Below are 281,430 nucleotides of genomic sequence, written 5' to 3'. Positions count from 1 at the left end.
TTAACAAAGGTCTGTGTTAATCATTAAGTAAAGAGAATGATCTAACAAATCTGGAAAAACCTGTTTTTCTTTCAACTGGCTTTTTTTGGTTGTTATTTGATTACTAAAAAGAATGTACTCTGTGCTGTACCGTTCTTGGTTTTCTGTTATAAATTTTTAGATACATTATATTTTTATGTGATCCATAATAACTAAGCGAAAAAGACCAGACAGGGTGGCGCACGCCTGTAATCCCAGCACTTTGGGAGGCTGAAGTGGGTGGATCACTTTATTCCAGGAGTTCGAGACCAGTCTGAGCAACATGGCAAAACCCTGTCTCTACAAAAAATAGAAAAATTAGCCAGGTGTGGTTGCATGCACCTGTGGTCCCAGCTACTCAGGAGGCTGAGCTGGGAGGATCACTTGAGCCCGAGAGGTCAAGGCTGCAGTGAGCCGTGATTGTGCCACTGCACTCCAGCTTGAGTGACAGAGCAAGAGCCTGTCTCAAAAAAAAAAAAAAAAAGAAAGAAAAGAAAAAAAAATTAAGTGAAGATACCTATATTAAGTGTAAATTGTAAGTCAATGTTTGACTAGTTATATGAAGTGAAACATAAAAATATCAATACATGAGGGTAATAATTTCTGTTCACCTACCTCAGAGGATTGTCGTAAGGATCATATGAGAAAATGTACATGAAAGAGATTCAAAAATTACAAACCCTCTATATAAGCCTGAGGAATCATTCCTCTAATTAGAGTTTATTGGACTAATTATGTGTTAGTTTCACATGAAATGAAACAGTCGTGAAACAGTATGATTAATCAGGGATGTAGCATGATGAAATTCATTTATACAGCTTCTTAGCCATTTCCATGACTTTCAAAACCCCTTATATACATTATCTCTTTGCCTTCTACTCTCTATATGGTTACTCCTTATGTTTAAATCAATATATGGGTAATGGCACTGAGATAATTGGAGAAATCATTGTTGTGTACCATTGTGGAAAGTGTGTTTTTAAGTCCTGCCGTTCAAGGGGCTCTCAGATTTACTTGGACAGTCAAGTCAGTTCTGTTTTCTAACATGAAAATAAGAATACATGAAACGGATAAATGTAGAGATGTTAATTTGTATTCTCAAAAGATCTCTTGATACATAGTAGTGATGTCAATTTACATAAATCATTTTCTTTTTCTTTTTTTTTTCTTTGAGACGAAGTCTCGCTCTGTCGCCCAGGCTGGAGTGCAGTAGCACTATCTCCTCTCACTGCAAGCTCCGCCTCCCGGGTTTATGCCATTCTTCTGCCTCAGCCTCCCGAGTAGCTGGGACTACAGGCGCCTGCCACCACAGCCAGCTAATTTTTTGTACTTTTTAGCTAGAGACGGGGTTTCACCGTGTTCGCCAGGATGGTCTCAATCTCCAGACCTCTGGATCTGCCCGCCTCGGCCTCCCAAAGTGCTGGGATTACAGGCGTGAGCCACCTCACTCAGCCTGAAACTATAATTTTCAAAGCACTTTACCTGCTTTGTTTTGTAACATCTCTCTAAAGTGGGCAGTTTATTATAATTCTGCAGTTAATGAAATGGCCACTGAAAGGTTAGGTGACTTGCCCAGGGTCATACAGATAGGTAGAAGCAAAGCCATAAAAAGAACTCTGACTTCTGGTCGGGTACTCTTGCACTATGCCATTGTGTTCCTTATTCATTATATTCCTAGCATCTCTGTAATTTACAGCTGAGAAACCCCAGACATAGAGGTTATGTGACTCACCTAAATCATATGGTGAATCACCAGTCAAGCTGTTCTTATAGGCAACAAAGCTGTTTCTAGCTAATTTTTGGCATCATTGAGCTACATTGGCTGCCTCACTGTCTGATGTATATACATGTAAATCTAAGCTCCTTTTTGGATGGCAAGACCTGGCTGGCCATATGACAGCAAACCACAAAACCAAATCTACTCAACCTGAATTGAAGGTTGAGTTGAAATTAAAGTAATTCTTAAAAAAAGAAGAAAGTTTAACTACATTTCTGATCTCAGGAATTTGGAAATGGGAAAGATAACTTTTCACTACACTGCCAAGTAAAACCTTGGATGTCAGGAAGCATGTCTCCCTAGTCACTATGTTATCGTGTCTCCCTAGTCACTATGTTATCGTGACTAGCACACTATCTGGTCCATTAGGAGGTACTGAGTTAATTTTTGCTCAGTACATAAATGTATGAATGATGGAATGAATGAACAAATGAATAAATAAATGGAGTGGGAAAACCTCCCCATCCAAAAACTGTGCATTGACAAGTACAATACAATTTGGATCAATACTGATGCTTTTACAAATTTTTTTTTTTTTTTCTTTGAGATGGAGTTTTGCTCTTGTTGCCCAGGCTGGAGTGCAATGGCGTGTTCTTGGCTCACCACAACCTCTGTCTCCTGGGTTCAAGTGATACTCCTGCCTCAGCCTTCCTGGCTAATTTTTGTATTTTTAGTAGAGACCGTGTTTCTCCATGTTGGTCAGACTGGTCTCGAACTCCTGACCTCAGGTTATCCACCTGCCTGAGCCTCCCAAAGTGCTAGGATTATAGGCGTGAGCCACCATGCCTGACCTCTTTTCTTTTCTTTTGAGACAGAGTCTTGCTCTGTTGCCCAGGCTGGAGTGCAGTGGTACAATTCCAGCTCACTGCAACCTCTGTCTCCCAGGCTCAAGGGAAACTCCCACTTCAGCCTCCCAAGTAGCTGGGACTACAAGTGTGCCACCACGCCTGTCTAATTTTTGTATTTCTTTCTTTCTTTTTTTTTTTTTTTGAGACAGAGTCTCGCTCTGTCCCCAGGCTAGAATGCAGTGGCCGCTCTCAGCTCACTGCAACCTCCGCCGCCCGGGTTCAAGCGATTCTCCTGCCTCAGCCTCCCGAGTAGCTGGGACTATAGGCGAGCGCCACCACACCCAGCTAATTTTTGTATTTTTAGTAGAGACGGGGTTTCACCATGCTGGCCAGGATGGTCTCGATCGCTTGACCTCGTGATCCACCCGCCTCGGTCTCCCAAAGTGCTGGGATTACAAGTGTGAGCCACCGCGCCTGGCCCTTTTTTTTTCTTTTTTGAGATGGAGTTTAACTGTCACCCAGGCTGGAGTGCAGCGGGCGATCTTGACTCACTGCAATCTCCGCCTCCCAGGTTCAAGCGATTCCCCCTCTTAGCCTCCTGAGTAGCTGGGATTACAGGTGCCCGACACCACGCCAGGCTAGTTTTTCTGTTTGTTTGTTTGTTTGTTTGTTGTTGTTGTTGTTTTTTGAGACGAAGTTTCGCTCTTGTTGCCCAGGCTGGAACGCAATGACGCAATCTCGGCTCACTGCAATCGCCCGTCTCCCGCCTCCGGGGTTCAAGTAATTCTCCTGCCTCAGCCTCCTAAGCAGCTGGGATTATAGGCACCCGCCTCCATGCCCGGCTAATTTTTGTATATTTAATAGAGACGGGGTTTCACCATGTTGGCCAGGTGAAGTAATCTCCAGCGATCCGCCTACCTCGGCCTCCCAAAGTGCTGGGATTACAGGCGCGAGCCACTGTGCCTTGCCTCATTCTTTTTTTGCACAAACATTAAACATCTACTTTTTGCCAGCAAACTCTGAGCTGGATGAGTACGTTCTATCATAGAGTGCTGAAGGGAAATAGGAGCTGTATTTAATTCAGATGGTTTAGGGGAGGGTCTAGGGAAGGTTTTCTGGAGGCGGGGGAACATTTAAGTAGTCAAGGAGGGGAGAGTTCTGTCTGAGAGAAAGGAACAAGTGCAGAGTTCAGAATCATGAAAGTCTGGCGAGTCTAAAGAACTAAAACTGGAGGTTTTGAATGAGAGGTCCAAAGTATTTATTGAGAATGCTTAAGGGCTCTTTATGTACACTAGGTCTCCTTACGTACATATGTAGGATAAATTTGGGCCTCTCCCCTCCCCACCAGATAAGAGAAATTCAAGCTCATATGCTGGATTTTGAATTTCTGAGCAGGATACCATAGAAGTAAGTTATTTTCTAAGGCAGGTTTTGTGAGTTATGTTGGGAGATAAGGAAAAGAATACGCATTTACCAGGCAACCATCCTCTGTTCTAAGCCTCTGCAGGGGCTGGATAAATTATACAGGTCTCACATAGGTTCCTTTTTATTTGAAATATATATTTATTTTTCATTTTATTTTATTTATTTACTTATTTGAGACGGAGTTTTGCTCTTGTCGCCCAGGCTGGAGCGCAGTGGGTGATCTCAGCTCGCTGCAACCTCTGCCTCCCAGGTTCAAGCGATTCTCCTGCCTCAGCCTCCCAAGTAGCTGGGATTACAGGTGCGTGCTACCACGCCCAGCTAATTTTTGTATTTTTAGTAAAGACAGGGTTTCTCCATGTTGGTCAGGCTGGTCTCGAATTCCTGACCTCTGGTGATCCACCTGCCTTGGCCTCCCAAAGTGCTGGAATTACAAGCATGAGCCACCACGCCCAGCCTGAAATACATATGTAAATTCAGCTACCTTGATTAATGTGTTTAATAGAACCCATTTCACTTCACTGTTACCATCACCACCATCTCTCAGTCTTATTAAATCAAACTAACACTGTGTGTTAAGTGTTTGATGTGTACCCAAAAATTCTAGGAGGTAGGATATAAGAAAATAAGACTCAAACTCAGCCCTCCTGGGGTTTATAGCCTTGTTGGCAGAAAGAGACATATACCATTCACAAGGTATTTCCTGATTCCAAATACAATACAGGGGCCATTGATAACTGTTATGTTGTTTAACTCACAAAAAAAATCAAAATAACAAAAGAGTGTAAGTACATTGTAATACAGCGCTAGATTGTGTGTAATAGACTATCATTACAACAGGAACACAGAAGGACAAAGGAGGTGTGGCCCAATAATTGGAGTAGGTTTCATGAAAGGAGTGTCACAAAAGCTAAAAGATCTGAGGTTGACCAGGTGCAGTGGCTCACGTCTATAATCCCAGCACTTTGGGAGGCCGAGACAGGTGGATCACCGGAGGTCTGGAGTTCAAGACCAGCCTGACCAACATGGTGAAATCCCATCTCTACTAGAAATACAAAAATTAGCTGGGCATGTTGGTGTGCGCCTGTAGTCCCAGCTACTCGGGAGGCTGAGACAGGAGAATCGCTTGAGCCCAGGAGGTGGAGGTTGCAGTGGGCAACCAGTGCACTCCGGTCTGGGTGACAGAGTCAGACTCTGTCTCACAAAAAAAAAAAAAAAAAAAAAAAAAAAAAGATCTGAGGTTGTTCCAGATCCTAAAGCTGTATGATCATATATGATACATTTGTCATTTTGTTTTGTTTTGTTTTCTGTGCAAGGTTAATGATGGAGGACAAAAGGACCCACTTGGTCTGTTATGTTATAAACTTATATGGTGTGCTGGCATATGTCTTGCATATTTTAATATGTTTCCATGTACATTTTATTGAATAATAACTCTTCAAACAGATTACAGCTTAAAGTGAATCTAGCCTCCCTTGCTTCCAAACAAACAAACAAAAATTAGAAGCCAAAATTTACTCAAAGCACTGCTCAAGCAGTCTGTCTTCATTTGGAAATCATCAATTAACTCAAATGACAAATCAATCTGGAATAGGAGCAACTCCACAGATGATTCATGGTGACTGAAGGCGCCTGGTAACCTTTCTGTCTCCATTTCTTCATCTGTCTGTAGGGAAAAATGGTCTTGCAGAGGTGTTACAAAAAACAATTAAAGTTGGTAATGTGCTTTGAGAGCCATGGATGAACCATGCTTTCAAAGTGCATAATTACATACTGCAGCGCGTCTCTCATACTTGCATCCTCTACTCAACTCTTTAATAGGTATTTGAAATGACACAACTCAGGTAGGTTTTCCTTGTTCTCAAGTTACTACTACATTATTTAGCCAATGATACCAGCTGTCTTTAAAATCGAATGCAACCCACAGTAGTAGTAAGGACCATTAATCATTTGGGCTTTAGGATACTTAAAGTCTTTCTTCTTGGGGAGTATAGTTTTCCAGATCATTCTCTACCTTCATTTTCAATTTTTCCACTTCAGTTGGCTCACTCATCTCCTCTCTGACAACAATCCGTGAAGATTGTAAAAGATCAGCTCAATGGCTTCACTGAAACCTAACAGGAGGCCCCTCTTTGCTTTGTTGAATACTTGGTAATTTCTTGTTTGCTGTTCTTATTCCTCTTCTTTCCCTCCACCCGCTCCATATTTTAATTGGCCTGTTGGAAGCACACAGCAGGTGAAATTCTTTAGATGTCTCCACAGCAGGAGAAGGAAAAAGATGTTGAAATCAGAATGTTGAATAGTTAAGTTGGGAAGGAGAAGGGCTGGGACTGGCCAAGCAGAAAACAAGAAGGGAGAAACCAGCAAGATGTAGTGACAACATCCCAGTCATTCTGGGTAGGTAGAAAAACAAAGCCAGTTGAGAACACATGAAAAAAGAGCTATTGACCCCTAACCTGGGCAACCTTCCCACACACTCCTTTTGCCATTCTGCCATATGAGAGAAGGAAAGGAGAGAGTGTAGTATCCCTCTCCATTACAGGAAAACAGTGTCAAGCTTATATCTTCTAATGAACTCGGATGAACTTGGATCCCACTTAGTGGCAACTTTATGTTCAAAGGAAAGCACATTTTCTCGGATAGCCCCAAAGAATCTAAATATTTGGTTCCAAGATGGAATATGAAATGGAATATGAGACTATGAGTATAAATTAAGCATTTTTCTTTTTATCTTTCTTTTGGGGGGGAGGGGGAGGCAGGAGGGATAATGTCTTCCTCTGTCACCCAGGCTGGAGTACAGTGGCACGATCACAGCTCACAGCAGCCTCAACCTCCTGGGCTCAAGCCATCCTCCCACCTCACCCTCCCGAGTAGCTAGGACCACAGGCTGTGCCACCACACCCAGCTAATTAAAAAAATTTTTTTTGTAGAGATGGGGTCTCCCTATGTTGTCCAGACTGGTCTTGAACTTCTGGACTTAATTGGATCTTTCTGCCTCAGCCTCTCAAAGTACAGGGATTACAGGCATGAGCCACTATGCCCAGCCCCATTTTCATATGTTAGGTTTGAATTCTGTCCTTTATCAATGTGTGACAATTTTGATATATGAATTTCGGCAAAAACTTTTCTTTCCTCCAGCCCAAAGTTCTGCCTGAACGATATAGGGTGTGGGGAGGCTGTTTTCCTTCATAGAAACTACTACTTGAAGAAGTGCCCATTGCTAAAGGGATTCAGCCACCATTCCTAAAGTAGAAATTTACTAGAGTAAAATACCCAGAAAGTAAGTCAATTTTACTCTGCTAGAAGGAAATATTTTCCTTTAAACGGAGTAAGAAAACACAAGAGGGTTTTTACCCTTCTTGAAATACTGTAGCACTGCATATGTTTCTCACTCTGAGTGCAGAAAACTTTTGAAAAGTGCCTATTTATATAGCATTTTTTGAAATGGCAAAATTTAAGAAGTGGAGGGCAGAGTAAGTGGTTGCCATGGATTGGGGAAGGGAGGGTGGCGGAAGATGGGTGTGGTTATAAAAGGGCAACAGGAAGAATCTGTGATGCTGGAATTGTTCAGTATCCTGACTGTGGTGGTGGGTACATGAATCTACACAGGTGATAAAATGGTATAAAGCTGGGTGGAGTGTTGCCCACCTGAAGTCCCAGCTACTTGGGAGGGTGAGGTGGGAGGATTGATTGAGTCAAGGAGTTCAAGGCTAATGAGTCAGACGAAAGATTGGGTGGAAGGAATTGAAGAAAGTATTATTATTATTATTATTATTACTATTTGAGACAGAGTCTCACTCTGTCACCCAGGCTGGAGTGCAGTGGCATGATCTCAGCTCATTGCAACATCTACCTCCTGGGTTGAAGCAATTCTTATGCCTCAGTCTCCCAAGGAGCTGAGATTACAGGCGTGTGCCACCATACCCGGCTAATTTTTGTGTATTTTTAAATTTTGAGACAGAATTTCACTCTTGTTGTCCAGGCTGGAGTGCTATGGCTTGGCTTAGTGCAACCTCTGCCTCCTGAGTTCAAGCAATTCTTCTACCTCAGCTTCCCAAGTAGCTGGGATTACAAGTGTGCGCCACCATGCCTGGCTAATGTTGTATTTTTAGTAGAGACAGGGTTTCACTATGTTAGTCAGGCTGGTCTTGAACTCCTGATCTCAAGTGATGCACCCGCTTCGGCCTCCCAAAGTGCTGAGATTATAGGCATGAGCCACCTCGCCCAGCTAATTGTTGTATTTTTGGTAGAGATGGGATTTCTCCATGTTGGTCAGGCTGGTCTCGAACTCCTGGCCTCAAGTGCTCTACCCACCTTGGACTCCCAAAGTGCTAGGATGACAGGCGTGGGCCACCATACCTTGCCTGTATTGTCTTTTTTTTTTTTTTTTTTTTGAGACGGAGTCTCATCACCCAGGCTGTAGTGCAGTGGCACAATATTGGCTCCCTGCAACCTCCGCCTCTCAGGTTCAAGTGATTCTCCTGCCTCAGCCTCCAGAGTAGCTGGGATTACAGGCGCCTGCCACCATGCCTTGCTAATTTTTACATATTTAGTAGAGATGGGGTTTCACCATTTTGGCCAGGCTGGTCTTGAACTCCTGACCTCATGATCCGCCCGCCTTGGCCTCCCAAAGTGCTGGGATTACAGGCCTGAGCCACTGCGCCTGGCCTGTTTTGTCTTAATCAGATGAAATTTTCTCTTTCCTCTCTGGGGCTAAGTGTGCTGTATTGTAGTTTCCTACTGCCTGTCCATCTCTTCAGATGGACTATAAACTTCTAGAAGGCAAGAACTGTGGCTTATTTTTCTGAATCCCAAGTACCTGCCATATGCTAGGAACTCAATAAATGTTTGCTTCTTTAATAAATGAATGGTAAAGGCCAGGTGCAGTGGCTCACGCCAGTAATCCCAGCACTTTGGGAGGCCGAGGCGGGCGGATCATGAGGTCAGGAGACCGAGACCATCCTGGCTAACACGGTGAAACCCCATCTCTACTAAAAATGCAAAAAATCAGCCGGGCGTGGTGGCGGGCGCCTATAGTCCCAGCTACTCAGGAGGTTGAGGCAGGAGAATGGCATAAACCTGGGAGACGGAGCTTGCAGTGAGCCGAGATTGTGTCACTGCACTCCAGCCTGGGTGACAGAGTAAGACCCTGTGTCAAAAAAAAAAAAAAGAAGAAGAAGAAGAAATGAACGGTAAAGCAAACCCCCAAAATGAAAGCAAACATTAACCTACCGACTGAGCAGGCAGCTACATTCTGAAAGTGCTTCTTAGTAATCTCTACATAGGCTGGGCGCAGTGACTCACGCCTGTAATCCCAATACTTTTGGAGGCCGAGGTGGGCAGATCACCTGGGGTCAGGAGTTTGAGACTCCTGTAATCATGCCTGTAATCCTAGCACTTTGGGAGTCCAAGGTGGGTGGATCATGAGATCAGGAGTTTGAGACCAGCCTGACCAACATGGAAAAATCCTGTCACTACTAAAAATACAAAATTAGCCGGGCGTGGTGGCACATGCCTGTAATCCCAGCTACTCGGGAGGCTGAGGCAGGAGAATCGCTTGAACCCAGGAGGCAGAGGTTGCAGTGAGCCAAGATCGCACCATTGCACTCCAGCCTGGGCAACGAGAGCAAAACTCAGTCTCAAAAAAAAAAAAAAAAAAAGTAATCTACATAATCGCATTGAAGAAAACCAGATAATGACCTGATAACGATCATTTCTTTGAGGAAGTTTGGGAGTAAACTGTTCACAAATGAAAGGAACAATACAGGAGAAACACAACTCCTATATGATATTCTAAGATGTGGTATAGCCAAAGCTCATCGTTAAATTGCTACTGGTTCCAACACATTTCTCTTCCAAACTGAGACCCAGTTTACTCTTTCATCCCACTACTCTGATGTGCACCTTCAATTTTTTCTTTAACCACACAATACCACTTGCCATTCCTGAGATAAACTATAAACTTTTCCTCCTCTGCGTCTTTGCTTCACTTTGCCCAGAAAGCTTCTTCCTCCATTACCTTCCCGGAGAATTCCTACTAATCTTTCCATTGCCAGCTTGTCTTACTTGCTTATTGCTGCATAACAAAATCCCCCAAAACTGAGTGGCTTAAAACAACGTGCTTTATTATTTCCTAAGATTTTTGTGGGTTGGCTGGACAGTTCTGCTGGTCTTGCCTGGGTTCACTCATGTGGCTGCAGTCAGCTGGTGGGTCATCTGGGGGCTTGGCTCAGCTGGGACACTGTCATAGCTGGTCTTCTCTCTTTGCACGGCTTCTTTCCAGCAGCATAGCCTGCACTTCTTTATATGGCAACTGGGTTCCAAGGGCAAAAGCAGAAGCTGCTAGTTCTCATAAGGCCTGCCTGGGCTCAGAGATCCCAAGATGTTGCATTTGATTAGTCAAAGCAAGTTACATGATCAGCCGAGATTCAAGGGGAGGGGAAAGAGACTCTACCACTTGATGGAAGGATCAGTAGAGTCACATTGCAAAGGGGCATAGATACAGAGAAGAATAATTCATTGGGAGCCATGTGCACAATCATACAGCTGAAATGTCACCTCTTAATTCATCATTTGTGATATGTATATATATGTGTGTGTGTGTATGTATATATGTGTATATACACATACTTATCACATTTTCTCATTAGTTGTTCCTATGTTTCCTCTGATGATATTCTGGCATGCTCCTGACACATAACTACCTGAAGGAGTCAAGAGTTTAAAAAAAATAGGTGCAGCCCAGACGTGATGGTTCGTGTCTGTAATCCTAACACTTTGGGAGGCCAAAGCAGGAGGATGGCTTGTATCCAGGAGTTCAAGAGCAGCTTGGGCAACATAGCAAGACCCCCATCTCTACAAAAAAATTTTTGTTTAAGGTACACAGTCTGAAAGAACAGCTTTGGGCAATCTTATATGCAAAAAGCTGTACTGAGGAGATGAAGCTGGAAATACAGTTTGGGGTCATATCATCAAAAACCTTGAATGCCATGCCAAGGGATTTAGATTTAATTTTGCCAGCACTTAAAACTGAAGTCAAGAACATAATCTCGCTAGGTGCAGTGGCTCACACCTGTGATCCCAGCACTTTGCTAGGCCGAGGCGAACAGATCGCCCCATCTCTACAAAAAGAAATAAAAAATATTACCCCGGCATGGTGGCATGCACCTGTACCCCCAGCCACTTGGGAGGCTGAGGTGGGAGGATTCCTTGAGCCCAGGAGGCAAAGGTTGTAGTGAGTGTAAAGATCGTGCCACTGCACTCCAGCCTGGGCGACAGAAAGAGACTCCATATCCAAAAAAAAAAAAAAACCCATAATCTCTTCCCAAACTACTACTTCCTCTTCCTCCTCCTCCTGTTCCTCTTCCTCTTCTTCTTTTTTCCTGTTTAGGTGAATGTCAGAAACATGGACTCACAGCCCCACCCCCTTCATTCATCCAAATGACTTCCAAGTTCTTATCACAATTCCTAACTATCTCTTGACTCATTCTCCCATCTACACTGCCACAGCCTTATTTCAGGGCCTTGTCATTTCTTCTCTGACCTATTACCACAGCCTCTTTTTTTTTTTTTTTTTAGACAGAGTTTTGCTCTTGTTGCCCAGGCTGGAGAGCAAGGCTGGAGTACAATGGCACAATCTCGGCTCACTGCAACCTCTGCCTCCTGGGTTCAAATGATTCTCCTGCCTCAGCCTCCCGAGTGGCTGGGATTACAGGCATGTGCCAACACGCCCAGCTAATTTTGTATTTTTAGTAGAGACAGGGTTTCTCCACGTTGGTCTGGCTGGTCTCAAACTCCCAATCTCAGCTGATCTGCCTGCCTCAGCCTCCCAAAGTGCTGGGATTACAGGTGTGAGCCACTGTACCCGGCCCATAGCCTCTTAATTGGTTTTCCTGATATCAGTCGTGCTCACTTGTCCATGCTCCATACTTCTACCAAAAGCATCTGCTGCTAGTTCCCTCATTATAAGCTTTTGTGGATTCCCATCACTCTCAAGATAAAGTTCAAAGTCTTTAGCACTCATTGCAAGAGCCCTCCACAATTTGGCCCCTGCCTAATCTCCCTCCACTGTTCTTTGCCCCTTCTCCTTTAGATTTCAGCAGTACTATAAACTTCTTGTAGTTCCTCAGTTCATGCCTTCTTTACGTCTTGGTGCATTTGCCCATGCTAGACTCTCTCTCGAATACTGAATACTCTCTCATCCCTTTTCTACCTGGGTAAACTCCCAGTTTTCTTTCAGTCTCAATCTCAGACCAGGCACATTGGCTCATACCTGCAATGCCAGTACTTTGGGAGGCTGAGGCAGGAGGATTGCTTGAGCCAGGAGTTCAAGACCAGCCTAGGCAATATAACGAGACCCCCCATCTCTACAAAAAATACATTATAGAAAAATTAGGCCGGGTGCGGTGGCTCACGCCTGTAATCCCAGCACTTTGGGAGGCCGAGGTGGGCGGATCACGAGGTCAGGAGATCAAGACCATCCTGGCGAACACGGTGAAACCCCATTTCTACTGAAAATACAAAAAAATTAGCCGGGCATGGTGGCGGGCGCCTGTAGTCCCAGCTACTTGGGAGGCTGAGGCAGGAGAATGGCGTTAACCTGGGAGGCGGCGGAGTTTGCAGTGAGCGGAGATCACGCCACTGCACTCCAGTCTGGGCAACAGAGCGAGACTCCATCTCAAAAAAAAAAAAAAAAAAAAAAAGAAAAAGAAAAATTAGCCAGGTGTGGTGGCACACGCCTGTGGTCCCAGCTACTGGGCAGGCTGAGACAGGAGGATCACTTGAGCCCAGGAGGTTAAGACTGCAGTGAGCTGTGCTCGTGCCACTGCACTCCAGCCTGGGTGACAGAGCCAGACCTGTCTCAAGAAAAAAAAAAAAGAGAGAAAATATACAATAGTGGAATGAAGAAGGCACTAGATAACAGCAAGACTTCCCTCACCTTCTCCTCAATAAGGTAAAAAATGAAAAGAAACTTATATTGTACTACGACTAGAGAGGGACACAAAGAAAGTTTGAAAAACATATAAGCTTGACCAGGATTAATATATTAATAATATGTGAAATACAATACAATAATACACTGACAGGAAGCTTGGTGATATGGTTTGGCTCTGTATCCTCACCCAAATCTTACCTTGAATTGTCATAATCCCATGTGTCAAGGGTGGGAACAGGTGGATATAATCGAATCATGGGGTGCAGTTCCCCCGTGCTGGTCTGATAATAGTGAGTTATCACATCTGATGGGTTTGTTTTTTTGTTTTGTTTTGTTTTGTTTTTGAGATGGAGTCTCGCTCTGTTGCCAGACTGGAGTGCAGTGGTGTGATCTCAGCTCACTGAGACCTCCGCCTCCCGGGTTCAAGTGATTCTCCTGCCTCAGCCTCCTGAGTAGCTGGGACTACAGGCATGTGCCACCATGCCCAGCTAATTTTTGTATTTTTAGTAGAGATGGCATTTCACCGTGTTGGCCAGGATGGTCTTGATCTCTTGACCTCGTGATCTGCCTGCCTCGGCTTCCCAAAGTGCTGGGATTACAGGTGTGAGGCACCGCCCCCGGCCAATTTGATGGTTTTAAAAGCATCTGGCATTTCCGCTTCTGGCACTTCTGTCTCCTGCTGCCATGAGAAAAAGAACATGTTTGCTTCCCCTCTGCCATGATTGCAAGTTTCCTGAGGCCTCCCCAGGCATGCAGAACTGTGAGTCAATTAAACCTCTTTCCTTTATAAACTACCCAGTCTTGGGTATTTCTTCATAGCAGGGTGAAAATGAACTAATACAGTAAATTGGTATGGGGAATGAGTGGGGGCATTGTTATAAGATACTTGAGAATGTGGAAGTGACTTTGAAACTGTGTAATGGGCAGAGGTTGGAACAGCTTGGAGGACTCAGAAAAAGACAGGAAGATGTGGGAAAGTTTGGAACTTCCTAGAGACCTGTTGAAGGGCTTTGACCAAAATGATGATAGTGATATGGACAATGAAGTCCAGGCTGAGGTGGTCTCAGATGGAGATGAGAAAATTGTTGGGAACTGGAGTAAAGGTCACTCTTGCTATGCTTTAACAAAGAGGCTGGTGGTCTTTTGACCCTGCCCTAGAGAACTTTGAACTTGAGAGAGATGATATAGGGTATGTGGTGGAAGAACTTTCTTTTTTTTTTTTTGAGACGGAGTTTCACTCTTGTTGCTCAGGCTGGAGTGCAATGGCATGATCTCGGCTCACTGCAACCTCTGCCTCCTGGGTTCAAGCGATTTTCCTGTCTCAGCCTCCTGAGTAGTTGGGATTACAGGTGCCTGCCACCACATTCAGCTAATTTTTGTTTGTTTGTTTGTTTTTTGAGATGGAGTTTTGCTCTTGTTGCCCAGGCTGGAGTGCAATGGCGTTCACTGCAACCTCCTCCTCCCGGGTTCAAATGATTCTCCTGCTTCAGGCCCCCGAGTAGCTGGGATTACAGGTATGTGCCACCATGCCCAGCTAATTTTGTATTTTTAGTAGAGACAGGGTTGCTCCATGTTGGTCTGGCTGGTCTCAAACTCCTGAAATCAGGTGATCTGCCCGCCTCGGCCTCTCAAAGTGCTGGGATTACAGGTGTGAGCCACTGTCCCCGGCCTTCTGGTGGAAGAACTTTCTAATCAGCAAAGCATTCAAGAGGTGACAGAGCATAAAAGTTAGGAAAATTTGCAGCCTGATGATACAGTAGAAAAGAAAAACCCATTTTCTGGGGAGAAATTCAAGCTGGCTGCAGAAATTTGCATAAGTAACGGGGAGCCAAATGTGAATCACCAGGGCACGTTAGAGACCTTCAAGACAACCCCTCCCATCACAGGCCTGGAGGCCTAGGAGAGAAAAATGATTTCCTGGGGCAGGTCCAGGCCCCCACTGCTGTAAGCAGCCTTGAGACTTGGTGCCCTGTGTCCCAGCCACTCCAGCCATGGCTAAAATGGGTACAGCTCCGGCCATTGCTTCAGAGGGTACAGATCCCAAGCGTTGGCAACTTCCATGTGGTGTTGAGCTTGTGGGTGCACAGAAGCAAAAAATTGAGGTTGGGGGACCTCTGTTTACATTTCAGAGAATGTATGGAAATGCCTGGATGTTTATGCAGAATTTTGCTGCAGGAGTGGACTTCATGCAGAACGTCTGCTAGGGCAGTGTGGAAGGGAAATATGGAGTGGGAGCCTCCACACAGAGTTCCCACTGGGTCACTGCCTAGTGGAGCTGTGAGAAGAGGGCCACCATCCTCCAGACCCCAGAATGGTAGAGAAGAGGGCCACCATCCTCCAGACCCCAGAATGGTAGATCCACCGACAGTTTGCACCATATGCCTAAAAAGCTGCGGACTCTCAATGCCAGCCTATGAAAGCACCTGGGAGCAGGGCTGTACCCTGCAAAGCCATGGGGGTGGAGCTGCCCAAGGCCATGGGAGCCTACCTCTTGCATTGGTGTGACCTGGATGTGAGACATGGAGTCAAAGGAGATCACTATGGAACTGTAAGATTTAATGACTGCCTTATTAGATTTCGGACTTGCATGGGGCTTGTAGCCACATCTTGGTCAATTTCTCTCATTTGGAATGAGTGTACTTTTATTTTTTATTTTATTTATTTATTTATTTTTGAGAGAGAGTTTTGCTCTACCCAGGCTGGAATACAATGGCACAATCTTGGCTCACCGCAACCTCCACCTCCTGGGTTCAAGCGATTCTCCTGCCTCGGCCTCCTGAATAGCTGGGATTACAGGCATGTGCCACCATGCCTGGCTAATTTTATATTTTTAGTAGAGACAGTGTTTCTCCATGTTGGTCAGGCTGGTCTCAAATTCCCAACCTCAGGTGATCCGCTCACCTCGGCCTCCCAAAGTGCTGAGATTACAGGTGTGAGCCACCGTGCCCCACCTGGAATGGGTGTATTTATCCAACGCCTGTACTCCCACCATATCAGGGAAGCAACTAACTTGCTATTTCACAGGCTCCTAGGCAGAAGGGACTTGCATTGTCTCAGATGAAACTTTGAACTTGGACTTTTGGGTTAGTGCTGGAATGAGTTAAGACTGGGGGACTCAGGATGGGTGTAGTGGCTCACACCTGTAATCCCTGCACTTTGGGAAGCCGAGGCGGGCGGATCACCTAAGGTCAGAAGTTCAAGACTAGCCTGACCAACATGGTTAAACGCTGTCTTTACTAAAAAATACAAAAAATTAGCTTGGTATGGTGGCACATGCCTGTCGTCCCAGCTACTTGGGAGGCTGAGACAGGAAAATCGCTTGAACCCAGGAGGCAGAGGTTGCAGTGAACAGAGATCATGACACTGGACTCCAGCCTGGGTGACAGAGTGAGACCCTATCTCAAAAAAAAAAAAAAAAAAAAAGAATTTGGGGGACTGTTGGAAGGGTGTGATTGTGTTTTGAAATGTGAGGACATGAGAGTTGGGAGGGGCCAGAGGCGGAAAGATATGGTTTGGCTCTGTGTTCCTGCCCAAATCTTACACTGAATTGTAATAATCCCCACGTGTCAAGGCCAGGACCAGGTGGAGATAATTGAATCATGGGGCAGTTCCCCCATGCTGTCCTCGTGATAATGAGTGAGTTCTCACGAGATCTGATGGTTTTCTAAGGGGCTTCCCACTTTGCTCGGCTCTCATTCTCTCTTCTGCCACCCTGTGAAGAGGTGCTTCCTGCCATGATTATAAGTTTCTTGAGGCCTCCCCAGCCCAACAGAACTGTGAGTCAATAAAACATTTGTTCTTTATAAATTACCCAGTCTCAGGTATTTCCTTATAGCAATGTGAGAATAGACTAATATACTTGGTTATAGTGGAACTCACATAAATTTTGCATTCTAATGGACCTGAGTTTTAATTCTGGCCCTGACCTCCTTGTACAAGTCATTTAAATTATCTAAACTTCAATTTTTTCACCTGTATCATGGAGATAATAATATCTACCTTACAGGGATGCTGGGAAGTTTAAAGATAAGGTACTGGGCCGGGCACAGTGGCTCACACCTGTAATCCTGGCACTTTGGGAGGCCAAGGTGGGTGGATCACTTGAGGCCAGGAGTTCAAGACCATCTTGGCCAACATGGTGCAACCTCGTTTCTACTAAAAATACAAAAATTAGCTGGGTGTGGTGGCGCATGCCTGTAGTCCCACAGCTACTCGGGAGGCTGAGGCAGGCGAATCACTTTAACCCAGGAGGTTGAGGCTACAGTGAGCTGTGATCATGCCACTGCACTCCAGCCTGGATGACAGAGCAAGACTCTGTCAAAAAAAAAAAAAAAGATAAGGTACTGTACCTAGCCCAGTGCTTGACACAGAGTAAGTGTTCCAAAAATGGTAACTTTTGCCCTTTATATCTCAAAACTCCTCATCCCTTTACTATGTTTTTTCCCCTCCCTCCCTCATCCAATGACAATCCCAGTACCTGGGATTCCTTCCTTCTTTCCTTCCTTTTTTTTTTTTTTTTTCTTTGAGACAGGGTCTCCCTCTTTCACTCAGGCTGGAGTGCAGTGGCATGATCAGGGCTCACTGCAGCCTCAACTTCCCAGACTCAAGAGATCCTTCCACATCAGCCTCCCAAGTAGCTGGGACTACAGGCACACACCATCATGCCTGGCTAATTTTTGTATTTTTTGTAGAGATGGGGTCTCACTATGTTGTGATCTGTCTGCCTCAGCCTCCCAAAGTGCTGGGATTACAGACATGCACCATCTGCACCATCTTTCTTTCTCTTTCTCTTTATTTTTCTTTTTTTTCCTCTCTCTCTCTCAATTTCTCTCTCTCTCTCTCTCTCAACCTCTCTCTCTCTCTCTCTCTCTCTCAACCTCTCTCTCTCTCTCTCTCTCTCCCTCCTTTCTCACTTTCTTGATGGGATCTCACTATGTTACCCAGGCTGGTATTCAGTGGCTATTCACAGGCACAATCATAGCACACTACAGTCTTGAATCCTGGGCTCAAGTGATCCTTTTGCTTCAGTCTCCTGAGTAGCTGGGACTACAAGCATGTGCCATTGTGCCTGGCATAGAAGCACTTTCATACACATTGTCACAGGATCAGTTGGGGATAGAGAAAGAAAATATACCATGCAAGGCTACAGGGTACTCTGGAGAAAGTGCTGGGCTTGAAATCAAACAGACCTGGGATGGAATTGGCTCCATTATTTCCCAAGATATATGACCAAAAGCAAATTCCCTTTACCTTAGAAAAACTTTTTTTTGGCCAGGCACGGTGGCTCACACCTGTAATCCCAGCACTTTGGGAGTCTGAGGCTGGTGGATCACATGAGGTCAGGAGTTTGAGACCAGCCTGGGCCAACATGGTGAAACCCCCTCTCTACCAAAAAATACAAAAATTAGCTGGGTGTGGTGACAGGCATCTGTAGTCCCAGCTACTTGGGAGGCTGAGGTGGGAGAATAGCTTGAACCCAGGAGGTGGAGGTTGCAGTGAGCAGACATCGCACCACTGCCCTTCAGCCTGGGCAACAGAGTGAGACCTTGTCTCAAAAAAAAAAAAAAATTAATATAGGTCTTACTATGTTTCCCAGACTAGTTTCTTTTTTGAGGTGGAGTTTTGCTCTGTTACCCAGGCTGAAGTGCAGTGGCGCTATCTGCAATCTCCGCTTCCTGAGGCTAGCCCGGCCAGCCCAGACTAGTTTCAAATTCCTGGGCTCAAGCAATTCTCCTGCCTCAGCCTCCTGAGTACCTGGGATTACAGACACATGCCACTGTGCCCCACTTTCCTTAACCTCTTTTTGAGCCTCAGTTTCCATATCTGTAAAATAAGGATAATAATATCTAGTTACTAAATGAGGGATTTTGTGCACTTATACATAGGCCTAAAAACCAGTAAATCAGGCCAGGAGATGTGGCTCATGCCTGTAGTCCTAGCACTTTGGGAGGTGGAGGCGGGCGGATCACGAGGCCTGGAGTTCGAGACCAGCCTGGCTAATATGGTGAAGCCCCATCTCTACTAAAAATACAAAAATTAGCCTGGTGTGGTGGCACTTACCTGTAGTCCCAGCTACTTGGGAGGCTGAGGCAGAAGAATCACTTGAACCCGGGAGGCGGAGGTTGCAGTGAGCCAAGATCACGCCACTGCACTCCAGCCTGGGTGACAGAGCAAGACTCCATCTCAAAAAAAAAAAGAAAGAAAACAAACAAACAACAACAAAAACAGTAAACGAGTATTTTGGCAGTGGCTCCTGCCTATAATCCAAGCACTTTGGGAGGCCAAGGTGGGAGGATCACTTGAGCCCAGGAGTTGGAGACCAGCCTGGAACCTCATCTCTATAAATACATAAATAAATAAATAAATAAATAAATAAATAAATAAATAAAAGCTGGGAATGGTGGCACATGCCTGTAGTCCCAAGTACTTGGGACGCTGAGGTGGGAGGATCACTTGAGCCTGGGAGGTCGAGGCTGCAGTGAGCCATAATTGTGCCACTGCACTCCAGCCTAGTTGACAGAGTGAGATCCTGTGTCAAAAAACAAAACAAAAATGTAAATCAGTATTTCAATTTGTGAGCTCTGAAAAATCAAAGCTTGTGCTTATAAATGACAACTAAATTTAGGAGTCATAGGTGCCACCAAAAACTCAAATAATCTTGTGTGATTCCAATGACTTTGAGAAGAAATTTTTGTATACAGCATATGTAATGGTTTGAATTCCTTGGTTCAAGCAATCATCCTACCTCAGCCTCCCAAGTTTCTAGGACTACAGGTGTGGATCACTATACCTGGCTAACTAAAAGAACATTTTTGTAGAGATGGGGGTATTCCTATGTTTCCCAGGATGGTCTTGAACTTGTGGCTTCAATCATCCTCCTGCCTCAACCTTTCAAGTAGCTGGGATTATAGCTGCATGCCAGTATGCCCAACTCCAAAATCTACTTTCTTTTTTCTTTTTTTTTTTTTTTTGAGGCGGAGTTTCGCTCTGTCGCCCAGGCTGGAGTGCAGTGGCCGGATCTCAGCTCACTGCAAGCTCCGCCTCCCGGGTTCACGCCATTCTCCTGCCTCAGCCTCCCGAGTAGCTGGGACTACAGGCGCCCGCCACCTCGCCCGGCTAGATTTTTGTATTTTTTAGTAGAGACGGGGTTTCACCGGGTTAGCCAGGATGGTCTTGATCTCCTGACCTCGTGATCCACCCGTCTCGGCCTCCCAAAGTGCTGGGATTACAGGCTTGAGCCACCGCGCCCGGCCTCTTTTTTCTTTCTTTCTTTTTTTTTTTTTTTTTGAGACGGAGTCTCACCCTGTCATCCAGGCTGGAGTGCTGTGGCGCCATCTTGGCTCACTGCAAGCTCCGCCTCCCGGGTTCACACCAGTCTCTTCTCAGCCTCCCGAGTAGCTGGGACTACAGGTGCCCGCCACCACGCCCAGCTAATTTTTTTGTATTCTTTTTTTTAGTGGAGGTAGGGTTTCACCGTGTTAGCCTGGAGGGTCTCAATCTCCTGATCTCATGATCCACCCGCCTCGGCCTCCCAAAGTGCTGGGATTACAGGCGTGAGCCACCACGCCTGGCCCAAAATCTACTTTCTTATTCCTAAGGTGGCTTCAGTGGTACCTGGATACTGTAAACAGGGTTCCCAATTGGTGCACTGACAGAAATTAGACCCTGGATTTGCAGAAGTGAGTTGTGAACCCTGAATTATGTCAATTCCCTCCAAAGTACAGCCTCTCTGCAACCTGTTTGGGTGGATAGCAGGTCTCTTAGTGTGTCTATCCATGGGCTCTCCATCAAAAGGTTAACAATTCCGCAGGGCATGATGGCTCACGCCTGTAATACCAGCACTTTGGGAGGCTGAGGGGTTCGGATCACAAGGTCAGGAGTTCGAGACCAGCTTGGCCAACAGGGCAAAACCCCGTCTCTACTAAAAATACAAAAGTGTGGCGGGCGCCTGTAATCTCAGCTACTCGGGAGGCTGAGGCAGGAGAATCGCTTGAACTCGGGAGGCAGAGGCTGCAGTGAGCTGAGATCGTGCCATTGCACTCCAGCCTGGGCGACTAGAGCAAGATTCTGTCTCAAAATAAATAAATAAATAAATAAATAAATAAATAAAAGTAACAATTCACAAGTTTACACACAAACAAAAAAAGCTAATTTAAAATATTACATTCAGTTTTTATTAAACTAGTTGTCTCCTATTGGAAGAATTACAAACATTGCACTTCTAGGTAGAGAAACACACCCACAGGTACACAAGGACGTTTACTATAGAACTGTTGTTAGCTGTGAAAAATAAACAATTTCTCTGTCCATCAATAGGGGAATGACTAAATAAAATGGTGTTCATTCACATAATGGAACACTATACAGTAGTTAATAATCATGAAGTATTATATGTATCAACAGGGATAAATCTCTAAAACATAATGTTGAATGAAAAGCACATGTCACAAAAGGGTATGTGTAGTATGACACGATTTATGTCAAACACTATGATACAATACTATGTTCTATACTTTAGGCTTATAAGCAAGTTGGTATTTATTTATTTATGTATTTATTTATTTAGATGGAGTTCCACTCTTGTTGCCCAGGCTGGAGTACAGTGCCTCAATCTCGGCTCACTGCCACCTCTGCCTCTTGGGTTCAAGTGATTCTCCTGTCTCAGCCTCCCAAGTAGCTGGGATTACAGGTACCCGTCACAATGCTCAGCTACACAAATTAGTATTTAAAATACCAATTCTATGCCTACTTAAGTAGAAGTATTTAAAATATTTATCGGGAAGGATGTGTACCAAACTAAAAAATGATTATCTATGGAAAGAAGCAGGTTGGGATGGTGGCCAAGGGGACTGTGATGGTTAATTTTTTTTTTTTTTTTTTTTTTTTTTTTTTTTTTTTTTGAGACGGAGTCTTGCTCTGTTGCCCGGGCTGGAGTGCAGTGGCCGGATCTCAGCTCACTGCAAGCTCCGCCTCCCGGGTTTACGCCATTCTCCTGCCTCAGCCTCCCGAGTAGCGGGGACTACAGGCGCCCGCCACCTCGCCCGGCTAGTTTTTTGTGTTTTTAGTAGAGACGGGGTTTCACTGTGTTAGCCAGGATGGTCTCGATCTCCTGACCTCGTGATCCGCCCGTCTCGGCCTCCCAAAGTGCTGGGATTACAGGCTTGAGCCACCGCGCCCGGCCAATTTTTTTTTTTTTTTTTTGAGATGGAGTCTCACTCTATTGCCCAGGCTGGAGTGCAATGGCGTGACCTCGGCTCACTGCAACCTCCACCTCCCAGGTTCAAGCGATTCTCCTGCCTTAGCCTCCCGAGTAGCTGGGACTACAGATGTACGCCACCATGCCCAGCTATTTTTTTTTTTTTTTTTTTTGAGACGGAATCTCGCTTTGTCGCCCAGGCTGGAGTGCAGTGGCACCATCTCGGCTCACTGCAAGCTCTGCCTCCTAGGTTCACACCATTCTCCTGCCTCAGCCTCCAAGTAGCTGGGGCTAAAGGCGCGCACCACCACGCCCGGCTAATTTTTTGTATTTTTAGTAGAGACGGGGTTTCACCGTGTTGGCCAGGATGGTCTCCATCTCCTGACCTCGTGATCCGCCCGCCTCAGCCTCCCAAAGTGCTGGGATTACAGGCGTGAGCCACCGCGCCCGGCCCCCAGCTATTTTTTTATTTTTATTTTTAGTAGACATGGGGTTTCACCATGTTGGCCAGGTTGCTCTCGAACTCCTGACCCCAGGTGATCTGTCCGCGTTGACCTCCCAAAGTGCTGGGATTACAGGAGTGAGTCACCACACTTGGCCAGTGATGGTTAACTTTATGTGTGAACTTGATTGGGTCAAACGGTGCCTAGGTATTTGGCCAAACATTATTCTCAGTGTGTCTGTGAGGGCGTTTTTGGAGGAGATTAACATTTGAATTGGTGGACTGAGTAAAGCAGATGGCCCTTCCCAATGTTGGTGGGCCTCACATAATCAGTTGAAGGCCTGAATAGAACAAAAAGGCTGACCCTCCCAAGAGTAATGGGGTAACTCCTACTATTTGACCGCTTGAGCTGAGACATTGGTCTTTTTCTGCCTTTGGACTCAAACGGAAATATTAGCTCTTGTTGGGTCTTGTGCTGGCTCTCAGAGTGGAACCACACCATTGACTCACTTGGTCTCCAGCTTGCCAACTGCAGATCTTTGGACTTTTCAGCCTCCACGATCATGTGAGCCAATTCCTTAAAACACACACACACACACACACACACACAATGGTTCTGTTTCTCTGGGGAATCATGACTAATACAAAGACTTTAGCTTCATCTTTTTAATATTCTGAACTTTTTTTTTTTTTTTTGAGACAGAGTCTCTTTCTGTCACCCAGGCTAGAGTGAAGTGGCGCGATCTCGGCTCACTCTGAACTCCGCCTCCTGGGTTTACGCCATTCTCCTGCCTCAGCCTCCTGAGTAGCTGGGACTACAGGCACCTGCCACCACGCCCGGCTAATTTTTTTCTATTTTTAGTAGAGAAAGGGTTTCACCATGTTGGCCAGGCTGGTCTCGATCTCCTGACCTTGTGATCTGCCCGCCTCGGCTTCCCAAAGTGCTGGGATTACAGGTGTGAGCCACCGCACCCAGCCAATGTTCTGATTTTTTTAAAACATTTTTTTGGGACAGGGTCTTGCTCTGTTGCCCAGGCTGGAGTGCAGTGGCATGATCAGGGTCCACTGCAGCCTCAACCTCCTAGACTCAAGCGATCCTCTTACCTTAGTCCCCCTGAGTACATGTGCCACCACACCTGGCTAATTTTTTTGAATTTTGGTAGAGACGAGGTCTCACTATGTTGCCCATGCTGGTCTTGAACTCCTGAGCTAAAGCAATTCTCCCACGTCAGCCTCCCAAAGTGCTGAGATTTCAGGTGTGAGCCACTGTGCCTGGCCTATTCTGACTTTTTTTTTTTTTTTGAGACGAAGTCTTGCTCTTGTTCCCCAGGCTGGAGTGCACTGGCGCTATCTAGGCTCACTGCAACCTTCGCCTCCTGGGTTCAAGCGATTCTCCTGCCGCAGCCCCCTGAGTAGCTGGGATTACAGATGCCTGCCACCATACCTGGCTAATTTTTGTATTTTTAGTAGAGATGGGGTTTCACCGTGTTAGCCAGGATGGTCTCGATCTCCTGACCTTGTGATCCGCCTGCCTCAGCCTCCCAAAGTGCTGGGATTACAGGTGTGAGCCACCATGCCTGGCCAATTCTGACTTTTTAAAAGGAGAGTGGATTCATGTATTATATTTATCATTAACTCTATCTTCAGAGAACCAAAGTATGTCAAGCCTGTATTGTTATTCCCAGGTAAGATATAATGAAACTGAAAGGTTAAATGATTGTCCCAGTCTTTCCCCTTAGCTCTACACATTCACAGGGAAGTTGCAAAGACAAATGCGGCATTATAATATAAAAGTATTTGGAACTCCTTGTTAAGACATAGAAATGTAAGGTATTGTCATTTCATGGTTTTTCCTTCTCACCTTCTTTTCTTAGATCTTCCACACCAAAGGGGTGAGCTATCACACACATTGAGGAAGAGAGTGGAGGCAACAAATGTCTCATAAACATGGGAATTAACTCCATGTTACTTTCAAGGTTTGAGGATGTGCCAAAAGTTGTCTGACCCTCAGAGTGTGGAGTGAATATGACTTTGGAAATCATTGAGAATCAATGCTTTAGAAACATAATTTATGGGCACAGTAGCTAGACAGCAGCATTTGCAGTGGAAAATTCCTCTAACTCCCAGGTTAAAGGATGGGGATAATTATTCTGGAGAGGAAAAATGTACTTTGAAATATGTAAGAGGAAGGCAGAACAAATTTAAAAGGGGGGAAAACTTTATGTGAATATGTGAATATTTATAAAATCCTGAAGTCTCCTGACTATATTTTTGAGGAAAAGCATATTGACATGAAATCTATTTGGGAGACTTTCCATTTTACTTAAACAGAGAAAAAGGAATAAAGGTGGTTCTGTTATCAACAGTGTTCTAAAACCCTCTTTCCACCAAATTAAGAAAAAGCTACTGCATCTTAGATCTTAGAAGGTCTTGTGTAACTACTTGAATCTGTAAACAGGAAAGTGGAACAGTCTCCGTAGCCTTCCCCCTCACTCCAAGTCAATTGTCTGACATTTATTTATTTATTTATTTATTTATTTTTGAGATGGAGTCTCACTCTGTCGCCTGCCACTATGCCCAGCTAATTTTTTGTATTTTTAGTAGAGACGAGGTTTCACCATGTTGGCCAGGCCGCTCTCGAATCCCTGACCTCATCATTCGGCTGCCTTGGCCTCGCAAAGTGCTGGGATTATAGGCGTGAGCTACTGTGCCTAGCCTGTTTGACCTTTAAATTAATAATGTTGTATTAGTTGTTACACAAAATGCCCTATTATACAAGTAGAATTATCCATCTTATCAAATTTGGTAGTTTATCAGGATACTTCTGAAAGCTGTTTTCAGAATTTTTCCTTTTCCCTGATTAAGTACGGCTTTCTTTAAGCAATGTACTTTATTTATTTATTGAGATGGAGTTTCCCTAGGTTGCCCATGCTGGAGTGCAGTGGTGTGATCTCAGCTCACCGCAGCCTCTGCCTCGCGGGTTCAAGCAATTCTCCTGCCTCAGCCTTCTGAGTAGCTGGGATTACAGGTGCATGCCCCTATGCCAGGCTAAATTTTGTATTTTTGGTAGAGATGGGGTTTCACCATGTCGGGCAGGATGGTCTCGAACTCCTGACCTTGGGTGATCCACCTGCCTTGGCCTCTCAAAGTGCTGGGATTACAGGCATGAGCCACTGTGCCCGGCCTAAGCAATGTACTTTAAATGTATAAACAACAGTATTCTAAACAACGGGAATTCTAAAATGATTATGTGGACCTCTGGTTTGAGTTTGGCCATAGTCTTTATATGGTGTTTACATGAAAGTATGCTAATAATATTTTATTGTGAGGTTTTCATTACTTTTATCTGAAGAATCTAATTTTTCTCAGACTCTATCATTGAGCTTTTATTAAATATCCTAGTGCATTTCAACTAAAATGAAAAAGGTTTTCTGAACTTCATATAATCTTTATTTTGCATTATTTGTATAAATGCTTAAAATTACAATCAGAATTTTCATTACATTTGAGATCCAAGACAAATATTCTGGCTTCATATTACACGTTTTCATTTCTTTTTTTTTTTTTTTTCTTTTTTGAGGCAGAGTCTCGCTCCGTCACCCAGGCTGGAGTGCAATGGTGTGATCTTGGGCTCACTGCAACCTCTGCCTCCTGGGTTCAAGTCATTCTCCTGCCTCAGCCTCCTGAGTAGCTGGGATTATAGGCGCCTGCCACCATGCCCGGCTAATTTTTGTATTTTTACTAGAGACAGGGTTTCACCATGTTGGTCAGGCTGGTCTCGAACTCCTGATCTCATGATCCACCCACCTTGGACTCCCAAAGTGCTAGGATTACAGGTGTGAGCCACTGCACCCGGCCCTAGAAAGATAAATTTTTAAAAACTTATGGTTTTGATTTATTTTTCGCAGGCAAGGGCACTATGTCTCATCCATTTCCCTGTCTTCAAAATCAAGTGTTTGTAACTTTCTAAACATTTGCAACTATCCTCTTGAGCATCAAAACCACAGTTTGGTTGAAGTAACGATGTCATGACAGCAACTTATCTTACATATTTTTGATTGCCTTTTAATTTTCATATACTGCTATTTGTAGACTGAAGAATAGAACCTGATTTTCCATCAAACAGCATACCATTTTTTATACTATATATAAAAAATCTGATTGATCATTGTACTTCAAAGGTCTTTGAGCTCTATTTCACAACAGTTGTTATGAATGAATGTCTTTTCAAACTCTGTTTTGTTATTTCTTCTTGGGAAATTAGACTGAATTCATCGAGTGGGTGTTTTATTGGTCTTAACTTGCTGAATGGTAGGCTGTAAACCTCAAGAATGTTTCAACAACTCATAAAGGAATAAAGACCCCAGTTTAAAAGTTTCTGATGATTGGGATCTTAAATAGACTACTAACCTCACTAAGTTTCTTCTGGTAGTCCTTTTGAAAACTTGTAATATTTAAAATTTTATCACTTTCTCTATCTAAAGGTTGTAGAAAAGTGTTATTTATTTATTTATTTATTTAATAGGGACAAACAACTTGGGATAGCCCCTATTTTTTCTTTTTTTTCCTTTTTCTTGTGCTACTAGTTGATATACTTCTTTAAGAATATCTAATTGGCTATAATGTTTTGCCCTGGAAAGTGACTTTAAATTGATTCTCAAAGTGTTCTATAAGCCATATTTAAATCTGAAAGGCTAAAACCTCAGTAAAGACTCCAAGGCTGATGTCATTTTCTAATTTGGCACCTAGACATTTGGATGTCCCACCCTCTGTGAAACAAGTCATCGACTTTCATTGTTGGTAGCCTGAGAAAATGCATGTCAAGTTTTATAGCTTTGTAAATAAATCAAAAAGCATCTTTGGAAAAAAAAGACTGTATGAAAGGCATTCCAAACTAATGGATATATCAAATATTTATTGATCACCAAGTTTTATTTATTGAGCATCTACTATGCTAGACAGATGTTTCTACTCTTGAATAAGTACACTAAGTTTCACCAGGAAGCAGAAAACTGTGATCTTGTATCCACTCTCTGTAAAATGTGTTCTCTAGCGGTGCAGAGAAACAGCCTAGGACTTGGGGATGAGAGGATTAGGGTGCTGCTCCTAACTGTTACTGGACAATGTGTTATACTGGGGAAGTTAATCTCTTGACTCTTCAGTTTCTTCTCTGAAAAGTGAGGTAGTTGGTGTGGATGCCCCTCTGTGTATCTTCCACACATTCTTCCGAATGAAGGGAAGGGACAAATGTGGAATGCAATATTCAAGAGAGACTTTATGCCAGGCGTGTTAGCTCACGCCTGTAATTCCGGCACTTTGGGAGGCCGAGGTGGGTGGATCACTTGAGATCAGGAGTTCGAGACTAGCCTGGCCAACATGGTAAAACCCCGTCTCTACTAAAAATACAAAAATTAGCCAGGCGTGGTGGCAGGCGCCTGTAATCCCAGCTACTTGGGAGGCTGAGGCGGGAGAATTGCTTGAACTTGGGAGGTGGAGGTTGCAGTGAGCCGAGATCCCACCACTGCACTCCAACCTGGGCGACAGAGTAAGACTCTGTCTCAAAAAAAAAAAAAAAAAAAAAAGAGAGAGAGACTTTGTGGGGAATATGAGGCTTGACAAAGTCCAATGAAGGATTCAGAAGCTTGGGAACCAAGCAGTGTGTCTGGGCATAGTGAAATTGGTTCCTGCTGCTAGGTATGTGATTACTTTTAGTTTATGGCATACAATAAATAACTACAAAGCTAGGATAATGTACATATTTACCTACTTCCTTGGGAAGACAAGTTTGAAAGATGCTTCAGGTGATTAGAGGATGAGACAAGATGGCATATTAAAATATATTATTATCATTATTAGGTATTAATCACTAGGTTTTTGTTTTTGTTTTTGAGATAGGATCTGGCTCTGTCATCCAGGCTGGAGTGCAGTGGCACAATCTTGGCTCACTGCAACCTCCACCTCCTGGGCTCAAGCCATCCTCCCATGTCATCCTCCCAAGTCAGTAGCTGGGACTACAGACACACGCCACCATATCCAGTTAATTTTTGTATTTTTAGTAGAGAGGGGGTTTTGCCATGTTGCCCAGGCTTGTCTCGAACTCCTGAGCTCAAGCGATCCACTTGCCTCGGCCTCCCGAAGTGCTGGGATTACAGGCCTGAGCCACGGCACCTGCCCTTATCACTAGGTTGGTTTGTTTGTTTTTTTGAAAATGTATCAACTCAGGTTAAAAGTAAAATAGAATAACTCATCATTATAATAACACATACACAAAAATCCATAAATCTGGACATGATCTTTGAATTAGATTCCTGGCAAATATGTTTTAACTACTGGCTCTCCTGGGGGAAAAATAGACTGGTCTCTAGTGTTTGCTGATTTCCATGGTGTAAATATTCCCATCATGGCTGATTTCAAGCTCTCAACCTGAAATCACTGAACCAGAGTTGGGAAGACGTGTACAATCAATTCTAGGGAAGACATGTGTACAATCAATTCTAGTGAGATGGTGCTAGCAGACTGTAGCACACCACCACTGTATATAAGGTATGCATAAGGAATATATTTATATTACCTTTCTTTCTGAACCATTTGAGGATACGTTGCAGGCATAATGTCCCTTTTACCCCTAAATAATTCAGCATGAGCATGTACTTTTTTTTTTTTTTTGAGATGGAGTCTCGTTCTGTTGCCCACGCTGGAGTGCAGTGGCATGATCTCGGCTCACTGCAAGCTCCGCCTCCTGGGTTCATGCCATTCTCCTGCCTCAGCCTCCTGAGTAGCTGGGACTACAGGTGCCTGCCACCATGCCTGGCTAATTTTTGTATTTTTAGTAGAGACGGGGTTTCACCGTGTTAGCCAGGATGGTCTCGATCTCCTGACCTTGTGATCTGCCTGCGTCAGCCTCCCAAAGTGCTGGGATTACAGGTGTGAGCCACCGCACCCAGCCCAGCATGTACTTCTTAACAATAAAGACATCCTCCTACATAACCACAATTGTCAAAATCAGGAAATTAACACTAATTCAGTATTATTAGGCCAGGCATGGTGGCTCATGCCTGTAATCCCAGCACTTTGTGAGGTCAAGGGAGATGGATTACTTGAGGTCAAGAGCTTGAGACCAGCTTGGCCAACAAAGTGAAACCCCGTCTCTACTAAAAATACAAAAATTAGTCAGGTGTGGTGGCACGCACCTGTAATTCCAGCTACCTGGGAGGCTGAGGTACAAGAATGGCTTGAACCCAGGAGATGGCGGTTGCAGTGAGCCGAGATAGTGTCACTACACTCCAGCCTGGGTGACACAGCAAGACTCCATCTCCAGAAAAAAAAAGTTTGGTCCAGAATCTAATCCAGTACTGTCTATATATTTGAGATAAATATATTTTCTCAGAAGTTTCTATCCTTAGCACTCTTCTACTTTGAAAACCTCCACTCATCCTCTCTTCACACCTCTTAATCTTTCCACAAGCAGTTCTAGCATTAATTTCTAGTGTCTAACATTAGAAGTGCTATCAGCATATAACAGTAAACTTGCTACCAATGATAGACATCAAATGCTGACAGTGGTGATAGTGTTGAATTCTGTTTCTTTTTTCCATTTTTTTTTCCTTTTTGCTTTTGCTCATTTTCCTTCTTTAATGACCACCATGGCTAAGGCCAATAGTGTTTGAATTTTACTTAATGTTGGTAGTTACAATAACAAATACTTCACTTAAACTCAAATAGTCTTTACTGTTATTAATATGAGTGTCCTCCTTAATTACTAATATGACCTTGGCTTTATAAGCTTGTATTTGTACCAATAAAAGAGAGTCTTGTTGGAGGTTCTGGGCAATATTAATTTTAACCAAATCGCTTTCAGCAATATAGGGAAAGAGCCAAAAAATATTTGTTGCTGGGGGTAGGGTTTATTTTTTCTCTTAACAACAATGCTTCTGTTTCTATAAGTCTGAGTTGATAGGTCTGCTTGTGCCTTGATAAATGTTTTGTTGTTGTTTATTAAAAGTTTGCACTGAGGCCAGGTGTGGTGGCTCACGCCTATAATCCCAGCACTTTGGGAGGCTGGGGCAGGCGGATCACGAGGTCAGGAGTTTGAGACCAGCCTGACCAACATGGTAAAACCCCATCTCTAGTAAAAATACAAAAATTAGCTGGGCATGGTGGTGCATGCCTGTAATCCCAGCTACTCAGGAGGCTGAGGCAGGAGAATCATTTGAACCCAGGAGGTGGGGTTTGCAGTGAGCCGAGATCGTGCCACTGCAATCCAGCCTGGGTGACAGAGCAAGATTCTGTCTCAAAAAAAAAAAAAAAAAAAGAAAAAGAAAAACAAAAAAAAAGTGTGCACTGAAAAAGTAATGCAAATGTCATTTGTCTACACAAACAAACCCTATGACGTTGTTTACTTAATACAGATAACTAGCACCAATGGCAGTGTTAAGTCGCCATATAATTAGTTCCTGATAGGAACCAATTATTTCGGCTAGTATTTGTCAGATGATTTAGGCAGAAGGTAGTTTTTCCTTGAAATTTCCAGATATTCATAAGTTTCAACTTTGCTTCCATGGAGACGCCACCATTCAGTGAAGGCTGTGCCTCTATATGTAAAAATACACAAAAAAGGAAAACTGAATGGATTATTAAATAAAGACAAAATGAAGTTGTTCACTGTAGTTACCATCTTGTTTCAGGCTAAAAAGCATATATACCTCATCTAAACCCTGGCTACATTTTCACTGCCACTGCTTAGTTTGGCACCATCACTTCTTAGACTGTGTATCTCTTTCCAGTGCATCACGCAGATCGACATCTTTCTAAAATGTCAATCAGAATATGTAGCTTCCATGACTCTCTATTGCCTACTGGATGCCAAAATCCTTCCTCAGCACTGCACACAAGGGCACTCTATGATTGGGCTCTTGCCTATGTCTCCAGCACAAACTTCTCCAGTTCTTTGTTTTAGTATTTCAAATTATTTATTTATTTTTTAAGAGGCAGCATCTTGCTCTGTTGTCCAGGCTGGAGTACAGTGGTGTGATCACACCTCACTGCAACCTTGAACATCTGGGCTCAAGTGATCTTCCTGCCTCAGCCTCAGTTATTATAATTTTTTTTTTTTTTTAAATTCCAGACAGGGTCTCACTTCCATTGGCCAGGCTGGAGTGCAGTGTCATGATCACGGCTTATTGTAGCCTCGATTTCCTGGGCTCAGGTCATTCTCCCACCTCAGCCTCTTGAGTTAGCTGGGACTACTGGTGTGTGCCACCCCACCTGGCTAACTTTTTGTATTTTTAGTAGAGATGGGGTTTCGCCATGTTACCCAGGCTTCAGTTCTTTTAGTAGAAATCCCTAACTTCCATTTCCTAGGTGTTAGCTAAATTAACTACTTGCAGTTCCAGGAGGAGACAGGCTCTCTGTTTTGATTTTCCATTCCTTTGTTCATACTCTTCCCTGGGCAAAGCTCTTTATCTTTTGTTTGCCTAATGAATAGTATGTCACTTTAATGCTTTTTAAAATTTTATTTTAAAAATAATTTTAGTACAGATGGGAGGTCTCACCATGTTGCCCAGGCTGCTCTTAAACTCCTGGGCTCAGACGATCCTCCTGCCTCTGCCCCTCAAAGTGCTGGGATTACAGGCGTGAACCACTGTGCCTAGTTCATCATTTTAACTCTTACCATCTTTTTCTGACTCCTGACTCCAGAATCCTTTTCTGACTCTTGCCCACATTCTCCTTTGTGTGCACATTCTACTTTTGTCAACCTTCTATAATAGCACCTACAACACTTGATTGAATTTCTTTGATCCCGACTATCTTTTCTTAATAGGTTGCAAGCTCTTTAAGGTCAAGAGTTGTGAATTACAGTCATCCCTCTGTATCCATGGGTTCCCCATTCTTGGATTCAAGACCATCCTGGCCAACATGGTGAAAACCCCGTCTCTACTAAAAATACAAAAATTAGCTGGGCATGGTGGCGCGTGCCTGTAGTCCCAGCTACTCGGGGGGGGCTGAGGCAGAAGAATTGCTTGAACCCAGGAGGTGGAGGTTGCAGTGAGCCGAGATCACGTCACTGCACTCCAGCCTGGGTGACAGAGCGAGACTCTGTCTTAAAAACAAAAACGAAAACAAAATCAAAAAGAAAATAATACAAATAATAAAACCAATACAGTAGAACTGTATTGTGTGTGCGTATATATATATGTAGTATTTACATTGTATTAGGTATAAGTAATCTAGAGATGATTTAAAGTATGCGGGAGAATGTGTGTAGGTTATATGCAAATACTGTGCCATTTTACATTAGGAATTTGAACATTTTGATATTCTGGGGGGATCCTGGAACCAACCTCCCTTGGATATGGAGGGACGACTATATTCATTTTTCTATGAACAGCCCATAGAATACTGTGTGGCTGGCTGGCAGAAGGCACTCAGTAAATACTGTTGAATGAAGAACAATTTTAATCAGAATTATCTGGATAGCCACTGTTCAATGTAGTAGCCACTAGCCACATGTAGCCATTTACATTTAAATTTTAATGAGTTAAAATTAAAAGAAATAAAAAATTCAGTTCCTCAGTTGCACTAGCCACATTTCAAGTGCTCAGTAGCTACATGGGACTACCATGCTAGACAACACACGTTATAGAAATTGTATCCTTGCAAAAAGTTCTAAAAGTGCTTATTTAAATAATTATTTCTTCTCCTATTTCAATATAATAGACATGTATTACCAGCCTGGGCAACAAAGAAAGATCCCTATCTCTACAAAAAATTTAAAAACAAAATTAGCTGGGCACGGTGGTGTGTGCCTGTAATTCCAGCTACTTGGGAGGCTGAACTGGGAGGATCACTTGAGCCCAGGAGTTCCAGGTTGCAGTGAGCCACAATCGCACCACTACACTCCAGCCTGGGCGACAAAGCAAGACCCTGTTTCATAAAAAAGAGTTACTGATTTTCTATATGTCAACATTTGTGCTAGGCACAGTGGTTATAGCAAATGTGAACAAAACATTATTACTACTATAATTATTATGTGCAAGGCAGTCAAAATCTGGTAGGGAGAAGACTTCCAAACTGAAAGAGATAATTTCCCAAGGGGACAGGAGGGGAGGGTTTATGGAGACATTTTCATTTAAACCGGGCACTCAAGGATGAAGAGGATTTGAATGGAGGAAATATGCAGAAGTGGGAAAGTTCATGGAAAACAGCAAGAATTTTATTTTTTGAGATAGGGTCTCGCTCTGTCACCTAGGCTGGAGTGCAGTGGCACAATCACAGCTTATTGCAGCCTTGACTTCCTGGGCTCAAACGATCTTCCCACCTCAGTCTCCCCAGTAGCTGGGACCACAGGTGCGCATCACCATGCCCAGATAATTTTTTTTTTTTTTTTTTGAGACAGAATCTTGCTGTTACCCAGGCTGGAGTGCAGTGGCGTGGTCTCGGCTCACTGCAATCTCTGCCTCCCAGGTTCAAGCAATTCTCCTGTCTCAGCCTCCTGAGTAGCTGGGACTATAGTCTCATGCAACCACGCCCGGCTAATTTTTTTGTTTTGCTTTTTTGAGACGGAGTCTTGTTCTGTCGCCCGGGCTGGAGTGCAGTGGTGCAATCTCTCCTCACTGCAACCTCCGCCTCCTGGGTTCAAGCAATTCTCTGCCTCAGCCTCCCGAGTAGCTGGGATTACAGGCACCTGCCATGACACCCGGCTAATTTTTGTATTTTTAGTAGAGATGGGGTTTCACCATGAGGCCAGGCTGGTCTTGAATTCCTGACCTTGTGATTCACCCACCTTGGCCTCCCAAAGTCCTGGGATTACAGGCCTGAGCCACTGCGCTCAGCCTAATTTTTGCATTTTTAGTAGGGATGGGGTTTCACCACATTGGTCAGGCGCCCAGCTAATTTTTGTGACGCAGTTTCACCATGTTGGGCAGGCTGGTCTTGAACTCCTGTCCTCAAGTGATCTGTCTGCCTGGGCCTCCCAAAGTGCTGGGATTATGGATGTGAGCCACTGTACATAGCCTAATTTTTATTTTTATTTTATTTTTTTTTGAGATGGAGTCTCACTCTGTTGCCCAGGCTGGAGTGCAGTGGCATGATCTCAGCTCAATGTAACCTTTGCCTCCTGGGTTCAAGCAATTCCCCTGTCTCAGCCTCCCAAATAGCTGGGACTACAGGCACCCGCCACCATGCCCAGCTAATTTTTGTAGTTTTAATAGAGATGGGGTTTCACCATGAGGCCAGGCTGGTCTTCAACTCCTGACTTCGTGATCCACCTGCCTTAGCCTCCCAAAGTGCTGGGATTACAGGGGTGAGCAACCGTGCCTGACCTAATTTTTGAATTTTTGGTAGAGATGGGGTTTCACCATGTTGGCCAGGCTAGTCTTGAACTCCTGGGCACAAGTAATCCTCCTGCTGGGATTACAGGTGTGAGTCACAGTGTCCAGCCTGCAAGTAATTTAGTTTGCTTTGAATGCATGGCATAACGAACAGGGAGTAGCTGTTTGTTCATTCACTCCTTCAATCATTCAACAAATATTTTTTGAGCACCTATCCTATTTCAGGCTCTATACTAAGGGCTGAGGATGCAACAATGAACGTTACCTCAGTAGAGTTCACAGTTATGAGATTTGGATAGACTGTGGAATGCACTGAAAACTACCCTAAAGAGTTTGTACTTGGTTCTTCAGATCCTCACTACGCAAACTGTAGACTTTAGACCAGCAATGTGGGAGTGTACCAGAAGTTTGTTAGAAATGCAAAATCTCAGGCCGGGCGCGGTGGCTCAAGCCTGTAATCCCAGCACTTTGGGAGGTCGAGACGGGCGGATCACGAGGTCAGGAGATCGAGACCAGCCTGGCTAACACGGTGAAACCCCGTCTCTACTAAAAAATACAAAAAAACTAGCCGGGCGAGGTGGCGGGCGCCTGTAGTCCCAGCTACTCGGGAGGCTGAGGCAGGAGAATGGCGTAAACCCGGGAGGCGGAGCTTGCAGTGAGCTGAGATCCGGCCACTGCACCCCAGCCTGGGCCACAGAGCCAGACTCAGACTCCCTCTCAAAAAAAAAAAAAAAAAAAAAAAAAAAAAAAAAAAAAGAAATGCAAAATCTCAGCCAGGCAAGGATGGTGGCTTGCGCCTGTAATCCCAGCACTTTGGGAGGGCAAGACAGGCGGATTGCTTGAGCCCAGGAGTTCGAGACTAGCCTGGGCAACATGGCAGAAATCCTGTCTGTTAAAAAAACGCAAAAAAATTTTAGCTGAGTATGGTGGCAGGCACCTGTAGTCCCAACTACTTGGGAGGCTGAGATGGGAGAATGGCTTGAGCCCAGGAGGCAGATGTTGCAGTGAGCCAAGATTGTGCCATTGTACTCCAGCCTGGGCAACATAGTGAGACCCTGTCTCTACAAAAAAAAAAAAAAGAAAAGAAAAAAGAAAAAAAATGCAAAGTATTAGGTTTTGCCCTAGCCACAGACTTACAGAATCAGAATTTGCATTTCAGCAAGATCCTTAGGTGATTCTTATGCACATTAGTGTTAGAGGAGCATTGTTGTAGGCCAGCTAAGACAGTAAGAGAGTATGTACATTGGTCAATAAGTTAAAAAAAAAAAAAAGTATGTAAATGAACGAGCTAGAGTAAGCAAGAAAGTAAGAGAGCTAGTAAGCATGCATAAAAATAAGGAAGTAATCTAATCAGGATTGGTTTGGATGTGAAGGAAACTGGACATGGGACTATTATTGTAGTTAGATGAGAAGCGGAAGGGGCTGGATGTGAGAGAGAGAATCTTTTGTAAAAAGATAGAGCTTTGACTGGCTAACATGGTGAAACCCCATCTCTACTAAAAATACAAAAAAATAAAAAAAATAAAAAAAAAGAAGAAAATTAGCCAGGTGTAGTGGCGGGCACCTGTAGTCCCAGGAGAATGGCGTGAACCCGAGAAGCAGAGGTTGTACTGAGCCGAGATCAGGCCACTGCACTCCAGCCTGGGTGACGAAGCGAGACTCCGTCTCAAAAAAAAAAAAAAAAAGAGACCTTTGGTTCCATTAACTCATACTGAGAACATTGCATATCATTCAAAGCAAAAAAAAAAAAAAAAAAAAAAAAAAGAAAAAAAAATCAGCAAATCTAGCAACAGGGTATTTAAGATGTCTTAAAAGGTGCCAGTTATTTGTTTTAGACAAGGCCTATTGGTACGTCTATTTCCTGTTAATGCCACAGGTCCAAGGTCTATTTCTAAGTATTGCAGCATCAGGCCTTTAATCATATTAAGTTCACACAGGGGCAATGATAAGGATATTGGAAATTAAGTCTATTATATCCAAGTTTACAAAAGCTGGTTCGTAAACCAGAAATTCAATTTATTAATTTGCAATGGAGTAATTATCTTTCCACTAACCAGAGAATTTTTTCATTTATTACCTGTGTCTTTTTTTTTTTTTTTTTTTGAGTTAGGGTCTCTCTCTTCCAGGCCGGAGTGCAGTACTGCGATCTTGGCTCACTGCAGCCTTGACCTCAAGTGATCCTCCACCTCCAGAGCTCAAGCTATCCTCCTGCCTCAGCTTCCAGAACAGCTGGGACTATAGGAGCATGCTACCATGCCTGGCTAGTCTCAAACTCCTGGACTCAAATGATCCTCTCACTTCAGCCTCCCAAAGCGTTGGAATTACAGGCATGAGCCACCGTGCCCAGCCCCAAAGTTAATTATTATTATTATTTTTTTGAGATGGAGTCTCGCTCTGTCACCCAGGCTGGAGTGCAGTGGCCGGATCTCAGCTCACTGCAAGCTCCGCCTCCCGGGTTTACGCCATTCTCCTGCCTCAGCCTCCCAAGTAGCTGGGATTACAGGCGCCCTCCACCTAGCCCGGCTAGTTTTTTTGTATTTTTTTAGTAGAGACGGGGTTTCACCGTGTTAGCCAGGATGGTCTCGATCTCCTGACCTCGTGATCCGCCCGTCTCGGCCTCCCAAAGTGCTGGGATTACAGGCTTGAGCCACCGCGCCCGGCCGAGTTAATTATTTTTATTACAACTTTTTATTTTGAAACAGTTTAGGACTATTTTATTTTGAAATAGTTTAGTTTGCTACAAGAAGTAGCAAAAATAGTAGAGAGAATTCCCAGGTACCCTTCACAAAGCTTTGCCCCAATAGCACCTTGTCAAATACAGGAAATTGACAATCGATACAACACTATCAACTCAAGTGCAGACCTTACTTGGATTTCACCTGGTTTTTTCATGTACTTATGTGTGTGTATTTGTAGTTCTCTAAAATTTTATCACCTGTAGATGTGAGTAACCATCACCAAAATCAGGATGCACGATTGTTCCATCACCACAAAAAACTCTCATGTTACCCCTTAATACTCATAGTCTTTTCCCAACTCTAATCCTTGTCAACCACTGATCCTCCATAACTATAATTTTTCATTTTGATAATATCTTATAATGGAATCCTTGTAACTCTGAGATTTTTTTTTCCCACTAAGCATAATGCCCTTCAGATCCATGTAAGTTTTTTTCTTTGAGACAGAGTCTCGCCCTGTCACCCAGGCCGGAATGCGATCTCAGCTCACCGCAACCTCCGCCTCCAGGTTTCAAATGATTCTCCTGCCTCAGCCTCCCCAGTAGCTGGGATTACAGGCGCATACCACCACACCCGGCTAATTTTTGTATCTTTAGTAGAGACGGGATTTCACCATGTTGGTCAGGCTGGTCTTGAACTCCTGACTTTGTGATCCGCCCACCTTGGCCTCCCAAAGTGCTGGGATTACAGGCGTGAGCCACCGTGCCAGGCCCCATGTAAGTTTTTTGTATGTATCAATAGTTTCTTTTTCTTTTTTTTTTGAGATAGAGTTTCGCTCTTGTCGTCCAGGCTGGAGTGAAGTGGCATAATCTCGGCTCACTGCAACCTCCGCTTCCTGGGTTTAAGCAATTCTCCCATCTCAGCCTCCTGAGTAACTGGGACTACAGGTGCCTGCCACCATGCCTGGCTAATTTTTGTATTTTTAGCAGAGATGGGGTTTCACTATGTTGGCCAAGGTGGTCTTAAACTCCTGACCTAGGGAGATCCACCGCCTTGGCCTCCCAAAGTGCTAGGATTACAGGCGTGAGCCACTGTGCCTGGCCAATAGTTTCTTTTTATTGCTGAATAGTATTCCATTCCATGATGGAACCAGTTTGTTTAACCATTCACCAGGTGATAGATATTTTGGTTGTTTTCTGTTTTTGGCTATCACAAATAAAAGCTGCTATAAGTACTTGTGTGCAGGTTTTTGTGTAAACATAAATTTTCATTTCTTTGGGATAAATGCTCAGGACTGAGATTGCTGGCTCAGATGGTAAGTATGTATTTAACTTTGTAGGAAAGTGCCAAACTGTTTTCTGGAGCAACCAGTATAAATTCTTAAAACTTCCATAAGTAATATATGCTCACTGTAAAAAAAATAAATAAATAAAATAAAATAAGGTAGAAATGTATAAAATGAAAAGTAAAATGACAAGTCATGGAACTGTACTGTCTCTTTTCTGAGTAGTAGCTGTTAGGTTTCCTGTATATTCAAGAATGTTTTGGCTGGGCCTGGTGGCTCATGACTGTAATCCCAGAACTTTGGGAGACTAAGGCAGGAGGATTGCTTGACATCAGGAGTTCGTAACCAGCCAGGGCAACATAGTGAGATGCCGTCTCTATCAAAAAAAGTTTTATGCATATGCAAGCAAATACATGTGTATATAAATATATATATTCCAAAATGAGATCACAGTATACAGGTAATTGCAACTTGATTTTTTCCTCATATCTTAGACATGTTTGCAATTCTTTTTTTTTTGAGATGGAGTTTCACTCTGTTGCCCAGGCTGGAGTGCAGTGGCGCGACCTTGGCTCACTGCAAGCTCCGCCTCCCGGGTTCACTCACACCATTCTCCTGCCTCAGCCTCCCGAGTAGCTGGGACTACAGGCGCCCGCTACCATGCCTGGCTAATTTTTTTGTACTTTCAGTAGAGACAGGGTTTCACTGTGTTAGACAGGATGGTCTTGATCTCCTGATCTCATGATCCACCTGCCTTGGCCTCCGAAAGTGCTGGGATTACAGGCGTGAGCCACAGCGCCCGGCCCATATTTGCAATATTAATAGATAAGTATATACTTGTTTTAATGGTGGGCATAGGACTATTGTATGCCCACCATTATCCAATGTATCTGTTGTATGGATGTATCATCATTTCTTTACTCAGTCCCCCCGATGATGACCATTTCTATTGTTGTCAGTTTCTATTACAAAGCTATAATGAAAATCTTTCTATATATATTTCTGTATAATTTGTATGAGCATATCTATATGGCAGACTCCTAGAAATGGAATTGCTAGATCAATTTTACATTTAACTGCTCCGAAATACTTTCAACTTTTTCTCCAGTTTTTAAAATGTTTGTAGAGATGGGGTTTTGCTATGTTGCCCAGGCTGGTCTCGAACTCCTGGGCTCGAGTGATTCTCCTGCCTCGGCCTCCCAGTGTTAGAATTGCAGATGTGAACCACTGCACCCGACCTTTTTAAAATTTTTATTTATTTATTTATTTATTTATTTTTTAAATTTACTCTCCCCTAAATGATATATGAGAGTTCTCAGTTCTTTACCAACGCTAAGTATTATCAACATTTTAAATCTCTGGCAATCTGGTAGGAGAGTTTGTGTTTAATTTGCATTTATTTTATTTTTTTTTTGAGATGGAGTCTCGCTCTGTTGCCAGGTTGGAGTGCAGTGACACGATTTTGGCTCACTGCAACCTCCGCCTCCTGGGTTCAAGAGATTCTCGTGTCTCAGCCTCCCGAGTAGCTGGGACTACAGGTGAGCTACCACGCCCAGCTAATTTTTGTATTTTTAGTAGAGACAAGGTTTCACCATGTTGGCCAGGATGGTCTCGATCTCTTGACTTTGTGATCTGCCCGCATAGGCCTCCCAAAGTGCTGGGATTACAGGTGTGAGTCACTGCGCCTGGCCTTAATTTGCATTTCTTAGTGGCAAATGAAGTTGAGCACTATTTTATATATGTATTAGCCATCTGTATTTCTTATTTTTTTTCTTTTTGTTGAGATGGATTCTCGCTGTCACCCAGGCTGGAGTGCAGTGGCACCATCTTGGCTCACTGCAACCTTTGCCTCCTGGGTTCAAGTGATTCTCCTGCCTCAGCCTCCTGAGTAGGTGGGACTACAGGTGCCTGCCACTGTGCCCATCTCATTTTTTGTATTTTTAGTAGAGACGGGGTTTCCTCGTGTTAGCCAGGATGGTCTCGATCTTCTGACCTTGTGATCTGCTTGCCTTGGCCAACCAAAGTCCTGGGATTACAGGTGTAAGCCACTACGCCTGGCCTAGCCATCTGTATTTCTTCTCCCACAAGTAGACTATATCCTTTGTCCATTTTTCTCCTGGAGTTTTAAATTTTACCTTATTGATTTTGACAGTTTTCCATATCTTGAAGAAATTAGCTTTTTTCATCCATACAGCAAATATTTTCTCACAGTTTCTAGCTTATCTTTTGACTTTGTTTCTGGTGTCTTGGTATACGTAATTTTTAAATTTCTGTGGACTTGCAGGCCGGGCGCGGTGGCTCAAGCCTGTAATCCCAGCACTTTGGGAGGCCGAGACGGGCGGATCACAAGGTCAGGAGATCGAGACCATCCTGGCTAACCTGGTGAAACCTCGTCTCTACTAAAAAAAAATACAAAAAACTAGCCGGGCGAGGTGGCGGGCGCCTGTAGTCCCAGCTACTCAGGAGGCTGAGGCAGGAGAATAGCATAAACCCGGGAGGCGGAGGTTGCAGTGAGCTGAGATCTGGCCACTGCACTCCAGTCTGGGCGACAGAGCGAGACTCCGTCTCAAAAAAAAAAAAAAAAAAATTTCTGTGGACTTAAATTTATTTATCTACTTTTTGGTTTCTGGGTTTTATGGTTAGAATGGTGTTTGAAAATATAAAAAATGGGCTGGGCGCAGTGGCTCACGCCTGTAATCCCAGCCCTTTGGGAGGCCGAGGCAGGCAGATCACCTGAGGTCGGGAGTTGAAGACCAGCCTGACCAACATGGAGAAACTCCATCTCTACTAAATATACAAAAATTAGCTGGGCGTGGTGGCGCGTGCCTGTGATCCCAGCTACTCAGGAGGCTGAGGCAGGAGAATCGCTTGAACCCCGGAGGCGGAGGTTGCAGTGAGCTGAGATGGAGCCACTGCACTCCAGCCTGGGTGACAGAGCAAGACTTTGTCTCAGAAAAAGAAAAAAAAAAGAAAGAAAATATAAAAAACATACATATGCTGTACAGAGGAGGAGACTATCTGGAAAACCTAATTTATAATCAGAAGTTTGTTCCATTTGCATGGAGTTAAAGCAAAGAGAACTGTGGGATGTTTTAGTCCAACTATGGTAAACCTGGAGGATTATCTTTGTTATACTGTGGCATATGAATTTCTTGTGACCAGAACATTTCTGCATCAAATAGTGTCTTGCCTTTTATACAGTATCAGATGTTTGTAAGTTTTAACTATTCAACTCTCCTTTTTTCTTATTAGGCACCCAAAGCTTCTGCCTTTACAATATTATCTCATAAAGGACATGTTACAAACAAGATTAACATTATTTTCCATCAGTTATTTCATTTTTTATTATTTCATATTTCATTTGACGGCATTTTCTCCCTTTGTCCTCACATTCAAAGGGTGAATTGCTTAGGTGTTACAGTACCCCATGAAATAAACTCCACTTCTTATGATAGGACTGGAGCACCTAGCATTCTGTACATATTGAAGTCTTGACAAGTATGTTTTTGAAAGAGCTCTAACAAAAAAAAGGTTACTGTAAAATATTCTTAAATATTAGTAAAAATGTGCTATGACATTTATTTCTGATGTTATACCAGTTTGTTATTAATCTTCAGTGGTATTTTTCACAAAATAAGAGCTAATTTGCTAAACAGAAGAACTTTTCAGTTTTGTTCTAAGCATAAAATTGTTTAAAATCTCAGTTGCTACATAATTAACTGAGAACACAAATTTATAAAACAGATAAAAAACTATTTGTACAATGTACTATAAATGTGATGTTTGGAGCAGAAAATCAGTAGTTTTCAGCTAATACTAAGACAGGAAATCATTTAATATCAATTGAGATTAAATTGGCACAATTGAACTAAATTAAAGTAAAAATGACTTGGTACACGGCCCAATTTTTCTATTACTTCAAGTGGAATTTTGATTAACTTATATAACTGTAAATTTTCCACTACTCTCTATTTAATGTTCTAGCTGCATCATTCTGTAACTTGAATCTATTAAAAACTGTATAGCATTCTACCAAAGATGGTCTATAAAAGAAATGGAAATTTATTTTGAATAGTATTCCACTCTCCAAAGCTTTAGAGGTAAGTACAAATGTCTCAGATCTTACTTCTTGTTATTGATATTTAGACGTTTCTGTTTAACTTTTATTGTCCAGTTGATTAAATATACTATAACTCTTTTTGTAAAGTTGCAGTAAAAACAGTAAGCACAGAGGATGGAAGAGAAACTAACAAGAGATATGGAAGGAATATAATTTAAGGACTGCAAATAATCGTTTTATTGCATTAGGAATGTTTTAGAAGTGATATTGGCGTGAAGGCTTCATGATTTACACAGGGCTCACCCTATTTCTCAGTTGGAAAATTTGTTTTGTTATTAATACGTTTTATTCCTTTCCTTCTAATTGAAATGTAGTTTAATATTTAAGAAATATTTTAACCAAAATTTCACAAAAGGAACAGAAACGAAGACTTCTTAAGCAAACAATATTTTATGAATCTACGAACTTCTATAACAGCAATGGAGACACTGTAATAGGTCACTTCTTCCTGTCCAAGGAAAACGCGGCGCTTTGGATGGGATAGGCCCTCCCCGAGTTTTTCTCCCCCGAGTAAAGAGCTCTTGGCGGTCAAAGGTCCAGTACACTGGATTCGAAACAAATAAAAAAATAAGGGTGACAAAGATTTTAGTTAACAGGGGTCGGAGGAGCAGAAAGGGTCTTTTCGCACTTCAAACATCTTGGGGGAGGGTTGGGAAGGCAGGATGCGAAGTAACCTAAATTCTCAACAATTTCGCGCTCCTGCCCCCGCCCAGGAAGGCAGTGGATGCGCGGGGGAGGCGGGGTCCCCCCACACTCCTTTGCCCAAATTTCGATTTCCCTCCACTTCGCTCGGTCGTATCTCTTCCCCTGCCCCGAGAGTGGCGAACAAATTGGTCGAGCGCCCGGCCTAGCCTAGTAGTCCAGTTCCTTAGGACTCCTAGACCCTGGAGACACAGACCACGTTTTCTCGGAGACGGGACCAGTGGGCTGTAAAGCAAAACAATTTTTCTTTCTTTTCCAGGGCCAGGTCTTCCTGGTAGAGAATCAGCTCGCTCTCTCTCCACACCCGAAGCGAAAAACAAAACAAAACCAACCACTATTCCGCCCCCGATCTGGCCCAAGCAGCCCCATTAAACCACTTAGGATCAGGTGCCAGAGTTAAGCGAGTTGGGTTCTTCTGGTGGGAAGGGGTAGGGACAAGGGGGCATTGAAGGTCCGGGAACTAGGGCCACAGGCCCCTCGCTGGGGTGTGTCAGAAGAGGGGACTTCGAAGGGTGATGCCCGACTAGGCTGCCACCTTAGCGCCGCGCGAGGAGCGCAGGGGCCCGGGGAACGAGTCCCCGAGCGAGTCCAGCCAGCCTCTGGATTCCCACGGCCCGGGGCTCCGCCGGACATTGTTACCGCCCTCCCCTCGACACCCTACTAAAGACAGAAAAACCGCGGTTCGATCGGGTCCTTGGCGGAAGGGCGGCCAAAAGAATGAGTAAGTCAGGCGCGGGCACGGCACCTTGTTTACCCCACTCGGCGGCGCGCCCCTGCGGGCGCCTGGTTTGCGGGCGGCGTCGGAGACGCTGAACCCGGGAGTCAGTCGGCCACGATTGGTCGGTGACTGGGAGGAGGACGCTGGGTGGGAGGGCTGGGAGCCAGGCGTTGCAGTGGCAACTCTCTGCCGCTAGATGCCGCTCCCTCCCAACAGGAGCCGGGCGCGGGTTCGTGGCCGACAGATGGCGCCTGCGCGTTCCATTCGCCTCCAAGTCGCCGAAGAGCGAACACCCCAAACAATCCCGAAGCGCCACCAAAAAAAAAAAAAAAAAAAAAAAAAAAAAAAAAAAAAAAAAAAGAAAAAAAAAAACCCCGCCGGATCCGACCGCCACTTTCAAAACCCCCCACCGCTCTAGAACCGCGGGAGCTTCCGTCCCTGAGTAGAATTCGAGGGTGTAAAGAAGAGGAAGGGGAAAAATATCTTGTACCAGCCCAGGGGTGAAGAAGCCCCCGGCCTGAGAAAGAAGGAGGAGTGGGGGAGGCGAACAGTCTCGTTGCTGCCTCTGTGTACGCTGAGGGGGGAGGTAAGTTATAAAATGGCGGAGGCGAAGCTTCTAGAAGTTTGGAGGGGCACCCGGAGGGCGCGGGGCCCACCGTGAGGTGTGTATGGTTGAAACAGGGCGAGAGAGAGGAGTTGGGAGGGAAAGAGGTTGGGCACTCTGTTGCCATTGAATTTCCCCTCTGCTTCCTTCGCCCCCATGGGGGGCAGCCATGGAGTGGGGGACAGAGTCCACGCGGGAGGATCTTCCTCGCCCCCGCGGCGCCCCCGGCCCTCCTTTCTCCCTTCTCCCCCCAAGTCGCTACCCCAACACTTAGGAGAGGAACTTCCAGCCCCCCTTCCTCCCTACCTCCTACTCCTAGAGTGGCTTTCTACCGCAGGGCTCTTCTTTTCGACTACCCTCGCTGAAGATTTTCTCTTCCTTCCCTCGCCCAACTCTCCCTCGGGGCCTCTACGGAGACCCCCCCCTCCCATGGGTGGCCCAAAATGGAGAACGCGGAGCAGCGCAAGATGGAGGCTCCGCTTCTCTGTGTAGCAGTAGATTTAGGTTCCTTTTCTCCGGCAGGCTCATAAGCCTAGGAGAGCCCGAACTGGAGGTGGGGTGGGGTGCGAGCCGTAGTCGGGGGAGGAAAGCCGGGAGGCTGTGGTTGGGGTTGGGGAGAGCGCGGTGTCGCGGTGAGGGGAAGGCAGAGAGCAAAATGGTGGTGCTGGGAACCTAGGGGGGAGGGGAGAAAGGAGGCTCAGTTGTGTATCTTTGGGCCTCGGACCGAGGGAGGCGAGGGAAAATCTACTCTGATCACACCCCTCCCTCGTGCCCCCTCCCTTCTCCCTTCCCCTCCTTCCTTCCCTCCCTCCCCCCTCCCTCCCTCTCTTCCTCCCTTCCTAGAGAGGGAACAACATTCATGTGACGGGCCCCTCTGCTTCTCCCCCGCCCCATCATCTCCAGCGCGTGGTGGGGGAACTGCTGGGGAAGGCGATTGGCATCGATCTCTCCATCCCTTCCGAGGCCCGACTTCGGTCAGTTTTCTTCGGGCAACAATTTTCTAAATCGGCTGGGGTCTGGCGGTGTTGGCCCCCGCGCGCAGACCTTGCCCCGAAGGGGGCCCTGCCTGCCTGGCATGGGCGGAGGGGGGAAGGGCGGGAGTGGAAGGCTGTTTGTTGGGGGGTTTTGGCGCCACTTTTGTTTTAGTTTTAGTGCTGCTTTTCATTCCCACCCCCACCCGCACTGTCTTTCTCAAGGCACGAACTGAGCTGATCCTTGCCCCAGGTAGGCAGCCTGTGCGTTTTCACTCCACACTTTTATTCTTGCTCGGTGTCGACTTTCTTTTTTCTTCTCCCCTGGATCCGGAGATCTGCGGACGGCGATTTGGGGACGAAAAGGGTCGGATGGGCCGTGGGAGAGAGAAGGTGTGGGAAACAGCATCAAGTAGTTCCGCAAAACTTTGAGCCCCGTTCCCATTTTCTTTTGGCCTAGAATTGTGAACGTATTGTTGATTTCGGCCTTTTTTCCCCCCGTCGCGAGAATGTCTTGTTTTGCCTTTAGTTTTTTATAAACCGCTGTACTTTCGACATTTAGTTTCCGCTCCCCCTTGGTGCATATGTCATTTTATTTTTAATCCTTAACTGTAATGGGTTATCGTGTGATTTTCGTGCTTCAGTGCTCGGCTTTAATTTTTAATATTGCATTAGTAGTTTCATCCGGTTTGTGAGACTTTCTCTTCCGTGGCCTAGAATGTTTTTTATGTTGTTGCTTACCACCCCTCTTCTCTCTCCCTCCTTCTTTCTCTTGGATGTAGTTTTTAAATTGAGGGCCATGGTGTTGGATTAAATGTTAATTTACAGTTTACATGATATATCTATTGGAAACTTTTGATCTGTAAGGTTGGATTTAAGTAAACGAGACGCTTGTGTTGGTTTGCAATGGTTCCTTAAAATGCGCGGGCCACCCCCTTCTCCCACCGTAAAGCCCCATCTTCCCTTCACACTGGAGTGTAAATTCCATACCCCTTTTCTCCCACGGACCGCCGTATTTCACAGCAGCCACACCCTGTATTTGTCTCTGTGGATTGGACTCATTATCAGCTTAATTTAGTGACTCTTAAACCACCATGATGGGACTTGCTTAAGCACGAAGCTTCTTTTCCTGTTTAGTCCTAGTGGTTAGTGTCGAAAGAGGAATAATCGAGGTTTCTTGATGAAACCTAGTGCGGTCCAACCTCTGCCTTTTTTCTGTTGTCTTTTTTCCTACTCCGGGCTGTTGGCGGTGTCAGCACCGCTGCTGGGGGCGGGGGTGGAGGGGAGAAAGAGTCGGGTTACCGAAGTGCGTCATTCCTGGCTCTAGCAGGGCCTGCTCGGGAGCTGCTGGTGTTTGTTACTGTCCTCGCAGCACTTTTCTGCCAACCTTCTCTCTCTGCGTATTGGTTAGGAGCAAAAGCAGGAGGCGGTCTCCTAATTCTGTCTGTAGCCTAGCGCGTTACGTTTAAGGGTATATGTGAACTTATTTTGTTAAAAAAAAGGCCCTGGGAAGTGGATGCATTTGTTTAATGACATATAATTCAGGTAGTTTAGGCTTGCTCTCATATACTTTACGATGAACAGTGGGGTTAATTTTCAACATTTTCAACCACTTACGTTAAAATGCCTGGTTTTCTTTCTACATTGATATCAATCTATAATTAGGGATCAGAAGGACCAGTTTAAGGTATGTAAGTGTTCAGCAGTTTTTCAAGTGGTTGAATTGCAGTTTTATGGCACATTATGTTAAATAGTCGATTTTTTTCGTTTTGAACTGAGGTGCCACGTTAAGTAAGTTAATTGCAAATGTTTAAGTCCGTTTTCATCACATTTCCCTATTTGTTTTTTTAGGTATAATTTTAAATATGCCCTTTGGGTTTTATGGACTTCGTTAAAATTCTTAAAGATGGTTATATCTTTGTGTTTAACTGAGTTCTTAAATTTATCACCTACCAAGGAATTGTGTAAGGCGGCTGTATAGTTACATTGTTGGATTTTGACTTCTTAACTTGCTAGTTTTTGATACTTTTGCTATCTCTGGGTAGAAGTGTACTTAGAGAACATAGTATCTTCCTCTTAATTATTTTTGAAGATAATAATGAGAGGAGGGAGTGGGTAGGAGGTAGGTGTGAAACAGAAGTGGCCTTGAGTTGATTGTTGTAGCTGGATGAATACAGAAGCGCTCATTGTTACTATCATTCTCTCTACTTTTGTGTATGCTGTTAAAAATTTCCATAGTTTAAGATAAATTTTGTTTTGCAGAAGAATTTCCAGATTGTCTTACAGTCTTGGGGGTAATGACTTAAGTTTATATTTACATGTCAAAATTACTTGCATGGGAAGTTTAGCCTTGTGTAAGTGATTACACAATACTTGGCAAAACTTTCAAAAAAAAAAAAACGTTTAAACAGGAACTAGTATAAAACAGGCAACATAAATAAAGTTCAACATATTGGTTGAACTTTAAATGTTTATAATTTAGCCTGAATGTGCTCTACTTTTAGTTTCCTTTTTAATTATTTGAAAACAGGAAAATTCCATTTGCAAATTTTGTAAATTCTGTTTGGTGTCTATTTCATCAAGTTGGAGTTACAGTGAGTCAGTATGAAAGGGATTTACTATTAATAGGAGGGGCTTTGGCAGTTGCAGTAAGTGACAGTGGAAGGGATTGAGGTACCATAGGGAACATTCCTGGTAGAAAGATCTAGGTAGCTGAATTCAGTTTCAGGATTTGGTGTTTAATGACTAGGTAGAGAAGCGGGTTGGAAAATAAATGTACTTATTAGCTATTCCTTCCCACTGTGAAGTAACTATAGTATTCTAAGGTGTATCAGAGACTGGCAGAGAGGGTGGAGTGGGTTCTTTTTTTTTTTTTTTTTTAAACTGATATGAAAATGAGTGTTTACATTTAAAATGGTTTAAATCACCCCACGCCCCAAGGATCTGGTGCTATAACTAGTTAGAAGTTGATATGTAAAATATTTCAGTATTCTCTGTTGACATTCTGACCATTACCCGTAAACAGTAAAAATGTGTTGCAATGAAAATCCTTGGTCTCCCTTAATTAGTGTATTCGTGAACTGCTCCTAAATTCTTTTAAGGTAAGTGCCTTTTTTTTTTTTTTTTTTTTTTCCGGCAGTTTTGTACGTTCAGTGTCAGGTTTATTTCCCCCCCCCAGGAGATACATTTTAAAAATATATATCACAGTTCTGAAAGGAATCCAAAATAATGGATATATAATTTATAGCAAAATTTCACCCCAATCTGGGAACAGACATTTTATGACTGTTATCATTAATCTGTTTGTGTATTTCATATTCAGAATTTTATCTTTAGAAGGATGTTAAAGGAAAATAGGTGACATATTTCAAATTTTTATTCATATATAAATATTCTTAGTAGATGGTAAGGATTGTGGCATCAGATTTATTTTATTGTGGTGAGGCAATAGCTAAATTAATACACCAACACATGATGACTTTGGTAACTTTCAAGTATATTTAGTTAGGATTTTTTAAAGCCCAAACGCTCAAATAAGATTTTCTTGAAATCAAATTCTACTTTTCTTTTTCAACTTTATTGACTTCTGCGGTCACCTGAGGACTTATGAATGAAAATGAATGGGATGGGCTTGGGAGACAGGCTAAGGCTCAGATCTATTCCTTTGGGAATTTAGGGTTAGATGTGAAAATATGCAGTTTAGTAATGCTTAATATTGTACATGTTTAACTGATACCACCCATATGTGGGAAGGTAGTAAACAGAGAATAGCATAATCTTTCTGCTTTGGGTTCTTTATAATAGATGGCAGACTTCAGGTTTTGATGCTGCAAGTTGACTTTTGAACTTAAACCAAAATCGACTGGGCACAGTGGCTCACACCTGTAATACCAACACTTTGGGAGGCTGAGAGGCCGAAGTGGGAGGATCGCTTGAGCCCAAGGAGTTCAAGACCAGCCTGGGCAACATAGGGAGACCCCATCTTTACAGACAATTTAAAAATTAGATGTGGTGGTACACACCTGTGGTCCCAGCTATTTGGGAAGCTGAGGCAGGAGGATTGCCTGAGCCTGGTAGATAGAGGCTGCGGTAAGCCACGATTGCGCCACTGCACCCAGCCTGGGCAACAGAGCAAGACCCTGTCTCAAAAAAAATTAAAAAACTAAAACTTACAGTTTACTATATAATGGAGTACCATTTTGGGAGTTGGGGAGAATAGCAAGGGAGAGGGATAGTCTCAGGTGTGGGCATCAGTATATACTGATGTTGGAGTGTATGCAATCAGTATATACTGATTGTTGGAGAGTAACGAAGGAACTTTAAAGACAGGCTATTTTAAAAGTGTTTGGCTGGGTGCCTTGGCTCACGCCTGTAATCCTAGCACTTTGGGAGGCTGAGGCGGGCGGATCACGAGATCAGGAGTTCAAGACCAGCCTGGCCAACATGGTGAAACCCCCATCTCTACTAAAAATACAAAAATTAGCTGGGCGTGGTGGTGCGTGTCTGTAGTCCTAGCTACTTGGAAGGCTGAAGCAGAGGTTGCAGTGAGCTGAGATCGCGCCACTGCACTCTATCCTGGGTGACAGAGCGAGACTCAGTCTACAAAAAAAAAAGTTCTTTATATTCTTCTGCATTGGCTATATGTTCAGGACTTTAGTTCGTGGTTCAATACTGTCCCTGTGTAATAATTCTTTATGTTTCTGTGTATCATAAATGATGGTTATCGTGTGTTCTGATCGGCAAAGATATGTGAGAAAGGAAAATTATCAGTTTGATTTTTCAGTCTCTTGAGTTGCCTGCTTTACGTTTAGTTTACCCAAATTTTATATTTCTTCATTGTAAGTGGTGTTGCTTGGTGAAGTCTAATTTTTGTGTATATGCCTTTTAAAAATCTACACATCTTCAGCAGCTGTGGTAATCTGCTATCTGAATTGTGTTTTTAATGTATGCTTGCTATAGATCTTTGATACTCACCAGTAGACACCAAGGAGTCTTTACATATGGTTATTGTAGTAAGTCAAGAAGAGATTTATTTATTTTTTGAGACGAGTTTTGTTCTTGTTGCCCAGCCTGGAGTGCAGTGGCGTGATGTTGGGCTCCCTGCAACCTTTGCCTCTCGTGTTCAAGTGATTCTCCTGCCTCAGCCTCCCAGTAGCTGGGATTACAGGCGCCCGCTACCACGCCCAGCTAATTTTTTGTGTTTTTAGTAGAGACATGGTTTCACCATGTTGGCCAGGGTGGTCTCAAACTCCTGACCTCAGGTGATCCACCCACCACAGCCTCCCAAAGTGCTGGAATTACAGGCAGAGCCTCTGTGCCTGGCCAAGAAGAGATTATTGAAATTGTTTTACATTCCTCCTACTGAAGAAAGAGAGGATGAATAATGTCAATGGTGTATTCTTTTCTTTTTTTGAGATGGAGTTTCGCTCTTGTTGCCCAGGCTGGAGTGCAAGGGCGCGATCTCAGCTCACTGCAACCTCTGCCTCCTGGGTTCAAGCGATTCTCCTGCCTCAGCCTCCCGAGTAGCTGGGATTATAGGCATGCGCCACCACACCCATCTAATTTTGTATTTTTAGTAGAGGTGGGGTTTCTCCGTGTTGGTCAGGCTGGTCTCGAACTCCTGACCTCAGGTGATCTGCCTGCCTCAGCCTCCCAAGGTGCTGGAATTACAGACGTGAGCCACTGTGCCCAGCTGGTCTATTTTTTATTACAGTCATGCATTGCTTAACGGCGGGCATACCTTCTGAGAAATGCATCTTTAGGTGATTTTGGTTTGTGAGCATCATACAGTGTACTTACACACACCTAGATGGAATAGCCTACTACACACCTATGCCATATGGTAGGGCCTGTTGCTCCTAGGCTACAATCCTGTACAGCATGTTGCTGTACTGAATATCGTAGGCGGTTATAACACAGTGGTTAAGTGTTTGTGTTTGAAAACAAAAGAGATACAATAAAAATACGATAGAAAAGAAAAATTAATACACCTCTATAGGGCAGCTCCCTTATAATCTTATGGGACTACTGTCTTCTTTTTTTTTTTTTTTTTTGAGACAGAGTCTCCCTCTGTCGCTCAGGCTAGGGTGGAGTAGCGAGATCTTGGCTCACTGCAACCTCTGCCTACTGAGTTCAAGCGATTCTCCTGCCTCAGCCTCCCCAAGTGCTGGGATTACAGGTGCGTGCCACCACACCCAGCTAATTTTTGTATTTTTAATAGAGACGGGTTTTCACCATGTTGGTCAGGCTGGTCTCAAACTCCTGACCTCGTGATCTGCCTGCCTTGGCCTCCCCAAGTGCTGGGATTACAGGCATGAGCCACCGTGCCCGGGTGGGACCACTGTCTTATATGCAGTCTGTTGTGGGCTAAAATGTCATTATATGGCACATGACTGTATTTTAATTGGGAAATACATTACTAGGCTTGATGAGACAAACTAGGGAGATTTCAGTAAGCTCTGCCTAATTTAAGGGACAATTCAAAGATAAAATTCCTTTATAAGAAATAAGTTGTCTGGGCATGGTGACTCACCCTCTGAATCCCAGCATTTTGGGAGGCCAAGGTGGGAAGATCTGTTGAGCCCAGGAGTTTGAGACTAGCCTGGGCAACATAGGGAGACCCCAACTCTACAAAAAAATTTAAAAATTAGCTGGGTGTGGTTGTGCGGCCTGTGGCCCCAGTTACTGGGGAGGCTGAGGTGGGAGGATCACTTGAACCCCAGGAGGTTGAGGCTGCAGTGAGCCATGATCATGCCTTTGCACTTCATCCTGGGCAACAGAGTAAGTCCTTATCTCAAAAAGTTTAAATTCTGTTGTACATTATTCAAGGAGGGGGAAAGCAAGTCCTATTTACATTTTTGCAAGAATAACTTTTGAAACCTGAAGCATTCTAAGAAACTTAGTTTAACTGCTATTTAAGTTCCTACTGTATACCAGTAACCTTGTTTTAATCTTCTGTTTAATCTTCTCAACCACTTTGCAAGATAGGCAGTCCTCATCATTTTACACATGGGGAAGTTGACACTCTTAGAGAGTAAATGCCTTGTCCCAAGTCACATGATGATAATTGACGGCTTTGGATTCACACTCTGATTAGCCTGGCATCAAAACCTTTGTGCTTTTTTGTTAAAACTCAGTCGTTTTCCCTTGCCTGGTTTAGGTCTTGGGCTATCTGTCATCAGAGAGCATGCATTCTTATTTTAATTTTACAAAATCAAGACTCTCTTTCATGTATAGTGCAAGGTAAATACAGATTTTTACCCAGAGTCAGATGAATTGCTGCCTGAGGTCTATATTGTCTTCTAATAGTAATAGAAGTAGTTGAAATAAATCTAAGCGTTGGTTTTGTTTGCTTATGCTTATTAAAGTTTTTGGGATAATGAATTATATTCTTGAATTTTTTTGGGGGAAATCATATGAGACGTGAAATGATTTCATAGATATTTTTTCTTTTATGTCATTTATGCTCTATTTAAAATGGAGATTGTCTCTGAGAAATGTTCCCCAGTCCTTCAGCTTGTTTTATTGAGTGGTTAGATTTGAAGTAAAACGTTCAGGCTAATCTTTAATAATTCAGCACTCTGGTTCTTTAGGGGGATTTTTTGTTATCTAATTGTACCTTAAAAATACTTTTTTATTCTATTAATGTCTCCTGTTTGCTTATACTTCCTATTTTAGTTCATCTTTCACTACTAAGTTTTCTTGTTACTGTTATCAGGTGATAAATAGTTAATATCAGGGCCCCAAGTTACTAGGTTCATTAGTGATCGGTATCTTAGTCTCAGTTTTCTTTTTCCTTTCTGTTTTTTTTTCCCCCCAGACAGAGTTTTGCTCTTGTTGCTCAGGCTGTGGTGCAGTTGCACGATGGACTCACTGCAACCTCCACCTCCCAGGTTCAGGCGATTCCCTCACCTCAGCCTCCCAAGTAGCTGGGACTACAGGCGTGTGCCACCACGCCCGGCTAATTTTTTGTGTTTTTGGTAGAGATGGGATTTCCCCATGTTGGCCAGACTGGTCTGGAACTCCCTATCTCAGGTGATCCACCCATCTCCACCTCCTAAAGTGCTGGGATTACAGCCGTGAGCCACCACGCCCGCCCGGTCTTCCTGTTTGTTTTTTGTGTTTTTTTTTTAATTGTAACTGAAGTTTTTTTTATCTGAAGGAATTCTGGATGTTGGACTTCTGACCTAAGATAAATTTGTGGAGACAAGGAAAACCAAATGTATCTATTTGTGCTTTTCATTGCCATGAGTCAAATTTATATATTTATATTGATCATTCCTTTAAGCTTTAACATGTAGGAAATACTTTTTTCTCAGGTGATGAACAGCAAGCAGTCTTAGACTCTTTGTTCATTGAGGAGTCTTTTCATCCATATTTCCCCCTTTGTATTCCGAGAAAATCAAGAACTGGTGTTCCATGACAGAATTACTCCCCAAGGCATCCATCATATATTATAAATTAGTTTCTCCCCTGCACATCTAGAAAGATATTAGTTAGGTATTATTCTTGGGAGACTTCAGGAAATAGTCACTCAAGTCATTTTCTGAGTTCTGTAGTCAAGTCATTTTCTGAGTTCTGTAGTTAACATGAGGAACACTGGTTGAGACAGGCTGCTAGAATATTAAGGGACTTGGTTTGGCACTAAATAAAGTTTTACTTTTCACTGTCACTTTCCTGTTAGTAACTCTAATATGGCCTCTATTACAATTCGTGATACAATGTGAATGCTGTTGATACTGCTATTGCTGTGGGATAAATTGGTTAGTGTTGATTTCAAGCAGTTAGTGCTGCTTAGTTTTTTGGAAGAATTTAATGTGGGACATTAAATGCATCATTTTATTTATAAGAAGGAATATTGTGGGAGCACTGTTCATTATACAGTTCAAAATCTTCTATAAGAAGTCACTGACAGTGACCAACATTAACAAGAACTAATACTAACTGAACTCTTACCATATGCCAGATACTCTTAAAAAATGCTTTGTGTGTATTAGCTTACTTTATCTTCATAACTCTATGAGGTAGGGTGACCATATGATTTATTGTTCAAGCCAGGATACTTTTGAGCCTGAAAGGGATTGCTTCTTGGCCTTTTGGCTAAGATCAAGTGAAGAGTGAGTGAAAGGGGGCACTCACCAAATGGCATGCTGAGATAATAGCAGAAACTAGGACTGTTTGAGAGAAAGGATGTATGATGACCCTAATTAATACCTTCTTTTTCAGAAGAAACTGAAGCATAGAGAGACCAAATAACTTGCCCACTTAGTAAGCATTAAGAAGGGATTTAAAACCTCTGTAGAGGCTGGGCACGGTGGCTCATGCCTGTAATCCCAGCACTTTGGGAGGCCGAGGCAGGTGGAGCACCTGAGTCAGGAGTTCAAGACCAGCCTAGCCAACATGGTGAAACCCCATCTCTACCAAAAACATAAAAATTAACCAGGTGTGGTGGCGTGTGCTTGTAATCCCAGCTTCTTGGGAGGCTGAGGCAGGAGAACCCCCTGAACCTGGGGGTGGAGGTTACAGTGAGCTGAGATCGCGTCATTGCACTCCAGCCTGGGCGACAGAGCGAGACTTTGTCTCTAAAATAAAATAAAATAAGACCTGTAGGGATTTCCGTGGGAATGAAAGTGATTTAAATTATTTTAAATTGCCATATTCTGGGAGTTTGTTTACTTTTACCCTTTTGGGGGAGTTTTTATTGGTACATGGTCAATAGTAAAAAGACAAGATAGTGTTTTTTTTAAAATCCAGGAGAATTTCCAGTTGAATTTTTTTCAAGTGGCTGTTAGACTGAGGTGATTATATTGTCTTAATGTTGAAAAGCAACTTTCCTGAGGGCCACCTAAGTTAAAACAAAACTCTAAGATAACCAGTACGTATTATTCAGGTTCCCTTTACCATTTTCTTAGGAAGAAATGTGGATTGTGGAAATTTTTTCTGAGAAGACAGTAGAAAGATGATGAATCCTTTTGTGACTAGGGAGAAGTGTTACTATAAAAGAAAGAAAAAGATCCAGTTTAGAGACTTTTGAAGGTAAACTGATTCTGTAGCATAGTTTGAGAGTTAAGTCTTATAGAGGTTGATATGTCATTTCATAAAATAAATATTCCTCTTTTATTGCGATTTTTAAAGCTATTTTATGTTTCTGGCCTGTTTATGCTTGTGCTGTCACCTCAAAAAATATTACTGAAGGTGAATTCAAATGTAGAGAAGCGATTTTGGCACAATTGTGGAAACAACTATATTGTAAACTAAGATCTTTTTTTTTTTTCCCTTTGAGTGGGAGTGAATGGTAGTATCTGATCTTAAGGGCACTTCCAGTTTTGTTTTCATACTTGGCTATTTTAATAGTTCATTGAGTAATTTGTTTTTTTTTTCCCCCCTAGCTGGTTGACGTTTGGAGGTTTTGTTGGTGTCACTATCATTAAATAGGTCCGTTTAATTTTTAAGGTCTTTTATTTAGTTAATTGAAACCATTATGAGACAAGATATAGCTTGAAGGGGGACTGCATTTCTGACCATATGAAGGAATTTGTGGTCTGTGTAGTGACTATGGGAGACAAAAGGTTATTTTGGGGAGATTTGCTTTATTATGTAAGATTAATGGGCTGGGCTAGGTGGTTCATGCCTGTATTCCCAGCATTTTGGGAGGCTGAGGCTGGTGGATCGCTTGAGCTCAGGAGTTCGAGACCAGCTTGGGCAACATGGTGAAACGCCCCCTCTACCAAAAATACAAAAAAAAAAACAAAAACCCAATCAGCCTGGTGCGGTGGTGTTCACCTGTGGTCTCAGCTACTCAGGAGGCAGAGGTGGGAGGATCACTTGAGCCTGGGAGGCAGAGGTTGCAGTGAGCTGAGATCGTGACATTGTACTCCAGCCTGGGTGATAGAGTGAGACCCCCACTCAAAAAACAAAAAACAGTAGTAAAATAAAATTAAAGAAATGCAGTTGGATTTTAAATATACTATATTGGTGGTTTTTAAGCTGGGGTCCATGGGTGGGATAGAGATTTGTGAACCCTCTCAAATTATGTTCAAACTGTATACATGCATTTCGTAAGTTTCTCTAGGGCTCATTGTTAAAATCAGCTGGTATTTAAAGTACTTATGGGGGACTGGGTGCGGTGGCTCATCGTGCCTATAATCCCAGCACTTTGGGAGGCTGAGGCAGGCAGAGCATGAGGTCAGGAGATCGAGACCATCCTGGCCAACATGGTAAAACCCCGTCTCTACTAAAAAACAAAAAACGAGCCTAGCATGGTGACGCGCGCATGTTGTCCCAGCTACTCGGGTGGCTGAGGCAGGGGAATTGCTTGAACCCGGGAGGCTGAGATTGCAGTGAGCCGAGATTGCGCCACAGCACTCCAGCCTGGCAACAGAGCAAGACTCCGTCTCAAAAAAAGAAAAAAAAAGAAAAAAACTGGCCGGGAGTGGTGGCTCACGCCTGTAATCCCAGCACTTTGGGAGGCTGAGGTGGGCAGATCACCTGAGATCGGGAATTCAAGACTAGCCTGAGCAACACGGAGAAACCCCGTCTCTACTAAAAATACAAAATTAGCTTGGCATGGTGGCGCATGCCTGTAGTCCCAGCTATTTGGGAGGCTGAGGCAGGAGAATTGCTTGAACCTGGAAGGTGGAGGTTGCAGTGAGTTGAGATCGCGCCATTGCACTCTAGCCTGGGTGACAAGAGTGAAACTCCGTCTCAAAAAAAAAAAAAAAAAAAGTACCTATGAAAGATGGGATATACAATGGTAAACTAGATTACGTAGTCTCTGCCGTTAGGGAATATAGTCAGTTGGACTTTGTCACTACAGAAGTGTTAAAAAATACCTATTGAAATACTGTGTATTGGGTTTACATTAAAGAATATTGGGTCTACATTAAAGAATATTGGGCTAAAACCAGCCATCAATGCAGTTTTGACATTGTGTTCCTAATTTGAGATTAGTGACAAATACTGAAAAATTAGGGCTTCACTGAAAAACTTTAGGGGAAAAATAACAACTGAGAAAACATACAAAACAACTGAGGGCTTTAACGTAGCCTTGGAATGCTTCAGTCTTTGGCGGTTGGTTGTTAATAAACTAAGTTAAAAGAGCCCATGATCATCACCTTTTTTTTTTTTTTTTTTTTTTGAGACAGAGCCTTACTCTGTTGGCCAAGCTGGAATGTAGTGGTGCAATCTTGGCTCACTGAAACCTCTACCTCCCGAGTTCAAGTGATTCTCCTGCCTCAGCCTCCCAAGTAGCTGGGATTACAGGCACTCGTCACCACACCTGGCTAATTTTTGTATTTTTAGTAGAGAAAGGGTTTCACTGTGTTGGCCAGGCTTGTGTTGACCCCCTGAGCTCAAGTGATAACCCCCGTCTTGGCCTCCCAAAGTGCTGGGATTACGGGCGTGAGCTACTGTGCCCGGCCCCATGATCATCTTATATATGCAATTACTGTTACCCAAAGGTTGATACCCTCTTCTTTTTTTTTTTTTTTTTTTTTAACTAGGCAAAGAACTTTATTAACCTTTGTTTCAAACTTGATTCCCAGGCTTCTTCGGCTTAATTAGCTGCAAAGAATGAATTGTGTAGAAGCAAAAACTGAAAAGAGCTGCAGTGTCCAAGGGGCTTGGGCTTAAAAATATTAGAGATCTAGATTTTATCAGATCCATAAACAAAAATTTCTTAAAAAGCAGTCATTATATAAAATAGCAGCTCCCAGTAACTTCTTCAAGTTTCATCTTCAGAAGTTGACTCAATTCAGTTTGCCTCATTCTTGGAAGCCTCATCAAAATTCTCCGCAAGATCTGGAACTTCATCATCATCATCCTCTCCAGTAGCAAGTGGTGCTTTTCCATCCACAGATTGTTTGGGCAGAGCTTCGGTCAGTCTCCTTAAACTAGTCAGACTTATCTGCACCAAGCTGGTTTAAGATGCTGGGTAGCATTTCATGGCCTGTAATGGTGAAAGTGTTCACTGCCAGAGATGCCTGAACTTTAGGGTTGTTAAAGTAGATCACTGTTCCTTGGTTTGTAAACATATTCACCTCTTCAATACCAGAGATATTGTTTACCCCTAACTTCTTTAAGGAGAACCGAAGTTTTTTATCATCTGCTGTGGCTGTTCTATGAACCACCTTCTTTCTGCGAGCAGTTCCTTTCCCACCAATGCGCACTTGTTCCTGCAGTTTGGCGAGTTTTTTCCTGGTTCATGATTGTTTCTTTCATCTTGTCGGAGCGAATAAGGGGCCGCGCGGGGGACTAGGGTTGGTGCTCAGGGGATCTTGGGTGGACCAGCTGAGATCAGGCACACGCACACGGGGACGCAAGATGGCAGCTCTTTTTTTTTTTTTTTTGAGATGGAGTCTCGCTCTGTTGCCCAGACTGGAGTGCAGTGGCGTGATCTCGGCTCACTGCAACCTCTGCCTCCTGGGTTCAGGCGATTCTCTTGCCTCAGCCTCCTGAGTAGCTGGGATTACAGGTGCGTGCCACCACGCCTGGCTAATTTTTGTATTTTTTGTACAGACGGGGTTTCACCATGTTGGTCAGGCTGGTCTCGAACTCCTGACCTCGTGATCCACCTGCCTTGGCCTCCCAAAGTGCTGGGATTACAGGCATGAGCCACCGCACCTGGCCTAGTATTTGATTTTCATTTCATTCACTCGCCCACACACCCATCATATAAAATGATTGAGGTTTGGTATACTTGAAGTACTTCCATTTCAGGATTGGGAAATACGATAATCTTTTTCCTTAGATTTCCAACCTTTTTCTCCTTTCAAAAGCAAGGAGAATTTTTGCACTCACCAGTGTGTCTACTGCCTTGTACCTAACTTGCAAACTTTATGGTGGCTAAATATTATTACAAAGAACGTGTTTAATATCTTCTTACAAAACTAGAGGCATTTTTTTGTGGTCTACAGAAATAGTGTTAAAGATAGGAACATGAACCTTTGAGAATTTCCCTTCTACACTATTATAAAGAAGAAGATAAAATGTAGGAAATATTATTAGCAAAACCATAATATTTTTCCTTTGGGATATGTCCCTCCCTGTTTCCACCACTCATTCAGGCCAAAAGACATTCCTCAGACTTTACTCCTGGCAGGAGAATTGAGGAAGTGGTGGTAGTCATGGCTGGCAGGGAAACAGAAGCATGAAGGTATGTTTTTGAAAAGCAAACTTGTCAATTACAAATGGATTTTTCCAGTTGTGAGTATATGTACTTTTTTTTGAGCTGGAGTTTCGCTCTTGTTGCCCAGGCTGGGCTGCAGCCTCTGCCTCCTGGGTTCAAGCAATTCTCCTGCCTCAGCCTCCTGAGTAGCTGGGATTACAGGCATGTGCTACCATGTCCGGCTAATTTTGTACTTTTAGTAGAGACGGGGTTTCTCCATATTGGTCAGGCTGGTCTCAAACTCCCAACCTCAGGTGATCCACCCACCTTGGCCTCCCAAAGTGCTGAGATTACAGGCATGAGCCACTGCGCCCTGCCATGTATGTACTTTCTGAGTTTTGGTTAAATATCAGTGCATAAAGTGCTACTATTCATTGAGGAATATTCAGTAGTTATATTCATATTTGGGTATTCTAAATATACTTGAAAAATTTCAGAGGGATCATTTGGACAATATGGGATTTTATTAGAAAAGTTCCTATAGTAGGATATTCTGTTCCTAATCCTTTCAAGTTAGACTGAAGCAGTTTTCTAAGTTACTACAGAAAAATAGGTTTCTGCTGGGAGCAGTGACTCACACCTATAATCCCAGCACTTTGGGAGGCAGAGGCAGGACCTCAGGAGTTCCAGACCAGCCTGGGCAACATAGCAAGACCCTGTCTCTACCAAAAATTCAAAAATTAGCCAGGCATGGCAGTGTACACCTGTAGTCTCAGCAACTTGGGAGGCTGAGATGGGAGGATTACTTGAGCCCAGGAGGTTGAGGCCGCAGTGAGCCAAGGTCGTGCCACTGCACTACAGCCTGGGTGACAGTGACTCTTTCTCTTAAGAAAAAAGATGAAATTAAATTTAAAAAAAGAAAGATTTCTAACTTGAGGCAATTATGTGTGCATGTATGTATATATAGTGTTTGAATGTACAATATTGGCAAATATCCAGATTTATCACTTATAACAAGATTAAACTTTTCAGTCTAGGAACTGTTTTCATCTGATTTTGAATCCTTGTTTCATTGTACAGTGTATATTATACAGGTTCTCAAACGATAATTGAATTGAAACCTTCGATTTTTTTTAAAGAAATGTAACCCTGCATTATAATTGCATTATTGGTATTCATATTTAAAAGCTGATGTTGGAAGAAAAATAGTTTCCTATAGTTGGTTTTGCATTAATGATAACGTTTGTATCGACAGGATACCACTTACAGCCTTTTCTTACTATATAACAAGTTGTACTAGGTTCCCTAACATTTAATTTTTTGTTTCTTACAACAACCCTGTTGAGGTCATTTACTGAGGTTCCGAATTGTTAAGAGACTTGCCCAAGATCACTCAGCTAATAAGTGACCAAGCTTACTTTTTGAATCCAGTTCTGCCTAATTCTAGAACACTTCTTTACATGGTGATACACTGCCTCCCAGTGGGATGATTTATAGATTTCATAGTGATACTTTCCTTGGGGAAAGAGAATAAAAAGGATACAAGAACTCTAAATGGAAAAGACAGAGGAGGAAGTTAAACTTCTCATAGTGATCAGGAACCTTTTGGGGGATTAAGTAGGATTAAAGCTTATTTTCAACCGAGAGCTGATGGATGTTTAAAGTTGCATGTGATATGTTTCATGTTTTATAATAAACATCAAGTAGCAACTAGAAAACGCTTAGTCGCAGGGAGATGATAAAGTTTCTTACACTGTACTGATGATAAAGTTTCTTATACTGTACTGTTGTAATCTTGAGTAAAGTGGTATCTGAATTAATTTTAAGGAATTAACCTTTTTAGAAAATAAACTTTGAAACAAAATGTTAATCTAAAGCATTGTCTCCATAGTAAAGAACAATAATTCTAATAAGAATAATCTGTTCAGGTAAACTGGTCTAGGTTAGGCAGCATTATGATTCCAGTTTGTGTTTTGGTTTTCATATTCCAGCCTCCCTTTTCTGCTGCTTTTTGTTTTTTTCCTCCAGTATCTTTACAGTTTCTGTAGTTCTTCATAAAAAGTAGAAATGTTTTGATGGTGATTTCCTTATTTTACTTTTATGCTATTACTGCTAAGAGTAGACAGACAACCTTATTTGTGAGGCACTGAAATAGAAGTGATTTCAAAAATTAATCCATTTTATGACTCAGTAACATTTCCTTTAAAAATAATGAAAAAAATAGAAAAATTAATGCATTTAAATTTCCCTACAAGCCTGTGAGGTGTTGGTGCTATTATTATTTTCTGTTTGTGTGTGAGGAAATGGAGGCATAGTGAGCCTAAACTTTTTCTAAGCACACACATACTTAGGAAGTGTTGGAGCCTTATTGTGAACCCAGGCAATCTGGTTCCCAAGTTTTTTTTTTTTTTTTTTGAGATAGAGTCTCATTCTGTTGCCCAGACTGGAGTGTAAGTGGCACGATCACGGCTCACTACAGCCTTGACTTTCTGGGCCCAAGTGATACTATTACCTCAGCCTCCTGAGTAACTGGGACTACAAGTGCATTCCACCAAGCCCAGCTTATTTTCATGTTTTTTGCAGAGATGGGGTCTCACCATATTGCTTAGGCTGGTTTTGAACTCGTAGGCTCAAGCGACCCGGCTGCTTTGGCTTCCCAAGTGTTGGGATTACAGGCGTGAGCCACCGTGCCTGGCCACTAATGAGTTATTTTTTGTTTTTTATTTTTTTTTACTTTAAGTTCAGAGGTACATGTGCAGGTTTGTTAACGTAGTAGGTAAACCTGTGGTTTGCTGCACAGATCATCCCATCACCTAGGTATTAAGCCCAGCTTCCATTAGCTATTCTTCCTGATGCTCTGCCCCTCCCCCACAGCCCCAGTGTGTGTTGTTTCCCCGCATATGTCCATGTGTTCTCATCATTCAGCTCCCACTTACAAGTGAGAACATGTGGTGTTTGGTTTTCTGTTCCTGAGTTCTTAATGCTACACTGCCATACTGCTGATCAGTGGACAATAATGTGAGTGGTTTTTTCATCTTGGCAGTGTACTTTTAAGTCCTCTATTTAATTGTGGAGTATGTTTGTGCATCCTTATAGGAATTTTAGGGGATAGCAGAGGATTGGGCAAATCTCTAATCTTCAAGTTTTCCCAGCTGTAAGTAATCCCATTTGCCTTATAGGTTATTTATAGAGACTATAATAATACAGGTTGAGCATCCCAAATCCCAAATCCTCCAAAATCTGAAACCTTTTAAGCATCCACATGATGCTCCAAAGAAATATTCATTGGAACATTTTGGATATGGGATGCTCAACTGGTAAGTATAATACAAATAACATTTTGGATATGTGATGCTCAACTGCTAAGTGTAATACAAATAATCCCAAATCCAAACAATATTAATACTTGGATTTTGGAATATTTATATTTGAAACACTTTTGGTCCCAAGCATCTTGGATAAGGGATACTCAACCTTTACTTTTTCTGGGATTTTTCTGTGTGCCAGATAATAGGCTGAGGGTTTTGCTGGCATGATAGGCCCCCCAGATAGCTCAGTAATTCCATTTGTTGAGTACATTGCATGTGTCAGATACTTGAGGTAATATACTACCTTTAGTTATTACATGATAGGGGATATTATACCCGTTTTATGGATGAGAAAACAACCTAAAGAAATTCAGTAATTTGCTCAAGTAGGTTTTTACTTTGTGGCCTTTGTACTTGCTGATCCCTCTGCCTGACTGGGTTACTCATTTCTGCAGGATATTTTGCTCAAGTATTACCCTTTCAGTGGAACATTCCTTGGCCATTACGTATAAAATAATATCCCTTGCTTTTCCAGCCCTCCTTTTTCAGTTTATTTTGCTTAATATTACCATCAAACATACATTTACATGAGTTGTCTTTTTCCCCAATCTAGAATGTTAAGTGAGAGGAAGGATATTTGTCAGCTGCCTTTACATTGCTTTAACCCCAGCACCTAGAACAGTGCTTGGAGTGTAGTAAGTATGTAATATTTGTTGAGCTAATGCTTATGTGGCATCCAGAGATAGATACACTGGACTTATTTGCAAGCTGATCCTGAAGTAAACTAATTTCATATTTAACAACCAAAATGGGCATTCCTTAGAAGGGAAATGCTGTGGCAGGTGTTTGGGCCTATTTTGGTTGGGGATTGGGAGGCAATCGAGTCTCCTGTAGTTTTTAGAGGCCTGTTCTCATGAATTGCCTTGAGTTCCAGGAGGAGTATATGCCTTCAGCTCAGCTTCTATGTTCTGTAGAGCCTTTTATCTGTTAGTACAGGTCTCTTAAAGCTGCTGCTTCTTACTTAACTTGCAACCCCTCATTTTGCCTAAAGATTCTTTGAGTGACCATTTATAGTGTATTTGTGATGATCACAGCATGGAGCTTGATGTGAAGCAGAGGGTTAGCTTTGAGCAGGGGGATCCTAGCTTTGCCATTTATAATTTAGTAGGAGATAACATACATACGTATGTTTCTAGATACATAAATATGTGTGTATAGTTTTAAAATGTGTTGTACTGAAACTTTCAATAATTATGTTTTGGTTAATACTTAATATTTTGCTAGCACATAGTTTTTCTGACGTCTTGGAATGCATACCCTTTTCTTTGTTTCTGCTTCTCAAAACATTTCTTGCAATAATATATGTAGTTGGAACATAGTAGTAATAATATTTTACTATACTCTTGCATCCAAATGCAAGCTGATTTTGGAGAGAAAGAGACATTGGATTTTAGATACTTCAACCTTAAGTTGATATTATGTAACTGTGGTTCAGCAGAGATAAGAGCAGGAGATTTTTTTGGGATCATTATGCATAGTGTACATTGGCTTTTGGTGGGGGTGATTAGAAATAAAGAGCTGAAGGGTCAGAGGTGAAAACATCATGCTTCACTTGGCAGGAGGAAGAAGTAGGATCACTGATAAGAGTGGTCAAAGAGGTAGGAGAAAATTTAGGATAATATAGCATACAATCCATAAGCATCTCAAATTTGAAAAGAATCCAGATGGCATGTTCTCCCATCTGGGAGATGCTTTTAAATTGTATACAGTATAAAAACTGTTCTTCCAATTATGTCAAGTTAAAATTATCTTTAAAGCTGATATAATCAACAATTATCCTTATGTAGATTGTTTTCTTTGTCGCATCTCTTGGGAATTGCTTTCTTCTCCCACACTGGGTCCCAGGTTACAAATAATAGGTTTAAGCTGGGAAGTGGTCAGGGACAGGAAGGGAAGGCATATTTGGCTTTATTAAATTCCACAAAGTCAAATAAAATTGTATTGGAATTATTTTACATGCGACATTGGTGTTAGTGTGGCTGATCAAAGAATTGATTGTACTTAAATATGCAAATAGTATTAGGATAAAGCAATACTGCAATTTGATGTCCTTCAGAATAGCTCTGAAAAATATGATTGGAATTTCTGGAGTCTATTTTGAAAGGAAAAACTTTTTTCTTTTTTCCTTCTGTACTTCATGTGAAATAAGTGTGTAGGCAACTACTTTAGTTTCTTTAAGTTTTGTGTAAAAGCTAACTTGGGTAGGAATAATGCTGGAGATGAGTGTCTTATAAAAATCACTTCATTTTTCTGCTTCTTGAGATAATATTTTACAGAGAAATTATTATCAATATGAAAAACCACTCATAATTCTACTTTCCTCATTCCAGAAGGTTTTTAAATCTAATTTTGGTAAAATATATATAAAAATTGCCATTGTAACCATTTTAAGTATAAAGTTCAGTGGCATTGAGAACATTTACATTATTGTGCAACCATTGTCATCATTCATATCCAGAACTTTTTTTACCATCTCATAATAAAACTGTACCCATTAAACAATAGGGCCTTGTTCCTCCCTCCTTTCCCTCGCTGCCTCCCACCTCCCAACCCCTGGTAATCACTGTTCTACTTTCTTTGTATTTGACTATTCTAGGTATTTGGTATAAAGGGAATGATACAATATTTGTCCTTTGTGGCTATTTCATTTAGCTTGTGTTCTAGGTGATACATGTAACATTTATCAGAATTCATTCCTTTTTAAAAGTGAATAATATTCCATTGTATGTATATACCGTATTTTGCTTATCTGCTCATCAGTTGACAGATACTTGGGTTACTTATACCTTTTGGCTATTATAGCCATTATTCAAGCATGAATAATGGTGATAGGAACATTGGTGTACAAATATATCTGTTCAAGTCACTGCAGTCGATTCTTTTGTGTATATACCCAGAAGTGGAATTGCTCCACAAATTTTGACTAGTATATGGCAGGCACTGTGCTAAGCACTGGGGATGTAGTAGTGAAAAAGAGGGGCCTGGTTCTTGCCCTGGTTCTTGCCACCGTGCCCGGCCCGAATTTACTTTTGAATATGATGTGAGGCAGGGCTATACAGACTTTTGTCTTTTTTTTTTTTTTGCTGTATCATAAACCAAAACCAACTACTTTCCTTGTACATTTGTCTGTTTCTTTATCCTCATTTTTAGGTAGCAAAACTTCTACAAGTAGCTTTATCTTTTTCCCTAATTGTGTCTAGCAGTTGGAATCACGCTGTCAATCAGCATGAACATTTTTAAAGCTCTTGGTAACTGAAGTTATATTGTTTTCTAATAGGGTTGTACTGATTTTACAGTGCCACCAGTGCTGTGATACATGGTAACCACATTATCCTTGCTTGCGAGATGTTATTTTAAACACTCCGTGCAGTTCCTCGGATTTCTTTAATTTGCATTTCTTTGATTACTAGCTGAAATTAATATTTCCCCTTGTTTTTCAGCAAGGTATTGTGAATGTGACCGACAAACTTAAGTTTAACCTGAAAGGGTCTTATGAGTATACAGTAGTTTTTAGTAAATTACTAGCACTTTTTTCTTTTTTTTAGTATTAAGTAGATGTATCTAATTCTTTTAAATTGAGTTTGTGTATTTTGTAATCTCTGTTCACCTTATTTGTGGTTCTCCTAGTTCATTTCAATTTACTGCTTAGGAAACCTGAAGTAATCTATCCATCCTCTTGTTTAGCCTAGCAGTGCTAAGTTGCATTCAGTGGATAGCCAATTTGTGGATGAGCTGAGTTCAAGTGTTTTTGTAAATAGAGTATGAGAGAATCAGTGGGAAGAGCCCAGATTTTTTTTTTTTCTTACTGTAGTGTAATCTTTTTAGCGGTGAAGCCTATAGTGAAATGAGATTTTTATTAGTAGCTTAGCCTGCTTCTTGATAGTAATGGTTATTTAAAGTCATGAGCCGGATGGATAAAGTAAAATTGGCTGTTTGACATCATTCTTTTGAAAAATAATTACATAATTGTATTTATTGTTATGCCAGGTGGTAGTAGTCTACATAAACTACTTCCGGGTAGGAAGTCCATAGTATTCTCCTTTTGGGGATTTGTCAGTAAAACCAAGGCATTGCAGAACCTATGGAAAAAGATATCCTTTATGATATCTGAGAATGTTCTGGACTGGCTAACTTTAGAGTGGTTAAAGAGACACTAACAACTTAGCGGTGAAAAGTTTTCCAGGTGTAGAAAGAGGAGTTAGGGGCAAATGAAAACATTCTATACAGCAGTTAATTTTTTTCCCTCTAACCTGTGTCAGAAAAAGAATAATTTTCTTCTCTTTTTTTTGAGATGGAGTTTCGCTCTTGTTGCCCAGGCTGGAGTACAATGGCGCGATCTTGGCTCACTGCAACCTCTGCTTCCCAGAGTCAAGCAATTTGCCTGCCTTAGCCTTCCCGAGTAGCTGGGTTTACAGGCATGAGCCACCATGCCCGGCTAATTTTGTGTTTTTAGTAGGGACGGGGTTTCTCTATGTTGATCAGGCTGGTCCCGAACTCCTGACCGCAGGTGATCCGCCTGCCTCAGCCTCCCAAAGTGCTAGGATTACAGGCATGAGCCACTGTGCCTGGCCAAAAAAATAATTTTCAAACGTCCTTTATAGATTGACTTATTTAGGAAGATAGAATGTATTATTTATAGTTTTGCTGAAAATGATCATGCACGTTACATTACATTTAAATGTAGTGAATGGAGAGCCCTGTTCCCCTTTCAGCATAATCATCTTGTGTTATTTTCATGTTAACATTTACCAGTGCTTGGTATTTTCTTATTTTTCTTCCCCCTCAATAGACTTTAAGCTCCATGGGGGCAAAAACTTCTTTCTTCAATGTGGTAAAGGTGGTGTCTCTAATAGTGCCTGATATTTAGCAGGGTCTCAAGAAATATTTGTTGAATGATTTAATTTAGTGCTTTATCTGGATACTGATTAAAATATTTTATTTAATTTTAATTTTTTTTTTTTGAGACGAGGTCTCACTCTGTCACCCAGGCTGGAGTGATCTCAACTCACTGCAGCTTCTGCCTCCCCGGGCTCAAGTGATCCTCCCACCTCAGCTTCCGGAGTAGCTGGGCACACAGGCACGTGCCACCCCACCTGGTTAATTTTTTGTATTTTTGGTAAAGAGAAGGATTCACCATGTTGCTCAGGCTGGTCTCGAACTCCTGAGCTCAAGCAATCTATCTGCCCTCCTTGGCCTCCCAAAGTGTTGTGATTACAGGCATGAGCCACCGTGCCCAACTTCTGATTAAAATATTTATAAATAAATTTAGTCCTAGTTGTGAATATAACTACATTTCTGAACTTATCAGTCAGATTTTTAAAAATCAGTCTATGAAGCAGGAGAAAGTTTTGAGACCTGAGAGACTTGTCAGTATTACTATAGAATATAAGAAATTGGAGCTAAGATTAAAAAATAGTCTGAAGCTCATTAAATACCTTTTTTTTTTTTGCGCTGTATTTAACTATGTCTGAACTCATTATTAGCATGTTTTCTTCTGATGAGTTATCTTCACAAGTTAAGACAACCTTTTATTCCTTTTTTTTTTTTTTTTTTTGAAACAAGGTCTCACTTTTTCATCCAGGCTGGAGTGTAGTGGCGTGATCACAGCTCATTGTAGTCTTGGCCTCCTGTGCCCAAGGGATCCTCCTGCCTTAGCCTCCTGAGTAGCTGGGACTACAGATGTCTGCCACCACCCCTGGCTAATATTTTTTTATTTTCTGTAGAGATGGTGTCTCACTTTGTTCCCCTGGCTGGTCATTATGTGCTTTAATCAAATGTAATAGTAGCAATGATTCTACGATAGTTTTAGTTTACAAAGCACTTTCACTCTGTCTTCATCATAATAATGATCCTTTAGGGAGGGAGGTCTTGTGGTATTTTTTATTTTTAGACAGGGTTTTGCTGTTGCCCAAACTGGAATACAGTAGCAAGACTATAGCTTACTGCAACCTCAAACTCCTGGACTCCAGTAATCCACCCTCTTCAGCCTCCTTAGTAGCTAGGATTACAGGCATGCTCCACCACACCAGGCTACTTTTTTTAGTATTATTATTTTCAGTAGATATGAGGCCTTGCTATGTTTCCTAGGCTGGTCTCGAACTCCTGGGCTTAAGCCATCCTCCCTGCTCCACAGCCAGCCTCTTGTGGTATTCATGCTGCTTTACAAACAAGGAATTAGCGTTTCAGAGGAACTAAGAAACTTGGCCCAGGGTTATACAATTAGAATTAGTAATATGAACACTAGGACAGGGTTACACAATTAGAATGAGTAATATGAACACTAGGACATATATCCTGTGTTCTCTGGTTTTGGTTCTGTGTTTTTTAGAACCATAGAATTTTAGAGCAGGAAGAAACCTTGAAGAGTAGTACTCTAACTTCATATATATATGTGGTAAATATTTATTTACAAATATATATGATGTTAATAATATCTATAATAAATTAACATTATAAAGCTGATATGGCAGAGTCAGAATTCCAACCCAGGTCTCTTCCTTAGATCAGTCCTGTGATCTTTCTAACCTTCCATGTGTTTGATTCTGGAGATGTGTATGCTACCTGATGAAATGTCTGATAACAATGGTATTTGAGTTTCTTACTAGTTTTCTGTCACAAGTTTGTTCTTGTAATGGTGAATAGCTTCCAAAAACTTTGAATTTATTTTGAGGCAGCTTGGGATGGTGGAAAGAACTTATGCTTTAGAGACAAGTAGATTTAAGAGCACCTGTGACACCTTTCTTTATTGACTATGTGACCCTGTTGTTTCCTCATCTGTAAAATGGGCAGAGTATCATCTACCTTGAACTAAACGTAGTGTATTATGTTAAGTGTCTGACAAAGAATGTACTCGATAGTGTTACCATTGTTTTAGAATATGTTACAGAGATGAAATGTACTTCATTACAGTATAGAAAGGGACAACTACGATGAAAACAAATTTTGGAAAGAATTTGACCAGAGGTTTTATATCTGCATTCATATATTGAATTTTGATATGAATAACTGTTATGATTTTAAATGTTAGTGAACCTTTTTTTTTTTTTTTTTTTTTTTTTAAGAATATCTTTTTTGAAACAGGGCCTGTGCAGGTTTCTCTCAAACTTCTGGACTCAAGCAGTCCTCCCACCTCAGCCTTCTGAGTAGCTGGGACTGGAGGTGTGTGCCACCATGCCCAGCTACTTAAAAAAAATTAAAATTTTTTTTTTTTTTTTTTTTTAACAAGCGTGCACCACCATGCCCAGCTAATTTTTGTATTTTTGGTAGAGACTTTTAGTAGAGACGGGTTTCACCATGTTGGTCAGGCTGATCTCGAACTCCTGATCTCGTGATCTACCCACCTCGGCCTCCCAAAGTGCTGGGATTACAGGCGTGAGCTACCGTGGTGTCGCCAGGCTGGAGTGCAATGGAGTGATCTCGGTTCACTGCAACTACCGCCTTCCAGGTTCAGGCAATTCTCCTGCCTCAGCCTCCCGAGTAGCTGGGACTACAGGCATGCACCACCATGCCCGGCTAATTTTGTATTTTTAGTAGAGACGGGGTTTTGCCTTGTTGGCCAGGCTGGTCTCAAACTCCTGACCTCAGGTGATCTGCTTGCCTCGGCCTCCCAAAGTGCTGAGATTACAGGCATGAGCCACCGTGCCTGGCCTTTACATTTTTTTGTGGTGATGATATTTCCCTGTTTCCCAGGCTAGACATCTGTCATTTTAAATTCTTCATAACTTTGCAAGGAATAGGTGCAAATCTCTGCATTTTACAAATAGAAAAAATTGTAGAGATGCATCCTGTCTTTAATCAAGAGCCCTAAAATAAATCTACTTGGGTCTAATAATGAGAAAATAAGGGATAATTCAACATAAAATCTGTACATAGGAAGCATTGTTAATTATTACAATGAAGTGTTGGGGTTAGTCTTAATGTCTAATAAGAAGTAGATTATCACATCTGGTGGAATCTCATAAAACTATTAGAAGTTTGTATTATGAATATTACAGAAGTGCCTAGAAATGCATATGGAGATGAAAAGTTATGCACAATTGTATACATTTTGTGGTTATGGTTTTGAAAAATCTACAGAGTCATACAGGCATATACATGTGGACAAAGGCTGGGAAGGAAAATGAAAATAGGTGATTTATCAGGGTGTTAGAATGCTATGTGATTGTTCTGATTATTTTTAAAGATAATTTTATGTAATAAAGAGGGTGAAAACCAAGATGATATATTTCCCGTATAGTGTGCACTGAAGAGCATTGGCATTAAAACATTCAGGGGTTCCACCTAGATGATATGGCTTATAGTATATTGTATCTTATACTTTGGGGGAATTTTAATAGTCTCGACTACTGGCTTTTAATTTTTTATTAGTAAACTTTTAGCATACTATCATTCAACCCATTGCATTTTACCATGGAACTTCACTATTATTATTTTCTTCTTGTTCTTGAGAATTATGGCCACAGTAAGTAGACTTGTATATTATGTAAGTAAATCTTAATGGACTTTTTTTTTTTTTTAGAATCTTCAACTTCGTGTCATTAAAGAAGCATTTTTAAGCCCGAGATATATGTTCCATTGCAGTATTATGAGGGAAATCATCCATTATAATCTTCTATGCCCATTGCTTTTTGTGTAGCTTGTCTTGTCAATCAGCAAAGCAAATACTTTACTGCTCTCTGCCTTCCAAATTACTTCATATATTTTATGGTTGATATACTTTATGGTATGTGTGTTCTTTTCTGTTTCATTGCTTCCATAAAAAAGACTGGTTGAGGTGTTAGTTTGATTTCTTCTCTTTTTCCATTCATCTGTGAGTACTACTGCAAGACACAGTGCACCATTGATTCTTGCATTCCTCATTTACATTCTGATTTTAAAAGAAGCTTGTTAAAAAGAATTTGCCTGGGTAAATGGTACTATAGTCTTGGTGGTTTGAAAACTTACAGAATGCTTTTTCAGTTGTTTCATTTCAGTTAAGCATATTGTTAAACTGATGAGGTTCATTCTCTCTGTGTGTCTCTGTCTTGTTTCTGTGTGTCTTGCCTGTCTCTCCCACCACCTTCTCCCCGCAGCCCCCATCATTTTGTTTTAAACTAATCTTCAGGGAGTATGTCCGCAGTGAAACAACTGAGTTCCCTGTATTGTAATTCCTTGGAATGTTTGTCTTTCTTGAGTTGTAGTGTATTTTACAGAAGTAGTTAGTATCCGGCAGGCTTAATGAGTTTTGAAGCATGGTCTTCATATCTTCAAAGAGTTTTTGAATGTTTAGAATATACTACTTCAAAAGAAGGAATAATTTTATTAATAATTGTGTAAAAATAATGATCCCTGCCCATGGCAAAAATTTAGTACAAAAGGGGTGTAAAGCGAAAGATTTCATTTCTTCCATTCCAAGTTTTTAGAGGTAACCACTGCTGATAGTTTTTTGTATCCTAGAAATGTCCTAATCATAAATGAATTGAATTATATTTATATGTATTGCATTGTAACTTGCTCTTTTCACTTAATTATAGTACCTTATGTTTTACACAAATAGCAGCATATTTTAAAGTAGCATATACTTTGCATTTATAAATCTAATCATCCCCATGGCTTTTAGAAATGCAAAAATTTTATTAAAATATCGTATGTATGTATAAGTGACTTAGTGTTTTTTCTTCCAGAAAAAGTGGTATTGTATAATTCTTTCTTTTTTTTTTTTTTTCTTGCTCTGTTGCCCAGGCTGGAGTGCAGTGGCTCCATCTCGGCTCACTGCAACCTCCGCCTCCTGTGTTCAAGCAGTTCTCTGCCTCAGCCCCCTGAGTAGCTGGGATTACAGGTGCCCGCCACCATGCCTAGGTAATTTTTGTATTTGTAGTGGAGACAGGGTTTCACCATCTTGGCCAGGCTGGTCTTGAACTCCTGACCTTGTGATCTACCTGCCTCAGCCTCCCAAAATGCTGGGATTACAGGCGTGAGCCACCACACCTGGCAATTATTTCTTTATACTATCTTAGCCTAAACATTTTTTAGGCTAAGGTAGTAACATTTGTTACTTTGTTGTGTTGGGGATGCAATTTAAGGCATACTTTATGTTAAAAGTGTTACTGGTAGAGGGTCTTGACTGCAAGTTGTCCAGGTTCTTGGCATTTTGAACAAAGAATTGGACAAAACTCACATCAAAGCAAAGAAAGAATGAAGCAAGGAAAGCAGAGATTTATTGAAGATGAAAGTACACTCCACAGAGTAGGAGCGGCTGGAGCAGCAGCTCAAGACCCCTGGTTACAGGATCTTCTGGGGTCCAGATATCCTCTAGAGGGTTTCCGTTGGCCACGTGGTGTACACCCCATGCAAATGAAGTAGTGGCCTGTGATCAGTCTGATTGGTTGTGGAAAGCAAGCAATCAGGGGCTGAAGTGAAGTTACAAAGTTACACTCCTATGCAAACTTTGTAACTATACAAAGTTACAATCCTAAGAAAGGTACTTTCAGTTTTCCCTCTGCCACACAGAGGTACTTAGGTATGGAGAGTTACTTAGGTATGGAGAGTTGGGGTTTTCCCATTGATTTAGTTCTAGGAAGTCAGGGTGAATAGGTCTTATTCCACCTGCCTCCAGACCCCATTCTCTTGCCTCAAAAGAACAAATTTTACTATGTACGTATTTTGATGGTGTCTTTTCAGAGTTGTGTTTAAGATGCAGTTTTTGTTCTCAGTGTCCACAGTCTTAATACAGAAGGTAGCTAATGAAACAAAAATACTAAAATAGAGTCATTAATGTAATGATGGAAACTTATATAAAGTATAGGAACAGAAAGAGATAGTGATTATCTCAGAGATTTCAAGGAGTGTGTCTTACAGAGGAGGCGTAGTGATTGAGGTTCAGTAGTTTTATCATGATGTTCCAAACCACCTAACCTCCATCTCTCATAACTTTAACTGCTCTTTGTTCCTTGGGGACACCAGGCTGTTTGATGCCTAGATATTTCTTTGCTTGGGCTGTTTCTAATGCCTGGAATATTCCTGTACCCACTTACCAGTATAACAGTACATGCCCTTCCATATTTAGATTGAGGTTACTTGAAAACCATACCTGAGCTTTCCTTTCCCAGAAGAGCTACTTTCCGGTGCCCTGAGGCTTCCTAAGCATATTCATGCCAGTGTGCTTTCAGTGTACCCTATAGTAATCACTTGTGTGACACCTTCACTGTACTTTAAATTCATTGGGGGGAAAGAGTATGTTTTATTCATTTTCCCTGAACATTTTATTATGAAAAACTCCAATGTACATAATTGTATAGTGAATACTGATATACCTATCACCTAGATTTGACTTTTAGCAGTTTGCTCTACAATCAGCCCTTCATATCCATGGTTCCCCATCTGTGGATTCAGCCAGTATTTGAAAAAACCTGCTTTAATCTGTACTGAACATATACAGACTTTTTTCTTGTTATTTTCCCCTAAATAATATGGTATAACAACTTTTTTTTTTTGAGACGGAATCTGGCTCTGTCGCCCAGGCTGGAGTGCAATGGCATGATCTCGGCTCACTGCAACCTCCGTCTCCCGGGTTCAAATGATTCTCCTGCCTCAGCCTCCCGAGTAGCTGGGACTACAAGCATGTGCCACCATGCCTGGCTAATTTTTGTATTTTTAGTATAGATGGTGTTTCACCATGTTGACAAGGCTGGTCTTGAACTCCTGACCTCAGGTGATCTACCCGCCTCTGCCTCCCTAAGTGCTGGGATTACAAGCGTGAACCACGGCGCCTGGCCCAACAACTATTTTATTTTATTTTATTTTATTTTATTTTTTTGTGACAGAGTTTTGCTCTTGTTGCCCAGGCTGGAGTGCAGTGGTGCGATCTCGGCTCACCGCAACCTCCGCCTCCCGGGTTCAAGCGATTCTCCTGCCTCAGCCTTCTGTGTAGCTGGGATTACAGGGGCACGCCACCACGCCCAGCTAATTTTGCATTTTTAGTAGAGACGGGGTTTTTCCATGTTGGTCAGGCTGGTCTCGAACTCCCGACCTCAGGTGATCCACCCGCCTCAGCGGGATTATAGTGCTGCGATTACAGGCGTGAGCCACGATGCCCGCCCCCAACAACTATTTTTGTAGCATTTTCATTATATTTGCTATTACAACTAATCTAGAGATGAGGAGGATGTACATAGGTTACATGCAAATATTGGGCCATTTTATATAAGGGACTTGAGTAACTATGGATTTTGGTGTCCTCGGGGTGTGCTGGAACCAGTCCCCCATGGATACTGAGGGATGACTGTATTTGTTTTGTCAGGTACCATCCATCTAGCTTTTGTGCTCTCCATTTTTAAAAATGCACTCCAAAGTAAGTGCAGACATTCGTGTATGTCACCTCTGAAGAATTCAGCATTAAAATCCTTGATTTTATTTATTATTAACTCTTTATTTTAATCCTTTTTTACATTCGAAAATGTATTATTTTTATCATCAGGCCTACCACAGTGCTGGTACAGATGTGCTTAATTGAATTGAAATCTCTTTTAAAATTTTTAAATTTTACTTTATTTTTTAATTTCTGTAGCCTTTTTACTTTGTGCGCTTGAGTCTAAGTTTACTGCACTTGAAAGGATCAATTCATTGAGGGCTGTAGTAGGGAGAGTTTTTCATGGAACAAATATTAGGTTTTTCTTGGAGACAGGGTCTCCCTCTGTCTCCCAGGCTGGAGTGCAGTGGCTCAATCTCAGCTCACTGAAACGTCTGCCTCCCGGACTTAAGCGATTCTCCAACATCACCCTCCTGAGTAGCTGGGACCACAGGCGCACACCATCATGTCCAGCTAATTTTTGTATTTTTTTGTAGAGATGGAGTCTCACCATGTTGCCCAAACTGGTCTCAAATTCCTGAGCTCAAGAGATCTGCCCGCCTTGGCCTCTGAAAGTGCTGGGGTTACAGGCGTGAGCTACTGCGCCCGTCCTATGGTTTTAACCGGTCCTTAAAGAATGATTCTGCATCGAGTACAAGGGGGTGGTTATGGTTACAGGCTGGAGAAATAGAGATGGGAATGAGTACTTTCCATGGAATGATGAGACAAACATTGCGATTGAAGTTGTAGGTTCAGTTTTATTAATAGAAAAAGCAGGTCTTTGGTTTTTGCAGGGTCTTGTTGGGATTGATGATATTTAAATATAAGTGCCTGAAGATGATACCTTGTATTTTTCTTAAATGATAACATTTTTCTAGTTGGGTAAACTTTTGTTTTGAGTTATTTAGACTAAAAACTGGGTGGCTTAGTGTTTCTGTAGAAGATAGAAAATGAACAGAGGAGCCGGTCACAGTGGCTCACATCTGTAATCCCAGCCCTTTGGGAGACTGAGTCCAGGAGTTCAAGACTAGCCTGGGCAACATGGTGAGACCTTGACTGTACAAAAAACAATTTAAAAAAAAAATTGCATTTAAAGAAAATGATTCGGGGAAGATCCCAGGGGTGAGTTGAAATCTATATGGAATGAACTTCCTGGAGATTTTCAATCTTGCTTAGCTTAAATTTGGGCAATACCTTTCAGGAAAGGTACATTTTTTTTTTTTTTCTTGTAGAAAGAAGAGCAGTGTGGTGGCCACTGGTGGCTTAGTCTCTGGGAAGCTTCTTAAGGACATTCTGGGGAAATGCATCATTGAGCTGTGGATTCCTGGCATTTGACTGAATAATGTTCAGATGATTAAGTGGCCCAAGGCAGGAAGTGGGGAGCATGTTTGCTTCTCTTCCCTAGCTACTCATACCTTCTGTTTCTCTAAAACTGGGTAATCCTATGTATAACAGGTTGCTGATTCCATGACTTAGAATAGCTTTTCTTAAAGTGGAGTATGGATTCACCTATATTAGGGGATTTGTGAATAATACAAATACCTGAGACCTGTGTACAGATCTACTAAATGAGTCCTTGGGTGTCGGACCTGTGACCATGCAATTAAACAAGCATTTTATATGATTTTTATGCATATTGGAATTTAAGAGAACTGCTCTCATATAGGTGAAATTTTCCATAATTTATTTATTAAGCAACGACCTATAGGCATTATGGGGGAGCTACTACTCCTCTTTAGGAAGTATAATTACAGGCAGTAAGTGCTGTCTTAGTCCATTTGTGTTTTGCTATAACAGAACACCCGAGGCTGGGTAATTTATAAACAAAAGAGGTTTTAGCTCAGTGTTCTACAGTCTGGAAAATAAGCATTGTACCACATCTACTTGGCTTCTGGTGATGATTACTTGCTAGGTCAAAACATGGTAGATAAGGTCAAAAGGGAAGTGGACACATTCAAAGAGAGAACCCGAGGAATAGCTTGGCTTTAAAGCAACAGCCCCACTCTCTTGGGAATGAATCCATTTCCAGGAGAACTAATCCAGTCTCACCAGAGTGAGAACTCAGGACCTCACTCATTACCAAAAGAATGGCAACAAGTCATTCATGAGGGATCTGCCGCCATGACCCAAACACCTCTGAGTAGGCCTTACCTCCCAACACCGCCACATTGGAGATGAAATTTCAACATGAGTTTTGGCGGGGACAAACAAACCATGTCTAACCCATAGCAAATGCCTATTGCTTTATAATAAGATTGATGGTAAAGTGCAGCTGTTAGGGATTTTCTGCTGCTCAAGATTTTGCTAAAGATCGTTTGGCGTACACAATTGAAAGGAAACTATTATTTTTATTGCATGTATTGAATAAAGAGTAAGATATTTCAGGGGTTTCTATGTGATAGTTTTAGACAGTTCCTTAAGTACAAAGGAAGGAAATTAAGACCTCTTATGTTTTGAAATTGAGTGATTCACAATACTTTAAGAGTGTAGTCTTATTTTTGTTCTGAAGAGCTATTATGTGGATTATCTTAGTAAGACAACTATATATTTGTGAGACAAATATGTAGAAGATGAATTCAAGCCCAGATTTTTGCCTCTTAGCTGTGTGGCCTTGGGAAAAACTTTTAACTTAAAAAAAAAATTCAGGGCCAGGCGCGGTGGCTCAAGCCTGTAATCCCAGCACTTTGGGAGGCCGAGACGGGCGGATCACGAGGTCAGGAGATCGAGACCATCCTGGCTAACACGGTGAAACCCCGTCTCTACTGAAAAATACAAAAAAACTAGCCGGGCGAGGTGGCGGGCGCCTGTGGTCCCAGCTACTTGGGAGGCTGAGGCAGGAGAATGGCGTGAACCCGGGAGGCGGAGCTTGCAGTGAGCCGGGATCGCGCCACTGCACTCCAGCCTGGGCGACAGAGCGAGACTCCGTCTCAAAAAAAAAAAAAAAAAAATTCAGTGTTGATTAGTATTTAGGGGAAGTTGATTTGCTGTAGAAACCATTTTATGCTATTACTTGCATAAGTATTTTGGTAACACTTCTGGTATTACCATGGTAGTATGAAAGCATTTTTTCCCTCTCGTATAATATAGAAACAACAACGTAAACAAAAAAAACTGCAAACTCCTATTTTTAGCACACTTGGAGACATAAAATGTGCAGATTACAAAAAATGTGTAGATGGGCCGGTAGGTTGTGCATCAAAGAAGTGTGAAAAATAGTGAGCTAGCCCAGAGATGGTAGATCTCAGAAAGCTTGAGTGCAAAATACAGTAATATCCTTTGTATGTGACAATGGGACCAGGTAAAGAGATGAGCGGGCTACAAGATAAAGCCTTTATGGAAAAGGTTTAGTTACGACTAGGGAGATATGGTAGGGCTTTTGCACAAAGAATCCGTTTTAGCAGGAAATCATCTCTGTGGAAGCAGTGGAGAGAACTTTTGACTTAAGCCTGAAAGGCTATTTATCCTAACATATAAAGAGGTCTTTGGAGTCAGTAAGGAAAAGATCATTAGCAGTGGGTCACGCCTGTAATCCCAGCACTTTGGGAAGCCCAGGCGGGTGGATCACGAGGTCAGGAGACTGAGACCATCCTGGCTAACACGGTGAAACCCCGTCTCTACTAAAAATACAAAAAATTAGCTGGGTGTGGTGGCGGGCGCTTGTAGTCCCAGCTACTCAGGAGGCTGAGGCAGGAGAATGGCATGAACCCGGGAGGCGGAGCTTGCAGTGAGTCGAGATTGCGCCTCTGCACTCCAGCCTGGGTGACAGAGTGAGACTCCGTCTCAAAAAAAAAAAAAAAAAAAAAAAATTGTTAAAAAAAGGCAAACAGCATTTATGAAAAAGATGTGAATGGTACTTAAATAAGAAAAATAGAGAAGTGCTTATTAAAATGACAGATATCCCTTCTTAGACCTGTTTTGTGCCTGATTTCCTTAGCAGGAGTTCAGATAGTGATTAATACTGCATTATCCAAATCTGTTTGGTTGATGTTTTGAGTAACAAGGGATTTATTGAAAGTGTATGCTTGGTTCCTGAGATTGTGAAGTAGAATTTGTAGGGAGGTTAATCTATATCCTAAATACCACTATTCACTTAGCAGATTGCCAGAAATCTCTCAAGTCTTGACAGCACTGTTGGTGACTGTATAGAAACTGACAGATCGTACATACATTGCTGGTGGAAGTATAATTCGATATAACCCCCAAATATGGAGGGCGATTTTGACATCTGATAAAATTACAAATGCATATCGCCTTTGGCCAATGCCTTCAACAATCATGTTTCAGTCAGTATGAGGGACTACTTATATGTTAAATGGTTAAAACAATCACAGCAACATGGAATTAAATATTAAATGTTATTCAGGTAACTGAAACAGATAGCTTTGAGGTTCCAATGTAGATGTCGATGAAATACATCAGAAGAAATTTGAGTATGGGCAGGGGAACACTGATGGACATAAATAAAAAAAAATTAAGATATTTACATACAGTCTAATTTACACTTTTTAGCGGATAGTTCTGGGAGTTTTGGCCAATGTATACAGTTGTCCAACCGTCACTACAATTAAGATATAGATCAGTTCCAGTACCCCTATATCCACATCCCTCCAATATTCCTTGGTAGTCCTTCTTTCCTCCCCAAACATAGCCCCTGTCAACCACTGATTTCTTTCTCATTTATATGTGTTTTTTTTTTTTTTGCTCTTTCCAGACTGTCGTATACATGGAATCATACAGTAAGTAGCCAATTGAGTCAGGCTTCTTTCACTTAGCATAATGCATTTGAGATTCATCCAGGGTGTTGTGTTTAGCAGAAATTTGTTCCTTTTTATTACTGAGTAGTATTCTATTGTATGAGTATAACATAATTTGCTTATCCATTTACCACCAGTCGAAGGACATTTGGGTTGTTTCCGCTTTTGGTGACTACAAATAAAGCTGCCTAGAAGTTTTTATAGTTTTAGGTTTTTACATTTGAGTCTAGCATCCATTTTGAGTTAATTTTTGCATATGGTACAAGGTATGGAAAGAATTAACTTTTTTTGACATATGGATATCCAGTCATTCTAGCACCATTTGTTGAAAAGACTATCTTTCTTTATTGAATTACCTTGGCACCTTTGTCAAAAATCAAATGATCATATGTGTGTAGGTCTGTTTCAGGACTTTCTATTCTATTTTGTTGATCTGTCTTGATCACCATTTACACTATCTTACCGTAGCTTTATAAAAAGCCTTGACATCAAGTAGTGTGAGTCCTCCATCTTTGTTCTTTTTCAAAATGGTTTTGGTTATTCTAACTCCTTTGCCTTTTCACCTAAGAATCAGCTTGCTGATTTTGAAAAAAATCTTGGTAGAATTTTGATTAGACAGATGTCTAAAAATTGTGGTAGCATATATGTAACAAAATTTTCTGTTTTAACTTTTGAAGTGCACAGTTTAGTGGCATTAAGTATATTCACATTGTTTTGCAACTATCACCACCATCTATTTCTAGCAACTTAAAACATTTTCCCAAATGGAAACTCTGGACCCATAAACAATGACTCCCCAATTCCTCTACTACACCCAGCACCTGGCAACCACCATTCTACTTTGTCTCTTTGAATCTGACACCTTTAGTTACTTCATTCTGTATTTGTAGAATAATAGAATATTTATCCTTTTGTGACTGGCCTTTATTTCACTTAGCCCAATATCTTCAAGATTCATCCTAGGGTTTTTTTCTTTTTTTTTTGAGACAGTGTCTCGTTCTGTCACCCAGGCTGGAGTACAGTTGCATGATCTCGGCTCACTGCAGCCTCCGCCTCCTGGGTTCAAGCGATTCTCTTGCCTCGGCCCCCCAAGTAGCTGGGATTACAGGCCCCCAACACCATGCCTGGCTAAAGTTTGTATTTTTAGTAGAGACAGGGTTTCACCACGTTGGCCAGGCTGGTCTCTAACTCCTAATATCAGGTGATCCACCCACCTCGGCCTCCCAAAGTGCTGGGATCACAGGCGTGAGCCACTGCGCCTGGCCCCTTGTTTAATATGTCAGAGTTCATAATCTATTGTATGTATATACCACATTTTGTTTGTCCATTCATCTGTTGGTGGATCCTTGGGTTGCTTCCACCTTGACTCTTGTGAATAATGTTGCTATGAACATGGGTACATAAATATTTTTTTGAGTGCTTGTTTTGAATTCTTTGGGGTTTATGCCCAGAAGTGCAATTACTGGATCATATGGTAATACTGTGTTTAATTTTTTTTTTTTTTTTTGAGATTGGGTCTCACTCTGTCACCCAGGCTGGAGTGCGGTCGCACGATCTCTGTTTACTGCAACCTCCGCTTTCCGAGTTCAAGAGATTCTCCTGCCTCAGCCTCCTGAGTAGCTGGGATTATAGGTGGCTTGCCACCATGTCCAGCTAATTTTTTCTTTTTTTTTTTAAGTAGAGATGGGATTTTGCTATGTTGGCCAGGCTGGTCTCAAACTCCTGACCTCAAGTAATCTGCCCGCCTTAGCTTCTCAAAGTGCTGGGATTACAGGTGTGAGCCACTATGCCCTGCCCTGCCGTGTGTGTGTGTGTGTGTGTGTGTGTGTTTAAGGAACAGTTATACCGTTTTCCACAGTTACATCCCCACAGTTTCAGTTTCTCCACTTCCTCACCAACATTTTCTTTAATCTGTCTGTCTGTCTGTCTATTTACCTACCTACCTACCTACCTACCTGCCTACCTGCCTACCTACCAGCCTTCCTGATGGATGTGAAGTCAAATCTTAATGTGGTTTGATTTGTACTTTCCTAATAATTAGTGACCTGAGTCTCTTTCAAGTGCTTTGGATAGATTTTTAAATATACTCTTAAATATTCTTATAAAAGTTGTATATGTACATTGTAGAAACTACATATAACTAAAAATAAGAAAGCAAAACCAGGCCGGACATAGTGGCTCATGCTTGTAATCCAAGTGCTTTGGGAGGTCAAGGCGGGAGTATCACAAGACCAGCCTGGGCAACATAGCAAGACCCCATCTCTACAGAAAATGGAAAAAAAAAAAAATTAGGCATACATGGTGTAGTATGTATACCCGTAGTCCCAGCTATTCAGGCGGCTGAGGCAGGAGGATCACTTGAACCCAGGAGTTTGAGGTGACAGTGCACTCCAGCCTGGGTGACAGTGAGACTCTGTCTTAAAAAAAATAGAAAATAAAACCATCCTGTTTTTATCTTTCAGACATTTTTCTATACGCATTTATGTGCCATTAAAGAAACATCCCTTCAGAGTAGAGGCAGAGAGACATTATTCTATACATGTGCCTTTGTGTTTGTCTTGTCTTTTTCTTCCCTCCTTTTCTTCCTTTTTTATTTAGCTCCACCATTTCATGTCAATAACATTTTATTTTAATGCCCAGTCCACATTCACATTTCTCCAAGTATTCATAAACACCTATCATATCTGGTTTATCCAAACCATACATGCATTGAATGTGGTTTCTCTCTCCCTCCTCCTCCCCTCCTCCCTCCCCCTTCTCTCCCTGTCTCTCTCTCTCAGACAGGGTCTCCCTCTGTCACCCAGGCTGGAGTGCAGTGGCATAATCATAGCTCACTGCAGTCTCCCAACTTGTGGGTTCAAGTGATTCTCTGACTTCAGCTGCCCAAGTAGCTGGGACTACGGGTATGTGCCACCATGTATGCCTAATTTTTTTTGTTGTTGTTTGAGACAGTCTTGCCTCTTGTTGCTCAGGGTGGAGTGCAGTGGTGCTGTCTCGGCTCACTGCAACAACCTCTGCCTCCTGGGCTGAAGTGATCCTCCTGCCTCAGCCTCCTGAGTAGCTGGGACTAGAGATGTTTGTCACCATGCCCAGTTAATTTTTATATATTTTGTATAGCCGGAGTTTCTGCATGTTGCTCAGACTGGTCTTGAATTCTTGGGCTCAAGTGATCCACCCACTTTGGCCTCCCAAAGTGTTGGGATTACAGCCGTTAACCACCCTGCCCGGCCATATATATATATGTGTGTGTGTGTGTGTGTGTGTATAAAAATATAAATAACATTTTTTGTAGTGACAGGGTCTCACTGTGTTGCCCAGGCTGGTCTTGAACTCGTGGTCTCAAGTGATCCTTCCACGTGAATCTGGTCTGTTAAGCCTCAACTCTAATAACCTAGCACAGCTCACCCTCCTTTTATATAAACTATAGTCATGTGCTGAATAACGTTTCAGTCAACGATGGACAACGTACAGCATGATCGTCCTATAATATTATAATGGAGCTAAAAATTCCTTTCACCTAGTCATGTCATAGCCTTTATAACGTCTTAGTGCAGTGCATTTCTCATGTGTTTGTGGGGATGCTGGTGTAAATTAACCTGCCCTGCCAGTTATATAAAAGTGTAGCACATACAGTTATGTACAGTACATAATACTTGGTAATAACTGTGGTCCTGGTTTACGTATTTATTATACTATTTATCATTATTTTAGAATGTACTATTACTTATAATAAATTGTGGCCAGGCATGGTGGGTGACGCCTGTAATCCCAACACTTTGGGAGGCTGAGACGGGAGGATCAGTTGAGCCCGGGAGCTTGAGATCATCCTGGGCAACATAGTGAGATGCCGTCTTTGCGAGAATAATACACAAAAAATTTAGCCGGATATGGTGGTGCGTGCCTGTAGTCCCAGCTACTTGAGAGACTGAGGCAAGAGGATCTCTTGAGCCAGGGAGTTCAAGGTTGCAGTGAGCAATGATCATACCACTGCATTCCACCCTGGGTGAGAGAGCAAGACCCTGTTTCAAGGGAAGGGGAAAAAAAAAAGGTAACTGTAAAACAGTCTTAGGTCCTTCCGTTGGTATTCCAGAAAAAGGCACTGTTATGACAGATGACAGCTCCACATGCTACTGTCCCTGAAGACCTTCCAGTAGGACAAGATGTAGAAGTGTAAGACAGTTATATTGATGATCCTGACCCTATGTAGGCCTAGGTTAGTGTATATTTGTATCTTAGCGTTTAACAAAAAAGTTTAAAAAGCAAAACAAAAATTTTAAAAATAGAAAACTTACAGAATAAGAATATAAAGAAAGTATTTTTGTACAGCTGTGCAATATGTGTTTTAAGCTAAGTGTTAGGAGTCAGTGTAAAAGTTTATAAAGCCAAAAAGTTACAGTAAGTGAAGGTTAGTTTATTATTGAAGAAGAAAAAATTTTTTTTTTTTTTTTTTTGAGATGGAGTCTTGTTTTGTCATCCAGGCTGGAGTGCAGTGGCGCAATCTTGGCTCACTGCAACCTCTGCCTCCTGGGTTCAAGCCTCAGCCTCCAGAGTAACTGGGACTACAGGCGCGTGCCACCATGCGTGGCTAATTTTTTGTGTTTTTAGTAGAAACGGGGTTTCACTGTGTTCGCCAGGATGGTCTCGATCTCCTGACCTTGTGATCCACTCGCCTCGGCCTCCCAAAGTGCTGAGATTACAGGCGTGAGCCACTGCGCCCGGCCAAAATATTTTAAAAAATACATTCAGTGTTTCCTAAATGTACAGTGTTTATAAAGCGTACAGTAGCATGTAGTAATGTCCTAGACGTTCACATTCACTCACCACTCACTCACTGACTCACTCAGAGCAACTTTCAGTCCTGCAGCCTCCATTCATGGTAAGTACCTTATACAGGTATACCATTTGTTAATCTTTTATACAGTATTTTTACTGGATCTTTTTTAGGTTTATATATGTTTATATACACAAATACTTACCATTGTGTCAGTTGCCTATAGTATTTAGTACAGTAACATGCTGTATACGTTTGTAGCCCGGGAGCAGTAACCTATGCCATGTAGCCTAGGTGTGTAGTAAGCCTAGGCTATACCATCTAGGCTTGTGTAAGTACACTCTATGATATTTGCACAACGATGAATTGCCCAGTGATGCATTTCTCAGAACTTATTTCCGTTGTTAAGCAACACGTGACTGTATATTGAGGTATAATTTACATACAATAAACGTCACCTATGATATATACTCCCTTGCAACCACCCACCACAGTCAAGATAAAGAACATCATGGCTGGGTGGCTCACACCTGTAATCTCAGCACTTTGGGAAGCTGAGGCAGGAGTATCGCTTGAGGCTAGGAGTTTGAGTCAGGCCTAGGCAACAAAGCAAGACCCTGTCTCTACAAAACACACAAAAACACAAAAATATTAGCTGAGCATGGTGGGATGCAGTTACTGAGGAGGGAGGGTGGCTTGAGCCCAGGAATTTGAGGTTGCAGTGATGAACTGTGATTATACTACTGCACTGTAGTCTGGGTGACATAGGGAGACCCTGTCTCAAGACAACAACAACAACAAAACCCCGTCTCCATTACCCTCAAGTTTCTTCTTGCCTCCTTTCTGTCAAGGTAGATTAGTTTGCATTTTTTATAATTTAGAATTTCATATAAGTAAAATCATACAGTAGTAGGTACACCACAGTCTTCATATAATCCTAACTCTTTGGGAGGCCAAGACGGGAGCGTTGCTTGCACTGGGGAGTTATTGGTTAGAATATATCCTAGGTGATTTTGTATATTTGATGTTGTATCTTACCTGTAGATACGCTAGTGATGATAAAGTTAATTCCTTGCTTAGGGTGATGACTGTCCAATTTTCTTATTGTACTGCTAGGTTTTCACCTTGTGAGGAGAAAATTGCCTGTGTGGTTTTACTTGGGAACTAAAAGATGGCCAGTTCTGCGTCAACCATACACCTGAATTTTTTTTTTTTTTGAGACGAAGTTTTGCTCTTTTTGCACGGACTGGAGTGCAATGGCGCGATCTCGGCTTACCACAACCTCCGCCTCCCAGGTTCAAGCAATTCTCCTGCCTCAGCCTCCTGAGTAACTGGGATTACAGGTGCCCGCCACCACGCCTGGCAATTTTTCTTTTCTTTTTTGTTTTTCTTTGTATTTTTAGTAGAGACAGGATTTCTCCTTGTTGGCCAGGCTGGTCTCAAACTCCTGACCTCAGGTGATCCACCCTCCTTGGCCTCCCAAAGTGCTGAGATTATAGGCATGAGCCACTGTGCCCAGCCTGAAAAATAATTCTTAATGAAAAGGTAGGGTAAATACTTAATTTTTTCCTTTAGTTACCAATTTTCAAATTAAGGTGTTAATTTAGTAACTATAATGATAACATAGTTTTGTTCTTTTATCTTTTTTGGGGGTTTATTATAGATTTTTATTGGTTTAATATATTTTAATACACTATAGTCATGTGTATTTGTTTTTGACGTATTTTAGAGATGAGTTTATATTGATATTCCTGATTAAACACTTTTTGTTTTAACTTTTTTTATAGTAAAATACAGATAACATATACATTTGAACCATTTTTAAGTGTACAGTTCGGTAGCATTAAGTGCTTTCACATTTGTTGTGTAGCCATTACCACCATCCATCTCTGGAACTTTATCTTTTTAAAAAACTTTCTAGAGGTTCATATTTATTGGCATTTGACCTAGAGTCTTCCTCATGGGCAAGGTGCAGCCCTGGGCAGGACTATCAGCATCCTGCTCTCTCTTCAATTCTGTTAATCCACCAATCCTAATCCCTCCTAACCCTACCCATAGTCCAAAGAAGATAAAAAGTTCAGGGACGTGATGTACTGCTCTCAAACTCTATACCCATTTAGCACTAATTTCCCGTTTTCCCTAGCCCAAGATAACCCAGCCACCATTCTACTTTCTCTTTGAATTTGACTCCTAGGTACCTCACATATATATTCCTATTTAGTGGAATTGTAGACTGTTTATCCTTTTGTGACTGGCTTATTTCACTTAGCACTGTCTTCCAGGTTCATCCATGTTGTAGCTTCTGTTATAATTTCCTTCCTTTTTAAGGCTGAATAATTTTCCATTGTGTATATGTACCATATTTTGTTCATCCATTCATTCATTGATGGATACTTGAGTTGCTTCTACCTTTTGGCAATTGTGAGTAATGCTATTATGAACATGGGTGTACAAATGTCTGTTTTGAGTCCTTGTTTTGCTTTCGTGCATTCTATTAAAAATGTTAAGGTTCTTTGCTTTTTACATTTTTTTTCTCTTTTATCCTCCTTTTGACTTTATTCTTAAAGTTTTATCTTGGTATAATAATTTATGGAATGTTGCAGAATTAGCAAGGTCCCGTCTGTCCTTCACTCAGGTTCTCCCAATGGTAACATTAGTACGACATCAAGACCGGGAAATTGACATTGATATAGTCCACATACAGGTGTCCCTTGATATCTGTGGGGAATTGGTTCCAGAACCCTTGATGACATCAAAATCCATGGATGCTTAAGTTTATTAGACAAAACGGCACAGTGTTTTCACGTAACCTACACACATCTTCCTGTATACTTTAAATCATGTCTTGATTACTTATAACACCTAATATAATATAAACGCTATGTAAATAGTTATTGTATTGATTTTATTTGTATTTTTTTATTGTTGTTTTTTTTCATTGTGTTTTTTCCCTGAATATTTTCTTTCTGTGGTTGGTTGAATCTGAGCATGTGGAACCCATGGATATGGAGGGCTGACTGTATTTATTCAGATCTTGCTAGTTATACATGGACTCATTTAGATAACTATGTTTGCGTGTTTTATGTGTATAATTCTGTGCAGTTTTATCATGTGTAGATAGTTGTAACCACTACTACCACCGTCACCATCACCATCAAGACACAGAACTGTTCCATCATCACAAATATCCCTCACACTACTCATTTAGTTACGCTCACTCTCCCACCCCTTCTCTCCTTCCTCTATTTTGTTTCTAATCTGTGTCAACCACTAATCTGTTATTCATGATTTTGACATTTTCATGGAGTCATAAATGGAAATCATACTGTATATAACCGTTGATATGTTTTTTTGTTTGTTTCGTTTTGCATTTAGCATAATTTCCTTGGGATCTCTCTCTCTCCCCACCCCCCTCCCCCTACCCCCCCCTTCCCTCCCCCTCCGCCCTTTCCCCCTCTACCTTCCCCGCTTTCTTCCCTCTCCCTCCCTCTCCTTTTTTGTAGAGACAGGTCTCACTCTGTTGACCAGGCTGGTCTCAAACCCCTGGCCTCAAGCGATCCCCCCAACCTTGGCCTCCCAAAGTGCTGGGATTACAAGTGTGAGCCGTCACAATCTGCTTTAAATTTTCTTCTTTTTGTCTTTGAAATTCTTCCCACTAAGGATAAGCAAAGTGTGTTCTCACCTCACATTATATAAGTACTTTCTCTGTATGCCTGTGTTGTTAATTTGATGTATATGATAAGGTTTATTTTTCCAATTTGTCTTCAATTTCAGAAATTTAAAAAATTCTGTTTTTATGACAGTGACATAACCTAACAAAATTCAGTTTCACTTGAATGAGTATGACATTTTCCTTATTCAAAAGTTAAAATTATATGCAAAGGTATATATAGAAGTCTTCCACAGATTCCTGCCGCCTATATTTCTTTATCATCCCCTGCTCCTTACGGACAACTTGGAAAAAGTGTTTCTTGTTAATCCTCAGTATTTTTTTGTGCAAACAAATACATCCATTCATATACATGTTCTTATTTTGTGAAAGGCATCACACTTTACATTACATAACTTGATGTAAACTTAGATATTAAGTAGCAGACCTAACAGAAGACTTTGAGTTGTGTTAATGCTGTTATTTATGTTGTGAGAGTTGAATCTGCTACACTGACTTCCACATTATTTTGTGATCTATAAGTTATGATCAACATGAGATAGTAAGTTCAGTAGTAACTAAATTCAAATATATAACACTGGAAAAACTGCTTGTTGCTTTATGACTTTGGACAGAAAAACAGGTGAAATGTAGTTGAATATTTTGTAAATTATGGTTAGCCAAAGTAGGTGACACAGGACTAACCTGTGAAAGGGGACATAATGAAGTAAAACATTCAAGTAAAATGACATGATAATGGCGTATTTGGCAAACATCTTCAGAATAGTTTATATGTAGAAGTTGGAGGAGAAGAGTTTTTCCCTTTCCTAGTTGCAAGTTATTATTATTATTATTATTATTATTATTTTGAGATGGAGTTTCATTCTTGTTGCCCAGGCTAGATTGCAATGACACGATCTCGGCTCACTGCAACCTCTGCCTCCTGGGTTCAAGTGGTTCTCCTGCCTCAACCTCCTGAGTTGCTGGGATAACAGGCATGCGCTACCACACCTGGGTAGTTTTTGTATTTTTAGTAGAGACGGGGTTTCACTCTGTTGGTCAGGCTGGTCTGGAACTCCCGACCTCAGGTGATCTGCCTGCCTCAGCCTCCCAAAGTGCTGGGATTACAGGCGTAAGCCACTGCGCCCACCCCTATTACTAATTTTTTAGAAACAGGGTCTCGCTGTGTTGCACAGGCTAGTTTCAAACGCCTGGGCTCAAGTAATCTTCCTGCCTCAGTCTCCCAAAGTGCTAGATTAGAGGCATGAGCCACCGTGCCAACTCGCTAGTTGCAATTAATTTATTAATTAGGATAGCTAAGCACAGTCATTTATGGTGGGTGGGGGGAGACAGAGGGAGAGGGAGATTGTATTTCATGATGAAAAGATCATTTTGAGTATTTTTGCCAAAATAATAATCATAGAATAAGATGGAGATCCTTGCATATGAATAATCTTTTCAGTCATGGTGTTCTCAGTGTTGCTACGTTGTTTGGCAGATAATTCTTTGCCTGGAGGATCATTATACACATTTTTTTTTTTAGAAAGAGTTTTCTAATTGAGAAGTTTCTTTCCTGACTAATTACTTAATAAACCATTGTTACAACAAATTATATCATAACAGCAAAGTTGCAATAACTATGAATCTAAGATAGTTTCAAGTTCTCTGTAGTAGAGTGTACTTTCAAGTCTATCCAAAACAAAAAGGTTAGCTCTAGTATATATTTGTTTTTAATAATATATTGCTCTTAATATTAAATATATATTGAGTTATTATTTCACCTCCTTTCTTAGCATCTTGATAGTTCTTTTGGGGATATTGATTTTGCAAGATGCTTTAATGTATTTGTTGTTTAGAAATAAGGCAGTCTTTTGTCGTAGTCTTTTGTCATAGTTCTATGGAAGGTTTAAAAACTTCAGTCATCTTAGAGTTCAGATTGAGTTGGTCTGTTTGGATGGCATGCTAAAGTGTATGAAATAATACTCAGTTATAGGACAAAATGTGGGAGTCCCCTAATGATATCTGGTACCAGTAATCTAACCAGATAGGTAGGTAGGTAGGTGGGTGGGTGGGTGGGTAGGTTAGGTAGGTAGGTAGGTAGATAGATAGATAAATGTCTCTTCTTACTGGATCTTATTCATGCTGTGTGCTCCCTCTCGAGTTTAATGGAATCAAGTGTTGCGTTTTAGGCTAATTTCTAAATCTTAGTGTCATCACTTGAGGCCATTTAGTATACTAACTGTTGGATGCAGTTTGTTTGCGTTGCTGCTGGAAGATTGTTGCTGCTTTTTACCCTGGCTTTAAGTTGTGTGCTCTTGTGGGTAACTATGGGACTTGACTTGTATTTTGAACAAGCGAAAGAAATGTTGAACGTTTGGTCAATAGGTTTCAGTGACAGTTTTCATATTCTATGGTGAGCAACTTAAAAAATGTAGAGTTAGCTCTGGTTGTTCAACCAAGTGTTTCCATGTTTTTTGGAAAAACTAGATTATTTCTTTTGATATTTTGCTGTAAATTTAACATAAGCTTTGGTGCATTTTACCTTATTAAACAGGAGACAAAAAGTCTGTCAAAATATTCTGAGTGTAGCTATCAATGATTAGTGTCTTAATTTACAAAATGACATCTCAATAGATCAATAGTTACATGGTATGTGGTATGCTTGTTTAGTGGAAAGGTGTTCTCAAATGATCAATGATTTAAGTAAAATCCTGTGAGTTTATACCATATGAGAGAAGCTTGCTTGAGAGGTTTCAAATTTAATTTTTTGTTGTGGTAAATAACAACATTTACCATTTAACCATTTTTTTAAGTGTGTAATTGAGTAATGCTAAGTATATCCAACTGCTGTGAAAACAGATCTACAGAAATTTTCCATCTTGAAAGCCTGAAACTCTATACATATTAAACAACAACTCCCATTTTTCTCTTCACCTAATCCCTGGTAACCATTATTCTACTTTCTGTTTCTATGAATTTGACTACTTCAGATACCTCATAAGTTGAATCATATAGTATTTTTCTTTTTTGTGTCTGGCTTATTTCAGTTAGCATAATGCCCTTAGGGTCCATCCATGTGTTGTAGTGTAGTACAGATGTTCCTTCCTTTTAAAAGGTGCGTATTTCATTTTATGTATCTATTTTGTTTATCCATATCTGTTCTATTCCGTTGGTCTATTTGTCTTTATGCCAGTACCTCACGGTTTTGATTACTGTAGCTTTGTACAGTAAGTTCTTACTTAGTGCCATTCTTAGGTTCTTGGAAACTTGGGCTTTAAGCAAAACGATGTACAGCAGGTCCTTGAATAATATCAATTTGTTCAATATTGTTTCGTTACAATGTTTATGAGAAAAAAATTGGTTTCATTATACGTCATTTTGCTTAACATTGGAGTTTCCAAGAACCTGTTGGTGATATTGAGGACTTTCTCTAAAATGCTTTGAAATTAGGAAGTATGAGTCCTCCAACTTTGTTCTTTTCTTCCCAAAATTGTTTGGGCTCTTTGGGTCCCTTGAGATTCTATATGAATTTTCAGCTTAATTTTTTCATTTTTGCAAAAAGTGCTATTGGGATTTTGATAGGGATCGTGTTGAATCTGTAGATTTCTTTGGGTAGTATGGACTTCATAATAATATTAAGTCTTTGAATTCATGAACACAGGATGCCTTTCTATTTGTGTCACCTTCCATTTCAGCAATATTTTGTAGTTTTCAGTGTATAAGTCTTCTACCTCCTTGGTTAGGTTTAATCCTAAGTATTTTAAGCTTTTTGATGCTGTTGTAAATGGAATTGTTTCCTTAATTTCCTTTTTGGATTGTTAGTATATACGAGAATTTTGTGTGTTGATTTAATATCCTGTGACTTATTGAATTTGTGGTTATTAGTTCTAAGTTTTTATGTGTGTGTAAACTTTGGAATTTTCTACATAGAAGATTGTGTCATCTGGGAACAGAGATAATTTTACTTCTTTCTTTCTGACTTGGATGCCTTTTATTTATTATTTTTCCTGTCTAACTGCTTTGGCTAGGCCTTCCAAGTACTATGTTGAATAGACACGTGGTGGGAGTGGGCATCCTTGCCTTGTTCTGTATGTTAGAGCAAAAACTTTCAGTCTTTTACCCTTGACTATAATATTAGCTATGGGCTTTTGACTTTTATTATATAGAGATAGCATCTTAGTCCATTTTCTGTTCCTTACAACAGAATATCTGAAATTAGGTCTTTTATAAAGAAAAAGAATTTATTTCTTACAGTTAAGGAGGCTGAGAAGTCCAAGTTTGAGGGTCTACATCTGATGAGAGTCTTCTTGCTAGTGGAAACTCTGCACAGTTCCTAGGTGTTGCAAGGCATCACTTGGCAATGGGACTGAGTATGCTTGCTCAGGTCTCTTTCTCTTCTAAAGCCACCAGTCCCACTCTCATGACTATTAAATCATTAACCCAGTAGTCCATGAATGGATTAACCTATTCATGATGGCAGAGCCGTCTTTACCCAATCACCTATTAAAGGCCCCACCTCTCAATACTGCCACATTGGGGATTAAATTTCCACATGAGTTTTTGAGGGGACAAATACTCAAACCATAGCAGGTGATTTTTTTTCTAGTTTTAACTTGTTGAGTATTTTTTTATAGTGAAAGGGTATTGAATCTTCTTGTCAAATGCTTTTCCTGCGTCAACTGAGATGATCATGTGGTTTTTGTCCTTCATTCTGTTAATGTGTTGTGTTACATTGATTGATTTTTTGTATGTTGAAACAGTCTTGCATTTCAGCAGTGAATCTCACTTGGTCATGGTGTATAATATTTTAAATGTTTTATTTATTTTATTTTTTTTTTTTGGAGACGGAGTCTTGCTCTGTCGCCCGGGCTGGAGTGCAGTGGCCGGATCTCAGCTCACTGCAAGCTCCGCCTCCCGGGTTTACGCCATTCTCCTGCCTCAGCCTCCCGAGTAGCTGGGACTACAGGCGCCCGCCACTTCGCCCGGCTAGGTTTTTTTTTGTGTTTTTAGTAGAGACGGGGTTTCACCGTGTTAGCCAGGATGGTCTCGATCTCCTGACCTCGTGATCCGCCCATCTCGGCCTCCCAAAGTGCTGGGATTACAGGCTTGAGCCACCGCGCCCGGCCTATTTTAAATGTTTTAAATGATGAATTCTGGTTTGCTAGTATTTTGTTAGGAATTTTTGCATTAATATTCAGGGATATTGGTCTATAGTTTTCTTATAGTGTCTTTTTCTGGCTTGAATTTAATTTTTAAAATGTAATTTACATGCTTTACTCTTTGTCTAGGAACATTTAAGATTAGAGATAATTAAAATAATTTTAGAGTACCACATATGTGTCTCCCGTTGTTACCACCGCGTGGAATTACCAAGTGAAGAATCAAACTCTTAGATCTGAAATACAAATTGGAAAGTACCTATAGTGTGTTGACAAACTGAATTGTGAAAGCATATTTGATTTCTGAACTTGAATATGCATATAATTCAAACCTATGAATTGTGTACTGTGGTTGTTAGCTAAAAGGTTAGTGGGTAATATCAAGTGGCTGGTAATGCTAAATATTTTAATAAGGTCAGCTAATCAGAAGTGAAAGGAACAAAAAACTTGGACATGTGACATATATGTGTTGTTGTATAGTCATGCTAAAATGAAAAAAGAGGCATTGCATATTAATAGTTACCACAATTTTAAATATCAGGTTAAAATTTTTCATTATTCTCTATAAAGTGGTTTCTTTTTCACTTTGGTTTTACTGTTTTCAATCTACTGAATTGTTTTTTGGTTATGGTTCTATCTTCATTATCATGCAAATTAATAAAATTCGATAATTCATTGAGATACTTTTTACTACCTTGAGTAAATGTGGAAACTTTTGATGTAATCTATTGAGAGTATGTGAAATGAAAATTTAGATTTTCCCCAACATCAAGCAGGATTGTCCTGTGTTCATCTACTCTTCTATGAAATCTGCCCTTTTTTTGAAATTCGCCAGTGAGCCAGTGATGCCTAGTGTGAAATGGTTTAGATGGCAATAATATATTGTGCTTATATCATGCTGTATACTATTTAACCCGTCTTGTAAATTTGATTTTTGGATCTGGATATTCATTTATACCAGCTAATACAGTCTCATTGGAAATGTTGATAGCCACTACACCCAGTTGTAATTACTCATGTTTATTTGTTATGTCTTAACATTGCAAATTTACATCACAGGTTACATCACAAAGTTATGTTAATAAGATGAAGATGTATACACCTGCATGCACACATGCACACACACACATGCACACCAGTCCAGAAAGCTAACTGTAGAGTGTGGTATTCACATATAAGTGAGATGAAGAGTGGATAATGACAGTTTTAAAACAATTATTAGCTATTGACCTTGGCAGACTGAGAAATGATTTTAAGGTGATAGTATATGATAAAACAAATATCTGTTTTGATATTTGTCTTAGGATAGAGCCCGATAATGTCTGGTCAGCTGCAGCTTATTGAGGCTGACTGGGGAAATAGTAGTCTTCAAATTAGATAGCAGATACATATCCAATATGTCAACTATAATATGGTATCCAGTGTAGAGCAGCAGCCGATGCCAGTATGGTCAGACAGATGAGAGGACAATATTGTAGCATTCAGGTTAAGGCAACTCGAGACAAATGGAGACTTTTTAGGGTGGGTTTATGGGCAGGATTCCAGTACCAGAATGAAGGTAGATGTATTACAGCAGGAACATGTCAGACAGGATAGGATCTTTGGGTGATTCAGGTACAGGTTACAACTGAGTACTGAGTACAAGTTGGCTCTGCGGGAATAGGACATAAACCTTTTCTTGTCTCCCTCTAACCCCTGACTAAGGGGGTTGCTAAGTTCACAAAGTGTGCTAGGTTTTCTACAGACATCAAAACTGGTCATTGAGAACTGAGACAGCCAGTATGTAGGTTTGTCAAGGTGATCACAGTTGTGGTGATGGCTCGAGTCATGTTTTGAAAGTATTGGGGAAAGTGAGTAGACAAGAAAACTAGGAAGATTGCTGAGCACCTACTATAATAAACTTAAAAATAGGAAGGGAACAGGTGGATGTTTCCCGTTTTGTAAATTTTAGTTTTTGGCAGTGTGTAGTGATGCCATATCTGTAGACTGCCCCAGCTTGCTCCTTCCCCTCTTCCTGAAAATAAGTTATTTTTGCAGTGTTGTGGCCTTAGGCCTGTTCAATTTGTCTACTTAGTTAGTTTAGAAAGGCCTTTTACTTTGGCCTCCTTCCGTCCTTTATATGTATGTATGTATGTATGTATAAAATTTTTTTTTTTTTTTTTTTTTGAGACAGAGACTTGTTCTGTTGCCCAGGCTGGAGTGCAGTGGCACGATACTGGCTCACTGCAGCCTCTACCTCCTGGGTTTAAGCAATTCTCATGCCTCAGCCTCTGGAGTAGCTGGGATTACAGGCCTGTGCCACCGTGCCCAGCTAATTTTTGTATTTTTAGTAGAGATGGTATTTCTCCACGTTGGCCAGGCTGGTCTGGAACTCCTGGCCTCAAGTGATCTGCCTGTCTTGGCCTCCCAAAGTGCTGGGATTACAGGCCTGAGCTACTACACCCGGCCTGTCCTTTATATTATTTTTAAAGTTTGTAAGTATAGATTTCCTACTATTAGTTAGGAAATATAGACAGGGTCATTAATCTTCCTACATATGCAGATTTCTTCCAGGCGTGCCTTCTCTGGTTTACCTATTCCTGTACCAGAGCAGGGACTACCATTAGGAATTCTGTAGGACTCCATTCAGGTTTGTGTAAAAGAAAAGATATTTACGAATGATATATGTGATAGCTGTAATGTGAGTGTGTTATCAAGAAACTTTTAGGTTAAGATTTTACTACTGGACTGAGTACACATGATCATTGCTTAGTTTGACATACTTTTCACCATGTCATTTACTTAGAATAGTATAGAATAAATTAGGGAGATTAACAGAGGGAGGACAAATATTTTTTAGGTAAGAAGAATTTTTTTTTTTTTTTTGAGATGGCGTCTTGCTCTGTCGCCCAGTCTAGAGTGCAGTGGCATGATCTCGGCTCACTGCAACCTCTGCCTCCCAGGTTCAAGCGATTCTCCTGCCTCAGCCTTCCGAGTAGCTGGGATTCCAGGTGTGTGCCACCATGCCCGGCTGATTTTTCTATTTTAGTAGAGATGGGATTTCACCATGTTGGTCTTGAACTCCTGATCTCGTGATCCGCCTGCCTCGGCCTCCCAAAGTGCTGGAATTACAGGTGGGAGCCACCACACCCAGCCGAATTCTTTTTAAAGATTGTTACTCATCAAAGGGGCATTAGTTTTTTTCTTTTTGAAGGTAGGTATTTATATCCACATTTTGGGTTAGCTTTTCATTTTTTGCCCCATGTACCTCATTTGACATAGAAATGATAGTAACTTTCCTGTTTGGATCAAATGTACTACTGCAGGAAGTAGTCTACCTTTTAGCATTCACAACCTCAAACTAAACAACAGACTTCTGTATGCTGTATCCTAAGAAAGTACATAGGCCAATAAAAGGAACATACCTTTGGGTCTTGTTGTCAGGAGCCTGTAAGAAAGTTTATGTTCCCTGCTAATCTTGAGTAGGCAAATATAATAAAGGTAATTTTATGATAGAACTCACTTTTTGTACGTTTAATTTCATATGATTATGAACATGAAATATGAATAGATTTTAGCAGCATAGTTTTGTAATTCCTCAAGTAGTTTAGGTTTTTAAACAGTTTTTTCTTTTTTCCCTCCTGAGGGAGGGTCTCACTCTATTGCCCAGGCTGGAGTGCAGTGGTATGTTCTCAGCTCACTATAGCCTTGACCTCCCAGGCTCAAGCGATCCTCCCACCTCAGCCTCTCAAGTAGTTGGGACTATAGGCTTGCGCCACCCTGCCCAGCTGGTAGTTCAGGTTTTAATAGAGTACATTAAAAACTAAATTTCCCCTTCATAATTTCTTTTTTTGTACTAACAATAAGATTGTAAATAAAAAATTAAAAAATTACCCACCCTGATATGTTATTGTTTTCCTTTGCTTCTTTTTTGTTGTCATTATGTCCATTTACCCACATTGGTACACAGTCATAAATAGTTTCAGTGTATAAATATTACATTAATTACATTGATGATACTATCAGTGATACTTGGTTGGATGAATTTTTAGTATTTAGAAACTTTAAAAATCATATTTCACTAGGATAGGGAGTTGGCCAGGTCAATAATTTTTTCTGTTTCTAGCAGACCTTGACACAACATTTTTTTCTTTTAAAATTATATGTACCTGTCTGCGCGCAGTGGCTCACACTTGTAATCTCAACATTCTGGGAGGTTGAGGTGGGCAGATCGCTTGACCCTAGGAGTTCAAGACTAGCCTGAGCAACATAGTGAAACCCTGTTTCTACAAAATACACAAAAATTAGCTGGGCGTGATGGTGCTCGCCTATAGTCTGGATAGTTGGATATTTCAGTAATTTCTAATTTTAAGTGTTTGTATTATAGTGATGGTGGCATTTTAGAAGGGTGTATACATTTCCTGGTTGTGATCCTTATATGTAGAAGTACGGGACCCTTTTGGGAGGAGTGTAAAGGGTATGGCATGTGGTGTGTGAATTTGCCAGCTTTTAGCAGTTGAATATTTCTGCATTTTTATTTTAGTGAGAGAATTAAAATACCAGCTACTTAAGTGTTCCCTTCCCCTGTGCTCCCCAGTAACATATTATTAATATATGGATTCTGAGGAACCTTCTTAGTGATGGCTTTGTTGGTAGCTTTTTATTTTTTTGTCTTGAGACCACTTGGGATTGAATTAAATACCTTTTTTTAATAGAGACGGAGTCTCACTCTGTTAACCAGGCTGGATTGCAGTGGCATGATCTCGGCACACTGCAATCTCCGCTTCCTGAGTTCAAGCGATTCTCCCGCCTCAGCCTCCCGAGTAGCTGGGGCTACAGGTGCGCACCACTGTGCCCAGCTAATTTTTGTATTTTTGTTTTAGAGACGAGGTTTCATCATTTTGGCCAGACTGGTCTTGAACTCCTGACCTCGTGATCCGCCCGCCTCAGCCTCCCAAAGTGTTGGGATTACAGGCGTGAGCCACCGTGCCTGGCCCCTAAATTAAAGACCTTTAAAACAGTAATTCTTTTAGGGGAAAAAAAATGATACCAAAGCAAGATATCAGGATGTTTTGTGTGTGTTTTTATTTTGTGGGGGAGTACTTTTGATGAATGTAGGAAGTCATTCTTTTTTGGAGTTGGAAAGATGCAAGCATGATCATAATTTTTACTTGCTTGTATTAATATGCTATAGTAATAGGTATCTGACAGGTGTTTCTTATTGAATTTAACTTGTAATCTAAACTTTGAGTAACAGGCCATAAACATATACTAATTATAGATAACCTGAAAAGTTATGGTGATTAAGTTTCAGCTTTTATGTCTGTTTATATTAAAAGCAGTGTTACTTGAATTTAATATTTAGAATTAGAAATATACGATCATCTGTTACTTTTTAATCTAATAATTAGCAGCCTTTAATGGCAGCACACTATGCATGTGAACCTAAGAAAGTAGTTTTACTTTAATATGTATTGTTTAGCTTATCTACAAATGGAGTTGCTTGGTTTTCGGTAAGGAGAATCAGAAGCTAGTTGTTGCTGGATACGTTTTTTTTCCCAGAAGGAAAATAGTGATTGAGACTTAATGCAAATTTTATTTCTATGCTTCATCCTCCAAAGCTGTTAGAATGTTAACTCTTTTATAGTAGGTATAGAGAATTGGTACATATGATAAAAACCTCAAAAGTTTTTTCTAGACACTAGGAGAGAGCTCCACCTTGTGATCTTTGAGCATATTTTTTAAAAAGTTAATAACCTGCAATAGTGCAGAAATTGTGTGGTGAGTTTGATTTTTAAACTGATACTTTTCTTTGAGTGTTACATGTTTTTATAGTTTTGGGTTACCCAGCTGAAGTCAAATGGTATTAAGCACATTTGAAGATACTATGAATTTGTTAATGTAAGTCTATGGGGTAAACAAATTGGATGGATGGATGGATGGATGGATGGACGGACGGACAGACGGACGGACGGACAGAGTCTTACCCCATTGCCCAGGCTGGAGTGCAGTGGTGTGATCATGGTTCACTGCAGCTTCTACCTCCTGGGCTCAAGCAATCTTCCTGCCTCAGTCTCCCAAGTAGCTAGGTCTATAGGTGTGTGCCACCGTGCCCGACTGATTTTTAAATTTTTTGTTGAGATAGGGTCTCACTATGTTGCCCAGGCTGGTCTCGAACTCGTCGGTTTAAGACATTCTCCTGCCTCTTCCTCCCAAAGCGCTGGGATCGTAGGTGTGAGCCATCATGCATGGCCTTCAAATTATATTTATTTGCAGCTGTAGACATTTAAAATAAAGATGTAAGCATTCTCAGCTCTTCCTGTAGATTAAAGTTTACATTTAGAAACTACTAATCCCAACTCAATTACAAAGCAACTTTAATATTTGTAATTTTTCTTGAGCTATAATGAACTGTTTTTATGGCAAATAAGTCATTTAGAGAATGACTAGCAAACACTCAGCTCAGATACGTGGAATTTAGCGGGTTTTTTTTTGTTTTTTTGTTTTTTTGTTTTTTTTTTAAATAGACAGTCTCGCTGTGTCGCCCAGGCTGGAGTGCAGTGGTGCGATCTCAGCTCACTGCAAGCTCTGCCTCCTGGGTTCACACCATTCTCCTGCCTCAGCCTCCCAAGTAGCCGGGACTACAGGCGCCCGCCACCACACCCGGCTAATTTTTTTGTATTTTTAGTAGCGACGGGGTTTCACCGCATTAGCCAGGATAGTCTCGATCTCCTGACCTTGTGATCCGCCTGCCTCGGCCTCCCAAAGTGCTGGGATTACAGCCGTGAGCCACTGTGCCTGGCCAGCATTCTTATATTTAATAATATTAAGTAGCAAGTAGGTACCTTCTAGTAGAAATAATAATCACATTTCTTAACAGGTATTAAGGACAAGGATCATTGTTCTCCTGTTCACTATTGTATTCTCATTGCCCAGCACTACATTTGGCATATGGTGGATACTTTTACTTGGTTGGATGAATTTTTGCAGTTTAGAGACTTTAAAAAAATCACATTTCACTAGGATAGGGAATTGGCCATTTCAATAGTTTTTCTATCAGACCCTGACACAACATTTTTTTTTTTTCTTTTAAAAGTATATGTACCTGGCTGGGTGCGGTGACTCACGCCTGTAATCTCAGCAGTTTGGGAGGCTGAGGTGGGTGAATTGCTTGAGCCCAGGAGTTCAAGACTAACTTGAGCAACATGGTGAAACCCTGTCTCTACAAAATAAGAAAAAATTAGCCGTGCCATGGTAATGTGTGCCTATAGTCCCAGCTACTTGGGAGGCTGAGGTGGGAGGATCACTTGAGCCTGGGGAAGTCAAGGCTGTAGTGGGTTGTGATTACCTCACTGAGTTCCAGCCCGGGTGACAGAGTAAGACCTTGTCTGTCTGTCTGTCTGTCTCTATTTTTTATATAGATGTAATACACACACACGCGCGCATCTATCTTGCTTGAGAGATACATCTTATATCTTTGGTTTTGCTTTTGTGTTTGCCTTGGTTTCTAATTATGAAATACATGTTAGTATAGCCTATGCTTTGCAAAATAATTTGGCCTGGGAATACTTCTTTTACAGTAGAAATTAATTTTGTGCTATTTAGAAGAATCCAGTATATCACACAATATTCATTTTATTTAGTATTCTCTGCTTTTCAGAGCTTTATATTCATCACCTGTGATTCCTTAGGTGACTGTATTTATGAACTATCTTCAAAGTGTGCTTAGAAACTATATTGAAGGAAACTATATTGAAGGAAAGCAGCAACTTTGGTTTTTATGAAATGCTCAGAGAGACAGATGCAGCAAGGATCACATGACCACTTTTATTTTCATCTTGCCGTCTAGATGACCTGACCTGTTCGTTAGAATTTATTAGTTCTGTGCCTCTCCAGTTCCTTTTAAATAAACAAAATAATTTTCTTTTATAAATAAGTTAGCATTTTAGGAGGTGAATGTTTGTCCTACATATGATGACAAACTTCAAAAAAGAAAAAGTTAGCCGGATGTGGTGAGTACCTGTAGTCCTAGCTACTCAGAAAACTGAGGTAGAAGGATCTCTTGAGCCCTGAAATTTGAGGCTACAGTGAGCTATGATTTGTGCCACTGCACTCCAGCCTGGGTGACAGAGTAAGGCCCTGTCTCAACAAAAATAAGATTTTAAAATTTATGTATGCATGCATGTATGTATGTATGTATGTATGTATGTATGTTTGAGACAAGAGTCTTGCTCTGTCACCCAGGCTGGAGTGCAGTGGCATGATCTCAGCTTACTGCAGCCTTCGCTTTCCAGCCTCAGCCTCCTCAGTAGCTGGGACTACAGGTGTGCGCCACCACACGAGGCTGATTTTTGTATTTTTAGTAGAGATGGGGTTTCGCCATGTTGGCCAGGCTGGTCTCGAACTCCTGACCTCAAGTGACCTGCCCGCCTTGGCCTCCCAAAGTGCTGGGATTGCAGGCATGAGCCACTGTGCCTGGCCAAAAACAGGATTTTAAAATCTGAGTATCTTTCAGAAAAAAATAAAGTGGTGGTATATATTATTTGATTATTCAGGATTTAATTTGTGGATTATTCATTCTTGTTTCTCGTATTGCCTCTTTTGTTATTTTGCTGTTCACAAAATATAAAATTAATATTTTGCTGTTTTAGCTTAAGTAAGTAGGAAATGCAGTCTTTTGAACTTTGTATATTAAGTATTAGTAGCCATTGATGATGTTTTCTAGAGATACAATATTACTAAGAAAAATTGAGCTGTTTCTTGTGTGATGTCTAACCTACTGGGAGAAATCATTAGGAGTTTGTCAGTATGTTATATTTGAACATTTAATATTAATTGGATATGTTTAATCTTACCTGCTTTTTCTTTAGGTGGCCACCGAGTACTAAATTCACTTGGGAATAAAAGAAAATCATAAAATTATAAGAGAAAGGTATACATAAGACTAAGAGCTTTAGACTTTAGCTTCAGCCTGTTTTCAACTTTCTTGTTTGCTTTTAGGTCATTTTCTCATTTAGGAAATGCATCCTTGACTTTCAAAACATAGACATAATACCCTTTCTGTCTGCCATTTTTGCATGTACTTTGGTCAGAAATGGCATTCATCTGTTGTTCATATGACATTATTGGCGTTTAAATTGATCATAAGTTCCTTGAGGGGGAGGAATAGATCAGATCTAACATTGTTTCCCCTTTCTCTTCTCAACACAGTTTGTTATCATGAAGCGGTTATTTATTTAATAAGCCAGGCTTTGGACTATATGTTTCCAGGGCAGGAAAACCTGTTTTAAAATTATATCTTAGGTTTTTTTTTTATTAGCTCCTTTTAACTGTGTGTGTATGATATCAGCGAAAGGTTGTATTTTCAGGCATCTCATATTATGGTTTAAAGTTCTCATAGGGATTTCAGGACCAGTAAGAGTCATATCCTGTTTCTATTTAGGATGTATTAATGTATGTATACATAATGCCAGGTGGAGAATCACAAGGAAATTTAAAAACAGTTGTTTTATGAGCTTCTTTTTCCCCTGTGTGTTATTACTATGGGGCTGCGAGTGTTACAACAAATCTATAGCTACTAAGCAGTCAAGGTCAGGCACGGTGGCTCATGCCTGTAATCCCAGCACTTTTTAGAGGCCAAGGTGGGTGGATCACCTGAGGTCAGGAGTTTGAGACCAGACTGGCCAACATGGCAAAACCCCATCTCTACTAAAAATACAAAAATTAGCTGGGCATGGTGGCCTGCGCCAGCTTCTCGGGAGGCTGAAGTAGGAGAATCGCTTGAACCTGGGAGGCAGAGGTTGCAGTGAGCCAAGATTGCGCCACTGCACCCCAACCTGGGTGACAGAGCGAGACTACGTCTCAAAAAACAAGCAAACAAAAAAAACCAACAAAAACAATAAGCAGTCAAATGCAAGGGAACGAAATCCTTATTTACTAAAACACATTAGTAGGCACTGGGGAATTTAGCTTTTGAGTATGGATATCCTTTCCCAATATTTTTGGTTCGTTTATAGTAGATGTCATTTTCTCCTTTTTAAAGGAATTGTCTTAGAAGAAAGAAGCAAGCCATCATTTTACCCACGTAAATATATGAATATATTTCTGACATTGAGGTGTTCCAGAAGATGATAAAGAAATGATAGCAGCTCCAGAAATACCAACTGATTTTAATCTACTACAGTAAGTGAATTATATTCTGATAATTTTTAAATACTTGTTTATTCCACAGAATGGGGAATACATTAACTTCAGTTAAATTTCCTTCTGCTTGAGAAGATCTAATATATAAAATAGTTGTATGCTTTGCAAGAGTTTATATCAGCACTCATCAAGGCTCTGTAATAATAATTATTTTGTACTTTTTTGTTGTATTTTAAATTTATCTTTTAGTTTACATGCTGCACAGTTTATTATTTTTTGTTGTGTAGTTCTGAGTCCATACTTGGTTTTGCAATAGCAACTGTTTTGAGAGAGCATCATACATTTCTTAAAAATTAAGTTTTCTCATTAGTGAGGTATACTATGTGGTAATATTTAGGATGTAATGTCAGATTTCTGTTACAAAATGAAATGATGATTGCAGAAATAAGTTACGTGTATATTGGGCCAGAAAGTGGTTTCAACATAGGTATCCTCTTTACCCCCATCTAAAAAGCTAACTGTACTCCTTAGCTTTTATTCTAATTACTGCTTGGTTTTGAAAGATTTTGAACTACTCTATGTAACAGTGATTTTCATACTAAGGTACAGTTTCATGAGTTGCCTCAGTGAAAAGTGAACTTTTAAATTGCCCGTGAATTCTTTTATTTACCCGCCCCCCACCACTGTATTTTTTTATTAGGATCTTTATGAGACCTGACTTGAAAAGATAGTTTAGTTGCTAAAAATTTTGAAAACAACAGACCAATACCTTTGTACATAATGGCAGCAGTGTCTACTTTTGATTGTATGTAGATTTTCATATTTTTAATAATTTTGTTATCTTCAGTGGAGATTATGAATCTTCTGGGACCAAATACATTCAGGTTCTCACAAAACAGCATTTTTAGTGAGGATTTTATGTATTCTAAGTCTCATATCTTTGTAAAAGTTAATTATTACCTTTGTTAATATTAAATGTCTGCTGTATACAGGATGTTATATTAGATCCTGTGAGGAATTAAGTTAGTACTTCCTGCTGCCTTTATGAGTTCATATTTTAAAGATATAAAGAGAAGATTATGAAGTTTCTTATATACTTGATTAGAGACTATAAAAAAGGTTTATATTATGGACTAGACTATTGACTATTAGAATATCTCAGATAATTAGGACCTGAAATAGCATAATGAATAAAAGGGAATTGATGTTGTGGGGGTAGAATAGACCCAGTATTTGATTGGGTATGTAGGGTGGGAGGCACAGTAAAGAGGAATGGAAGATTCAGTCGTGTGATAGATGACTCAGGATGTTTCAGGTCACTGAATGGTTCATACAGTATGTTTAATGAACATAAATGTTATTTCACCTAGGTTAGTTTTGTTGTTCTTTTGATCTTAAAAACACAGGAAAGCATTGAAGAACGGCTTAGGAGAGTATTTCTTCTTTGGTTGGGAGTATTTTAGACTTTCATTCTGATTACTCAAGCTTTCTTCGGAAAGTTTTTCAGTAACTTACCAAACCTCTAGTGGTTCACTCTTAGCTGGGATAGCTTGGAGATGAGTATTAAGAGGATAATTGAGCCCTTGATTACTGTGGCCATTGGAACATTGTGAAGAGTAGTGATTTTCTTCAGACTTAAAGCAGTTACTTAGCTCTTTAAGAGAGCTGGTGTCCCACAAAAGGCTTGGGAAGAAATAAATATTACTTATACATCAAGATATTTTAAATTTGCTGACGAGTTGATGGGTGCAGCACACCAACACGGCACAAGTATACATATGTAACAAACCTGCATGTTGTGCACATGTACCCTAGAACTTAAAGTATAATTAAAAAATAAATAAATAAATAAATAAATTTTCATTTTTTTTGCAAGGCCATATAGACATGTGAGAAGATTATTGATGACAATAATCTTCTTAAGATGTAACAGGCATGAGCTTCAGGGTTAATATTATAGTAGTCATTCAGTTTTTGGTGCATTAACTCTAGGGAATGGTATTTATTACAGGCCCTTTCCTCTCAACATTGTGGGATATAGTTAGGATTGCCATCACCTTCCATACATTGTTTAAATTACTTTGTATGTAAGTGCTATGTAAATAGTAATTTTTTTCCTGGTAACGTCTTAATCATTATTTTAGATTTATGAAGTATTCCTACCTCATAGCCTCTGGGCAACTGGTTATTGTAGCAATAAAATGGAAATAGAAGAAATCTAGATTGAGAATACTAGTTTTATAAAGATAGCCTTTCACTTCAATTCCATTTATTTTAAGCAAAGCGGGTGCTAGGTTTACACATTTAGGATGGAAAAACCTTTATCTTTTATGGATGTGGCTCAATTCTAAAATCCAGTGTGACCCAAATACTAATATAAGTATGCCTTGCTTTAAGCATTTAAATGAGGGTATGTTACTACTATTTAGATAGACTCATGTTTACTCATTTGGAAAGCATCACATATATTTATTTAAATCAGTGTGCTTCCATATGTTTGTGAGAAAATCCAGATTATACAAACTAGCCTTACCCCCACCCAGAACAAGGGACAGTTGTTTAGGACTATAGATTCATATGTTGGAGATTGTAGAGACTTTAGAGATTTAATTCTTTCCTGCATGTATATTATTTATAGATGAGAAGATTGAGATTGTCACTTGTGTAAGATCCACAGTTACTTAGTACCAAAACTGTTCTCCTGACTATAGCTTATCACCTCTTTACTTCATAAAGGATATTGATCGCTTAGCATAATTCCCTAGTGTATTTCAAATGATTTAGTTTATAAAAAGGTTTTATAAGTACCCTTTCAGAAATACATGTTTTGTATATTGACTCACCTAGATTTATAAATACTTTTCGAGTGAGGTAGGAGAGGTCAGAGGATCCATAATCATAAAACTCACTAATAAAGTTCCTTCAATGCCTAGTATTAAAATACAGTTTTTCCGCAGCACTATGATCTTTGAAGTAGGAAATGGAACCAGCCATTACATGGAATACCACAGTTCCTAGGGTTAAATTTTAAGACCCACTGGATTAGTTTTCATACTTCGGTTAAAAATTAACAAAGATGTTTAGATATTTGTACTTTAGTTATTTTACTATATATAACTATAGTTATATAGTATGGTGTTTTTGGGAAACATCTTAATTACTTATAAGGCTAACATGAAGTTTTGTTAATAAGTTAACCAAGCCTTTCTTTTAGAAAATATGGGAAAAATTAGAAACTCTATATGAATTTCTAAGGAAGGTTTTTAATTCTTGCTTATCTTTCTGTCACAGGGAGTCAGAAACACATTTTTCTTCTGACACAGATTTTGAAGATATCGAAGGAAAAAACCAAAAGCAAGGCAAAGGCAAAGTATGTATCAAATATGTGACTTTATTTTGTATCCTAAGATCTCTCACACACACAAATTTAGGTTATGTCTCAGATAGTTTTATCTTTTAAAAATGACTTTTTAAGGGGGTGGGGGCTGTATGGTAAGCCTTCTGGATAAATGTGGTCCTTTTGTCTTCTAGACCAGATAGCCTTTGGGATCTATTTACACTGCTGTAAAGTTGCAAATAATAATAATAATAATAATAATGATGATGATGATGCATCATTGTTTCCAGTAGTTTATTTTATAAAGCACAGTATATTAAGCAGAATGCAATGTTCTGTTGGCTTTATTTTTGTTTTCCCACAAGTAATAAAATGTAAAGCAAAGTAATATATAAAATCTCTTATTCTAAAGCACTCTAAAAATGTAACATACCACCAGTTTAAGGCTAATGGGTTACAATTGATAATAGTTTTACTCTTTATAAGTAATATGAAAGATAAAAAATTACAAAGTTAAGTTCTGAGTCAATATAGTGTAAGTTTAGAGTGTCAGTGGGTTAGCGGTTAGCCTGAGCTGCAGATAACTTGGTGAATGGTTAAATTATTTTGTTGTTTTGGAAAGTACATTTGACTCTGCATGTGTGTAAATACATTATGCAAAAGATAACTTGTTTTTGTTGTTCAGCATTTGTTTTTCAAAATGAATTTTGGATTTATATTGTCTCATGACATACTTTGAAAAAGTCTTAACAATACAGAAGTTTACGATGACCAAAGTGAAATTTTTCCATAACCCTTTCACCTGGAGGTAATTTATTCTTTAAACATTTTGATGCACATACTTTTATTCATACACCTATGTATAAATATGATTATAACATTTTATTTAAGTGGAGTCATAATATGCAGTTTAACGTGCTTTTTAAAACTCAATGTTATGTTGTCAGCAACTTTCCCATAAGTGAATGTAAAACTCTGTAACTTATTTTTTTTTAATTTTTAAATTTATTTGTTTTTTTGGAGATGGGGTCTCTCTGTTGCCTAGACCAGAGTGCATTCACTGGCACAGTCATGGCACACTACAGCCTCAAACTCTTGGGCTAAAGGAGTTATCCTGCCTCAGCCTCTTGACTGGACTACAGGCACCACAGGCCTGTGCCACAATGCCTGGCTTCTCTGTAATTTCTATTATTTTTTATTTTTGTAGAGATGAGATTTCACTATGTTCCCCAGGCAGGTCCTGTACTACTGGGCTCAAGCAGTCCTCCTGCCGCAGCCTTCCAAAGTGCTGGGATTTACAGGTGTGAGCCACCGTGCCCAGCCATTCTCTTTTGATTTCTAATTGTGGCACAGCATCACATTTAATGTATGGAACATAATTCTGAATGCTTGGAATATTTTTTGAGTGCTCATAATTCATGTGTTTCATAATTTTCTGTGCTCTCTTATTTCCTTAAAAAGATTTGAGGGAGGGATATGAATAGAAATGTTAACGGCTATTCAAAGATAACCTTAATTCTGTTGGATAGCATACATTAATTTATTAGAAAATCATTTTTTTCCCCCATTAACCTACTTTTGCTTTTGATTTAATTTACAAGTTTGGATAAGATTCTTGGTGGCACCTGAGTAGAGGACTCTGAAGTTTTCGTGCCACAGTTTGGTTAAGGTTGTATAGCTACTACTGTGGGTGAGGTGTTGGGACAGATCAAGGATTTATTATAATAATAGCAACTGCATTTTGACACTATACTATGTATGTTCCATGTGTTGTGCTAACAGTTTCACATGTTAATCTAATATTTGAACAACTGCGTAGATGAGAAAACACCATTATTTTATAGGTAGGAAACTGAAGTCCAGAAAAGCCTAATGGTTAAAGGATTTGAGCTCAGGTCTGTGCCCTTAACCCTGTATAGTATACTACCTCCTAAAGTCTTTATGTAGAAATTTTTTTCTCTCCAAGATTGTACACAGGTTAGGATATTTGCTTTTTGTATATTGCTTCCTTTGTGTTATCACTCCTTGCACATTTTTTTTTTTCTAGCACAGCATACCCATTCTGCCATTTTAATTGTCCCAATCAGTTTTTCATACTGACAGGGACTATTGAGGCATTCGATAGATAAACTGCAAATATATAGCTCCATGTTAATTAATGTTTTATTTTTTACTAGTCTGCTCTGTTGTAGTTGATCTTTTCTTTCAACCTTATCTCTGAAAATCCTTTTACTAGGGACAAAAGCCTTTCATTGTACAATTAGGATTTAATGAATTAGGTTCACAGAGACTGAATCTCATTTACAGAATATAGCAGTCCCTCTTATTCTCAGGGATACATTCTAAAACCCTAAAACCCGCAGTGGATGCCTGAAACTGCGGATAGTACTAAACCTTGCATATACTACATTTTTTCGATATAGTAACCAAAATGGCTAGTAAGTGACTGATGAGCTGCGGGGATATGCTGGACAAAGGGATGATTCACGTCCTGGGTGGGATACGGCAGGATGATGAGTGATTCTATCATGCTACTCAGAATGGCGTGCAATTTAAAACTTTTGAACTGTTTATTTCTGGAATTTCCTACTGAGTATTTTTGGACTGCAGCAGACCAAGGGTAACTGAAATTGAATAAAGTAAAACCCAGAGGAGGACTACTGTATTGCAAATTAACAAGTAATATGTTTCAGGTGTTGGGAAGGGGTTTCAAGTAACTGTTAAGAGTTGAGTAGTTTTGCACTCTTGGAGGAAGAAGGGGACCCTCTAAGGAATAAAGTACATAAATACCACAGGCTTTCAGTGGAAAGAAATTTGTAGGCATGGCTATAGATCAGAGGTCCACAATCTATGGCTTGTTTTTCTACTGTCCAGGAGCTAAGAATAGTTTATATATATTTTATTTTTTATAGAGATGGGGTCTTGCTCTGTTGACCAGATTTCTCTTGAACTCCTGGCCTTAAACAATCTTCCCATCTCAGCCTCCCAAAGTATTGGGATTACAGGTGGGAGCCACCACTCCCGGTCCTGTTTTAATATTTATTTATTTATTTATTTATTTATTTATTTATTTATTTATTTATTTTTTGAGATGGAGTCTCGCTCTGTTGCCCAGGCTGGAGTGCAGTGGCGTGATCTCGGCTCACTGCAGCCTCCGCCTCCTGGGTTCCAGCAATTTTCCTGCCTCAGCCTCCGTTGTAGCTGGGACTACAGGCGTACGCCACCATGCCTGGCTAATTTTTTGTATTTTAGTAGAGACAGGGTTTCACCGTGTTGCCCAGGCTGGTCTCGAACTTCTGAGCTCAGGCAATCCGCCCACCTCGGCCTCCAAAAGTGCTAGGATTACAGGTGTTAGCCACCATGCTGGGCTGTTTTTATATTTTTAAATAGTTTCAAAAATAAAGAATATGCTACAGAGACTGTATGTGGCCCACAAAACCTAACATATTTGCTATCCAGTACTTTACAGAAAGTTGGCCAACGCTTGCTCTCTAGATCGTAGAGATGTGTTGGTCTAAAAGAGACCTTTAAGAAATCACCAAATCCAGGGGTCAGAATACCTTTCTGTAAAGTATTTTAATTCAACCCTGACATTTGAGAAATGAGGACTCCAAGTTAGGAATTGGCTTGTTTTCCTAAAGTATAAGAGCTGTGGTAGGTATTTTTATAGCTTAGGCATATAGGGAACCCTTTCCCTGATTTTTTTGATGCCCCCCCCCCCCCCCGCCCCAAATACTGACAACTTTTGTTATAATGGGCTTCATTTCCATAGTTTTCATTAATTGAATTTTCATGATGACTAAATGTTGGAGGGAGGCCTAAAACAAGAATGAGATTGATAAACCTACTCCCAATGTTCAGAATTCCTTGTTCAGAGCACTGCAATGATTTCTAAGACTAACAATGCAAATGAAATGTTGAACTGAGTATAAGGTACATACTTGATAACGAGTTTGGTTATTCTTGCTGCCCACTTCAGTCTGCATCCAAAAGCTGCATACGAGAGTAATAAAACTTGGAGACAACTACCTTGATTTACTATGCCCTTGAGATTTCTCTGATTATACTTGAGAGAGATTTTTGCAGTGTTTTTCAAACTGTTGATATTTTGAGGGCTTTTAAGTCTGTGATTTTATATTACTTTTCAAAATAGATTCAAATCTGTATTTTTTGTCTTTGTTTCTATTGGTCTTCCTACCAGATTAAGATTCATGTAACATTTACTGAACTCCTTTTGACATAATTTTTTCATTTTACAGTGATAATAATAGCTGACATTTTTTGACTTTATTAAATGCTGGTATGTTGCTAAGTACTTTGTGTTTTCATTATCACAGCAACCCTATGAGGTAGGCACAGTTTTATCCTCACTTTACAAATTAGAAAAACATCACTGAAACACAGTGTGGTTAAGTAATTTACCTAATGTCACTCAGCTAATTGTAGCAGAAATTTGCACCCACAGAGTCTGTCTGTCTGCAGAGGCTATGCTTCTAACTACTATGTCGTGTGAGACATGGTAGTATACTTGAAAAAATGGACACCACAAAGAGGCTGTCACAGTTATATCATTTTGTTATAAGTGGATGGAATTCTTTAGGGCAAGTTTAAGCATGTTATAATTATGTACCCTATCAGCTACTTCTACTGTAGCTGTGTTTTGAACTCTCAAGGATAGTGATGTAACTTAACCACCTCGTATTTTTTTTGCAGACTTGTAAAAAAGGCAAAAAGGGCCCAGCAGAAAAGGGCAAAGGTGGAAATGGAGGAGGAAAACCTCCTTCTGGTCCAAACCGAATGAATGGTCATCACCAACAGAATGGAGTGGAAAACATGATGTTGTTTGAAGTTGTTAAAATGGGCAAGAGTGCTATGCAGGTAAGATTTATGTTGTTCTTCCCAGTTCATTTGTACATTTTAAACTTTAATGAGTTTATATAGAGTGTAGCTCTGATTTTTCTTAACTGCATTTTAAACATACACTACTTATTAGAAAACAACAAAATCATCAGAAAACTCTTGGGATGTATTTCTTCATATATAAGACTTTTATGCTATGTCTTGATTCATTTTCCACTGCATTTTGTTTTTTCTTTTCTTATTTATTTTATTTTATTTTTTTGAGACAGAGTCTTGCTCTGTTGCCCAGGCTGGAGTATAGTGGCAAAATCTCGGCTCACCACAACCTCCACCTCCTGGGTTCAAGCGATTCTCCTGCCTCAGCCTCCCGAGTAGCTGGGGTTACAGGTACAAACCACCATGCCTGACTAGTGTGTGGGTTTTTTTTTTTTTTTTTTTTTTTTTTTGTGGGTATTTTCAGTAGAGACAGGATTTCACCATGTTGGCCAGGCTTGTCTCGAACTGCTGGCCTCAAGTAATCTGTCCTCCTTGGACTCCCAAAGTGCTGGGATTACAGGTGTAAGCCACCATGCCCAGCCCATTATTATTTTATTATTATTTTTTTGAGATGGAGTCTCACTCTGTTGCCCAGGCTGGAGTGCAGTGGCATGATCTCTGCTCACTGCAACCTCTACCTCCTGGGTTCAGGCGATTCTCCTGCCTCAGCCTCCCGAGTAGCTGGGATTACAGGTGCCTGCCACCACGGCTGGCTAATTTTTGTTTTTTAGTAGAGACGTGGTTTCACCATGCTGGTCATGCTGGTCTCAAACTCCCGACCTCAAGTAATCCACCTTGCTCGGCCTTCCAAAGTGCTGGGATTACAGACGTGAGCCACCGTGCCCAGCCCCAACCCGTTATTTTTTTTTAATGGCATAAGGTAAAATACAATTTGGTCAAAAATATGCTGATGTAAACCATGGCTATGAGGTCTCAGTTTTCCCTGAATTTATATAGATGCCATTAAAATACGAAGTCTTCTACCTATATGGAATTCCTGGTTGAGTGACCTAATATAATTACTATCCACTTTAGTGAATTTAATTAATCTGGTTACTGTTGTCTATTATAAATTTTATTATTTCTGCTTGTTTCTTAATAAAAAGTTGGAGGCATATTAATGTCAAATCATTTGAATTATGTTTTCTCTGCATACTTTTATGACAATAGAAGCATTTAGGCTTTATAATGTTGGCTAAGCCCATATGGTTTTAAAAAGTGGAATAAATGCTATACTCAGGGAATATATATGCTTAATAAAGTTTTAATTTAATTTATAAAAGCTACAGGAAATAGTTTTTTTGTTGTTGTTTAATTTCAACTTTTAGATACAGGGGTTACATATACAGGTTTATTACGTGAGTATATTGCACCTAGGAAATGAGCATAGTATCCAGTGGGTAGTTTTTCAGTCCGCACCCCCCACCCCCAGTAGTCCGCAGTGTCTATGTTTCCCACATTTGTGTCCACGTGTGCTCAATATTTAGCTTCCGCTTACAAGTGAGAACATGTGGTATTTGGTTTTCTGTTCCTGCGTTAATTCACTTAGGATTATTGCCTCCTGCTCTACCCATGTTGCTGTGAAAGACACAATTGCATTCTTTTTTTATGACTGTGAGGAATAGTATTTCTTCATAGAAATAACTTTAATCAGTGATGGGTACACATGAATGGTTTTCTGAGAACTATCCATTCAGGCTTTTTGTTAATAAAAATTGACACAAAAACCTTGTTTAGAAATACAGAATTAGCTTAATATGTGTGGTTTTGTAAATAAAATGTATCAAATGAGACTAATAAAGAACAGTTTTACATGTAAAATGTGAAAATACTTGTTAATTGTTTGAGCTTTCACCAATTTTACGGAGCAAAGAACTTAAAAGGTGCCAGATTTATTCATACCATTCTAATGCACCTTTTTAAATCCGTTTATTAATGTTTGCTTGTATACCATGATTAGAGTGTGGATTCTTTTTCTTGTTTAATGTTTTAAATTACTGTTTTGAATATGTTTGACTTTTAAAAAATAAATAATGTCTTATTATATTACTGTGCTATGGTTTATTTAGTCATTTCCCAATTTTAAAAATTACCTTTCTCTCTCTAGTTCTCCTTTTGGGTTATTTTTATCAAGAGGATAAATTATTTCAGTTACATTATATTGCATTTCATTACTTTCCTTCTTATTTTGATATTATACATTTTCTCTGTAATAGTTTGTTCTAAGTAGTTAAATGCACTAATCTTCTTTCTGCTGCTATCTTTCTAACATCAGTGTCTTAGTCCATTTGGGCTGCTATTGTAAAAAACCAACATAGGCCAGGTGTGGCAGCTCACATAATCCCAGCACTTTGGGAGGCTGAGGTGGGTGGATCGCCTGAGGTCAGGAGTTTGAGACCAGCCTGCCCAACATGGTGAAACCCTGTCTGTACTAAAAATACAAAAATTAGCTGGGCTTGGTGGCTAGCACCTGTAATCCCAGCTACTCAGGAGGCTTACGCAGGAGAATCACTTGAACCTGGGAGGCGGAGGTTGCAGTGAGCTGAGATCGCGCCATTGCACTCCAGCTTGGGCAACAAGAGTGAATCCCTGTCTAAACAAACAAACAAACAAAAACAAAAAACCAACATCAACTAGGAGGCTTATAAAAAACAATTTTATTTCTTACAGTTTTGAAGGCTGGGAAGTTCAATATTAGGTGCCTATAGATTCATTATCTGGTGAGGGCCTGTTTTCTGGTTCATAGATGATATCCTCCTACTGTGCCCTCACATAGTAGAAGGGGCAAAGCAGCTCTCAGGGGTCTCATGATCTAATTGCCGTCTATAGGCTCCACTTCTTAATACCATAACATTGGTGACTACAGTTCAACGTATAGTTTGAACACAAAACCCTTCAGACCACAGCTATGAGAAATCCTGACTCATAATCACTATTATTAGGCTATTCCATTTTTATCTAAAAATGAATATTTTCTTTATTTTTATGTTGCTTATGGCTTATCGTATTAAGATTGTACCTCTATCTGTGCCTTTTTTTTCCTTTTTTTTATTTTAAGATGGGGTTTCACTATGTTGCCCAGGCTGGACTTGAACTCCTGGGCTCAAGCAATCCTCCTGCCTCAGCCTCCCCAGTAAGTGGGACTACAGGCACATGCCATTGTGACCAGCTTGGTTTTCTGTTTCGAAATGTGTTTCCCTCTTAAGAGAGAATGTCTGCACTCTCTCTCCATTGATTTCCTGGAATCCTTTAGACAATTTTATTTTGTTATGTGTGTTCCCACTTGTGTTACCCTTTTTAAGACCAAATTTGATGGAGGAAGTCCTCTGTTTAGAAACTTCCAAGGGTTCTTACCTAAAATTTCTAGCCCAGATTTCCTTATGCTATATTTTCTGTCCTCCAGTCACAGTATATACTCAGCCCTTAGGCTTTTCTTTTTTGTTTTTTTTGTTGTTTGCAATAGTTTTCTTTTACTCCCCCCTTGCATATCAAATAGGACTGAGTGAATCAAGTGTCAGTCTTCTGAAAAGCATTCTCAGACACTACTACTTTTCCTTTCCAATGTGTTTTTTAACCCTTATCTTTTCATTATATAGCACTTATACTGTGCCTGACTTTGATTTTAGATTGCTAATTTTTTGATCAAGGATCATGTATTATTCATTATTTTTGCATTGCCAGGATATACTTATCTCAGTAGTAGTAGTTGTTGTTGTTATTATTGTCGTTGTTGTTGTTATTATCATTTGAGACAAGGTCTCACTTTGTCACCCAGACTGGAGTGCAGTGGCGCGTTCTTGGCTCACTGCAACCTCTGCCTCCCAGGTTCAAGTGATTCTCGTGCCTCAGCCTCCCAAGTAGCTGGGATTACAGCTGCATGCCATCACGCCCATCTAATTTTTTTTTTTTGTATTTTTTGGTAGAGATGGAGCTTCATCATGTTGGCCAGGCTGGCTTTCTTAGTAATTATAAGTGATAGTCAATAAATACAAGAATGGCTGTTGGTTTAAAACTAATTGTTATGTTTTAAGAATGGAGAAAGTATGCATGTGCCCCCTAATTTTATTATATAGCAGATGTTGAATTTTGTTACATAGATTCTCAGCGTACTATTTGATTAAAAATTTTAAGCATATTTCAATAGCTCACATCATTTTTATTACAGCAGACATTTTCCTAGTGAAAACTCTACTTGATCTTCATGAATTACTTTTTAATGTGATGTAGTGGTCTCTTTGTAAGAGTTCATTGAATATTTTGCATCTTTATTGATGAGAGTAGCCATTGTTCCAGTTATCTATTGATGATGCATAACAAACCACCCCAAACTTAGTGATGTGAAACAACAATCATTTTATTATGCCTAATGATTCTTTGGGTCTGGAATTCAGACAACTAAGTGGAGATGACTTGTCTCTGCTTTATGATGTCAAGGGCCTTAGCTGGGGCCATTTGAGTACCTGGCACTAACACAGTTAGGGACTATAATCATTTGGAAGCTTCTTTACTCATGTTTAGTGCCTGGTCTGTAGTTGATATGAAGTCTGGGCTTAGCCAGAACTGTTAGCATACTTACAAATGGCCTTTCTATGTGGCTAGGGCTTCTTACAGTATGGCGTCTGGGTTTGGAGAGAATGTCCTGAGAGTAGTGTCCAGTTTGCTAGTGCTCCAAGAGACCAGTGCAGTTGCTGCCTGGTGTTCTGTGGCCTAATTTTGGAAGCATCACTGCATTCTGTTCTAGAGAAGATGACGTAGACCCTCTTACTGGGGAGCAACGTCCAATAATTTGGGGCCATGTTTTAAAACTGTCATAATCTCTATGATATATTCTTTTGCTGTTTATTGCCTATATCATATTTGGGAAAAATACTGAGCACATTTCTTTTGTTAATTATGTTGATTAATATAAACAAGTAGAATACAAAAAAGTAGAAATTAAGTAAAGTTTTAGAATAATTCCAGTCAGTCTATCTGAACCAGGTATTTCTTAGATATTTTTCCTCGATTTATCTTTATTGTGTAATCATAGTATCTTTTATGTACATTAAATTCTACATATTTTAGTCATTGTTTGTACTGGATTTCCTATTTATTGGTGTATAACTTAGAAACATTTCCCTCTCCCAACCTTTTGTTTTTTATGCTAGCTCTTGTTTATCATCTTGATTTTATTTAATTTGCTGTATTTAAAAATTGTTTTTTGTTGTTGTTGTTGTTTGTTTGTTTTTTGGAGACAGAGTCTCGCTCTGTTGCCCAGGCTGGAGTGCAGTGGTGCGACCTTTGCTCACTGCAACCTTCGTCTCCCGAGTTTAAGTGATTCTTCTGCCTCAGCCCCCCCCGAGTAGCTGGGATTATAGGCATGCGCCACCACACCCAGCTAATTTTTGTATTTTTAGTAGAGACGGGGTTTCACTGTGTTGACCTCTCGAACTCTTGACCTCAAGTGATCCGCCGGCTTCAGCCTCCCAAAGTGCTGGGATTACAGGTGTGAGCTACCGCACCCGGCCTAAAAATTTAAAATCAGTTTTGTCGTTCCCTCTCTTGCCCCCAAAGGAATAAAGTATTCCTTTTATTTTTTAGTTCTAGCGTATTTTCTTTTTTAAGAAATAACCATATTGAGTTATATTTACCATACTATAAAATTAACCCTTTAGAGTGCAAATTCAGAGTTGTACAGCCTCCATTAGAATATAATTTTAGAATATTTTATTTATTTTTATTATTATTTTTTGAGATGAAGTCTCACTGTGTTGCCCAGGTTGGGGTACAGTGGTGTGATCTTGGCTCACTGCAACTTCCACCTCCTGGATTCAAGCAATACTCCTGCCTCAGGCTCCCGAGTAGTTGGGATTACAGGCATGCACCACCACGCCTGGCTAATTTTTGTATTTGTAGTAGATACAAGGTTTTATTTACCGTACCATGTCAGCCAGGCTGGTCTCGAACTCTTAACTTCAAGTTTTCCACTCACCTCGGCCTCCCAAAGTTCTCGGATTATAGACATGAGCTAGCACACCTGGCCTGTATTGTCTTAATTATTTGAAATTCTCTCCTTCCTTTAATGTCACCGAGAAATCACAAGTAATTATACTTGATGGAATTGAGTTCCATAGTTTCCACATTCTTTTCAATGCAAAATAAATAGAATATTGATATGTCATTTTGTGTTATCAGATAATTGTTTTACTGAATTTGATTCTATTTTATTATTGTTAAAATTGAACTTTAAATTTCAATGTGTAAGTATTTATATTAAAGTAATGTGATACTATATAATCTTAAATTTTATGACTTTATCAGACTTAATTGATTTTGAGAAAATTAGGAGAAGCTAATGATTTTATTTTTTTCCCTCTGCTGTAGTCGGTGGTGGATGATTGGATAGAATCATACAAGCATGACCGAGATATAGCACTTCTTGACCTTATCAACTTTTTTATTCAGTGTTCAGGCTGTAAAGGTAAGATATATTTATTTTGAAATCAGCAGCTCTCAAATAGTCACTTCATTGTTCTACCTAAAGAGATGTTGTTAGCACTTTACTTGGTAAATAACGCTAAGGCATTATTTGTATCATATCCATACAAAATTTGTGAGGGAAAAAGAGCAGAGGACAAAGTAAGAGAGAAAGTCTATTGACAAAGTTTTATTCATATGTGAAAGTTATCTGAAAACTTAGCAGTTTATAATTGTTATGTTACTTTTATTAGATATATTTCCCACTTTCAGCATCTGGTTTTAGGAACAAAGAAATGGATTAAGAAGGGAGGAGGAAGATAATGAAGAGATACAGGTTCAGATGACAGGGAATTATACAGTGTAGGGAGTTAAAAAGTGCCATGAATAACAGTAAGTAAGCAAGCAAGCAAGTAAGTAAGTTACATTAAGTAAGTTAAATAAGGTATTGATGAAATTGACATTTCTTCTAAAAGGTAAAGAAATTTTGTTGTGTGTAGTGGTCTTACTTTAAAAACATTTTGAACTGGGAATTATGAAAGTACAAAATACATACATTTCTTCCCTAAGACATAAGTATTTAGGACAAACATTTGGCAGGGGGACAAAATTATGTAAGTTAGGGAGTCATATATCCTCATGGATCAATAAATGAGTCAGTCAAGATTACGGGCAGGTTCTGATGTATCTGGTGTCTTCTAATACTTAGCTCATCCTTGAAATTTCAGATGATGCCCAGGCAAATACATTTTATGGAGATTTCTGGGTGTACCTTTTTTTTTTTTTTAATGAAAGTGGCATCAAAAACATTAGAGCATTAGAAATTGGGAGATAAGTTTACTTAAAAATAGATATAAAACATTAAGGTGGTAAAGAATGATTTATTTAAACAAATGCAGAAAATGAATTGTAAGAAGCAATTCAGTTCTGCAGTATTCCTTTAAAGATACCGTAATATCTTTGAAAAACAAGTAACATTGGCATTTTGAGTTTGATCAGAACATTCAGTGTAGTATGTGTATTAAATGTTACCTGTCTGTGAGGCCTGAAAGAGACAAATATATTAAATTCTTGAGCCTGTGATCTTTATAATGTCACTAAGGTGTTGAGAAATTTAAAAAATTGTCTTAATCATAGCGTATAGAGAGCTGCCTAGTTTACTTCATTTGCCTTAAAAAAGTAGCTTTATTTCAATATTAGAAAATTCAGTTGACTTCTGCTCAGAGGAGATGTTGTTGTGATGTTACTATGGTATCCTTAAGGTTCTGAACCAGGTTGACTGTTTAAAGATGAACTATACTAAAATTATTTTTGCCTATATCCAGTCATTTTTTTCTGGGGTAGGATGGATACAAGTATCTGCTTGTTGTGTCATAAAATCAAGGGCTATGTCCTTTCTCATTAAACTCTTTGCAAATGGAAGGTTGAGTGCATACAACTGAACAGGAGCCGGAAATAATGTAACGAGTTGAAATTTTAAATCTTAAGTCTCCCCTTTTATTTTATTTTATTATTATTATTATTTTTAGAGAGAGTCTTGTTCTTTCACCCAGGCTGGAGTGTAGTGTCGTGATAATGGCTCACTGCACCCTCTACCTCCTGGGCTCAGGTGATCCTCCCACCTCAACCTCCTGGGTAGCTGGGATAACAGGCTCACGACAACACGCCCAGCTAATTTTTTGTTTATGTTTTTATTTTTTGTGGACATGGGGTTTTGCCATGTTGCCCAGGCCTCAAATTATCCTCTTGCCTCATCCTCCGAAATAGCTGGGGCTACAGGCGTGCACCACCATGCCCAGTTAATTTTTATCTTTTGTAGAGACAGATCTGGCTATGTTGCCCAGGCTGATCTTCAATCTCCTAACCTCAGGCAGTCGTCCCACCTCAGCCTCCAAAGTGCTGGGATTACAGGCATGAGCCACCTTACTGGCATGAGCTATTTTTTTTTTAATTTAATTTTTTTTTTTTTTTTTGTAGAGACAGGTCTTTCTCTGTTGCCCAGGCTGGTTTCGATCTCCTAGCCTGAAGAAGTTGTCCTACCTTGGCCTCCCAAAGTGCCAGGATTACAGGTGTGAGCCACCACTCCCGCCTGAGTTTCTTAATTAGGCTTCTGAGTTGTAGTTGTTTTTAAAACAAGGCCACAGAGCATGTTTCCTTTGTCAAATTCATTCCTGTTTTGGCATCAGTTTGTTTACAAATCAGGAGCTTGCTAACTCAACATTTGGACCTTGTCACAAGTGAGTTTGTCAAGATTTCTAAAAACTTAAGGTATTGAAAACTTAAATTGTGAGGTAAATTTGAGCACTGCTGCAATGTTTATCTTGGAATCAGGCAATCTCCATGAAGGGGAATTTACTATATAATCAAAGATAAAGCCATTAATTACTTATACACACAAAATTAGTTTGATATAATTCTTTTATAAATGACTTAGAAACTTCTTTAAGTATACTTATTGTAATTTAACATTTCCTGCAGACCCAAGGTTGTTACAAGCATCAGTTATTTTTCTATAATACAGTGGTGGCTTCTGCAACTGTTGAAGCATGGAGGGATGTTTAGCCTTATGCTGCTCCTGACTGCTCGGTGGTGATTCTGTGGCCAGTGTTTTCTTCTTTTTTTCCTAGTCAGCTGTCACTTTTCTTTTTTTCTTTCTTTTTTCTTTTAAAACAGTGACAGGGTCTTGCTATATCACTTTTAGAATTACCGGATTTTAGCAGTCTTGGTAAAAAAAATGTCCCCCACATTTTTAAGGCAGCAGGCTCTGGCCTTATGTCCTAATGGTGGCTTCATACCTGCCTCAAAAGTTAAATGAATGGAATTTGTGATAGCTACTTTCTTTTCTGCTTTGAGGTCTTTTTCTGCTTGTTTTTGGGTTTCTGGATGTCTTATGGTTTATGAGAAGGGAGAGGAGCTTTAGAAATGAGGGATTGTTGAAAAGTATGCAGTATGTTTGCTTCGAGATATATTTATATGTAAATGTTAATTTCACAGAAATGTTCAGGCCTTTAGTTACTTTTCTTTCTCTAGCATTCCCAGGTATACAGCACCTGGGTATGAAGTATGGGAAGGTTTTGAAGAGATATACATGATTCTAGATTAAAAACAAAAGCCTTTCAAAAGGTTTTTGAGAGTGTGTGTTTCCCCTCCCCTCCCTTCCCCTCCTCTCCCCTCCCCTCCCCTCCTCTCCTCTCCTCTTCTCTCCTCTCCTCTTTTTTTTTGAGACAGAGTCTCACTGTGTTGCCCAGGTTGGAGTGCAGAGGTGTGATCTTAGCTCACTGCAAGCTCTGCCTCCCAGACTCAAGTGAGTCTCCTGCCTCAGCCCCCCAAGTAGCTGGGATTACAGGCATGCACCACCACACCCGGCTAATTTTTGTATTTTTAGTAGAGACGGGGTTTCACCATGTTGGCCAGGTTGGTCTTGAACTCTAGACCTCAAGTGACCCGCCCACCTCAGCCTCCCAAAGTGCTAGAATTACAGTCATGAGCCATCGCACCCAGCAGAGAGTGTTTCTTTAGCCAGATAAATGGTGCTTTCTCCTGAGTTCATCAACTTTTTAAAACAATCATTTGGTGTTTTTTTTTTTTAAGTTGTGGTAAGTAAGGATTCTTCTAGGGTACCACTAGAAATTAATCTTACCCAGTTAAGAGGGAGGCAGCATGATTTAGGTAAATAGTCTCAGACAAATTATTTAATTTCTTTTAGCTTTAGACTAAGCCTTAGTTTCCTCATCTGTGAAGCTGGGATTATGGTTTTACAGCTATGTATATACGCAGGCGCGCACACACACACACACGCATGCATATACAAAGTATTACTCTGGTCAGTTGAAAAAAATCTATGTTAATTATATCTAGTTCTTATTTATAAATCTCATCTTCCTGTACCAAGACATTCTTCTCTTAGATATTACTATATTTATGGTATTTCTACTGAGAAGACTGGTAAGCAAATAATTCAACAATAAAAACAGGATTTTGAAAATCTAGTATTTACGTTGATTACCCCTGCCCCCATCTCTCTATTTCTCAGTCTGATGCCCCATCAGTGGAAGTTTGTGTATATCTTCTTACTGCACACTAGAAATTTCCTTTCTGATGTTTGGTCTCCACCTGACTAATGTTTTACTACTTCTAATGTGCACCCTTTCTTTTTTCCTCTCCCATCCTCCTGTGTAAGATTCTAAAGGTCCTTATCAAATTGTTTCTCTTTGACATAGTTCTTGATTTTCTAGCGTATAACATGTGTGGTTTTTCTGGTGGGGGTGGAGTCAGAGCTATAGCATTTCTTTGGCATTTCCACACATCAGGGCATCGATTATGTACTACCTTTGACAGTTTACTTCTTTTTCTTTTTGGTATTCTTTAGTTTTAACTTTTAACTAGATTACAGGCATCTAGGTGGGCGGGAACTGCAATTTACTACTTAACCCTTTTAGAGGATGTTAGGATATAGTTACCTTACACGCAATAGTGCTTAATAAAGAAGCTTGACTAAAGTGAACTCTAGCTTTTACTCTTTTCTTTGTCTTCAGCTTCATCCCCAAGGTTTTAAGTGTTATACTAGATGCTATCTCACTCTTGATAACATATGGTTTATGTTAAAGAGACAAAGCCAATATAAATATTACAGCATGAGTAAAGTAAGTCAGGTAGAAATGGCCAAAGTTAATTGTGTTAGGAAAAAAGATCTGTCAGAAGTGTGGGGCTATTTTCCTGTGCATATTGAGAATAGATAGCATTTATTTATAGATTAGAGTATCATGGTGAAGATCATTAGATGATGGTGGAAGAAGTATGCCTTTTATTGTGTGACCATAGACTTCTTAGTGTTAGAGACTTACTTGGAAGTTTTCTTTATTTTTTTTTTATCACACCATATATTAACTTCTGACATTTGCAAATTTCAGGAGTTGTCACAGCAGAAATGTTTAGACATATGCAGAACTCTGAGATAATTCGAAAAATGACTGAAGAATTCGATGAGGTAACTTACTACCTTAAGTGTTTTGATAACTTACGAATGTTTATCTTGACTTATTTTTGAAAGTATTATTAAATTGTAAGCATTAGGCTGGGCACGGTGGCTCATGCCTGTAATCCCACACTTTCAGAGGCCGAGGCAGACAGATCCCCTGAGGTCAGGAGTTCGAGACCAGCCTGACCAATATGGTGAAATCCTTTCTGTACTAAAAATACAAAAAATTAGCCGGGTGTTGTGGCGTGCGCCTGTAGTCCCAGCTACTTGGGAGGCTGAGACAGGAGAATTGCTTGAACCTGGGAGGCGGAGGTTGCAGTGAGCCAAGATCACGTCACTGTACTCCAGCCTGGGCAACAGAGCGAGACTCCGTCAAAAAAAAGAAAAAAAAAATTGTGAGCATTAATGTTGTAAATAAGAGCTTTGGCATTAGATTTAATTAAATGATGCCTGTGCGACCTTTGGCAGGTTGTTGTCTTAGTATCAGTTTTTTTTTTTTCTATTTTTTTCTTTTTTCCTGATACAGAGTCTTGCTTTGTTGCCCAGGCTGGAGTGCAGTGGCGTGATCTCGACTCACTGTAACCTCCGCCTCCCGGGTTCAAACAATTTTCCTGCCACAGCCTTCCAAGTAGCTGGGATTACAGGCACCCGCCACCACTCCTGAATAATTTCTGTATTTTTAGTAGAGATGGGGGTTGAGTGGTGTGGGTTTACCATGTTGGCCACTCTGGTCGCGAACTCCTGACCTCAAGTGATCTGCCCACTTTGGCCTCCCAAAGTGCTGGGATTGCAGCAGGTAGGCGCCACTGTGTCTGGCCAGTATCAGTTTCATTATCTGTAAAATGGGCCTAATAGTACTTTACTCATAAGGCTGTTATGAAGATTGAATTGAGTAATGTTTGAAAATTGCTTAACATTTTACAGTTCCCAGAACATAGCAAGAACTTAATAAATGGTAGTTATTATTGCCAAAAATGAAAATTTCAAGGAAGAATATAAGAACATATCCTGGAATGTTGTAAAAGGAAGATTTCAGCAATATTTAGGGAACTTGATAGCTAGGGCAAAGGAGTATATATATATTTTTATTGTTTAAAAGCTCTTAAGAACAACAAAGATTACATATTAGTTTAGACTGAGTTGTCCCCCACTTACCTCCCTAGGGCTAGATTGAGTTGATTCTTTATTACAGTGAGCTCTTTGAAGTATCGTTACCAATAAATACATATATAGATTTACTATAAATTAAGCTTCTTCAAGGAAGGAATTTGGGCTTGTTTGGGTCACTGCTGTATTTCAGCGCCAGTAGCTTTACTCTTCCAAAATTTTTCACTGTGGGTTTTCAAGTAGAAAACCTTGTCTGATTTGAGTTTTATTTGGTCTTTTTTTTCTTGCTTACTCTGATGAAGGAGCTTTGAACTATTATTCTAAAAGATAGATGAGTTAAAATACTTTTATGATCCCTATGTGCTGTTAATCACTCCCCAAGTAGTTGAGAAGTAATTTTGAATAGTGGTATTTTTTACCCTTTTAATATTAAATGTTTTAGTGAGAACTTTCTCACTAAAAGGAAACAGCTATTTGAGATAATTGTCCTGAAATATGATTTGAAAATGTCAGCAAACCAAGTTGCTAACAATTAAGATGCTGTATTTCAATATAGTCTCTAAATTAGCTAATCAGAAAATACCAAGAAAACTTTTTTGTGGAATATCAGGACCTTGTTCTCAGATGAGACTCAACTGCACTTACATGTGACATGACTTAAGATTTTTAAAAATGTTCTGTTAACAAAAATTAATTTTTAAAATTTACTAAACTGTACTGATAAAATTACCTTACATCTCTAGGATGCTCTTGTCAGAGACCATTACTTTTAGATGTTCTATATGGTATTAGTCTCTGCTTTTATTTCTAAGTATTTTATTGTTTTTAATGATTTGTGGAGAATCTCAATTTACCCTGAGACTAGAGAATGCCCTCTTGTGCAAAGGAAAACGAGAGTACCAGTCTTCCAAGGCAATACTCGCTACATTTCCATTTCTTTAAAAAATTATGATTGTTTATATCTGTTGACTGTGTGATGTATTTGAATCTAATGTTTTGTTGATTTATACATCACATCATTTTATTAGATTGAGAATATGATTTCCATCATTTTGAATCTATTTAAAAATATAATTTTGGTTTGGTTTGGGTTTGCTTTTGCTTTATATCTGTGCTTATCACAAGGATGTTTTGCTTTGATGAGGGAGGCTTTTAAAATTTTTAACCTGAGTAATTAGTATATATTTTCATTGATTAAAGTGAATTCAGAATATCTATTCTGATCTTAAAGAGCCAGAGTATTCAGAGGTACCCCTACCTTTGTATATTGTTCTCTTGCCTACTTTGAGGATTTATTGGAGAAGAAAGGTGAGAGATACCTTTTCATGCTTTTGTCTAGGGTATTTCAAAAGCAAGTGGTATGTTGTCAGGCATTCTAAATGAAACTGCTGTTTTAAATTTTTGTTTTAGGATAGTGGAGATTATCCACTTACTATGGCCGGTCCTCAGTGGAAGAAGTTCAAATCCAGTTTTTGTGAATTCATTGGTGTGTTAGTACGGCAATGTCAATATAGTATCATATATGATGAGTATATGATGGATACAGTCATTTCACTTCTTACAGGATTGTCTGACTCACAAGTCAGAGCATTTCGACATACAAGCACCCTGGCAGGTCAGTATTTAGAAATTTCGTCTTAGATTTGAGATGAAAAAGATTCTCATTGAAAGAGAAAGGAAATAACAGAGATACAAATTAATTAATTTTATTTATAAAGTGACCACTAAGAGGACAGTTCCCTCATCCCTCCTGCGAATTACTGGAAATGGGATGGTAATTTCAGTTTCGATTTTGTGAAGGTATACTATGACTAGTATATGGTGATTTTCTTGTATACTATGCATACTGTGCCACAGCAGGGGAGAATTGGATGGTAGGTATGCATTGGATTATTGAAAAATACTATGCCACAAGAAGGGAAAATTGGATGATAGGTATGTATTGGGTTTTTGAAAGATATGTTACCAGGGAAGATATTGACAGCAGATTTAGAGATATCATCACAGTCATTTTGGATATGTGATCCTGATGACCATATAGTTTGTCTTTGGTGTGCATTGCCTCTCCAGGTAGGATGGACCCTACTGGATGATGCCTGTTCTTTCAGTCACACTGCAAAAAGTTGATTTCTCTTATGTTTCTGGGTAACTTTAGGCTGGGGCAAATTCTTTGTTCTTTAAAGTTTAATTAAATGAGGTATATTTTTATAACTCATAAAATCTATTAGTTTCTCTTTTGTGCTTAAGGTGAAATTGGTGATACACTGTTTTTGAATATGTTGTTTTTGAGTTTCAATAAATAAAATAGGCACTGTTATGATAGTATTCTGAATCTTCTGAATCTTAATGATATTTTGATTTTTAACTAAAATACTTTATATTCTCTGTGGTTTGTTTTTCATTTAGAAGATTTTCTCAAATGATTAAATCTATGATTAAAGATATACTTCTAAGTCCTTCATTATTAAAGAGAAAATGCAGTTTCCCATTTGTTTTTGTTTTTACGTTTGAAGTCAGAAAACATGAATGTGATCTTGCTTTATGCACTTAAGGTAGCAATGTCAAGAACTTGATGGCTAAAGTAAATTAAAACAAAGATTATGGTGCAAGATGGGTACTTGTAGATCAGAGTGACAAACTGGATTGCTGGGAGCATGAAATTAACTTAGAGCAGAAAATTGGAAAATCTTTCTTTAAGAGAGCCAATAGCCACAAATTTAAGATGTAATTTTATTGTTGTTGTATCGTGCAATGCACTAAGTCTGAGAAGTAGTCTGGAGTAAGCTAAAGAAAGTGATCAGATCTTTCAGTTAATAAATTTTAAATCCCAGGCAATAAGAATCTTGTATCAGGAGTAAGAGTTTAGTAACAGAAGGTAGAGATCTGGAGGAAGCTTTATGAAAAAGCACTTTAATTAAGTGACATTTTGCCCTTTATACTTTTGACTTTCCATGGAGATCTGTTCACAATTTCATCAGTCATGTTATAGAGTAAATTGAAAGGAAAGCAAATACTGATAAAATTCCTCAACATTTTCATAAAATATAATTTGATGTAAAGCCATCAAGTTCCTTTTACTGAGATAGCTAAATAACTTCTGTGTGAACTAAAATTTACTTTAGAAGGTGAATTATGATCTATGAAAATGATTATTTTAGGGAACATATTATAGAATTGGAATTTAAGGATAGTCTGGAGTCAGATTACCTTGGTTTGAATCCTGATTTGACTGCTTATATGAACTGAGGCAAATTTTAAAATTTCCCTGAGCTTCAATTTTGCCATGAATGAAATGGGTATAATACTTTTGAGAGGGCTATTGTGAGGATTAGGAGATAATTCCTGAAAAGTTGTTTTATTTTTTGTTATTTTATTGTTGTCATTTTTAGCAGCTGCATCTTTCTTTTGTTAGAAGCAGATTAGCTCATTTCTGCTTAATTTTTCTATTTGATGTTAAATTGTAAATTTTTGTATCTGTTAGATTAATTTCACCATACTTTTACTCTTTAAAAAATAGCTATGAAGTTGATGACAGCTTTGGTGAATGTGGCACTAAATCTTAGCATTAATATGGATAATACACAAAGACAATATGAAGCAGAACGGAATAAAATGATTGGAAAACGAGCCAATGAGAGGCTAGAACTCCTTCTACAAAAGCGGAAAGAGGTAAACTTTTATATTGAATATTTAGGCTATTGTGTGACCAACTTGGTCACCATTAATTAGGATATAACTTTGCTAGTGGCTCAGATAATTGTTTTTGAAATATTTAAATGTAAATAACATTTCGAACTATTTGCCCAACAAAATTCTGATGAATATCCATGCCAGCAATACTGTTTTCTTATTTTCAGTCTGTGTGGACTACTATTAAGAGTAATGGGCTTTAAGTAAGGGGACTGGGGTTAGTCTGACAAGTTGTTTTAAGCTTTAGTATTATTCATCTCTACGGTGAAAAACCTTTTGTCAGGATGAAAAGAGGTTTCACAATTAAAATCACTTTGAAAAATAACACAAGCTGTTTATTACTATCTAAATCAGTGTTTTTTATACAGTAAAAGGCATTTGTTTAACATTAATGACTGACCACCAAATTCAACTTTGAATGAGGAAAATAATTTTTTCAGCCTTATGCGAAATAACAGTAAATGAAATCTTTTGATGCTGCGGCTGTAATTTAAATTCTTTCTTCATTGGTGATAAACTATTTTGCTATCTCATAATGGAGATGTTTGTTTTCATTTCAAATAGGCAAAGTCTGATTTTTCAAAAATATTAGTAATGCAGTTGAGTTCAATAGTTACCGTGGTAATCTATGAATTATTGACCTGATTCTGAATTTTTTTGGGGGGGGAAATTAGTAGCTAATTTTAAATTGGTTATTTCCGAAATAGTTAATAACTTTAAAACATATCCAGACTCAAGAAAACTAAGAAAAATCCTGCTCGTATTTCCCCCATGTGTAAATTCCTCATCTTTTTCATATAATTTGAAATATTGATACTTTTCTCCTTAATTTATGTATATGCTATATAATAAGTGATATGTAGTAACAATAAACTACAGATTTCTTTACAGTGCCTTTTTTTTTTTTTGGAGGCAGAATCTCACTTTGTTGCCCAGGCTGCAGTGCAGTGGCACTATTTCGGCTCACTGCAACCTCCACCTCCCAGGTTCAAGCTCCTGCCTCAGCCTCCTCAGTAGCTAGGATTATAGGCTTGTGCCACCATGCCTGGCTAATTTTTGTATTTTTTAGTAGAGTCGGGGTTTCGCCACATTGGCCAGGCTGGTCTCGAACTCCTGACCTCAGGTGATCCGTCTGTCTTGGCCTCCCCAAGTGCTGAGATTACAGGCATGAGCCACTGCATCTGGCTTTCTTTACAGTTCTTTAGTGGAAATTTATGAGCATTAGGAAAAAAATTAACCTACTAGCTAAATATTAAAATCTCATTCAAGTGTTTCAGGTATTAAGGGACTTTACCTGATAATATAACTGTTAATTTTTCTATATGGTTACTGTTGTCTAGTAAAATTCAAAATTCACCAGAATACTGGGGAATTCTGCTTTTCTCGTGCTTATAACAACTTACAGGTGTTCATTTGGTTGTCTTCCTTTACAATTGAAAATAAATGATGTGTTTTTTACAGCTTCAGGAAAATCAAGATGAAATAGAAAATATGATGAATGCAATATTTAAAGGAGTGTTTGTACATAGATACCGGTAAGTTGTGACAGTTTTTTCTCAAGTAGCACTACATAATTTCTACTCAGCAAGTTTGCATTTTTAGTGGTGTAGGGCATCTAAATTAGTGGGAAGAATGTTACAGTAAAATCAATGTTAGACTCTAAACTGTGCCACTGAGTCACTCTGGGCAAGTTATTTAACTCCTGTGAGTTTGGTGTTTCCCATCTGAAAAGTGGATAATGCTGTGCTTGACTTGTAGCCCGTAGAAGTTACTGCTATTTGGAGTCAGGCTACATAATACTTAATTGCCTTTGGATGCGCTATGTTAGTAGAACCTGCACATGCTGACTCTTGACTCTCTTCCCTTCCATTGAGTATCAGTGGGAAAAATTGGATAGGTTAAAGTGAGATGTTTTCTTCTGCTGTTTTGAATGAACAGAGGAAAGAAATAGTAATCTTATTAAATTTCTGCTGTAACCTATTCTTAAATTTTGGTAGTATTTTTATTCAGCTTCTTTCATATATCCTCAACTTGGCAGTTACTGAATCTGGTTAATGTTTGCTTTGTAATGTCTCCATGTCCATTCTTACCTTTTCACTTCTATTGTCACTGTTACCTTAGTCTGTTTCTTCATTCTATGCCTAGAGATTATTGCAGTTTTGCCAAAATATCCTTTTATTGTGTTATTCCTCTGCCTTCCATGACTCACCAGTACTTACAAGATAAATTTAAAATCATTTATTCTAACATTCAAATCCCAGTTGAACTTGGCCTCAGTGTAATGTGTAAATAATTCTTACCTGGAAATTATGCTCTAGCCAGACAAGTGTGCCTGCTGTCTTCTGAACACACCATGCCCAGCAGGTGTGAACAAAGACTGGGATACGTTTGGTATAAAAGGTGGGGATGGGATTTTGTTTGTAGTTTTATATAATTTTAAGTATTTATGTGTTGATAATTATACTTTGCCATCTAGACTGTAAGCTTTTGGCATTCAGGCCCATGCTTCATTTATATATTTTTAATCTCTAGTAATACTTAAGATAGTATCATATTCATAGTAGATCTGAAGTACTTGGCATCTCTTGAATGAACCATAAGTTTTGTGGTATATTGGCACTAATTATGCATCGCTTTTCCTTCCTCCATTCAGTGATGCGATAGCTGAAATTCGAGCTATATGCATTGAAGAGATTGGCATTTGGATGAAGATGTATAGTGATGCCTTTCTTAATGACAGTTATTTAAAATATGTTGGTTGGACTATGCATGATAAGGTAAGATGTGCTCTTCAGACTGCTGCTTTCTACACATCGGCGTGGCTGCCTGCAGCTCTCATTCATGAGTTATCTGCCTGTATGTATACCTGGTGACACATTTCTGTAAGCCTCCCCTTTATTGTTTTCTATCTTCTCTGTAAAAACTTATTTTCTGTCACACAAAGTCTGCTAGATATTTTTGAATCCTGGCCACTAATTTAACCATTAATGGTGAATCAGTTTTTTGCTGAAATATTAGAATCAGGAAGGTGGTAGGAGTGAGACATTTCTTAGGGCACAAAGAAGAACCATTACTCTGTTGTTATCTGAGAGCTATATACTTAAAAAAAACATTCTTCATTTTTGATCTTCTCTTTTGACAAACCTGTATCTTAGCCAGATTATACCTTACAGCTTGGTTTCTGACCTTTTTAATATGTTTTCATTAAACTACCATTCTCTTAGGCTGCCTCTTCACTTGCCTTGAAGAAGTTAATTGTATATAATTCTTTCCAAACATTACTTTCCATAGTGGAAAATATACTGTGACACATGATTCTATTGTTTTTCACAATAGTTTTGTTCTGAACAAATTTTCAAAAATTATCCTTTGAACTTCAGAAACAGTAACCCCATAGGTATTTAGTTGTAAATGTATGTACTGATTACTATTTTTGCATTATCAAAGATGCTAGTTTCTGAAGGAATGCTATGGTATGAAACATTTAAAATTTTAAAGTAGAAAATATTGTGTACATCTTGAATATTGAAGTTGGGAGTACGTAGAGTTTTAATTCATTGTCTCCTTTTTTTTTTTTTTTTTTTAGCAAGGTGAAGTAAGACTCAAATGTCTTACTGCTCTACAAGGGCTTTATTATAACAAAGAGCTTAATTCCAAACTGGAACTTTTTACCAGTCGGTTCAAGGTTAGTATTACTTAAGAATTTAAAAATAACTTGTCATTTGCAAACACTTTCCTTTTGCTTTCTTTTTAAAAATATTTTAATTTTTTTGTCCTTAGGATAGAATTGTGTCTATGACCCTTGACAAAGAATATGATGTTGCAGTACAAGCAATAAAATTACTCACTCTTGTTTTACAGTAAGTATGTATTTGTTGCATATTTGCATTTATGTTCAGATATCTAAATAATACATTAGAGTATTTGGTTCAAACTCATCTAGGTCTAATTTTAGTAATGGAGTTTTACAGCTAGAAGTTGAATTTCTTCATGTATAGCTGAGAAAACACAGGAAGAAGGAACCGTAGAATATGGACATTCTGACCGAGCTAGGAATTCATGTGTTCCCATTCTCTTGGCCGATGTATTTCCTATTTTTCTGTTTCTGATGCTCTTGAAATAAGTTAAGCACATCAGTGTATTAAAAAACATGCTTATTATATTTTGTTACACTTTTAGAGTATGAGCATTTATAAGAATGTCTCTGTTATACTTCTTATAGCACTTTTAAACAATCTGAATTTAAGACCTATTCTATGTTAATATCTGATAGTGATATTATGTTATTCATGTTTTTCCTTTTTAAAAAATGGTAGTAAAATATAGATTATGTAAAATTCACCATTTTAACCATTTTAAAGTATGGTTTACTGGCATTACCTATATTTACATTGTTGTACAACTGCCACCACTATCCATCTTCAGAACTTTTTCATCACTTTATTCTGGAGCTCTGTGCCCACTAAACACTGATTCTCCATTGTCCCCTTCCCCCAGATCCTGGTAACCACTGTTTTATTTTCTGTCTCTATGAACTTGCCTATTCTAGATATTTCGTATAAGTGGAATCATACAATATTTGTTCTTTGCAGCTGGCTTATTTCACTTGGCATAATTTCTTCAAGTTTCATACATTATTATAGCATGTACTCCTGGTTATAGCTGAATATTTCACTGTATGTATATTCCACATTTTATTTATCCATTTTTGCATTGATGGAAATTTGGACTGTTCCCACCTTTGGTTATTGTCAGTAATGCTGCTATGAACATAGATGTGCAAGTATCTGAGTCTCTGCTTTCAGTTGTTTTATGTATACTCAGAAGTGGAATGCTGGATCATATGGTAATTCTGTTAAATTTTTTTTTGAGGAACCGCCATAATGCTTTCCACAAAGCTTGGACTATTTTACATTCCCACCAGCAATGTACAAGATTTCCAGTTTCTTTTCTTTCTTTTTTTTCTAAGATGGATGGAGTCTCGCTCTGTTGCCCAGGTTGGAGTGCAGTGGCATGATCTCAGCTCACCACAACCTCCACCTCCTGGGTTCAAGCGATTCCCCTGCCTCAGCTTCCCGAGTAGCTGGGATTACAGGTGCCTGCCACCACACCTGGCTAATTTTTGTTTTTTTAGTAGAGACGAAGTTTCACCATGTTGGCCAGGCTGGTCTCGAACTCCTGACCTCAGGTGATCCACCCGCCTCGGCCTCCCAAAGTGCTGGGATTACAGGCGTGATGCACCAGGCCAAGATTTCCAATTTCTGTATGTCCTCACCAACACTTGTTTTCTGCATTTCAGGATAAATATTTATCAGGTGATGTCTCTATACCAAGCACTTGGGTAGTATGTTGAGAGAGTTAAAAATCAGAGTCTTCTCATTTCAAAATAATACAATTTTTTATAAAAATATCTAGAAATAAGAAATCTACCAGGTATATGCAAAGAAACATTAATAAAATGCAACTAAGGGACATAAAAGAAACCTTGAATTTGGAAAGCTCACCTAGAAAAACTCAGTATTTAAAGGCTTTGTAGTCTTCCTATTCTGTATATTTACCACAATGTAAATAGTAAAGGCAAAGGAATTTTTTTTTTTTTGCCATAGCAAGCAAATTGTGACATTTCATATGGAAAATTTATCATGTAAGAGTTGCCAGAAGAGTATGATACAAACTAATGAGTGAGGACTAGCCCAATATAATTTTAAGTCATGTATTATAAAATCATAGTAATTTAAAAATTTTGGTCCTGGTGCATGAATAGACAAAAAAGATCAATGAAGCAGAATAAAAATAGAGATAAACACATATGCATCAATAAAATGACCATGTAAGGCTTTTATGAGCATGACACAAAAGCTAGATATAAAAAGATCAATGAATTAACTATATAAAAACCTAAAAATGTCTGTGTGGCATAAAATACCATAAACTCAGAAAACTCAGATTGGGCAAGATATTTTTGCATCAAAGGAGTTAATTTCTGCAAATCAATTAAATCTGTAATAATAGGAAAACAGTCAAATGTTATGGATCAGATCATTGATAGAAAAGTACGAATTTAAACATGAGAAGATGTTGGGCCACCCTTATAAACATATATATTAAAGTGAGACTTTTAAATCTGTTTGCTTAGCAAAGATAGAAAGTGTTTGGTAATTACACTATATTGTTGAGGCTATGCCATAACAGGCCCTTTTACATTGTTGATGGGAGTATAAATTGGTCTAAGCTCCTTGGAGAAAAACTTGACAGTATCTGTCAGAATTTCAAATGCTTATGTTCTCTAACAAAGCATTGTTTGTAATAGCAGAATTTTGAAAACAACCAAGGGTGCATATCAATAGAGGAAGAATTGGCCGGGCGCGGTGGCTCACGCCTATAATCCCAGCACTTTGGGAGGCCGAGGCGGGCGGATCACGAGGTCAGGAGATCAAGACCATCCTGGCTAACACCGTGAAACCCTGTCTCTACTAAAAAATACAAAACAAATTAGCTGGGCATGGTGGCGGGCACCTGTAGTCCCAGCTACTCGGGAGGCTGAGGCAGGAGAATGGCGTGAACCCGGGAGGCAGAGCGTGCAGTGAGCCAAGACTGAGGCGCTGCACTCCAACCTGGGCGACAGAGCGAGACTCCGTCTAAAAAAAAAAAAAAAAAAAAAAAAGAGGAAGAATTAAATTAGTATGTAAGATAATAGCAAATATAAGCACTTTATATGGATAATTTCATTTAATACCATAGCTCAGTGAGATGGTAGTGGTTATTCCCATTTCTGTGAATCGGACAACATTGCAGTAATTAAAAAGAAGGTAGTTCTACAGATATTGACAATTCAGGGAATTCACTTACCTTGGAATTTCTTGAGCAGTCTGTTAACTGTTGCATTCTTTCTTTAATTTTTAATTATATTTTAAAATCATAAATGTTATATACACATGTTGTATATAAAGTTTTTGAAAGAATTCTGAAATAAAGTAGTAGTATGCTACATATATTTCTATAGCTTCTTTCCCACCATCCTCCATAGTACACTAGAAGCATCTTATTTCTGATATTTTTTATCAAAGATAATAGACATAGCCATTCATGTTGATTTTCAGCCATCTATATACCTAATAATTTAAATTTCTTAGAAACGTTCCTTTTCAAAAAGTTAAAATGAGTGAACTTCTGTAGAATTACAATACTTTAACTTGTTTGATTCAGTGTTTTTTTGTTTTGTTTTTTAGAGACAGGGTCTTGCTCTGTCACCCAGGCTGGAGTGCAGTGGTGTGATCACGGCTCACACTCCAGCCTCCCCCTCCCAGGCTCAATCCATCTTCCCACCTCAGCCTCCTAAGTAGCTGGGACTATAGCTACTGTAGTCCCACCATGTCTGGCTAATTTATTTTTCTTTCCGTTTGTTTGTAGAGATGAGGTCTCATGTTGCCCAGGCTAGTCTCAGACACCTGGCTGGGCTCAAGTGATCCACCCACTTCAGCCTCCCAAAGTGCTGGGATTACAGGTGTGAGCCACTACACCCAGCCTGCTTCAGGGTTATTTTGTTAAAAACACACAAGTTATTTTTCCAAGAACAATCTGATATTATATAAAGAGCAATTGAAATCAATGTGCTTTTGAAACTTGAATTTTAACAATTTAGTATCTTTTTCTCTCAAAAAGAAGTAATACTTCTTAGACATCAGACTTCTGGAAGCTTTCAGCACAACGGAAAACCAAAAAGAGGATCTGTGTGCTTCAACTATCCAGTCTTCTTAGGCTTTTTTCCTCTGGCAGTGGTCCTATAATTTGAATTTATATATAATAGTAAAAACCTAGATTATATATTACAGTAGACTAGAAGCATATTGGGAGAGAAAGACCTGCCAGGGGCCAGGAATCTAAATGCAGTTGCAAGGGAAGAATTCACAGTGTTTACTCTGGGGTACTGTGGTTGATGGACCTTAATAATGATTATGATTATCGAAAATATTTTGTTAGGCTTATTTTGTTCTTTAAGGATAAGAAAAAGAAAATGAACATTACATTTTAGTAAGATTTTTTTTCCCCCAGTGATTGCAATTAAAGATCTTTCGCACTTAGATTTTAGTTATTTGGGAAAACCACTTGCATTGCCTTATATGGTGTTCAGTACATGGTGGATGAAGCATTCTTGATTGATGTGATATAAATGAGACATTAGTATATTTTGATGTAATGTTGTGACTTAATATTACTATGAAATATAAGCAAAGTATTATATTATCTGCGATTTTTAACTCTAAGCTTTTAGCTTGCTGCCCCTTTACTTTCTATATCAGTTTTCATTATTTTATCTTCCTCTTCTGTTAGCATCCATGTGACATAATTCTCTTAAACGTTTGTTTACCTTCTGCATTCACTTTTAATTTTACCTGCCATTTATCTTTGATAGATTTTGGTAGATTGTGATTAAATAAGCTTGATTTTTTTTTTTTCCTTTAACACGAATTTGTGAAACTTTACAGTTTTTTAAAAGTATGAACATAAATTTTGGTACTGTTAATATGCTTAGAATTATGACGTTACTAAAAGCACCTGTTATTGCTTATTTCTTAGGAGTAGTGAAGAAGTTCTTACTGCAGAAGATTGTGAAAATGTCTATCACCTGGTTTATTCAGCTCACCGGCCAGTAGCAGTAGCAGCTGGAGAATTTCTCTTCAAAAAGTAAATCTATATTTCTGTTACTCATTTTCTGAGGCATACTTTCATAACAGTAATTTGTTATGTTACACTTGACATTAAGATTTTATATATATATAACTTATTTTAAAAATTACTACAGATCATATTGAAGCTTTCACATTTTACTTTTTCCTTTACAAGTTTAGATTTCTCCTAAGTTCTTTGATTTATTTAAGTTAGATCTTTAAAGGGAAATGTACTCACGTCTTTCAGTGAACATGGTTAGAAAGATACCTAACTATATTATAATATTAAGGCTGACCTTCCTAATTGTTTACCCTTCTGATACCTGCTTCAGCTTCTAAATATTGCTTATGCTATATTTAGTCTTTTTTTTTTTTTGAGACAGAGCCTCTCTCTGTTGTCCAGGCTGGAGTGTGCAGTGGTGCGATCTCAGCTCACTGTAACCAACCTCTGCCTCCCAGGTTCAAGTGCTTTTCGTGCCTCAGCCTCCCGAGTAGCTGGGACTACAGGCTATATTTAGTCTTCAAACTTATTTTTCCTTTGCTTTAGAAAATATTAAAAGGTTCTTCAAGTACTTAATAAAGTTCGACATAAGAATCCCAAGAATTCTACAGTCTCTTTACTTTTATGATCCTATTTAACTCAGATTAGGTAGTATGAGTAGAAGTGTGAATATCTGATCACAGAAAACACTCAAAGATTGTTATATAATGGCTTTCAAAGAGACCATTTTGAGCCATATAGATTAAACTTTTCTTGTTGCTGTGATTTTATTAAAATGCCTGTTGGGGGTGCAGCAATTATTAGAAAGAGTAGGTGGCATAAAACATTTACACTACAGTTTTCTATTCATTGCTGTTTAGTGTTAATTCTCTTGTTGATTATGAGGAAAAATGCCCATGCTATCCATAGTAAAAGGACAGTAAGTTAGGGTAATTTTGCAAGAAGGATGGAAGGAAAGTGTATGTTTTGTTTTCAAGATGAATGTGTATCATAGATTTTTTTAGCATAAATGGTGTAGCTTTGTCAATGTATTACTTTTATGAAAGGCAACAGTTATATAAAATACAGTAAAGTTTTTAAAAACAAATAATTAATAACGGTACAATTAACTTGAGAAATTAGTTTAAAAGGACTTAGAATTACCATCAAACGTGAAATGGAAAAGGTTTATAGCAATTATTTGCGTGGCGTGCCATAATGTTGGATGATATCGCACTTATCCAGTTCTCCTTTACTCCTTTGTTAGATCCTTAGATACGAAATCCAGTTAATTTTTTTTTGATTAGGAATTTTTTGTTGTTGTTGTCATAAAATACATATTTTACTTTTTTCACAGGCTCTTCAGTCGTAGAGATCCAGAGGAGGATGGAATGATGAAAAGAAGAGGAAGACAAGGTCCAAATGCCAACCTTGTTAAGACGTTGGTTTTTTTCTTTCTAGAAAGTGAGGTTAGTTGATAGTATTTATTTTATACTTAGGTTCAAAAAATTTTGGAAAAGGGGTTAGAATGAGGCACATTAAGAAAATATATATTCCTTGTAGCACACTAAATTGTGAATAGAATGGAGATCTACCCACTCCCCAAATTTCTTTAAAAATATGCTTTCTACTTTTTTTGTTTTTGTTTTTGTTTTTGTTTTTTTTGAGATGGAGTCTCGCTCTGTCACCCAGGCTGGAATACAGTGGCGCCATCTCGGCTCACTGCAGCCTCTGCCTCCCAGGTTCAAGCATTTCTGCCTCAGCCTCCCGAGTAGCTGGCCTTCCAGGTGTGTGCCACCATGCCCAGCTAATTTTTTGTTGACTAGGCTGATCTTGAACTCCTGACCTAAGGTGATCCGCCTGCCTTGGCCTCCCAGTGTTGGGATTACAGGCGTGAGCCACTGTGCCCAGCCACTTTCTACTTTTAGTAAGATGTTCAAACGGTTGGATTTATGTATAGTGCTGAGAATATTAATTTTAGAGTTCAAAATCCTATTTGTCAGTTGGATTACTCTGCTTACTATTTGTGTGATCTTGGTTTAGCTACTTACTCTTTCTAAGCCTGTTTCTTAGTAAAAAGATGAGTAATAAATTCTTAGTTAACACTGAAATAAGCTGTATAAAACTTAACACAGATCTAGAACATTGTAAGATTTCAAATGTTGGTAACTGCCATTGCAATTGTAGATGTGGACTTAAACTAGTCTCCCTAAAGTTGGAAACCTACAATGTTAGCCAGATTTTGAGAGGGCTCAAAATTTATTTTGGTGTTCATATTACATATTATTTGATTAGTGATCGGGCCTTTTAATTTTCTAGTTATTTCTATATATGGATATATAATTGGTTTTTTATTCTTTAGGATTTTCTACGTTATACCATCAGGTCATTTATAAAGAAAGATAATTTTCCTTTTCCTTTCCAGCATTTTTTTTTTTTCATTTTTTTTTCTTGCCTTACTGAATTGGCTAAGACCTTCAGTAGAATGTTGAGTAGGGCCAGGTGCAGTGGCTCACGCCTGTATTCTCACCACTTTAGGAGGCTGAAGCGGGTGGATCACTTGAGACCAGGAGTTTGAGACCAGCCTGGCCAACATGGCAAAACCCCTTCTCTACTAAAAATACAAAAATTAGCCAGGCGTGGTGGTACATGCCTGTAATCCCAGCTACTTGGAAGGCTGAGACACAGGAATCGCTTGAACCAGGGAGGCAGAGGTTGCAGTGAGTCAAGATCGTGCTACTGCACTCCAGCTTGGGTGACAGAGCAAGACTCTGTCTCAAGTAGACATCTTTGGATTGTTCCTGATCTTATGGGAACAGTGTCCAATATTGCAGCATTAATTACCTTGTTAGCTATAGATGTTTTGTAGCTATTTATAATCAGATTGAGAATATTTCCTTTTATCCTTTCTTTGCTGAAAGTTTCTAACATGAATGGAAATTGAATTCTGTAAGATGCTTCTGCATTCCTTGAGGTGATTGCTTTATTTTTATCCTTTACTATGTTAATGTGTTGAGTTATGTTGAATGACTTTTTAAATGTTGGATCAACCTACTTGTTCATGATGTTATTTTTTTTATATATTGTTGGATTCCATTTGCAAATATTTTATTTTATTTATTTTTTTAAGAGACTGTGTCTTACTCTGTCCCTCAGCCTGAAGTGCAGTGGCGTAATCATAGCTCATTGCAGCCTTGAACTTCTGGGCTTAATTGATCCTCTTGCCTCAGCCTCCCTAGTAGCTCTGACTACAACTGTGTGCCACCACACCCAGCTAGTTTATTTTAGAATCTTGTAGACAATGGGAGTGTCTCGTGTCCCAGGCTAGTCTTCAACTCTTGGGCCCAAGCAGTCCTCCCTCCTTGGCCTTCCAAAGTGCTGGGATTATAGGCATAAGCCACAGCACGTGGCCCGGTTTGCCAGTTTTTGAGGATATTCCATGTTCATAAAGCATTTAGATTTAGTTTTTTTATTATTTGTAATTGCTTTGGCAGATTTTTTTTTTTTTTGTATAATTATTATGATTTGCACGCCCCCTCCTCCCCCCGCCAAAGGAGTTGGGAAACAGTAGGGTTTTTTTTTTTGTTTTTGTTTGTTTTTTTTTTTGGATACAAAGTCTCTCTCTGCTGCCCAGGCTGGAGTGCAGTGGTGTGATCTCGGCTCACTGCTAATCTCCACCTCCCACATTCAAGCGATTCTCCCCCGCCTCAGCCTCCACAGTAGCTGGAATTACAGGCACGTGTCACCACACCTGGTTAATTTTTGTATTTTTAGTAAAGACAGGGTTTTGCCGTGTTGACCAGGCTGGTCTTGAACTCCTAACCTCAGGTTTTCCACCTCCCTTGGCCTCCCAGAGTGCTGGGATTACAGGTGTGAGCCACCATGCCCAGCTTTTAAGCTGGGCCTTTTAAGGGTCTTTTAAACTTCACATAATGAAGAGAATGATTTGCTTATATATTGAATTGACAAACATACATTTTGTGTTTTAATTAACCATTATCATTCCCATTCAGGTAAAGTAAATTCATAGCATACCTAAGAATTGAGAGTAGCTAACTGATACAATATTAGGTCCAAATAAGCAGTATGTATATAATTTCTTTATAAAATACTTTTCAGGGCAGGTGCGGTGGCTCACACCTGTAATCCCAGCACTTTGGGAGGCTGAGGTGGGCGGATCACCTGAGGTCAGGAGTTTGAGACCAGCCTGGCCAACATGGTGAAACCTCATCTCTACTAAAAAATACATAAATTAGCCGGGCGTGGTGGTGCATGCCTGTAGTCCCAGCTACTTGGGAGGCTGAGGCAGGAGAATCACTTGAACCTGGGAGGTGGAGGTTGCAGTGAGCCAAGATCGCACCACTTCCCAACAGCCTGGGTGAGAGTGAGACTCTATCTCTGCCCCACCAAATATATATAATTTATTATAAATATATAAAAATATTAAAAAATATATATTTTTCATATTAATGTTTTAATGATAATTGTTAATGTGTAATGATGCTACCTAACACGTCTTTCTTACAGCAAGCAGACTAAGGCAGTTTCTTCTCTGTCCTTTCATGTATTTGACCTCAAAAAATAGACAGCTGTTTGAGAGTTTGTAGATGGTATCAATAAAGTTTCCATTCTTTTGAGTTAAGGCTAGTGTGCTTATTGTCCTAAGACCACATTGCCCTTTTTAAATTTTAGTTACATGAGCATGCAGCATACCTTGTGGATAGCATGTGGGACTGTGCTACTGAGCTGCTGAAAGACTGGGAATGTATGAATAGCCTGTTGCTGGAAGAGCCACTTAGTGGAGAGGAAGGTAAGGATGTTTAATTATGATATTTTTGTTTAGATAGTTTTGTAAGTAGATTTTTACTCATTCCATTTGTTTATCCTTTTAGTCAAGACAATTTGATAGAAAGTCTTACTTTGTGCATAGTTTTGTTTTCATGTAAATATTATGCTATGTGAAAAGATGTAATTGCTGTCAGCATTCTTTATTTTTTTTTTATCTGGGTTATTTTCTTTACCCAAATGTATGAATCTGTGGTGGATAGATTTGGGATGCTGAGGGTTTTAGGAAGGTTGTCTTTTTCTGTGATACAGTAAAGGGATTTTCTTTAGTACCTTAGGGCAGGTTCTGTTTACAGGCAGAAGAAACTGTTATGTAATAATTACAAGTGGCATATAGGGAGAAGAAATAGGCTCTTTTTGACTTTTTGACTTTTTTTTGTTTTTTAGCACTAACAGATAGGCAAGAGAGTGCTCTGATTGAAATAATGCTTTGTACCATTAGACAAGCAGCTGAATGTCATCCTCCCGTGGGAAGAGGGACAGGAAAAAGGGTATGCCAATCAATGTCTTTTCAATATTCTAAACTCCATTTCTCCTTTTTCAGAATCTTTTAAAAATTCCATTTTAGCCATGAAACAAAATTTTTAAAAATTTTGTTTTATTTTTCAGACAACCTTTGCTTATAAATGTCTTAGAGGTAAATTTTAAAGCATTAGCAATTTGAGAAATTTGAGTTCTCTATAAGATACTTTTTTAGTTAACTGCAGGAGATATGATTGACAGTCCCTGCCTTCATGACTGAATGTAGTGTACACCATTTATGGAGTTGCTTTCTTTTTCTTCTAAAATAAAATCAGAAATAAAAATCGATCCTGGGATCATATTTTAGTGCATTTTTGTAAAGTTTATGTGAATTTGCATTTTATACCAACAATTCCACAGGCTTTCAAACTTTTGACTGTAAAGCATAAAAATTCTTTTTTATATTGTGACGTATTGCACATGAATATATTTGTGTTTGTGCATAACTGAAACAAAATTTTATCAAAAACAAGGTGATGTTTTCTATATTTTCTATTTCTGTGTTTAAAAATTTCTGTTTCTTTTTGCTAATTGCTGATAGCAATTTAGTGTTTTGAATTTGTTACTTATGTGTCGTGTTCCACAGCCTAGAGTAAGCAGAAATGCTGGCCAATCCCAATATTTTATATATAAGCTCCTAAACTATATTTCCTATTTTTAACCGATTCTCCTACCATCTGAAGGTAGAGTTGATGAGTCTTATTGGATATTGATTTTCCCTCTAGGACTATGTAAAATTTTTTTTGTTATTTCAGGTAGCTTTGTGTTTTTATAATGTGTAGTTTTCTCTTTCGTGTCACTTTTAGGGTTAATGTTTTATGGTGAAATTTTTGTGTCCATCTCTTGAAGTTTACTTTTAGTAATCATTTTGTGTGTTTTAACTAAAACTTGAACACTTAACAGTGCTAATAGGCTTAATAAATATAGAAGTCTTTCTGTTACTTTAGGTGCTTACAGCAAAGGAGAAGAAGACACAGTTGGATGACAGGACAAAAATCACTGAGCTTTTTGCCGTGGCCCTTCCTCAGTTATTAGCAAAAGTACGTTTGTGTCGATATCATAGTGTTATTAAGAAATCAAAGGTTTTTTTTTCCTAAATGCCTCACAGAATATTATAATGCTTATTGCGATATATATATATATGTGTGTGTGTGTGTATATATATATATATTTTTTTGAGACGGAGTCTCGCCCTGTCGCCCAGGCTGGAGTGCAGTGGCGCGATGTGGGCTCACTGCAAGCTCCGCCTCCTGGGCTTACGCCATTCTCCTGCCTCAGCCTCCCCAGTAGCTGGGACTACAGGCGCCCGCCACCACGCCTGGCTAATTTTTTTTTTTGGTATTTTTAGTAGAGGCGGGGTTTCACTGTGTTAGTCAGGATGGTCTCGATCTCCTGACCTCATGAGCCGCCCGCCTCGGCCTCCCAAAGTGCTAGAATTACAGGCGTGAGCCGCCGCGCCCGGCCTTATTGTGATATTTTTAACATGATCTTTGTATTTCACAGTACTCTGTAGATGCAGAAAAGGTGACTAACTTGTTGCAGTTGCCTCAGTACTTTGATTTGGAAATATATACCACTGGACGATTAGAAAAGGTAAGATTATTTTGTGTAAAAAAAACCTTTAAGAAAAATTTTTTATTTCATTTCATCATAGCGTTTGTTTATATTTCTTAAAATGTGTTTTTGGGACATATTTTAAGAAAGGAAACCTATAGCTTAGGTCTTCTGTACTTTAGATTAGTTTGACTCACAGAATGGTGGTAATGATGCTTCCCTTTGCTTCATGCCCACAACTGTACCTTCATTCTTAGCTATTATGTGACTGTGTCACTGATCATTTATGGAGACTAGGGGTGGATAACTAGATAATAACAATTAGATGAGATTGGGCTTATTCAGGGTGGTATGGCCATAGACAGTAGTAACAATTATAAGACAAAATCAACTAATATTTATTGAACACTTTTGCTGTGTTCTATGAATATATGTTAGTATTCTCACCACAGCCCTATGAGGTAGGTAATATCTCCCTTAAAGTTGAGGAATAAATATGGATGGATCAGTGTATTTATTTATCATGATTAGAAAAGCACCTTAAAATGTACGCTCTGTGTCATAGAGTTACTGTATTTGACAGTTTTTTCCATGGTGGTGTGGTGATGTAGTCACCTTATACCTATCACATATGCCTTAGTTTTGATGAAAAATATTATTATTTTGCAGCATTTGGATGCCTTATTGCGACAGATCCGGAATATTGTAGAGAAGCACACAGATACAGATGTTTTGGAAGCATGTTCTAAAACTTACCATGCACTCTGTAATGAAGAGTTCACAATCTTCAACAGGGTAGATATTTCAAGAAGTCAACTGATAGATGAATTGGCAGATAAATTTAACCGGCTTCTTGAAGATTTTCTGCAAGAGGTATATATTATAACTATTACAAGTATTTTGTCAGTTGAGCACCTCTACTCCAGTAAGCCAATTAGTCACCCAAGTGTTAGTCTTGGTGATAGTCCCTAGCAGTATTTTGAAAAGATGTTCAGCCTTTTCATTCTATGACTCACCAGGCTACTCCTCCACCAAAATAAGAACGTGTTAAGAATCTGTGACTCAGAGAAGGTGAAAGCAAAACTAACATCTTTTTTGTTTTGAGAAATGGTCTGGACAGTTACCTGGTTAAACCAGGGCTGTTAAGGAATAGGGTGTTAATGGAACAGAAAAGGAGAGCTGGATTTAGACTAGATAGCCTAAAAAAGTGGAGTATTTCTAAGTGTTTTGGCAGTGTAGGTTAGGGAAGGACATTATGGTTTTTTTTTTTTTTTTGAGACGGAGTCTTGCTCTGTTGCCCAGGCCGCAGCACAGTGGTGCGATCTCAGCTCACTGTAGCCTCTGCTTCCCAGATTCAAGCGATTTTCCTGCCTCAGTCTTCCGAGTAGCTGGGACTATAGGCATGTGCCACTGTACCAGGCTAATTTTTGTATTTTTAGTAGAGATGGGGTTTCACCACGTTGGCCAGCCTGGTCTCGAATTCCTGACCTCAGGTGATCCACTCGCCTTGGCCTCACTAAGTGCTGGGATTACAGGCATGAACCACCACACCCGGTCTGGGTTTTGATATTACAAAACTTTTTCAGTGTCCTGCGTCATTCTCTTGTATTTCCAAAGAGGCTTAGTGCATAGCCCTTAAATACACTTGTATTTTTGTTGTGATTGTTATTTTTTCTGGAAATATTTACATTAAATTTTCTTGAATAAAATAAAAATTCATAATTGTCAAATTAATGCTATTAGCCTTTTCCACATCACTTTTATCATTAATGTTGTAAAATCATATGGACTTTGTAATTTCTAGTTTTCTTGTTTTATTAATTACTCATTTAACTTTTATTTGGTGTATATCGTTATTCTGGGCTTATTAAGTTTTACTAATTGGAGGTTTGTGCAAATATTTTGATGTACAATTATTACATTCTTAGTTAAAAATTTTAATAGCTCTACTCTTGGCTGAATATGATTTTGATTAGGACAAATTCATTTAAAATCAAGCAATGGTTTGTTAATTAAATTTAATTACTTTGTAGAAGAGTTATAGTTTAAAAACAAGTGCTTTTTTGAGAGAACTAGAGTTCAACACAGTAGATTTAGTAGTGTGTAAACAATTTTATGTTTCCTGTAGTAAGACTGGTAAAATTTTTCAAAACTTAAGTTACCCTAAGTTGAAAATGAATGAAATTAATAAATATTGATATCCAAATAGGACCAGCATATCTAGTCATTATTCAGGGGGTTTTTCCCTATTTATTTGTGATTAGTATCATATGTCTTCATGATGATATACATTTAAGGTACTTAGGTTTTGTCCTTTAGGTATTGTCTTTCTGATATTCTTGTCCTTTAAGTATTTTATTGTCCTAGTGCATTTGTTACTGTGAAAAAATAGATGCCTTTATAATTTTGTGTCAAGTTTACTTAGAAGAAAAAGAAGAATGTCATTTTCATTTTTTCTCTTAGTTATGATGTTTCTATGATAACAAACTTGTATGGACTTATTACCCCAGCCATATTGCCTTAAATTTGGCCAGATCTAGGTATTGAATGACAAAGTTCGTTTGTGGGTTTTGTTACGTTATTCTTTATTTTTCAGGGTGATAGTAACATTTTGATAGCCTAGGATTTTTCACTCTGATGGTTCTTAAGTATAATTAATATTCATAGGGTGAAGAACCTGATGAAGATGATGCATATCAGGTATTGTCAACATTGAAGAGGATTACTGCTTTTCATAAGTAAGTTGAATTTTGAAGTTCCTGTTTTCTTAAATCTGTAGAAATAAACTTGCATGTTTTGTGGGTTATAATGTTAATTTCTAAGCTAATTTGTTGTTGTTGTTGTTGTTGTTGCTGTGGGGGCATTTTAAAGTTTACTGCATTTACTGCATTCTGTTAATAGTCAAGTCCAAAACAACTGTCATTAGGTTTAGCTTTTTAATAAAGCTTATTTATTTATTTATTTATTTATTTATTTTTACAGTGCCCATGACCTTTCAAAGTGGGATTTATTTGCTTGTAATTACAAACTCTTGAAAACTGGAATCGAAAATGGAGACATGCCTGAGCAGGTTTTTATTTATTTACTAGTTACACATTTAACTTTGAAAAGTGAAGTCTTGTGACTTTAAAATTTTAACTGTATCATTTGATTCTTTTTACAGATTGTTATTCACGCACTGCAGTGTACTCACTATGTAATCCTTTGGCAACTTGCTAAGATAACTGAAAGCAGCTCTACAAAGGTTTGTGGTGGTTCAATAGTGTTTTTGTTAGACTAAGTATCATTAACGGTTTTCAGCAAACTTACACATTTAATGAGATCAGTTATTTCAGTGAAATGTTGCTTGTTTCTAATGTACTATTATTTATAGTTTGATGTATATTCAGTGGAGGACATCAGTATGGTTTGTTTCAAGGTATGATTTTTAATTAAACATTGTTGTTCACATTTGAAGGTTGCATAATCTGTGGTTTTCTGTATTTTCAAAGTTGATGACCAAGAGCCTTTGAAACAGATATAAGTATTAGATTACATAAATTGAAGATAATAAACCAACTGCCCCTAGATCTTCTTATGCTCTGGTATTGTTTTGAGATAACCTTATTCATATTCAAGATCTCTCTAGTGATGTTCCAAATTCATGATCAATCATTTTCTGATTGAATATATAATGTGCTAGTGCCAACTATTAGTACATATAGAGCTTTTAAAGCTTTACCTATAATGATAATCCTTAATGTGTTTAGTAATTGAACTAAACAGGACTGCCTTTTCCATTTGTAAATTGGAAGCTTAAACATTGTACTTGTAGTACTGGATATTGCCTTAAATATTGTTTGGGCTCATTTTTAGAAATATCACGCAATTTCTGAGAGTTCGGGAGTTAGGTGTTTATAGGCATTTTCTTCAAAAAGTAATCCTCTTGATAATAAGTTTGTGTTGCCTAAACCCAGAGAATAATGTTAAATACTTAGAATTTTTCTGGGCTTTTAAGATGCTGTTTATATCTACAAATGGATTTTTCCTCTTGAAAAATCAATATAGTATTGTTAACATTATGTGCTTTTTTTTTTTCTCCCTTTTCTTTTGAGGCAGAGTCTTGCTCTGTCATCGAGGCTGGAGTGTAGTGCAGTTTCGGCTCACTGCAACCTCTGACTTTCGGGTTCAAGCAATCCTTGTGCCTCATCCTGCTAAGCTGCTGGGACTGCAGTCACGCACCTCCACGCCCACTAATTTTTGCATTTTTAGTAGACATGGGATTTCACCATGTTGACCAGGCTTACGAACTCCTGGCCTCAACTGATCTGCCCACTTTGGCCTTCCAAAGTGCTGGGATTACAAGCGTGAGCCACTGTGCCCTGCTCATTGTGTGCTTTTTATCAAACAGTTAGGAAAAAGTTAATTTAACTAAATGTTAAGCTTGTAGTAGGAACGGTGACTATATTACCATATATAATTGCTCACCTATGTTGAAAGTTAAAAAATAAACTGGAAAAAAGGCAGTATTTTTAGTATAGGAAAGGAGTGAATATAAAATTATTTATGGTAAGCCAGGCACTGTGGCTCACGCCTGTACTCCCAGCACTTTGGGAGGCTGAGGAAGGCCACTCATTTCAGGTCAGGAGTTCAAGACCCGCCTGGCGAACATGGTGAAACCTTGTCTCTACTAAAAATACAAAAATTAGTGGGGCGTGGTGGTGTACACCTGTAATCTCAGCTACTCAGGATGTTGAGGCAGGAGAATTATTGCCTGAACCTGGGAGGCAGAGGTTGCAGTGAGCTGAGATCATGTCACTGCACTTCAGCCTGGGCTATGAGCCGAGATCATGTCACTGCACTTCAGCCTGGGCTACAGAGTGAGCTCTATCTCAAAATAAACAAACAAACAAACATAAATTAATTAAATTAAAAGTTTGAGACATTTTAAAGTTTATAGTAACACCACAAAATGTTTTCCATTCTGAGTTTTTATAAAGTACAGCAGTATCCTTCTAACAAGAAATGGAAGATGCCATTTCTTTTTTATTTTTTTCTTCCATTTATGGGTTGACCACCCTTGAAATGATGTGAGCACGGAGTGTAAATCTTTATTAGCATTCTGTGCTAGTGGCTAAAGCCTTAGGATATTATCTATTAGTGTACCTCATATTTTTAAGGCTGCACTTTGGTGAGATTTGTAAGACAAACCGTCTCTTTGTTTTCATTTCTTGTAAATTATAAAGAAGAAATTTAAATCAAATGCACAAGTAGAGTTAATAAAGCTATATATGAGATAATGTTTTACGTAATTGAGAACATTTTCAAGAAATGCTGAATTGTTTATACAATATTTTTTAAAAGTTAATGTTAAATTTTTTCAAGGAGGACTTGCTGCGTTTAAAGAAGCAAATGAGAGTATTTTGTCAGATATGTCAACATTACCTGACCAACGTGAATACTACTGTTAAGGAACAGGTTAGTAATTATTATAGATGGTAATCATTTTGTAAGCAACTTTTATAAAATCTGAACTAATGTAGAAAGTTTAAATAATACTAAGATTGAGCGAAGCAGAAATATCTTGTATCTGCCTATGTATACTATACTAAAAAAATAGGTCAGTATATTGGACTTGTGCATAATAAAATTGATTAATTTCATGTGGGGTTTATAATTGCATTATAGATTACCCTTATAGTTAATTTATGTTGTTGTTCCTTTATGACACATGGTAAACAGACTTCTTCATACAAATTATAGATGTATGAAATTAACAAAAAGTCATTCCTGAAAGCAACTAATATAACAAGTTTGCTCCAGGATAGAAAAGTCCACGAGGTTTTGTTCTCTGAGAATATCAAATGTTGGCATTCTCGCTCATCCTGATCTTTTTGTGGACCTTGTCTGAAATAAACATTTATAGTCACTCTTCCAAGTGTTAACCTTCCCAGCCCATATGCCTTCATGCTTCCATTACTTCCAACCTTTTCAGTTCTGGAAATAGACTGTTAACCTGGTTTGATCCTAGAACTAACGTCATGTTCAGTTCTAATTCTCTAATTGAGAGGATTAAGCTTCGTTGGAAACATGCTTTTCAAATGCTTTTATGGGAAGATGTTTTCACAAGCATTTCATAATAACTATTAATATGGTATAGTCAAAATGATTATGGTGATTTCAAGGTTTGCAACCATTTCATATAGCTTAACCTTTGTTTTTTCAGGTAGAATCCCAATAGTCAACCTGACTATGATTTTTGGACACTGTGATATGTTCAAATATACCAGCCCTTTTGTTTGGCACTTGTTTTTATTTAATTAAAAAATACCGAAGCTAATTTTAATAAAATATATTTGGATTTCTATAGTTTAAAATGTCCATTCAGTGCCCAGCTGTTAGTCTCTTTTTTTCGTATTTCCATCTCTCTCTTGTCCCTACCGTACATATATGCTTGGTCACACATGAATTAGAAGGTATTCAATGGCCAAGAGGCAGTTACTGAATTTTGCTTTTTTTTCTTTTTTCCAAAAATATGAAGTATATAGCCATAACTGTTACATTGCTGAATTCTTTCCAATTTTATATGTGTTGTTTTGAACTATAGCAATAAAGGGTGTGGTACTTTAATTTTCATCTCTATAATTCAGATGAAAGGAACAAGATTTCTGATGGTAGTAAATTTAATTTAGATTTAAACTCTTGGAATAGGATTTTAATGACATGCACGGATCCAAACCTAATGCATGAAATATTACTTTATATTTGCATGGGACACCAAGTTATTCAGCATAATAATCCCTATTTTTACAGCATTAACACATAATCCTTGTGGGTTATCCTGTGTAACCGCCTATATAATCCCTTGCTCAGGCCATAGAGGTTAATTATTTAGTTATTAAACAGCTTGTGTGCCCAGTCTTCCCAACAGCTTCCCAGAATGTGTCCTGGTCAGCTCACTTGATTTGCCAGTTCAGCTAATCACTAAATATCATCATACTTAATACTTTTTATCCTTACTCTTTATGTTGCAAGTTTTTGTAAACTGAAATATGCTAATAGGTATAAATTACTACTATAGTAGTTAGGAGAAGAGACTGAAGGAAGGGGTAAAAACGTAAAGAGAAAAGGTAAATATGGTTGGTTCCAAAATGACAAAACTGTTAGTGAGATCTACTTTGTGCTCTGTATTATATTGTCTTTCCAGGAATGGGCTTCCTTTAAATGTATTTTCTGGTTTACTTTGTGACCCTAAATTTCTATTTTCATTACCCCTTCCCAACAAATAATTAACTAGTCTGTGACTCCATTTAAAACCCGTGGCAGAGTTTTTATTAAGCTCCTTGAGATCCAACTTCAGCCTTATGTTTATTATAATATGTTCAGGTTTACCTGATAAATAGTAAGCAGCCCCATATCTGGTTATGTTTTCTCTACTTAATCAGTACACATGTGAACAATGAGAGTACTTAGTAAGTACCACAGATTTTGTGATCTCTATTCTAATACTTACCTCTTTAATGTTTTTTCTTCTGTAGAATGAAGAATGGTACCAAGTTTATACATTATTTCATGTTTGAGAATGAATACCTTGGGGCATTGCAATATAGAGCAAAGTAGGGGATTTGGAGTTAGAAAACCTGAGTTTGAGTCCTGACCCTGCATGTTTTGGTAGTGTGTAACATATTGTACAAGTCACTTAATGTTGCTGAAAATTTTTAAAAAAAATTGTGAAATTTGCAGTTAGTAAAGCATTATGCAAATATATATACTTCTCAGCTTTAGAATCTTAGGAAAATACTAAACATTGATTTCTCTTAAGATTTTTAAATATAGAAAGTTGGATTCTGTTTCTGTGTTAAATATGTAAATTATTTGTGGCAGTTAGTGAGAAACCTTGGATTATAGCATGCTTTCCTCTTTTTTTTTTTAAATAGGCGTTCACTATTCTGTGTGATATTTTGATGATCTTCAGCCATCAGATTATGTCAGGAGGGCGTGACATGTTAGAGCCGTTAGTTTACACCCCTGATTCTTCATTGCAGTCTGAGTTGCTCAGCTTTATTTTGGATCATGTCTTCATTGAACAGGATGATGATAATAATAGTGCAGGTAATTTTATTGCCATCTTTTTATTAAATCTGTGTGTCCACCATAAAATCAAACTTAAGTAACAATGATGTACATTGGTGCACTAGAATATATTTTATCCTTAAAAACGTGAAACACAGGTATATATTCCAGTGCACTAGAATATATTTTATCCTTAAAAACGTGAAACACAGGTATATATTCCAGCACATTTATGTTCATTTTTTGTACTGTTGTGAAGAAAATGTGATGTTGCAGAGTATAGGCTCTCAAGTCAGATCTCTGCTTCTCACTAGCACTGAGCATGTTTTCTAATTTCTGACTACCTCATAAAACTGTTAAAAATCAAGCCAAATGACTAGTACAGTGCCTGGACATACAGCAGGTACTCAATAAAATTTACTCCCTCTTGCCCTTATTTATTGGTAATACCAGTATGCAGATAATTTGGGAAGAATCAAGTATTTATGTTACTTTTTGTTGTGTACTTGTATACCATAGGTTTTTTTTTAATTTTGGGAGTATTAATGTGATTTCTGAATGTTAGAAAAATGTTTGAAACTGCTATGTAAAAGTCTGGGGCAGTATAGAATGTTCACAGGAAAAGAATCAAACCAGCCTCACCTAGTGTTAAGTTACTCTTCACACCCTAATTGTTTACACACCCTAATTGCCTACTTGAGCATGAGGTCATGGAAAAGATGTGATATTTGGTGGCGTCTTTCTGGGTTTGTTTTTAGTTTGAAGGTATATTTTTTGTTTATTTTTTAGAAACAGAGTCTCACTCTGTTGTCTAGCCTGGAGTACAGTAGCATTATGATAGCTCACTGCACCCTCAAACTCTGACCAAAGCAATCCTCCCACCTTAGCCTCCTGAGTAGCTAGGACTACAGGTGGTGTGCCACCGTGCTTGGCTAATTTTTTGTAGACATGGAGTCTTGATATGTTGCCCAGGCTGGTCTTGAACTCCTGACCTCAAGTGATCCTCTTGCCTTGGCCTCCCAAAGTGTGAAGTTATACTTAAAGGAAAATACAACATCAACATGTGTATATCCATACTGATGTATCACTGCATATCAGGGTGTAAATAGGTAATTCTGTATACGGCATGTAGCTTATTTTTAGCAATAGAGAGCTTTGTGCTCACATACTAAAAACTTACTCTGAACACAAATGAGAAACCCAGAGTTGCCCAAACAGTTGTCAGAATCCATGTAGTGAAGGTTATATACTTTGAGTTTTTCATCTGTTACTCTAAGCTATTGGCTTAGTTATGCTTTTATTCATAATATTGACATTTATTGGTCAGCAGGCAGTTTACTAGATGGTATGGATATGAAAAGATGAAACAAGGTCTCATCCTTCAAGAATTAAATTCAGGTTGAAAAGAACCAAGTAATTATAGTGCAAATTATTTTATTATTTTTTTTTTTTTTTTGAGGTGGAGTCTCGCTCTGCCACCCAGGCTGGAGTGCAGTGGCACAATCTTGGCTCACTGCAACCTCCGCCTCCCAAGTTCAAATGGCTTTCCTGCCTTAGCCTCCCAAGTAGCTGGGAGGCTACTCGTGTCAACCACCACGCCCAGCTAATTTTTCTTTTTTTTTTTCTTCTTCTTCTTTTTTAAAAAATTTATTGTTTTATGTAATGTTATGTTATGTTATTTTAGTAGAGACAGAGTTTCACCATGTTGGCCAGGCTGGTCTTGAACTCCTGACCTCAGGCGATCTGCCCGCCTCGGCCTCCCAAAGTACTGGGATTACAGGTGTGAGCCACTGTGCCTGGCCTATAGTGCAATTTTTGACAAGTAATGGAGACATGTACAAAGTGTTTTGGGCATGTAGAGTAAGTTCTCACTGATCTGCAGGTATTGAAGCATCTTTTGAGAAGCTAACATCTGAAATTAATCCAAAAGGTGAATAGGACTTTATAAAACGTCTTTTTTTTTTTTTTAAACTTCTAAAACGTCTATGAGAAAGCACAATTGGATTCTAAAACCTGATACAAAATAAGTTTTGGTACATAACCCTTTTGTTAATTTGGGGCTGCCTTAGCTTCATTTAGTCCATGGGGAATTGAATTAGAGTACGCTTGCCAAAACTCTTGACCACCTAGGAGCTTCCTAGAATTACCCACAGCATCTTATCTCCTTGGACTTTGTGTGTGTGTGGCGGGGGTGGTCTCACTCTGTCACCCAGGTTGTGGTGTGGACTCCATATAGCTCATCGCAGCCTAAATCTCCCAGGTACAAATGATTCTCCCACCTCAGTCTCTGGAGTAGCTGGGACTCAAGCGTGTGCCACTCTGCCTGGCTAATTTATTTAATTTTTAGTAGAGATGAGGTCTCGCTGTGTAGCCCAGGGTGGTTTCCAGCCCTGGGCTCAAGCAGTCCTCTCATCTTGGCTTCTCAACGTGCTGGGATTACAGATGTGAGCTACTGCACCTGGCACTATTTTCACTTTTAAAATGAAGTGCATTCTAGTCCAATGGAAGAGTAGAAAATATAACAGATTTTTACATAACCATTCTATCAGTCTTTGTCAAATTTAGCTGTATTTGTTTTAGTTTTTTTTAAAGAAATAAAAGCACAGTTACAAAAGAAGCCCTCATTTGTATTCCTCCCTTATCCCGTTATCCTCCCCTTTTCCCTAGAGATAACTGCTACCCCAAATTTGTTGTTTATTACACCTTTGCATTTCGGTTTTATTTTACTAAGAATTTGTATCTGTTAAAAATACATAGTTCATTTATTCTTGCTAACTTCCATGTAAATGATATTATGTTGAACCTTTTGCAATTTGCCTTTTGTCTTCTTTTTAAAATATGAAATGAGATCTTGCTATATTGCCCAGGCTGGCCTCAACCTCCTAGCCTCAAACAGTACTGTTGCCTCAGCCTCCTCAGTATCTGGGATTATAGGCACACACCACTGCACCCAGTGCAATTTTCTTTTTTGAATTTACATTCCTGAGATAAAACAGTGTTGACATGTGGCTAGAATTCATTCATTCTGACCAATATTATATGATACAAGTTAACAACAGTTTATCCATTTTCTTATTTTTAGACATTTAGGTTATTTCTACTTTTTCCTCAATTAAAATAGTGTTACAACAAATATTTCAATGCTTAGCTTCTTGAGCACATGTGTAGTTCTTTTCTAGTGTATACCTGAATGGAATTGCTAGATTATATAGTGTGTGTGCATCTTGCCAAAGTGGTTGTAGTATTTTACCCTCCTTTCAGCGGCATATGATAGTTTCCATTGTTACTCATCCTCACCTAACATCTGGTATTGTAGACCCTTGCATATTGTATTTGTTAGCCCACATCAGATTAGAAAGGGAGAGTAAAATAGGGAATGCTCCTAGAGGCATTTCATTGACAGTACATAATAATAATGGCAGCTGACACTTAATGAAAGGCCCAGTGTGTTAGGTACTTCTTTGCATTCCTTAATATCCACAAGAGAAAAAGTTGGCTAATTATTGACAAGCAGTTAGTGGAGGAAAATAAAAATCAGGACTTAAAAACTTTTAATATCATAGGATAGTTTAGTCTTTAGAGGGAAAATGTCTATATGTCATTGGAAACAATGTCATGTAGAAATTGTCCATTATAGTGACAGAGCTATTAAGAAAAGGTTACTTTATGTATTCAGTGTAATGATATGTCTTAGGTGTCTAAGCAAATAGTGTTGCATCTTGGGACATATATTTGAGATATAACTTTCTCTGATGGTCTGTCTTAAACAAATTCTTACTCTTAAAATTTGGTTTTAGTTTACTAGAAGTTATCAAAGATTACCAGAGACAAGATGAAAAATTAATTAAATGAAAGAACATTCTTACTATACATAAAATAGTTTTTGATATTGAGAACCTTATGTTGGAGCTGATAGGATATGTGCAGACTGTTCACCAGAGGAATTATAAATGGCTAATAAACATAAACAATTTTAACTTCATTTAACATGGGATAGTGTTGTTGTTGTTGTTTTTTTAGACGGAGTTTCACTCTTGTTGCTCAGTCTGGAGTGCAGTGGCGTGATCTTGGCTCGCTGCAACCTCCACCTCCTGGGTTCAAGCGATTCTCCTGCCTCAGCCTCCCAACTAGTTGGGAGTACAGGCGCGTGCTACCACACCCAGCTGATTTTTGTATTTTTAGTAGAGATGGGGTTTCACCATTTTGGCCAAGATGGTCTCGAACTCCTGACCTCAGATGATCCACCTGCCTTGGCCTCCCAAAGTGCTGGGATTATAGGAGTGAGCCACTGCGCCCGGCCCGGGATAGTGTTTTTTTTTTTTTTAACAAGTAATTTCATTTGTAAAATCTCTCCAGAGGGAAAAATTTTTTTATGTAGCTTTTTTTTTTAAATATAAAAAGCTTCATCCAGTTTTATTTACAGTATCCAATAAGTAAAAACAATTATTTGGCATTACTTGGAGGCTGCAGTGGGGCTTCCCTGACTCTGAATTTGGAAATAAGTTTGTCTTCTTGAGAATTGAATGTCAAGATTTCACATAATGGATCAGAGTAGAAATATGCAAGATTATTTTAAAAAGACAAAATGGTTTCTGGGGCCTGTCTAGCAGAATATATGTACAAAGGAGGACTCTTATAGCCAGATTTTTGGGGTTTGAAGTAAGTGGGATCATCCTCGTAAGGGATAGGAGAAATTCTGAGGTTGGCAGTGTTCAGGAATCTAGGAGCCTTAACTAACAGACATTGAATGTGCAGATTTTGTTAACAAACTATCCTGCTAGGGAAGTAGATGAATGTTAGGTAAGTTTAGCCTGACTTCACTAGGTGAATGTAGAATACGAACAAATAGAGTGATTCAATTCCATTTGTTCTGATCATTATTTGATGTCACAAAAATGTAGTCTATTGGAATAAATTATGAATGTTTATAATTTTAATTTTAATGTTTTTCCCTTTTCAAATTCTCTTACAAAAGCATGTTTTATAGTGAGAATTAAAAAAATACATGGTTGAAATAAAATACAAGATTGCTTAATGTTTGGGACTTTTTCTGCAGATGGTCAGCAAGAGGATGAAGCCAGTAAAATTGAAGCTCTGCACAAGAGAAGAAATTTACTTGCAGCATTTTGTAAGCTAATTGTATATACTGTGGTGGAGATGAATACAGCGGCAGATATCTTCAAACAGTATATGAAGGTAAAGTTGAAAATGGATAGCAAGATAGTTTTAAAATGCAACACTGGTTTTTATACATGGCTGCCATTGAATTATTTAAGTGGTAAATTACATTTCTAGTGTAAAAGAGTTGTATTTTAAAATATTTAATGTTTTCAGTAACATTTCCTTATACCTCTACTCCAATTAATGGACATTTTGGGTTTATTATGTTCATTTGCATTTGGAATATTAGAGATGGCCTCTTAATTTGTCACTATCAGAAATAGCATTTATGATTCAGTTTAAGATAATAGGATGGCATCCTCCTCTGCTTGATGTAGCATTAAAAAGAATTTCAGGAGTCAGAAAACTTGGGTGGTAGTTTTGGCTTGGTTACTATGCATTTTGCAACCTTGAATAACTCCAAACATTTTGCATCCTGACTACCTTTATCTGTTCCACTGTGATTGTTAAGGTTCCCACCTTTGGTTCTCAAAGTCTGACTTGATTCACCATAGGTTATTCATAATTTTCATAACTGTATGTGAGGTTTTGTAAGTTAAAAGTAATAATAAACAGGATATTGTTGATTATACTAAGAGAATGTGACTAAATATGGTAAGATAGCTTTAAAAATCCTTCCTCAACTAAAATCTAATTATAAATGTAAACTTTTTAAAGCCTTTGCTTTCAATAAATAAAATATGTAATGTATTAAAACTTAGTTAATCCTCTCTGGAATATTTTGCTACTTGAACTCTAATATCATTGAAAATTATTTTGGAACTTAAATCATTTGGGATGATAATTACCAGTTTTTGTTTTGTTTTGTTTTGTTTTTAAACTAAGGTTGTTTATGAAGTTATTTAACAAATTTTAAAGTTTTAGGTATTCTAAAGTCACTTATTTGTCATAGGGACATGGTTATTCTGTTATCTTTGATAATTGTTATTGTACGTGTTTGAAACACAATCTTAAATTAGGAAAAAATTTCATGTGCCATGTGTATTGTAAATGTCATACTTACAATACTTTTTCTTTTAAAAGTTGTTTATATGCTTTCCTTTTAAAAGTTGTTTATAGACTGTTAGATTCTAGAAGCCAAATTAATAAAGTTTTAAACTGCTCATGGCCTGTACCCAGTATCAATGAATTAGTTATAAGTATAACTGAGATTATATTTATTGTTTTACAAAAAGAATTTTGTTTGTATATTTTGTGTTACTTCTGAAAATCTGCATAACCTAAGTGTTCTTTTAGTCACTATACCTTCTTTATTTTAAACCAAGTCTGGAGCTGAATTTGATTAGATCTTAACGGTTTTGTATATATGATTTTACTGAAGTTAGGAATTGTATGCTTAGAAATGATCTTTAGGTTTCAGTAACATTCTTTCCTGCCTTCAAAGGCATAATTTTGGCCAAATACATACTTTGTGACGTGTTTACATGACTAACCTAAAATTAGTCTTATTGTCCAGTGGTTTTAAGAGATAAAGCTCTAATTTGTACAAATTTATTTTCAGTATTATAATGACTATGGAGATATCATCAAAGAAACAATGAGTAAAACAAGGCAGATAGACAAAATTCAGTGTGCTAAGACCCTTATTCTCAGTCTGCAACAGGTAAGCATTAAGAGTACCAACTTTAGCTAACACAATTAACACCTAATAGCAAACTAAGGTAGCAGTTGAAATTGGGCAAAGGGTGCAATAGACAATTTATAAAAGTAGAAATACAAGAGAGTGCAAGTGAGATTATTTTTTTGCTTTCAAACTGTCAAGATTGGCAAAACCTATAGGTGTCTGAGGTATGGAAGAAATATAGATGTGGTAGGCAATTGGGCAATTTATGTAAAAATTTATAATGTGTATGCCATTTGAGGCAGCAGTTCTACTTTTTAAATCTACTCTTTTATCCAAGGTGATAAAAAGACAAGTTTGCAAAAGTTGATATACAAAGTTATATATTGCAACATTGTTTACAGCAAGTAAGACATAATCTAAAAGTCTATCAGGATATTAGATAAATTTACTGTATAGTACATTTCTGCAATGACTATTGTACAGCATTTAAAATTAGTGTAGATCTATATTCGTTAATGTATAAAGAGCTTCATAATCACAAAATATATTAACAGTGGTTAACTTGCTTTGGTAGATTTCATGTTGAATTCTACTTTTTTCTCTGTATATTTCCAAACTTATTTTTGTGAGCATATATTAATTTTATAACTAAAACACAATAGTTTTGGCCAGGCGCGGTGGCTCATGCCTGTAATCCCAGTGCTTTGGGAGGCCGAGGTGGGCGGATCACCTGAGGTCAGGAATTCGAGACCAGCCTGGCCAACATGGGGATACCCCATATCTACTAAAAAAACAAAAATTAGCTGGGCACGGTGGTGTGCACCTATAATCCCAGCCACTTGGGAGACTGAGACACGAGACTTGCTTGAACCTGGTAGGTGGAGGTTTCAGTGAGCCAAGATCGTGCCACTGCACTCCTGCCTGGGTGACACAGTGAGACTCTGTCTCAAAACAAACAAACAAACAAACAAAAAAACCATTAGTTTTCATTTTGGCAGTGTTGAGGCAGTTTAGGTAAAATTATTCACTTAGTATGCTTTTGTCTTTGGAGACAAAATTTGCATGCAAAAGATAACCCATTCCAACTTAATGAACTTTCTTTTAAGAAATACAGTTAGGAATGTTCTTAATTTTATTTGAGAATTTGAATTTTCTCTATTAAAATTAACAAAATGTAGGCTGGGTGTAGTGGCTGATGCCTGTAATCCCAGCACTTTGGGAGGCCAAGGTAGGGAATTGCTTGAGCCCAGGAGTTCAAGACCAACCTGGGCAACATAGCAAGAGCCCATCTCTACAGAAAATGAAGAAAGAAAAATAAATAAAATTTAAAAGGTAGAAAGATGGCATTTAAAAAATAACTTTTACTATAAAGTAATAGCTGCTAGCTGTAGAAAGTTTAGAAAATATAAAAAGGAACACATGCAGATTATCCTTAATATTTTCACTTTACAATAACCTTTTTATTTTTTAATGGCCTTGTTACTCTTTTTTATGCCTACATGAAATCTGATTTTTTAACAAAAATTAAATTGTGCATTCCATTTTGTAAGACTGCATTTTAATACTAATAAACAATGAACACATTTATGCCATTAAATAATTTCCTCAGCACCTTTTTTTTTTTTTTTTTGGAGCAGGAGAGGTTCATTTATTTTTTTTCTAGATTTTTGTGAAGGTATAATTGAAAAGTAAGAATTCTGTATACTTAATGGTGTACAGCATGTTTTGATATGTATGCATTGTGAAATGATTAAATTTAGCTAATTAACATAAACATTACATCACATACTTACTTCCTTGTGTTAAGAACATTGAAGACCAACTGTCCTAGCAGTTTTTAGACAATAAAACAGTACGTTACTCTTAACTATGGTCACCATGCTATACAATAGATCTTCAGAACTTACTTATCCTGTCCTACTGAAACGTTGTTCCCTTTGACCAAAGTCTCAGCCTCCCCCAACCCCCAGTCCCTGACAACCACCTTTCTATTCTCTGCTTTTATGAATGCAGATATTTCCTCAACATTTGGATTTCATTTTCTCTGGGTGTATACCCAGAAGTCTTCCTCACTTTAAAAAGTTGACACATGGCCAGGTGTGGTGGCTAACGTCTGTAATCCAAGCGCTTTGGGAGGCCAAGGCGGGCAGATCACGAGGTCAGGAGTTCGAAAGCAGCCTGGCCAATATGGTGAAACCCCGTCTCTACTACAAAAATTAGCTGGGCTTGGTGGCACACGCCTGTAATCGCAGCTACTCAGGAGGCTGAGGCAGGAGAATCACTTGAACCCGGGAGGTGGAGGTTGTAGTGAGCCAAGATCATGCCACTGCACTCTAGCCTGGGTGATAGAGCGAGACTCTGTCTCAAAAAAAAAAAAAAAAGTTGACACATAATTGTACACATTTATGGGGTATACATAGTGATGTTTTGACACAGTGTATAGTTAACCAAAGCAGGATGATTAGCATATCCATTTTGACGACTATATAATATTCCATTTTGTAGATGGACCACAATTTAACCAAAGTCTCCTTGTTTATGCTGAGGGTTTTTTTTTTTTTTTTAAAACAAGTTTTGCTGTTATAAATAGCACTAAAACATTTTTGTACATAGTATTGTGCATAAATATTATTTCTTTTGGTTCAAGTCCTATAATTAGAATTGCTTTGTCAAAGAAGATTAAAATTCTTAAGCTTTCGCTATTTCATGTTAAGAGTTTTTGATGTGAAGATTCACCACTGAAACGTAAATAACAGAGCATGGTTGCCTAATAATTTGCTGAGGGTTTTTTTCTTTATATTTTTATATGCTGTGTTAATATCCAATTAATACCAGCAGAATAGCATTCTGCCAAAACTAACCTAAAGAGTTTCTGATGTTAATAACAACCTCCAGTTTAAATATATGAAGTACTACACTTTTGGTCATTTGTATCATGTTTTAGTGTTTTACAATAAAATACAGTGCCTCATTTATTGAACACCTGTATTTTAAATGAAAATGTAATATTTTAAAGATGTTAATCTCCAGGTATTAAGAACTTTAACGTGCTTTCTTTCTTTCCAAACAGCTTTTTAATGAAATGATACAAGAAAATGGCTATAATTTTGATAGATCATCCTCTACATTTAGTGGCATAAAAGAACTTGCTCGACGTTTTGCTTTAACTTTTGGACTTGATCAGTTGAAAACAAGAGAAGCCATTGCCATGCTACACAAGTAATTTCCAGATATTTTATTCAGTTCTCATATTTTTTAGTCATGAAACTTTTTTTTAGAATCTAGCACTTTCATTTGGAATAACTAAATTTATGCTTTATTCTAAATCTCTACCCTATCTCCTTTCTTAATTTTAAAGAACCAGTTACAGTGCTATCTCAATTAACAAATGAGTTGGGCCAGGCTTGGTGTTCATGCCTGTAATCCCAGCACTTTGGGAGGCTGAGGCAGGCGGATCACTTGAGGCCAGTAGTTTGAGAATAGCCTGGCCAACATGGTGAAACCTGTCTCTACTAAAAATAGAAAAATTAGCTGGGAGTGGTGGTGTGCACCTCTAGTCCCAGCTACTCGGGTATGAGAATGGCTCAAATCTTGGAGGCAGAGGTTGCAGTGAGCCGAAATTGCGCCACTACACTCCAGCCTGGGTGACAGAGCGAGAGTCTGTCTCAAAAACAACAGCAAAATGAGTTAGGATTAAAACTCCGTTTATTAAACCTTTGTTTAAATTTAAACCATACAAAGTCTATAAATTATGTGAATCAAAGCAGCATAAATTCATCAAGCATTACACATCTTTTATCAACTTTTGTCATGATCTCATTGTCAGATAGAGAAATCTTTGAGGTTTGATTCCTTTGTCTCAAGTTTTTTCTTTGGTTCTGCACTCTTACTTTGTAGTGACCTTTTCCCATTTTTTGATCCACAGCCTTCTTTCCATCTGCATATTTTGTTCCCCTTATCAAAATTGGAAGTCATTTTATTTTATACTGGGCATGTAATTTAGTGATCAATTGCACTTTTAAAGTATGGATACATTTTAGACCTTTAACATAACCAACATTTGTGTATTAAAACCCTTTATCTGTTACCTGTGGGTTAAAGAACCTTGCTTTTAGAGTCTTGGACTCTCCTTCATCCTCTTGCTCATTTAGTTATAAAAGTGTTAACTGTCTCTGAGGAAAATTTGCTGCTCTTGTTTAAGTTTTGCCTATACTCCCTCAACTTAATTATTATTATTTTGTTTTTTGTAGAGACAGGGTCTCACCATGTTCACCAGGCTGGTCTTGAACCCCTGGCCTCAAGAGATCCTCCCACTTAAGCCACCGAAAGCATTAGGATTATAGGCATGAACCACCACACCTGGCTTCCTCCCTCAACAACTTTCACTTTGTTCTAAAACTGAAGTTTATTTTTATGCCTGTTAATCCATTAGATGGTAATTGTACATAATATTTAAGGACTACCTATATATTATTTTCAGAAATAATGTCTTTTTTTTTCATGTAATATCCTTCCTTCGTTTCCTCCTTGATTCTATCTGGATTGTTTTTTACTCAGTTATATATTTGATAGAGTAATAATGTTGGGTTGTTATTTTGATGAATAGAGGTATTTATCGTCACATAAATGTAGTTAAAATGGGCCTTACATGGAGTTTAATTTTAAACTTTACTCTTGAATTGTTCATTACGGATATTTGTGAATTATTTTTTAACGTTTTATATGTTAGAGTAGGTCTCCTTTATGTCTTGAAAAATACAGATAATGTATTGATCATTATGTGAGAGAATTTATGTTATTTTCTATGGAAAAAGGTACCGATTAAAGAATGTAGATATACCAGACCATGTTCAGACTGAAAGCTAAGTGGGGTGTGTGTGTGTGTGTGTGTATGTGTATTGTTTTAAAGAAAGTAACAGTAACATAAAATGTTAATATATCTGCACTCTTTACAACCTCCTTGTTTTCTGTTCCTCAAATTAAAAGCTTGGCGAAGGAAGTAGCGAGTGAAATTTTCTAAGTTATTGACTTTTTTATTATAGTCCCTCAAATGTTTATTTCAATTATTTCTTTTTTCTTTGCAGAGATGGCATAGAATTTGCTTTTAAAGAGCCTAATCCGCAAGGGGAGAGCCATCCACCTTTAAATTTGGCATTTCTTGATATTCTGAGTGAATTTTCTTCTAAACTACTCCGACAAGACAAAAGAACAGTGTATGTATTTGCTGGAAATGTCCTATTTAATTTCATTTTGGGATTCTTAAGGGCAATTGTTATACTTGGTTTCTCTCCTTTCTACTCACACACAGAATTGTAGGATTGCATTAATACACGAAGAAGTTTATACTTCAGCAACTTTATAATTTAAGGATTATAACTATGTTTTATGCATAATAAATACTCTATTTTAATATTGTGAGTTTTCCTCCAGTATAGTTGTAGCTTTTGAGGTATAATTTGAATACTTTATGTATTATTTAAGAGACTGGACTCACTATGTTGCCCAGACTGGCTTTGAACTCCTGGGCTTAAGTGGTTTTCCTGCCTTAATCTGAGTAGCTGGGGCTATAGGCATGAACCACTGTGCCTGGCTGCTTTTTGTGTTCTTATTTGCATTTGTGCCTTAACCCAACTAAGGAGGGAGCATTTGAAAAACAATAATAAAGGCAATCCATCGGGAACATCCTTTAATTCTCAAACAGGGCACTTTTCTGGTTTAGTCTCCTATAATGGTGACTTACAAAAGAGCTCCCAAAATGGATTTAAATTCTCAAAAATCTTCTACCTTTCCCCATGACTTTGAGGTGTAAAAGGGCAGAAGCATACGGATACCTCATATTGTAAATAATCTTGTCTGAAAACCCACTAGTATTTTGCTTTTAAAGACTATAGACTTTATATGAAATTCTAAAGCAGACAAAACTAATGTATGGTGATAAAAATTACAGTAATGGTTACTTCTAGTATTGGAGAGTTTGAATGGGAACACTAGGGTACCAGAGTTCTGTACCTTTTTTTTTTTTTTTTTTTTTTTTTTTTGAAGCGAAGTTTAGCTCTGTCCCTCAGGCACCATCTCGGCCCACTGCAAACTCTGCCTCCCGGGTTCAAGAGATTCTCCTGCCTTATCCTCCTGTGTAACTGGGATTACAGGCATGCACCACCATGCCTGGCTAATTTTGTATTTGTAGTAGAGACAGGGTTTCACCATGTTGGCCAGGCTAGTCTCGAACTCCTGACCTCAGGTGATCTGCCCGCCTTGACCTCGCAAAGTGCTGGGATTACAGACGTGAACCACCGTGCCCTGCCAAGTTCTGTATCTTGTTAGGCATGTGGGTCACACAGGTCTATATTCAGTTGTCAAACTGATACAACAGTGGTCTTAGTTTTATGTGTTCTATTATATATAAATTTATCTCAGTTAAAATTGCATAAGCAGTATTAATCAGAAATAAAAATTAAAACAATGAAATACCATTTCTCACCTAGCACATTAGGACAAATTAAGAAGTCTGATAGTGTCAAATAAATATTGCCAAGGATGTGAGGCAGCAGAGCCTTTTATACATTGTTGATGGCAGTACAAGACCATTTTGTGGAGCTTTTTGGCAATGCCTAGTGAAGTTTAAGATTCTCTCTACCTCATGATCCAGTAATTTCATTCATAAGTAGATACCCCACGGAGACTCCTGAATACATGCACAATGAGACTAATAAAAGAATGATGGCTGTTGGATTGTTTGAAATAGTGGAAAACTCAAAACAACCTAAACATCCATCAACTGAAAATGGATCAATAGATTTATATATAATGGAATACCATACATTAGTAAAAATGGCTAGATTTCATTGAGTACAAAGAGCAAAATACAAAACTGTTCTATGATGTTTACAGACAACTATGTATTGAACATATAAAATGTGCATGGGGGTGATAAATAGTGGTAACCTCTGGGCACGAGGAGGAAGCAAAATGGGGATAGCTTTAGTGCAGGCTACTTATCTGTAATGTCCTATTTAGGTATGTGGTGGGTACATAATTGTAAATCTCTCTGCCAGTGAGTATATTTTGGCTCAAGCTTTGCATCTTGTTGCAGACTTAACAGTTTTTGGAGTGGTAGTCAGTTCACAGGCCACACTTGGAGGAGTACTGTACTACTATATATGACTGAAGTGTATTGTAATACAGAAAGACATACTGGGAGTTGGGTGCGGTGGCTCACACCTGTCATCCCAGCATTTTGGGAGGTCATGGCGGGCAGAGAGTTCGAGAGCAATCTGGCCAACATGGTGAAACCCTGTCTCTACAAAAAATGCAAAAATTAGGCGTGGTGGTGTGCACCTGTAATCCAAGCTACTCAGGAGGCTGAGGCAGGAGAATCGCTTGAACCTGGGAGATGGAGTTGCAGTGAGCCGAAACGGCACCACTGCACTCCAGCCTCGATAACAGAGTGAGACTATGTCTCAAAAAAAAAAAAAAAAAAGAAAAAAGAAAAATGCATACTGAACAGCTAACAAAGCAGTATGCTTCGTAACTGATGTCTCCTGTTCTCTTTAATGCTGTTCACACTAGTAAATCTGAATTGATAGAAATCAGTCATTACAATGACAGCAAATATTTTAGTTGTACTTTACAGTTAATTGACAAATAATTGTCTTTATTTGAAGCATAATTTAGCCTTATTGAACTCTTGGTGTCAGAGCCTTGGACTTGAATCATGGTTATGCTGCCTCTACTCATTTTTATTACTGTGGGATTACTTCTTAATTTTTATTATCCTTTCTTTCATCACCTGTAAAATTGGGAAAATATTCTCCTCATAGAATTGTAAGAATAGTTAAGGAACCTGAGGAAAAAAAATACCTAGCACATAGTCGTCACATGAACGTTAGTTGAATTTTGATTGCAAAATTACATATAAGCCTTGAGATACTTGGATCCAGGGGTAGATTTATGATTTCCACCAGGCTGAAACTTTTTTGCAGGTAGGAATCATATCATATCCATCTTTGTATCTATTCATAGTGCCTGGGATGTAATAGGTACTCAGCAAATGTTAAACTGAATGCTCTGAATTATTTCATTTGATGTGAAAATCTTGGCAGAGACAACATTGTTCATTAGGCTGAGTTTGAGTAGTGAAGTAATATGCCCATGCTCACACAACTAGGAGTTAATGTAACCTGCAGATTTCTGTATCGAAGCTAACAGTTTCGATTTCTTTTCAAGGTATGTTTACTTGGAAAAGTTCATGACCTTTCAGATGTCACTCCGAAGAGAGGATGTGTGGCTTCCACTGATGTCTTACCGAAATTCTTTGCTAGCTGGTGGTGATGATGACACCATGTCAGTCATTAGTGGAATCAGCAGCCGGGGGTCAACTGTGCGGAGTAAAAAATCAAAACCATCTACAGGAAAACGGAAAGTGGTTGAAGGCATGCAGCTTTCACTCAGTAAGGATATGATTTATTTTCTTTATATTTATCCCTCATATTTACCAACTGAATTGTCATTAAGGTTCACCTTATTTTTTATTTGAGATGTGTTCAGTAATAGCTTACAGAATGTGTTCGTTATGTGTAAATGTGCTGTTGTAAGCATTTTAGATACATAAACTCAGTTCTCACAACGTTTTGGGTACATCTTCATTTTTCAGATGACAGTACTTGGCACAGAAAGGTTAAGTAACATACTCATGTTACACAGTTAGTAAGTAGGAGAGCCATGCAGTTTCACTCTAGAGTGCCTGCTTTTTAAAATCTGTGCCACACTGTGTGCATAGGGAAATGGACTCAGTATTATGGAGCTAGTTATTACCCAAGAGATCAGATCATCTAGTTAAAGTGGAACAACAGATTTAGAGAGGTTGCAACTTCTGAATTTCTATGAAGAGGCCATTAATCATGAAGAACTTCATAGAAATAGAGTGCTATCATATTAGAGGTAGGAATGCATTATGGTGCTTGAAACTCTTAGACTCCTAGCACTCCAGAGTTGGTTGAAAATGGGCCTGGGGACTTTTTTTCTTTGGAATTATTAAACAAATTAGCTTAGCTGTCAACATTTGTCCCAGTTATTATTGTTGAATAGCAAACTACCTCAAAACTTAAGACATAGCCAGGACCATGGTGTCTAGTACCTCAGCTAGGAAGGCTCAAAGGCTGGTGGCTGAAATCATACGGAGGCATCTTCACTTACATATCTGATGCTGGCTGTCACTTGGGACCTCAGCTGTACTATCTGCCAGGACACCTACCTGTGACTTCTCCATGTCAGCATATCACCAGGCTCCAAGAGCAAGTGTCCCAAAAGACCAGAAGTGGAAGCTGCCAATTTCTTAAGTCCTGGGCCCAAAAACTGACTTAGTGTAATGTCTGCCATATTCTATTTGCCAAGCAATCACAGAGATTCTAGGGGAGAGGACATAATTCTCCACCTCTTAATGTGAGAAATGTCAAAGAATTTTGGGGCCATATTTTTAAATTGCCACATAACTCATCAGCTTTCATTTATCATCAAGTGCTTAGTGCTTAAAACTTGATTGTCCTATGAATTTTAGTATCTTTTGTCCAGTAGTATAAAGGCATAACCTTATATTTCTAACTTGTACAATTTTACACTGGTTAGTTATATAGTCCCAGCATCATAGTTAATGGGGAAATCTCTTTTATTAACCTGGACCAGTTAAAGTAGTTAGGGCCCATGGTTTATAAGTTAAAAGAAACTCTTCTGTTTTTTAAAAACAATGTTATCAAATTAAAAGATGATGTTTTCTCATATCACTAAATTTTTGAAAGTTTTTATCATTTGAGCTAGTTGTTAATAGTTATAGGTGTGTGCTGGGCCATCAAATCTCTCTCTTTTTTAGACCTCATGGAAACACATGAATGGGTATTCATATTACAGAAATCTCTTTTTTTTTTTTTTTTAAGACCTCATGGAAACAGATATGAATTGGTATTTATATTACATTTTACAAATAGATTATTAAACCAGATACTTCAGTTTTTACAGGAAGAGTCAATGCTCTCATTCAGGTTTTTGGGGAGAACCATAGAAATTGAGGCATTAATAAGTTAAGGAAGTTTGAATACTGATAAGTTTGCCAAGTCAATGCAGTTTTGAAGACAGTATTGGAGCCTGAATGCAGTAGAACTTAAAGGCTGATATAATTATATTGCAAAATGTGGAGTTTATGTTTAATCTGTTATTAGAGTATTAGCTATTCATGCATTTTCTTTCCACTCTTATCCCTTAAAACCTTACACACATTTGCAAATATGCATAATCTTTTTTGTGTTTTTGATGGAGTTTTACTCTTGTTGCCCAGGCTGGAGTGCAATGGTGTGATGTTGGCTCACCGCAACCTCCCCCTCGCTTGATCAAGTGATTCTCCTGCCTTAGCCTCCCGAGTAGCTGGGATTACAGGCGCCTGCCACTGCGCCTAATTTTTGTATTTTTAGTAGAGATGGGATTTCACCTTCTTTGCCAGGCTCAAACTCCTGACCTTGTGATCCACCTGTCTCAGCCTCCCAAAGTGCTGGGATTACAGGCGTGAGCCACTACACCTGGCCTCATATGTATAATCTTCTAATGAAATAGTTTTCTTCTAAATTCACAACCACAAAGTACTATTAATTTTTTTCTCCCAAGTCAGTGATTTTAAAAATTACTATGAATTCAGTAACAATTGTACACAAATTTGACTTACTAATTATGGCAACATTTACAGACATTTGAAAAAAGTAGCTTTTGCAGGTGTGAAACCTTTTTTCTTTTTAGTCCAGTGCTTAATATTCATATAGATTTGTGGCCCCCTTGCAGTTGCTCTTACTACCTGCTCAGCGGTCTGCATCCAATAGATTGGGAACCAGTCTCCTATTACTTCCATCCCTGTTACCGTGTCTCACTCACCTCGGCCACACAATTAGCCTCTTAACTGGTCTGTTTGTTCACCAGTATTCTGTTTTTAAGTTTACTCCCCATACCGCCACCACATTGACTAAAACATGTAACTCACCAAATTACTTCCCTACCTTAAAACCTTCAACAGCAGTTCCTTGTTACATTAGCAGAGCTCACAAGATTTTCCACAGTTCGATTCCTGCTTCTTTATCTAGCCTTGTCTTTTACTACTCTTTCAATCTTTATGCCCCAGGAGTAGCAAACTGTTAGTTTTGAACCATACGAAATTGCCCTTTTTGTAGGTCAAATATCAGCAGATTAATAGGGTTCAGTCGACTGGGTGCAATGTCTCACACTTGTAATCCCAGCACTTTAGGAGGCCAAGGCAGGCAGATCACTTGAGGCCAGGAATTCAAGACCAGCCTGGCCAACATGGTGAAACCCTGTCTGTACTAAAAATACAAAAATTAGCCAGACGTGGTAACACATTCCTGTAATCTCAGCTACTTGGGAGGCTGAGGCAGGGGAATTGCTTGAACCCAGGAGGTGGAGGTTGCGGTGAGCCGAGAATTGCCTTAGTTCTTGCTTTATGTTCTTCTCCCTGCCTAGAATAAAAAGCCTTCCTAACCCAGCTGATACCTACTGTAGTTAGAAGTTGCTTCTGGATAGTTGGCTCTGACCCCTTTCACTGCCCCCATTCCCCTTATGCTTCCCTCTCTCCTTGCATTTGCCACATTGTATTTTAATTGCCTAGTTGTTCTGTGTCTACAACTAGACTCTAAGGCCAGGTCAGGGACTGCCCCTTACATAGATTTGTGTCCCCCTATTCCTGTGACTTGCATGTGGAAAGCAACAGATGTTTATTGACCTGAACAGGTTGTATTAGATACCTGAATAGTCAAAATTAGTGACTAAACCTCGTCGTTAATTTTCTTTTCCAGCTGAAGAAAGTAGTAGTAGTGATAGTATGTGGTTAAGCAGAGAACAAACACTGCACACCCCTGTTATGATGCAGACACCACAACTCACCTCCACTATTATGAGAGAGCCCAAAAGATTACGGCCTGAGGATAGCTTCATGAGTGTTTATCCAATGCAGACTGAACATCATCAAACACCTCTTGATTATAAGTAAGTACATTTGATCATTTTCTGTACTATAACTTTATTAATTACATAGAAAAAGTTAAGTTAAAAGAAGAATAAAATTCTCCTTGAAGCACGCAGGTAACATGGATGTTAGCTCAAAGACAACAAGAGGAAGCAAGGCAACAGCAGGAGAGAGCAGCAATGAGCTATGTTAAACTGCGAACTAATCTTCAGCATGCCATGTAAGTGAGAGTGCCTTATTGTCTGAGTCTAGGAAGTTCACTAATTCATTTTAACATTTTAATGTGTGCCTTATCTAAAAATTTCAGCAAACTCTCTAGAGTAACTTGAGCTGAAATAATCAAGGAACTAAAAATTGGTCTTTCCAACAGAAAAACAAAATATTTTAATTAAAATACTACCCAGTTAGCCAAAGGACCAATCTTAGGTTGATCTGTTGGAAAAGTTTAAATATCAATCCTTGTTTATTTTGGTACACAGCATTAAAAATACAGTTCTGTTACATCCTAATTGATTTTCCCAACTTAGTTCAGGCCCTCATCTCTCACCTGAACTATTATATTAGCTTTCTAACTGGTTTTCTTCCCTCAAATCTCCCATTTATCTTCTCTCCAAACCTCTCCCTTCACCCCCCACTCCATCATTCACACTACCATCAAGAATTACTATTCTAGAATAAAAATCTTACCATGTAACTCTTACTTAAAACCTTTCTGTGACTCCCCATTGCCTGCTGGATAAACTCCAAACTTCCTTAGCTCATGGCATGCAAGATGTTTCAAAATATGACCCATGGCCCCTGCCACATTTTAGTATGATTTCGTATTCCCTGGCAGCTGGTAAAATCATCATAAAAGAACAAGCTCAGGTGTCACTTTAACTGAAGCTTTGGTCATCTATGCTTCCATAACACTATGTATATCCATATTTCTTATAGCACTTGCCACGTTGTACTGTAAATATTTGTTTATGAGTTTGTCCCGTTTGTCTAGACTGTGAGCTCCTCAAGGGCAGGGACCACATTCATTGCCTGTCAGTGCTTGACACATAAAAGGTGCTAAGTAAATGTTCATTGAATTGAATAAATGTTCAATGCTAAAAAAAATTGAAGTTTATCTTTTAAATACTTTGCTTTTACTGGATTATGTATGATAACTTTATAAATCTTTATAAAATCTTCATTAGCTTTGGCTCTAAAATAAATGGCAGACAAGCAGTCTTTAGATAATTTTTTAAAATGTCTTGATTAGTATACAGGGAAAAGTGTGATGATTATGATTAAGTTTTTGAGTTTGAAAGCATTGTATTTATAATGTGCTGTATGTTTTACTATTGGGAGATAGTAGTTGTTACCCTCTTCTTTTTTTAATTTATATTTTGTTCTGTTTTGTTGGTTTTTAGATGTTAAGAATTTTACCTGTTTTCCTTACAAAATGATCATTTACTATGAGTGGTGGCCTGCATAAATTCACTTTAGTTATTATAAGTTCTTATTTTATGCTGGATCCTACAACTAATTTCTTGGCTTCCAACTTGTCACCGGTCCATATATTCCAGAATTCTGCCATGCAATCATTTGGTCTGTATCTCTCCCCATAAAACATTATACCAGTTCCTAAGATCCTATATAGCATGTTACTACTGAGTACCATTTTAATTCCCAATTATAATTAACCGCCCCCCGCCTCCCCCTCCCTTCCCACCGGCAACTACAAGAAATTATCTCAGTTAAATAACTATTACCAGAGGATTCTTTGGTGATTGTACCATAAGTCATCTGTTGCGTGGGACTCTAAAGCATTTTCATCTTACAATGATTTTTCTATAATGGTATCTGCCCTATAAATAAAAATACTTCCAAATTATCTTATTTTTCATAGCTCGTATCACATATATCTTCCTTGTATTTCAAACAAAATGCAGAACAGCTTTCTGATTTTCTGTCACATGGTTCATACAGCACGTATATTCCCTTCACGGTTGCCTCCACAAAATACAGTAAAATTGTCTTTCTACCTAGAATTGTTAGGAAATAAGGACCATTATAAACATATTTGTCCAGGTAACATGGATCAGACATCATACCTTGTTATCTTTATATCTTTTAAGAACCAGCATAGTATTGTGTAAATTGTAAGCATTCGCTAAATAATTACTGGGGTTTTGGCAACTTTCTTGACTATGGGGGTGTCTTTGGATGAGAAAAGAAGGTAATGTTGGCCAAACTGGGGAAAAACAAGTCCTACTCAGTCTCACAATTATGTTGTCTACTTTATGCTGATCTGGGCTAATTTGTGAACTTAATGTATTCCCCATAATTATGTAATAACATATATAACTCTTGGTCTTAGTTTTTCATTTTAAATTTCTATATATGTCTTAGTTTTGAGTTTCATAGGGCACACGAATCTAAGTTTCAGCATGAGTGTTCCTCATTTCTTCCTGAGGCAGAATTAATCCCTTATTTTAGTATGTCCTTATAACATTTGATGCATAGTTTTCTTGTAATTTTTATCGCATTTTGTCATAATTAATTGTTTATCTCTGTTTGCCATAGTAGACTGTAAGCTCCTTGAGGGCAGGAATCATGTCTTAGTCTTATTCATCTTTTTTTTTTTTTTAAACATCCATAGGACACAGTAGAAGCCTGTCACATAGTAGGCATTGTGTGAGTGAGTGTGCACATGCCTGGTACACATTAGGTACTGAATGAATGAGGGAGTGATGGGTAAAAGTAGCATTATATTGATGAAAATATGTGTATTCTGAAAATGTCATTTCTTTGGTCTCTGTTTTATGTTTGTTTATTAATTTGTACCCTGCCTACTTTCAAAAAGGATTTGAGGTATCTTGTATGTTCCCATGTGGGAAATTCTCATTGAATCTTGTATATGGCATATCAGAACTATAAAGCTAAATATACTGAAGTAATGTAGAATAAACATAACTCCTTAGCATTTTTAGACAAGTGAACATTGGGTTTTGACATCATTGATGACATAATGCCTAATCATTCTCCCTGACCTTTAATTCCATCATTTTCCATTATACTTGAATATAGAGCGCCACATACTGCTGCCTATATATTAATAGTCATGACGTGAGTTCAGATCTTGACTTTGTTTTATATTTCTCTAGTCGGCGTGGCACAAGCCTAATGGAAGATGATGAAGAGCCAATTGTTGAAGATGTTATGATGTCCTCAGAAGGGAGGATTGAGGATCTTAATGAGGGAATGGATTTTGACACCATGGATATAGATTTGGTAAGAAACTTAATGATTTCTGTAAGATTTTCAATTTAGATCTTTTGAAAATTATGTTGGATATTTATTAGAGTAGAGAAATACTTACCAAGAGAAATAAGTTTTGCAAAAATATTAAATAAAATAGTTGCCAGGGGTTTTAGATATATGGGAAGGGATTTAGAAGAGAGTAAGGTTGGTGAAGGTGATAGATCGTAGATTAAGATGATAAAAATTGTCTGTTTGCTTCTGAGATTAATTTAGGAATATATAGGTTTAAAGGGTATATTTTGATTAATACTAATTTGACTATGAAAGTCAATTGTTATTTAATTATGCATTAAACATGAGTATAAAAGTATACCATTATCAAAACAATGTATTAATACTACTTGTTGAGACAAATTCAGTATCAGATAATAAAGTAAAATTACTTAAACTTGAAGGAAGTTAAATATAGGAAGGAGTGTATTCTTTATTAATAATTAAATATGTGATTAGGGTTGATCATATACAAAATGGTTTTACATATTTCATTTTGCTACATATCTCATTCAACTTTGTGAAGTAAGTTGAGAGGATTGAGAATATTGAAACTTACTCTCTCCAAAGAGGCAAAACTAGCAAACAGTAAAGTTGATACTTCTAAGTCAAGTCTTATGGTTCTTTTTAGTATATTGTGTATTCTTCTTAAAGAATAATTAAATTTTTAGAATGGTATAAAGGTGCCTCAAAAGGAAAACGGATTTGAGAGAATGATTTTTAAAGTAAAATGAAAAATGAGTTTTCCGGTTTTTGTCTCTCAGGATAATTTTCCATGAGTTTTTTATGTTTTATTTTGAGACGGAGTCTCACTCTGTCACCCAGACTGGAGTGCAGTGGCGCAATCTCAGCTAACTGCAAGCTCCACCCCCTGGGTTCATGCTGTTCTCCTGCCTCAGCCTCCTGAGTAGCTGGGACTACAGGCACCCAATTTTTTGTATTTTTAGTAGAGACGGTGTTTCACCATGTTAGCCAGGATGGTCTCGATCTCCTGACCTCGTGATCCGCCCGCCTTGGCCTCCCAAAGTGCTGGGATTACAGGCATGAGCCACCGGGCCCGGCCAATCATTTTCCATGAGTTTTTAAAATAGTGTGTCAGGTACACTTGCAATCACATAGGCCATGTGAACTCTTAACTTGGATATTTTCAGTTACTATCTGGTTTGTAGATATAGCTAATGTCAACTTATTTCCTTTTTTCCTTTAGCCACCATCAAAGAACAGACGAGAGAGAACAGAACTGAAGCCTGATTTCTTTGATCCAGCTTCAATTATGGATGAATCAGTAGGTTTAATTTAAATGTACCCCAGGATTGCAAAATCAAAAGTATAGGCAGTCTCTCAGTTTGAGGTTGAAAACCTGGGGTAGCATACTGAGAATAGATGAAAACAGTTGGACGTGAGAAAAAGAGGCAGGCAGGCAGGATTTTAGTGGGAGGGGAATAGAGTGATGCAATAGTGGTGACAGATTAGAAAAGTACTTTTGAATCCTGGCTGACTGGGACTTGAATATTAAGGAATTTGGGCTGTTCTTCCAGGTTTGTACTGTTCTTCAATGGGTTGCCCATTGAAGGATTTTTAAATAAGGTAATGTCATGATGAGAATTTTGTTTCAGAAAGATTTCCTTGACATTTATGGATGGGACAGGGTGAATGAGGGGCGTAATATAAAGGCATGGTGAAAAATAATGAGAACTTGAACAAAGGCTTTGATAATGAAGAGAAGGTTATTGAGCTGTCTAGGATGAGAGTCACTTACCACTCCCACCATCCTTAATTGGTTATTATTGGGCTTTGTCATTTCTTTTTCTTAAATACCTCTTATATCAGTCCCCTGTGCCATATTCTTCTTGACAGTGCCTTGATTTGGGTCCTCCTCAGTTTTCACATGGGCTGTTGCAAAGCCTTTAAGCTGATATTGCAGTCCCCCTGCTCCTTTATACCTCTTGTGGGGTCATCTTTCCAAAAATGCAGATGTGATATTCTCACTTACCATTCTTTTATTGATTTTTTTCCCCCATTGCCATTAGGAAGAAAATTCTAGCTCCTCAGCCTAGCAAACAAAGCCTTTTATGATCTGGTTCCCTTGCCACCTTAACCTTGGCCTTTTCCTTACATGTATTCTATGCTCTAGCCATATCAAATCTTGTAGTTCCTCTCAGATACACTATGCTCTTTCCTGACTCCATAACTTTGTATAAGCTTTTTTTCTGCCAGAAATTCCCCTTTATTTTTCCTCCTAGTAAAGTCTTTATTTGATACTAATTCTGACATTACCTGTGGAATTTTTGCTGACTTCCAGATTTTTTTTTCTCTTCTTCCTTAACTCCTTGTACACACTTTATTGTAATAATTACCAGACTTGCATAGTGAGATAGGATATTACATGCCCTGGTCCTTCACTAGATTGAAATCCCTGAGGCAGTGATGATGTTATTCATTTTTAGTTCTGCCCAGCACAGTAGATATTTAGTTTTGTCAAATGAATAAATTTGACATCTCCCTTCTTAGTATCTACCCATTTTATGTTCCCCGTTCCTCACACCTACTGCCTCAAGTGATGGTTATACCATCCTCTAAGGACTCCCTTCTATGTTCAATTTCTACCATTCCCTCCTTGCCCTCTCCTACCTCATAATCTGCTTTCAGATAGCTTTTAGAACTATTTTGACAAACTAATTCACACTAACATGTTTATTAATAAGGCCAAGGGGCTGGGCTCAGTGGCTCATGCCTGTAATCCCAACACTTTGGGAGGCCAAGGTGGGAGGATTGTTTGAGCCCAAGAGCTTGAGACCAGCTTGGGCAACACAGTGAGGCCCCATCTTTACAAAAACTAAAAAAAATCAGCTGGGCATGGTGATGCGTACCTGCGGTCCCAGCTACTCAGGAGCGCGAGGTGGGAGGATCGCTTGAGCCCAGGAGGTTGAGGCTGCAGTGAGTTGTGTTCACGATACTGCACTCCAGCCTGGGTGACAGAGCCGAGACCCTGTCTCAAAAAAAAAAAAAAAAAAAAAAAAAGGTAGAATCTGCTTCGATTGGTCTTATGTGTGGCCTTAAGATTCTGCATTGCTAACATGCTGTCAGTGCTTCAGGTCTGCAAACCATACTTTGAGTAGCAAGACTTTATAGTACCTAAGTGACCTATCCCACTCATAAGTCTGAAGTTTATGGTTTTCTTGATAATTAATCTAACAGTATGTATCATCTTAGTTTGTTAACATGAAAGTAGTGATTATGATGAGGGGTAAAGGAATATTTTCAAGCAGGTGTGATGAAATGCATTTATTCAACAATTTATTACATCAGAAGTTGGTGCTGAAGTGAATAAGACACTCTCCCTGTCCTTAAGGAATTCATATTCTAGTGCACCTTGACTATCACTTTGAAATGAAAAGTATGGAAGGTAGTAGCTGAGAGCTTGGGTGACAGACACTATGCTAGGTATGATTTATTTTGATCTTCTCAGCAACCTTGTGAGGAAGGTAATGGGAGTTTCCACTTTCATGCTGTAGTAAGCTGAGACTGAAGAAGTGGTTTGGTGACTTTGCTCAGTTATACGGTTAGCAAGTGTCCAAGTAGTAATTTGATGCCAGTTCCTTTTGATTTAATAATCTCCTGCTGTCTCTACTGTCGTGCTTCCCAAAACTAAAATCCCCATTTGGATGAAACACCAACAGAAGTAATTAAAAAATTGAAATGGTTAACTATGATCAAAATTAATATGGGCAGTTAGGATCACCATTTTTTAATGTATTTGTCTAATGTCAGGAGAACTTTTAACATTTGTTTTCTTAGTTACATACTAGATTTGCAAACAGGTGTTCTTCAGATTACTAAAATAATGAAACAGCAATATTAACTGTATCTATTTTTGACATTTAACATTTAGAGAAAAGTAGGGTCCTAATAGTCATTTTTTATTTATAGTGATTTTATAGCATTCTCGTGTACATTGAATGTTACAGCTGAGAGGCTTTTATTTATTCTTAATTTGATAATAGTTTAGCTGCTTCTGCTACTAAAATTAGGAAAATGAGCACTTGTACTTATAACTGTAGTTTTATAGCATTACCACATGATGGCAGCAGTCACATAACTGAATGCTCAATAATCTTTAAAGGCTTAGGTTTCTTTAGAAGGCTTTGACAATGTAATTTTTTTTTTTAAGTTAATAGTTTATTTTTAAAATATACACTAAACTATACTCCATACTGTCTCAACCATAACTTAAGAAATGGAATAATGGAAAATTTTAAATGTAAAGTTCTGTTTGCCTTTATACAATACCCCACATCTGTTCTTACTGAAGCCCGTAATAACGGAGTCATCAAAACAGTAGCAAAATTGGGATTTAAATTCTTTAATGTCCAGTTCTAAGAAGTCGTAATGTAAACACTCTGAACCTATCATTTTGTGTTGCATATACATAAAATTGTAGATTTATGGTATAGCTGGTTTTATATTTGGACACAAAATTGGTTTATAACATTTTGATAACAGTCGTTTTCTGCCAGAATTGCCAAAATATACTGAAGTTTGATATTTGTACTTCTAAAAATATGTTAAAGTATTTATTAATGTTAACATCAGAAATAGGCAGAGTTTGTGTTGGCACAGAAAAGAGTGTCACTACTCTCATTCCCCTGTGTTGAGATTCTCTTATTAGAATTATTTATAGTATAAAATTGGTAAAGAAGGGCTCCATGTAATGGAACTAATTTAATGTTCTAGTAAGAGAATCTAGTTATAACCTAGTCTGTACAAAACAAAAAGAATCTCAGGTGTTTGGGTACTTTCTAGTCAGGCACTCTGTTTGTAAAGAACTTGAGTTCATCTTCATCCCATACTCTATACTAAATTGCTAATTAAGATTTTATACTTTCATTCATCATCAGACCTTTCCCTACCGAGATTCATAGACTGTTATGGCAAGAATTGGCCTTTAAACATTATCTAGGTCTCTTTGGTGGAAACGTTCTAACCACCCAAACTCTTGTCTTTAACCAAAAAAGGAGAACCCTGAAGCATGCGGGAAGGGGAGAGGACAAGGGATTAGTAGTGTGGTAGTTATTGTGAATGGACAGGTAAGAAACTGGGTGCACGAGTCCTCTTTGTTTTCATTACTTGGGATTCCAAACACTACTTGATAATTCATTATAAAGAGGCTGCAATCAGATACTTGTTTCTGGGTCTGAAAATACACAGTTTCTTCAGCTTATGTTTATACATGAGTTCTATGACTTTTGTTCATAGAACTTATGAGAGATTTAACTTGTAAGAAAGAGCTCTTTGTAATATTTCAGCTCATTACATCTGGCTTTGATATCAGTTCTTACTAGCTTATTATAGTATTCTAAAATATTACTTAATGGGCATAAGTGCTAGAATTTTAATTGAACAACCTAACTTTTAGTATATATACTAACAGTCACATGCCATTCTTGTTTAATGAACAAGGGAGAGTTGCTCCATTCATCATCTGCTTTTACTTTTAGACAAGTAATTATTAGATTTTACCTAACATTCCTTTCTCAGCTGGAGTATATAGAAAGCATCAATATAAGTCATTTTGCCCTGATTTTACCTTACCTTTTTGATTTCTTAAAATTTGTAGTTCTGTTCTATTCACTTTGGCCATATTTTCTAAAGAAAGCTTCCTGCTTTCTACATACTTGAATTGTTCTTAGATTGTTTTTGGTCTGCATTTTCAAATGCCTTTTTGAAAAACTGTATCCACTTCCAGCACAAATAGCCAAGTTTGCAAGACTTTCTTAACCTCTTTCCAAGGAACCTGTGCCAGAAATATATGTGAAGAAGCACATACATTTATTCATTCAGCAAATACCTATGTTGAGTGCCTATGTTTAGGGCATTATCTAGACATCAGGGGTATATATAAACATAATTAATCCAAGGTTCCTACTTTAATTATATTTGTGAGGTAAGTAGCGTCTTGATTAGTCCTGATGTTATTTCATTGTATATCATGGTCGATTTAATTTTAGAATTATACATCTGAAGAGAGAGGAAGTTTTCAAAGTGGTTTTATTAGCATGTTGTTTAACATAATAAAGCATTAATGTAATGTTTACAGATATATTTAAATAAATGAATGACTTTTAACGAGATTTTCTCCCCCCTCTCTCTCTCATTAGGTTCTTGGAGTGTCAATGTTTTAATACCAGTACACAATTAAATCTGTGGTGAAGTCATTTTCTAAGTGGAAGAGGAAATTTTAAAGTGTGGTAGATACAGTGAAATTCTGTACAGATTTTTCTCTAAGGAGAATATGACATGCTTATGCTTACCAAGATCAAGTGCATTGAGGGGCAGTTTTGTTTGCCTGAATAAAAGTAAAGGACAAGTAAACAATTTGATGATAAGCTACAGTTTTTCTTAGAAAGTAAATATTTTATTTATGCGCTGTTAGTTGGCTTTTGAATCAATTATTTCATGCTTTTTTTTAAAAAAAGAGAAAAAACAAAATAACAATCTGAAGAGGCATTTGGTACAGATACGAATTCTCTTACATTTATTTACTGGTTGTACTAAATAATGATGACCTCTGCTGGATTTCTGTTTACATCCAGAAAACAATGTTAAGGATGTATTTATTCCCCTACCCTGAAGAAAGTGTAGGATAGAATTGTTTTTAGCATTCTAAATTTAAATGCTTAAAACATCAATCAACAAAACTTTGTTTTAAATATTGTAATTGTGGAGAAAAGTAAACTTATAAGCAGAACTTTTACAATTTTTTCATCTAAAAGTATTTTAAGATATTTTTAAAATCCAAGAGCTTCTCTATACTTTTCAGAAATATCCAGATGCAGTGAACTGCCAGAAGGTAACCAGTCTCAAACATGCTTATCCCATTATCAACCCTGAAAGTTTGCTTGTCCTTTAAGATAAAAATGTAATGTTGTGATATTCCTTCCAGTAGTGCCACTGTATTTTGTCTCCAAATAAAAGAAGCTTATTGTAGTATGTTTGCAGAAAAATTCTAAACAAAAATTATACAGCTTATTAGAGTGTGGGAATAGGGATCTAAATTTTAAATAAAATTATATATATATATAAATTGGTGCTGATTTTATAATTGCGCAGTTTGTTTAGTTTTTTCTTACTTTTAAATTCCAACTTAAAATTATGAGGTTTCAGAAATATATTGAAAGTTTAACAATGTTTAAAAATAGAAAAGCATGAGTGTTCATGCTTTAAAATGATTTTTAAATTTGTATTTTATATTGTTTTATCTATCTGTCTTTGCAAGCAGTCTTCAGGTTAAAGATACTTCTAACAGGTTACAGTACATTTCCGCTGTATGTAAATTAGATGGGATAATAGAATTCATAACCCATAATATTCTTTGAAAGCTAAGCTTTAAACTTCATTTTATGTCCTTTCACAAATAAATTAGTTTAAAACAGAAAGTGGCTACTTGCCATTTTGACATCAACTCATTTTGCGAGGCTTAGGCAGCTAGACATCGTTTAAAACAAAATATTAACTTATATTACATGTGTATCTATCTTTTGTCAGTCGTCTCTCAGTTCTTGAGGTATATTATTTTAATCATTCCATGCCTTAATATGCTTGCAATACAAGAATATCTTCAGATGGGTGAATACCAAAAGGCTTTCAGTTTTTAGTCAGAAATCAAGCATTGGGCTGTGGTAGCCAAAAACCATAGGTTAGCTAAAAAGATCATGATACAATTATTTTATTAAGTCATGGTTAATAACAAATGAATCCAGACTTGTCTAACAGATTTTCCATCAACAAATATTGTTATGTGCAAAAGTATTGCCTATGTTGTTTTACACACCACTGCATTAACTAGAACTGCTGAGAGGACTGTATATATGATTTTAAACCTAAGTTGATTTTTTTTCTCACTCTTGAAAGGAGTACTTCTTTGTGAAAGCAGTTCTTACAGCTTTGTTTTCAACCAGCTAAAAATGTTTTATATATTACTCTAACCTGTTGTCCTCCACATTCTATTGTCCTAATTGTACTGTTTTCTGATTTGTATTTATGTCTTGAGACAGTAACTTTTTGAATAAAAATAAACCTACAGTATGTTGTATGTTTTCTCTTGTACTCAGAGGGGGAGGGTGACTATAAATGGTTTGCAAATTATATCTATTATCACATCTTTTCATGTGTTTGGGGAATAATTTATAGAGAATGCCATCAGTTTATATTTTTAATAAATCATATGTATTTACAATGAAACCAAATCCCTAATTGGGTTATTACTTTAAAATAGGAATCTGTAACCATTATTGCTTTAATTTTCATCTGGTATAGGTTAAACACATTTACAAATGTTTCCATTGTTTATACAGGGTACATTTGAGTGCCTTCTGTGTGCTAGGCATGTGTTAAGAGATCTCTCCTTCATAGATCCATTGGGGAAAACAAAATAATAAACTTGTAATAAGTGCCAGGAAGGAAACAGGCAGGATATGCTGAGGTAGAGAATGAGAGAGAGAGTAAGAGAGAAACCTGTCTTAAATAAGGGGCTCATGGCATGGAGGTAAAACCAACATTTGAAAAAGAATTTACTAATTGAATTCATATTGAAAACTCATCAAAGAAACTGTTAACAAGATTTGCATTGTACTCTTTAAGAGGTTCATGTCAGTGTAACACTAGCACATTGTTCATTTGGGCTAGTTTGTATATCATATTAGAATTGTCTTCTATCATTAGTGATTCAGAACTGAACGTATAAAATGATAGCTAAAACAGCTGGGTGCTGTTTTAAGTAGTTTATGTGTAATAACTCAGTAAGCTTCATGACGAGTTGATGCTGTTATTCCCCCACCAATTTTTTTTTTTTTTTTAAACAAATCAGAAGGAGGTGAGAATGAGGTACAAAGAAATTTAAATACCTTAGACCAGGGGTACCAGAACTTGGCCTGTTAGGCACTGGGCTGCATAGCAGGAGGTGAGTGGTAGCCTAGTGAGCAAGCATTAATCACCTGAGCTCTGCCTACTGTCAGATCAGCTTTGGCATTAGATTCTCATAGGAGTGCAAATCCTAAAGTGAACTGCACGTGCAAAGGATCTAGGTTGAGCATTCCTTATGAAAATGGTTGATGATCTGAGGTGCAACAGTTTCATCCTGAACCCCACCTCCCACCCCACCCCCACCCCACCTCCACAGTCTATGGAAAAAGTTACATTCCATGAAACTGGCCGCTGGTGCCAGGAAGGTTGGATACTGCTGCCTAAGACAAGGTTATATGGCTAGTAAATAATGGAGTTGGTATTCCAGCCGAGGCAGTCTGGCTGCATTAAGTCCTAGAAAGCATTGAAACTATTTGATAGATAAGGGAAACATTCGTAATTGCATACACATAAAATGGTACATTGTTCGTTGTCATAGTGCATCTACTTAAGAGTTCAACTGGTTATAGATTTGGTAGGTGTAAATAAATATTGTCCTTAATATGCTACTTAACCGGCTTTCATAAAGAAGATGTAAGCTGAATCTGAGTCCTGAACTTATCAGTGGTTTAGTTAATATAAAGCTGAGAGACTGGGGAAGAAGAGTAGGATAACTGAGATGTCTTCAATATTCTGCCACAAAGGGAACTTTAAGGGGTCACATGGATGAATACAGATCAGACATATTACTCTAGTAGCAGTAATGTTTCAGCAAAAGAAAATGATCCAATAAAGCACCATGCCTTTGGTTATGAGGAAACTCGGTGTTGAAGTACACTAGATAAATGTCACTTCAGGTCAACAAATCTTAGTGATTGATGTGTGCCTGGCCTAGCGCTAGCTGGTGAGAAGGCAGAGACCAACAAGACAGATTTTGTGCTTACAGTTCTACTGGGGGTTAGGATGCAGATGCCAAAAGAATAAAATGAAGTAAGTTCATTGTATTGGGTGTTAGGGGAGCACAGAGGAGGGGCACAAACAGTGGATGTGCTCAGGGAGGCTTCCTGTAAGGCTGATACTTGAATTCTCCCCTGCAACATTTCATGCAAATTTTCACACAACAAAGTTGAAAGAATTTTACTTTGAATACACTGTTGTACTTGCCTTTACCACATATCCATCTGTCTCTCATTTATGTATTTCAAAGTAAATTGCAAACACCGGCACACTACCTCTTAACTACTTCAGTGTGCATATCATTAAAAGTTTACTGTTTTCTATTTTGGTGTACAATTTATATATAGTAAATACACAAACTATATATATTTGCTGTTTTGACAAATGCTTAGACTGCTTAACCCAAATCCCTATTTGAACATTACCATCAACCTGGAAAGTTTCTTTATTTTCCTTAACCAATCTGTTCATCTATCCTCTAGAAATAATAGCTATTATGTTTCCATCATAGATTAAATTTGGCTGTTCTAGAACTTCATATAAGTGGAATCATAACAGTATTTTTGTGCAAGGTTTCAGCATGTTTCTGAGATCCATGTTTCATATATCAACAGTTCATTCTTTTAAATGTGTTTCATTGTAAAAATATACTACAATTTGTTATGGGTTGTTTCTGCTTTTTTGGCTGTTATGAATAAAGCTGCTACCTGAGTTGCATTTTAAAAGCCGAGAGGTGGGATAGGTGAAAGGAGGACTGCATGATGAGGGCTGAAAATTTCAGGCAAAGGAGACAACATAAATGACCGTCTTAGATGTGAGAACTATTTAGTAATTGCTTAAGGGTGGATGGGGCAAGACTGGAAAGGATAGTTGACTATCCAGTATCTCACATCAGCTTTAAAAATGAAAAAAGACATTCACAAGTGATACCTTTGGTAACTTAAGTGTTTTCGTTTTATGTGTGATGTGCTCAGAATTGGGGAAGATCCAAAATGGTAGCAGGGTGCCTTTAAATGACTTGTGAAAAATTGATTTGTTTAATAATATGGGTGTTTTCATCACATCAGGCCTTATTCTACCATTGAGGAAAATGAAAGGCCAGCTACTATAAGTTTGGTTTTCATTTTTTATTTTTACTTGTTTTAATTGACTATATATGTGTGTGTGTGTGTGTACATATTGACAAGAACTATTCATGTGTATATGTTTTAAAATACGTATACATTGTGGAAAGACTAAATCGAGCTAACATGCATTACCTCACACATTTTTTGTGGAGAGGAGTCTTTTGCTATTACGGTATTGTGTATTCTCCCTTCAAATTTATTAATATTTGCCATATATATACTTAGGTGTTCCAATGTTGGATACATCTATATTTACAATTGTTATATCCTCATGATGAATCGTCCCCTTTATCATTATATAATGACCTTCTTTGTGTCTTTTTACAGATTTTACTCAAATTCTACTTTATCTAAAGTATAGCTACCCCTGCTCTCTTCAGATTTTCACTTGTATAAAATAGATTTTTCTATCCCTCCACTATCAGTCTCTGTGTGTCCTTAAAGGTGAAGTGAGTCTTTTTTAGGCAGTAGTTAGGTTTTACTTTTTAAAAATCCATTCAACCGGTTTTTTGATTGGAGAATTTTTTCCATTTATACTCATAGTAATTATTGATAGGTAAGGACTTATTACTGCTATTTTGTTCATTGTTTTCTGGTTGCTTCGTAGATCCTTTGTTCTTTCTTCCTCTCTTGCTACCTTCCTTAGTCATTAGGTGATTTTCTTCAGTGATATTTTTATTCCTTTATGTCTTTTGTGTATCTTCTATAGCTTTTTGCTTTGTGGTTACTATGAGGTTTACATAAAACATTTTACAATTTTAACAGGCTATGTTAAGGTGATAACAACTTTGATTGCATTAAAAACTACACTTTTACTCCCCCCCATTTTATGTTTTTGAAGGCAGAATTTATATCTTTTTATATTGTACATTCTTTAACAAATAATTGTAGCTATTGTTACTATTATTATTATTATTTCTTTTCTTTTCTTTTTTTTTTTTTTTTGAGGCAGAGTTTCACTCTTGTTGCCCAGGCTGGAGTGCAATGGTGCCATCTCAGCTCACCGCAACCTCCGCCTCCCGGATTCAAGCGATTCTCCTGCCTCAGCCTCCCCAGTAGCTGGGAATACAGGCACATGCCACCACGCCCAGCAAATTTTGTATTTTTAGTAGAGGCGGGGTTTCTGCATGTTGGCCAGGCTGGTCTCGAACTCCCAACCTCAGGTGATCCACCCACCTCGGCCTCCCAAAGTGCTGGGATTACAGGCGTGAGCCACTGCGCCCGACCCTATTATTTTTAATTATTTTATCTTTTAACCGTCATAGTAAAGATATAATTGATGTACACACTATCATTACAGTATTAGAGTATTCTGAATTTGTATATTTACTTTTACCAGTAAGTTTTATACTTTTATATGTTTTTGTGTTACTAATTAGCATTATCTTTTATCTTGAAGAACTCCCGTTAGCATTCCTTGTTAGACAGGTCTGGTGGTAATGAACTCACTCAGCTTTCGTTTGTCTGGAAAAGTGTTATCTCTCCTTAATTTCTTAGGGACAGCTTTGCCAGGTACATGTTCGTGGTTAGCAGGTTTTTCATTTAGCACTTTGAATATAATCATCTCACTTTCTCCAGGCCTGTAAGGTTTCTGCTAAGAAATTCACTGCTGACCTTACCGGATCTCCTTTATATGTGATATACATTTTTTTCTCTTGCTGCTTTCATTATCTGCACTTTGTCTTATTTTTGATGGTTTGATTATAATATGTTTTGGTGTAGTCTTATTTGGACTGAATTTGATTTCAGACCTTTGACCTTCCTTTACATGGTATTTATATGTTTTCTCAGGTTTAGAAAGCTTTTTGCAATTATTTTCGTAAATAAGCTTTCTGTTCTGTTGTCTCTGTCTTCTACTTGAACATCTATAATTTATGTAATTATATATATATATATAAAATGCTCTTTTGATTCTGTACCATAAATCCCGTAATCTTTCTTCACTTCTTTTTATTCTTTTTTCTGACTGTATTTTCAAATAGCCTGTCTTCAAGTTCACATATTTGTCTGCTTCATTAATTCTGCCACTCTCTCTTTCATTTTATTCACTATATTTTTCAGTTTCAGAATTTTTTTTCTTAAATTTCAATTCTTGTTAAATTTCTTGTTTTGTTTATTCTTTTCCTAATTTTGTTGAATTGTTTCTTTGTATTTCTCGAAGTTCACTCAACTTCCTTAAAACAATTATTTTAAAGTTTTTGGCCGGCAGTTCATAAATCTCCATTTCTTTAGGTTCACTTCCTGGTGCTTTCCTTTGTTCCTTTGATGCTGTCATGTTTCCCTGATTGTTCTTTATCCTTATGGCTGTGCATTGATTTCTGTACATTTGAAGAAGTTGGAACTTATTTCAGCCTTTGTAGACTGGCTTTGTCTTGGAAAGCCCTTCCACATTCAGCCTGTCCAGAGATTCTTAGCAGGTAGTCTGATGTGGTTAATGAGTGAGCTTGCTGCTGGTGTCCTTAGGCAGGCTGGCCAGGTACCTGGGTAAGGAGGTGGGTGGGCCCAGCACCTGGGTCCACAGGGTGGGGCCTTGAGCCTCAATTTTCAGGGGCTTGCCAGGCATTAGAATGGGTCTGGAGGCTAAGTCCATAGGAGCAGTGCTATAGCCTGAGTCCATGGGGGCTGGCTCAGTGCTAGGCTCTACTGGGATGAACCTGGACCCTGGGTCTGCTGGAGGGTGGGGCTACAGTGGCTGGCCTGGCATTGTGCAAGCCTGGAACTTGTGTCCACAGGTGCTGTCCTGGTGCCTGAAGCCAGGATTGTTGACCTGGCAATTGGACCATGGATTCCAGCCTGATAAGTAGGGCTAAGGGTGGGGGCAGCCTAGTGCTGGGGTGGGCCTGAAGCCTGTGGCTGTAGAGGTGGTCCAGAATCTGAGGCTGCTCGTATGGACCTGTGTATAGGGGCTGGCTTGATGCTAGGGTAGGCCCAGAGACCAAATTCATGGGGCCGGCAGGGGCTGGCCTAGCACTGGGGCAAGTCTGGAGGCGCAGTTTGGGGATACTGACCTAGAGTTTGATGCCATGGGGGCACTGGATTTACTGGGATGGGCCCAGTGTTGGTTTTACTGGGATGGACAAAGTCTGGTGCTCGCTTCCCTCTTCCCCCAAGCAGAGGGTCTCTCTCCACACTGTGCTGACTGGGATTGGGGAAGGGGTTATGAGGATAATATAAAACTGTCCTTCCTACCCTCTTCAATGCAGTTTTTCTTATTTCTGCATTACACTCAGGTGCTGTAAGCTCTTGTCTGGTTTCTTTAGCTCTTGTGAACGTATTTTTATGTGTGGATAGTTGTTCAAATTTATGTTCCTGTGGGGAGACAAGCACTGGAAAGTTCTGTTCTGCTCTTGCTTACATCCGAACTTGTACCTTGATAGTTTTTTTACATTAACTTATTTATCCTCTACTATCTTTTGCTTAGGATATGCCTGAGGATTTTACTCTAGTGAACCTGTGACAAGTTAGCTTTTAAACAATTTTATAGTGTTTATAGCAAAATTGTAACTAACATTGAAAAAATAATAGCTAATATGTGTTGTGTTTACTGTATAACAAGCACTATTCTCCAGCAAATTATAGTTGATATTATCTACATTTTACAGAGAAGGAAACTGATGCACAGGTTAAATCAACTTGCCGAAGGATGCATAACATGTAAGTGATGAGGTCTAGATTTTAACTCACAGTTTCTGATTCTGCAGTCTATGAATGTAACTTTCTCTCTTCATCTTCCTGCTACTAAATGTATGCACCTACTTGTGTCTGTATTCGTATAGCTTGTGTTTCATTCTGTTATAGTGGACAAGCTATCCTTGTTTCTAAGATATTGGATTCTATCCTGTATTTTTCTCCTCTCTCCCCACCCCTCTCTTATTCTTCTTATTGGAGAATGATATTTAGAGGCTAGAATTTGGCAACTACATATGCTCATTGGTACTGGTTTTAATTGCTTCTACAGGCTTTCTTAGAGGACTAAGCTGAGAAATATATGTATGTATACATATGCATACTTCTTTATATATTTGTCTGTATGTTCTGTGCTACCTCCTTCACTGCCACTACCACCACAATGTAGTTATGTTATTCATTTGACATATAGTTAGGTTTGTTTTTGTTTATATTGCATTTTAGGGTCCTCCCCCATTTTTGTTGATTTTATTTATGAATATGTGAGGAATTATTAACAAGATTCTAAAAGCCAAAACTGTATAGAAATATATACTCAAAGAAGTCTCACTCCCACCCTTGATTCCTTCTATCCCATTCCTAGCCTCCATTCTTTTTTTTTTTTTTTGTGAGATGGAATTTTGCTCTTGTTGCCCAGGCTGGAGTGCAATGACATGATCTCGGCTCACTGCAACCTCTGCCTCCCGGGTTCAAGTGATTCTCTTGCCTCAGCCTCCCAAGTCGCTGGGATTACAGGTATGAGCCACCACGCCTGGCTAATTTTTTTTTTTTTTTTGTATTTTTAGTAGAGACAGGGTTTCACCATGTTGGTCAGGTTGGTCTTGAACTCCTGACCTCAGGTGATCCACCCACCTTGGCCTCCCAAAGTTCTGGGATTATAGGCATGAGCCATGGTGCCCAGCCTCCTAGCCTCCATTCTTTCCATCCTATTTCCACTCACCCCTGTAGGTAACCAATCTCTTTAGTTCCTGCTTAACATTTTCTGTGTTTCTTCCTGCACAATGAGCAGATATGTATACATTTTCTTGTTTTCCCTTTATTACTCTTTTGCACTCATTTTATTTTATTGGAGAGATGGGATCTTGCTATGTTGCCCAGGCTGGTCTGAAACTCTTGGCCTCATGGGACCTTTCTGCCTCAGCCACCCAAAGTACTGAGATTACAGGCAGGAGCCACCACGCCTAGTCTGCATTCTACTTTTCTTAAAACTTAACATGTCCTAGAAACCATTTCATATTATTCATAGATTCTTATTCTTTTTTGCAGTTCATATTACTTCACTGTGTGGGTACACTATAGTTTAACCACTCTTCTATGTATGGGCATTTAGGTTGTTTTTGTTGTTTTGCATCTACAAAGAAAATACTACACTGAATAACTGTGTGTATAGATATTTTTGTATTGTTGAAGATACATCTTCGGGGCAAATTCCAATGTTCTTCAAATGGCAATGTGTGTGGATTTCTGTTAGATACTGCCAAATTCTCCCCCCTAAAAGGATTGAACCAATTTGCATTCCCACCAGCATATGGTGCTGAATGTTTGAGTGCCTACTTCTCCACAGCCGCTCTGACTGAATGTGTGGTCTTGTTTTTTAATTCTTGCCAATTCAATAACTGAGTTGAATTGAACTACACATCTCAGTGTAGTTTCAACTTGCATCTCTGTTACTGTGTAAGTGAGGCTGAGTGTTTTTATATTGTTTAAGAGCCATTTTGTGTCTTTTCTGTTGTCTGTTCATGTATTTCGCTTATTTTTCTATCAAGTTTTTGGTGTTTTTTCCTTTTTTTTGTTTGTTTGTTTATTTTTTTGTTTTTGAGACGGTCTCGCTCTGCTGCCCAGATTGGAGTGCAGTGGCATGATCTCGGCTCACCACAACCTCTGCCTCCCAGGTTCAAGTGATTCTCCTGCCTCAGCCTCCTGAGTAGCTGGGATTACAGGCGTGCAACTACCATGCCTGGCTAATATTTGTATTTTTAGTAGAGACGGAGTTTCACCATGTTGGCCAGTCTGGTCTCAAACTCTTGACCTCGTGATCTGCCCACCTCAGCCTCCCAAAGTGTTAAGATTACAGGCGTGAGCCACCATGCCCGGCTTTTGTTTTGTTTTGTTTTGTTTTTGAGAGAGCATCTCACTCTGTCACCCAGCCTGGAGTGCAATGGCAGAATCACAGCTTACTGCATCCTCAACCTCCGGAGCTTAAGTGATCCTCCTACCTTGGCCTCCCAAGGTCCTGGGATTACAGGCGTGAGCCACCCTTGCCCAGCTTCTCCTCAATTTTTAAGAGTTCTTTAGATATTGGAAATATTTGCCCTTTGTGATACATGTTGCAAATATTTTCCTTGAGTTTGTCATTTGTCTTTGACTTTGCTTATGCTATTTTTCTGCCATGCAAAATATTTTAAAAATCTTTATGTGGTCAAATATATTAACTTTTTATTTCATCTGGACTTTGAGTCATAGTTAGAAACCCAGGTTATACAGGAATTCACTCAAATTTTCTTTTAGGTCTTATATGGTTATATGGTTTAATTTCTTTATTCAGATTTCTAATCCATTTGAAATTGATTCTTGTGTAAGGTGTGAGGTATGAATCTATATTTTTATCTTTTTCCAAATGGCTATCCAGCCCTGTTTATTAAAATGGTCATCTTTGCCCCAGTGGTTTGAGCTGTCACCTTTATCAGACAATAAATTGCCCTATGTACTTAGCATACATCTTTGGACTTTCTTTTCTATTTCACTTGTCAGCCTGTCTGTTCATGTAGGGAGTACCACACTGTTTTATTTATAAGGCTTTTTTTAGTTGGCTTTAACATTCCATGTATTATTTCCTTTTTCAGTGTTTTGCAAGTTATTGTTCCATGCTTATTATATGGAAAGTGTCAACTTGTCTAGCTCCATTAAAAGCCTTGTTAGTATTTTATTAGGATTGTGTTAAATTTAAAAATTAACTTGGCCAGAAATGGTGGCTCATGCCTATAATCCCAGCACTTTGGGAGGCTAAGGTGGGAAGATCACTTGGGCCCAGGAATTCGAGACCAGACTGGGTAACATAAGGAGACCCCGTCTCTACTAGATAGGTAGACAGACACACAGATATGAACAAAAAATTAGCTACAGGAGGACTGATATCTCCTCCTCATTAGGTCCTCGCAAAGGTGAGTTGTTCTAGTTAAGAACAGGGATATCTTTCCATTTGTTCAAGTCTACTTTGTGTCTTCCAGAAGTGTTTTAAACTTTTCCTCAAATGGGTTTTGCATATTTCTTAAGTTTATTTTATCTTCATTATTGCTGTTTGAAGGTGATTTTCCTCTACCATTATCTTCTCTAACTGGTTATTGTTAGTGTACATGAAGGCTATTGATTTCTGTATCTTAATTTTATATATTGCCAGCTTACTGAGTAAAATAGTGTTGGAAAAACTGGATAACCATATGAAAAAAAATTCAGCTCAACTGCTATCTCACACTATACACAAAGTCAGTTTGAGGCAGATTATAGATCTGTCACCACAGTTTGTGCTCCGAGTTCTTGGCTTTCGTGTAAGTAGAAATTAACGCCAGGATGGGGCTGAGCGTGGTGGCTCGATTGTAATCTCAGCACTTTGGGAGGCCAAGGTGGGTGGATCATATGAGGTCAGGAGTTTGAGACCAGCCTGGCCAACATGGTGAAACCTCACCTCTACTAAAAATACAAAAATTAGCCGGGCGTGGTGGCACGTGCCTGAAGTCCCAGCTACTCGGGAGGCTGAGGAGGGAGGATCCCTTGAGGCCGGGAGGCGGAAGTTACAGTGAGCTGAGATCACACCACTCCTCTCCAGCCTGGGCAACAGAGGAAGACTGTCTCAAAAACAAAAACAAAACCCAGAAATTAACACCAGGCCAAACAAATTTTTCACAGATAATTTTTCACAGGTTTAATAGGCTTGTGGCTCAAGCAAAGCAAGCGAGCAGCATACAGGAAAGGGGTCCTGGTGCTAGCTCCCTGAAGGGCTTTTTGTTCTTGCCATTTTAAGGAAGCTGAGGTGAAAAAGGGTGATATATAGGCATGTACCACCTGCACAGTTTGATAATATGCTGCTTCATGTATTGTATGTCTCATTAGCATGTTAAATCTCCACCCCTGGGTGTGACTTTTAGCATTATAATGACATTATAAGGAGGAAAACCTTGATGAAAGGTCAGCGCTGGAGTCCATCTTGTCTTTAGCTGGGTGCATCTAGTCAGGTTCTTATCAGGAATGCTAGAGTCTCACTTTAATAGCCTTGAGAGAAGTAAGGAAATAAATGGTTAGGTTCTTTTTTTTTTTATGGTTGGGAACTCAGAGGAGACAGCAGCTATCTGCTACGTGACTTGGGTCAACCCTTTAAGGGAGGCAAAAAAGTAGGGGAAGGCTTATGCCCTGGCATGTGAGGCCCCTGGGGTTTTGGTTACCATGTCTCTTCCCTGCCAGACTGAGTCTCTTCACTATGTTGTCCCAGACCTAAATGTAAAAGACAAAATTATAATACTTTTAGAAGAAAACATAGGAGAATATGTTTGTGATTTGACAGTAGGCAAAAAATTTCTTAGGATGTAAATAACTATCAAAGAAAAACCCGATAAAATAGACTTCATCAATGGCTGGGCATGGTGGCTCAGGCCTGTAATCCCAGCACTTTGGGAGGCTGAGGCGGGCGGATCACTTGAGGTCAGGAGTTCAAGACCAGCCTGGCCAACATGGTGAAACCCCTTCTCTACCAAAAATACAAAAATATCAGCCGGGCATGGTGGCACAGGCCTGTAGTCCTGGCTACTCAGGAGACTGAGGCAGGAGGATCGCTTGAGCCTGGGAAACGGAAGCTGCAATGAGCTGAGATTATGCCACTGCACTCCAGCCTGGGCGACAGAGCAAGATCCTGTCTCAAAAACAAAAACGAAAGCAAAACATCAAAATTTAAAACTTCTGCCAAAGAAATGACACCATTAAGAAAATATATAGGCAAGCCATAGACTGGAAGAAAATATTCACAAAACATTTATCTGAAAAAGGACTCTTATCAAGGATATATAAAGAACTCCTGACAACTCAGTGAAATAAATACCCAATAAAATGGGCAAAAGATCTGAATATATACTTTACAATAGAAGATAGATGAGTAGGCAGGGTGCGGTGGCTCACGCCTGTAATCCCAGCTCTTTGGGAGGCCGAGGTGGGTGGATCACCTGAGGCCAGGAGTTCGAGATCAGCCTGACCAACATGGTGAAACCCCATCTCAACTAAAAATGCAAAAATTAGCTGGGCATGGTGGCACGCACCTGTAATCCCAGCTACTCAGCAGGCTGAGGCAGGAGAACCACTTGAACCCGGGAGGTGGAGGCTGCAATGAGCTGCCACTATACTCCAGCCTGGGTGACAGAGGGAGACCCTATCTCAAGAAAAAAAAAAAGATAGATGAGTAGACAATAAACACTTGAAAAACATGTTCAACAGCATTAGTCATAAAGGAAATGAAACTTAAAAATCACAAAGACATACTACCACACATCTACTAGAATGACTAAAATTTAAAAAGACTGACAACACAAGATATTGGTGAGGATATGGAACAAGTGAAACTCACATTTTGTTTTGGAAAAGGGCTGGCCATTTCTTATTAAGCTTAACACACATGTACCCTGTGATCCAGCAATTCCTCTCTTAGGTGTTTACCCAAGATAAATGAAAGTCCACAAAAAGACTTGTGCAAGAATGTTCATAGCAGCTTTATTGATAGTAGTTCCAAACGGGAAATAGCCCAAGTTTTATCAACAGAAAAATGGATAAATAAGTATATTTATACAGTGGAATACAACTCAGCAATGAAAAGGAATGAACTACCAATCCACACAACAAGGAGGACAAATATCAAAAACATTATACTAAAAGAATCCAGATATAAAAGAGTATACATACTGTGTAATTTCACTTATATGAAATTCTAACACAGATGAAACTGTTCTGTGGTGGAAAAACTCCTGACAGACATTGTTTTAGGAGTGTAGAGGCCAGGATTGACATGAGAACATGAGGGAACTTGCTGTGGTGATGGTACTATCCTATAACATGATAAGTTTTGGCCTACGTGACTCAAACCCTTACACAAAAGATTTGTGCATTTCACATTATATTTTACCTAATAACAAGAACAAGTAAAAGTTTAACTTTAGTTGATACGTATACTAAAATATTTGGTGTGAAATACACTGATGTCTTCAACTTATCTCAAAATGCATCAAAAATAAGATTAGTTTATGGATGAGATGAATAGATATGTGTAGATAAAATGTTAGTTGTAAGCTCCAGAACTCCAGGTGCTGAGTATATGAATGTTCATTGTAAAATGCTTTCAACTTTTGTGTTTGAAAATTTCCGTATCAAAATATTGAAAGCAAAAAAGTGGATGGGAGGCTGAGGGGAGAAAGGGACAAAAAGAAGAAAGGAAAGAAAGAATTACTTACAAGCTAAGAGGATTTGATCTGTGGAAACAGACCTTTCAGGCTAACAATCTCTTCCTGCTACCAAATAAATAGACTCTGAGGTGATCATACACAGACAGTATATGGTGGTTTAGGAAGACTACTTAGTTTACTATTGTTTAAAAGACATTTCTAGGTCCTCGAGCCAGGGGGGAAAAATATGTATTCTTCACAGCTGTGCTGAAAAAAAGAAAGAAAAAATATGTATAGCTGTAATTAGAGAGCTTAAACAACAACGGCAACAAGAACAAAAGCCTTGGCTGGGCGCGGTGGCTCAAGCCTGTAATCCCAGCACTTTGGAAGGCCGAGGTGGGCGGATCACGAGGTCAGGAGATCAAGACCATCCTGGCTAACCTGGTGAAACCCTGTCTCTACTGAAAAAATACAAAAAAACAGCCGGGCGTGGTGGCAGGCGCCTATAGTCCCAGCGACTCGGGAGGCTGAGGCAGGAGAATAGCGTGAACCCGGGAGGTGGAGCTTGCAGTGAGCCGAAATCGGGCCACTACACTCCAGCTTGGGTGACAGAGCAAGATTCCATCTCAAAAAAAAAAAAAAAGAACAAAAGCCTTAAAAAAGAAGCAAATCCTGCCATTGTGACAAGGATGAACCTAGAGGATATTATGCTAAGTGAAATAAACCAGACACAGAAAGGCAAATACTGCATGACTTCACTCATATATGGAATCTAAAACAGTCAAACTCATAGAAACAGAAAGTGGAAAGATGGTTGCTATGGTCTGAGAGGGAGCAGAAAAATGGGATTTTGATCAAAGGGTACAAACTTTTAGTAATAAGATGAATAAGTTCCGGAGATCAAATGTGCAGCATGGTGAGTATAGTTAATAATAACGTATACTTGAAATTTACTATAAGTCTTAAGTGTTCTCACCACAAAACATGTAACTATGTGAGGTGATGATATAGGAGTTAAGAAGGAGTTACTTAGGCAGATAGCAAGGGCATGGGAGCCCTTGGTAAGGCTTTTGTTTTTCATGAAAAGCAGCCCCAAATCATTTTCTAACAAAGAACAACCTGTAAGGTCAAGCCACAGGCATAGGCAAACCAGCTAGGAGCTTGCAAGGGTGAATGCCAGCAGGAACTAGGTACTAGACATGTTCAAGATGACGGGTCCATATTCCCTTCTCTTTGTCAGCCACGTGTACAGTAAAGATCAGACAAGATGGATCAACTGGAAAGCCCATTTGCCATAACTTCAGAGTGAGCTAAATCGCCACTAATGTTTATCCCCATTTTGTTAAAAAGTAATACAACAATATAAAAAGAAGCAAGATGAACACCAAGAATGAAAAATAATTAGTTACAGCATTCATGTTGTCTCTGAGCATAAAAAACAAAAACAGTTTTTCAGATTAAGCCTACCATTTATGGGTTGTCATAAAATAGTATCCTGGCAATGGAAGAAAGAACCTGACAGTAAGTAAAACTTTATGTTTCTAGTATTTCTTATGATATCCCTTAGTATAGGCCATTAGTGTAATGCCAAAGTGGAATTCATTAAAGGATAGCCAAAAAGTGGAAACAACCAAAATATCTATCAATTGATGAATGAATGAATAAAATGTATTATATCTGTGCAATGGAACATTATTCAACCACACACAAAAAACGAAGTACTCATTCATGCTACAAGATGGGTGAAACTTGAAAACTATTATGCTTAGTGAAAGAATCCAGTCACTACAGAGACCCAAAAGAGATTAGTGTTCTAGGGGATGAGGGTGGTGTTGAAGAAAAAGGGGACACAATTGCTAATGGGTATGTTTTTTTGGAGGAGGGTGATGAAAATGTTTCAAAGAATAACTGTGGTGATGATTGCATGACCCTCAGGATGTATTAAAAACCACTGTACATTTAAAATAGCTGAAATCTAAGGTATGTTGGTTATATCCCAATTAAAACAAGCAATTCTCGGCCAGGTGTGGTGGCTCACGCCTGTAATGCCAGCACTTTGGGAGGCTGAGGTGGGTGGATCACCTGAGGTCAGGAATTCAAGACTAGCCTGGCCAACATGGTGAAACCCTGTCTCTACTAAAAATACAAAAATTAGCCAGGTGTGGTGGCTTGCACCTGTAGTTCCAGCTAGTCAGGAGGCTGAGGCAGGAAAATCACTTGAATCTGGGAGGCAGAGGTTGCAGTGAGCCGAGATCGCACCACTGCACTCCAGCCTGGGCAACAGAGTGAGACTCTGTCTCAAAAAAAAAAAAAAAAAAAAATTAAAAAAAAGTAATTATCCACAGACTAGGAGAAAATATTTGCAAAAGGCATTTATGATAAAGGACTCTTATAAAAAATATGTTATATGATTTGGATATTTGTCCCTGCCCAAATCTCATGTTGAATCGTAATCCTCAGTGTTGGAGGTAGGGCCTGCTTGAGTCATGTGGGCGGATCCCTCATGGCTTGGTGTTATCCTCATGATAGTGAGTGAGTTCTCACGAGATCTGGTGGTTTAAAAGATGTGTGGTACCTCGCCCACGCCCAACTCTCTCTCGCTCCCATTCTCACCATGTGATTTGCCTGCCCCCTTTTTGCCTTCCATAATGACTGGAAGTTTTCAGAGGCCTCCCCAAAAGCATATTCTCCTATGCTTCCTGTATAGCCTGCAGAACTTATGGGCCAATTAAATCTCTTTTCTTACAAATTATTCAGTCTCAGTTATTTCTTTATAGCAATGCAAGAGTGGCCTAATACAGTAAACAAATAACTCTTTTTTTTTTTTTTCTTGTGACAGAGTCTCTCTCTGTTACCCGGGCTGGAGTACAGTGGTGCAATCTCGGCTCACTGCAACCTTCGCCTCCTGGTTTCAAGCAATTTTCTGCTGGGATTGCAAGTGCACACCACCACGCTTTGCTAATTTTTGTATTTGTGGTAGAGAAGGGGTTTCACCATGTTGGCTATGCTGGTCTCGAACTCTTAACCTCAGGTGATCTGCCTACCTCGGCGTCTCAAAGTGCTGAGATTATAGGCATGAACCACCATGCCCAGCCACAAAGAACTCTTAAAACTCAACAACAAGTAAATAGCCCAATTAAAAAAAATCGGCCAAAGTCCTTAATATACATATTGCCAAAAGAAGATATACAGATGGTAAATAAGCACATGAAAAGATGCTTCATATTATATGTCATCAGGGAAATATAAATCTAAGTTAGAATGACCATAACCCATTAGAATGGCCAAAATCCAGAACACTGACAACACCAAATGTTGGTGAGGATGTGGAGCAATAGGAGCTCTCATTCATTGCTGGTGGGAATGCAAAATGGTACAGCCATTTTGAAAGACAGTTGTCATTTCTTAAAAAACTAAATATACTCTTACCATATGATGCATATGGTACCAATACCAATCATGGTCTTTGATATTTACTCAAAGGAATTGAGAACTTGCATCCACACATAAACCTGCACATGTATGTTTATTTATAGCACATTTGTTCCCAATTACAAAACTTGAAAGCAATCAAGATGCTCTTCAGTAGGTGAATGGACGAAATATGGTACATCCAGACAATGGAATGTTAAATTCAATGCTAAAAAGAAATGAGATATCAGGCCATAAAAATACGTGGAAGAATCTTAAACGCATATTTCTAAGTGAAAGAAGCCAGTCTGAAAAGGCTAAATACTGTATCATTCCAACTATATGACATTCTGGAAAAAGCAAACCTATGGAGACAGTAAAAAAGATTAGTGGTTGCCAAGGGTTGGTGGAGAGGGAAGGATGAATAGGAGAAACACAGAGGATTGTTAGGGCAGTGAAACTATTCTGTATGATACTCTAATGGTGGATACATGTGGATACAGTTGTCCAAACCCATAGAAAGTACACCACCAAGTGTTACCCTAATGTAAACTATGGACTTTGGGCAATAGTGATGTGTTAGTGTACTAGTGTATGTTCATCAATTGTAACAAATGTACCACTCTAGTTGGGGATGTTGATAATGGGAAGGGCTGTGTATGTATAGGTGTATAAGGGCAGGGAGTGTATTGGAAATCTCTATACCCTCTTCTTTTTTTTTTTTTTTGAGATGGAGTTTCACTATTGTTATCCAGGCTGGAGTGCAATGGCACGATCTCGGCTCACTGCAACCTCTGCCTCCAGAGTTCAAGTGATTCTCCGGCCTCAGCCTCCCAGGTAGCTAAGATTACAGGCATGCACCACCATGCCCGGCTAATTTTTGTAGTTTTAGTAGAGATGGGGTTTCACCATGTTGGCCAGGCTGGTCTCGAACTCCTGACCTCAGGTGATCTAACTGCCTCAGCCTCCCAAAGTGCTGGGATTACAGGTGTGAGTCACCGCCCCCAGCCTCTTTACCCTCCTGTTGATTTTGCCATGATTCTAAAATTTCTCTAAAAAATATAAAGTCTTTACACCTAAAGTAATTCTGTGTGTGTGTGTGTGTGTGTGTGTGTGTGTGTGTGAGGAGGGGTAGACAAGTCAGTTCAATCCACAAATACAGTTTTCTTGCTGATCTCACTTTTATCCAGGGATACATGTTTGACTAGAGAAATAGAGGCTTCTTAGACTTCAGGCAATCCTCTATAAATATTATACTCTCAGCTGAGCTTTCCATAAGTATTGAGCAACTGTGGGTTTGAGGGTATGTTCTCTGACAAATCCTTAGAACACAACTATTCTGTGTTTGCCAAAGCACAGAGCTATGTGTCTTAAAAGTCAACCCAAATGAAGGATGAGCCAAACAGGAACCAGTCCTTGAATTGAAAGCCACTGCCCTTCTGTGTGGAGGTAGACCAAGGGAATATTCACTGTCAGGGCCAATATAACTCTTGGGAAGCAAGTTGTGGTCTGGTTTAGCCAGAGATGAGCCAGACCCCTAAACTCTAAATTAGAGAGCATCACCATAGTGATTTTAGGCAGCAAAAATTTAAAACAGCAATGAAATGTCAGTCATGAAAAAGCTCAGGAAAGACCTAGCTTTGAACAATGAAACTTCCTAATGAGCCAGCCACCAAAGAGAAACTTGTTTAAAAGATATGTCTAGGTAACTGAATGAATCAACGTACTGTACAGGATTGTTATTGCCGAACTTGATAAATGTTGGGGAATGTCTACTCAGAATGGTGATTTTGATTTTTTTCTTTTTTTTTCAAGATGGGGTCTTGCTTTGTTGCCAAGGCTGCAGTTCAGTGTTATAGCTCACTGCAGCCTCAACCACCCAGGTTCATCCTCCCACCTCAGCCTCCCGAGTAGCTGGGACTACAGGCATGCACCACCACACCCGGCTAATTTTTGTAGTTTTAGTAGAGATGGGTTTCGCCATGTTACCCAGACTGGTCTGAAACTCCTGACCTCAAGTGATTCATCCGCCTCGGCCTCCCAAAGTGTTGGGATTACAGGCATGAGCCTCCGCGCCTAGCCTGAAGCTTCTCTTTTGTAGCTGTCATGCCTAGCTTGTGACAATAAAACTTTCTGCTAATGGGGATAGATAAAGCATCTATCTTCTTACTTCAAAGTGATATTAAGTTATGAAAGTACTGAAAGTACTACTCAATTTCAGCAGGACTTTCATAACTTAATATCACTTTGAAGTAGTAGATAGATGCTTTATCTCAGAATTTCCTCAGAAATTGAGGAAAAGCCAGTACACACGACTTGTTGACTGAATCGGAAAATGCCCATCAGGTTAAATGGAGCAGAGTCCTACTGATCCTGCCATTCTTATTTGATTGGCAACTAGGAGTGACTGAAAATACATTTAGGCAAAATGCTAAATGGTCAAGTGTTAAAATCAATATTTACCTGAAGCCAAGGCCTAAACTAAATAATGCTATCAGAAAATTTCTGGAATGCAACAGTAAATCCAAAATTGTATTGAAGCATTATTAAATGTCTTTTGTTTAAAAATGAGGTTTTCAGCTACACAAGGTGGCTCATGCCTATAATCCCAACACTTTGGGAGGCTGAGGCAGGAGGATCGCTTGAGGCCAGGAGTTCAAAACTGGCTGCCTGGGCAACAAAGCAAGACACTATCTCTGCAAAATTATTTTAAAAATTATCCAGGTGTGGTAGCACAGCCTGTAGTCCCAGTGATATGGGAGCCGGGCAGGTAAGTGCTGGGTAGAGAAGGGTGGGGTCCCTGGCCAAGGGCTCCACCCTCGGGCCTGTGCCCATGGACCTGAATGAGGACAGGTATTTCTGTTTTCACGCCCAAAAAGTCGCCTTTTCGCTGGCCACCGCCCCCCACCCCTGCTGGCATCCTGTGCCCATAAAAACCCAACACCTAGCGGGCACAGACACAAGCAGCCGGACATTGAGAGGAGCAGAGGAACACACCAGCAGATACTGGCAGACCAGCAACAGTGGAATGGCACAGATGCCAAGGGGATTTCTGCCCAGGGCAGTTGGAGAAGAGTCCCACCGCTGGGTGGCCCGACTCCAGGGTAAGACCACCTTCCCACTCTATTCCCTGATTCCGGCTCCCCATCCATCTAGCTACCTCCACCACTCAATAAAACCCTGCACTTAACCTTCCAGCCCATGTGTGATCTGATTCTTCTGGTACACTGGGCAAGAACTCAGGCTGTCACACTCACCCCATGTCCTTGAGATAAGGCAGAGGGTCTACTGAGCTGACTAACACAAGCCGTGGAACACACGCCCACTTGGGCTTCGGGAGTCCTGCTGTGGGGCCAGAGCCCAAAAACACTCTTCGCAGCCTCTGCACCTGCTTGTCTGCATGCTCCTTCTAGGGGTCTGAGCAGCAGGGCACTGAATAAGGGAACCGCACCTCTGTTGCATGCCCTGCAAGGGGAATAAGAGAACTCTCTCATTTCACCAGCTAGTCTGGAGGCTGAGGCAGGAGGATCACTTGAGCCTGGCATTTCTAGGCTGCAGGGAGCTGTGATTGTGTCACTGGGCAACAGAGTGAGGCCTTGTCTCAAAAAGAAAAAAAAAAAAAAAAGTTTTTACATTGAACATTTTTATTAATAGGTATATTTTTTGAGACAGAGTCTTGTTCTGTCACCCAGGCTGGAGTACAGTGGCAAGACGTTGGCTCACTGCAGCCTCCACCTCTCAGGTTTAAGCGATTCTCATCATGCCTGAGCCTCTCAAGTAGTCAGGATTACAGTTGTCCGCCACTACCCATGGCTAACTTTTGTATTTTTCATGGAGATGGGGTTTCACCATGTTCCCCAGGCTGGTCTGGAACTCCTGACCTCAAGTGATCTGCCCTCTTTGGCCCCCCAAAGTGCTGGCATTACAGGCATGAACCACCGTGCCCAGTCAATATAACATACTTTTAAATGACTTTTTTTTTTTTTTTTTTTTTTTTTTGGTGTACAGGTCTCTAAAGAGTTCATAAACAATTTTATGGTGTTGTTGTTCGGAACTTTCCCTCTTTCCCTCTCTGCCGTCTTTCTGATACTTTCAGGTTTCTAAGGCTTCCATATTCAGTCCTCTGACCAGAAAACTGGGATTTTTAGTTAGTTCATTCTGCCATAGATTAATACTTCTTGTGACTGTGCTCCTGTCTGGAAGGAAAGAGAGAGGGAAATGAACCAATGGGTGTTTGCTCCCCCGTCTTGTTACCACAGCTCCTCAGAGTTTTAGGCCCCTGTGAGGTGCTTTGACTATTGCAGCCACTGCTGCTGTCCACGCTGTGATAGGACTGCAAGTTTACTTTGAATTATTGTCTTCTTTTCCAATATGTCTGCTACCACATACTTTATGGAGTTCTCAAATAGATGCTCCATGCATTCTATCCAGGTTTTATAGCTGCATTCAGTGGGAGAGGCAGAGTGGAATGTGCTTCTACAACTTAACTAGAAAACCAGCTCTTGCTGTTTTATACAATCTTTTGAGAGAAATTTGTCTTTGAACAGTGGACCTAGATGTGTTAATAGAGCAATGTAATAGACTCTTAAGATACTGGCTGGGCATGGTGGCTCACGTCTGTAACCCCAGCACTTTGGGAGGCTGAGGTGGGCAGATCACTGGAGGTCGGGAGTTTGTGACCAACCTGGCCAACGTGGTGAAACCCCGCCTCTACTGAAAATACAAAAATTAACTGGGTGTGGTGGTGCATGCCTGTAATCCCAGCTACTCAGGAGGCTGAGGCAGGAGAATCTCTTGAACCCGGGAGGCAGAGGTTGCAGTGAGTCAAGATGACACCACTGCACTCTAGCCTGAGTGGCAGAGTGAGACTCCATCTCAAAAAAAAAAAAAAAAAAAAAATTATCTACGAATTGCCACCTGTGTCTTAGCATTCATTGCATGTGTGCATCTAGTCAAACTCCAGAAGCAGATTTGCCTAGCTCATCTACAGTTGACCGTAGATGCATGAAGGAGCCCAGCTAAGACCAGAAGAACTGCCCAGCTGAGCCGAATTAAACTGACAACCTGCAGAATTGTTAGCCAAATAAATGGTGTTTTATTAAAACCACTAAATTTTTGGGTGGTTTTTAAAATAACATAGCAATAACTAACTGCTACTGTAAGCAAAGTACAACAAAAGCATTAATCCATTGTGCTGTGATTTTAAAAAGGATTTCTGGTTGATTTTGCACTTCCAAGGGTACAATGCACAAAATTTTAAAAATACCATAGCTAATAGTATTGCTAATCCTTTTTATGCACAGTAGAATATAATTCAGACAAAACATTTTTCAGTAACTTAATTTTTAAGAGGAATTTTGTACCTGAGATTCATAGCTTGGGCACATTTCAAAAATCCTTCAATTTCAACTACTGAAAATGATTGGCAGTCTATAAGCATCATTTCAACAAGTTTTGTTTAGATTCTTAAACTCCATAGACTCAACACGATAAGGAACTGCCTTAAAGGATTCCTGTAAAGTCTGTTTTTTTGAAGCTTGCTTAATGAGAATCAAATGAGCTTTGGTTACCTTACTTGTCTCTAACACATTCTTGTCTTTATAGTCATTACATTCTTTGTTACTATATTTGGATGAAACATGATTTTTCATGGCTGTTGCATGTGATTTTGGATTTTTTTCCTCATGAAATTTGGAAGCCGAAAAGTTGACATTTAGCTTTTATTTTGTCTTCATAAGCTATGAAGGATTTTCAAATAAGACTTTTTCTTAAAACACTCATGGCCTTATAATTAAACAACTGAACATTAAATAAAGTTATTTATTTATTTATTTATTTATTTATTTATTTATTTGAGACAGAGTCTCAGAGTGCAATGGCGTGATCTCAGCTCACTGCAACCTCCACCTCCTGGGTGCAAGCAATTCTCCTGCCTCAGCCTCCCAAGTAGCTGGGATCACAGGCATGCGCCACCACACCAGGCTAGTTTTTGTATTTTTAGTAGAGACAGGGTTTCGCCACGTTGGCCAGGCTGGTCTCGAACTCCTGATCTCAGGTAATCCACCAACCTCAGCCTCCAAAAGTGTTGAGATTACAGGCGTGAGCCACTGCCCCCAGCCAATACAATTCTTAAAGGTTATTTTGTTTATTGTTCCAAATGATGATACAAGAAAACAATTCTACAAAGATTAGAATTATATCTAATTTTTATTTTTGTTTTATAATTTAAAAAAGTATTTGCTCAAAAAGAATATGATTGTCTTAAATGTATTTGGCTACTGCATATTATCCTAATATTTTATTTTATTTTATTCTTGGTTTTTGAGACAGGATCTCACTCTATGCCTCAGGATGGAGTGCAGTGGTGCAATCATAGCTCACTGTAACCTCAAACTCCTGGGCTCAAGTGGTCTTCCCACCTTAGCCTCCTGAATAGCTGGGACTACAGATGTGTGCCACCACACCTGACTAAGTTTAAAAAAATTTTTTGTAGCCTTAAACTCCTAGCCTCAAGCAATCTTCCCATTTTGACCCCCCAAAGTGCTGGGATTACAGGCATAAGCCACAGTGTCTGGCCCTTAATATTTGTATTGACTGTTCACCTATTTCCCTATTTATTAATAACTTTTTGTAAGTTCCTATGTTTGTACATAAAATTAGATACTTTCATAATCCCCATTAAGTATTGTAGCATTTAACTCTTGCCATAATCAATATATATTTATACTTCAAAGGACTGAAACATTTCAACATATAAGGCATGTGGGGAGGTTTTCACCCCATTTGACATCTAGAATGCTTACCTACATTTGAAAATGCTTAGATATTAAAAATAAACCTAAATTATATTCTTTGTTCATATTACCGACAGTTTGGTACTGATTATATATGATGATAACATATAAGATCACGTCTTGCACCAGTTCTGGGATGGCAGAAGTAGTGTTGAGGTAGACATTTGACCTTCCAAAGGGTAAGGCCAAAGGTGAGAGCAGATTTTGGCCAAATATTAAGGCCAAAGCTAACTTTCTTTTCTCTTCTTTTCTTTTTTTTTTTTAGACAGAGTCTCGCTCTGTCGCCCAGGCTGGATTGCAGTGGCATGATCTCAGCTCACTGCAACCACCACCTCCCAGGTTCAAGTGATTCTCCTACCTTAGCCTCCTAAGTACCTGGGATTATAGGCGCTTGCCACCATGCCCAGCTAATTTTTATGTTTTTAGTAAAGATGGGGTTTCGCCATGTTGGCCAGGCTGGTCTCGATTTCCTGGCCTCAAGTGATCCAGCCGCCTTGGCCTCCCAAAGTTTTGGAATTACGGGCGTGGGCCACCGCGCCCGTCTCCAAAGCTAACTTCCAATGCATCCCTACAGCTGACTCTTACTTTTTCCCCGGCTCCAGAACTGTCCTAGATGATGTGACTTAGAAAGTATCTGGGATGATTTTAATCCATAAGGGCACACAGAGGAACATTATAACATCCTGCTTCATTTGGCTTCACTTCCACATAGCATCCCATGCCTTCACTAATACCACCCCCACCCCTGCCCCAGAAGACATAAATCTCTTCCTTTTGTGAACCATTTTGGTCAGGCTGGTCTTGAATTCCTGACCTCAGGTGATCTGCCAGCCTGGGCCTCCCAAAGTGCTGGGATTACAAGCATGAGCCACTACACCCGGCCTATCCTGGTACATTTTCAAAACCAAGAAACTAACACTGATACATTGCCATTATCTAAACTGGGTCCTTTTAAAATTACTAGGGTGAGCAAGTTAAGTGGAGAGTGCACCTGCAGTGAAAAAAGGGAGATAACTGAAAAAAGATGAAAGAACTTGACCAGATTCTTTTGTAGTTAATAAGTGTGATGATTGGATTTTCATGCTCTTATGTGAGATGTGTCTCCCTCAAACCTTGTCATGGCATCTTGGCACATTACCCATCTGATGTGGAAAAAAAGAAAAAAGAAAGAAAGAACTTGATCAGGAGACCAAACATAAGAAGAGCCAGAGAGGACCATGGTTTTCTTTAGAGAAGAAGAGGCTGCAGAGGTGAAACATCACTGGAATCATTAAATGATTGTTGGAGGTTGTGCATTGTTTCTAATTTCCCCTAAGTATAGACGTAAAAATTGCAGGAAACCACTCTTGGATGGAAGAAGCCACATTAAATGTTGGAGAAAGTTGCTGAGGCAGGATCTCAAGAGTTGGGTGGAAGAAGAACCAGTGGAGCAATGATGTCCTCAGAAACCAGCAAACATACTAGGCAGACTTTCCAGTTTTAATGCTCTTTATGGTTTTGTAAAAAGTAAGAACAGCCTTTCTCTAACAAGGGATATCCTGAACAAGAGATGGGTTGCCCTCAAACTTCTGGTTGTCTATTGCTGATTAAAAGGAAGGCCAGCTAAGCACAATGCAGTATCCTAGATTGGATCCTGCAATAGAAAAAGGACATTAGTGGAAAAACTAGTGACATCTAAGTCTGGAGTTTAGATAATGGCAATGTATCAGTGTTAGTTTCTTGGTTTTGAAAATGTACCAGGATAGGCTGGGTGTCGTGGCTCATGCTTGTAATCCCAGCACTTTGGGAGGCCGAGGCTGGCAGATCACCTGAGGTCAGGAATTCAAGACCAGCCTGACCAAAATGGTGAAACCCCATCTCTACTAAAAATGCAAAAATTAGCTAGGCGTGGTGGCACATGCCTGTAATCCCAGCTACTTGGGAGGCTGAGGCAGGAGAATCGCTTGAATCCAGGAGGCAGAGATTGCGGTAATCTGAGATCACACCACTGCACTACAGCCTGGGCAACAGAGTGACACTCTTTCTCCAAAAAAAAAAAAAAAAAAAGAAGAAGAAGAAAGAAAGGAAGGAAGGAAGGAAGGAAGGAAGGAAGAAAGAAAGAAAGAAAGAAAGAAAGAGAAAGAAAGAAAGAAAGAAAGAAAGAAAGAAAGAAAGAAAGAAAGAAAGAAAGAAAGAAAGAAAGAGAAAGAAAGAAAGAAAGAAAGAAAGAAAATGTACCAGGATAATGTAATGTGTTAACCTTGATGAAAACTGGATGGGAATAGATGAGAATTCTCTGTACTATCTGCAAGTTTTCTGCAAATCTAAATTTATTCCAAAAGTGAAAAACAAACAAAAAGAAAACACCTAAAACTGAGGGAAAATAAGAAGGCATGAATTTGAAAGCAGGCTAGTGGGTTTTTATAGGGAGGCTTTTCCTTCAGGGCTAGGCAGCGCCCACAGAGAAGGTTAAACGGAAAGAACGTAATGACTGCTCCAAATATGGACTAGAAAGTAAAGTAATGAAACACAACTGAGGGAAAATAAGTAGAGGATAGACTCACATCAGGATACTTCGTGTAAATTTTGAGAAAATGATCTCAATATTAACATGTATATTATAATGAGATAGCAATGGTCTAATACAAACTCATTCTCTCATACAGATTATCCTTTAGTGTTTAGCCAATGTTCAATTCACATGGAATTGACATCTGCCACCTTTGGTGAGAGTTATAAGGAACCAGATTTTTTTTTTTTTCTTCCTCCATGCCGATGTGAACTGTGGTTAAACCATGGTTTTGGAGTGAGATGGCTCAATATTTTTTCTTACCATGTTGTTTCATAGTTTTAAATTCTGCATTAAAAAATTAAACCACTTAAAAAATAAACAAGTAAAGTCATATCAAACTAAAAATCTTCCAAATCATGAACTAAATAATCAACAAAATGAAAAGGCTACCCACAGAATGGGAGAAAATACTTACAAACTATATAGCTAATAAAAGGTACTATGATCTGAATGTTAGTGTCCCCCCAAATTCATATATTGAAGCCTAATCCCCAAAGTGACAGTGTTTCCATTAGGGCAGAGCCCTAACGAATGGTATTAGTGCCCCTATAATGATATTCCCCAAATTCCCTTTGTATGTACTCCACGTGCTTTTTCGATTATCCTATTCTAGTACAACCACTTTTTGGAATACTGTATTATCAGGCATTAATACCTTAGCATAGATTGGTTTATCTCAACCTAGAGACTGGTAAATTTTTTACTCATTTGTTTATTTATTTTAGAGATAGGATCTCACTATGTTGCCCAGGCTGGCCTTGAACTCCTGGGTTCAAGGTATCTTCCCACCTCAGTTTACCAAGTAGCTGGGACTGTAGGTACATGCCACCATGCCTGGGAAGACTGGTTAACTTTGATGAGAAATCAGAAAAGACCTTGAGTACCGAGGATGGACTGTGAAAGTGAAGGATGAGGTGTAGAACAAAATGGGGAGAGGACACTGGAAATTGCCTCACTTACTTCAGACCAAGAGTTCTGAAAGCTCCCCTAGCAATTTCAGTCCCTGGGAAGCTTCTGTAAAAATTTTTATTTTAAACTTTTATTTTAGGTTCAGAAGTGCAGGTTTATTATATAGGTAAACTCATTTCACAGGGGTTTGTTGTACAGATTATTTCATCACCCAAGTGTAAAACCTAGTACCCAATAGTTATTTTTTCTGCTCTTCTTCCTCCTCCTAACCTCCACCCTGAAGTAGACCCCAGTGTCTGTTGTTCCTTCTTTGTGTTCATGAGTTCTTATCATTTAGCTCTCACATGAAAGTGACAATATGCAATATTTAGTTTTCTGTTAATGCATTAGTTTGCTAAGGATAATACCCTCCAGCTCCATCCATGTTCCCGCAAAAGACACAACTGCATTCTTTTCTATGGCTGCATAGTATTCTATGGTGTGTAAGTACCATATTTTCTTTATCCAGTCTGACATTGATGGGCATTTAGGTTGATTCCATGTCTTTGCTATTGTGAATAGTGCTGCAATAAACATTCACATACACGTGTCTTTAAGGTAGAATGATTTATATTCCTCTGGGTGTATACCCAGTATTGGGATTGCTGGACTGAATGGTAGTTCTGTTTATATCTCTTTGAGGAATTGCTATACTGCTTTCCACAATGGTTGAACTAATTTACACTTGCACCAACAGTGTGTCAGTGTTCCCTTTTCTCCACAACCTCGTCAGCATCTGTTATTTTTTTGAGTTCTTAATAATAGCCATTCTGACTGGGGTGTGAGATAGCATCTCATTGTAATTTTGATTTGCATTTCTCTAATGATCAGTGATGTGGAGCTTTTTTGCATATGCTTGTGGGCCGCATATATGTCTTCTTTTGAAAAGTGTCTGTTCACGTCCTTTGCCTATGTTTTAATGGGGTTGTTTGTTTTTCTCTTGTAAATTTGTTTAAGTTCCTTATAGATGCTGGATATTAGGCCTTTGTCAGAGGCATGGTTTCCAAAATATTCTCCCCCATTCTGTAAGTTGTCTGTTTACTCTGTTGATAGTTTCTTTTGCTGTGCAGAAGCTCTTAAGTTTAATTAGATCCCATTTGTCAATTTTTGCTTTTGTTGCAATTGTTTTTGACATTTTTGTCATGAAATCTTTGTCCATTCCTGTGCCCAGGATGGTATTGCCTAGGTTGTCTTCCAGGATTTTATAGTTTTAGGTTTTATATTTAAGTCTTTAATCCATCTGGACTTGATTTTTGTATATGGTATAAGGAAGGGGTCCAGCTTCAATTTCCTGCGTATGGGTAGCACCATTTATTGAATAGAGAATCTTTCCCCATTTCTTGTTTCTGTCAGCTTTGTCAAAGATCAGATGGTTATAGGTGTGCAGCCTTATTTCTGACTCTCTATTCTGTTCCATTGGTCTATGTGCCTGTTTCTGTACCAGTACCATGTTGTTTTGGTTACTGTAGCCGTGTAGTATAGTTTGAAATTGGGTAATGTGATGCCTCCAGCTTTTTTTTTTTTTTTTTCTTAGGATTGCCTTGGTTGCTCAGGCTTTTCTTGTTGTTGTTGTTCCATATGAATTTTTAAATAGTTTTTTCTAGTTCTGTGAAGAATATTGTTGGTAATTTGATAGGAATAGCATTGAATCTGTAAATTGCTTTGGGCGATATGGCCATTTTAATGACATTGATTCCTCCTGTCCATGACCATGGAATGTTTAGCCATTTGTTTGTGTTATCTCTGATTTCTTTCAGCAGTGTTTTGTAATTCTCCTTGTAGAGATTTTTCACCTCCCTGGTTAGCTGTATTCCTAGATATGTTGTTCTTTTTGTGGCAATTGTGAATGGGATTGCCTTCCTGATTTGGCTCTCAGCTCGGTTTTGTTTTTTTTTTTTTTTTCTGTATAGGAATGCTAGTGATTTTTGTATGTTGATTTTGTATCTTGAAACTTTGCTGAAGTTGTTTATCAGCTGAAGACCATGGGGATTTCTCGATATAGAATCCTGTTTTCTGCCAACAGGGATAGTTTTACTTCTTCTCTTCCTATTTGAATGCCCCTTATTTCTTTTCCTTGCCTGATTGCTCTGTCCAGGACTTTCAATACTGTATTGAATAAGAGTGGTGAGAGAGCACATTATTGTCTTGTGCCAATTTTCAAGGGGAATGCTTCCAGCCTTTGTCCATTCAAGTATGATGTTGGCTATGGGTTTGTCATAGATGGCTATTATTATAATATTTTGAGGTGTGTTCCTTCAATACCCAACTTATTGAGAGTTTTTAACATGAAGGAATGTTGAATTTTATCAAAAGCCTTTTCTGCATCTATTGAGGTAATCGTGTGGTTTTTGTCTTTAGTTCTGTTTATGTGATGAATCACATTTATTGATTTGTATATGTTGAACCAACCTTGCATCCCTGGTGTTAACGGTGGCGGGTGTCCAGGTTCTTGGCATCTTGAACAAAGAATTGAACAAAATGCACAAATAAGGCAAAGAAGGGATGAAGAGATTTATTGAAAATGAAATTATACTCCACAATGTGGGAGCAGACCTGAGCATAGGGGCTTAAAGACCCTGTTACAGAGTTTTTATGAGTTTAAATGCCCTCTACTTGGGGAATGCCCTATGTAAATGAAGAGCATGAAGTGAAGTTACAAAGTCATTTACAGCATATACCCTATGGAGAAGATATTTCCTGTTATAACTGAAGTGTGAACCTGCCTTATGTTCCCTGCCTCCAGACCCTATCTATTTTCCTGCCTCATCTCCCCCGGAGAGATATGATCCCCATAAATCTTTATGGGAGGAAAAGGGACTAATGGTCTTTTTTCTGTAACTGCTTCATGCTGGCTTGGAGCATAGTCCCTACCTATTGGGGATCATAGAACTCGCCCTGCTGTATCTAGTTGAGGCAGGGCAGCTTCTTGATGACCAGGGGTAGTGTCTTCACCTCATCTGAAGCTTGATGGTCTCTAGGTGAGAGGAAATGAATTAGGTTAAAATATTCAATGGGAACTTCAGGGGGTGGATACCTATGCTGTCAGAAATATTTGTTATAGAGATTTGCAGGAGAAAAAACAAAACCTGGTCTGTTCTAGAATCTATGTGTTTCCTTAGCACAAATCTTAGCACGAGTGACTCCATTTTGGTTTGGTTTGATTTGTTGGGGCCTAGTGCATGAACTTAATTCAAAACAATGGACTCTCAGAATTTTGTTTAAAAACATTTTCCCTTTTTGGTCAGGTTCTCACTTAGGTGAGCATGTGACCAAAACTTAGGGCCTTAGTGCCACTCTCAGTTGCCATCATTTTGGATTTCCAGTCTCAGCACATCATTTATAGGTTACAGTGTCCTCATGGTTGCACATTTCTTTTAGCTCTTGTCATTCCAGTTGCAGAGAGACCATACGACATTCTAGAAATGGCTGCATGCAAGCATTTAAAATCTTTGAGAGAATACAACGCACGAGAGAGACTATTATTATGACTATTGTGAGGAAAATACCAAGAGTTTGGAGTATTCTCCTTACTCAAGGTTCCCATAAACCAAACCTCCTAAAATTAAATAGATCAAAGAATGAGCTAGATAAAGAGTTTACTCACTTGGCTAAGCAATTTTTTCATCAATCCTCTACCACTGAATTTCTGTAATCTTCATTTGATGTATTTCTCCATAGGCCACAAGTGCCAGCAGTTGCACAGGTACTTTTCTGTTTAGCTAATTCTATTATTTAGCATAACTTTCACAAGAGAATCTAAAGTCTGTTGTGTAACTGTAGCCTTTACAGTAGAATTTGCTATAGAACCTATCATGAGGGATACATTTCTAATCATTGCTTCTTTTATTTTAAACCATGGAGAAAGGACCTAACAAATGATGCACTTTTAGAAGAGTGAAGGCCTTCTGGCAATGTTCTTTTTAACCCATGATGTGGGTCAAGAGGAGTGAACCAATGTTTTGTTTTTGACCGATTATGAGGCAACGCATGTACCATTAAAGTTTCTTACCTACAATAGGACTTTATCTATCAAAGTATAAGGTTATCCATGTATAAGAGTGGCTGCAAACTCCTTCACAAATAAAAGTATACCCCATAAGTGCACACAACAGATCCCCTTTCCACTTCTATTGTTCATAGAGGCATAAGCAAGAAAAAACATTGAAAGATAAGAGTTTCATGACAGTAGAAGTCTTAATCTGTGAACTTGGGAAAAGCTGTTCACATCAAAGATGCCATCTTCTTCTTGGGAGAAATTTCCCTGGTTAGCTTTACCTCAAGGGTTCCAGTGGGTGCACAGTTCCAAAAATGTGGAGGGACCCTTCTCAGTTGCGAGACCATGAACCCAAAACCTAAGGTCCTGAAGTTTTTTTTTTTTTTTTTTTTTTTTTTTTTTTTTTTTTTTTTTTTTTTTGGAGAAGGAGTCTCGCTCTGCCGCCCAGGCTGGAGTACAGTGGCCGGATCTCAGCTCACTGCAAGCTCCGCCTCCTGGGTTCACGCCATTCTCCTGCCTCAGCCTCCCGAGTAGCTGGGACTACAGGCGCCCACCACCGCGCCCGGCTAATTTTTTGTATTTTTAGTAGAGACGGGGTTTCACCGTGATAGCCAGGATGGTCTCGATCTCCTGACCTTGTGATCCGCCCGTCTCGGCCTCCCAAAGTGCTGGGATTACAGGCTTGAGCCACCGCGCCCGGCCAATCCTGAAGTTTTGTTGTAGTGTAAATGGCAAAGCGAGTCTTTCTCCGATGTTCTCAGAAGATCCAAACCATGAAAAGCTTTCTTTACCTAGTGAAAATACACTGTAGCATAATAATCTACTCTTATAACATCAGCCTCTTGCATGGGAAAGCTTTTCTACAATCAGAAAACATGCATTGAAAATAACAATGGAAAGAAATCCCTTTATACAATGTTTAAATGACCCTCCAGGTGACCAGATATATCTGAAGCTTTAATTGTTTTCCCAGGAATATGGGATCAAGTATTGGTTATAAACTATTTTAGTAATTTGTAAGTCACTACACCAATGTGTTCAGTTTGGATCATTATATCTTTTCCATGATGAGTCATGGAATGCAGAACTCTTCTAATAAAAGCTTTAAGAACTCAGGGTGGACAAGGTGGCCATCCTCGTTCTCCATGAGTCTCCACGCTTAATTAACATTAGACTTATATCCTCTTGGATACCAGTTGTTTTTCCAAATTAGGCGCATAGCACTGACAAGAAAATTTGGTTATTTTTGTGGTTTACAATAACTTAACACAATAACCATAATTATAATTTATAGCATATACTTAGACATTAGAATTTTAGAAATCCCATACAATTTAGGAATATATTAGTATTATTCACAAAAATATAGCCTAAAGAAGATTGAACATCATTTTGGCAATCCTGTGTATCTAAACATGTCAAATAATCCTGTTTACCTCTTTTCTGGATGTTTTCAGGGGCCCTATGATTCATCCAGAAAGCCAGGCATTAGGAAAGATAATTTTGAAACTGAAGTTTGATTTTGGAATTCCAGATTACCATAAATTATTTATTTTGCCAAAATGATGACTCAGAAATTTTAAAGAAGCAAAAACCTTTTATAACTTAAAAAAAAAAAACAAACCCACACATTCTACTGTTCTTACACACCTCTCATGTAAAACTGTTTCTAGTAGTCTCAATTGCATGTTATAATAGCGAATTATAATGTAAGACCCGGTAAGTTATGTTCTGATAAGGTTTGACTATTTCCAGCATAGCTAGGTGCGTGGCTAACTTCACATGTCCCCAGGCCTTACCTAGCTGGAAAGCAGGCAAGTTAAACAATTTTCAAAAGCCAAAGAAGCAGTTTATGATCTTAAAGCATTTAGCAAACCTAACATTTGAACATAATTCAGACCACATGTTTACATTTTGAAGACATTTATATTTTACCAAGAATCTTGAAAACCATCTTTATTTTTCAAAGATTGCTAAAGTCACATGAACTAAAAGACATTATACTTTCTACTTTTCTGACAAAATATTTGATTTAAGCTCTTATTATTATTAAACCAATTAATTTAAAACTTCACAGAGGAGATTAACCAGTTTGCACAGAGAGAAAGAGGCCAGAGACTGACAGGTAAGAAATTCTTACCCTTTTGCTGGCAGGCCAGGTTTCTGGGTTTTCTCTCCCTGAGCGACCCTAGTGAACCTGCTTGACTGCATGCACGTTGCTATAAATTAAGAATATTCATAGATAGTTTACAAATTTTGGAGAAACTAGGCAGAAAGAGAAATATGACTCAAATTTTATTTGAAAGCATATACTCAATAAGCGTAAAGTGTCAGGAAGCCTAAAATCCAAAAAGTTAGTCGAAGGATAAAAAGCTAGTGTGCTCCAATAATTCCTGCAGCCTGACAAAGGTGGCTTAGGAATTCCAGATAAATAGAACGGATGATAACTTGCTAGAAATGCAATGGAAACAAAATAACTATTCACAGAACCAAATAAAAGGCTTCCACTAGCATGGTTTTATGTATATGGATACGCAAGCAAAGCCAGAGGAAAATAAATAGCAAACAAATGAAAACTAGAAGCAAAAACAAATAAACAAAAAATCAACCCTAAATTTTCCTACTCAATTTACCAAGGAGGCTACAGTTTCACCTAGGGCCCCCCAGACCCCACATAATGAATATTTTATTCCTGAAACACAATTAAATATCCTTAAGTTCACCAATATCATTATACATTCTGAGCAATCAGGAAATCCACTTTAGGCACATGACCAGTCAGTATTCCAGCATCCTCCAAGAAAAACAGTAAACATAGTGTGAAGCAGTGTAAGCATGTATGGGAAATTTGGCTTCACACTAAATCCAGCTTCATGGTTAACTATATTAAAACAAGTTGCCAAACTGCCAATGCTTTTTTACTTTAATCAAGACTAAGAGCTTTAACTATGAAAATGTTAATTAGCCAAATGTTTCCAATTCTTTATCAGGTTTTAAAGAATATTTTATTTAAACTTTTTCCACATCTTTCTCCCCTACTTAATGGTTCCTTACTACATTGTTTCATAAATAACCTTTTCAAATCTGTAATTTGAACTAACTTTTAGATAACTTCTGAATTAGACAAAAATTATTCTTTTTTTCACTAATAACATAACCCTTTCTGGCACATTTTGTATACTGAATTACGTGTTAACTAGAATGTTATCCTTAGTAACCTAAAACTTTGGTGAAACCCTAAAAAGCAAGAAATTCTGAACTGTCAGAAATGGGCATTTATAGATAAGAACAATTCCACAATTTCAGAAACATATTTCCCCATATCACAATCCTTTCTTAATTGAAAATGACCCAGATATTAAATGAACATCAAAAATAACTTTAAGATTTTAATTTACACAAAAAGTTTACCTAAAACATGTATCTCATTCACTGTAGTTAATTTTTACTTTTAACAAGGGAGACATGCGACATCGAGCAACATATATAAAATGAACATTGGTTTGGTACAGAAAGGTGGGACAACTCGAGGCAAGGAGGGGGCTTGGGGGCTTTCAGGTCACAGGTGGGAGACAAATGGTTGCATTCTTTTGAGTTTCTGATTAGCCTTTCCAAAGGAAACAATCAGATATGCATTTATCTCAGTGAGACTTTGAATAGAAGGGGAGGCAGGCTCCCCACAAGCAGCTCCCAGCTTGAATTAACACTGACATTTTAAAATATCTAACAAAGACTAACATAACATTCAGATAAAATGTATGCTGACAGTTCTGAAGGCCTTGCTATTTTTATTCCACCAATAATTTTAAAGCTAGCTTTTTTAGTAAAGTTACACTTAGGTCATGTGAACTTGAAAATTGACTTGAAAATAGACTTATTTACTTAATTTATGAATGCTCTTTTACTTATAAGCTAATTTGGTAGACAAAACATATAACAATAAGTGTACACACGAACACATCTAGTCATGTATACACACACATAAACAAAGATCCAATAGCTTGGAACCTTAGCCATGAGGTAGCAAGCTTGCCAGTTTTACTTTGCCCTAGTAGATAATCCAAGGAAGGCTGTGAACCAAAATTTTGGGTAAAGCAGTCTCCATGGCAGTTTGATTTTCAAAAACTAAACCTCCCCAGACTCCAAGGAACACTGAGCCAAACAGTACCAAGTGAGGGCATCACACGTTAACCATGCCCCCTGCTTAGAACAGCAGCACAAAGGCCTGGATACATGCAATGCCATCCCACTTTCCCATTAGACAGTAAACTTCAGATTCTAAACAATTTTGGGGCCAAGTAGCACTGCAACTGCGAGAGAAAATTCTATGGAGGGCTTATTACTACACCTCAGAACCTCTGTGGAGAGCATCCTCTTTGGAGAGTTTGAGGTCTGGAGTATCCCCCAGAGCATCCTGCTGTGGGGTTCAATCTTAGAGTTCCAGATGTCTCTGGCCTTAGGTGGGCACTGTTGCCACTTCGCATGCATTCCCTCCAGAGCCTGCTATGTGCTTTCCTTTGGAACCTGGGTGTAATCCCCAACTTTTAGCATCTTTATAATTCAATAAGGCCACGCTTTCCCATGCTTCCCATTCCATGAACTTTAATGATAGGAACTGGAGGCTGCATGGGTTTCCTTTGTCTTTAGCCAGTTGAATAGTGGAAGGGAAGAATTTAGCATAAAAAAAGGTTTAAGTCATCTGAAACATGTGTGAGTTTGCTCCGAGCTGCCCTGCACATAGGGATCAGGGGCCACGGGTGGAAAAGATTTTTTAAAAAATCATTCGCCCTTTGGGACAGGGCAATTATTCCCATTCATTCCTTGGCCTTCAGGCAATACTGGGCAGTGACCCCAGTCAATTTGCCCTCAATTTTCAAGGAGCTATTAGGAAACAGCCGCTGAAAAACTGAAAAAGAAAGAGAGAAAAAGGAAAAATGAAAAAGACCCGGATTCCTTAAGCTAACCAACTGGTGGCAGTTAGGCTTCTTCACATGGAAACCCCTTAGTTTCACCGACTATGACCAGAAACCTGCAGTTGCTACCATGTTTAGGTGCTACCCATCAAGGGTCTTGGGTTGGAAAGGAAAAGAGAGAGAGAAAGAGATTCCCCTGTATGGAGCAGAAAGGAAAAGGAGAAAGGAGAAGAAAAAATCCTAAACTTTTGTAAGATACAACAAAACTTTCTGAGTTTCTCTTCAAAGGGTTTAGCCTGTTAACTTCCTTATCCTTTGTTCTGAAACTCAACTTTCTTGTTCTTCCTTGCCCCTAGTTACCATAAAGAGCCTACCCTCTTCCCGTCAGCTCTAATCAATAACTCATATCTGTTCCCTTGGTTACCTGTACCCATTGTTCCCCAGGAACTGCACATCTCACATGCTCCACTTCTGTACCTTATGTCCCCCTCCCCTTCTATATTTAGGAAAATATGTACAAGTAGTCAATTGGGTCAGCTCAGATTGTGCGGTCTGACCCCAGTCCATGGAGGAGTGACACAGAGATAGGGACTGCCTTAGGGATAAAAACCCCCTGGTCTCCTTTGTTCCCTGTGCTCTTGTGATCTTGATCGACGCAAATGGCACTCTCCTGCAGAAGTAAATTGCCTTGCTGAGAGAATTAAACTTTTGCCCGAGTGATGGTTTTACTTCGTCGCACTGAGCATTTATTCCTGGAGCATTTTATATCCAACAATTCTGGGGGCTCATCCGGGATCCCCATTCTCCTTCGGGAAGGGGTCTTCGGTCGCCCTACCCAAGGGAGACGCGTCCCACTGCCCTGTTGCAGTGGCGTCAGGGACGGGAGATCAAGATCCACCCATTGTGACGAATAAACCCAGATTCTCAGCAACGCAGGGAAGAAAGGCCTGAAATACCGTGGCGACCAGGTAAACTCTGAGCACAGACCAATGTAGGAAACATCATAGGGTTGACAAAGTACTTCTTTGTTGGTCTCAGTGGACGGGGGGTCGGGGCATTCTGGAGGTTGAAAGTGTGTGAATGGTAACAAGCACTGCGGAGTGAGTGAGTCCAATGTGAGGTTCCGTGGTCATCTCATATGGCTTAGGGTGGCCCTTCGGGGGCCCCGTCAGGGGTTTATACTGACCCGCCATCACTGCTAAGAGGAACCTGAAACATTCCCGCGAGGGAAGCAGCCAGAGCCGACGAAGCGAAAGAAGGGTGCGGGGAACTTCCAGCAGGTGGAGCTAAAGGATAGGTGAATTGAACCTTAGCAAAGCTTCCAGCGAAGAGTACGCAAAAGACCCCCTAATATGAGGGGTTGAGCCACAAGGAACCCCCCAAATAGGCAAGAGATACCTAATATGAGGGGTTGAGCTACAGCAAGCTCCCGCTAGGCAAGAGATTCATAATACGAGGGATTGAGCCTAGCCAGGACCCAGTATGGGAAATATTATAAGCAAAAAAGATAAAGTTAGCAACAAAGATATCCCCCCGATAGTCCCCTAGGTCTCATGTTAAAACATTGGAAAGATAGTGAAAAGACTAAACATAGGAAAAAGCAACAAATGAGTCCATCTGGACTCAAGAACCAATCCTTGAACCTTTAGTTTTCTGGCCAGAATTTGGGTCGAATGAGGAATGGATTTGTGAGCTTCTAATAGAAAATGTTGCTAGTAGAAGACCTGCCTCCCGAAAGGAAATAGATTATGCCCTATGTTGGTGGCAAGGACTTGTGCCTTCTCCTCCTCCAAGGATTGAAAGGGGCAAGTCAAAAACTAATCTTTGGAGGAAAATTAGTTGCACACGCACCCCATTAAGATAGAACCATCTTGAATGAAAAAGACAGTGAAGGAAAGGGCTCAGCGGATCCTAGCAAAAAGAACAGCAAGCAGGATCGCCTAGACCATCCCCCACGTAATACACCCAACCCGTACCCTCAGGCATCGCCCCATAAGTCTGTTCTTCCCCAGCCTAAGTCCCCCTCCCTGAAAGAACTCCAAGCTCCTAATTCGCCAGGTGTCTTTTGCTGGGCTAGCAACATCAAGGATCCGCCGCAACATGTAGTCGGTGTTGTCCCGCCCATAGTGCGCCCCTGCAGCAGGCAAAGCCCGTGCTTCTGCCCCTCAGCTGGTCCAGGGTCCTGGCACCGTATTGACGGCGGCTCTGCAGGACACACAGACTGGGCCGCAGCCTGTGCTCCAGGCAGACTGCATTATAGGACATTTGCCTTACTTTTGCCGAGGCCGAGTAATACAGGGCTTCAGCCATGGCTCCAAGCAGCTAGGCATCCCCGCAGCTAAGTTTCCTGAGCAAGTAGTAGATAATCTTTCAGCTGATATATCCACTAGCATTTATTATGGTCAGGCCAGTGTTAAAAGTGAAAATATCCACCAGAAAAGAACTTCGATTCTTTAAGGTCACTTACATTAAAATGTACCACCAGAAAAGTATTAAAAGTGTGTAAGTATGAGGCTATTCTATTAAAAAGGATGGTTTAACATTAACTATTGATAATTCGCTTCACCTAACAAGTTTATTAATGAGAGATCCAAATCTAAAAAGAAAGCACACATGTTTAGATTTAACTGATTACCATACAAATGTCTGGCCAAACTTAAGAAAAACCCCTTTCAAAAGTGATTAAGGGAAAAAGGACTCAACGGTTGTTCAGTAATTCATAGAGAAGTTCGTAGAGAAATAAAGTCACACACACACACAATTTTGTCTAATAATTAGTCTCGCCAAATTTGTAAGCTGTTTGCACTTAGTCAAGCTTTAAGGTACCTGCAGGACCTGGAAAGAACCATCTATACTAATTCTAAATACGCCTTTATGGTGGCTCATACATTTAGAAAATTTCAGACTGAATTAATAGTAAAAGTCAAAGTCTTGTTTAGGAGGAGTTAATCACCCAAGAGTTAAATAACCTTCAGTTACCAGAAAAGAAAAAAAAATAGCTATTGCTCATGTCCCCAGGCACCAAAAAGCCTGTCTTTCAAGAGTCAAGAAAATAACCTAGCAAATCAGATAAGCTGGACCAGCTGCCATTTCTCCTGTAGGCACTAAAGGGAACTCAGAGAAATGTTATTCAAACCTCTTATGAAGGAAGTCCTATCCCACATACATTAGAGGACCCATTAAAGACCCCAAACCATGTGTAGCACAAAGTTTATACGTGTATAGGAATTTATACCCTTAGCCAAACAAGTCTAGAGACTTGGTTGCCATAAATCAAATGTCTTCTGTCTTCCTATTACTCTAGTAAGAATCCAAACTACCTCTCAAATCAATCCACTGCCAACATTCGTACATACTTGGTTTATCTTCCACTTTCTCTTCCCCTAGAACTCACAATTTTCCAGTACAGGCACCACCCCTAGAGTTTTCAGTACATCAACACGAGCCTAAGGAGCTGGCATAGTGCTTCTAACCACTGAAACTGCAGTCCAAACAGCAAGAAAAGATGGACCCATCACACCCAAGTCAAGAAAGCACCGCCATCCCGAAGTCGCGGAAAACCCCCCTAAACTAAGGTTAAGAAAAGTTTAACACTCTTTTATGTATTCTATTACCCTTTCTTCTTTCCTCATTCTGTTGCTGACCTTGTTAGCAATGTAACTAGGTCAGACACACCCCAAATCATTACCTTTGATGCATGCCTTGTCATGCCTTGCCAAAAGGACGAATACTGGCAAAGATATGTCTCTACTTTAGAAAAATACCTCTGCCCCTTCAAAGAAGCCACTGAGCCCGTGCCTTGCTCATGGCAGGGGTACCAATGCACCCCAAGTTGGGAGATATGTTCTCAATGAGCTGATGTCATCCTAACTACCAGAGAACATGGCAGGACCTCCCCAGAAGGCTGTGCTGACCTAAAATCTTACCTTCGCCTTACCAAAGGAACCACACCCTCTAATTGTCGACTTGACTATTGTAACCCAGTAACTATCTCTATTAATGTCCCTACCTCCACCAACCATGCGCCTCCTTTAGAATGCTTGTATTTCTTAGGAGCAGAGGCCAATGGATATGACCATATAGGCTTCTTTAAAATATGCTTTATTGATTCCCCTTCTTCTTCTCCATCTGAACCTTCTACCCTACCTAACAACAATGCCAAAGTAAATATTGTAGAAGTAAAAGATTTAAGACAAACCCTAACAATTGAAACAGGATATCAAGATGTAAATAGCTGGTTGGAATGGATTCAATATTCCATCCGCATGTTAAACAAAAGCAATTGTTATGCTTGTGCGCACGGCAGACCAGAGGCCCAGATTGTCCCCTTTCCACTAGGATGGTTCTTCAATCGACCAGGCATGGGCTGTATGGTAGCTGTTTTCCAGGATTCCACAGCCTGGAGCAACAAATCATGCCAAGCTGTCTCTCTGCTATATCCCAAAGTCCAACACACTAAGGGTCAGCCCCCAAGGGCCATCCAGCTTCCGTCTTCCAACATCAATTTCACCTCGTATTTCTCACGGGGAGAATTTGGCGTTCCTTGGAGGCTTGACGGGATGCAGTGAGCTTAAGTCCTTCCAAGAGCTTACCCATCAGTCTGCCGTTAGTCATCCTTGAGCAGATGTATAGTGGTATTGTGGTGGACCTGTACTGGACACTCTACCAAGTAACTGGAGCAGCGCTTGTGCTCCTGTCCAATTGGCTATCCCTTTCACCCTGGTATTTCATCAACCAGAAAAAGAAAAACCATAACACTGAAAAATAAGAGGAGCCCCTTATGGGTCTTTTTACTCTCAAGTTTACAGAGATGCCACTGGGGTCCCAGGGGGAGTGCCTGACAGGTTCAAGGCCCAAGACCAAATAGTTGCAGGATTTGGATCCATATTTCCATGGGTAACTATTAATAAAAATGTAGCTTGGATAAATTACATCTATTATAATCAGCAGCGGTTTATTAATTACACCAGGGATGCTATCAAAGGAATAGCTGACCAATTAGGGCCTACTAGTCAAATGGCTTGGGAAAACAGAATAGCTCTAGACATGTTATTAGCCAAAAAAGGTGGAGTTTGTGTTATGATTAAAACCCAATGTTGTACCTTCATCCCAAGCAATGCTGTCCCCGATGGGAGCATAACAAAGGCCTTGCAAGGACTTACCACTTTATGCAATGAATTAACTACAAATTTTGGAGTCGATGACCCCATTTCAGGATGGCTAGGAAAGTGATTCGGTAAATGGAAAGGAATTATGGTCTCAATTCTTATTTCCCTTGCAGTCATAATAGGCGTACTCATTCTCGTTGGGTGTTGTGTTATACCATGCATCCGTGGGTTAATACAAAGGATTGTACAAACAGCACTTACTAAAGCCTCCCTTAGTTCTCCTCCACCTTATTCAAGTAAGCTCTTCCTTTTAGAAGATCAAATCGAATGGCAAAGCCAAGACATGTTAAAAAAGTTTGAAGAGAAGGAATCATAAGAAAATTAAAAGGGAGGAATTGTAAGATACAATAAATCTTTCTGAGTTTCTCTTCAAAGGGTTTAGCCTGTTAACTTCCTTATCCTTTGTTCTCAAACTCAACTTTCTTGTTCTTCCTTGCCCCCTAGTTACTGTAAACAGCCTCTTCCCATCAGTTCTAATCAATAATTCACATCTGTTCCCTTGGTTACCTGAACCCATTGTTCCCCCGAAACTGCACATCTCACATGCTCCGCCTCTGTACCTTATGTCCCCCTCCCCTTCTATATTTAGGAAAATATGTACAAGTAGCCTGTGTGGTCCGACCGCGGCCCATGGAGGAGTGACACAGAGAGAGGGACTACATTAAGGATAAACCCTCCCTGGTCTCCTTTGTTCTCTGTGCTCTTGTGATCTTGATTGATGCAAATGGTACCTTTCTGCAGAAGTAAATTGCCTTGCTGAGAGAATTAAATTTTTGCCTGAGTGGTGGTTTTACTTCATGGCACTGAGTATTTATTCCTGGAGCATTTTATATTCAACAATTCGGGCTTACCTCTTCCTCCTGGCTGGCTTACCAAAATATATTAACAGTGGAGGGGGTCCAGGTTCTTGGTGTCTTGAAGAAAGAATTGGATAACATGCACACACAAAGCAAGGAAGGGATGAAGGGATTTATTGAAAATGAAAGTACACTCCACAGTGTGGGAGCGGGCCTGAGCATAGAGGCTCAAAGGCCCTGTTACAGAGTTTTTGTGAGTTTAAATACCCTCTACTTGGGGTATTGCCTATGTAAATGAAGAGGATGAAGTAAAGTTTCAAAGTTATTTGGCCTACACCCTATGGAGAGGGTATTTCCTGTCATAGTTGAAGTGTGAATCGGTCTTATGTTCCCTGCCTCCAGACCCTATTTTCCTGCCTCACTGGGATAAAGCCTACTTGATTGTGGTGAATAAGCTTTTTGATGTGCTGCTGGATTCAGTTTGCCTGTATTTTGTTGAGGATTTTTGCATCGATGTTCATCAAGGATATTGGCTTGAAGTTTTCTTTTATTGCTGTGTCTCTGCCAGGTTTAGGTATCAGGATGCTGCTGGCCTCATAGAATGAGTTATGGAGAAGCCCCTCCTCTTCAATGTTTTGGAATAGTTTCAGTAGAAATGGTACCAGCTGTTTTCTGAACATCTGGTAGAATTTGGCTGTGAATCCATCTTTCATTTGGTAGGCTATTTATTACAAATTCAATTCAGAGCTCATTATCATTGTGGTATAATAATATATTTGGTGTTTGTCCCAGGTTCCTGACACAGAGCTCTTTTAAAAATTTCCTGAATTATAGGAATGTCTTTTGTTATTCATAACAAGCCCTTTCAATCACACCTGAGTTTATGCTAACGAGGTGACTTAAAATGGAGCCCCTAGGTAGCCACAGGATGTGGATGTACACCACAAAGACCAAGTAATTAGAGGGTTGAAGATTTCAGGACTGCCAACAAACCTCCTGGAAGAGGGAATAAGAAGGGTTGTTACCAGAAAAACTGGTCCCCCATAATGGGGTCTATCCCTGTTTGGTACTGTGAAGCCAATACACAAAACCACAAGTGAGCATCAAAAAGCAGAGGCTTTCAAAATTGACAAATGGGATCCAATTAAACTAAAGAACTTTGGCACAGCAAAAGAAACTATCATCAGAGTGAACAGGCAACCTACAGAATGGGAGAAAATTTTTGCAATCTATCCATCTGACAAAGGGCTAATATCCGGAATCTACAAGGAACTTAAGCAAATTTACAAGAAAAAAACAACTCCATCAAAAAGTGGGCAAAGGATATGAACAGACACTTCTCAAAATAAGACATTTATGTGGCCAACAGACATATGAAAAAAAGTTCATCAACACTGCTCATTAGAGAAATGCAAATCAAACCCACAATGAGATACCATCTCATGCCAATTAGAACAGTGATCATTAAAAAGTCAGGAAACAACAGATGTAGGCAAGGATGTGGAGAAATAGGAACGCTTTTACACTGTTGGTGGGAGTGTAAATTAGTTTAACCATTGTGGAAGACAGTGTGGCAGTTCCTCAAGGATCTAGAACCAGAAATACCATTTGACCCAGCAATCCCATTACTAGGTATATACCCAAAGGATTATAAATCAATCTACTATAAAGATACGTGCACACATATGTTTATTGTGTGGAATAATAACTTGGAACCAACCCAAATGCCCACCAATGACAGACTGAATAAAGAAAATGTGGCACATATACACCATGAAATACTATGCAGCCATGAAAAAGGATGAGTTCATGTCCTTTGCAGAAACATGAGTGAAGCTGGAAACCATCATTCTCAGCAAACTAACACAGGAACAGAAAACCAAACGCTGCATGTTCTCACTCATTAGTGGGAGTTGAACAATGATAACACGTGGACACGGGGAGGGGAACATCACACACTGGGGCCTGTTGGGGGGTTGGGGGCTAAGGGAGGAATAGCATTAGGAGAAATACCTAATGTAGACGATGGGTTGATGGGTGCAGCAAACCACCCATCCTGGGCAACATAAATAAACATAATTAAAAAAAAATTAGCTAGGCAGGTTAGCATGCACCTGTAGTCGTAGCTACTCAGTAGGCTGAGGTGGGAGGATTTCTTGAGCCTAGGAGTTCAAGGTTAGACTGAGCTATGATTGCACCACTGCACTCCAGCCTAGATTATTATATATGAGTTCTAAATTTCTCTTCAGAGAATCAATATTTCAGTATGTTTAATTCTTGCCTTCTACTTTTAAACTTAACTTCCTCATAAAGCAACGTTTTTTGATTACCTGCTCCACCCTGACTCATTCCGATTACCTACTCCACCTTGACTCATTCCAATTACCTGCTCCACCCTGACTCATTCTCCACCCTGACTCATTCTGATTTCCTGCTCTGCCACAACCATTTTTGCCACCAAACCACTCACCCTGTCACTCTCTTTAAGTTAGTCAATTGGAGTTAGTTTAGCCTGTGCAGTCTAACCCTAGCCAATAGGGGAACGACACAGCAGCAGGGGCCACGTGTGTCAGGGATAAGAACCCCTTTCCCTCCCTTGTCCAGGTGTGCACTCACCATTGCTCCATCTGTAAGGGCGCACCCTTCTACAGGAGTAACTTGCCTTGCTAAGAATTAAAAAGAAAATTTTGTATTTGAGTGCTATTTCTTTTGTGGCACCAAAACTTTATTTATAACAAGATGACAGAGTGAGACCCTGTCTCTCTAAAAGTAAATGAATAAATAAATAGATTGTGAGAACAGATAAAATAAAGGTAAATAAATACACAAAAATTTTAAAAATGCAAAAAATGATATAAGTAGTTGTTTATTGCAGTGCTATCTATAATGTCAAAATATTGGCGATATCTTGCATGTCTATTGATAGAGGATTGGTTAAATAAGTTATGATACATCCATTTAGTGGATCACTAAGTATTGGTTAGACATGGTGATGTGTATCAGTCACTGAAAGGCAAAGAGTGTGTGGGGGTGGGAAGGAGTGTTGTTGTATACAAGGGGGTTGTGGGGTTGGGGGTGGGGTGTGTGACGGTATACAAGGAAAGATTTTTGGAAATATGTTTACCAAAACGTTAACAGTGATCACTTCTGTGTGGTGGGATTCAGAAGTGATTTTTAGTTTCTTAATACATTTCTATATTGTTTAAAGTTTCTACCATATCCATGAAGCATTTTTACAATCAAGAGACAACCGTAAGAAATTTTTATTTTGAAAAAGTAATAGAGCTACTTTGATTATAGTATGACTGGACTTTGATTCAGTTATGAATAATAAGCTAGCCCACTCCCAATTATAAAGTACCTGGATAAATTAGTGTAAAACCTGTCTTTTCTCTTCAAGTCCCATATGTTCCCCTTTGTATGCCTCTGACTCCGAAGTGTTTACTAACCTGAGGTTGGGGGTGGGCATTGTGTGTTAAAGCATCTCACTTACTCATCTCCTTGTGCTGAAATGGGAACCTTTGATCCTGGATAATATTGCTACCAGAAACCATTTGATTAAGGCTGAAATGTATTGAATTCTCTAGAGGTTTGTTCAGCCATTGGCCTACGCTCTCTAGATAAAGTTCTAAAAATTGTCTGAGTTCATACAGCAGTGTTGCCTCAGTGGATGGTACCCAAAATGCTAAAGTCAGTGTTATACCCCCTGTTCCCATCATTGTCGTGGGTGTTGGCAGATTCCAGCACCAGCCACACATGAGTGCTTTAAGACAAACAGTTCAAGCATCTCACAAAGTTACAGGACCAGGACATGGTTTACCCTCAGGAAGAACCATGCAGGATCAATTTTGAGGTTCATTAGCTCGTTAACCCAGAACTACTGGTTCCCATTTTCCACAATGATTCAAGTGTCGGCTCACCCATTGGGTTATCTCTTTTTATTTTCTTGGTAATTTTTTCTGGGATCTGCTTTCTCTTCCAGGTTCCGCCTTGGTAAGGACCTTTGTCGTTGAGTTCAAGTTGACAGGTTTCCTTAGCTTGGAATCTGAAGGGAGAGGTTCGCTTCTCATTCTTCTCATTCATCTTCACCACAGAAGACCCTATGCTCTACAGCTTTCTTCCCAGATCTGCATACTAGAGGGGTGGACTTAGTGAAGACCTGAAAGATCCTCCTGTTACCAATTTACTCAGGGCAATAACTACTTACACACCTCTCCCTTGAACAAGAGAAACTCTCAAAACCTTTGCACTGAATAAATATGCTCCAAGAGAATTTTTTGTATCTTCTCTACAATGAAGAAGATGGCAGTTTTTAAAAACTTAAGTAAATAATAGTTTGTTCAAATTACTCCCCTCAGCAGCTACTCCACTACAAAAGAACTTCCTGCCAGTTTGAGTAAGTGTGTGGTACCTCCACAGAGACAAGTAAATCTTGGTACACTGACTGAACTGTTTCGTGAGGCAGATCCTGGACCATTGTGATCCCACCCAGGCAATAGCCCTTATAAGAAACCAGCAGAACTCATTAATCCATTCATTTAGGAAATATTTATTGTACACCTGCTATGTGGTCAGCACTGTTACAGGCACTGGGGAATACTGTAACTGCCCAGTGAGTTCTTCTTGCCTGCTTCCCAGACAGAGCCAATTTATCAAGACAGGGGAATTGCAATAGAGAAAGAGTTTAATACATGTAGAGTCAGCTAAACAGGATACCAGAGTTTTATTATTACTCAAATCAGCCTACTCCAAACTTCAGAGGCTAGGGTCTTTCAGGGATAGTTTGGCAGGCAGGAGGCTAGGGAATGGGTGCTGCTGATTGGTTGCAGATGGAAATATAGGGGTGCGGAGAACAGTCCTCCTGTGCTGAGTCCACTTCTGGGTGAAGGCCACAGGTTGGGGTAGTGGGTCTGGACGGAGTCATCTGGTCATCAGAAATGCAAAAGCCTGAAAACACATCTCAATCTTAGGTTATACTATAGTGATGTTATTTACTAGAGTAATTGACGAAGTTGCAAATCTTATGACCTCTACCAGAATAATGTCTGGTAATCTTTTATGCCTACATCTTAGCAGAATTCAGGTCCCCCTCATCCTCTTAACTGGGTGGCCCTTTCATTAGTTTTACAAAGGTAGTTTTGTTTTGGGAATGGCTATTATCATTTAAACTATAAACTAAATATCTCCCAAAGTTAGCTTGGCCCATGGCCAGGGAGTTTGGAGGTTAAAGGCAATATGTAGTTGGTTTGGTCAGATCTCTTTTACTGTTACAATTTTCTAACTGTTATAATTTTTGCAAAGGTGGTTTCAATCCCCTATTTTGGGTTTCACCACACCTTATTCTTAGGTGTGAGCTACGGAGATGGGAAAAGGCCAACAACTGCTCTAACTTCTTTCTGCTGACAGGGGGTGTTGTTGAGATAGGATTGGCTCCAGTGTAAGCGTAGTGAAACTGCTTTGTAGCTGTCTGGATGTATTCACAGCCTGGTTGGAGGTTGACAGCAAACTATAAGATAATGAGTTCTAATATAACGAGTGAAAGTCCTAGCTTCAGAAGTCCTTGTAGAATTTATCTAAAGCCCTAAGGGATCCAGGTGAATAGCTCTGAGAACCAGTCAGACACAAGGTCACTAGTCGAGAAAGATTTGTGTTAGAGGTTGTTGGTAGACAAATTGGGATGAACAGGAAAGAATAAATTTAAATATACCATGCCATATCTTTTTTAGTCAGTTTTTAGTTCAGAGAATAGATCATTTCAGTTAAATAGCTCTGTCCTATTTCAGGAGGTAGTATTGCAGATGGGCTGGGGCTCTATATGTGATGAAGGCAAACAGATTTTTAATATGAGACATTTCTATGGAAACAGAAGAAAAACAAAGGTTAGTGTTGGTCACAATTTATCACAATTTATCCAGATCCAGGTCTCAAAGCATCTTTAGTTATATAGGAAGAAGGCAGTGGCAATCTGACACATTTTTTCTTGCCTGTATTACAAGGAATAGGCTTCAGCTTGCAGGGCCTCAGGAAAAAGGTAGTAGCAATTTCACTGAGTCCAAGTCAGAAAAATGGAAGAAAAATTGGAAAGCATGAGTTTGGAGACTTGTAGCTCAGAGAGACTTCAGGATTTAGTTCAAATTGTGAAAATAATAAAAACAACAACAACTAAAAACAGACAAGACTAGAATCTAACAGGTGTACTATAGTGTTTTTTTTTTTTTTCTTTTGTGTTTTTGAGACAGGGTCTCACTCTGTCGCCCAGGCTGGAGTGCAGTGGCATAATCTTGGCCCACTGCAACCTTCGCCTCCTGGGGTTCAAGTGATTCTCCTGCCTCAGTCTTCCAAGTAGCTGAGATTACAGGCACAAGCCACCACACCTGGCTAATTTTTTTTGTATTTTTAGTAGAGACAGGGTTTCACCATGTTAGCCAGGCTGGTCTCAAACTGCTGACCTCAAGTGATCCACCTGCCTCAGCCTCTCAACGTGCTGGAATTACAGGAATGAGCCACCACCTGACCTTATAGTATTTTTTGAAACATAGTTTTTCTCTCTCCAGTCCCCATTTTTACTAAAGACAAATCATAATTGGAAAAATTTCTTTGCAAAATAAGTTTTAGTCTTATTATACTTTGCCTGGTTGTTTGCATAAAGGGCAACAATAATAATTATTTGACATGTAGGCACTTTTAATAAAATTGGCTTACTGGAACTGCTTTTTCATAAGGAATCTCAGCTTGGACTTTGAAAATCCTCGAGCTCAGCCATGGATTTATCTGTGCCTGCAAATATTTGTATTAATTAGTTGAATTCCTCTCCTCTCAGTCTCAAGATAACTAGGGGCTCCTGGGCCTGTCAGAAAGTGACATTCTTTACTTACCACAGGTCAGGAACCGTGTACGGGGACTGTATACACAAGGTATGAGGCCAGTTTTCCCAAGGGACTATTACCAGCTCTATAAGTCAACTTTGATTCCTTAAAGCAATCTGTTTATATCTGAAAGCATATCATTCCAGTCAAAGCCTTGGTAATATAACCAGTATCTCCAATTTTGTCCTGTTACAAAAGAAAACAGATTTTTATTGCAATTATGCAAATAACTATATTGCTAAAAGTTAAAAATACTCATGAATACCTTCCAAAGACTTATGTTCAAGAACACTTGTCAAGGCCAGGTGTAGTGGTTCACACCTGTAATTCCAGCACTTTGGGAGGCCAAGGTGAGCGGGCCATCTGAGGTCAGGAGTCTGAGACCAGCCTGACCAACATGCTGAAACCCCATCTCTACTAAAAATACAAAAATTATCCAGGTGTGGTTGTGGCCTCAGCTACTTGGGAGGCTGAAGCAGGAGAATTGCTTGAACCCAGGAGGTGGAAGTTGCAAGGAGCTGAGATCGTGCCATTGAACTCCAGCCTGGGCAACAAGAGCAAAGACTCCATCTCAAAAAAACAAAAAACAAAAAACAAAATAAACACTTGTCAGAGTCCTATAGATAAACTGCCTTTTGAAAAGGATCAAAATAAAATGACAATTGTCTGTGGATGATAAGTCTTAGTACAGCCACAGTTAAAGATGCAGTCAACAAGGAAATCTGGTCATCTTTGTGGCACATAATAATTTAATACAACAGTCATAATTATTACTGATAGCATATACCAAGGCATATCAGAATTATAGGAATCATATAACTTTGAACACATACTAACAACATATGTATATGAATATAACCCAAGGGAAGTTAAATACCATTTTCTATTTGACAATGGTCCTTGTATGATTTTAATATACCAAATAAGCTGGGTATGTCTCTGTCTCTCTCTTTTTTTAAAAAAAAGTTACGACAGAGTCTCTCTCTGGAATGCAATCGCATGATCTTGGCTCACTGCAATCTCTGCCTCCTGGATTCAAGTGATTCTCACGCATCAGCCTCTTGAGTAGCTGGGATTACAGACATACACCACCACACCTGGCTAATTTTTTGTAGTTTTAGTAGAGATGGAGTTTTGCCGTGTTGGCCAAGCTGGTCTCAAACTCCTGGCTTTAAGTGGCCTGCCCACCTCGGCCTCCCAAAGTACTGGGATTGCAGGCATGAACTACCGTGCCCAGCCAAATATGTCTCTTTTGCACTTAAAAAGGTTAATGAGGCAAAAAAAAAAAAAAAAAAAAAAAAAAAAAGAAGACATAATTTAGAATATTATTTTGGAAAGTTTGTCGAATATCAAAGGTTTAAAATAATTGATATCACAAAATAGGATCATGAGTCATTCATTTAGCTGAAGTGACAGCTCAAAAATGTTTCCTTTTCTTTCTTCTTTTTTTTTTTTTTCTTGAGATGGAGTTTCGCTCTTGTTGCCCAGGCTGGAGTGCAATAGTGCAATCTCGGCTCACTGCAACCTCTGCCTCCCAGGTTCAAGAGACTCTCCTGCCTTAGCCTCTTGAGGAGCTGGGATTACAGGCATGCACCACCACGCCTGGCTAATTTTGTATTTTCAGTAGAGACGGGGTGTCCCCATGTTGGTCAGGCTGGTCTCGAACTCCTGACCTCAGGTGATCCACCTGCCTCAGCCTCCCAAAGTGCTGGGATTACAGGCGTGAACCACCGTGCCCCGCCTCAAAAATTTAAGAAAAGGCAAAAACCTTTACTTTGATAGAGAGGAGACAGATTTTCAAACAAGAGCCAATAAGGATGGCATGAGACAAATTGAATCTGTCTTTTCTCTCTCCCCTCTTTTTGTTCCTGTAGTTTACTCAAAAGGCAGCATCAAGAAACCCTGTCCTCACAAAAAATAGAAAAATTAGCAGGGCGTGGTGGCATGTGCCTGTAGTTCCAGCTACTCGTGAGGCTGAAGTGGGAGGATCACCTGAGCCCGGGAGGTAGAGTTTGCAGTGAGCCATGATGGTACCACTGCACTCCAGTCTGGTGATAGAGTGAGATTCGGTCTCAAAAAAAACAAAACAAAAACAAAACAAAACAAAAAAAGATGGCCAGGAAAAGCAGACACCTTTACAGGTGGAGATTTCCTTAAAGATGTAAGTTAATTGGGTTACTGGCTTTAGGGTGGAGCCTTTTAAGGAACAGGGCCAGAAAGGCATGTAGTTGCTAGGGCCTGATAGGCGGGCATAGCTGGGTGGCAGAACAGATCCCCCAAAATTAAAGATCCCATTTTTACACAAAATCCTGAATCCCCAAAAGAGGGAAACACTATGGGATGAGACAGTACATAAAGTTCTTTTTATGGCCATGTGGGAGTGCTTTCTCCTAGTCTCCACCATCTGGAGGGTGGGAATTTTTGGGTTCATGTCATGGCTAGCCTTAAGAATTCTCTTGAGCAGTTAAAATCCTTTCCAAGCTCAAAAATGACTACTCTAGACTCCTTATGGGAAAAGTGATGGTGACTTCCCCATGTTGTAACTCACTAGCTAAGGCTAGTGAGCTTTTACTAATCGTGGCCTGGGTTCAATTCCTGGATAGGGAATGAACCCTTTCTGGATTGATATGTGTGCAGCTTTTGCTGTTTAGTGATTATTTTCCCCTCCAGGGACAGCTTCTTATATCCTGTCTTGAATTTGCCTTTCTCTGAGCTACTTTTGGGGCAATTCCAGATCTTGTAAAAATGACTTGCCATCTTATGCGTCTGTGGTTATTCGCAAGTTTAGTTAAGGCTTATTGGTTTCACATACGAGGTTACCTTTGGTAAAAAAAATTTGAAAAGCCAGAAATATAGGCTGTTTGTCTCAGCTAAAATCTAGTAATAAAAGATTTAAAAGTATTTTCCTTTTGAGATCTGTGTTGTTAAAAATCAACTTAATTAAGGCCTATATTTGGGTTATGTGCATACAGATACTGTTTTAGAGCCCCTGCTCTGCCTCTGTAAAAACTCAGTCAACAGAATTCTGTCTGATTCTCTGTTTCCTGCTGTCTGTTCCTTCTTCCTCTTGTATCTAATCTTTTTGACTTTTAGGGGGACCAGAAAGTACATTGCATTATGAGAAAATTTTAACCTTGATTTATAATATCTATATAAAACATATACTTTTAAAAATGTTTAATAGAAGTTGCTTAGAGTGAGTGATTATTACTACAGGGCGATACTCTTATCTTTGTTCATTTAAATAAGAAATGCATGCTCTTGGACACTTAGGAGCTATGGAATGGCAGAGTGAGATATGATTACAGAGTGGGCTGATTGGCATTAGGTTGCACAGCAGCCTCAGGGAAACATCCTTTCAATGACATATATTGTGGAACATTGCACTTTCTTGCTCTCTATAAATATATATGTCTGTCTGTCTATCTATCTATCTATCTATCTATCTATCTATCTATCTATCTAAATGAGAGTTTATTAAGTATTAACTCACACAATCACAAGGTCCCACAATAGGCCATCTACAAGCTGAGGGGCAAGGAGAGCCAATCCGAGTCCCAAAACTGAAGAACTTGGAGTTCAGTTCAAGGGCAGGAAGCATCCAGCATGGGAGAAAGATGTAGGCTGGGAGGCTAGGCCAGTCTAGTCCTTTCACGTTTTTCTGCCTACTTTATATTGTAGCCATGCTGGCAGCTGATTAGATCATGCCCACCCAGATTAAGGGTAGGTCTGCCTTTCCCAGCCCACTGACTCAGATGTTAATCTCCTTTGGTAACACCCTCACAGACACACCCAGGATGAATACTTTGTATTCTTCAATCCAATCAAGTTGACACTTGGTATTAACCATCACAAGTCCACCCCTTGTCAACTTGAACTCATACACATCTCTTGAGATCATACATAATCTTCAAATAAAGACAATAGTAAGGTCATAATTATGCCTGACGTAATACAACCATCCTTCGTACAACCAGAAATGCACCAATTCCCAACCCAGATACTATTACATAAAATTAACAATACTTAAATGCCAATATGAAGTCAATAAATATTAGGGCACATGATAAAGGAAAAAGAAAATAAAATGGAGATATTTTCTTAATACAAGTGTATAAATGCACAAACATGTTTTTAAGAAAAGAAGAAAGAAATACTCATGACAATTACAGTCCTCGTTTCTGCAGCTGGTCACGTGGTTGTAGCTTGTTTTGATGACTACCTTCTTCTACTACCCATTCTGTATTCCCTTTGCCTTCAGCAAGCACCTCAACAGGTCATTTTTTTTTTTTTTTTTCCCTGGTGGAGTGACCTAAACTTTCATTCTTGAAGTGTCTGGGCCATCTGTAGTCCTGCCTGGATTTAAGCTGTTGTAGTTTCCCATTGACCTTAATCACAGGGCACAGTAATACTAAGAGATGCTACTAAGAGATGCCCTAGTGGATCTCCTGTATTCCATGCATACTCTTCCTTACCTTTATTGCAGAGTAGTAGACTGATTGCATCTTGATAATCCGGGTCAATCACCCCAGTCAACACTGTAACTCTTTTCTTAGTCTGTTGACTTAAAGGTAGGAGGAGCCCAAAGTGTCCAGGTGGCAATCTTAACTTCCAGTTTAATGGAATCGTTGTTGTGTCTCCTGGTGGCAGCGTTCCTCCCTCTGGCACTAAGACCTCTAGGCCAGCAGAACGTAATGTCATGGGAACAGGAAGCAAAAATTTTGCTAGTGGATCACTAGGGGAGATGGTGAGTGGTGCCACTTCCACTTCCACTCCTTAATTCCTGGACCTGTGAATCCTGGCTATGGGAAAAACAGTACCATATATTGGACGCTAATTCAGAGCATACATGGCCTTCTGGAGAACTTTGCCCCAGCCCTGCAAAGTATTGTCACCTAGTTGGCATTGTAATTGTGAGTTCAAAAGGCCATTCCACCGTTCTATCAATCCAGCTGCTTCAGGATGATGGGGAACATGGTAATACCAGTGAAATCCATGAGCATGAGCCCATTGCCTCACTTCTTTAGCCATAAAGTGAGTGCCTTGATCAGAGGCAATACTGTGTGGAATACCATGATGGTGGATAAAGCATTCCATGAGTCCATGGGTGGTAGTCTTGGCAGAAGCATTGCATGCAGGATAGGCAAACTCATATGTGGAGTAAGTGTCTATTCCAATGAGAACAACCCTCTGTCCTTGCCATGATGGAAAAGGTCCAGTATAATCAACCTGCCACCAGGTAGTTGGTTGATCACCCAGAGGAATGTTGCTATATCAAGGGCTCGGTGTTGGTCTCTGCCGCTGGCAAATTGGGCACTCAGCAGCGGATGTAGCCAGGTCAGCCTTGGTGAGTGGAAGTCCATGTTGCTGAACCCATGTGTAACCTCCATCCCTGCTACCATGGCCACTTTGTTCATGGGCTCATTGTGCGATGACAGGGGTGGCTGGGGAAAGAAGCTGAGTGGTGTCCACAGAACGGGTCATCCTATCCACACGATTGTTAAAATCCTCCTCTGCTGAGGTCACCCGTTGGTGAGCACTCACATGGGATACACAGTTTTTGACCACTCAGAGACGTCCATCCACATACCTCTTCCCCAAATTTCTTTGTCACCAATTTTCCAATCATGCTTCTTCCAAGTCCCTGACTATCCAGCCAAATCATTGGCTACAGCCCATGAATTAGTATATAATTGCACATCTGGTCATTTCTCCTTCCAGGCAAATTGCACAACCAAGTGCACTGCTCGAAGTTCTGCTCACTGGGAAGATTTCCCTTCACCAGTGTCCTTCAGGGATGTCATGGAAAGGGGCTGTAGTGCTGCAGCTGTCCACTGTCGAGTGGTGCCTGCATACAGTGCAGAACCATCTGTGAACCAGGCCCTAGTCTTCTCTTTCTCTGTCAACTGATCATAGGGTACTCTGTATGCGGCCATCAGGGCAGGCTGGGGAAGAGAAAGCAGGGTGGCAGGAGTGGAGACCATGGGCATTTGAGCCACCTCCTCAGGTAACTTACTTGTGCCTTCAGGACCTGCTTGAACCCAATCATGTATATACCACTTCCATTTGATGGTGGAATTGCTGCTGTGCATGACCCATTTCGTGGCTAGATGGGTCAGAAAGCACCCAGTTCATAATAGGCAGCTCAGGTCACATGGTGACTTGATGAGTCATAGTCAAAAGTTCAGTTTCCACCAAAGTCCAGTAACAGGCCAAGAGCTGTCTCTCAAAAGGAGTGTAGTTATCTGCAGAAGATGGCAGGGCCTTGCTCCAAAATCCTGGAGGCCTCTGCTGTGATTCACCTATGGCGGTCTGCCAAAGGCTCCAAACAGCATCCCTATCTGTCACTGACACCTCAATCACCATTGGATCTGCTGGGTCATGTGTCCCAAGTGGCAGAGCAGTTTGCACGGCAGCCTGGGCCTGTTGCAGAGCCTTCTCCTGTTCTGGACCCCACTCAAAATTGGTAGCCTTTTGGGTCACTTAATCAATGGTCTGGTATAACACACCCAAATGAGAAATATGTTGCCTCCAAAATCCAAATAGGCCCTCTAAGTGCTGTGTCCCTTTTTTGGTTGTAGGAGGGGCCAAATGCAGCAACTTCTCTCTCACCTTAGAAGGAATATCTTGACAGGCCCCACACCATTGGACTCCTAGAAATTTTACTGAGGTAGATGGTCCCTGAATTTTAGTCAGATTTATTTCCCATCCTCTGGCATGTCTCACCAAGTCCAGTGTGTTTGCTACTTCTTGCTCACTGGATCCAATCAGTATAATGTCATCAATGTAATGGACCAGTGTGATATCCTATGGAAGCGAACAGTGATCAAGGTGTCTCTGAATAAGATTATGACAAAAGCCAGAGAGTTTATATACCACTGAGGTAGGATAGTAAAGATATATTGCTGGCCTTGCTAGCTAAAGGCAAATTGCTTCTGGTGGGCCTTATGGACAGGAATGGAGAAAAAGGCATTTGTCAAGTCAATTGCTGCATACTAGGTACTGGGAGATGTGTTAATTTGCTCAAGCAATGAAACCACATCTGGTACAGCAGCTGCAATTGGATTCACCACTTGGTTGAGCTTATGATAATCCACTGTCATTCTCCAAGATCCATCTGTCTTCTGCACAGGCTGAATGGGAGAATTGAATGGGAGTGTGGTGGGCATCACCACCCCTGCATCTTTCAAGTCCTTGATGGTGGCACTAATCTCCACAATCCCTGCAGGGATGTAATATTGTTTTTGATATACTATTTTTCTAGGTAGAAGAAGCTTTAATGGCTTCCATTTGGCCTTTCCTACCATAATAGCCCTCACCCTACCAGTCAGGGAGCCAATGTGGGGGTTCAGCCAGCTACTAAGTATGTCTATGGCAGTTATACATTCTGGCACTGGGGAAATAACCACAGGATGAGTCTGGGGACCCAGTGGACCCACTGTCAGTTGGACTTGAGCTAAAACTCCATTAATTACCTGACCTCCATAAGCCCCTACTTTTTTTATTTTTATTTTTTTTCGAGATGGAGTCTCGCTCTGTCACCCAGGCTGGAGTGCAGTGGCATGATCTCGGCTCACTGCAACCTCTGACTCCTGGGTTCAAGCAATTCTCCTGCCTCAGCCTCCTGAGTAGCTGGGATTACAGGCGCGAGCAACCATGCCCAGCTAATTTTTGTATTTTTAGTAGAGATGGGGTTTCACCATGTTTGTCAGGCTGGTCTTGAATTCCTGACCTCGTGATCCGCCTGCCTTGGCCTCCCAAAGTGTTGGGATTACAGGTGTAAGCCACCGTGCCCAGCCTGTAAGCCCCTACTTTAACTGGAGGACCACAATGATGTTTTGGGTCCCCTGGAATCAACGTCAGCTCAGAGCCAGTGTCCACTAGTCCCTGAAATGTCTGATCATTTTCCTTTCCCCAGTGCACAGTTACCCTGGCAAAAGGCGAGAGGTCTCCTTGGGGAAGGCTGGAAGAAAGATTAACTGCATAAATTGTCAGTAATGTAGTGGGGTCTTTCCTCAAGGGGACCTGGCCTCCCATTCATTCAAGGGGTCCTGGGTCTGTAAACTGGCTCAAGTCTGGAAATTGATTGAGGGGCCATGATTCTCTGTTTTTATAATTCAAATTAGTCTTTTGTCCATTAGACCTAGAAGTTCTCTGCTTGTATGAATTAAGTAGGCTTCCTATCAACGTCACTTATAGGAACACTGTGATTAATTGGTCAATGCCAGAGCTCTACACAAGTCAGACAATTCTGATTGCCGCTTTGCCTCTGCTGTCCATTACAGTAGCCACACCTACCTTGCCTTTGATGGTTGAGTGCCACCACTTGGCCTCTGCCACCTTGGCATCCAATTATTCCCATTGTATTTAAATGTTGTAGTTGAATAACTGCAGTTCCCACTGTTAGATGTGATATACAGAGAAGAGCAATTACAGGGCTCTTAAAAGATGCAAGTGGTGCCCTCATAAATCTATTTCACAAGGCATTGGTCAAGGATATATCTTCTGGACCCTCCCAGCTGGGATGAGTAGGTCTGCAGTGATTAATCTACTCCACCATCCCAATCTCCCTGAGCTTTTGGATTCCTTCCTCTATATTAAACCAAGGGAGATCAGCATTTCCAGCTTGCTTACAGTGGGCCATCTTTTAATCCATATTTCAGCTAACCAAGAAAATAAACCATCAGAACCTTTTTTAAACTCTGACTCTGCACCATTAAATGCAGAGTCCCTACTTAGTACACCCAAATCAATAAATTCAGGCTGATGCTACTCTATGTTCCTTCTACCATTACCCTATACCCTTAATATCCATTCCCATGTCTGTTCTCCAGATTTCTGTTTATATACATTAGAAAAGCAGTTCTTTTCAAGTCTAATGTGCCTCCTCATGGGTCATACTCTCAACCTCACCTCTAGGAGTCCGCCAGGACTTTAGTCTAGTTATAGGTCCAGAAGCAAATAGGGGTATTGGGGGTGGCTCCTGAGGAGAATCAACATTATCTTGCCTGGCAATTGCCTCAGGGGAGGCCATCACTGTTGCCTCAGGCAGGACAGGGTTTATCTCCTCAGACAAAGGTGGAAAGGCTGATAGCAGCATGAATTGGGGAGGGGATGTTGCCACTACTGGGAATGGGAAGCTGTTCCTTCAGGCAAAAAAGTTCATCAGAGTTTACAAACTCAGTGTCTCCAACTTCATCAGAGTCCTCCCACATGTCCCCATTCCAAGTTTCAGGGTGTAATTCTTTTCCAATCAATGCCCTCACTCTAACAATAGATACCTGGCAAGGCTGTGCATGCAGTTTTCATTGCAGGTCAGCTACTCACATGATAAGAATTTGTGTCTGTTTTTCTACACTTTCAGTTCTTTCTCTACAGGAGATAAGACTCTCACTCAGGGCAATCTTAGCAGATTTCAGGCTCAGTATCTGCTTCTGAAGCCGGGAGTTAGAATCCCCGAGTTCATTATTTTCTTTCATCACTTTGTCCACTGAACTTAGGAGCAACCAACCAGCTTCATTATGTTCCTTGGTTCTCCAAATGTGGTCAAAGGTATTATGTATAGAGTCACTAAACTCCTTGTCTCTCACAAGCAGTGAATTAGGAGTGTCAAATGCATTTATTTTGCATAACTCTCTAAACAGTTCACACCAACAACCATCAGTGTTCTCCATACTACTAGAAGTGGAGTCCTTAGCATTGTGTCTAAGCATATTAAGCAGCCAACTCCAGAAACACCCAAACCAATGAAAGAACTCCATCCTTAATATTCTGTTCCTCTAGAACCACTCCTTGTACCAAAATTTGTATTAGTCCGGGTTCTCTAGAGTGACAGAACTAATAGGATAGATATAAAGGAGAGTTTATTAAGTATTAAACAATCAAAAGGTCCCACAATAGGTCGTCTGCAAGCTGAGGAGCAAGGAGAGCCAGTCTGAGTCCCAAAACTGAAGAACTTGGAGTCCAGTGTTTGAGGGCAGGAAGCATTCAGCACAGGAGAAAGATGTAGGCTGGGAGGCTAGGCCAGTTTAGTCTTTTCACGTTTTTCTGCCTGCTTTATATTGTAGCTGTGCTGACAGCTGATTAGATGGTGCCCACCCAGATTAAGGGTGGGTCTGCCTTTCCCAGCCCACTGACTCAAATGCTAATCTTTGGCAACATCCTCACAGACACACCCAAGATCAATACTTTGCATCCTTCAATCCAATCAAGTTGACACTCAGTATTAATCATCACATGGAACAATACAGAAAGAAAAATTTTGGCACAAAATACACAAGATTAACTGGAGCCTGAGATTAGCCTCACAAATCCTTTTTCCTATTAAACAAAATCTTGCAGAGGAGATAAACAGTGACTTTTAGCATTTACTCAAATGGTTTGCACAGAGAGAGAGGCCAGAAACCTGGCTGGTAAGAAATTCTTACCCTTTTAATGGCATGCCAGGTTTCTGGGTGATATGGAGCCAAGTAACATTTCAAAAAAAAAAAATAATTCTTTTCTGTTTCATAGAAGCATAGACAAAAGCCTCTCAATTTTGCAGGATGCAGCCCAACAGCCCAACAGACTGCATGGGGGGAACCAAATTAACATTTTCCCTTCTGGCCAGAGAAAAATCATGTGACGAAACACAGACACTAGTCACTCTGCTCAGCAATCAATATCAACCTTCCAAGGCTCCAACTTGCCTTCATTGGTCCCTGACATCCTTGATTCATTCAAAGTAGGGTAGGATTACCTCCAACCAGAAGTTTCAAGAGATGGTCTGTGAGCAAGATGGAAGAGCAGATGGTCCCTGAGTTAGGACTGTAGAATTTCCTTCAGGGCTCACCAAATGTGACCAACCAGACAAAACTAGGAAAGCCTGCTGGACTTCCATCAGCAATTCCTTTGAGGAATCCTGTCTATGCTTATAAATATGCACGATGAGGTAAAGATGGACAAAAGGACTTCCAAACCAAAATTCCAGACTAGATTCGAAACCAGAAGAGTATTCCTCCAAATAGGCCCCATATTCTCCATCTACCTGGGGAAAAATCTCCCCAAATCAAGACTCTTTCTACAACCTAGGGAGAGCCCAATAGTCCCTGGGATGGGGCTACAGATAGGTCCTCTAGGGAGGCCAACAGATGAGGAGAAGGAAGCAAGTGTTGCCAGATCCTGGAATACTCACCAAACCAGGTTACAAGACGTCTTTCGGGAATTATTTCTCCATTGCAATTAGATGCATACACTATGGGTTGACAGCACCTCAGCAGTAGAGATAGTGCCAGGGGAAGCCCTTGGTCCAAGAGCACTAAGTAGCTGCTTGGGCTGGCCTCCGGATCTGTTGCGAGTGAAGGGCTGCCAAACTGTGGGCAAGTAGCCACAAGGGGTATCCCAGATGAGCTCCCAAATTTATAACTGCCCAATGGGTCCTTCTTGCCCACTGCCCAGATAGAGCAAGACAGGAAATTTGCAATAAAGACTTTAATACACGTAGGGCCAGCTAAATGGGAGACTCGAGTTTTATTATTACTCAAATCGGCCTCTCTGAAAATTTGGAGGCTAGAGTCTTTCAATAATAGTTTGGTGGGCAGAGTTTAGGGAATAGTGCTGCTGATTGGTTGGGGATACAAATCATAGCCGTCTGGAAAATGGTCCTTGTGCACTGAGTCTGCTTCTATGTGGTAGCCACAGAGGAGTTGCTGTTCTGGCTGGGGCCATCTGATCATCAGAAATGTGAAAGCCTGAAAAGACATCTCAAAAGGCCAATCTCAGGTTATACTATAGTGATGTTATTTACAGGAATAACTGGGGAAGTTTCAAGTCTTGTGACTTCCAGAAAAATGGCTGGTAATCGTTTAACTATACCGATGTCTTAGCAGAGTTCAGGTCCCTCTCATCCTCCTAGCCTGGTGGCCCTTTCATTAGTTTTACAAAGGCAGTTTAGTTTTGGGAATGGCTATTACCAGTTAAACTATACTTTTATTCTAAAATTAGCTTTGCCCATGTCCAGGAATGACCAAGGGCAGTTTGGAGGTTAAAGTCTAGATGGAATTTGTTAGGTCAGATCTCATTCACTGTCTTAGTTTTCTAACTGTTACAAATTTTGCAAACGAGGTTTCAATATTGCAATGAACAAAACAGACAAAAATCTTTGCCTGATGGAGCTTACAGTCGACTATGTTTGATGGGTGTTTCTATTTATGAATTTACTAATTTGAGCATTCATTTAATAAATGTATATTGAGCATAAACTAGCTATCAGACACTATATTGGATCAGGAGTTAAGTCCAATAGAATCAGAGTTAACAGTTTTAGGGATTTTTTATTTCTGAAAATTGAGAAAAAGTAATCACTTTAGTAGTTTAAAAATGTACAATTCAGTGTTTTTTAGTAGATTCACCATGTGGTGCAACCACCACTATGATCTAATTTCAGAGTATTTTCATTACCCTAGAAAGAAACCTCGTGCCAATTAACCAGTCATATCTCATTGCCCCTCCCCTAAAGCCCTTGGCAAGTAATAATCTAGTTTCTATCTCTATAGATTTGCCTTTTCCTTTCATATAAATGGAATCATACCATAGATGGCCTTTTTTTGTCTGACTTCTTTCACTTAACATAATGTTTTCAAGGAATATCCATGTTGTGATGTATATCAGTACTTCATTCTTTTACATGGTTGAATAAATATTTCATTGTATGGATATACCATATTGTGCTTATCCCTTCATCAGTTGATGAACATTTGGATTGTTTCCACTTTTTGGCTATTAAGAATAATGTTGCTATGAAGGTTTATTACAAGTTTTTGTGTGAATGGATGTTTTCATTTCTCCTCCTGGGTATATACCTAGGAGGGTAATTGATGGGTCATATAGTATCTGTTTAACTTACTCAGGAACCACCAAACCTGTTTCTGTGGCAGTTGTGCCATTTTATATTACAACCAGAAATGTGTTAAAATTCCCATTTATCCACATCATTACCAACACTTATTTTCCTTTTTTTTTTTTTTTTTTTAAATGGCAATTCTAGTGGGTGTGTTGTGATAGCTTTTTGTGGTTTTGATTTGCATGTACATGACTAATATCTGTTCATGTGCTAGTTGGCCATTTGTATATCTTCTCACAATAAATATCTACTCAAGTTCTTTGTTCATTTTTTAAAGCATTCTATCAACTGAGGTTAATTTATCTTTTTCCTAAAATTCATTTTTATTTTTTAAAATTAAATTTTAAAAATTATTTATTTGTTTGCTCATTTATTTATTTGGAGACAGGGTCTCACTCTATCATCCAGGCTAGAGTGCAGTGGTGTGATCATAATTCGCTGCAGCCTCCAACTCCTGGGCTCAAGCCATCCTCCAACCTCAGCCTCATGATAGCTGGGACTACAGGCTCACATCACCATGTATGTCTAATTTTTTAAAGTTTTTGTAGAGACAGAGTCTTGTTGTATTGCCCAGGCTGGTCTGGAATTCCTGGCTTCAAGTGATCCTTCCACCTCAGCCTCCCAAAGTGCTGGGATTACAGGAGTGAGCCACTGCACCTGGCTAATTTGTCCAATTTTAATTGAGTTGTTTTTCTTTTTGTTTTTGAGGTTTAAGCCTTTTTTTCATTTATTCTGGATACTACACTATTATCAGATATATAATTAAAAAATACATTTCGGCCGGGTGCAGTGGCTCACACTTGTAATCCCAGCACTTTGGGAGGCCAAGGCAAGCGGATCACCTGAGGTCAGGAGTTTGAGACCAGCCTGACAAACATGGAGAAACCCCATCTCTACTAAAAATACAAAATTAGCTGGACACAGTGGCATGCACCTGTCATCCCAGCTACTTGGGAGGCTGAGGCAGGAGACTTGCTTGAACCCAGGAGGTGGAGGTTGCGGTGAGCCGAGATTGTGCCATTGCTCTCCAGCCTGAGTGACAAGAGTGAAACAAACAAACAAACAACAAAAACAAAAATAAAAATACATGCTTTTTCCATTTAATATTAACAGGTTCTCCTTTTACTTTTTTGATGGTGTCCCTTGAAGCACAGAAGTTTTTTACTGTGATGAAGTCCAAATTATCTATTTTTTCTTTTGTTGATTGTGCTTTTGGTGTCACATCTAAGAAACCATTGCCAATGAACATTAGCATTTACCCTTATGCTTTCTTCTAAGAGTTTAAAGATTTTGAGGCTGGGCACAATGGCTTATGCCTGTAATCCCAGCACTTTGGAGGCTGAGACAGGAGGATCGCTTGAGCCTGGGAGCTTGAGGCTGCAGTGAGCTATGATCATACCACTACACTCCAGCCTGGGCTACATAGCAAGAATATCTCTTGGTCATTGATGTACTTTGAGTTAATTTTTGTATATATTCTGAAGTAGGGGTCCAGCTTTATTCTTTTGCATATGAATATTCACTTGCCCCAGCACCATTTGATGAAGAGATAGTTGTCTCGCTATTGAATGATTTGGCATCCTCATTGAAAATTAATTGGCTATAGATGTATGGGCTTATTTCTATATGCTTAATTCTATTCCACTGCTCTGTATGTATATCTTTATCCCAGTACCACACTGTTTTTGATTATTGTAGCTTTGTATTATGACTTAAAATAGGAAAGTGTGAGTCTTCTAACTTTGTTTTAATTTTCAAGATTGTTTTGGTTTTTCAGGGTCCCATGCAATTCCATATGAACTCAAGAACTGACTTTTTCTTTTTCTTTTTTTTTTTTTCTTTCTTTTTTTTTGTGGGGGAACAGGGTCTCACTCTGTTGCCCAGGCTGGAGTGCAGTGGCATGATCATGGCTCATTGCAGCTTTAACCTCCCTGGCTCAAGCCATTCTCCCCCCTCAGCCTCCCAGGTAGATGGGACCACAGATGCACACCACCAGACCCAGCTAATTTTTTATTTTTAGTAGAGATGAGGCCTCACTATGTTGCTCAGACTGGGCTCAAATTCCTGGGCTCAAGTGATCCTCCTGCCTTGGCCTCCCAAAGTGCCGTGACTTTTCTTTATCTGCTAAAAAGGCCATTGAAATTTTGATGGGAATTGCCTTGAATCTGTAGATCACTTTGAGTAGTATTGCCATCTCAAACAATATTATGTCTTCCAATCCATGTACACAGAAAGTCTTTCAATTTGTTTAGGTCTTCTTTAATTTCTTTCAGCCATGTTTTGTAGTTTTCAGTGTACAAGTCTTTGACTTCCCTGGTAAAATTTATTCCTAGGCATTTTATTCTTTTGGATGCTATTGTACATAGAAATATTTTCTTAATTTCCTTTCAGGATTGTTCATTGCTAGTGTATAGAAATACGGTTGATGTTTGTATATTGATCTTGTATTTTGTGAATTTGCTGCATTCATTTGTTAGCTCAAGTAAATTTTTTCTGGAATCTTTGGAATTTTTTTGTATATAGGATTATGTCATCTGTGAATAGAGATAATTTTATATCTTCCTTTCTACTTTGGATGCTGTTTTTTCTTCTTGTCCGTTTAACCTGACTAGAACTTACAGTACAATGTTGAATGACCGTGGAAAGAGAGAGAACCTTGTCTTATTCCTGAACTTAGGTGGGAAGCTTTCAATCTTTCACTATCGAGGGTGAAGTCAGTTGTGGGTTTTTCATAAATGTCCTTTATCAGGTTGAGAAAATTTGCTTCCAAATTTTCTGAGAGTTTTTATTCTGAAAGGGTGTCAAATGCTTTTTCTGTGTCAATTGAGATGATCATGTGGATTTTTTCTTTCATTCAACTAATGTTGTGGTTTACCATATTGATTAATTTTCTTATGTGAACCACTCTTGCTGTTGTAGGTAAAGCTTTCTTGGTCATGGTTTATAATCCTTTTAATATGCTGGAGAATCTGGTTTGTTAGTATTTCCTTGAGGATTTTTACATCTGTATTCATAAACGATATTGGTCTGCAATTGTTTTTTCTTGTGATGTCTTTGGCTGTGGTTTCAGTGTAACGCTGGCTTCATAGGGTGAGTTAAGAAGTATTCCTTTTGCTTCTAGTTTTTGGAAGAATTTGAGAAGGATCAATGTTAAATTCTTTAAACGTTTGGTAGCCTTCTTGGACTTGTTTTTGTTAGAAGGTGTTGGAAGGTGTTTGATTACTGATTCTCTTTACTTGTTATAAATGTATTCATATTTTAAAATTTATTCTTAGTTCAGTTTTGGTAATTTGTGCCTTATTCATTTAAAAATATGTTTTCAACATATGGATGAAGTACCCTTTTCATCTCTGATCTTGTTTTGGTAATTTGTATGTTCTCTTTTTCTCTCTTCTTTTCTCAAATAATCTCACCAAAAGTTTGCCAATTTTATTAATTACTCTTAAAAAAATTTTGGCCGGGCACGGTGGCTCACTCCTGTAATCCCAGCACTTTGGGAGGCCAAGGTGGGTGGATCACCTGAGGTCAGGGGTTCAAGACCAGCCCTATCAACACAGTGAAACCCTGTCTCTACTAAAAATACAAAAATTAGCCGGGCATGGTGGTGGGCACCTATAATCCCAGCTACTTGGGAGGCTGAGGCAGAAGAATATCTTGAACCTGGGAGGTTGCAGTGAGCCGAGATTGCACCATTGCCCTCCAGCCTGGGCAACAAGAGCGAAACTCCGTCTCAAAAACAAAAACAAAACAAAACAAAACAAAACAAAGTTTGGCCTTGTTGATTTTCTCTGTTTTATGTATAGTTACTATGCCATTTGTTTCTATCTGTTTTTGCTTTTTTTTCCCTCCACCCTTTGGTTTTTGTTTTTCTGTTTATAACTTCTTGAGGTGGATGCTTAATCCACTAATTTTCAGCCTTTCTTCTTTCTCTCTCTCTATATATATTAGGCCAGGCAATATAAATTTGTCTTTTTTGTTATACATATCTATTTATTAATGAAAAAGGAACTATCACCAACATTCATTTAAAAATAGGCAAAATACATTAACAAACATTTTTCCAAAGAAGATATACAGGTAGCAAATAGACACACAAAAAATGGTCAATACCATAAAATACCAGAAAAATGCAATAAAACCACAGAAGGATGCTATTATACAGCTAATAAAACAACTGAAGTTAAAAAGACTAACCATACCAAGTATTGGCAAGAATGTAGAGAAACAGGAAGGCTCACACACTGTTGATGGGAATGCAAATGGTACAGTTAGGTTATAGTTTGGTAGTTTCTTTAAAAATAAAGCATTCACATACGCTGTACTATTGGAACAGGAGAAATAAAACATTTATGCATCTTAAGAATTATATGCCTATGTTCATAGTAGCATTATTTATAACAGCCCCAACCTGGAAATCATCCAATTATTTATCCAAATTGTGGCATATCCACAGAATAATTATTTCTCAGCAATACAAATGAATGATTCATGTAAACAACATTGCTAAATCTTAAAATAATTATGCAGTATGAAAAACATTAGGAAAAGAGGAGTAAATATTTTATGATTCCATTCACATAAAATTCTAGAAAACTCGAACTATTCTCTTGTAGTGAAATTAAATCACTGAACTCTTGAAGGCCTTGGAAAGTGCAGGCAGATTGTAAAACAACATGAGGTGACTCATGAATATGTTCATGATCATGATTAGGGTGGTGTATAAGTACATTTTCACACTGCAGATAAAGACATACCTGAGACTGGGCAATTTACCAGAGAAAGACATTTAATTCGACTTACAGTTCCACATAGCTGGGGAAGTCTTACAATTCTGGCAGAAGTCAAGGAGGAGCAAGTCACATGTGGATGGAGGCAGGCAAATGAAGAGAGCTTCTGCAGGGAAACTCCTCTTTATAGAACCATCTGATCTCATGAAACTTATTCACTATCATGAGAACAGCACAGGGAAGACTTGCCCCCATGATTCAATTACCTCTCACCGGGTCTCTCCCACAACACATGGGAATTCAAGATGAGATTTGGGTGGGGACACAGACAAACCATATCAGGTGGTTTCATGGGCTTATATGACAAACTCTTCAAATTATACACCATAAATACATATATACCATGGCATGTCACTAATTCGTCAAGGAAGTTTGTAAAACATGTTTCAAAATAAAATACCTGATCTCCCACTTTTCTTCTTTCCTTCCTTCCTTCCTTCCTTCCTTTCTTCCTTCCTTCCTTCCTTCCTTCCTTCCTTCCTTCCTTCCTTCCTTCCTTCCTTCCTTCCTTCCTTCCTCTCTCTCTTTCTTTCTCTCTTTCTTTCTTTCTTTTTTGAGATGGAGTGTCACTCTGTTGCCCAGGCTAGAGTGCAATGGTGCTATCTTGGCTCACTGCAGCCCCCGCCTCCCGGGTTCAAGTGATTCTCCTGCCTCAGCCTCCCAAGTAGCTGGGATTACAGGCACCCACCATTATGCCTGGCTATTTTTTTTTTTTTTAATCTTTAGTAGAGATGGGGTTTCACCATGTTAGGCAGGCTGGTCTCGAACTCCCGACCTCAGGTGATCTGCCCCCGTTGGCCTCCCAAAGTGCTGAGATGACAGGCGTGAGCCACTGCGCCTGGCCTGATCTCCCACTTTTCAGAAACCAGAAGGCTTGGCAACCTCATGTTGACTGAACTCTCCTTTCCTTCAGGCTGGAGGAAGGGCAACCCTGCATCCAAAAGTGCAGGAAATATTGGCAAGCACTGTAGGCTGTTGTAGTCTGAGACAATAGCAACACTGGTGGAAATCACAAGTCCTACATCCCCGTCCTGTAGGACTTCTATTATCTGGAGTGCAGTGGTGTGATCTCAACTCATTGCAGCCTGTGCCTCCTGGGTTCAAGCGATTCTTGTGCCTCAGCCTCCTGAGTAACTGGGATTACTGATGTTCACCACCACGCCACGCCTGGCTAATTTTTGTAGTAGAGATGGGGTTTTACCATGTTGGCCAGGCTGGTCTCAAACTCCTGGCCTCAAGTGATCTTCCTGCGTTGGCCTCCCAAGGTGCTGGGGTTACAGGTGTGAGCCACTGGGCCCAGCCAGACTTCTATTATCTTTATCCTTTTCCTGCTTCTACAGCAACAGACTTGATGTAAACAACCTAGAAAGTCAACAAGAATAAAAAAAAAAGTTAATTATTTTTGCTGACAATGACCTCAGCTATTGGCGATACACAGATTTCTAGGTCCTGTCACTTGCTCAAAGCCACAGTCATAGGAAGATTTGTAAATGCACTTTTATAAGGGGTACATTCCAAGCAGCTTGCTGCAGTCTCCAGCATATCCAGTATTTCTGTACCAATTATAGTTCACACCTGACTCCCATCATCTTCTGAGTGACATCAGCCTATGGAATGTTTGATATCAGGGCATGTCTCCTTATAGAATCTTGTGAAAAACTTCTCAACAGTCCTGGGCATCATATGACATCCTCTGGGAACAATGGAACAAATTTGTCCTATTCCCCGAAGCACAGGTGCTTGTCATAACAGCTGGCCTTTCCTCAGGATAACCTCTAGTCTCACAGAAAGTATAGGCATCCAGGCCACAAATTAGAATAACCAAAACCTTGCATTGTTTCCTAGGAGACCTTAGGTAGCAAAACAAATATGACCAAAACCAGAATGAGAATTACTCTGTCATTTTACTTTTTCTGTAGAGGCCCACAAAAGCTGTCCACTCCTTCATATAGAGTTCAAGTCTGTTTGCCACCCACTGCACATAGTAAACAAAACCCCAAGATCACAGGTAGATTCAAATATAAGGCCTTTAGTGGCAGTGCATACCTGTAGTCTTAGCTACTCAGGAGGCTGAGGCATGAGAATCGTTTGAACCCTGGAGGTGGAGGTTGCAGTGAGCTGAGATCGCACCACTGCACTCCAGCCTGGGCGACAGAGGGAGACCCTGTCTCAAAAAAATGTATATATATAGCCTTTGTTAGTGCACAAACTGGAGCAGTGTGAGGCAGTCAGTTGCCAGGTGGTGACTAGGAGGCTGGAAGAATGACCAAGAGTTGTGTGAGATCAAGAATTTCCATGAAGGGAAGCCTTCCACGTAAGCCTCCAGCAGAACCCAGGCTGGGCCCTCCTGACCAACACTGGGTCAGATGTATGCTGTGATCAGTCAGAAAAGGGAATGAATTTCCCCTAAAGGCTCAGACTGCTCAAGATTTCCTCCAAAGAAGAGAACACATAGATGTCTGCCTTGCCTCAGAACATCAGGGTGACCAATTCCTACTGTGCAAGGTAGTAGAGGGGAGACGGTTTCTACCAGAGAAATTTGGAAGCATAAGGTTCAACTTCAGGCAGGTGGCTCCCTCATAAATGCTCTCCACTGCCACAATACTACAGAGTCAGCACATTCTCTCTAGGTCTAAGGCTCTTTTGAAGTGTGGATTTTCAGGAGCTAAATGGTGATAGATCTTGAAGGTAAATGCTCTTCCACGTTTGCTGCACTCATGAGGCCTCCACGTGTTATGACATTTTTGGTGATGAATGAGGCTGGAGCACTGGCTAAAGGAATTCCCACATTGGTTGCACTCATAAGGCCTTTGTCCAGTGTGAACCACCTGATGTTGAATAAGGCCAGACTTTTGGCTAAAGGACTTTCCATGCTGGCCACACTCATAAGGCCTTGCTCCAATATGAATTCTCTCGTGTTGAATAAGGATGGAGGCCTTTCTCCAGTGTGAACTCTCTGCTGACTAAAGGATTTCCCATGCTGGCCACACTCTTAAGGCTTGTTCTGGTGTGAATTCTTTGGTGTTGATTAAGAATGGCACTTTGACTACAGGAATTCCCACATTCATCACACTTATAAGGCCTTTCTCCAATGTGAACTCTTCAGTGTTTAAGAAAAGTGGCTTTTTTGCTAAAGGATTTCCCACATTGGCTACCCTCATAAGGCCTTGCTCCAGTGTGTATTTTCTGGTGGTCAACAAGGCTGGAGTTTTATCTAAATAATTTTCCACATTTGCTGCACTCATAAGGCCTTTTTGTTAGTGCGGATTCTCCGATGGTCATTCAGGTGGGAGGTTTGGCTAAAGAATTTTCCACATTCATTGCATTCCGAGGGTCTTTTCCCAGTATGCACTCTCTGGTGCTAAACAAATGAGTACTTGCCACAGAAGGCTTCCCCACATTTGCCATTTTTTGTTTTGTTTTGTTTTGTTTTTGAGACAGACTTTCACTCTGTTGTCCAGGCTAGAGTGCAGTGGCGTGATCTCAGCTCACTACAACCTTTGCCTCCTAGGTTCAAGCAATTCTCCTACCTCAGTCTCCCAAGTAGCTGGGACTATAGGTACACACCACCACACCTGGCTAATTTTTTTTTTTGTATTTTTAGTAGAGACAGAGTTTCACCATTTTGGCCAGGATGGTCTCGAACTCCTGACCTCAGGTGATCTGCCCACCTTGGCCTCACAAAGCGTTGGGATTACAGGTGTAAGCCACTGTGCCTGGCCGGCTTTCCCACATTTGATACACTCATAAAGGCTTTTTCCAGTGTCGACTCTTAGGCAGTGAACAGGAGTGTTTGTGCCTGGAAGCTTCCCACACTGACCTGACTTGTAATAACTTTGTTGACTGTGAGTGTCCTCTCCACATTGGGTGATCGTATTGGGCTTCTCAGTTTTAGGAAAGACCAGGGACCTAGAAGCCCTAAGATGACTGGGAGGTCCTTCCCAACCTCGCATTTGCGGAAGGACTTCCCTGACAGACGGAGAAGGCAGCGCTTCACATACGAGGCTCTGTCCCATGTTCCTCTTCAAGGATTTCTTTGCACTGTGATGTTTCTGTGCTGGTAGTGGTTTGCACGTGCTCCAACCAAGTATGGTTCCTTCCCAGAGAGATTAGCCAGAGGCAAAATATCTTTCAGGAATGGAACACATATTTCACAGGGTTCAGTCGTCAGTGCGGATGAACCTGCCTTAGACTGTGACACTCTCACAGAAACATTCTGCTCAGAAGGTGTCTCTTCATCCTCTTTACCATGCCCACAACCCAGTGAGGCTACTTTTACAAGAGGCACATTCCAACTAGCTTGCTGCAGGCTCCACCACACCCAGTATTTCTGTACAAAATCCTGGGTAAAATACAAGTGCAAAGTTCTCCAGCATCACTTCAAGGTATAGGAGTCTCTGAGCCTCATTAGGAAGTCCCCACTCTTCCTGTGGGAAGTAAATGGCGATGTCCTCAAAGTTCAAACAGCCCTTTGTGAGATTTATATGTGCTTCTGTAGTCATGGCAACCTGAGTCAGGGCCCTCAGCTCTGCCGCTGCCGCTGCCATCGGAGCCTGTGGGCGGTGCAGGACTGGGACCAGGACCAAGACTAGCGCGGGGAGCCGAGTAAAGCTGTCACCCCCGCCGCCGCCGACCCCCATACCCGCCACTGTTCAACAGGAGAACCCCTCCCCTCGCCCCTTCCTGCCCTCTCGCCAAACAACGCGCTCCCAAAGCTCGGATGGCCTGGATGGACTCAAGAGCTGCTAAAATGACTGCCACTGGAGCAATACCCTGTCTTTTTTTTTTTTTCTTTTTGAGACAGAGTCTCGCTCTGTTGCCCAGCCTGGAGTGCAATAGCACGATCTCGGCTCACTGCAACCTCCATCTCCTGGGTTCAAGCGATTCTCCTGCCTCAGCCTCCCAAGTAGCTGGGATTACAGGTGCCCGCCACCACACCCAGCTAATTTTTCTATTTTTGGTAGAGACGGGGTTTCACCGTGTTGGTCAGGCTGGTCTCAAACTCCTGACCTCAGGTGGTCCACCCGCCTCAGCCTCCCAAAGTGGTGGGATTACAAGCGTAAGCCACTGTGCCCGGCCTCTTTTGTATAGGTAAATAATGATCAAATATTGGCAACTTTATACGGTTTATCCTAATATTTAAGGCTAAAAACTTGCTGTAAGCACTGGTATTTCCCATAAGTTAAAATACTGATATAGGCCGGGCACGGTGGCTCAAGCCTGTAATCCCAGCACTTTGGGAGGCTGAGACGGACGGATCACGAGGTCAGGAGATCGAGACCATCCTGGCTAACACGGTGAAACTCCGTCTCTACTAAAAAATACAAAAAAAAAAAAAAAAAAACCTAGCCGGGCGAGGTGGCAGGCGCCTGTAGTCCCAGCTATTCCGGAGGCTGAGGCAGGAGAATGGCCTAAACCCGGGAGGCGGAGCTTACAGTGAGCTAAGATCCAGCCACTGCACTCCAGCCTGGGCGACAGAGAGATACTCCGTCTCAAAAAATAAAAAAAAAAATTAAAATAAATAAATAAATAAAAAAATACTGATATTACAAAATTATTTATTGTTGATGAGTGCATTTATTTATAGTAAAAGTGCAAATCATGCATGGGAAAGATACACACCAGTTTTAGGATAGTAGTTAGTTTAGAGAAGGAAGGGATGATGAAGGAATATAGATGTAACATTTCATTTCTTACAAATACAGCATTAAAATATGAATAAACATGTATAGCAAATAAGGCAGAATAGTAACATCTGTTTAATTTTGTTAGTGGGTAAATCCCACAAGATTTTATACTTAGAGAAGTTTGAGACCAGCATGACCAACATGGTGAAACCCTATCTCTACTAAATATACAAAAATTAGCTGGGCATGGTGGCACAGACCTATAATCCCAGCTACTTGGGAGGCTGAGGCAGGAGAATCGCTTGAACCCAGGAGGCGGAGGTTGCAGTCAGCTGAGATTGCACCACTGCACTCCAGTCTGGGCGACAGAGTGAGACTCCGTCTCAGAACAACAACAACAACAAAAAAATCCAGGATCCAACTTAGGATCATAAAATACATTTAGCTGTCAGTGTTTGTTTAATTTCCCTTAATCTAGAGCAGTTCCCCTGTACTTTTTTTTCTTCAGTCTTTCATGACATTGCCTTTTTCAAAAGTCCAAGCTAGTTATTTTATATTTATCTGATTGTCTTATTTTGATTAAATCCAAATTAAAAATACTTGGCAGAATACTACATAGGTAATGTTATGTCCTTTGTGCATCTTATCAGGAGACACAAGTTTGTCCCATTATTTATCTCCGTTCTTTTTTATTTCTTTCTTTCTTTATTTTATTTTATTTATTTTTTTGAGACAAGGTCTTGCTCTGTTTCCCAGGCTGCAGTGCAGTGGCATGATCATGGCTTACTGCATCCTTGAACTCCTGGACTCAAGTGATCTTCCCATCTCAACCTCCTGAGTAGTTGGGACTACAGGCATGCACAACCATGCCCAGCTGATTTTTAAAATTTTTTGTAGAGATGGGATCTCATTATATTGCCCAGGCTGGTCTTGAACTTCTGGCCTCAAGGGATCCTCCTGCCTCAGCCTCCCAAACTACTGGAATCACAGCATGACCCAATGTGCCCAGCCTCACTTCCATTCTTTTTATGGTTTGTTTTCAGAAAAGCACAATTTTAATGCTGCCAGCGGTATTGACAAATATTTGAGCTCAGATTTGACACCACATAGATCTATGGCTATCTTAACAAGACATCATAGAACTTACCTGTTCATAATGTTGACAATGAGGCATTAAGAAAGGATATATGTTGATCAATATCTTTAAAGAGCATATTTTACTAGTAGCTTCAATAATATTTACCATTTCTGAAATTCCTATTTGGTATAATGACATTTTTACAATCACCATTAGATTGATTGATTGATTGATTTAGAGATGGTGTCTCGCTCTGTTGCCCAGGCTGGAGTGCAGTCACTCAATCTCAGCTCACTGCAACCTCTGCCTTACAGGCTCAAGTGATTCTCATGCCTCAGCCTGCCAAGTAGCTGGGATTACAGGTGTGCCACCAAGCCCGGCTTATTTTTTGTATTTTTAGTAGAGACAGGATTTGGTCATGTTGCCCAGGCTGGTCTTGAACTCCTGAGTGCAAGCAATCTGCCCACCTTGGCTTTCCAAAGTGCTAGGATGACAGGCGTGAGTCAACGCACCTGACCTCATTTTAGTGTTTTTTAGTAGAGACGGGCTTTCTTTCTTTCTTTTCTTTTTTTTTTTTTTTTGAGACGGAGTCTTGCTCTGTCACTCAGGCTGGAGTGCAGTGGCATGATCTTGGCTCACTGCAAGATCCACCTCCCGGGTTCACACCATCCTCCTGCCTCAGCCTCCTGAGTAGCTGGGACTACAGGCGCCCGCCACCACTTCCGGCTAATTTTTTGTATTTTTAGTAGAGACGGGGTTTCACCGTGTTAGCCAGGATGGTCTCGATCTCCTGAGCTTGTGATCCACTCGCCTCAGCCTTCCAAAGTGCTGAGATTACAGGTGTGAGCCACTGCACCCGGCAGAGACGGGTTTTCACCATGTTGGCTAGGCTGATATCGAACTCCTGGCCTCAAGTGATCCACCAACCTCAGTCTCCCAAAGTTCTTTTTTTTTTTCTTTTTCTTTTTTCCACCTTTCCCCTCCCCCTTTCCTGGCCTTCACTGGGTTTTGAACACTCTTGGGAGTTATTTTCTTTTCCCACAACATTTCACTTTCTCCTGGCTTCCATTGTTGCTGATAAGAAGTTGCATGTCAGTCTTATCATTGTTACTTGATGATTTTCTGTCTTCTTCTCTAGTTGCTTTTAAGATTTTCTCTTTGTCTTTCTGTACTTTCACTGTTATGTATCAAGAAGTGGGTTTCTTTTCATTTATTCTGCTTTGGGTTTCTTCAATCTGTCAGTTGGTGTCTTTCACAGGTTCTAAGAAATTCTGTCATTATGTTTCTGAATGTTGCCTTTTTCTTTCTTCTTTGTCTCTCTGGAACTCTGAGTATAATCAATCCTCATTATTTGTGGACTGCATATGTGCAGATTCACCTACTTGCTAAAATCTATTTGTATCCCCAAATTAATCTTATTTTCATGGTCATTCATGGACATGCTCAGAGTGGCAAAAAATTGGAGTCACCTGATGTAGATGTTCCCAGCTGAGGTCAAACAAGGTGATGCTCTGCCTTCTTGCTTCAGCTCTCATATTGTACACACATGTCCTTTTTGCTATCTGTTTAGTGTTTTGATTTTGGTTTTTGGATATTTTGCTTTTTGTTGGTGATTTCTCTGTTTAAAATGTCCCCCAAGCATCTTTCTTGGTATAAGAAGGCTGTGAAAATCCGTGTGTTAAATAAGCTTCATTCAAACATGAGTTAAAGTGCTGTTGGCCATGGGCATGTTAAGTAAGCAGCCTTTAAACAAAAACACACATAAAACAATGTTATATATTGATTAATGAAATAATTGTGAACAGATGCTCACAGGAACTTAACCTTTTATTTCTCCTAGGAACAAAGGTTCAGTATTCACTAATCCACTATTCACAATGACTTTATAGAACATAACTCTTGTCAACAAAGAGAAGTGACTGTGTTAGAACATCTTCTATCTTATTTCTCACTTTCTCTTTTATTTTTTCTTTCCCCTTCCTTCCTTCCTTCCTTCCTTCCTTCCTTCCTTCCTTCCTTCCTTCCTTCCTTCCTTCCTTCCTTCCTTCCTTCCTTCCTTCTTTCTTTCTTTCTTTCTTTCTTTCTTTCTTTCTTTCTTTCTTTCTTTCTTTCTTTCTTTCTTTCTTTCTTTCTTTTTCTTTCTCTCTCTCTCTCTCTCTCTCTCTCTCTCTCTCTCTCTCTCTGAGACGGAGTTTGGCTCTTGTTGCCCAGGCTGGAGTTTCACTCTTGTTGAATGGCTCAAACTCAGCTCACTGCAACCTCCACCTCCTGGGTTCAGGTGATTCTCCTGCCTCAGCTGCTGAGTAGCTGGAATGACACACCTGTGACACCACGCCTGGCTAATTTTGTGTTTTTAGTAGAGATGGGGTTTCTCCATGTTGGCCAGGCTGGTCTCGGACTTCCAACCTCCTGTGATCCACCTGCCTCGGCCTCCCAAAGTGCTAGGATTACAGGCGTGAGCCACCTTGACCAGCCTCTCTTTTTAAATTTTCTATTGTTTTATCTCTCTGTGTAGCATAATAGATAATTTATTTTGACTTAATTTCCAGTTCATTTTTTGCCCTTCAGTTGTACCATATGACTAATGGTAAGTGTTGAGTTTTAAACTTGTTATTTGTTTTGCTATAAGTTTTATTTGGTTTCTTTTTAAGTCTTCAGTGTCACTTTTTAGGGTTCCCTATTCTCTGTAGATTTGATCTAGCTTACGTTTCATTTCATTAAAAATGGTAAGCTCCCAGCACTTTGGGAGGCCGAGGAGGGCGGATCACAAGGTCAGGAGATCGAGACCACGGTGAAACCCCGTCTCTACTAAAAATACAAAAAATTAGCCGGGCGCAGTGGCGGGCGCCTGTAGTCCCAGCTACTCAGGAGGCTGAGGCAAGAAAATGGCGTGAATCTGGGAGGCGGAGCTTGCAGTGAGCCGAGATCGCGCCACTGCACTCCAGCCTGGGCCACAGAGCGAGACTCCATCTCGGAAAAAAAAAAAAAAAAAGGTAAGCATGCCTTACAGTTGTTTAATAGTCTGTATTATCTGAACTTAGTATTATCTGAATAGTCGTCACTATCTGAAGTTTTTGACGGTCTGTTTTTGTGCTGGTTGTAGCCACTGGTTCTTGCTCTTGGGGTTTAGTTTTCTTGTGTGCTTTGTCATCTCGTATTGAGACACGATGTTGCTGTCTTGCCCAGGTTGGAGTGCAGTGACATGATCATGGCTCACTGCAGCCTCAACTTCCTGGGCTCAAGTGATCCTCCCACCTCAGACTCTTAAGTAGCCAGGACTACAGATGTGTGCCGCTATGCCCATGCTTCGTTGTCTTTGACCATGTGTTCCTCACTGAATTTAAAAATTATTTGTAAGAATAATTTGAGATCAAGGATAAAGGTATCTTTCTCCAAACATATGTGTTCGTTTCTCTCAGGTACTTGGGGGTACCAGCAATATGGCATTTCCTTAAACCTCGTTCAAGGCTGGAGGTTCTGTGATCAACCCACAGAAATAGACTTGGGTTTTAATCCCATGTGAGGACTGTCCCAACTCTGGTTCATCCTTTTCCTGAGGGTGTAGGGTTCTAGTTTATTGAGGGAAGGATCTACTATTTGTGGAGGCTCCAGGTTTTGATTTCTGTCCTGATGCCACTTGCTCTGTGAATTATTCAAAGTGAAAGTTCAAAAATTTATGATTGTCAAGAACCCTCAGAGAAAAAGTTTCTTTTGCTCTTATTCACTTCACTGGTAAATATTAAACCTTCAATTCTGGCCTAGTAATTCCTTACCATTTTGTCAGAATTTTTATGCTTTTTTTTTTTTTTTCTTTTTTAGATGGAGTCTTACTCTGTTGCCCAGGCTGGAGTGTGGTGGCATAATCTTGGCTCACTGCAACTTCTACCTCCAGGGTTCAAGCCATTCTCCTGCCTCAGCCTCCCAAGTAGCCGAGATTACAGGTTCCTGCCACCATGCCTGGCTAATTTTTGTATTTTTAGTAGAGATGAGGTTTCACCTTTTGGCCAGGTTGGTCTCGAACTCCTGACCTCAAGTGATCCAACCAACTCGGCCTCCCAAAGTGCTGTGATTACAGGCGTGAGCCACTGAGTCCGACTGAAAGCTAGCATTTAATTCAGGCTCTTCTGTCTCTTCTGTTTAAGGTGGAGACCATTCCTACTTTTTCTTCTGGCTTATTTATTTACTTTTATTTTCTAAAGACAGGATCTCACTCTGTCGTCTAGGCTGGAGTGCAGTTGCATGACCATGGCTCATTGCAGCCTCAAATTCCAGAGCTCAAGCAATCCTCCCGCCTCAGCCTCCCAAGTAGCTAAGACTACAGGTGTGTGCCACCACTCTTAGTTAATTTTTAAATTTTTTTACAGAGATGGGGGCTCACTTTGTTGCTCAGGATAGTCTTAAACTCCTAGCTTCAAGCAATCCTCCCTCTTTGGCTCCCCTAAAGTGCTGGGATTGCAAGCATGAGCCACCATGCCCTCTTCTTGGCTTAATTCCTCATCTTCTGTGTGTGATCACTCAAATGGGAGAAGACATCTCCAGAAGAATAAGCAGTAGGTATAAGGCACAGGACACTTCCTCAGGGCAATAAGTTCTGCAGAAACATAAAGTAACTCTAGTTCAACTACACACAGCTATTTTTGCAGCACTTCATATTACAAATCAAAACTCGGTTCATCGATCTAAAAACATCTTCATTCAGGTTGCTCCATGGTTTCCATTAAGAACGAAGGATAGGATTGAAGAACATTCAAAAACTAAAACAAAACAAAAACAAAGGCCAGGTACTTTCTTTGCATGTATGGAACTGAAGGGCTCATTTAGGGGTTCTCTCCAACCCTATCCCATAAAAGCAGCAGCTGGAACTAAAGATGAATTCACATTTCTACTTCCCAATGTTGGTGCTTGTACTTTTTAAATTACAGCTTTCTCGACTTTTATCCATCAATATTTCCCCCCAAATTTTCAGACCTCACAATTCATCCTAGACATCTTGTTAACTTTCCGTCAAAACAGCAGTTTCCAACTGCCTCTTTCCTCCATCTTTCCCCTTCCCCACCTTGGATAGTTTAGATGGAACAAGAGTTAATAGCCTACAATGCTGCCTTTCATAAAAGCTACTTGCTAATAAATAGATCTTGCCAACATATTTGCTTATAAAAACAGGCACCTCTGTGGCAATATTTTATTCCTATGATGCTTTTTCCATTCTATCAGGACATGCCAGAAATGTGACCATTTTAGTTGATGGCCTTTAGTACAATGAACTCAACTGTTCAGCTTCAGCATACTTTGATCTGGGTTTTGACTGGCTAAGAACCTTAAGCTGAGATATTTTAACACATCAGTGAGACACTGAATCTCTTAATGAAGAAGGCAGAGAGTAGTGCTTGAAGAAACTGTCTATAGGTTTTTAAATGTGAAAATTGGTACTTATAGTCCAGCAATCTTTTTTTATGATTCTACAGAAATGTAAGATATCTCAAGAAAGTGTCTTAAAACATCACCTTTTAGAACAATTTGCTTTCCACCAGGAAATATGTATATTGAATGTGAATGGGAAATGGAGTGAAAGTGTCTGTGTATAACATAAAGTGCACCAGGAAGAGGAATGGATGGAGAGTGAGAGACAGCTCTTCCTCAGGCAGAGGAAAAGAAGGAATAATTTATTTAAACCTGGCCATCTGCCTCTTCCTGTCCCCACAAGTTTGTAGGGACAATTAGTTGAGGATACACTAGGTTATGGTGTAGTAATAACTCCAAATCTTAGTGGTTTAACACAAGAAGTATTTATTTGTCTCTCATATCCAATGTAGGTCTGAGGGACTTTCTAGCATGACTGTATCTCTATGCATCAACTAAGCTAGTCAGCCTGATGGAGGCTTTACCACCCGGTAATTGTACCATTTTAAAAACATGGTTGTTTTAAACTTGCTTGATGTAACATGGGAAGAAAGAGTTTGAGGCTCGGCTACATGCTACCCTCTAACTGGGCACCTTTCTTCTCAATGCAACTAGACTCATCTCTCTAAAATGCAAACTGGTTCATGCCACTCCCTTGCTTACAACTCCCACCGCCATTAGGGTAAAGTCCAAATTCTGATTCCACGGTTTGTAAGATTCCCCAACAACTGTTTTTGGATTATTTCTCTAGCTTCACTCCGCATTAGTCCCCTATTGCCCTCTTGCACTCTACGATTCTGCTATGCATTCTTTTTCTGGTTCTTGAATTGAGTGGTTTACCTCCATGCTTTTGCACATACTATTCATTCTGCCTGTGAGTCTTTCTCCACCTCGTTCGTCTGGAAAACTCCTATTCGTCCTGTGGGCTTACATGTCACTAAAATCTCTCTCTTTGCCTCCTCAACCATGCTAGGGGTCCCTCCTCTGTGCTTCCATGGCCATCAGTATTTCTGCATGACCTGGTGATATCATAATTAATAATTTATTATCTCCCTCACTGCAATGTGAGCTCCATATGAGAAGGGACTATGTCTTGTCCAATGGCCAGCACATGGCTTAGCAAAATATTTGTGACATGGCTTAGCAAAATATTTGTGAACAAAAAACTAAGTAAAAGAATGACTGAATGTCAGAAATTCTGTATCTTCTGGTGTCAGGATTCTCCTGGTGCCTTGGCCTCCAGTAAATTTGCCTGTCTTTCCTGAGAATGAACTTGCACCTATCGTCTTCTTTGATATGTCCTAAGCATGCAGCACTATTTTTCATCAACACTTAGGGCAAGGCAGCAAATTAAGGGGTTGGAGGAAGGGGCAGTTGTTTCTAGTGGGCTAGTGGTATTGTCTGCATACTTGAAGGCTTCCTTTCTTTCTTTCCTTTCTCTTTCTTTTCTTTCTTTCTTTCTTTCTTTCTTTCTTTCTTTCTTTCTTTCTTTCTTTCTTTCTTTCTTTCTTTCTTTCTTTCTCTCTCTCTATCTCTCTCTCTCTCTCTCCCCCTTCTTTCCTTCCTTCCTTCCTTCCTTCCTTCCTTCCTTCCTTCCTTCCTTCCTTCCTTCCTTCCTTCCTTCCTTCCTTCCTTCCTTTTTCTTTATTTTTCTTTCTTTTTTTCTCTTGTCGGCCAGGCTGGAGTGCAGTGGCACAATCTCACCTCACTGCAACCTCTGCCTCCTGGGTTCAAGCAATTCTCCTGCCTCAGCCTCCTGAGTAGCTGGGATTATAGATGCTCACCACCAGGCCTAGATAATTTTTGTATTTTTAGTAGAGACAGGATTTCACCATGTTGGCCAGGCTGGTCTCAAACTCCTGACCTCAGAGAATCTGCCTGCCTCGGCCTTCCAAAGTGCTGGGATTGCAGGCATGAGCCACCACGCCTGGCCTATTTTTTTTCATATTTGCAATTATAATTTAAAAAATATCAAATTTTTCCCTCTCAAGTGGGCCATAAATTCCATGAGTTTTGGTGCCATGTTTTCTACCACTTTTGAAGATCTCCAAGCTCATTGGCCCAGTGCTTAACACTTGGTAAGCAGCAGCCCCAGCGACCAATGGACAGTTTGTGGGCAGGGAGACTGAATGCATTGTTTAGCTCACCTCACCAGAGGTGGCAAAATTTGGCTATGCATTGGTTGCTCATGATTTTGAGGCGTACTGGGAAAGATAACAGGACTAGAAGTGTGCTCTGGCCCTTGGTTTAAGGGATTTACCCTTGGGTGAAGGCATTGCCATATACTATTATTGGATTATTGCTGTGAGAAAAAAGTTGCTTCCCAGGCTTTGCTGTTCATTTTAGCATGTGAACATGCCAATTGAGTTTTGTTGGAAAACCCCACCAGCCACTTCTGAAAGAAAAACTGGGGCTTTACATGTCACAGAAGAGACTACTCTTGTCCTGTTCTTGAGGCTGAATTTCTTATTCTGCAGAATTGATGTCACAGTTCTGATTATACTGTGCATTTTAGTCTTCTTTTTCTTGGGTTTGACTAACCATGGGACCTTTACACCTTGACCTAGGGAAACTATGGATTAATGTATATGTTTTGCCTAGACACACAGATAGGCAAGATACAGTAAAAACTCAAAGTCATATGTATTAAGAGTTAACCTAAGGTTCAACACAAAGGTTGTAGAATTCTTTGGTAAATGATCTGTAAATAAATATTTAGATGTTTAAGAAATTCAAAATTTTTAAAAGATCCTAAGCTGAATCATTTTATAAATTAAATAATTCATGCACTGTGAGTAAGTAACCCATACTTGATCTGATTTAATAATTTGCATTTTCATACTGGATTTTTCTAAGATCAAGGACAATAATACTGAGAAATCACCTATCCATATGATTTTTTTTTGGTAAGTTTCATTCACCCACTCTCCAACATATACAGTTGTAAATCAATGTTGTAGACATTAGTGCTATTCACCAAGTTTTTCTTGTTCTCCTTGGGCTCATGGTAAGATTTCACTTTCTGGTCTCTTTGGGATTGGGTTGGGCCATGTAAGTTGTGAGTGGTAATAATATGTCACTTCTAGGCCAGAGCATTTCATTACCAATGTGAGACCTGGAACCTTTTCTTCCCATTAGGCTGGGTCTATGAGTGATCATGATGAGTAGAGACCTGTGCCAACTCATGATGGACATGAAGCATAAATGAGAAACTTTTATTGTCTTAAGCCACTGAGATTTGAAGGTTGTTACCCTGGCAGATCCTAGCTTATCCTGATTGATACACATTGGTACAGCATGAGCCATCCTTTTCTGTCTCACAACTTGTGTTCCTTGTTTCCATACTGATGTGGTTTGGATGTTTTGTCCCTCCAAATCTCATGGTGAAATATGACCTCCAATGTTAGTGGTGGGGCTTAGTGGGAAGTTTTTGAGTCATGGGAGTGGATCCCTCATGAATAGCTTGGTGCCCTCCCTTTGGTAATGAGTGCATTCTTCCTCCGTTAGTTCATGAGAGAGTTGGTTGTTTAAGGGAGCCTGGTACTTCTCTCCTTTCTTTCTCTCTCCATGTGACACACATGCTCTGCCTTCACCTTCTGCCATCACAGTAAGTTTCCTGAGGCCTCACCAGAAGCAGAGCAGATGTTGGTGCCATGCTTCTTGTACAGCCTACAAAACTGTGAGCCAAATAAACCCCTTTTCTTTATAAATTAGCCAGACTCAGGCATTTCTTTGTGGCAATGAAAAACGGACTAACACACATACGGAAGAGAAGTCAGGGATGTTAAAGTCTGTTATGCTAGAGAATACATCTGTCAATCTACGGATTTCCAAGGCTATTTGATGGCTCTAGTTAATAATTTACTTGGGAAGGACTGGTGCCCCCTCAGTTCTATAACATCTGGAGTCCTGGAAGGTAATCAGAAAACTGATAGCATTCCCTTCCAGAAACCTTCCAATCCTTTCTCTTTCAGATCAAAGGCACACTAAACTACATGCCGATTTTGGAAAACAAAAATTAGCCTGGCGTGGTGGTGCATGCCTGTAGTCCCAGCTACTCAGGAGGTTGATGTGGGAGGATTGCTTGGGCCCAGGAGGTAGAGGCTGCACTGCAGTGAGCCAAGATTGTACCATTGCACTCCAGCCTGAGTGACAGAGTGAGACCCTGTCTCAAAACAAACAAACAAAAAACCACACATACACGCACGCACGCACGCGCGCGCGCACACACACACACACACACAAAGGCAGAAAAAGAAAGAAAGAAGATGTGATGGCAGAGGAGGTGGGAAAGTAAATATTCTGAGAGCAGCAATGAGAAATGGAGATGTAGAGATAGTGAGTGAGAGTGAGGTAGTTGTATTCCTGTCCTTTCATCCAGTCATCACTGAGGTCAGTACCATCCTTGCCATTTATACATTTTTGGTTCTTGAGTCCATCAATGTACTCCCCCACTCCCACTGCTTATTTGGCTTAAGCTAGTTCTGGTTGGACTTCTGCCACTTACAGTGAAGTGAGTCCTGAGTAATAAAGTGGTTTAAGCAACTCTTTTTTTAATTGTTATTCTTATCTCAGTGTTTCTCAGCTCTTTTATATCATGACACAAATGGAAAATGATATTTTTACAGCACTTGGGGGTAAACTGGAGGGGATTTGTGGATGTCTATATGGGACTCACTGACAACATCCATTCCTTTTTTGCATCATATACAGACAGTCTCCAATTGGGTACCCATAAGACCATTCTGTTTTTCACTTTCAGTACAGTATTTAATAAATTATATGAGATATTCAACACTTTATTATAAAATATCCTTTGTGTTAGATGATTTTGCCCAATGATAGGCTCATATAAGTGTTCTGGGCATGTTAAAGGTAAGCTGGTCTAAGTTATGATGTTTGGTTGTTTAGGCGTATTAAATGCATTTTTGACTTATGTTTAACTGATGGTGGGTTTATGGGGATTTAAGTATCTGTAAGTTACCCCACAGTAAGTATCTGTAATTATGACAATTAAAATAAATAAAAGATATTTATTTGAGACGGAGTTTTGCTTTTGTTACCCAGGCTGGAGTGCAATGACGTGATCTTGGCTCACTGCAACCTCCGTCTTCCGGGTTCAATCAATTCTCCTGCCTTGGCCTCCCAAGCAGCTAGGATTGCAGGCACCTACCACCATGCCCAGCTAATTTTTGTGTTTTTAGTAGAGACAGGGTTTCACTATATATGCCAGACTGGTCTCGAACTCCTGACTTCAAGTGATCCACCTGTCTCGGCCTCCCAAAGTGCTGGGATTACAGGTGTAAGCCACAGCACCCGGCCCAAGATATTTTAAAAGATATTCAATATTTGTGTTAAATTTTTAAATAAAATATTTTCAAAAATGTTTAATGAAAATCCTGAGCTTGGTTCTGTCAATATAACGTTTTCTATCAAGTATTGTGCTCAAAATGATTTCACATAGTTCCCTATCAAGGTTTTAATTATGACTATTTGCTTTTATTTCTTAACATTTAATTTAATTTAAATTTTTTGTAGAGACAGGGTCTCCCTCTATTACCCAGACTGGTCTTAAACTCCTGGCCTCAAGTGAATCTTCTGCCTCAGCCTCCCAAAGTGCTGGGATAACAGGCATGAGCCACCATACCCAGCCCACTGATGATTTTTTGAATTTTTTATTGTCACCATTGACAAGAAACTTTGTTCCCACAAGTAGGTGATAAAAACAACTTAAAACAAATTTTCCAAAACTTACAACAGTTGAATTTTTTAGACAACTGGTGGCTAGAGTAAAAAAATAAAAAACAGTTTAATTTTTTGTAAATTTTATTTTTTTAGAGACAGGGTCTTGCTCTGTTGTCCTTTTGCTCATGCTGCATTTGAACTCCTGGGCTTCAGTGGTCCTCTTGCCTCAGCCTCCACAAGTAGCTGAGACTACAGTCACGTGCCACCAGTCCTGGCAATAGTTGAAGTATATTTTAAAAGTCCAACAGCTCTTCCTTTTCTTTTACTGATAAGCACTATGATGAAATATCTCGTGATGATACAAATGGATTCCAAATTCAATCCAATTTTTTTTTTTTTGGAGACTGTGTCTGCCTCTGTTGCCCAGGCTATAGTGCAGTGGTGCAATCTCAGTTCACTGCAACCTCCACCTCCCAGGCTCAAGCTATCCTCTCATTTCAGCTTTCCAAGTAGCTGGGAATACAGGTGCACACCACCATGCCCGGCTAATGTTTTATATGTTTTGTACAGATGGGCTTTTGCCATGTTGCCCAGGCTGGTCTTGAATTCATGAGCTTAAGTGATCCACCTGTCTTAGCCTCCCAAAGTGCTGGGGTTATAGGCATGAGCCACTGCGCCCAGACCCAATCCAAATTTTTTACTGTCAAGCACAGTATGCCAAAATAATGATGATGCTGTAATTTTCAGAACACACGGGCAGTCACCATGTGGCTAGCTTGGATGCCTCTAAGACAGCATATCAACAGCAGACAGACATATGTGAAGATATGAATTTGGGGCTGGTACCCGGAGCTGGGCCTACTGGCATTTTCTCTCCTCATTCCCTCCCCTAGTCTCAAATAGATGATGTGGTGGTTGATCACTTCCTTGGGTATACTCAGCATGAAACAGTGAAGCAGTGAGGAACAGAAGTTCCTTTAGTGCTGGCTGGTTGTGGAGATGGGAGGGCAAAATTCTAGATTCTGTTCTACAGAACCTGCCCTCTGCAAAAACGCTCAGCTAAGTTGCTAGCAGCTGGTGGCGACTGGCATGAAGGCTCTGGCTCCCTCAAGCTCTGCCTAACTGCCCCAAACCCTGAGGGAATCAATAATTCTTGCCCTACTTATAATCCATTGGCAGCACCCCAGTGTCTCAAGGTCCATCAGTTGGGAAGCTCTGCTTTATTAAATCTTTCACTAGAACTACACAATGGGATGGGAGAAAGGCTTGCCATTTTAGGCCTTCGCAAGAGGGGCATCTCACATGCAGTCACTCTCCCTCAACCTCTCTCTCTAAAGTCCCTCTGGCATCCCCACTCTCTTCCTCGGGAAGCTATAGTCTAGTCTTCTCCTCAAGAGAAAGAACTCTAGTGTTTTCTGGTTTATTTGTCTAGAGGTAGAGGGAGGCTTGCTGCTACCTAGGCTTGGGGGCTTTGGGGCTGAGGCCTGTGGGTGTCGTGGTCTGCCATTCCTCCTGTGGTTACCCCTACCACCTCTAGAACCTTCCACTGTGCCAACACAAGCCTCACTCACTAAAACATCAGAAATGGGGCTGGACTGCTGGACTCCTAGCAACACTGTGTTGTAGCAACTGTGACAACAGCTGAAGGAAACAGTTCCTAGGTGGACTGAGTAGGCTTCCAGATTTTTCTCCTTAAGGCAACAGAAGCCAGTAGTGACCCTCTGTAATGAGTATGCACCCCTGCGATTCACAGAACTCTTGTGAGAGGGCGTACTCTAGAGAGGGAAGAAGCATATTCTAATGATAGCGAAGCGAAGGGCTAGGGATAATTTTAATTAGAAAAATAACGGAAATTTGTTTTACTTCAAGCTAGGTAAGTGGCATATATATTTTTACACTTCACATTTGTTCTTTCCTAAAATGCAATTGCCTCCGATTATTATTGGCTTCTAGCACAAGTGGCCTTAACATAAATGTAATGACATATTAAACTGGTGAAACAAAGTGGGCTGTTCTCTCTGATAATCTTGCCTGTTGTAGACTTCAAATCTCATTCCAAGCCTCACTTTCCTGAGGAAGTGCTCTGCTAATTCTTGCTCTGGCAGCTTCTTTAATCCTGGGTGCCCTTGGAAAAGTGAACAAAACTTCTGAGTTTTTCTCATATTTGTTCGTCTGTTCAAATTTGTAGTAAATCACTCAGCTTACTGAAGTGCTCCTCCTCCTATGCCTCTGGTTTGCCTGAGGAACATGAAGACAAGAGCCAAGTACAAAGGAATGTCAGAACCAGGGTCAGGCCCTGGGAGTTGCCTTCTTTTCTTCTCCCTGGAATTAAAAATATCATTTAGGTCATGAAACTGCTGCCTGGGTTAACAGCCAAGTCCCTGTCTACCCGCAGCTGTGCTGGCATTTCAGCTGACCAATCTTGCTATTCATTTCTTGTTAACTCTTACTTTTCCTCCTCTATGCTCCCCTAAGCACTTGAAGCTTTTCCCGCCATAGCACTTAGCACCCTGCTTATTTCTAATATCTTTCACACTACACTAAAAGTTCCATGAGCACAGGGTCCCTGACTACCTTGTTTTTCACTATGTCCCTAACATCTAGCCCAGGGTCTGCCTGGCATAGAGCCAGCAGTCAGTAAATATTTGTCGTATACATAAACAAAACTCTATTTGGCTTGGGGACTTGAGCAATTGTTTTCTTTTCTCTAAGCCTCAGTTTCCCTATCTGTAAGATGAGGGCTCTGTAGATATTCTTCAAGGTCTTTTACAGTACTGACATTTTATGGTTTACTTTCCTCAAATGAGAATCCCATTCTCAGTTGATTCAAAACATTCCTCACTGATGACTTCATCTTCCACTTCGATGATATCAAAATTGCCCAAAGTGAGATCTTGCAATATATTCTGTCCATTTCTAAATTATTTTGCATAGCCACCTCTTCTGTCTTCTATTACCTCTTGTTTCAAAGAAGAAAAATTCCTGCCCTTCCTCTCTGTTTTCCTTTGGGATCTTACCTTTATCCATTCATTCAACAATTATTTTTTGAGCACCTACCATGTGCCAGATGCTATGCTAGGTATCCAGAATAGAACTACAGGCAAATCTAATCCCTACTATTCAAGAGTTTATACTCTTCCTCTATAATATCTCTGCAGATGCTCTCAAATCTTTATCTTCAGCTTGGATACTTTTCCAAACCTTCAAACTGTAGTGTTACGAGTTTCTTTTGGTCATCTCCATATGGTTGTCCCATCAATCCCTCATATCATTTGTAGCATATCCCAAATTAAACTCTTCTCATCAAACTATTTTTTTCTTCTTGTCGATAGTCTTACTTTGTTTAATGATTCTATCATGGTCTGAGCCACTGATATTTGAGATCCTAGAGTTATAACTGCTTTCCTTAGTTTTACTGTCTGTACAAGGCTGAAATGACTTTCCAAAAGATATTCACAACCTAATCTCTGGAACCTGTGAATGTTACCTTATATGGCAAAAGGAACTTTGCAGATGAGATTAAGACTCTTGAGATGGAAAGATTATTCTGGATAGGCCTGTGGACAAGTGTCCCTTATAAGGACAAGCATCTTTATAAGGGAGAGGTAAGGACATTTGACACGGAAGAGGAGAAGACAATGTGACTATGGGGGCAGAGACTGGAGTGATGTGGCCAAGGAGTGCTGGTAGCTACTAAAGCTCAAAGAGGCAAGGAATAGATTCCCCCCTGGAACCTTCAGAACTAGCCCTGCTGACATCTTGATTTTAGCCCCATAAGACTCATTTTGGACTTCTGGCCTCTAGAGCAGTAAGATAATGAATTTCTATTTTTAGAGATAGAAATTTAAAAATATTTCTATTGTTTAAACCCACTAAGTTTATGATAATTTATTATAGCAGTCATAGGAAGTTAATACATAGTCCTCCCTCAAATCAGTTGCCAAGTCCTTTAAGTCAACTTCCACAATGTCTTCCAGATCAATTCTCCCCTCATCGTCTCTACCATTACTGCCCTAGTTCAAGCTCCCATCACCTTTACCTGGTGTTACTAAAGTAGCTTTCTAAAAACAAAGTATGGTTCCTAGCTGGTATAAGACCTTCCATAGTTTGTCCATAAACTTTTGCTTTAATACTTCCAGAGATGAGGAGCTTCCTGCCTATGATGCCATCAGTATGATTATTAGACAACTCAAGTTGTTTGAAAGGCATCCCAGTAATTTCTTTCTATTAGGCCTAGTTCTACCCATGACGCTCTTCTTGGGTTCCAGCCTCTACTTCTGTCTTCCCTGTGGAGTTAGCTTGGGTAGCCTGAACTACATTTCCTAGAACTGTCTTCTTTATATGTTTCCTCTTAATGTGGGCCACAAGAGGGATTCTTGTGTGAGATTTGAAAGGCAGAAGTGAAACAGCAGCCATTTTGCTATCCAGAGTAGGTGTTTAGTAATTGACCCATTATCATGGTTTCTGCACTAATCACCATCCTCATGAGTCTACTGGATGTAGTCAGATTAGCATTAGGTACAATAGTGAATAAAGACTGGTGCAGTAGAGAGGCCTGATCACTTCTTTGGCTTGGATGGTATGCTTATCTGAATGCAGTCTAGTGAATTCAGACCACATTTAGGAACATGGCAGCAATAGCTTCATGATGACTGCTGGGCTCACTTCTACCCAGAGCCTCACTAACCCCACAAAAAAGTCTAGATGTTTGTTTAACAGGGTTTTCTTGAAGCTGTTTCAGGGTGGGTGCACTAGCAGCAAACCACTTGGGCCTGGGCCTGTGAAGAACATCATAGCCCACACCAGCGTATCTGGATGGATATGCTGCCCAGCAATGCCAATTATAGAGAAATAAAAAAAAAAAAATGAGCAAAAAAAAAAAAAAAAAAAAAAGATAATAAAAACGCATATAACTTGTGGACAAAGACTTATTGATGGGTGCAAAAAATAAATAATCTTTTGCCACTCAGAACTCACTGCTCAGTATGAGTTTTGATACCTATAAGAAGGAATATTATTAAAAGCAAATAAAAAAATCGTAATTCCACAGTCCTGAGGCAATGACTGTTAACATTTTGGGTACAACATAGTTTATGTTCTAAGTTTGAATCTGACTCTGCCAATGCTTTTTGACTTGGGCAAGTGTTTAATTTTTCCAGCCTCAATTTTCCCATCTGAAAACTGAGATAATAATGCCAACCTAGCAGGGCTGTTGTGAAGATCTGACAAGATACTTTACGTAAAGCTCATAACCCATAGTTTCTCTTAAAATTGTAGCCATTATTATTTTACAAGGTGTATTAGTCTGTTCTCATGCTGCTGATAAAGACATATCTGAGACTGTGTAATTTATAAAGAAAAAGAGGTTTAATGAACTCACAGTTTCACGTGCCTCACAATCATGGCAGAAGGTGAAAGGCACTTCTTACATGGTGATGGCAAGAGAGAATGAGAACCAAGTGAAAGGGGTTTCCTCTTATAAAATCATCAGATCTCATGAGAATTATTCACTACCATGAGAACAGTATGGGGGAAACCGCCCCATGATTCAACTATCTCCCACCAGGTCCCTCCCACAATGTGTGGGAATTATGGGAGCTACAATTCAAGATGAGATTTGGGTGGGAACACAGCCAAACCGTATCACCAGGTTATTCCAATTCCAAATAAGAGTCCTAACTGTTGAGACTGTTGTTGATCTTTCTTCTGGTCTTTCTTGTGATATTTTTCTTCCTTAAGAAAAAGAGTGGAAATGTAGATAGAATAAGATTGGCCCAAGTTGATAATTGTTGAGAATGAGGATTCATTATACTATTCTCTCTCTCTCTCTCTCTCTCTTTCTGCGTGTGTGTGCGTGTGTGTTTGTGTGAATTTTCTACAATAAAATGTTTCTTAAAAAAACCCACAAGAAACAAAGAAATAAAGAAGACTTACATGCAGGTTTTGCCCCAATGTCTCGTTATAAACTTGTTTTCTTCAGTTTAGGACCCTGCAAGTTAGGCTTGCAAGTATAAACTGGGGCCTTTTACTAAGGATATTTTGAAATGCAACTATATGGCATGAGCCACTACTTTTGGGTTACACCATTTGTGGATAATGAGATGAATGGATGACTTTCCCCTAAAAGGGCACAAAAATCTATGGGAGGTGGTAGGGGCAGTATAGAGGTTTGTGCAGAGAAGCTAATGTGGCAGTGACCTGACAATACTGTTGAGTAGTTCTTGCTTTTTAGGCTTTCTGGTACTGCCTAGTTATCTTCTTCTGCCTCCCTTCCATCCTGTGGACTTCTCCCTATCAGATCCTAAGGACCTACCACTAACTTTTCAGGAATTTTGTGAGCTAGATGATGTTACACTGGGAGCTTGCAGTTGACCGTGGTGGGAGTATTTATATGATGGAAATCAACAAACATTAGAAATCAGATTTTTTGTTGTTCTGAAGAGCTGGTTGCTAAACATTTACCAGTGTACCACTAATCATACCATTCCAATAAGTTCCCTTTTTCCTCATATGAGCCAGAGTTGGATTCTGCTACCCTTCTCCTAGCTTTTCCAAGTAAAACAATTAGTAACGAGTATACTGCAGAGAGAGAGAACAGTTTGTTGCTGCTGTTACTGCTTCTAAGTGCTAAAGGTGGCATGGGGCTCTTTTTAAGTCAACAACTCCACAGATACTGATAAAGTGCCTAATTTCCTTTTCTAATTGTCAAATAGCTTTTTGGGGAATTCTAAGTGACACGTACCAGCACTGGAGGTCTCAGAGAAGACAAAAGCTACCACAGCTTCTTCATGAATGCCTCCGACTCCATACATTGCATGGTTTCATAACAAGACTTTCACCTTCTCTTCTTCACTTTTCACTGAGATAGAGGACTGGATAAGCTGCAACTGACCTCTTGCAGATTTTTCAGATTTAGTGGTTCATTGATTCCCATTGTCATTTCAAGTTTTCCCTCTGGTTTCAGAATCCTGCTTTCTTTTGGCATTAAGGGAACCTGGGTTGTACACTCTGTCACTAACTCACTACATCAACTTGGGCAAGTCTTATCTTTTAAAGTTGTGATTCACAAATTCACTCTGGGCTCTGGCATTCTCTATGCCTGTTGTTGTTGTTGTTGCTAGGGTGATGGGACTACCATTGATTCCCTTATCCCAGTTGTCTTTAATGTTGTTTAAAACCCTTTCTTGGTCCAGTGTTGTGGCTCACACCTGTAATCCCAGCACTTTGGGAAGCCAAGGCAGGAGGATCACTTGAGGCCAAGAGTTTGAGACCAGCCTGGGCAATATAGGGAGGCATCGTCTCTAAAAAAAATTTAAAAATCAGCCAGGTGTGGTGGTATACCTGCAGTCCCAGCAGATTGGGAGACTGAGGTGGGAGGATCGCTTGAGCCCAGGAGGTCAAAGTTACAGTGAGTTGTGATTGCCCACTGCACTCCAGTCTGGGCAACAGAGGGAGGCCCTATCTAGAAAACAAGTGAACAAACAAAACACCTTTTCTTAAATAAGTTTTTTAATTAGATGATTTTTTTGAGAAACATTCGTGTTTCAAAGGTTTAATAACAGAGTAAAATGTGAGAGTCTGTCATTCCTGCCCCATTCCCATTTCCCTTTTTAGAGGTTGCTATGGTTATTAGTTTGTGTATTTCTTTCAGGTCTTTAAAAATACATTTACATATATACATAAACACATATACGTGAATATAGTACACACTCATGGGTAAATGGGATCATACTACCTATCTTGACTTCTGACTTGCTTTCATGGGCTAAATCTGAGAAGACTGAGCCAGAATAATACTGAAGAAGGGGGTTCATCCCCAATTCCCCCACTTCCCTGTATGTGGCTACCTGCAGTGTTTTTGTCTGATTTTGCCCTTCCCTCCAAGCCCCAAACTCCCTCGGTCCCCAACACTATAAGATAAGAACATTAGCTTTCCACATCTGAGATTTGAGTGGAGGAAGAAGCCAATTGTGAATTACGTAAGGTTGGAATGTTACTACAGGATGTATATTGCAGGGTTTTGTGGTGCCATAATTTACTTAACACCTCCCTATTGAGCACCTGTTTGTCTTCAGATTTTTCATTATTACAATCTTGCAAAGAACATCCTTGTAAATACATATTATGCATGTGTGTGTTCATAAGTTAAATTCCTTGAAGTGAAAAAGTCAAAAGGAATAAACACTGAAAAGTTTGAGACTCTGCCAATTGCACACTCAAAGATCTTATTTTATCTACCACCAGTAGCATATGAATGCCTATTTCCTCACACATTGTTGATATTAGATATTCTCAATCTTTTCAATTTTTGCTTATCTGATGGACTAATAATAATCTCATCTTAATCAGCATCCCCACCAATAACTAGTAGGTCGAACAGTTATTTATGACAATTGGTCATCTTTTTTCATCTTAAGAATTGCCTAGTACAATCTTGTCCAACCCATGGCCTGCAGGCCACATGCAGCTCAGAACGTCTTTGAATGTGGCCTGACACAAATTCGTAAACTATCTTAAAACATTGTGAGTTTTGTGTGTGTGTGTGTGTGTGTGTGTGTGTTTTAGCTCATCAGCTATCGTTAGTGTTAGTGTATTTTATGTGTGGCCCAGGGAAGCCAAAATATTATATTAGTACATCAGTGAAATGTCAGAATAAGGAGGTTGGGCGTGGTGGCTCATGTCTGTAATCCTGGCACTTTGGGAGGCCGAGGCAGGCGGATCATTTGAGGTCAGGAGTTCAAGACTAGCCTGACCAACATGGCTAATACCTGTCTCTATGAAAAAAAAAAAGTGTGGTGGTGCACTCCTGTAATCCCAGCTACTGGGGAGGCTGAGGCACGAGAATTATTTGAACCCAGGAGGTGGAGGTTGTAGTGAGCTGAGATTGTTCCACTGAACTCTAGCTTGGGTGACAGAGTGAGACTCTGTCTCAAAAAATAAAAAAAGTCAGAATAAGGAACTTCAAAAATTAATTGCATAAAAGCAGTAAATAAACTAGCAAAAACTGTCAGAATCAACTTCTTCAGAACTCTGGAAACTAATAAAAATCTTACAGTAACTAGGGAAATCCTTAATCAAGAAAATATATTTGGATCTCAGTAAAAGAACTTTGTGGCACTTAAACTATCTCCCAAACCCAGCTTGGGAGTGGCTTTGAAGACAATAGCCCTCACTCCTGGAACAAGTACCCAGCACTGGAGGGAGTAGAACAGAGCTTATTCTCAAAGAATTCTGGTGGATTGTTTTGACCTGACTGGTGACTCCCTTGAGGATAGACTCAAAGGACTTGCTTTTATTTTATCTAACTTGAAAATCTCCCAGGGTTGAGATGGCTACTCTGGGAGTGTAGCCAAAAATATTTAAAGGCAAATGTTTTAGGTGCTCCCACATGGGGAGGGATAACACTTGAGGCAAACAATAGAAAACTGAAAAACTTGGGAGGAGAAGCTGGAAAGTGAGATGCTTTAGGGAATAAGAGCTTTGAAAACTCCTACATATTCTTGGGAATCTGAATGGCCATACATATGTCCAGGGCTGTGCACATGCTCAGGAAAGAACTGAGAAAGCCATAAGCTCTCACCTCTGATTCACCTCCAGGCTCTGTGCAAGAAGGTAATATAGGCTCAGGCAGAGTTTTAAACTGCCTGACTGAGTGTTGAAGATGTACCCCAATATAAACAGAACTTCTCAGTAAAAACTGAAATAATGTGTGTGTGTGTTTTTTTTTGGTTCCAGGCATGTTAGGAATTCTTTGTTGAATCACTGGCTGACCACTAAGTGCATGGAAGAAGGAATCCAGTGGCCACACATGACAAAGAATACAGAATTTACAAAATTAGCTTATAAAAGTCATTAAACAAACAACAACAAACCATGAGGAGGGGGATTTGATTTTTAGAGTTGCCACATTATAATATTCAAAATGTCCACTTTTTTAAAAAAAGAGGCATGCAACAAAACAAGAAAGTGTGCCTGTATGCAGGAAAAAAGAAATTAATAGAAACTGTTCACATGGAGGCCCATACATTAGGCTTACTCAATAAAGCCTTTTAATTAACTATTTTAAATATGCTTAGAGATCTAAGGATACCATGAGTGAAGAACTAAAAGAGATCAGGAGAATGATGTCTCACCAAATGGAGAATATCCAATGAAAATTATAAAAAGAAATCGAATAGAAACTCTGCAGTTGAAAAGTACAATAACTGAAACAAAAAAATTCCTAAGAGGGGTTCAGCTGCAGACTTGAGCAGGCAGAACAACGTAATAGCAAACTTCAAGATTTGTCAATTGGGATAATCCAGTCCATGGACCAGAAAGAAAAAAAAAATGAAGAAAAATGAACAGAACTAAGGGGCTTGTGGGATACCATCAAGAATACCAACATAAGCATAATGTGAACTCCCGGAGAGAATAAGAGAAAGGCAAAGAAAGAATATTTAAAGATGTAATGGCCAAAACTTTGAAAATTTGATGAAAGACATTACTTTTTGCCTCTATAGAGCTCAATGAACTCCAAGAAGGATAAACTCAAAGACATCCACACCAACACATATCATAATCAAATTGTACAAAGTCAAAGAGAGAATATTGAAAGCAGCAAAGAGAAACAACTTATTATGCACAAAAGATCCTCAATAAAGATTAACAGCTAATCTCTCATCTGAAACAATGGAGGTCAGAAGACTGTGGGATGTTATATTTAAAGTGTAGAAAGAAAATAAAACCATGCCAATCAATTCTATATTCAGCAAAACAACCTTTCAAAAAGGGAGAAACTGAGACATTCCCAGTTAAACAAAAACTGAAGGAGTTCACTGCTGTTAGAGCTTCCCTACAAGAAATGCTAAAGGGCATCCTTCAGGCTGAAATGTAATTACCATATATAGTAACTCAGTAACTGCATGAAAAAAAAAAACTGTTAAATATAACTACATGGGCAAAAATAAAAGTCAGTATTAATGTGTCTTTTGTTTATAACTCCTCTTTTTTCCTATATGATTTAAAAGACAAATGCTTAAAGTATAAATTATAATCTATGTTGGTGAGTACATATCATATAAAGATGTAATTCATGAGAACAGCTTCAGGGTGGGATGGAGCTATATAAGAGCAAGGGTTTTTTTTAAGTTAAATTTTTTATTTTATTGTGGTAAGAACACAACATGATCTACCTGTTTGACACATTTTTTAAATGTACAATACATTATTGTTGACTATGGGTACAATGTTGTACAGTAGATCTCTCGAGCTTATTATTCATCTTGCTTAGCTGAAACTTTATGCCTGTTGATTAGTAACTCCCTACTTCTGCCTTCCCCCAGCCCCTGGCAACCACCATTTCACTCTGTTTTTGGTGTCAATTTTAAATACAGCTGTATTCAAGACATTGCATTTTCCACTTACAATACACTGCTTATAAAGTTCAATGCTATTTCTTTCCTCTGTGCACATGTTCCATATTCAAGTATTGAGAATATCCCGTAATTTACTATAGCAGCCAAACTTTAATACTGCCATAGAATTTGCTGCAAATTTGGGTCCTTTAAAGTTTTAACTATGTGGAGCAATGTTATATCTATACTTGGGTTAGGTTAATCAACCTCTTCAATAGAGGGCACTGAGGAAGCAACACTAGAGGGAGGAGTTCTGCCACCAAGGAAGCCCCCAGGCATTCCCTCAAACGCCTCCTGCACTCTGGTGCAGCTTAGTAACGATGGGGTTGCAGACTTCCTCCAGCTCTTTTTGCTGATGTTCAAATTCTTCCTTCTCTATAGTACCATTCTTATTGAGCCAGTTGCTAATTTCATTACACTTGTCAAGAGTCTTCTATTTATCCTCATCATTGTCCTTCTTATGCTTGTGCTTGAACTCAGTAATAAAATGGTTGACCATTTGCTTGTCGAAGTCTTCTCCATCTAACTCCACCTAAGTGGGTGTCTCCAGCTGTATATTTGATCTCAAAGATTCCATCCTCAATAGTGAGGACTGACAGATCAAAAGTGCCACCTCTTAGGACAAAGATGAGCACATTTCTCTCTGCTTCAACCTTTTTGTCTAAGCCATAAGCAATAGCAGCCTAAGCCATAAGCAATAGCAGCAACAGTTGACTCATAGATAATTCTTTTTTTTTTTTTAAGATGGAGTTTTGCTCTGCTGCCCAGGCTGGCGTGCAGTGGTACAATCTCAGCTCACTGCAACCTTTGCCTCCCGGTTCAAGTGATTCTGGTGCCTCAGCCTCCCGTGTAGCTGGGATTACAGGCGCACACCACCAAGCCTGGCTAATTTCCCTGATCATTGGCAATTATCTCCAATATTCTGTGCTAAACGACATCCACACAAGAGTGGGTGGTGCCAAGATCAATACCCTTAGACACAGTTACTTGCATGTAGGTTTGGCTTGGCTTGCAAAGAATATGCACGAATCTCCAAGGCTACCACCATGTTCAATGAGCCATTTCACTCGTCGATTCTGTGAATTTGACTATTTTACATGTATCATATAAATTGAATCATGCATTATTTGTTATTTGTCCTTTTGTGACTGGCTTATTTTATGTAGTATAATGTCCTCAAGGTCTAATCATGTTGCCACATATTGTAGAATTTCTTTTTTAAAGGCTGAATAGTATTCCAGTGTATGTATATGCCACATTTTCTTTATCTGTTTATCTGTTGATGGTCATTTAGGTTGTTTCCACATCTTGGTTATTATGAATAGTGCTGCAATGAACACAGGAGTGCTAATATCTCTTTGAGATTCTGATTTCAATTCTTTTAGATAAATACCCATAAGTGGGATTGCTGGATTATATGGTAGCTCTATTTTTAGTTTTATGAGGCACTTTCATACTGTTTTCCATAGCATGTGCATCATTTTGCATTCCCACCAACAGTACACAAAGGTTCTTTTAATTACTCCTAATCCACACCAACGCTTGTTGTCTTTTTTGTTTGTTTGTTTGTTTAGGAGACAGGGTCTTTCTCTGTCACCCAAACTGGAGTGCAGTGGCATGATCATAGCTCACTCCAGCTTTGAACTCCTGGGCTCAAGCAATCCTCCTGCCTCAGTCTCTTGAGTAGCTAGGGCTACAGGTGGGTGCCACCACCTGTTTTTTGTTTTTGTTTTTCCTTTTTTGTAGAGACAGGGTCTTACTATGTTGCCCAGGCTGGTCTTGAACTCCTGGTCTCCAGTGATCCTCCCGCTTCGGCCTCCCAAAGTACTGGGATTACAGGCATGAAGCCACCACACCTAGTCGGCAATGGTTTCTTAAGCATGAAACCAAAAGCACAAGGAACAAAAGGGGGAAAAAAAAGATAAATTGGACTTCATCAAAATTTAAAACTTTTTGCTTTAATGGACACATCAAGAAAGTGAAAAGACAACCCATAGAAGCACAGAAAATATTTGGAAATCTGATAACAGTCTAGAATCCCAAATACATATAAAATTACAACGCAACAACACAAAACAACCAAATCAAAATGAACAAAGAAATAGACATTTTTTTCGTAGAGTATATAAAAATGGACAAAAAGCATATGACCAGATGCTCAACATCACTGTCAATAGAAGAATATGAATAAAAACCATAATGAAATACTACTTCTCTAGCATGGCTGTAAGTTTTTAAAAAGTGAAAATAAATTTTGGCAAGAATTTGGAGAAAAGAGAACCCTCACACATTGTTGGTGGGAATGTAAAATGGTGCAGTTGTTGTTGAAAAGTTTATTAGTTTCTCAATAAATTAAACATAGAATGACCATATAGCAATTCCACTCCTAGATATATACTTGAGAGAACTGGTAATATGTATTCACACAAAAACTTGTACACAAATAGCAGCATTATTCATAGCATCCAAAAAGGGGAGGCAACTGAAATTTCAATTATTCAACTCTAAAAATGAATGAAATACAGATACATGATACAACGTGGATGAACCCTAAAAACATTACAGTAAGTGAAAGTAGCCAGAAATGAAAGGTCACATATTGTATGATTCCATTTACAGGAAATGTTCAGAATAGGTAAATCCATAGATTTATGGAGATTGTAGATTTATTTGGAATGTAGATTAATGGTTGCCAGGAGCTGGAGGTGGGGAGGAAAGGGAGTGACTGCTTAATGTGTATTAGTTACTTTTGGGGGTGATTAAATGTTCTGAAATTAGAGAGTGGTGATGGTTGCATAATGTTGTGAGTGTATATATTTCTATTATATGGTTGGTGTTTTATTAATTTGTAGAAACTCTTTATATATGGTGGATATCAAATTCTTTTTTTATATGCTGCAAATATTTTCTTTCAGTCTTTTGCCTGTCTACTAAATTTCTTTGTGTTATCTTTTGCTGTACAGAAGTTGAACATTTTTACATACTGTGATGTGTTAATGTTTTTTCTTATGGCTTTTGAATTTGAATCTTAAGAAGATATCTCCCACTCCAACATTATAAAAATGCTTTCAGTGTTTTCCTCTAATGCTGCTGAGCTCTTATTTTTTAATTTAAAAAAATTTTGTTTTTGAGGCAGGGTCTCACTGTGTCTCCCATTCTGGGAGTAGAGTGGCATGACCTTGGCTTGCTGAAACCTCTGCTTCCCAGGCCCAAGTGATCCTCCTACCTCAGCTTCCCAAGTAGCTGGGACCATAATTGTGCACTACCATGCCTGGCTAATTTTTTGTAGAGACGGGGGTTTCACTATGTTGCCCAGGCTGGTCTCGAACTCCTGAGCTCAAGTGATCTGACCGTGCTGGCCTCCCAAAGTGCTGGGATTACAGGTATGAGCCACTGTGCCTGGCCTGAGCTTTTATTTTTAAATGAAGGTTTTAAAAGCATCTATAATTTTTTATGCTTTGGGCATGAAGTGAGAGTTTAACTGTTTTTTTCCAAGTAGTGCTATACAATTTATTGAATAATTCATGCTTTCCCTACCAATTTGAACTATTGCTAGTATCATATTTTGATAATAACATTGAAAACGCAGCAGTCTTTGGCAGTTAGGTCTTTCAGAGATTCATGTGTAATGATTGATGGTTATGATAGCCTATTCTATTTTAATTATAAATGTACTAAAATAAT

At 39.5% G+C, this 281,430-nt stretch overlaps 1 protein-coding gene, 1 long non-coding RNA gene, 1 other non-coding gene and 3 pseudogenes across 15 annotated transcripts; 3 read left to right on the top strand and 3 right to left on the bottom strand.

Annotated features, from left to right (window-relative positions):
- Positions 1-43,361: 43,361 nt before the first annotated feature.
- Positions 43,362-45,473, bottom strand: LOC140710830 (uncharacterized). The gene is made up of 2 exons (XR_012091911.1): positions 45,321-45,473; positions 43,362-43,534 (listed from the first exon to the last, which is right to left on the bottom strand). It is a non-coding gene; the product is annotated as an uncharacterized lncRNA (long non-coding RNA).
- Positions 44,671-182,451, top strand: STAG2 (STAG2 cohesin complex component). Of its 13 annotated transcripts, XM_037988758.2 has the most exons (35): positions 45,444-45,567; positions 102,965-103,026; positions 104,137-104,276; positions 107,529-107,607; positions 112,288-112,452; positions 118,834-118,930; positions 123,837-123,913; positions 126,422-126,626; positions 128,529-128,680; positions 130,163-130,236; positions 131,355-131,478; positions 132,288-132,386; positions 132,482-132,561; positions 137,279-137,386; positions 138,708-138,819; positions 142,043-142,160; positions 142,583-142,686; positions 143,665-143,757; positions 144,221-144,310; positions 144,941-145,144; positions 146,939-147,009; positions 147,254-147,341; positions 147,435-147,515; positions 149,636-149,728; positions 152,188-152,362; positions 157,380-157,519; positions 159,006-159,107; positions 162,139-162,287; positions 164,153-164,281; positions 167,295-167,518; positions 170,912-171,101; positions 171,191-171,301; positions 174,219-174,345; positions 175,574-175,651; positions 180,525-182,451. In XM_037988758.2, the coding sequence occupies exons 3-35, from the start codon at positions 104,233-104,235 to the stop codon at positions 180,546-180,548; spliced, it is 3,807 nt and encodes a 1,268-aa protein (XP_037844686.1). In that variant the 5' UTR covers positions 45,444-45,567; positions 102,965-103,026; positions 104,137-104,232; the 3' UTR covers positions 180,549-182,451. The 13 variants fall into 13 exon arrangements, with proteins under 13 accessions (XP_008017683.1, XP_072869515.1, XP_008017687.1 ...); XM_008019492.3 differs by lacking the exons at positions 45,444-45,567; positions 102,965-103,026 and adding an exon at positions 44,671-44,996; XM_008019496.3 differs by lacking the exons at positions 45,444-45,567; positions 102,965-103,026 and adding an exon at positions 44,994-45,072.
- LOC103247378 (transcription factor BTF3 pseudogene) lies at positions 58,644-59,243 on the bottom strand (annotated as a pseudogene).
- Positions 182,452-206,698: 24,247 nt separating the features above from the next.
- LOC119621022 (small nucleolar RNA U13) lies at positions 206,699-206,804 on the top strand. Its single transcript, XR_005237558.1, has one exon. It is a non-coding gene; the product is annotated as a small nucleolar RNA U13 (small nucleolar RNA).
- A 44,368-nt stretch (positions 206,805-251,172) lies between these two features.
- On the bottom strand, positions 251,173-253,200 carry LOC103247380 (uncharacterized; annotated as a pseudogene).
- Positions 253,201-271,252: 18,052 nt separating this feature from the next.
- On the top strand, positions 271,253-271,366 carry LOC119621013 (small nucleolar RNA SNORA40; annotated as a pseudogene).
- Positions 271,367-281,430: the final 10,064 nt, after the last annotated feature.

Source organism: Chlorocebus sabaeus, chromosome X (genome assembly GCF_047675955.1).
Source record: "Chlorocebus sabaeus isolate Y175 chromosome X, mChlSab1.0.hap1, whole genome shotgun sequence".
Lineage (NCBI taxonomy): Eukaryota > Metazoa > Chordata > Mammalia > Primates > Cercopithecidae > Chlorocebus > Chlorocebus sabaeus.
The sequence above is the reverse complement of the archived record's forward strand: the minus strand, read 5'-3'. Positions and strand labels throughout refer to the sequence as shown.

Bases quoted from the DNA above. Each gene is read 5' to 3' on its own strand.
- STAG2 (XM_008019492.3), top strand. From the start codon at position 104,233: ATGATAGCAGCTCCAGAAATACCAACTGATTTTAATCTACTACA. The intron at 112,453-118,833 runs GTAAGATTTATG...CCTCTGCTGTAG, and splicing joins TGGGCAAGAGTGCTATGCAG to TCGGTGGTGGATGATTGGAT. The intron at 123,914-126,421 runs GTAACTTACTAC...TTTTTGTTTTAG, and splicing joins TGACTGAAGAATTCGATGAG to GATAGTGGAGATTATCCACT.